Source organism: Phasianus colchicus, chromosome Z, assembly GCF_987193195.1.
Source record: "Phasianus colchicus chromosome Z, bPhaCol1.hap1.1, whole genome shotgun sequence".
Classification (NCBI taxonomy): Eukaryota; Metazoa; Chordata; class Aves; order Galliformes; family Phasianidae; genus Phasianus; species Phasianus colchicus.
The window spans coordinates 32,921,116-33,209,473 of NC_143476.1; the positions used below are offsets into that span (position 1 = coordinate 32,921,116).

Here is a 288,358-nt window from a genome sequence, read left to right on the forward strand (position 1 = left end):
TGTTCTCCCGTTCTTCCCCACTCGATCCCCCCAAGCGGCGGAGTCCTGGTGGGAACCGGACGAGCGAGCCGCTCATTCAGGGAGCCGGGAAGAAAGCGGAGGCTGCAGAAACCACCCCCTTCCCCCGCTCCTCCTCCTCCTCCCCTCCCGCCGCGGGCTCCGCGCCCCCTCCCCGGCCCCGCTCGCCCCCTCCCCGGGTTCGGCCAAGCTCCGGCGCGGAGCTCCCGGCGCCCCCGCGGAGCCTCGAGGCCCCGGGGCGGAGGCCGGCGGTGGAGGGGGGGGGGTTGCGGGGTTGCCTCCCCGCACCTTCCCGGCGGGGGGAGACGCGGGGCGAGGAGCTGTGCCCCCCGCACGGGGCTCGGCTGGGTGGGGCCGTGAGACAAAGGCGGAGGCCATGAAGGTGTGGCTGTGCCGCCTGGCTGAGGCGTCCGGAGGGCTTTTCTCCGAGGGAAGGGGCTGGAGGCGCTCGGGCCTCCTAGGACAGGCGAGGAGGTGGAAGGGAAGACCTGGGCTACCTCTGGGTGCTTTCCGCCTCGTTCTGTTCTCCTCCTTTTCCTCGAGTTCTCGCATTTCTGCCCCCGACCAAAAATTCACCCATACACAGGCGCTCCTTTTCTCCTCTCATGAGCTCTGTCAGGGGCCTGAAATGCTGTCTGATTTACTGTGAATGTCAGATATTTTTTCTCTGTAAATATTTTAGGCAAAGTAGAAACAGTAAACCTTTGCTCGGGCTGCCAAACGTCTCCCATGACAAATCATTGTTTTCAGATGTTCAGATTTGTGTGAGAAAACCCAACAAAGAGAAGATATTTAGGCGGTCTCATTCCTAGAGCATATATTGTTAGAGGAAGAAAAAGCCCTATTAGCTACATTATCATCCAGAGATGATGAAAAATATTATTTTCATTACACACTTTTTAAGCACAGGTTTTATGTTACTGACTCAACAATGATTATCATTTTAAATGTGAACCACAGACCCTAAATGGCTCTTTATGAGAAACCATTGTTTTGAAATATCTGAAATTAATTAGACTGTGGCTTTGGCCAATGTGCAAATATCAAACTGAGCATCTGTGAAGAAAAAGGCTTCCCATCACTTGAAAGAATATTATGAATCAGAAATACAGACTATCAAGGAAAATCTTCCTCATCTCACATAGGTTCTCTTGACCCATCTTCTTCACCTCGACAATCACACTGTCTTTTCTTGTGCTTTTTTAACCCCCCCCCCCGCCCATTTTTTTTTTTTTTCCTTCAAACTGCTGTGTCCAAAAAGCCTGACATAAAATTCAAAGAAATAATGTAAATTGAATGCCAGCACCAGCACCACTGTCACCTCAGGCAAATCAAAGATCCCTGTAAAGTTACTCCATTTGGCTGACTTGCTCTGGAAGAGCCACTTTCCATGCCCTTCTACCTACTAACAAGCCATACCGTGCCAGCTGCACTGACAGTGATAGCATGGGTCCGATGTTCCTCGTAATCATAAAGAGATGTATACTGCTTCCTGTTTCTGCTGTGATTCCATTATCTAAACCAGTGCATTTTCAGAAACAGTAAATTCTTTTGAGACAATAGAGTTTGATGAGTATTGATGCTGTATTTAAGAAAAGCCTTTGCCAGTTGTTCTCTTTTCTGATAGCCACACTAATTTTTAGAGAGAAAATAAAAACCTTCAAGTCAATTTTAGCAGCAAAAGTGAGCACAACCATATTCTGAAACACAGATGCTTATGTCAATGTTTCTTTTGTGGCAAAACCCTTCTCCACCTATTTATAGTCTGTATTCCTGTAGCTGAGGAGGGAGTACTAAGCTATGAAAAACTATGAATAGAGTGTTTCATTTGGTATCAGAACAAACCACAATTGATGGTTAGGTATTATTTCTGTGTTAAATGTAATGATTCAGACACCACATTATCTACAAAAAGATATCCAGCTTCCAGACCAGTGTTTGTCAGGAGGAGCTGCAGGGCACAAAGTCAGCAGCCTTTGACTGTGGCAAAGTCTCCCTGCCCTGCACCTACATTTTTCTCCTATATTCTGATGCTCTTTTCTGTCTTGCCATGATATTTCTGCCCCAGTGCTATGGGTGAGGGGCCACACTGGGATGTTTTCATTTGTGTAGGGCATCACTGTTTCCACAGCTTGTCTCCCTGAAATCCATGTTGAAAAGCTGGTGGTGTTTGGTTCTGTCCCCTATATGCAAACAAATTCAGGCTTTATCTTCCAGCTGTGCTCAAAGAGCAGTCTGTTTTATGCAGTCAAATCTGACTCTTGAAGGAACAGTTGCTTTCCAATTTTGGGGAGGAGCTGTTAGGGTGAGCAGGTCACAGACAAGGTCCTTATCCACAGTGATCCCTGTGAGGAGTGAATACAGTACAAGGAAAGTGCGGAGGGAAGAAACTAGGCAACATATCAGCGTGGGGCAGCCTGGGCCATAGTCAAGTGTTGTGCTAATCCCTGCTGTCTTGGGCTTCCTCTGATAAACTCCATCCTGGACAACCATTATTTTTATTTTGATAACTCAGTGGCTGCATCATGAGGTTGAGTGCAGAAGTAATCCCAAAGAATGAAATGTAGTTTTGTTCCCTTACTGTTACCAAATGAAGTGAGTCTTTCTTTTTTTTTTTTTTTTTTTTTTTAATATATTATATGAAGATACCACTACTGTGCAAAGAAAAGCTTTCTGGGTCTGGTTCTGCACTGATAGAGCTCCTGAAACGGATCAAGAGAGATTTTCTTAACTAATCTCTTTTTCCTGGGCCTTCTCATCCCTCACTAATGCAATAACAAACATTAGCAGTGAGATTAATTCTAAACCCACTAAAAAGACACCACTGACTCCACAAGTATCAGTCAGTAGTTTCTTCCCCTTTGCCACATTTGAAGAAAAGAGATAAAATGGAAAAGGAAGGTCTTAAAAACAGGAGAGTGCTAGGCAGCAGGCTTCTTTTCTTGTCCTCCATTGTGCATGAAAGTCTCTGCTTTTCCTCTTCTAGGACCAGTATTGAAAGACTGAAATAAAGAGACACAAATTTTGAAAGATTTTGGGAAGCAAGTAAAAAGAGGGAGATCCACATCTACAGAGAAAGTCAACCCATCTCAACAAGTTGAGTGCAAGTAGAAAGAGTGGAGTCAGACCTATTCTTGGTACTGCTGACTGGCTCTCAGATGTGGCCAGGATAATTCCTGTGACACACTAATTTCAAATAATTTACATTAAAAGGGCAACAGGGTCTGCAGATATCTCTTGCTATGTTATATCGTATGCAGTTGAGAGAATTCTTGGAGTAGTGGCAGCATTGTCCCCCATGGAAGACCTATTGCTTCCTTGATGTCAACCAGTCTTATACAGCGGTACAGGGATATGTATACCTACCTTTTCTGCTACAGAACATCTCTCTACAGGACTGAGTGTGAAGGCAGGGCTGCTCAGGGCTCCTGCAGCAGTTCTGGTGTTTTTCTGTTTTACATTCTGCTTGTTACTGATGCTGCTGTCCTCTAGGCCACCTCTCTGAGGAGAATGGGTCTGATGAGAACTGCTATGCTCTGCTGCATGTTTTTAAAAGAAATTAAAGGAACTGTAATGTTGGAGAAGCCCATTTTGCATTTAACAATAAGCAGGAATTGCTGTGGTAGCAGAGAAAGCTGTGGAGGCAGGAAGCAGCTTCATCATAAAGGCCTAATGCACAAATTGAAATAGTCAGAGGAAGGAAGTTGGTCATGATTTTTGAAGCAATCTCATTGCTTCAGAGGTTCAGTCTTTGGGGAAATTTGGAACTCCAGGCAAGTTGAGCAGGGAAGGATATCTCTTTGGGGCAACCTTAAACTCCAGGCACCAGGCGGTGCTGCTGAAAAGCCTGTGCAGACTGAAATCAGAGCACTCTGCCCACTACAGCCTCCCAAAGACACGTGCTTCTGTTATCTTCTAGCTGCTGAAGGAAGGATAAAATGAGGCTTTTCTGAGATCCAGGTATTAGTGAAATGTTTCCTCTTATCATCATGAGCGAAGTTTCCCAGGACTGGGGAAAGGGAGAACAACTATAGTGTTCATGATGTTGCCTCTAGGAGCTAAAAATGTGCCTTGTAGTGTAAAATCAGACAAAAGTAGCATAAACTTTCTGAGATTTTTCCATGCTAGTGCCAGTGAACCTACTGCTAGATCAGTGCAGAGTGCAGCCATCTCTAATTCAACCTGGACACCCTGGACACCTTCCACACATTCCCCCCCCAACCCCCCCAGCAGCTAACATCTCCATGCCCATAGCACTGAGATAACAGCTGGTGCTATCCATGCTGGTGGTGACATGCTGCAGGGCAGATAAGGAGCTCTCACACTGGGGCTGCCTCTCACATCAGTATAGCTTGCCTGAGACCTCCAAAATCTGCTGCCGTTATGGATACTTTGCAGTCACCATGGGCTCTTCCCGCTGATGCTGCCAGCAGTCATGACCTGCAAGCTGAGAAAGGAGAGGGCAGTGCAATGAACACAGACAAACTCACCTGGCTGGTAGTTTTATTTCAGTGAGGTGGTTTGGATCTGCTTGAATTAAGAGAGAATCCATTTCTTTTCCTTGTTTTTATGCCTAGCTGCATGCACAGAATATTTTGAAGAATGCCAGCCTGCAGCTGCTTGATCTTTTTTTTTTCTCTTTGCTTTTAATCCCCCCCCATACAGATGTATGAGATGCACAGGTGAAGCTGTGCCTGTGGTGGTCCTGGTGTGGTAGAAGAGGAATGGTAGGGTTGAGCAGTTTGCTTTTTCAGACTGCTTTCTGGCTAGCTCCCATTAACTGTTCCCCATCCCTAAACTGCATGGGGCCTATCAGGAAAGCGAAGTAATAGGGAGTGTGTAAGTTAGAGGAAATCCCAAAGCACAGAAGCAATAACTCATGGTGAAGTAAATGTTGGCTGGTCCTTAGGACAATGCTGCCGCATGGCAGCAATGACCAAGCTGTTTCAACAGACTCCTTTAGGGAAAAGCTACCCTCCCCACTGCAGGCTCAGGATGTTGCAAGAGGAGGCAGGGTGTCCCCAGAATGCTCTTGGAGAGTAGCTGAAGGAAGCCTGGGGGGGAGGCCTGCATTTCATTTCTGAGCATGAAAGCATAAAATGACCTGGATGCAGGAAGGCAGAAGCACTGTGAGAGACAAAGTGGCCTGGTTTCAGGAGAGGTCTGTCCTCGCACAGGCAAAGGGATGAGAAACAGCAAGGTGCCATGGAAAAGGAGGAAAACAGGAGGCAGCGTAGCTGAAGGAGAATGGGTGTCAAAACAAACTCCAGAGAATGACAAAAGTCAGGGGAAAAATAAGTGTTTGTTTTGCTCTCTGTTTGCTTTTTAATGAAAATAAGCAAGCCAGTGTTTGAGGGCTGTTAGCATTTTGTGCTGACCTGCAGCTGGTGCATTTTTCGCCCACTTCTGTCAGAATTTGACTTTGGTACTGAACGCTCATCAGACTTTGTCCCTTGCTTTACTTAGGCTCAGAATTGCTTATACAGCAAACACTCTCTGCTAGAGTCTTCATTAATCCACTCTTTGTTGAGGTTTCCGAGAGGAATTCCTATTTGGTAAACCAAACAGAATTAAAAGGAAGGCATCTGCACTCAGGACATCCATCTTGGGTTCTCTGGGCTGCATTGTCCCCATCCGTCAGGCTGTGCCTGCTCGGAGCCACCGCTCCCGCTGCCCCCTGTGCAGGATTCATTGCGGGTTTCGGTCCCGGCGGCCGCTAGGTGGCACTTCCCTTCTTGCAAATTACAGTAATTAACTCTCCCCTCGTGCTACTCATCGGTTCTGGCCGCGCTGTTTGGTTGCTGAGGGACGAAAGAAGAAAAGTAATTTTAAATTATTTTTTAAAGGCCAGATTAGTGAATATTCCCTCATTTTTGCTTTCTTATTTTAATTTTTTTTTTAAGTTTTTGTTTCTGTTTTTTTTTCTTTTTTTTTTCTTTTTTTTTTTCTTTTTTTCAGGCGAGCAGAGCTCACTGTAGTTTCTTTTCTGTTTTTGCTGAAACTCGTCCCAGCTGTACCCTGTGCATGTACCAGGGAGCCTTTTCTCCGGAGATAGTGCCTGTTATTGAAAACAGACAGCCTTCAGTCCAGCTCGGCTCTCATTCCTCTCTTGTTGCCTTGGTGCCGAACTCAAGAAGTACACCATGAAAGAAGGCAAGGCTGAAACCTGTGGGCCTCCCAGCTTCTCCTTTCACAGGGGGAGTTTAACAGGAGTGAAAAATTCAGAGTTTGGCTCAAGTAAATGTACATTTTCTTTAAAAAGAGCAAAGGAAAAAGAAGAAGCAGCAGCACAGCCAGATTTTGCTGAGGATTATTTGACATTTCACCTTGTGTTTTAAGTTACTATAAAGCCTAGTTTAGGTCAAACTGATTTTGGCAGAACACCAGGCATAACTAAGAGCTTCATATAGTTTCCATCTGAAAACATAAATCAAGCAGCAGGCTCGCGGGCAGCCCCGCCAAGCTGTGCTGAATCTTGCTGCCCCAGACAGTGAGGCTTTCAGCGAGTGCACTCTGATACCCGCCTTTGGCTAGGATACGTAGATATGTAGCTTGTTTGTTTTGCAAAGCATCTGGGCTCGAGGAGAAGAGGGAAGATAAGTGAAATGTTGCCTTTTCCACACTTGGAGGCTGCCTAGTCTTCCCGACCTCTGACGAACAGTGGGTTCTTTTACACGGCCCAGAAGTAGCTCAGGGGGCACAAGGGATGCTAGTGGGGACACTATGAGAAGGTCCATACATCTTTTAATCTGTGTTCAGGGGTATTTACACTGCACCATCTGTACTGCAGCCAGATATCCACCCATACTTGTACTGTCCCACCGCTTGTATCCCTCTTCATCTGGTCCTCTTCAGCTTCCCTTTGTGAAATGATTTAGTAACCATAAAGCCATGACGTGGTTTAATGGGCATTGTGGTGATGAGCTGACGATTGGACTAGGTGATCTAAGTGGTCTTTTCCATCCTTAGCTATCTATGATTCAAATAAAAACACAAATAAAGTTTTATTTTATTTTATTTTCAGAATGTTCTGCTTTGTTTTAATTATTCTGTGGTGCTTGAGTCTGTGTGGGCTCTAGCAAAACCTCTCTCAACATACAACCTCTGCTGATCACTCTCCACTTCTTACACTACTGTGGTAATTTCACTCTGATTCACAGAGGGCTGGACTGTTTCTGCCTTGAGCATTCGATATCTCTCAGGATTAATGCCCTTTAAAACTTCCTAACATACTCCAGCCCTTTCTGCTGCTTTCAGCATCATCCTGATGACTTTCAGCACACCACTCCATACTACAGATTCAGTGCCTTACAGACAAATACTAATTATGTCACTGTGGCCATGCACTGCAATCATTTCCTTATATGCAATCCAGATACACAAGATGGGAGAAAAAAAGAGAGAGAGAAAAAAAAGTGAGTAAGAGTATGATATGCAGGATGGATGTAAAGGTGAAGCTATTTTTCCCTATTTCTGCCACGGTGTGAGGCTGGTAAGGAGAAGCAACTGAGGAAAACTTTACAGGATCTTTCCTGCCTGTAAATCTAGTATACCTGGTGTCTTCTGCTTATATGTGTCTTTCACGAATGTGTGGCATATCTGCCTCCTTCCTGTGCCTCCCTGCTCTTGGGAAAGCACTCTCAATCTGCAGGCTGAGGAACTCCTCACTCACCAATTGTGTTTGGGTGCCCACATGGCAGCAGGGCTGGAGCCTTCCCATTGCCCCTTGACACAATATCACCCTTTGTGATAGTGTGCTGCCTCTGAACTCCAAACTCCTTCCATCAACACAAGGCAAAACAAAGCATGGGGGCTGATACCTGCGTTGCATGTATCTGCTTGACAAACCTTGTTGCTCTCAATTCAATTCAGTGTCTGTGAAACTAACGTAAAATGGGCTGAGCAGAGTGAACAGAAAGAGAATGTTTTTACTTTCATTGCTTTGTGTAAAATTTTTGCTGTTTTTTTTTTTGTTGGTTTGTTTTGTTTTGTTTTTTTCACTTTTGAGGCAGGAGTAGAGTGAATTCCATCTCAATTCTTATCGTAAGTCGTAAAGTTGAGCAAACCTTTAAATTGTGAAACTTTTTTTTTCATTCTTTTACAACCAATTGCAAAATGGTATAGAAAATTAAAAAGCTAGCTTAAAAATGGTCTTTAGAATACAAAGTAGAAATAGGCTTTTCACTGCCTTTGTGTTCACAGCCACCTCGGCACAGTTCTTGTGGTTGAAGTGTGTCAGCCATCCAGCTACAACAAGAACTGTGGCAGGAAAAGCTATGGTGACACTTGCTGATTCTTAAGACTGAAGATAATGTGTGTGAAATGAGCATACTGGAAACCAGCTCCATCAGTATAAATTGGACAAATCTCACGGCTGTGCTGATTGTGGACCACGACAGACCTCAAGCCAAGAAAGAGAAAAAACTTGAGAGAGGGGATGCTGGCAACTGAGAATGAACACATACATAAGCCAGCAAACCAACCCAGGCAGGATCAGGAGAAAAGGAGGGAAATATGATGTATCTCTGAAAGAGAAGAGAGCATGAAATCTCAAAGATAACATTGTAATGGTTAACCATTCATAAAGCAGTTATTGGAGCCTTGAAGGAACCTTTTTATAGAATCATAGAATCACCAGGGTTGGGAAAGATCTCTAAGATCACCTAGTCCAACTGTCCTCCTACCACCAATTTTGTTTTGTTGCCCACAAAAATATGTCCCTTAGTACAACTTCTAAACATTTCTTGAACACTTCCAATGAGAGTGACTCAACCACCTCCCTGGGCAGTCCATTCTAGTGCCTCATCACTCTTCTGGAGAAGAGAGCAATGAGGTCTCTTCTGAGCTTTCTCTTCTTCAGACTGAAAAATTCCAGTTCCTTCAGTTGCTCCTTGTAGGACTTGTGCTCAGGTCCCCTCACAGCTTCGTTGCCCTTCTCTGGACACGACCCAGGGCCTCGATATTTTTCTTGTAGTGAGGGGCTGAGGGGCTTTCAAGGACCCATTGAAATCCTAGGTCCAAACTTTTCTGATTTTCCATGGAATTAGAGGGATCCTTAACACTTTGTTTGTGATTTTCACTTGTGATATATATATGTGTAACCTCACAGCTGTAGTTTACCAATATGTTTTTACATTGTTATTATTTTTCATAACTACTATTTATTTTTAAATGTTATTATTAGACAAGCCCATATTTTTTACAGGATACACTATATCCTAATCCTAAATCCTTAGTTCCTAAATTCAGAAGGTTTCCATCAGTCTCACAGTGCTTTGTGCTCTGAGGTGCTCAGTAAAAATGTTGGTCAAAAGGAATGGATTAACTCTCTATAAAACAAATCCTGAAAGCACTGAGAAAGAGAAATGCTGTCTTTCTGAAAAACATGCTTTTCAGGGTGGGTCTAAGCACAGTAGAAGACAGCTCAAAGACATAGTTTCTCTATAATCCTCATAACTTCCTAGTGGTAGAGCTGGTTTTTGTAGTGGTAGAATGCACATACACACAGAGTTTTATGAATATGGAAAAATGTCTTTTGAACTAAGGAGAAGAAAACACTAACATGAGCATAGCTTCAGCTGTTTAAGAGCACAGCCAAGGCTGATGGAGGATTCGGGGAAATTTTCCATTTTAGGCTGTGATTCTCATTCTGGGGCACTGAGAGATGCGTCTGCCACTGGCAATATGCTTATCTCAGAGCTGCTCCAACAAAAGACACCTCCGACCTGGTATGCTACCACCAAAATGCACTGGCACCACAGCTCCCATATAGCATAAAGGAGCCTTAGTTCAGCCACATATCATGTGTCTTCATAAGGAATAGATATTAGAAGCCTTCTGCTCACATTTGTCCATATATTAACATTTCTACTGCCATGCAGCAAGTCACACAAGAATGTTTTTCATATTCCTAACTTGAAAAAGTGCCCCCACAGACAGCAATTCCATTGCTGGGTCCCAGATAGCAAATGAAAGCTCTCACTGATAGGGACCTACACAATGACCTTTTCAGCTTAAATGCTGTACAGCCAGTCCTTTCTTAGAGCAGCTGGTGCTCTGTTAGCAGCCAGACAAACTGAAAAGAGTGTATATTTTCATATTGCAGCCATTTCTAGTTTGGTGTGGGACATCATCCTACAACCTGACCGATCATCCCCAAAGCCTTTCTAATTACACATCCCTGAGCTGCACCCATACTGGTTTGAACAGATGACCCTTCCATGTACCAACTTCTAATAAATAAATGCTCAATCTCTTTGTATTCCACAAACGTACAGGAGTCAGTATGATATAGAATATACCTTGCCACCCTGACACAAAATGTAAAAGCTGCAGTGTCCATGCTTGCATTCCTGCAAGCTCCAGGGTTGAAGTTTCTTGTCTTCCTTGTGCCGTGTTTTTGTAATTAGCTCCACTCTGCTTGTGCTCAGAGGTCGTGTTCTTGATGCTCATATAGAATACCAATGTGATAAATAACACTGAGAGTTTGGTACATGGGGCTCGCAGAAATATTGCGGCTGTCCTTTTAACTTGTATCATTTTTCATGGATTTACCATGAAAATGTAAGGCAAATGCTTTTATTGTATAATGTGACAGCACTTTGAGTTGCTAAAAAGACATTTTAAAGTTCAAAATGTCAGAAGCATGGGGACTTTAGAAATGAGCATTTCAGTGTTGTCTTTTCAAACCTAGTTGCAGAGAAAATAAGTTCAGCAATCATAAATTTTCACTTCCTTTTATTGTCGTTAGAAATGCCTCTACCTACAACCCAGTCAACAGCAATTCAGCTGTGATTCATAGTTTTAAAGCCTGAATTGTGACAAAAGAAGTCATAAATTGCAGGAATTATTTTACTTTAAAGATGATAGAGTATCTACTCTGACCAGAAGCTTTTAATCTATTATATTTCTTAAATAAATATGCCTAAGCAACTAATCACTTGCTATTAGCAGTCTCCTATGATCACTTCAACTGGCATAACACTGTATCACTTAAATAAACTGGCAGAGTCCATAGGAGAGATTTATGGAACTTAATTTCTCAGCTCACACTTGTATTCACAGCAAATCCTAGAATGTAGCTGGTGGCTGATGTTTGTTGGAACTGTTTATTTCATATTTTGAAAGAAACTAAAATACTTGCCAGCTAGTTTTTCCTTATATATTTTGTATGATAAATTAAAAACTATAATAAGTAAAAAAAAAAAAAAAGAAAGAAAGAGAAAGGGATGACAACAATGCCTTAGGATGACACGATGGCATTGGAAAATGCTTCTTTTTTTAATCATGACACCATGTTATCTCTCCAGTGGGACAGCAGTGGTTAGGGCCAGCAAACGCTTTGTCGCTCTGCTTGGAGTTACAGAAATCCAACTGATGTACAGAAGGACTGTCCCAGGAAGGTCTAGGCAGCCCCAGCTGGCAGATCTCTACACGTTCTGATGGCTTGCCATCTGCATGGTGCCCAGGCATGTCATATCAGAGCTCGTGTAATGAACACAGGCCATCTGTCTGTTGTGCTGGTCAACACAAGTGATGTACAGGAATGTTTTTTAAAGTTGTTCCAGGTATGAAGACAACAAAAGAAAAGTTGAGCTGGCAGGGAAAGACGCAACTCTTAATGCAACCCTTTGCTGAAGGGTTCTCATCCTTCACTCTCCCCAAAAGCATATAGAAGTCCCCAAGGGCAGGAGAGACAGTAACTGGGGAACATAGGAAAAGGCCAAAGCATCCACCTTGCTTCATTCACAGAAGTCCTGGCAGCACTTCTTGCCTATAAACACCAGAGCTGCGGATGGAACAGATATTTTTTTAAATGCTAGTTGAAAACAAACTAAATAAAGGACAAACAACAAGGGAGATCTTTATTTTGGGCTGATCCAATGTTAATTGCTTTCAGCCCACTGAAAAATTTATTTGGGATTAAGCGCATCTTCTCAGCCTTAAGAAATAATTGTTCTTTGATTTAGAATTTTAATTTAAAGAGATCAAGAACAAAAATCCAATCTGAATGGAAATCTGCCAGATAATCTGAAACATTGTTTGGACTTCTATGTCTTTGCTGCTTCCAGCCTTTTTGTGGGGAGCTATTGGGGGAGCTTTAAAGGACAAACAACTTGGCAAAAATTAAATCTGATTTTGTTAAGTCTTATGACATCACTACATCTGTATTTTTCATAGAAAATTTTGTAGCCAGCTCTAACAAACAAAGCTAGTAGTCAAAAGAGGCATATGGCAACCACAGTAAACATAGCTCAGAAAAGTGATTATTTCCCATTATTAAACAGTACATCAGCTGGAAGTGAAAATATAAATAATTTCTATTTGTAGGACTTTAGTTTCTCCAAGCAGCATTTCTTTCTTCTTTAATCACTACTTCCAAGTTCTTTGCAGTGACAGAGATGCGATAAGGCACCACAAAGACACAAAGAGGCAGATGGAAAGCAAAGGCAGATGGAAAGCAAATGCAGCCTTTTCATGCCTTGAAGTAACAGGATGCAAATGCTAGGGTGCCAGTGGCTGGCCCAGGAGCAGCTTAGACACCTGAATCCTTGGAAAAATGGTCTTGCAACCCTGGTGTGGTTGCAGAGACCAGAAGAGAGGCTCCCCACATTCCCTAGGCTGAGAGAAGGATGGTAATGGAGCCCAACAGTGCCGGGGCCTGTGAGGGTCTGCATGGCATGGTGAAGCCCTGTCTACTGTTTGCTCCTCACACACTCTGGGAGCTTGCATACCTTTATAGATGGCTTAGGGATGGCTTCCATGGTGGTTACTCATCATTCATGTTTTTCAGAAGTGTCTTTAAAGAAACATGGCCTGGTGGCCTCTTCTACTACTTCAGGCTCTGTGATATGTATGTCATTTTGAGGTTTCTGCAGGCATTTTCTACTGGCCCATAGACTTCCATTAGCTTCCTTGGTGCTTGTAGGGAAACCAGTTATTTGTGAGCACTTGTGGTATTCCCCACTCTAGATTTTCTTTAGGATCTTTAGCTCTTCACCTTGAATGAGTCATTCTGACCTTGGTAAGAAAGGTAGTTGGCAGTGATTGAGTAATAGTCAAGCACAATGGCATCCATGCAAGAGTAAAATTTCTTGTAAGAATCAAAAGTGCTTTTGTATGCTAGTATAATAGAAGATGGATGGCCCAGCATAAAAGGTTTTTGGTCTTGTTTCTGCTGTTGTTTTAATAGGCCCAGACTTTCAGTCTGCATATAAGCACAGGTGATACCTGAAGAAATATTATGTAGAAGGCCAGTGTTTCTTACTAAGACTTATGCAAAAAGATGGCAAAAAGAATCTTAAGATAAGTGCCATTTCTTAACCTCTTATCCCAGCTAAGAAGATATAGTGCTGGGTTTAGATTTAGGTAGCTTCTGTGGAGGAGAGGGAGGATAATGGAGCATCAGAATTTATCTGCTGGCAAGTTACAGATCAGTTCCAAGTTATTCTATCTTATCAGTGACTTAACTTTGCATATGTTGACTGCAGCCATCACTAATTTATTTTGGACACTGCAAGTGAAGAAGAAGAAGAGAATTCACAAAGACAGCACACTTGTGCATACTTATCCCTGTCCATCCACTCTGAGCTATTTCCAGTGCTATGGCCCTTACCCACATTCATTTTCATTTTTAAAGACAGTTGAAGAGGAGCTCCCCACTCTGCATAGCTCTGGTCTTGATTCACTATGTCAGAGTGAGATATCCTCCTCGATCCTTGTGCTCAGGCATTAGTAAGCCAGGGCATCTTCTTTGGTCCCATTTGGGAGAGCAAAGATGTCTCCCTATTAATATTGAAATGCATGGTAATTTAACCAACAGGGGCATGCCTTCTCCCTGCTCACATATACTGTTCACATCACCCTTTAAAATTAATTGGCTAGGTTCTGTAGGAAGTAGTTTTCCAGAATCTAAATTCTCCCTTTTATTTAGTTTATGCTTGTTTTATGGAAAGCAACATGTTTTCAGGTCAGTGGTCAATGGAATTCTTTTTACAGCTGCCTCCTCCTGTTTATCTTTATCTGTCAGTAAAGTAAACTCTCTTCTAGTTGTTTAGAAATGAATGTATTCCGCACCACGGTATCTGGGCATGGCTCTGTTGAGGCAGAGCACGAGCCATCATTAACAATTACAGGCAGTGTCAGAAAGCTGTGCACTGCCCAACAAGAGGCACAAGCCTGCTATAAGATAGGTATGCACAACAGTTCCTGAATTTTGCTGGCTTTGCTTCTGAGTATGTAAAGCAACCTAGAGCCTCCACTTAAAGCCTCAGCCCAGGTCTGGAACGTCATTCACTGAAAAGCATCACTGAAATGCTGCATGCTTCAAAGTGATAGCCTTGTGTTCAGGAAGGAAAACAAACAGCTGACAACATGTCTGTACTCCACCCGGCTTGTACCTTTCCCTTTCCATGAGAAAGCATATCCAAGAAGCTGCATTTCTTCTTTTATTTGTCCACATACTCTCATTGTAGCTATGTTCTTTTCATAACAACCCTATGCTAACCATACATTATTAGCCTCTGGAGCCAGAAACTTCATTTTAACATTTTTCACATTTAACACTGTGCAAAGTGAGGGTATAACACTAATGTCTTTTTTTTCCCTTTTCTCTGTCTATTCTCTAAACATAACTAAAAGGGAGGTCAGCTTTAAGAAAGAAACAGAAAACAATCGAAGGTGGAGCATCCAAATCTGAATTATATTCTGATAGAAAAGAGCATGCAGGTGGTAAAACATCTGTTCTCTCTCTGGGCTTTAGGTATCCAGCATGGACTCATGCTTAGCAAGTCTTTCCTCTTCCATATGTGCTTCTTACAGAAAGTTTAACATTTACTTGTTGGAATCTCTGCAGCATTTTAAAATTCAAATTAGTCATAGAAAAATGATGCAGGTGTTAAATCACAATGTTATTTTCCATAGTTTCTGCAATGAAGATTCCCCTCTAAGTTACAATTGCGAGCACTTTGTCCTGTGCAAAGTTTGGGAACTCTCCTAATAGAGACACCAGTGCTGTAACATCCTTAAGAATAAAAAAAACATTTCCAGTCCTTGTTTCTGCACTTTAGGGCAAGAAAGTTTGCACCAAGAGATCTCAGAAAATCCTGCAATATCTTGAAAGTCACAAGATGAGGTCTGTCAGGATATAATTAACAGATGTAGACAGCCGCTATCTCAGCATGACTAAGCTAGTTTTATGCTGGATAAACCCAAATTGTATTTATTTTCATTTCACAACACATTCATAATTTTAATGAGCCAGTGTGAGATACAAACAGGAAAGCAAGGCACTGTGACCAATCCTCCCCCCTGAACTGCTGGGCTTGGTATGTTAATGGACAAAACCAACACAGAAATTTCAATGAAACACAAATTGTCCAAGAAGATTGAGCAACACAGCTGGCAGGGAGGCAGCCTCTATCATTACCCACTTCTGATTGGATCAAGCAGTTGCAGTAACTAGATCTTAAGAGTATGGTACTTCACTCCAAAGCACTCTGTGACAGATGCCAACTGCAGTAATTAGTCAGCAAAATGCATTTGTTGGGCTGAAATAGAAGAGGTGTCTTTTCATTGAGGGCAATGTTACAAATATGTAGTAAAATACATGGAGACCAAGACACACATATGGGAAATGGAAGAAAACGCATAGGTGGACAAAGGGCTCCAAAGCAAGCTTGACCTGAACCATCTGCACCCTTACTGTTTCTGCTCCTGAAGCTGAAAATGAATTTTCTCCCCTGCTGGCCACTGTTGGGGAGCTCAAAGGTTCTCCACAATTGTACTTGTCCACCAGCGCTGTAAATGCGAATGCAGTCCAAGTGTTCACTGCCCCAGATAAGACTTTTTCTTTGCAGCAGTCACAAACTTGTACATCTTATTTGAAAAATAATTGTGTGGTATCATCAGAACATCACATTGAAAAATCTTAATACAAAATCTCACAACACTGGCTGAAGTCCAGCACACTTTGTGGTACCCAATGCCATGGCCACACTAAAACCACTACTTCACCTCTGAAGACTGAAGAAATGGTGATTTAGTGCTGGACCACTCACCTCTGAGCTTGGATGGAAGGAGACAGTGATTGTATTTGTGCTGTGGAGTAGGGGGACCCACCTATCTTGTAGGAGAGGACAGTATGGAGCACTGAGGAGTTAATAATTGGCATTCCACAGAAATCCACTCAGTGCTTGCTAGCTAAAATTTCCTAGGTTATTTTTCACCATTTGCTCTTGCAACTGCTTTACATACAGGCATACAACAGCCTGCTAATAACCCAAGGGAACTGTCATGGCTGGCTTAAGCTACAGTTCTACTCTCTTCAGCGCCAGTCCCCAGCACTGCTGAGTGGCACAGTGACAGGTAGGAATGGGGCAATAAGGGTGGTGATGCCCCCAGCATTTGTCCAGGCTGCAGATGCTGCCATCTCAGGGGACTTCCAGAGCCAGAGTATAGTGACCCTTTTCCATACTTCCCTTCCCATTCCTCCAGGAGCTGTGTTAGCCTTCAACATCCACAGTATCTTTCGGCAGAGAGCTCCAAAGGTCTACATCGCGTTACGTGAAGAACCACTTCCTTTTATTTATTTTTGCTTGTTCTGTTTTTTGTTGGCTCTAGTTCAGCTACCTTTGATGCTCCATTACTCATTCCCACAGGTATTCCCTGCAGCTTCTTGCTACTTTCCAAACCCTTTTTGCTCATATTGCAGTTGTGCATCCTCATACATATCCTCTGCACATGGCAGAAGCCAGAGGATACTGGAAGTTGACCCAGGATTTCTACTCAGTATTTTGAAAGGCCACAAATTGATCATCAAAGATCTTACAGCATGGCTGCATGGGCTTTTGGGTTTATGTCAGTTCTAAATTCAATTGCTACACTCAGTTACACTCACAAGTATGAGAGTTTATATTCTGAAATTATACAAAGCCTCAATCCTGTTTTATGGTACAGCTGGACAGCTGAGAGCATCCCTCAACAGAGAGAGCAGGCAGAAAAGGATGACCTCTCAAGCTGCGCCCATCACTAAAATGTACCAAAGACAAATGCAGGACCAGGACCTCCAATGGTAACTCAACCTGCACCTAGACTCTTCCCTCTTGTGGGTCAAAAGTCAAGCTCATGCTTTCCAAAACTGGGGCTAGAAACAACTCCACTCCTTCAAAGCACAGCAGGGGACACATTACCCAGGTCATCTGTGCCCATCTGTGCACCATGTGCTCTGCTTCTATTCCATCTTCTCTGCTGAGCAGTGCCCTGCTGAAATGTGGCCATCTTTGTGGACCCTAAGGAGCACCCAGATCACATCCTTGCTATCCCAAAGTCTGTGTAACATTTGGTTTCAGTGAGGTGAGGACTTGATTCATGGACACTCTTAGCAAACTTGTCAAGTCATTACGTGCTACAGTTGAAAGCCATTCATTATAAAAGGGCCAAAATAAAAATCCAGCCAGACAAATGCAGAAAAAGCAGCACTGCCACTAGAATTTATGGAGATAATTTTGAGGTTCTCAGTAGGATTTTCTTTCATGACAATTTTCTATTCAAATTATAATCACAGGACTGGGTGTGGAGTAACTTCTCCTTGGCAAGAGGTGCCTGGACAGAGGGAGTTTGGGTATGCTGCAGGGACAGCGAGAGGGACTGAGGAATGGGCACCCCCTGCAGCAGTGCTCTCTGGGCGTTACACATTAGAAGCTGCCTCCACTTTAGCCTGATTTTCATATTTCTCTCAAAATCACTAATATGCTGAGGAGAGGAGGAAGGGACATGAGAAACTTATTGTGAAACCTGCATATATCTTCTGCGAAATCAGAGACCATGTATTTCATTTTTGGCTTGTGTATCATTTTGTGTTAGTGAAGTTTCGTTTCTCACTTTCTGGACTTAAGCCGGAGCAATGAAACCAGCCAGGGTCACCTCCCACAGAGAAGTGCCAATGGTTTTCATGCATAAAGCTTTGGTTTCAGCTGTTTAATTTGGAGATTTTAACTTCAGAGATGTCCTCTAAGGAGGATTCTGAAGGTTCCACAGTTTCCAGCCCCCTAAGAGGAACCTCACATATCACTTTTCCCTGAACATTCCTGACAGACTTTGTGTGCCCATGTGTCACAACAGCAATGCTGACAATGGACACTGTGACAGGGAGCGTTGCTGAGCTGGAGGACAGTACCAGGGTTCCATCACAATTCTAAGCCAACCATCACATTGAAAGTCAGACCCCTCCAGAGCCGCCTGCATCTTTCTTTGGACATCTTTCCCAGTCCATCTTCTGGGAACACCAATCCCCAACATATGCACTCATACTTCACATTCTAGGTAAAATTTAATGAAGTAAATACATCCATTAAAATAAAATATGTGAAAAGATGACCTAAGTGCAGGTGGGCCATCAACTGAAATCTTTGATAGCAGCAGGAGAGATCCCCAGATCAGTTCTAGCTGGAGAAAGCAGGCTACAAAAACAGAATTGTGAGCTTTTTCTTTCGCACGTGAAACTGAAAGAAAAATCACAATTAAAAAAAAAAAAAAAAAAAAAAAAGCAAAACAACAGCTTATTCTGTGCTTACTGCAGCTTATTACTGAGCAGTTGCAATAAATCACCATCCAGCTTGGCTGCTCAGCTCGGCTCTTCCCTAGCAGCACAAAGTCGGGGGGGAAGATGCAGCATTCCTTGGATTTGTCATGAGGAGGTTTGTCACATCTTCCCAAAGCTTGCGTAAGGAGACAGGCTGCAGAAGGCCAAGTGTTAGGCAGAAATTATTTCACTTCCTCCATGCTCTTGCAGCATGAAATATTTCTTGCCATAAATCAGCTCTGATTAGTTTATTGTGGATGTTTAGGTTAAACGTCTCAATTGCTCTTTTGTTCTTGGGAATCCAATCTTATTTTTATAGATATTTATTAGTACAGCTTCTAGACAGCTGATTTCATTTCCCATCCCATTCCCATATTTCTGGCTGCACTGTGGGAAGGACTGTGTCATAAAGCTGAAATTCCTGCAGACAGAAGCAGCGGGACACAGGCTGTCTCCATCGGCCATGCAGATGCAGGGCTGCGTGGTTAGCCAGGCTGTGAGGGCAGAACGTGAGGCCATGCAGAAAACAACCGTCCTCTCCTCCTCTCTCCCACAGCCTTTGGGGGAAATGTGGTTGGCCAGGCACGGCTGCTGGGCAACTTCTAAGTTGCCCCAGGAGAGGAAAGCATGCTGAAAAATCAGTGTGTAGAAAAGTTTCTCTAATCCCTATGTAGAAAAGGTGCAGAGCATGGTACAATTTAGTCTCTGCATTTCCCCAGTTTAAAATCACTATGCCATAACCTGGGAGGTGAGTTGGGATGGTCTGATCTAAGAAGAAGGCTGCTGCTCCAGGCCACTGAACCTCCTTTGCTTACACATGAACTGCTCGGTGAGCTGCAGGGACACAGCTCACTCACCCATGCTGCAGGACTGCTCATTACATAGCAACAGCTGTGGAGAGTAATTAAGGAGCAGAGAGGCCATTGCAGAAGTACAGACATGCCAGATGTTGCTTATTTCAGTTTTGAATCTTGCTTGCTCGATATCAGGGCCCTGCAACCCATGCTATGCACCTGAGTGCTCAGCTTCACAGCTCCTCTCCTGCAGATCGGTCGTGCTGCTATGCTCGCTATGTCCACACCTCATATAACACTCACACTTGGCTTCCACTGCAGCTGTTGAAAAGAGGGTGGAGTGAACTTGACTTCAACATGTCTGGTAAAAGTTCCCTGCAGACAACGTCTAACAAGGTTTTGATTTTCCAAAGTAAACTTACAGCAGCTTGCACAAATGGAGAGCCCCTTCTACTCCCGTAGCATCCCTTGACGGAGTAGCTTGCACTGCCCATGGGTCAGCCCAGGAAGGAGAAAGTGGTATTTATATCAGGGTGCAATCCCAGTTGCCAAAAGCCTTTCCAGCAGGTTACAGGAAAGGATAAAGATTAACTTCTTCCCTCTGCATGAAGGAAAAGTAATCACGTGCTCCGTGTGTGAAAATGGTACCAGAGAGTGTTACTAGCACTTCCTCTCCAAGAAGTCAGAAGTAAAAAAAGAAGTCACTTGGGTGATGTAGGAAACTCATAAAATGTGCAGCTCAGATTTCTCTCTGCATTACTCATCAAGAATCCCAAACCAAGTAATCTGTATCGTAGATGGCTTCATGCTTGACCATCTTATTTCATAATTTGATATTACTTTTTTTTGACTATTTAATATATATATTCCTTTGATTCTTCTTCATTTCATGGTGTAAAAGCTTCTCTAGCATCTCTGTAAATAAAAATTTAAAGGTGGACCCCTCTTCGAGCTAATTGTTCTTATTATTGACTCATAAGGAGCAAACAGCATAACCATAGGAGCAGAACATGTTTTTCCCTGAGTGCTGCATGGTTGGACTTGGTCCAGATATCAGTGCTAAGGAGAAACATCAGGGATGGCATTCAGACTGCTTGTAGACTAATGCTATGCCATGACTTCTCTTGCCTTGTCTGATAACTCTGGATGTCAAATTCCCTGAGTCACTTCTTTGCTCACAAGACCATGAAAGCCATACCAACGGTGACTACCTACTTCTCAGTGGTTATCCATCGAGCTTCAAGCAGACAGAAGCTTCAATGTTTGCCATCCATGTTGCTTCCGTACTCACGCAGAAAGCAAGGGTTAGTACCAGAAGTTAGCCATACTATGCTAAAATAGATACACTGAAGATTGCCATTCTTTTCTTGGTGTTGAAAGAATCTGGGTGACAATTTTTAGGCTGAACATCTCAAGCCACATGTTTTAATCCAGGCCAGAGTTTCCTCCTTAACTACATCCTTTTTACACAGCAGCTGGTCACCACAAAAACCATTAAGGTTGAAAAAGACCTTTAACATCACCTAGTCCAATTGACCACCTACTCTGCTAATTGCCCACTAAACTATGTCCCTCATTGCAACATCTAAACATTTCTTGAACACTTCCAGGGTTGGTGACTCCACCACCTCCCTGAGCCTGTTCTGGCATCTGTCCACTCTTTCAGAGAAGGAATTTTTCCTAACGTCCAACCTGAGTCTTCGGCACAACTTGAAGCCATTCCCTGTTGTCTTACCACTAGTTGTGCAGGAGAAGAAGTCTTTCCTGAGCCTCCTCTTCTCCAGACTGAGCAATCCCAGCTCCTTCAGCCACTCTCCATCAGACTTGTGCTCCAGACCCTTACCAGCTTCACTGTCCTTCTCTGGACACACTCCAGGATCTCCACATCTTTCTTGCAGTGAGGGAATGTGATGGCCAAGAAGCTCCAGCAGGCACTACTTTCTCTTTCTTCCCAAACTCTGTCCACAAGTCACCTCGCAGACCTCTGTTGCAAGTCTCCTTGTTTTCACCACAGATTTGGCACAAGAGGGATGAGGTGGCCATGCTTGAGAGACAGGCCTTCCAAATGAGATTTAATGTAATAGGACAGAGTGGTATCATTTAATTCACCCAGAGAAAAATTTGTACTCAAAGCTGTTGCAATAGCTACATGCTGAAGAGTGAATAACTACCTCTAAATTCACCCATCAGATATTCCTCTGTTATGTTTTCAAAAAAAGACAGCTCTGTGTATGATTCCAGAACCAAAAGATAATGATAGTAGTTTTCAGCATAAAAACTAGAAGGGCTCTTTTTTCTTATGAAGGCTATTCTAGCTAAAACTCACTCATTAAAGCCTCAGCAAAGGTATAAATCTAAGATCTAGAGGAAATTCTTTACAGCACTTAAGGTGCCCGTTAGTACTTTCATCAAAGACAGGGAGACATTGGAGTTAATCTTGTGACCGCAGAAAACTTTGAAATATCTCAGCAGAATGAATGGTTGCCATTCAGAACCACTATTAAAGCATTTTGGAAGGTGCAGACAAAATGTATTCTCTGTTTATTATCCAACAATTGATGAGGCATAGCCTGAGAAACTTGGTTTGGTCAACCCTAATCTGAGCACTGGACCAGGCAGTTTTCTCTTTCACTCTTTTCAGCTGCCCTGTGACTCCGTGGTATTGTAATTATGATGGTAAAATCTTCTTCAGACAAATATTTCTGCATGAGACAAATACAGCCATAAAACAAGTAAACAAACAAACAAACAAAAACAACAAAAAAGCAGAGCTATTTTTCCTTCTCAGGAAATACCCCGACAACAGTATGTTCAACCTTTTTCTCTAGGGCATTAATGAACAACTAATTCAGGAGGCTGTTATACCAGCTTGACAAGACCTGAGAATTCTGTCAAAAAAAGGCCATTTCTGGTGAGTCTTAACCCTTCTGGCCATTTGCATTAGCAGGTAATGCAAGGTCTGACAACACTGCAATCCTGTTTCCCAAAGAGAATGAATTAAATAGAGTCAACTGTCTCTGTTCATTTCTCATTTCTTTTTCCAGCCATATGTGGGACAAAAGTGCTTCCACTTTCACTTTTTTTGTCATCTCTCATGTGGTTACTCTTTCTTCCCTAGGCTTATCCAGAGCTTTTCCCAAGCATGCCTTTATTTTTTCATGACTTTGTACAAGCAAACAAATTGCCATGACACAACACCTACCAGGAACTACCAATCTTGCAATACTTTTTCATGCGACACTTAAAAGTGTTGGCTGCTATCACTTCAAAAACCAAGGAGGCATTTCTCATAAAGCTTCCCAGCAACGGATTTCACTGAAGTGCATTCTTTCTGTGTCGATGCCATTAAAGAAAATGTTGAATAAGATTGGGATCAAGACTCATATTTAGGTCCTCCACAAGTAATCTTCCCTCACCTTTTCAAAGGAAAAAGGTATTTTCCTTTGCAGTTGTATCAGTTTTAAAAATAGACTGACTTTCATTTTCCTTACACAAGCAGATTAATACCAATATAGTTTATGAATTAAATTGACTTTGGAATGTAATTATAATAGCTGGGAAATAATTTAATGATTGCAGAGAAGGACGAAAACTCATGTTGTCCAACATTATATGGAAAAGAAATGACACAGAGGATGGCAGATCACTAAAAGGAAATTTAGGAGAAAGATTTGATGAAAATTCAGACTTTGTGAAGGGAATTGGAATAAAATTAAGAGCAGAAAAATTGTTAGCAGAAAAGAGGAAATAATCTCTATGAGATGTTTCGTGCATTACTGGAGACAAGTGGAAAAAGAAGAGTGTTTCCAGAAAATGAGGAGACTGTACTTGCTGCTCCTCCTTGAGTATGATAACTATCTCCTGGCAGGTTTTTCATAGTTCTTCTCAGAAAATGTTCAAACACATTACCTTTGGTCTCTAGGCAGTCTGAATTTATTAACTTGTTTTCTTACCATTCTTACTTCACAGTTTCAACATTCTATTTTTTCCACAAAGAAAAATAAAACTGAGAAAAAAAAAAAACAAAAACTTAGCATCTGAATTCCCGCGAATGAAGTTTTTTTGTCCCCTTCAGGTACCTCAAATCTGTTCAACCATACTGCAAAAGATGTCAAAGTAGACTGTACTAAATATTCCAGGGAATTGCACTTATAAACACAATCATTTGTACACTATCCGTAAAATGCAAGGAAGAGCAGCATATCTAACATACATACACATGTATATGGGTGACTACTTTTGAGATGACAACTAAAAAAAATGATTTGAATTACCAAAAAATTATCTCAAAATCAAAATAATATTTTCATCCCAACAGTACTTCCTCAAGAAAGCAGGCAGTTTATTTATTTATTTATTTTGATTTGCTTTACAACACTTTTTTCCCTCTTTTTGAAAACAAAAATGTTGTAAATCATTTTGAACTAGATGATTTACTGGATAAATCCAGACCTCAAATAAGAAATTTTTATGTTTTTCACTGTTTAAGTATTTACACTGAAAGTATAAAAGTCTAGACGAGTCTAAATCTTTAAAGAAAGGTAGCACATTTTCCCTCCTGTAAAACAATTATATATTTTATCTTTCCCTTAAGTAAGATTTAAACTGCAGAAAACATTCACCTAGAAAATAATTTTCAGAGTAATTTCAAAGTGAAGTACTAATTAGGGACAGCCTTTGAAGTTTCATCTGGATTTCTTAACTGTAGTTAATTTCCTGTCTTGAAAAACCATTTATGGGCATGTTTCTCTATTTCGTCTTCCATCATCACTAAAATATTTTGTAAATAGGAGAAGAAATTAACTGACATCTTATGTCAGGCTGTTCCATGTGCATCCTTGGAAAACATGGTCATCCAAAAAGTGAGTTAGAAAACCATGCTCACAAAGTAATTTTCAATTCAGTAACTCTACAGAAAAAAATAGTGGAATGAGGCTTAATATCATAAATCATAGAACTATAGAATGGTTTGGGTTGGAAGGGAACTTTAAGATCCTGTAATTCCAACCCTCCTGAATCACAGAATCACAGAATTGCAAGGTTGGACCTGCAAGATCATCTTGTCCAACTGTCCTCCCATTACCATTGCTACCACAAGCCTCTAAACCATATCTCATAGCTCCTCATCCAGGCACCTTTTGAACACTGCCAGGGACAGTGACCACCACCTCCCAGGGCAGGCCATTCCAGTGCCTGACCACTCTCTGAGAGAAAGTTTTTCCTTATGTCTAATCTAAACCTCCTCTGGTACAATTTGTGGCCATTTCCTCAGGTCCTGTTTGTTGCCTGGGAGAAGACACCAAACCCCTCATCACCACAGCCTCCCTTCAGGAAATTGTAGTGAACAATAAGGTCTCCTCTGAGCCTTCTCTTCTCCAGACTAAACAATCCCAGTTCCTTCAGCTGCTCCTCGTAAGACTTGTGCTCCAGACCCCTCACCAGTTTTGTTGCCCTTCTCTGGACATGCTCCAGGGCCTCAATGTCTTTCCTGTAGTGAGGGGCCCAAAACTGAACACAGTACTTGAGGTGCGGCCTCACCAGTGCTGAGTACAGGGGGATGATTACTTCCCTGCTCCTGCTGGCCACACTATTTCTAATGCAGGCCAGGATGCCATTGGCCCTTGCAGCCACCTGTGCGCACTGTCAGCTGAGCATCAACAAACACCCCCAGGTCCCTTTCCTCTTCACAGTCATCCAGCCACTCATCCCCAAGCCTATAGCGTTGTGTGGAGTTATTGTGGCCAAAGTGCAGGACCCAACACTGGGCCTTATTGAACCTCATCCCATTCACCTCAGCCCAGCAATCCAGCTTATCTAGACCCCTCTGAAAGGTCTCCCTATCCTCAGGCAGATCAACACTACCTCCCAGTTTTGCGTCATCTGCAAACTTACTGAGGGTATACTCAATCCCTTCATCTATGTCATCAATAAAGGTATTAAACAAGATGGGCTTCAGTACTGACTTCTGGGGGACACCACTTGTAACAGGTTGCCAGCTGGACTTAACTCCATTAACCACTACCCGTTGGGCACGGAACTCTAGACTGCTGCTTATCCAAAGAAGAGTATACCTGTCTAGGTCATGGTCAGCCAGTTTCCCCAGAAGAATATTGTAAGAGACCATATCAAAAGCTTTGCTGAAGTCTAGGTAGACTACGTCAACAGCCTTGCTATAGGCAGGGACTCTTCCCACTAGACCTGTTTGCTCACAGCTCCATCCAATCTGGCTTTGAATGCCTCCAAGGAGGGGGCATCCACAACCTCACTGGGCAACCTCTTCCAGTATCTTGTCACCCTCACAATAAAGAATTTCTTCCTGATATCTTGTCTAAATTAGCTCTCTTCCAGTTTAAAACCATTTCACCTCATCCTGTTGCTACATGCCTATATAAAAACTCCCTCCCCAGCTTTCCTGTGAGCCCCATTTGGGTACTGGAAGGCCACTATATGTTCACCACAGAGCCTACTCTTCTCCAGGCTGAAAAGTCTCAACTCCCTCAGCCTGTCCCTGTGGGGGAGATGCTCCAGTCCTCTGAGCATGAAGATCCATGGCCATCCTCTGAACCCACTCCAACAGTTCAATGTCCTTCTTGTGTTGGGTGCCCCAGAATCAGATGCAGTATTCCAGGCAGGATTTCATAAGAGCTGAGTTGAGGGGCACAATCACCTCCCTTGACCTGGTGGTCACACTTCTCTTGATGCAAATCAGAATACCATTGGCCTTCTGGGCTAGAGGAGCACATTGCTGGCTCAGGTTGAGTCTTTAATCAATTGACACACACAAACTCTTCATCATAAACTTTTAGTGTTTTCATTAATGGTGTGCATATCAGCAATAGGGAGCTTACTACATGTCATCAGTTTACAGGCTGGTTCTGCCCGGTTCTGTGACTAACGGGGCAGAGGGATTTTGCAAATCTGTGCCTCTGGAGAAGGGAAACATGGGATGCAAAAATAATTAAAAACAGCAGCAACAATCTGAAGAGAAACAAACTAATTTACTAAATATGGTATCAGAATGCAAGATAACATATTATAATACAATATGATTAGAATTGAAGCTAATAAATCAAATATAATGAGAGAGTGTGTCTGAAAGATGGATAGGCCTCACCATAACACTGAGGTGAGATGCACGGTTCGGTTCAGTAGCAGGGAGGAGGGCCTGGCGAAGAAGAGAGGTCAGATGACCTACCAAGACCTTATATCTGTTCCACCTGAGCAGAAATGATAACAAAACAGCAAACAGTCTTCTGGGGAATGCAGTTCTTTTTCTCTTCTGGGACAGATACCTGGAACTGGAGCATTAACACTTTAACTTCCAGTGCACTACATGATGTTATGATTTGGAATACCGATAACCAAAAATACATTTGCTATGAGCAACCTGGTACCAAAGTACCAAAAAGTAACAAACTGAGAAAGAATAAGCATTCAAAATCATCTTGACAAACTAGAGAAATCAACTCCAAAAGTAAGGTGCAAGTCAGTAAGGTGAAATGCCAGTTACAAAACTCACTGGGGAATTGTCAACTACACAGAAAGCAAAACCGAGTGACCATCTCATATCTCTGTACATAAGACCCTAAAAATTATGGTGGTTCACAAGAGTATAAACTGGTGAATGTTTTGACATTGTGAAGAAGGTGAACATTATATTCAATTTAGAAAGAGTAGTACTGTTTATTGACTCACAAGGGAACCCTTCTGCTCTGTAAGCTTTGGAAATACCCCACAAGAGCTCCATGAGCATGGAGGAATTGCAGAGATTCCAGCTTTTCTCACAATTAATATGTGCACATTTTGGCATTATAGTAAGAAGATCTCTCCTAAAGACAAATGGAAAATGCTACAGTCAGTTGGCTGATGTAATAATTCCGCCAGATTTGCCACCAGTATCCTGGGATACAACAACTACTGAGTCCAGGTCTGGGGACACAGCACAAGAAAGACATGGAATTATTGGAGTGGCTCCAGAGGAGGGCCAAATCAGAGGGCTAGAGCACCTCTTCTATGAAGAAAAGTTTGGGGAAAATGGTATTGTTCAGCCTGGAGAAGGCTCTGGGGAGGCCTCACTGTGGCCTTCCAGTAATTAAAGGAAACCTAAGAGAGAGAGGTTTACTGACTTTTTACATGGGTAGGTAGTGACTGAACAAGGGGGAATGCCTTTAAACTAAAAGAGGGGAGATTTAGATCACCCATTGGGAGAAAATTTTTTACTCCAAGAGTGGTGAGGCACTGGCACAGCTGCCCTGAGAGTCATGGGTGCCCCATCCCAAGAGGCATCCAAGGTCAGACTGGATGGGGCCCTGGGCAGCCTGATCTAGTGGGTGACAACCTGCCCACAGCAGGAGATGGAAACAGGTGGACTTTGAGTTCCCTCCCAGCCAAAGACATTCTAAGATTCTGTGGAAATTCACTGGCAAAAATGCTACAGCTTCTTGCACAAATTCTTCAAAAAGGGGCATTTTTACTAACACAGTCTCACACAGACTGACATGTTGTAAATGGTTCTTGATGGAGAGAGGGTGTTCTTGTGTATACAAACTGACTTAGCTGATAGGAAACTGGCAACCCTAACTAGATGGCATGTCTGTTTTCAGTCCAATGTACGTCCACCATCATGATGTTTTCCACAGAATACCTGATTCATGGCTCAAAGAAAAGATAAAGTAATAAGTATTCTAACAGAATTATTGCATCTGCTGAGTGTAATATTTGCTATTTTTTAGTTAACATTTTACTATTAGAAAGCAACAGTTTCTTGAAAGCAGAACTTTGCAGGATGTTCAACTCTATTCACCTTCATTTCCTGCTGCGGACAAAATTAAACCAAGCTCTTCTATTTCAGGTTAAGTCATGGAAAATTTTCACCTTAAAATTGCAACTATATACAAGTTTTTGTTGAAAGCATTGTCAGATCAGCACTGGAAGATTTTAAATCAGGCAATACCTCTGAATGAGTGCATGAATAGGCCTTTTGTGGTCCTGTCATTTCTCAGGCACAAAGTCTATGTAGAAAGCAAAATATTTTGGCCATTCAGGTTTTCACTGTGTGATTTATAACATTCTCCCAAATACCTCTGTGAATTTAAAATGCTATGACCATGCTTTTCAGAAAAGAATACTTAATTTTAATATTCCCAAATCCTCATTTAGGTTTTTAAATGAGTCCTTGATTCTGCAAATACTGACATGGGTGCTTTTTAGTTAAGTATAGGATTGAATTTTGGCAGGATCAGGGCCTAAATAAACTGGTATTTTAAAAATATGAAGTGGTTTCCAGGGTTCATTGCAAGCCATAGAACACAGAAGTGGAACTATATTGCACAGTCCTGGTGATTTCATGGAATTATTCAAGTTTAAAATTCTTGTTTCTTAGACAGAAGAATAATAATTAATAAAAATTGATTTGAGCTTTTAAAATTGCAAAGCAGAAACCTGATGTACGTGCTTAGTTCTACTTGTTGTCAACCACTGAAAGTAAACACACATTGCTAAATTCTTAAATCTAAATGAATGCATCAACACTAGTCAGGAAGAGGTTATGCATTACAACATTTTGCTAAGTGGTGCCTTTCTCATAGATTATCTAAGCAAATAAAAACAAAACCAAGGGCATTCTAGAAAGCATTTTATTGTTTTAGAAAAATAATTAGGAAAAATAATGAAATATGAAAACATCAGTTTTAAAGGCTACGAGTTTCTACAGAAGCTTAAAATAGATTCAGACTTAAACTTTATTCGCAAATGCAAGAATGTACTTTGTAATGTATGATACTACAAAGAATCTTCAAATAAAAATAAAAATGTAGCTTCTTTGGATACTTCATTTTTGAAAGATATATATCTCATTTAAAGTCAAGAATGAATTAGCTAAACCATATCTAAACTGAGCTCCCCAGGAAAGTGGTAGTATGTAAGGTAAGTACAGTGATGTCCTTAAGTCTTCCTTTTGTCTGAACGATTCTCTGGGGACATCTGAAAAACAGTTGATCCTGGATACAGTCAGCAGCCAAAGACTGTTATGATGTAAAAATGTTGTGAGCGTGCTCTTTTCCCCACATAAGTGTGGTAAAAGATCTGCATAGAGGCTGAACTGATTTCAAGGCTGGCACAAACAAAGCCTAAGGAAACCAAGGGATCTGCAGCCGTGTAGTGAAGGATGGGGATAAGGGCAGTGCAAGAGGATTAGAGCAATATGTCATCACATACCGTAAAGATTTCAGCTGAGTGTATAACAAAGCTTTTTAGTTTTATAGCTCAACATGATGTGGAGCACCAGTCTCTCAGTTTCTCAGCCAACACGTAGCTAGATGTCATCAAAGAGGTCCTCTGGCTCACAAGTGTTTTCCAGTGTTTCAAGAGACATCACATCCGGGGAGTGCTCGCCTGCTGTCTTCTGTGAGGAGAGATCTGTTCTGGAAATATAAAGCAAAGAAACAGATCTGAAATAAATACAGATACAGATATAAACAAATCCAGTGTACACAGTGTCAAGGTCCCATTTAACACTGTGTTTTGAGATTTTAGTGTTATGTGTAAGAGACTTAAATATGTGCTGAAATGGCAATGGCAAAACAAACAGATGAAATTCAGTTTATAAATATCAAGCCTTTAGTTATTTTCTTAAAACTTTCAAGACCCTGAAAACGATCATTTCACCCACCAGATCAACACAGCAAGCTGGGGAGAACAGAACAAATGCAGAAAAAATCTTGAGGACCTGTTCCACTGTTTCTATACAAGATATTGCTCAGCTAACTGCTTTTTATTTTTTACCCTGGCACTAAGCCTGTGTCCATCAATTTGGCACAGAGGCATTAAGAAGATTCATACTGAGGTATCTCAAAGCTCTGTTGAGGGTGCAAGCCTAACACCAAACTGCAGAGGGGAAGTGAGAAACCATACTGACAAACACGGAAGATTACATTTGTGACAGCCTCCTATCCCTACATGAATTAATATGCGTAGACTGGATCCACAAAAAAACTTTGAATCCTGCACAGACAAACTTGTTTTGTAGCTTTAGGAGGAGAATTACTAATTACTGGATTTCTCACTGATGTGATATTCCAGGGTGGTATCATTAGCAGCTTTGAAAATGGGAGATAATCTCTTAAACCTTTTCACAGTAGACTGTAGGGAATTGGTATAGGAAGCAGGGCCCAGACTTGATGTGCTTGCACTTTAAGGTTTTATGCTGGTTGGAAATTCATGAGGATTGGTGGCTTTGTGCCCAGGTATATTCCACTGGTGTAATTCTGACAGAAGTTAAAAAATCTTATATTACCAAGGCTAACACATGATCCACCAGGATGGGAAGAACTAGACATGGAAACTGTTACACTGAAATGCTGCCATATGAGGGCTTAGTATAATGAGGCATTCAAAAGCTATCTTAATTTCTAGACTAATTCAAACCTTCAACTACTCCACAGCTGCCAATATAGTTAAGTAAAATCAGGACATTTGATTGCTGTTTTGTAATCTGGCTTTATAGAGATTCAGAACCAAGTTTTCCCAAATTTCCATTCTTACAGGAAAGATCCAGGGAACAGAAAATTTAAAAAATACTGCAGTCTTCCAAATGTATTAATTTTCCCAAGACCTCAGCCACTACCTGATTCATAGCTTCTTACCTTTCAAGTTTATCAATCCATTGGAAGTTCGTAGCTCTCACTACAATGTTTCCTACTGTGGACTTGGAGAATTATTTCCTTTTGGAGGTGAACCCTCTGTAGTCCTTGGGAATCAGTAAAAATCCATTAACACTGAGTCTGGGATGCCTTCCCTTCCTACAGTCTCTCCAGTTTTTAGAAGAGTTTCCTTACCACTCTGTCATTCTAGTTCTGCAAACTGTTATAAGTTCAACATACCATTTTTTTTTTTAGGTTATGATCATTACTTTCTCTAAAAATCTAACTTGGTTAGTCCATGAACTCTTCAAAACTCTTTTGTTCACATCTGAATACATGGTTTCAAAGTATGCAGTGACACCTGGAGAAAGAGGGCATGACATCAAAACCCTCTTGTACTAAATACAAGTAAATCCTGCCAGATTCAGGCAATTTAGCCAGCAACCTCTGGTCAGCAGGATCAGATCATTCTGTATTGTTCTCATTGCCAGTGAGCAATTCATTTCTATCCTATTTTTTTTTAAGTATAGGTAGTATAACTCAACATGATGTGATGTTTGATTTAGCTAATGAAAGTGTGCATTTCTTTTACCTTTCTGGGTTAGTTTAAAGTGATACGTCTTCAGTGAGAACAAAGGCAAACCACATAGAGTGCAGTAGCACTCCTATCAATTAATTCTGAGTGATCTCACCAGCAAACAAATTAGGCCATGAAAGATCTCTATACCACCACAAATTTCAGATACTGAAGGTCATGTTTAGAGTAGCTTAGGAATTTTTCACTGTCCATATGTCATATGGGCATTATGGTAAGAGTTCTGAAACCCCAGATTTGTTAACTTTCAGATTTTACCTACTGCAGAATTTTCTGATTGTGAAAAGTAAGCCTGACAGTGCATAAGAACAGCAATGTCAATAACAATTCCATCCTCATTGGGGAAATTAATTGTTTTCAACACTAGACTTGAAAGCCCATCTATAAGCCAAGTCGCTAGTGGGTTTTAACATTGCACAGCTAGAACTATTAAGCTTCTGTGTTCTTGTAACAACATGGTCCTCATTTGATCTCCAGAAGCTGTAATACCATGCTTATGAATAAACCCAACTGCACTTGCAAAGTGGAAGCATTAGACTCCTTGTATGAAGTTCATAAGCTACTTAATTTTGGCTTTAAGACTGGATGATTCATATTTGCATGGCAGTTATTCACAACATGCCAACAGCTTGCTTTGTGCTGCGAAATTATTTGCAGTCATCCTCGGTTCTCACTGGAGCTTTATTACCATACCCTGATGCATAACATAGTTAATTTCTTTAAATTGCAGTGAGTTGTATAGCCCTGTATTGCCAAAAAGCCTGTAAGTAAGGCATTCTTCTTGAAAGTTTATTCTTCTGTTGGATCACTTTTTGAAGTCTTGCCTTCTGGTAAACTTAAACTCCATTAACACATCTGGAGAACTGCTGACTCTAAGAGATCATTTCATATTTCCTGACATTTAGTTCAAGCCCTTCATAAACTGAGACAGTAGACCAGATCCACAGCTGGTGTGAATCACTGTAGCACTAATAATGTCAGTGGAGCTCTGCTGACTTACACCAGCTGAGATTCTGGCCCAAGATTTGGAAGAAAGTGGTTACATTACTTGATATTTCTTTCCACAGCTGAGTAAGAGCCATAAGAAACAGAAGACATGCAACACAGCACTTAACTAAGCAGTACAGTAACAGCATGATGGTTTTGCAAAGCTTGGGAGAAAAAGCAACACCTTTTTTTTGCAGTTGGACAGATGGACCAATCCCATTTGTTTCACATGATTAATTGTTCCTGAATTCACAAAGACCCCAGAGAAAATCAGCACATCAGTCCTGCCACAATACACAGCCAATTCCACTTGGTAATGTTTTTGCAGGAGTTTGAAGGAGAAATAATCTCTAATGTGACTGCTACAAATGACATGGTTAAAAAGAACTTCCTAGTGGTAAAAGGATCAAACAAGTTGTAGCTGCTCTGAAGCAAAACCAGGTCAGAGGCTGCAGCACAGCAAAATTGCTCATCTTGAGGTATTCTTGCTGGAAGGATGAAAGGTTCTTGCACAGTGATATGTTTGCCAATGTGCATACCTCACTTGCCATCAGTGCAGCACATTGTGGTTATGCTTCTACTGAGGATTTTGTTCTCAAGCAACACTCATGGGATTGGAAAAGAGCAACTCTTTGGTAAATTAACATAGCTACTATGAAAGTTTCCTAAAAAAAAATTAAGCAATCTAAGAGCCATACTTGTATCCTTAACCCACAACATTATCTTCTCCATATTTCTTGGTAATTCAAAGAACCATTTCCAATCAAAGGCTGGCATTTTACTAAAATGAGATTTCAGCTCTCCCAGCTTTCTTCTTGTTTTAAGGAAAAGGCTGAAAGACTTGGTGTGTATATGCCTCTCCTTTGTTAGGTTAAATGGTTCATTCCTGTCGTTAAAATGAAAAAAACAAAGGCTTCATGAGTAGATATTAACAATATTAACATGGGATATAATCTGATGTATACTTTCTTCAGTATCATAAAAATAGATGGCAGCAGCAGCACATAAGCAGAAAATCAGTAGTCGTTATAGTATGAACTGTGAAACAAAGGTAATGCACATTAAATGCTAGTGAGCAGCTGCACTGACTGACAGGACAAAAGCTGAAAACAACATTCTTGCTCTGGAGATGATTTGCCTAGTCCACCCTGAGAAAAGCTTGGAATTTTTGATTTATCAGCAGTCTGCTGTCTGAGTGAAGACAACTCCGTCTTCACAGAAAGTCTACAGAAGAAAGGTACTCATCAGCAGTCATTAATGAAGAAGGATTATAAAAGGAGCTTTGTGTATAGACCTGGGTGAAACCTCAAAGACCTTGTGGCAATACGTAAAACCTTGGTCTTGAAAAACTGTTTCCCTGGGGGTCATCACATGGGCTGCCTACACCTATTGCCAGAAAAGAGGAAAATTGAGACATGAAAAGTAAAAGAAATGGTGTGAAGTAGAGGTGGAGAAAATATTTTATAAAATATATTATATTATATAAAATATATTATAAATATCTTATATTTATGGATGCATCAAGAAAACTACATGCAAACATATCTTTTTAAAGATGAATTTGAAAAATATACTTTTTTCCGCTACTTTCAATCATCTGAAGAGATCAGCGGCCTCAGGCAGCATCATTCCCCAATGGGAAGCTGGCCTCAAAACAAATTAACGAGGACAGAGAAACATGCAAACATGCTTGAGAAAGAATACAGATAGAAAAAAATAAAGATTTCTCTCTTAAGGAATATAATCTCCATCCCTCTTAGAGAACCTTCGATGTGTGGCATTTTCACACATTCAGCATATTAAACAAGATGTCTAGACACAGTTGAAGTCAGCAGACAAATAATAATAATAGTAAGATTGTTCAATTATACTGTAATTGAAGAATATTTCCAATGCAGCTACTAGGAATTTAACTTTCAGCCAGGGAATCAATGTTCTTTAATAAGTTTCCTCTGGCTGCAAGCCAAGCTGCAGCTGCACCTGTGCTCATCATATACATGCCGAGTGAGGTACGTCTGTAATTCCTGCAGTGCACAACACTTAAGGCATAACAGTTGAAAAAAGGACAACAGCTAAACCGTACATTAAGCTCTTGTGAGTGCCCTTCTTTGTTCTCTAGAACTACAAACTAGCAAAAAGAGGACAATTTTGTTTTAAGTTACACAAGTTCTTTTCTTCAGGTGTCACTCTGGAATCTTTCAAAAGGAGAAAAGCCAAATGAAATCTCTAAACTATGGTAGAAACAGACACATTTATTGCAGCAAGAACAAACCTGCAAACAAACCTGCTATGCTAAGAAGATAACCATCTCTCTCTTTTTGACATATTGATGATCAGCATGGATGAGTTCTCAAAATCATTTTCATTTTCTGCTCTATCATCTATTTAGTCCTGAAAAAAATAATAATTCTAAAGATCCCCAGAAAACCCCGCGTAATGTCTAAAATGGCCGTGCAGACAACACATCATGTAAATGAACAACTCTGACAGTACTATTTTAGGAACTTCTGTTGGCATAGGTGCAGATCCTTCTTTGAAAAGAACATTCAAGTTTAGGAAGATAAATATGGCCTTGGATCTTTTTGTCTAATCAAACACACTTGCAGATGCTTACTAACAAAGATCTACTTAAAAATGCAATAATAGAAGTCACTTGAAAGGAAAAGCCTAAACTATATTTGTTTTAGACAAGTGGCACACATTTCTGTGGCTCATTTCCACTTAAACTCCCTCTTGCTTAAATAAACTAGACCGTATTCAGCTTGAGCAACATGCTAGCGCCACAGCCTTCACTGGCAAAAAGTACAAATCTCTTAATCATAACTACAATTCCATGCAGTAAAGGAAAACTTGGTTTGTTTAGGAATTTTGTCAAGGCCTTTCATAAATCCAGTACTTTGCAATTTTTTTCTGGCAAACATGAGAAGCCATTTCTCATAGTCATTAAGCACTATTTATCACAAAAAAATTTATATAACACCAGCAATGGCTAAACTGTATCATCACCCTTTTCCAGACTGTCAAATCTCCAAGACTGCCTTCTCTCCTTGCTCTTACCTATTGCCCTCGGGTAATCATGAACAGTAACAAAAGGCCAAAGGGGGCAAATAAGAATCCCCAAATGAGCTTCTCACAAAGAAACACATGTTCTCAATCTCCTCCACCTGCTGTCCCAAACCTGCCTCCATTTCTGGGACCCATCCTTCCAGTCAAAGCATGGGCTGGCTCTTTGCTCTGGTTGTAAATACCATGCTGATGATTTCCGCTGTCATGACAGCCTGCAAAACTGTGTTGAATCTAATCACAAAAATAAGGCATTTAACCAAAGGAAACTTGGAAACAATGAAACCTAAATTGCACTTGAAATCTTTCACGTCCACTCCGCTCCTTTCTAGTATTAGGTTTTAAGTAGCTGTTTAAATCCCACTGACTTCATCAGCTTCTAAACACTTGCTTAAAGTTAAGCATGTGCTTAGAAACTCTCCTGAACCATGGTCTCAGCTTACAATTCCCCAGGGCCTACTCTTTACACTGACCGCCACATAAGAAAACTTAAGAATATCATAAACCAGTAAAATTAAATAAGGTCATTCTTACAGAGAAATGGGTTAGTCCAGCATTCATACAATGAAAAGTCTTCTCTTCAAGTTAGACTTGCTTAGTCTGATATCTTTACAAAATAACTAGGTACAGCTAAAAAAGATCCAACTGTCTGAAGGGTGTAAGAGAATACACAGATGTCATCTTAAAAATTGTATTTTAAACATTCTCATGACTAAATTAAGTATCTTTTTTCTTCCTGCTGAACAATTTGTACACATATGCTTGGCCACTGGCAGAAAGGTATTATTGCCTAGATTTCCTATTATCTGCATATCTGCACAAGAGGTTTTGGATCATTTATTTCAAGCAGTTTACTGTAGAAAACCAGTTTGAACTAGATACAACCTATGACAAAATTAGCTCCTAGAAAGACAGAGCTGCAATGAGTTCTTACAAAATACATGAGCAATTAATTGAATGAACTAGGAGCAGGTTCCAATTTACAGTTATAGCAGAGCAGACAAAGTACAATCAGGCTTTCTCCCTCCTCCAAAGGTTTCTAATAGGTCTCTATTGAACATAAAAATATTTTCATAATGAGAATTGTCTTTTCCTTTCTCAGAACTCCCACTCAATCTGTCCTGTGTTCCTCCTGCTCTCTATCAGCCACAGACCTGGATTCATTCACAATTTTCTTAAAGAAGTTCAAACTTTTGATATTTAAGATCAAATCTCTGCCTATAGTGATGTCTTGTAAAATTTCCTGCTACACTGGACATCCATGAAAATGTCTATTTTTTTGGCAGAGTAAAGAAACCACTTCCAAAATATATCATCTATATAATCATTACTCTAAAAAGCAGGAATCATCTGCAGCCCATGATGTGGTTGCTGTAAGACAGAGACAACAAACATGCACTCTGGTCTCTTCAAAAGTTAATTTTTCTCCTCTGAAACCCCAAATAGTCTCCATCCATTCTAGCTCTTGGGGTCTGCCTTGGTGGTGATATCTGGACTAAGTACTTTACCAGGAACACTTAACAATGGAAAAAATAGCCGAGTCATTACTTGATGGATAAATGCTGTGAAAGAGTCTAGACTATAAGATTTTAAAGAAGGGTTGTACCACCTCCAAAAACAACAAAATCCCACCTAACCAAGAGGACTGGCCTGGCCCTGTGTGCTTCCTTCACAAAAATTCTTATGTTAACTGGGTTTTTCTTTGTAACAAGTCTCGTTATTTTTTTTTTTCTTTTTTTTTCTTTTCCTTTTTCCTTTTCTTTTCCTTCTTCTTCTTTTTCTTTTTCTTTTTCTTCTTCTTCTCCTTCTTCTTCTTTTTTTTTTTTTTTTTCCTGTAACTAGTCAAAGTCACAAAAGCATTTTTAGCCCTAAAATTTCAAAGATTTCCTTTTCTGGCAGAACAATTTTCATGTATACTGCAACTGAATTAAGAGACACTCTCATTTCACTCGTGCATACCTGTGCATCCCTTATTGTTGCAGTGATAGAGCTGGAGATCTAACTGCTTCTAATGCTAAAGCACATCCTAATTGGCCATGACTGTGCCGGGCTTGCTAAGATCTGTCTACAGAGGTCAAATGGAGGGGATGCAAAATGGTGACCACTCAAGATATGCCTCTGCTTTAAGAGGCCACCTATTGTAGTTATGAGAAAAGAACTGAGACAACCAGCAGAAGACATGGATTAATGATCATGGCAGGCTGAAAGACAGTAGCCAGCTCTACATTTTGAATGGAATTTTTCAGTTACTACTTTTCCATGAATATAGGCCCAGTTTGTTTCAGCTAGCCTATATTCCATCAATCCATCTGCCAGATTTTTCTTCTCCAACTCGAGGCTTTTAGAGATGCTCAATCAGCCTTGAATTAGGAGCAGGGTCTCAGAAGGATTGTAGGTCACCTGAGACTATCAGGCTCTTCAGTACTACCAACCAAATACACAGATGCATCCCTGAGAGTACGCAATGCTAGTGTCAAACTGCCAAGCCCCCAACACTGTGACCTGGGACATAACCTTACATTTCATACTCCAAGCCTGCCCAGCACCTGCCTAACTTGGCACTCGGACCTGCAATTTCTATTTCACACACATCACAGCAAAAAACATTCTGCCATTCTGGTCACCGTGGCCTGAACTGGACTAAAATAAATGCCTTCCTGGAATGAAGAAATAGGCCATGTCAGCCAATATGAAAAAGATAATGAAAAAGATAATTTGCCAGACTGTTAGAAGGTAGGAACAGCTGTCCTAGGTCAAACCAAATTAGCCCAGAATCTTGTCTCCAACAGTGGCCAAAAACAGACACTCTTTGAAGCATGCAAAGTGCTTTTTCAGTTGCCAACTGATTGTATCTCAGAGATTTCCTGAGTTATGGTGTGTTTCTATGGATTTGACAACATTCAGCATATCTCTGTCACAAACTGGCCCCAGAGCTCACAGGCACTTCAGATAGTCCCAAAACCTTCAAGGATTTTCACATGTAATACACAGGAATGGAAAAAACACGGCAGAAAACACAGAATGAGATAAACAGGGGAATGAAATGTGACAAAATAGATCTGAAACTAATATATTAGTCTAACTGTATAGGATTGATATTCTCCACAAAGTTGTTTCAGGTCAATAGCCTAAATCAGATATCTTGTGATACATTACCGTACACTTGAAATAGCTCCAGCAACGTTTTCTTGTACTGGTCTGGTTCAAACCAGCATTCAGACAACTTTATAAAGCTTTATAAGCTTTATAAAACTGTAGCCTGTAAAGAACACAGCTAATTGTGCTGATGCTGTGCTGCTGACAAATTTAGGTGGCTCGGCTTTTTGTCCTGTAAAGGACTTTTTATCTTACTAAGGAAAAAGGGAGCACTGTACGGGTGGGCAGCTGGGATTTTATTAGGAGAATGTGGATGCCAATCAAAGTAGATTAATCATGTTGTGTGTGTGAAACAGGTGCTGCTTGTGTAAATAAGCCAGCGTGCTACACAGATGAATCACTGAAAATGCAATTCTAGCTGTATCTTTAGTCATTGGTAATACACTTATTTGAAACCCATCTGGTATTATCCACACCACAGTATCAGGAAACAATAAATGAGTAATGCCCATTTTTCAGGTATGCTTTCTCACCTAACACCTCCATCCTTCTTTCCTGAGAAAAAATCAGAATCTATAGTAGGTTTATAGTCCAGCATCATATGGAAATTGCTGTCCTTGGCTAATTAAGATTTTGACAGTTTTTACATTTGGAAACTTATTTTTGCCTGAATCACATTGCCTTTACAAGAGAGAGAGAGAGAGTAAGGGTAAGAAAGAAAGAGTTCCCATCTAGAATACAGTGCATTACTTCCTCAGCCCTTGCATAAATTCTCGTGATCAGAATGAACACTACAGATAATACAAACGGATGCAAACAATTTAGAGGACCATATGGTTTAAAAAGCTGTGTTGTTTTTTTTTTTCCTAAATTTTTTTAAATAAATAAAAATGTCTTTTGAAGAGCTTCCCAATAAATTTAGCAGGCAGAAAGCATTAAAAAACAAAATAATTTTTCAGAACCCAGTCTGAAACTTAAATTTTCAGCTCAAGGATAGCTTAGCTCTTCTTTTAATAAAATCTGCTTCGCTCAGAGCAGAGTTGGGCTAACTAATTGGCATTTTTTAAAGGTTTGCACATTGAATTACCAATGCTCTGCTGCTCTGAGGACACATCACAGGGGTGACAATTTCCTCTCTGTTGTTGCTTCAGCAGCAGTGGAAGGTGTGCTGCTGCTCTCTCTGTGACACTGCTGGCGCAAGGCCTTCCTAACCACCAGCAATTCCTCACAAGAGTTTTATTATCAGCAATATGCAGCAGAGCAATTGACTGTATTGCATATACAGTCCTGCATGCTAACAATTATAGATCTAGTCATAAAAGATGTGGTCATGATATATTATCTAAAACCCACTGGAATCTATGGGAGTTTCCCCATTGACTTTATTTTTCTTTGGACAAGTTCTTTGTACACAACAAACCTGTATGAGCCTCCCAGAACAGCATGGGCTGGTGGATTTTTTTCATAATCTCTATCCACAATTTGCTTTTTTTTTTTCCCACCACTAACCTCTGGATTCATCAGTGAGGCAGCATTCCAAAGTATATAGCCTTCTTCTTTATCTTTCAAAACAAGTGACTCAAACCAGAAGGGAGCCCTAAGCACACCCTGCTCATAACACCCTGGTTATGTTTTGATGGTGTTATTTATACACTAACATTTGTATGTAACTGCTTCTGCTTTGTTCTGTCAGGTACAGCATCCATGCAAATGTCTCTCTGAATGTAAAGTATACAGGAGAATCAACAGAGGAATTAACAGATGCTGAAAAATAGATTTTATTCACATTCTTAAATTGTGAGAGCATATAAAAATTAATGAAATTATAAAATATTTGGCAATGATCTGTACAGAAGTCATGATGTAATGTAGATACTTAGCACAAAGTAAACTAGAAAGCTTGTTCATAAGTGAGGTTGTTTAATCACCAACATGAAGTTTAAAAATGATTTATCAACCAGCTTTCTACCATCTGCTATAGAGGAATCCATTCTACCTTTTCATATTCAGTACTGGTAAATGCAGTGAGCTATTCAGGCAGTGGTAATAAAAGCTCATTCTAAACTTGGTGAGAACTGATGAAAGTGATTATGGTGAAGGCCTGGTACTGTCAAACTGTCAAGTTTGGTACTTAATGTAATTCTTCAGAGTTTACGCCTTTCCTACTCATGAAGAAAAGGACTGCAAGCCAATTTCCATTGAGAATGCAATGAGACCAAGGAAACAGATCATTTAGTTGCAGAATGCTGAAAGAGTATACAATGAATCAATAAAATTTTATCTCATTTCACAGAATTTTTTCAAGAAGAGAACCACCTTGCACTTCTGGACATCACTAGTGAAAAAAATATGACAACAACCTTGAGGTCCTTGGCAGGGAGTGCTAGAAATTTCAGAGGTCTATGAAGAGCATTCATTTAAATTTTATCAACCGCTTCTGTTTTCCAAGGCTGGATAAATGTTCCTTTGTGGAAGATACAGTGAAATAATAATAATAAAAAAACAACAACAATGGGGAGTCATTAGGTTTAGTCTGATATTGCCCTTTCACCAAGGCAATATTCTGACTAGCCTGCAACACTAGCACTGATGCTAATACTCTATACACACACTTACAAATAGCACAAGCTTTGTGATTATGAAAAACATCAAAGGCAATCTATGTCCTATTCATATGAACAACTCAAGTATGATGCATGCAGTAACACTGACAGTACAACTCCTAATGTGTGATTCATCTAAACCCCAGAAGATTTAGATCCACAGAGCCAAGAGGCCCTTCATGAACAGCAAAGAGTGATTGGTCTGTACATCAGCTTCGCCTTGGCTTACCACCTAAAGTTCCTTGTGATGGTGAAAAACAGCTAATGATGACTGGATGCACAAGGAGGCTGGGTATTATTCATCTGTTTGCTTCAAATATTCCAGGAAATAACAGCGAACCTTATCTGCAGATGAACTTTTTGTGGAGCTTACAGTGAGTAGACAGCAATCATAATGATCCATGAAGTTGGTGCCACTGGAGGAAATATTCCACTGTTTTAATTCTATGCTGAGGGAATTAGATTTTCTTTTTTTTCAGGTGCCTGGCACATTAATTTTTATGAAAGTTTTAGTACAGCATGGGGCAACAAACGGGACTTAGCCAATACGAAGGGGGTCTGGTAGAGATACAAAACCTTGGCAGGCACAACTGTTTCACCCAGTTCCCACTCTGTGAGCATCAAGGTGCCATCTATGCCTTTATGTTGTTTCTGCTTTTTTTCTGGCAAAGAGGATGTGTGGCCAACCTATAGATAATGGTATATGGAGAAAATTTATATACCATTATCTATAGTTTGGCTACACCTCCTGAAATCTGTATAGAACTAGTATTAATAACTAGTATTGGGTAGTGAAGGTTGCTACATTTTTATTCTTTAAAACTTTCCTATAACAACAAGATAACAATAATAATGATAGCAACAACAACAACAAAAAAAAAAAGAAAGAAAAAAAAGAAAAGCAATGTTTTAAGTTTGCAGCCTAGGGGACTGTTTAGGGAATAAATTAAAACATGTATGTCCCTGGATATAAGGGGCAGAACACAGCAAATACAAAGCCACTGTTGGGCTCAATATCATTTGCTGCTCAAGGATGCTTAGAGCTACAGAAATGAATTCTGTTCCAGACTTAAAACATTTGTATTCTTTCCTGTACAAAGCTTTACTAATACCTAGGCACATTTAATTGATACCTACTTCATAGCAGGAAGTGAACAAACAGACGGAAGAAAGATTTGGTAGACAAGAACAAAGAATAAAATTCTTACTTGATAAATACAGCTGTTGAAAAAGCAAGGAAGAAAAAATATCCATGCTTCCAGACACAGTTTGTATTCTAAGATATTATTTTGCTTGTTGCAGACATATTGGAATGGTTCCTAGTATTATCAAAATGAAAAGGATCAGAAGGCTTGGACCTGGATTGGAGGCTTATCAAAACTACCCAGACTTAAGGCCACTAGACCCAGTAGAAAATAATGAAAGAATATACATCTAGTGAGATTTCTGTATTACTCCTTTCAGAAATATGAGAGGGGGAAACCCTTACAAGAGACTGGGATGAAAAAAGGCATAACATAAACACTAAGGACAATTCTTTTGAAGTTTGAATCAAACTTGGAGTGGGAGGAGAGGACAGAAAATAATTTCTACTTTTACACACTGAATCATTTATTTTCAGCAGTTCTGCGTGTTTATGAAGTGTCAGTAATCACAAATTAGACAACAAAAGTGTGATAAAACTAGCCATTCCTTAAAACCACTCACAGAATATGCTTACCTCGAAGGTGCTGTTTTAAAATTTTAATTGCTGGCTGAGCAGACAGAAACTCTAGTGAAAATGTCTTTGTTGAATAGTTCAGATCAATGCAAGGAAAAGAGTTAGAATTTAATCAATAATGGGGATAATGAAGTCAAAGACTATTTTCTTTAAAGAAAAAACCCTAAGTGATTCAAATTCCCTCAGAGATACTGCCCTGCCTCAATGGGGCTGACTGACCTCCACAAAGTGTGAAACTGATGAACCACTGTGCTGATAGAATCGTTAAGGAGAAAAAAAAAAAAAGAAAATGATTTTGTCCGGTATTCCCTCACTATGGAAATAGCCTTCAGGGTTCCCCACTCTGTCCACCCCACGATCTGAATCCCTACTTCAATTCTAATATGGACGAAGGGTGCAAGCTGAAGTGTTACAAACCCAGGTGAGGGAAAGAAATGCATCTGTCTCTCAAGGCTCACTTGAAGTAATGAGAGTTTGGACAAAAATCGCACTGGTGCCTGAAGGTGGCTGCTGGAGAGAGGAGAACAGACATCATTCTATGTAGTAAAAGCAAGTTGTTATTGGCACAAGTTTAGAATAGCCACATTGCATATGTGCGTCTAAGCTGCAGTGCCTTATGCAGCTTGTCCCAAACAAGTGCCAAAAACACCTATTTTCCCACCAGGCCTCTCCATGTGTTTCATTTATTACTTCCACCCTCATCTTCCAGCAGTCCAAATGGCAAAATCCAAGCACTGCCTCTGATGGCCTCTGACGGGAACAGTAGCTGGCTGGCATAAGCCCAGTGCGGGTCCGAATCAGAAGCTGGATCGAGGCCAGCTACAGAATACGCAGCTTTTGGTGACAGGAATAGGTTTTAAAGGTTATGTACACCACATTCTAGCAGAACATCCAACAGATGATGTATTGCTACCCTGTCCAAATGTGAACTCCCTTAATAAGGAAGCAAGTTCCAGAATCACTTGTTTGCTGAGGTAATGCATTAATACTAATTCTTTGAGGTATGGGAAAGAGAATCTTAAAAAACAAAACAAAAACAACACTACCAACAACACAAATCCCAAGCCAAAACCAAACCAAACAACCAGACAAATGTACAAAAAAACCCCATCCAACCCTGGAATGAACGCACCCGGCAATGATTATGACAACCTTAACCCGAACATTTGTTGAGATTTCTATTGAAAAGAAAAACTGGGAAAAATCATACAGACAAGTGTTGGTAAGACTGCTATTACAAAAAAAACAATCAAATAAATAAACAAAACCAAAAAACAATAATAAGCAATGCATACTGCAATAATGAATATTTTGCAAGGCCAAATGACGACTTGATAATTTAAGGGATAAATAAAACAACCTTAGACATGAGATTGGGAAAGACTCTTCCAACACATCTTGAAGCCAGCGTGGTAAGAAACTGCCCAGTTATCCACGCAGACTCTGGGCTCCAGCAGTCATCACATCCTGCAATATCCCACCTCTTACAAGAACTCCACAATTCACAGACCTCCTGAACTTGATCCCTTTGTGACAGCAGTTCTTTGCAGCACAAGAGGAGTACCTCTAATTCTGAGCTACCTGAAATTGGAGGCTACTGAGTAAATTTCACAAGGAAATATTCTTGCTGATGTTTCCTAGGAATAATCTATGTGTTTGAAGCCAGTTACATCTGTAAACAGTTGGGAGTTCTCTGGCTGTTTTTCAACCAAATCCAAGATACATATTAAATACAGAACCAAAGAAATTTTAAGGAAAGTTGAGAAACTAGGGTTTTGGGATTGTAAGTATTGTCCACATACATCATTTTTTCCTATTGGTGACACATGAAATGGCTAGCATGCTTTACAGTCCTTCCTGAAATTTGTTGTGCAATGTTCCTGTCATAAGTGGTACTCTGTTCTTCCTCACAGAGGACTGGTTTAGAGACTAAACCACATACATTGTCAGAAAAGTTGTCAAGCCTCCCCCAAATTTGAATACCTAATTTCTGAGAAGAGGTATTAAAACAGGCTTGCAAAATAAAATGGTATGTTACACTGTTCAGCATAAATCTTACATCCAGTATTGATGAATATCATAACATACTGCACCTCATCCTGATCTGCACGAAGCAGACAAAAAACCACATCTAATTGGATTATTTTATCGATTCTATGCATTTTGCTTGATGCAGCACTGAAGTTGTTACCATTACCCAGCATCAGCCTGTCAACCTTGTGTCATGCACGAGGTGAGGGTTACTCAGATGAGTAAGAATTTCATCTGGAAAAATGCAACAGCAACGAGCCATTTCTAGTAACATAGAATCATAGAATCACAAAATGGTTTGGGTTGGAAAAGATCTTTAAGATCATGTAAGATCATTCCAATCCCCCTGCTATAAACAGGAACACCTCTAGAGAGACTAGGTTGCTCAAAGCCCCATCCAGCCTTGAATGCTTTCAGGGAGAGGCATCCACAGCACTGCTGAGCAATCTGTTCCAGTGTCTCACCACCCTCATGGTAAAGAATTTCTTATCCAGCCCAAATCCACTTTGTTCCAGTTTAAAGCCATTTTCCATCATCCTGTTGCATGTTTACAGGTGTTTACAAAAAATGAAATACAGATAATACTCTCCTTTGTATCTGAGCTTTTAAAAACGTTCTGCCTGTTATACAAAGCCATTACTGTTTCCCTTTAACATCACTGTACAATGGGAGCTGTCTAATGTGTGAAAGCAAGAAACTCATTGATTTTATATGTTTGCTAGACAACAAATAGAATTAGTAAGTTAAATTTGTTTTTGAGTCATCTTGTCACAGAAGTGAACAGATGAGTCATTCTACTTGTTTCTGTGATGGGATAGTCTTTATTCTCAGTCTCTTTAGCTTCTCTCAAACATGCTGAAAGTGCATTTCAGTGTGGATAGAACACTAAAGAGAGCCTAGATGTAAACAATAATCTGATAACCAAGAATTATCTCCAATTTAGGAAATAGCCATTTCCAAAACAAGTTTTTTACTTTCAGCCAGTCATTTCAGTGCATTAGTCACTTGAACTTCTGCACTAATGAGAGTTTTCTAGGACAATGTAATAGAAATAAAAAATTCGACATACCTTTCCTTATATACTCATATATTAAAGTAGTATTTAAGAAATAGTAATTGGAACAAATACTCCAGTCTGGACAAACATAGCTTTAAAGTAAATCTCCAACAGGACTATAGTTATTTCAACAAAAAATATGTTGAAAATCTTTGCATATATTCATCCTACCAATTCATTCCCACATAATATTTTTCATCTCAAGTGGTTCATTTTAGAACAGAAAGAACTGTACTTTGGTTTCAATCAAGATGAACACTGACAACACATAGTGCACAGAAAATAATCCAAAATGAAAAAAAAAATGATTTTGGAAAATGACATTCACTTGCTCAGCCAATGATGAGTTGTTGTAGGCTGGGGTTTACTAGATTTGATTTGAACTACAAACTATTCCTTAACTTACAGCTCTATGGAATAATACTTCAATGTGTCTGTGGCAGATTTCCCATACTTCAAAAATGAAATTATTTTCTTGGCCTAGTAAATAGTGGCTTGTTTTAATGATGACATTGTAAGAAATTCAGGCTCTTAATTAAGCATAGTGTAGCTGAAATGTAGACAGGTCACCTTTTAAATTCAGTTGGATTAGCTGGCATTAATTTTCCACAAAAATATCACATTGGTTGCATTTCCTATGACTTGATTTTTTAGGGATGCATTTCACAGACTAATTAGGATCTCTGATTCAGGCAATAGCATAGTTTTCCCTATATACATTTTCCACATGGCACTTGCAAGATTAAGACATCTCAGGCAGCAAGATGTAGGAAATACCCTCAGAGACACAAGTTCAGTCATAATAGGTTCAAGAAAGAGGAGTTTTGCCTCCTTTCTATCTGTGCTCTCCACACACAGCTGAAATTCATAGCCATCAGACTGCACAAGCACTAATTTTTAGTACCTACCATGAAAAAATTGACCAAATTATTTTACAAGAATTCTGAGGAATGCACTAATTTCTTTCCCTATTTCTGGTTTTGGTCAAATACCTCTATTTGTTTCTCTCTGCTTTGATACTGTGCTCTATGCTACAGTCAGTTACTGCTGATGCACGAACAGCTGAGCCAGGATTACAAACTCTGACTTTGGACTGCCAAGACTGTAAATGCTCAGTATGAAGAAGCAGTTCAGTGATACGAAGTTCCTGTTGCCTAATCGGTCCTTTCACCCTTGCCAGGAGGCAGACATGCTTTTGCTGTGGTTTTGCAAAAAACATGAATTATACAGCAGTACAATGAACTATCAATTAGTGACCCAATTTGCAATGCTGGGAATCAAATCCCAAAGAATTTAAGTGATCAAAGAAGAACCGTAGGTTGCAAATTTTATTGCTATATTTTTACTGGAACACAGTTTACTCCTCTTAAAGTCATCCATATTAACACAATACTTGCATGGTCTGGAGCTGTTTAAACAAAACCTCCTTCTATAGCTCAAAGTTTCAAGGAAATTAGCCAAGTAATAAGACTAAACATTTTCTTAGGAGTATTAGGAAACACAGAAAAAGTTTTGAAAGTTTAACTTTTGACCCTGAAGACTTAAATTGGAATAATTTGAAAGTCAACCACACAGCATATCTTTTCCAGGTAGTGAAAGGGATTTTACAATTAGATGAATGAAAATTGCTATACAGTCTTAGAAATTATCAAACAAGTGTAAAGAATTCACAACTACATAAAATCATTTATTTTCTTGTTAACATTTTAAACTGGGGGAAAAAAGCACACTAGAAGATAAGGACTTAATTTAATGCAGAAAGCAAAATATGAAGGTAATAAATCAATTTAGGGGATGCATATAGTGTATGCATATGCAGCAGCGCAAACAACACTGTTTTCATTATTCTCATCCTCTCTACATCCTGTTGCTGGGAAATCTGAATGTGCATTGTTAAAATTACTGGAAGCAGACAAAACACAGACTTGCAGTCATGTTAGCATGAGCGAGATTTAAACAGACGAATATGCTGAACTTTTTGTTGCCACTATTCATGCCTTCATAGAAGGAACTTTAGGAAATAAAGAATCTGTGGTAGCTTTCCAGTGAAGCTGAGCATCCAGGAGAAATTTAGGCAATATCAGACTGTAATTGCAAAAGAACACTCCTTGTGAATTCCAATAAGGTTCTTCCTCTGGTTATCTCAACAAGCAATGTCCTTACCCTCTGACTGGGGGCAGAGTGTGAAAAAAGAATCATTCTGGAGGGGGCCAGAACATATGTCTGAGAGAACTTACTTCAAGCTGCCCCAGGGGCTTCATGTTCTTTTTCTATAATTCTGCATGCTGAACTCTTGCACTTGAGAAAGAAAGAAGGAACTTTGGATGGAGCCTCATTCTGCTAGCCTTAATCTGGCTACTATAATCCCACTGAAAGCGGTGCTTCTGAAACCAAGAATCTGAGAAGACAAAGCGATGAAACTCTCCTGAACATGCAGAAAACACACTTCTTTTCATTTGAGGTAAATAGGGAGTACAATGGATGTAACTAATGATTTCAGAATATAAAAGAAATTGGGGAAAAAAAAAAAAAAAGAAAAGAAATTCAGTGAACAGATGCATACATCAAGGTAGTTTTGTAGGATCTCATAGGAGCCCCAAGCATGAAGTTCTACTGTATGCCATGCATATAGACCTGATCAGTGGCTTAAAATAATTACACAGGAATCTGAACATAAGGACTAAGACACAGTTCCCATCTTCCGCCAGCTATCAGCGCAAGACAGACTCACACATACATACCTTTTCAGCCTGGAACCTCAGATGCTCTCAAATTGAACAGTATAAGCAGACTGTTCATAATATACTGTAAAAAAGCTGCGCTGATCTTACAAAAGATGCATGCATTATATGAAATGCTTTCCTAAAAAACATTTAAAACTGAAAAGATCCCATAGCTCCTCTGTGTGCCACTGCCAAGAGAGACAGGATGATTGTCTTCATTATAGTTCAAACAATTGCAGAGCCCACCTTCCTAGAATGGAATGAGAAACACCACAGAAAGTCATGTTCTTTCCTTCTGCACATCTCAAGTAGGTTTACAGAGAGGTTCTGCATACAGGATCATCCTCTATACACTATCTCACTATGTTTCCAGGCTCACTAAAAAATAGCAGTGCTTTAGTTCCCGAGAGTCTCAGTTTACTAGTGTTTTCAGTGCCTCAGAAAACTGTATCCTTTGCTTACAAGACAACAGTACTCTTTGCTTACAATAAATCTGATACATGACGATTACTTGAGAATTTCAGGCTCAGACAGTAGAAGAGGCACATATTCTCATGCACTGAATATATTGTAAAGTTCTTTTTACAGCATCCAAAGATTTTTAAAATCAAAATGAATCAAATGAACTCATATCAGCAAAAACTACTCCTTAACACAGATGTGGCCACCACATATCCAAATGAGCATCATCTGAACTGGTTGTCCTGCTAGCCTTAATGAAATCACAACTTATGATCTGTTCAGCCTAATAAATCCCAAAACAATGAAGTGTAATTGGAAGAATGACAGACAACTCAGGACAGTAATGGAGAGAACACACTTTTTATCCATATAAGCTATTTCTAAGAAAACAAGATGCACGATAAGGAAGGGGGCAGGATGCCCTAGCAATTTAAAAATAATTTTGCCAGAGACCTCAGTGTCTGCATCTATCACCTTACATAGTGCTAGTCCTTGCACTGGTTCTCTTGCATGCTCACACTAATTCATTTCTCTAACTACTTTTGTTTTCTGGAACACAGTACTAGAATAGTAGTATTTATTTACCCATAATTCCAAATAAACTCTGTGAAATTAGCACTTGAGACAAATGCATCTGTTTTCTGCTACAGAAGAACTCTTCCTCATTACTTGTGTTCTTGCAGCACAGCTCTAAACGAAATAAGAGATGCAGTTTCTTTTTTCTTTAGAAATATTATTTTGCAAGCTAATAGATATAACTGATGAATCTTAATATATTGTTCAAAAGCTTCTTTACGTTTCAACTCACCTTTCTTAATCCCTTTTCTCATATTCAATTCTCTGCTTCGTTTTGATACCCTTCAAATATTATCAAAAGTTTCTTTTGTTGTCCTCTAACCTGCCTGTATGTATTTAGCCTAAAATCGTTCTTTAGAAGTCTTGGCTCCAAATACCTTTCCCAAGTCCTTCTCTCCATCTCTCCAGCTGTCAATATCTTACTGCTAACAAGACCTCTGTATCCCAAGAGACAGCAGAGCTCTGCTCATTCAGAATAGAATCAAATTGATCTTTATTGCTGTCAAATCAGCATGCTAAATTCATGTGTAATTTGCTGTCAGCTGTTACATTTAAGTTTCGTTTGGCACGACTTCCTTCCAAGGTTTCTCTCATTCATAGGATCTATCTCTCAGATCATTTTTTCCCTTAATAGTCCTGCACTAATTAATGCATCTAAATTGATTTTAAAATGGAAAGTATTATATAAATATTAACTGTTCTTATCTATAATGAGGAACATGGTCCATTATAGAAACTTCGTATCAACACACTTTATACATATTTATTGGTTATGGACACAACGCTTTCCTAAAAAAAACATTACAAACAGAATTCATTAATGGGAAATACATGTAGGCTATGAATGCAAAAGAGCTGGGGCAAATGTATGTGCTATGTGCACACAAAATACAACTGAAACAACTCTATCTGTTGTTTATATATATATATATATTTCATATAAACAGAAATTTCATCTAGTTTGCAATTTTGCACATGTATTTTACACTGATTTTTACTGTATAAACACTGTCTTACTGAATTATTGACTGCCTAACAGTGTCAGTGCAGGGAATTGTTCAGCACTGAATGAAATGACATTTAGTATGTTTAGGCATCTTAGGTACTAATTATGTTAAAAAAAAAAAAAAAAGGCAAAGTCAAAACATTAAAAAAAATCTGTACTTGTGCTTCTTTGTATTTCACAGATTTGAATTGCGTGTGTACAGTTTCAGAAAGAAATACAAAATATACATCCTTAAACCACAGGCAATTAGGAAGACTGCAAGCTCTGTTATTGCAGATGATACGGTGTGGCACCTATTCTCAGCAAGGAGCCAGTGTCACACGGTGCCCTCGGGGACTCACAGTTCATGGCTTATGGGGACATCACAAAAACACATGTCTGAGGGGCCAATGAGCACAGGAGAGGCAAAGGAAGGAAACTGACCCAGATAATTTGTTAAAGCAGGCATTAAATAGATTAGCGAGGTTTGTTCTTACTAAATGCTGCATACTTGGTCCTGCTCCAGTAACTCAGTCAATTGAAGTATTCAGAGATGTGAAGGTTAAATTTGTGTTTACATATTCTTTTTGGTCAGGATCTGCACAGTCGGCATAGTTCAGGACTGCCCCACCATTTAGCAAGGCTTTTTCTTTTGACCCTATGAGCTTGTGACTCAGAAAGGATTGTGACAGATTTTCTGCAAATCTCACACTGACGAGAGGTGGATGTAATAGTTTCACTTTTGTATTTTTTTCCAACAAATCTACTTAATATGGAGCATTTTTTGAGGTGTTTTAACATATTTCACCTTTTTCTGGAATAATGTCCACCTCCAAAACTCAGACCAAAGAACAAAAGCAGCACTTAATCTTCTGAAAGACTGCAAGAAAACCATTCCATTCAGCAACCTAATGCCTTTGTATAATAGCTTATATTTGCTGAAGCACACCTTGTGATGACAACTTCCTGCGTGATACCTGCCTGGTCATGTGTAATGGCCACTATTCCTTTCCACAGGTGGTGGCTGATACACCTGTTTCATATTTGCTAAACCATAGTTTCAGATAAAACGCCAGCAGATTGCTTATTTTGGAGATTTTTTAGGCAGAATAGCACACAGCCAACGTACCCGTCATGCCACCACCAGATCAAAAAAGCTGTATTTGCCTCCTTTATAAAACACAGAAGGAGGCCCTAAACTCATATAAAATGTCTAGACTTTGGATAAACAGTCTCCAAAGCCAGAACTGCTGCTGGTTACTTAACTGCCATGAAGACAAAGCCGTACATCAGTTGTATCTCATTCAATATCAAGGATGAGAAGCAGATTTAAGATCATCTTTGTCCTCTACAGCCCCCAAGGTGCAGTGACGAGAAGGCCTCCCTGCGACAGGAGTAGGCCTGAGCAGTCAAACTCCATGATGTTCAAGCAGCTGAAGAAGCAGGCGATCCTCAGCCCTGTCTGCTCATTGACTGAAGCACCTCTCATCTCCCGAGGCTCAGCAGGAGTACAAGAAGACATTCACGTGCTGTATCTCTACTCAAATATCTTTTGCTATTTATAATGTTGAGCGCTAGCCTCCTCTGTAACACAACAAAACAGCTCACTAAGTTTGCAAAGGACTCCCCTTCTTGCTAGATATACTCATAAAATTTATGTAGAATTATTATGAATTCAGGATAATCTGCACAACACAAGGGAAATCTAAGGTGAATCAACAAAACATAAAGACAAAGGATGTACTTTACTAGACACAGTTTCTTTCAGTAGTATGGAGTACTTTGTTCTACATCAATCTTGTTAACTTAATTGTGCAAGTTCAACCTGCTTTAATATATACAGACCTACACAACACTTTAAGTTGAATATTTCTCTTCATGCATTATGGTGTGTTAAAATTGCTTCATATTTTGCTTCCTGGCAGGAAGTATTTAAACTATGACAAGGCAGCTTTGGAAAAAATTCCTGTATTCTCATGGTTACATAAACAAAAAACACATCAATTTTTTATCTGTACTATTATTCATACTTAGAATTATATTCTCAGAAGATAACTACGTAGAATTATTCACAGAAGATAACTAATAAGATGATAAGGATTATCACAAATAGCTTGCATGAGATTTTTATAAAACATTTAGTTGAGATGATTACAGCATCCACAGTAAAACTGTTGAAAAATTCAGATAGTTTAGGAATGTTACATAAAACAAACATAAATATCAGTAATACAAAAGCAGGAAATACAATCTACATGAGAAGTTAATGTTTGCTTTTGCCTTCAAATATCAAGAATGCAAAAATTAAAAACCCTACATGCACTTCCAATTAGATATAAAATACCATCTATTTTCAACAGTTCAGCTTGCTGCTCAAGAGCATTACTGCAATTCCAACAGCTGACTGCTTCCAAAAAGACCACTGATGATGGTATCTCAGGAAAGAAGACAAGAACAGAGCTCAGCACAGAAGAGACAGGACATCTCCAGACTACAACCTTGCTTCTGTACCTAGAAAGGGTGTGTTTTTCTGAATTTCAAGCTCTTGTGAGAAAAGGAGGCACAAATCTGGTAATCTTGAGAATTAATCCGAGAACTACTGTCCTGCTTCTGACTTTATTGCAAATGCTCCTTCCTTAGCCTCCTTAGCAGAGACTGCAGGAGCTGTAACAAGTTGGCTGTCTGCATCAGTGTGTTCCCTTCCTGTGTAATCTACTCCATGTTTTTTGTACTGCAAAGTACAAAAACCAACCCAATAGTGAGAAAAGCACCTGTTGCCGTCTCCACAAGCAGCAGTTTTAAAAGATCCAGAAATGGAGACAGATTGGAAAGAATTTTGAAAGTTTTTATCCAGGAAGGCCTGTACTTTAGCAGAGAACCAGCTGGGCCCCGTGCTTCAAAATGGTTTTGCACTTCTTAGTCAAAGAGTCTGATGACAATGGGAAATATTCAGAAGACTTAAGATAAGAAAGTCAGATCCATTTACATCAGTGACCTTGCGGCACCTTGAATCTGGATTTAGATATGAAAGGTGAATAAGTCCATTATTTTCTTCTGCTCATACTTCAAGCTACAGAAGCATAAACAGATAAATGAGATAATAAAATTAGTTTTCTTTTATTGCACAGTAAGCTCTTATGAGTAACCAATCTCTCCCACCACACTCTTTTTCAAGAATAATTAGTTCATAGTCAAAAGGCCTATATGCCTACTTTCACCTCAAAATAAATTTTCTACAGCAAAGTTATAAATTTTTGAAAAGTGGGTTCTGTGTGCTGACTTACACTTCACTATTACAAGGGCAGTAAGTGTCACTGGAACAAACGATGTAAAGTCTAGTTTAATCATCAGACCTACGGAAATACTTTGGAAATCGCCAAAGGTCACTAACATTTTATAGGAAAGAAAAAAAAGAAAAAAAAAACCAAACTCCCCTCCCTAACATTTCATTCTTTTCCCCCTACAAAGCAAAGAAAATGCAGACCTAGATTCTTTGTAATTAATAGGATTGTGGTTTTAACGCTAAAGAAAAGACAAGAAATGAAAAGTTAACAAATCGTTAGACATCGTACATTGCACTGGAAGGGAACTGTAGCAATCTGCAAAATAGCTCAGGATACATGAGCATGAGGTCAACTGTTTTCTGTAGATAACTGTAGGTATAAGCATCTTTACCTCATGGATAAGGCATGCAACATAACACAGGAATATTCTGGCATTTTCAGAACAACTATATTTGCTTTCTATGTTATTCAGACAAATACAGAAAATAAGGTCACTAATCAAAATTAAGATGTAAATATTACAGTTTTTTCTTTCTTCTCCATTCCACCTATTTTTTCTGCATGCCATCACAGTTTCCATAGCTACACTGTTTACAACACAATGGCCTTGTCCCTCTCTTTGCTAAGACCTCTTGATATTAAAACGCACTTTAACACCTACTTAGCTTTGAAACTAGGGGTTTCCTAAGAAAGCCGTGGTACTCAGAGGAGATGACTAGATGCTTCACTCAATGGAGGAACAAGAAGAGAATATACCATATGACCTGAAGAAAAAGCAGAAATGCAACTGTCTGTTCACTCTGACAAAATCCTCCTTTTCCAAATGCCCCTCTGTTAAAGTGCTCAACTTCCAACAGGTTTCACATGGTGATTCCAGCTCCCCTTGAGCCAGTATCTGTTCAAGGTTGCATCTGGTAGCTTCCATGTGCTAACAATGTTGTGGACTGGGCAACACTGTACTCTACACATTGCTGCCATCAACATTTTGGCTGAGTAACTTATAGTAAGTGCAACCTTTGCATTTACCCAAAGGCACCCTCTGAAGTTCTTAGAGACAGCACCAAAATCTGGATGTGAAAGCCTCTCACAGCTCCATGGCATGGCCCAAACCACACAGCTCTCCTCCATAATGGATACTTGACCAGTGCTGCAGAGCAATGTACACTACATTAGAAATCTACCAGATGGAGGAGCTGTGCATCCTCATCTTCCCATGTGCTCCATGAGTGGACATGTTCATAACTGCCAATGTAATGTGTCAGACATCATATTGTAATCTTGCATGTAATGTATACAAAGAGGGACAATACCTGACAACTTGCTCTCAAAGCCAACACAGCTGCAGGCAACAGAATACACTATGAGCCAAGGGCAGCAAAGAAGAAGTCTTGGTGTCATCATGTGGAGTTGAGATGCCTTGGAAATGTGACACCATTCTTGATTCCCTCCAAGTCACTGTGAATATGCCACACACACAGCAGCCAACAATTCACTGGGTTTATCCTACACTGAACATTATTATGTGTGCTCTTGAGTGTCCTCAATCTCAGTTTATAAATTTAATCTCAAGCAACTTCAACTGTCATGTAACACACATTATGGTTGTACAGTGTCACACCTTTCCTCCATCAAGCACTTCATACGGACCATCTTGCCTATATTTCTTCCTGGCTACAAAGGTCTTCTCCCCTTGAAAATGTGGCCCTCTTCACTAACTGATTTTCTCAAGCCACATACAGAGCTCTGGCATAAGGGAAGTGATTTAAACCCAATGTAGAAAAAATAATAATGTAACAGCACCAAGTCCAAATGTCAGAGAATACTAGACAGGCAATACTTACCATGTGAGTAAAATAATTCAGGGAGATTTGCCAAATGGAAGTTTTAGTTTTTAATTTTCTCTTGAAAAAGAGAAAAAAACATTATCTGGAAAGACGGGGGAAGTGTACACTAGCTGTGACTTACTGCTTCCTTTGCTCCTTTAGTTTTTCCAGTCCTGCTAAGCACCCTTTGCTCCACACATCAGGAAACAATGACTTTACTGTCCCCAGCAGCTTCCTCCTCTACAGTTGTCATGGCTGCTTCCTGTGGCTTGTCCTCTCATTCACAGAACTACAGAGAATCACCTGGCCAAGCTGCAGATGCTGCTGGAATCATCAGTGCCACCAGCTCCTCCTAGGAAAAGCAAGCAGGCTGCAGGTTCCAACAGCCATGCACTCAGCAGCTGCCTGTTTTACCTGTGCCTGAAGCTAGCTGATATTTAAGCTCTTCCTCTTCTTGAAATGAACATTTTAATCCAAGAAATATGAATATTATCTGTTAGACAGTTTCTGCAGCTTTTTGCTTCGTCATAACGACTCTGGCTCTGATTCAACAATGCACTTAAGCAGATGCTTAATTTTAAGTAGGTGAATAGGCCTGTTGAAAATATGCTACATTTAAGTATAAAATTGATAATGTACTTTGGTGTTTTGGATTAGGCATTAATTGCAGGAAAAGTTTAAAGCCATATTGTATAACACTTAAACACTGACCCACAGGCAAGTTTATGCTTCCCCTTAAAACAAAAAGTTACTAGTGTTCCCTCCAAGAAGCAAAACATAGTTTTGAAGACCTTCAGAATGAAACTAATATTATCTAGAAATGTGATAGATGGACTAGGAAAAAAAACAAAAAACAAAAAACAGGATAAATGATTTTTCAGCTAATCTTTCTTGTCACAGACAAAAGTCTTTTTTTCATCAATCTCTGTAAATTTTATTGTTTTGAAATATCATCAGAGTTAGGGTCTTTTTTTTTTTTTTTTTTTTTTTTTTTGCTGACTTGCTCTGCATTCAAGTCCGAAATGCAGTAGTTCACATCATTCACAATTCCAGACCACACTTACGTCAGCACCTCTTACACAGTTAACTGGGAAAATATAATGCTCTGTATCCCTATCTTCCTTATCCTTTTAATACAGAACAGTATGAGAGCTTTATTCTGAAATATCCCAAACAAACTCTTTAAATAAACAAGAACACTGAGCATGTATTCTTTTTCTCCTTCCTTACTAAAGATGTTTCTTCTGTATACACTTAGCAAAAAAAAGGAGATTTGTCCCAGTCTGAGAAGTATCATCCTGTTTAATTTTAATGTTTAGGATGGTGAACTTCATTAATCATGGTGAAATGATAGTCAAAAGTCTTACAGAATTCTTAAGCCAAATCTAGAAATTGGAACCATTTCAGCACATCAGTGATTTCTCAAGTAATGAGATGTGCAGAATTAAGATGCTTTTATGAGAAAAACTTTCTAGATATGATTATAACCTAACATGTGGATTGGGGATAAAGATAGATTCAAATTATAGAAGACAAAGGATGAACTTTGGTACCAAATGAACAAACGAATCAGTCATGAAGCACAAAGCATGTGACTGAAATCCAAGAACCAGAAGGACTGTGAAGTTCCTAAATTAAGGAAAATGCTGAGTCTGAAGCCCCAGCCTTCTCCCTTCAAGTCTTCTTCAGTCACTTCTTTCTTAGTGTAGATTACAATTGTACCTCTCATTTCTGATGAGGTCCTGAGCAAGGCGTGGGATGACGCATCAGCTGTACCAGTTACAGGAAAATATTTATGGAGTAGTTGATAGGAAAAGCACACAGCAAGAGGAAAGGATTAAAGAAGACCAGATGACATCTCTCTCTGCAGTTGTCAGTAGGAGGCTACACAGTGAAAAAGAACTCCAAGAAGTTTTAGCAGCACTTTATTCTCAAGAGGCACAGACATAATGATACCTATTCAGTAGTCTGACTCTCAGAAAAACAGAGAATTATACTTCACTCTTTCTCTGTTCACATACATTGTCAAACAGCAAACAAGACAGAGTTTTTGTAACAAAAAAGAATTGTATATTTTTTCTACCCTCAACATATTAGAAATGCCAAACTTTTATTCATAGCATCTATGTGGTAAGGCCTCTCAAAAGATAAAGAAAAATATTTTACTGACCTGAATCAATACTGGACTTTCTCATCAAACACTGCAGTACTTTATTCCTACAGAGTTGTCTGAGATCTTGTTTGAAACCACTGCTATCAACATAAATCAGTTTTTGTTTTTTTTTTTTTAATTTAAAAACAAAAATTTTCCTTGCAGTTTTAGTGGTAACAGTGTCCACATATTGATCTCTTAAAGTATTTCCAGTGCAGTCATGTATTTCTCCTCTGCTTCTACCTTTGCAAATAAAATCTCTGCAAGCTATAAGAAAACACTGCTGCTGGTGGGCAGTCCATAAGATGCTTCCAAACCAAGCAGGGCAGTACAAACACTTCTCTGGGCAACATCTGGTAATCAGTGCTAAGGTACACTTAAAACACATGTTAAATAAAAAATACTGATGTTAAGACTGCAAAATAACTCCATTATTTTAAAATTCGAAAATTTTCCTTTAAAAATCAATGAAGATAAAAACAACCAGATTACTGGGAATAAAGATATTACAATATCTTTAGATATTTAGGTATCATTAGAACAAAAAAATCCCTATAGAAAATTTCAAAATATTTTTACTTAAGATTTCTTTCTTTTTTGAACTGAACATGCTTTATATTAGATGTGACTGAATCAGTATGTTCTTTAGATTATGTCAAAATGACACAATGACACTGCAGAGAAGAAGGCACCCCGTTATTCTCAGTCCTAATGAGCAACAGAAAGTAGCATAGGTTTCGATATGTGTACATGGTTGGTTGACTTAGGTTTGAACCATGATCATATAAAAGAGTATCTCTGGCATGGCATAAGGTGCCACAGCACAACCCAGTCATTATAGAGTAAGATCACTGTGATTGGATCTTTTTGCTTGACAGAATATAAAATCAGAAAGTGGGACAAAGGGAAGCACAACAAAGCAGTGTGGCACCATTACTCACAGTTTCATATTTCATTAATGTAAGGCTTGCAAGCCTGAGTAATTTTCATGCATATAGGAATGACTAACATCCTAATATTCTTCTGAATTAAGTCATTATTGATTTATCTTGTATTTGTGTTCCTACTCCATTCTCTTCAAAAAAATGTACAGAAGGGAAGAGGGGAAAACTAACTTCAATAATACTTGGATGACAGGGTGCAGAACATTGTTTTCTCTGATTTAGGTTGGTCAAAGTAACAGTATCAGGGAATATAATTCTCCTAAGAGAGACTAACTCTGCTGTGTGACTTAACTGTCATTACTTAGTAGGCATTTAAAATTTTTCCTCATCACTCTATGTCCAATGGTATTGACGTGGGAGAGTAATCTTTGGCAATGGATGAGAATTTTGAAAATGATACTTTAATGATTGCATCTGATAAACAAATACTTTTCATCTTTGCAAAAAATAAAAATAAAAAAAATAAATCATACATTGTATTAATGATATGATATGCAAATACAGTTTTTTTTTCATTTTTAGACCTGATAGTGATTTCAAAATTTCAAAGCAATATGGCTTTTGGGTGATGAAGCAACTTGTATCTCTGTCTTCAACAGCTTTTTTTCTGGATGAGCTTCATAATGCAATAAATAAATCAATCAGTCAATCAATCAGCGATTCAGAACGGTCTAATTCACTTTTTCCTTTGGCAATATCTGAAACAAGTCAAAGTGCTACATATTTGATAGATAAATGCCTTAAATTCACAGCTTTTTTATGAAGCTACTATTTAGTGGTATACAGTAATGAGTTGAGTTTATCATACTACAGTGCTAATAAATTGCACTGAATACACAAAGATTGCTGAGAACTTACTCCTCGTAAGGCGGATTGATCTTTTGTTTTACCTGATTTGCCATAGACTTAAAAATTGTGTGAGCTCCATTCTGTGTCCTATCAAAATCTCTTTACAGTATTGCCATTTTTTTCTGATCAATTTACAAATTAAAAGTGGATTACATCAAATCTGATTTAAAAATTATTTTCTACTTGGTAACAATATTGTGCTGCTGTTCTCATCTTGATGTCCACAGATATAAAGTTAGAATTATAGAATTGTTTGAACTAGAAGGGACCTTTTAAAGGTCATCTAGTCCAACTCCCCTGCAATGAACACGGACACCCACAGCTTGATCATGTTGGTCAGAACCCCATCTAGCCTGACCTTGAATGTCTACAGAGACAGAACAACAATCACCTCTCTTGGCAACCTGTGCCTGTGCCTCATCAGGCATCTCCCCTCTTTTACTCTGAAACCATTTCCTCTTGTCCTATCACACTAGACCTCGCTAAGGAGTCTGCTCCCTCCTTTCTTACAGCTACCTTTTAGATACTGAAAGGTTACTCTCAAGTCTCCCTGGAGCCTTCTCTTCTCCAGGGTGAACAGCCCCAGCTCTCTCAGTCTGTCCTGGTAGGAGAGGTTCCATCCCACAAGTCATTTCTGTGGCCCTCCTCTGGATGTGCTCCAACAGGTCCATGTCTCTCCCGTACTGAGAACTCCCCATCTGGACACAGTACTCCAGGTGAGGCCTTGTCAGCACAGAACAGAGAAGCAGAATCACCTCTGTCTACCTGGCCATGCTACTTTTGATGCAGCGCAGCATACAGTTGGCTTTCCAGGCTGCAATAGTACACTGCTCAAGCTACAAAGGGCAATAAAGCTTTTGAAGTGTCTGAAGCACTTTTTATGAGAAACGTCTGAGGAAACTGTGATTGTTTGGTTTGAAGAAGGGGAGGTTCAGGAAATACCTTATTTCTCACTACAATTCACTGAAAGGAGGTTGTAGTAAGGTGGGGATCAGCCTCTTCTCTTAGGCAACAATGGTAGGAGGAAAGGTAATGGCCTCAAGCTGCACCAGGGGAGGTTCAGTTTGGAAATTAGGAAAATTTATTCTCCACAAGAGTGGTAAAGCATTGGAAGGGTCTGTCCAGAGAAGTGTCAGTCTCTCTGGAGGTGTTCAAAAAATGTGTAGATGTGGCACTGAGAGATGTGGTTTACTGGACACTGCGGGGATGGGTTGGTGATTGGACTGGATGATCTTAGAGGTCCTTTCCAACCTTTATGATTCTAAGATTCTATGAGTATGTGGTGGTTAAAAAAGTTCACCCTCTCTATATTATGATGTCTTGACAATATGACAAATTTATTACAGTGGTACCTTAATGCACAAAAAAATAGACCAAAAAAAAAAAAAAAAAAAAAAAGAAAAGAAAAAAAAAAAAGAAAAAAAAAAGTGTGACTTTCTTACTAGCATAAAGGAAATACAAATTTTCCTATTTTTTAATGCAGTGAGTAGAAAAAACAGTAGGAATATATTTCTAAATTTGTTCTAAAATATTGTAAAAGTAATAATAAGGTAACAGATCTTTTTTTCCCTAACAGTGTGAATAATTATGAAATTTACATGGAGTTAATGCGATGTCTTTTTGTATTGTGACCTGGCAGTATGGGTCTTAAAATACAGTGTAATTCCAAAAGGCACTGTTCTGTCTGTGACATAAAACAATAAAACAGCAAACTCTCTTATTAATGTTTATTGCCCAATGGTTTACAGGCTAGTTTGACCCAGTTTTGTGACCAATGTGTTGGGGAGACTCATAGACCCACACCCCGGGAAAGGTGAAAGGGGAAAAGGTAAAAGGGAGGGAGATGGGCCTGAAAACAAAACAGGCAACGAGCTAAGGGAGAATGATAGCAGAATGTGGGATAACACAACATAATACAATATAACTGGAATTTAAGATATTAAATTAAATAAAATGATAGATTGAGTATCCAAAACTGAAGGCCTTACTCTAATGCTGAAGGCAAGATGGCTAGGAACAAACACAACGGAGGTGAGCAGAAAAAGAAGGGACAGAAGAACTGTATCCTCACTCTCATCTGTCTCTCCTGTGTGGTAGTCTGTATCTCTTTGTATGCATCTTAATCCAAGACCAATGTTTTGCAAATGTTCATTTGCAGGTGTAATTACTACTACACCAAGGAGTCCAATTGAAGTCTGAGAAAACAATAGAAGAAAGCATCCCAGGAGACCAGTTCAGTCTGAAGAATGTTGACAGGGTGTTTAGAGAGTACTGCACAGTGAATACTAGAACAGTATGATATTTACATAAATTTTGTAGTCTTTTCTAGCAGAAGAGACTCTTCAAACAGTTTAAAAGTAGTAAAATGAAAGTTAGTTCAGGGTATGTCATCCTGCTTCAGAAATCTCAGCTCTAAATTTTTAAGAGCAAAATATAAATTACTTGTTGTTTTTTTTTTTTTTCCACTTAGGAACACACTCATATATATAGATTTGTAACAAAGAAAACATCATTAGACTTTTCTTTCAAATAAATGCTAGGCCCTTTCACCTTTGAAGCCTCTGTTATTACTAATACAAAATAAAGGTGGATATTTGCACAGAATTACACTATAAAGACTCCGTGAGCAAACAGTTTTGATCTATCCTGCAGAATACACTTCAGATGGCTAGGTGAGAGAACATGTTTATTGTCAAATGCCTAGCCTCTCCATGAACCCACTTTAAAAACAACAACAACAAAAATAACAACAGAAATCCTCTCAGCACTCATCAACACACTCAGTTGAGGCAAGTGGGCTTTCAGAAGATCTCTGTCATGGTTCTCTGTCATGTGAGCTGCTTCTTTTGACATTAAAGTGGGAGACAAACTTCATGAAATGCACATTTGGTTGCATATGCTGAAATTTTAACATAGCTAGCCATGATTCTTTGCTGCAGAGATTTATATCAGCAGCATGTTTTCTATTGCATTTGGCATTCCGTGATACTTGAGAAACTAACGGCAGAATGGAAATACATTTTAAATGAAGATGAGACTAAAACAAAGAACCACCTCACAGGCTGGCTAGAAGTGACATGATGGTGGAGGAATACCACCAAATTGGTAGTCGACACAGCAGTGGTATGGTGGGTGCAAATAGGCAGCCAAGAGCTTCCCGTACAAACACTGTCTTTCTTCTACTTCATAAAACAACATTGTGCCTCCTGGAGTGAAAGAACAGCCTACACAAGGTCCAAACACGTGTTACACCCACACGAAATGAGTGAGTGGAGTGAAGTACTCACATTGTAAAAAATACATTTAACCAAGTGACCAAGGATAAGTAGGTGAACAAAGTTTCTCTTTACTTAGTATCTTGTAGGAAAAACAAGCAAATAAATCACAAAAGGAAAAATGAAGTTGTAGAATTGAGATAGGGAACAATTGCTTGCTTCAAAATAATGAGAAAAGAACCTTCCACTAGGGAGGGTGGTTTTTGTGGTTTTGTTTCTTGATTTTTTCCTTTGCATTTTTTTTTTTTTCTTGTTGTTGCTTGTTTGTTTCCCCTGGAAATAGACTGCAGCTGATACCCCTTCTACCATTTGCATTAGTTATTTTAAGAGCTAAAGATGGTTCTGCTGCAAAACAAAAAGAAAATCATGAGTGTCCTACACATTGCATCAGAAAAGACAGCTTGAAAATGTAATCTTTGTATTCTACAAATATTACTCAAATCAAGCAATTCATGTTTTTTCAGCCTTCTAAACAGGTTTCCAACACCTCCAAATTTTATGAGCTGTCACTCATTTCAGTCCCAAAGGTACCACAATAAATACAAAGTTAATGATCCTGGAAAGTATGACTGAAAATTCCTACTGTACAAAAAGGTAAATTTAAAACACATCAATAATAGAAAATAAAGAAAACAAGAATGAACAAACAGAAAAATCCTAGCAATTTCTATGAAATAATATTTTTATGCCTCTGGATGCCAGCATATAGTGAAAAATCACAATTTGGTCTTTGCAGGATGAAAATGACTCTCAAAGACAGTAAGTGACATCGACTTAAGCCAATAAAGATAATAGAATACCTGGGTTGTTTTATTCCCCCTTTAATCCTTTACAATATATTATCTTTCCATTTCACAGTATTCAAATTCTTATGACAAACCAGAAAAAATTCTGTTAGCAATCAAGTGTTGCATAGTGGCCTATACAGGACTTCTAAAAACCCGTCCTAACGCAGACTTAGAATTTAAGCACTTTACATTAAAGATTGGGATAATCCACACAATCTTGAAATTCAATGTACTTGATGGAGAGAAAGCCTGCACTAAGAAGTCAAGTAAAATCACAGACATTGACTCTTTCTTAGGTGTTTTTTTTTCCCAATTTTTTTTTCAAGGGGCTCACAAAGTGGAGAAAATAAATATTAATAATGCTTTCTAGGGCAATGATCAAAGGAATATAACACTTCAGCAGAAAAAGAGAGTGAACAAATAGCTACATCTACTGTGTTAATGTGCCTGCCTGCCTGCATAAAACTGACTTTTTATATAATACTATGAAGAACTTACGTCTCCATTTGCTTATTTGCTATCATGAGAAGCAGTGGAACTGTTAGAAATAAGTTAAAATCTGCTGGAAAATGTGTTATCAATTTTCCTTGGCTCTTTGTTCTTGCTGGTTTTTGAAGAACATTTGGGAGATTTCAGGTCAAAGGATTCAGCTGATATGAATTAACACACTTCTCAGCTTCACTGTAAGCCACTGATTTACAGAAGCTAAAATATCAGATCAAACCAGAAAGCATAAATAAAACAAGGAGATTTACCCTATATTTATCAAAATGTTCTATGTTACCAAGATGACAACTTTAAAAATCAAATCAACTACTCAGTCTGACCCAAATGTTCTAACAGTTGTATTTCTATTTATCAGGTACTCAAGACTACATTTAATTTGATGAATAAATACAAAAAGATAGCATGAATAGTCAATGTCATACTACTGCTCTTTGCTTGATAGGATAAAACTAAGGTATTTTAAATAAATTTAAACTTGTTAAAAATCAATTTATTGTTACAAAATTGAGAAGTAATATACTTTTGCATAAGTTTCAACTAATAAAACCTATTAAGCAAAATGAGAAGAAGGTTGCCATCACTGATGACAAAACTAGTTACACAGCAGCCGATGTGATCGCTAATGCTGATGCACATAATATTAAACCTGACAAGTGGAAGTGCTAGAACTACAAAGAGATCCTGCTTAGCATAAAAAGAATAAAATGTTTCATATGAAAACTTCTTAGTAATAGAAAGTACTGGCACAGGAGCTTTTTTTCACCAAAAAAACCAACATTCAGATTTGTGATAGCAACCTCAAATTCTTCCCAGCTGAATGGGAGTAAAAGACGCTTTGTGGTCATCTTCTACAGATCTGACAGCCCTAGCTCCAGACAAATGTGGTGGGTATGGACAACATGGTCACCACTGCAACTGATGCTTCACACGTTCCTTGATAGGTTCAGCAGAGGACAATGTAGAACTGAATGAGTAGGACAACATATAGACAAGACAGCCTTGTGTCTACTTGTGTCTACTTTTGCTCAACAGAAACTATGATCTCAACTTCAGACCTACCAGTTTGGATTTCCTTGAGTGCTTGTTCATTTTCTGTGAGGAAAACTGCCTTTAAATGGTAGGATGAGTTACACCTGCCTTTCAATAAAACCAGAAAGTGCCTATCTGATCAGACTTACTGTCACTATACATATTGGTTAGCTGTTTGTACAGTAGCTAAAAGAAAAGGGAAACAGTTGATAGTATCATATCCTTGCTTATGCTAGTGCATAGAAAGTGTCCTTAATTTCTAAAAAATTAAGTAAGCAACAAAATGAATGAGCAAAAAGCCTACCGTCCAATAACTCCACCATATTACTAGTGTAATTGCTTTTTTTATATTCTTAGGTTGGTTTCACTAAGTCCTATTGATTTTCAGAAGTGTTAATTTTATTCTTTATTGTTTGGCTCTTCTTACATCACTCTTTCTCTCCGGCCTAAAATAGATTTCTTTAAAGCTTGGAAATAATGTGAAATATGGCATAAAATAACAATGGTCATAAAAAAGGGTGGCTCAAATTTTGTGTGTTGCTTTTGCAACCTCCCTGTGGACTTTCAGACAACATGAACCGAATGGGTACAGGCTTCACCCACAATGATGGCACTTGCTGTGACTTCTCAGTCTTCTTATCTTGATTCAAAAAGAAAGCAAAAATATCTAGGGTCTTTTTATTCTTTTAATGTTTTTTTAAGTGTTGAATATGGAGCACCGCTCCAAGGACTGACCAGCTAATATTTAAAATAAAAGTGCTTACAATCTATGGAGAAATTCTGTGGAGATCATACTAATATTGCCACAGAAGAAGAACAATACCTGTGAGTGAGCACATGGCTTGTCACTGCATGTCTGCAACTATACGTTGCTTCTCAAATTCTAAATTTGTCTAAATGCATCACTAAATTCTCAGACAGATGAACACAAAAATGGTCCTTATCTTGAAAGCACTAAACCTGTAACAGAACAATATCAAAACCGCACAAAGTTTTTCTAAAATCAGAAAACGTATTTAAATAGAACCTCCAAGACCATCGATTCCTTATCAAAACATTCCAGTTTCCTTGCCAATGTTTTGAGTTTTGAAAATCTGCAGTTGATTAATTCTAAAGCAGTAATCTCTGCAAGCTGAAACTGCAGTGTGAAAAACAAGCAGATGTGAGGGAAATGGATGGACAGGGTGCAGTATTTCAACTGCTCATACTCTAAAAATCAGGTTAATATTTGTGCCAACAGTGGAAAATAAAGCATGCCAGCTTTCAGCTCCATCAGAAGCTTAAGGACTGTGATGTGATCCGTGTTATCCAATCTGGCCTTCTTTTCCATGCAACTTCCTTCCAGACCACCTATTTCATAAATATTGACTTTAAACAAAAACACCACCACCAAACCAACAATTTTCTTCCCCAAAATTGAAATCTAAGCATTGTTTGGTATAATACACAGGGATAGTGAAACAAATGCTATTTATAACATCCAGTAGTAACCCAATATCATCAGGTATTCAAATGCATGCCTTCAGCTGCAGTATTTCCCTAAAGCATTCAATCCTTTTAAGGACTCAGGTTTTTTTTTCTGCAGCAGAAGTTAAAAAAGCCTTCCTTCTACCTGATTAAGAGAGCTATTTAACTCCCTAAGGGTATTAAATGTTACGTGTCAGGAATAAAGACAAGAATTGAGCCTTGTTTCACAAAAGAAATATTAAAAACACTAGACAAAATCAGTGTCACTGCAATACGTTGATGAAATACAGTGTTTGGGAAAGAGCTTTGGTTAAAAGCTGCTGGCTAGGACCTAATCCAGGAAACAGCAAAACTAACACACACACACAAAAAAGAAAAAAAAAAAAAAGCAGAAGAAAAAATCAGCAAGCTGCTTGGGAAAGCTTTTAGAACTTGATAAAGGCTATCAGCAAAGGTTTGTGCTCTCATAGTGAGAGAAGCAGGCAGACTGGAAGTCTCTGTGTCTAACTTCTCCACAAAGATTCAGTGTTAAGTGACAACACAAAGTGAGGGTGATAGCAGGAGGGACCTTCTGTACAGACTGAGGGAAGAAACAAATCTGCTTACAAATATTAGTTTAATGAGACAAGTAATTTTATGCCTGATAAATAATTAAGAAAAATAAAAGAAACAAAAGATGAATTCTGTCTCTCATGTGCTGTAGGTCTGGGGTTGCTGAGGGGGTGCAGGATGAATCAGACCATGACTCAAAGAGCACAGCATGGCAGGGACGAAGAGCCACCTTCTGTATTGCTCTCAAAGTGGGTGATCTGGGCTCAGCAGTGCTGTACTATTAGTCATTTGACTGTATTAAATTTGTGAGACTTCAGAGACTATCCACCACAAACAAGAAAGGCCATAGAAGTAGAGAAAGGATAAAAGAGCAAAGAGGGAGCAACCATGTGGATGCTCTCTTATAACACAGACCTTTTCAAATTCTGGGTGGTTGCAGACTCAAAAAAATGTGGATAGGAATCACCTCGAAACCAACTCACAGCCTTTAAACCGTACAGGGATTAAAATTCAGTCTGGGTTAGGGTACAATATAGTTCTATGTGAGTTTTATACCTCGCATGTGTTATATGTGAATTACATAACCTCACACTCAATGAGCAGTCTACAGTTCTCTTAATGAGCATGGATCTTTATACTGGTTTCAGTGGAACACGTCAGGTGTTGGGTGTAATTCTTATAATTCCAGCATCGGCCTTCATTAACTTCAAAAACAAAATTTCTTCTGTGACTTAATGTTTCCAAGTAAGGTAAGAGTTGCTGAAGGGTGAGGAAACTATATCCCTCCTGCTCAAATGAAGGAAGTTCACAGGCTTTAAAAGTATGGTCAGAAACTCAGACATTCACAAGAACAAGACTAGAGAAATGGAACACTATTACCAAATGCCCTGTTCCAGCCTGAGGGCTTGTCTGCTGTGAACAATTCCTGAATTTTGGCAGGAATATATGCTAGCTTAATTTGCTTCTGCAAAACATTGTTTACTTGCAGTTCTTTCTTACTAATCCACAAGCTGTTTTGAGCTACTGCTCCCACCATTATTAAAACATATACACAAACCTGAAAAGCATGTAGCTCATGGCTGCTTCACGGTTTTCTTCCTGAGGGCACATACAAACCAAAGGATTCACAGATTTTAATACATTCAATACGATTGAGAGCTATCTGCCTTAAAAATGACCAGGATAACAATGAAATTAATTAGAAGCTTTGAATTTTACACCACTGCTACTTGAGGCAAATAACCCTCATGTTAGGATTAAATCAATCTAAGTTGCATGGAATTAAATCTTTGCTAGTGACAAAGACTTCAGCACGCCAGTGTCAGAACTGTCAGAAACTATGGAAAAATCTCTTATTAAAAAATTTTAAAAAAACAAAGTCTGGAATTGATATTTAAATGTGGCAGTAAGATAGGACTGTAAACAAATACACAGAGGGCTACAGAACAAATTTAATTATTCATCATTGCAAAAGATGGGTTTTGTTGGTTTTAAGAATAATAAATCATTCATCAGTAAAGGAAAAGAAAAAAAAAATAAACCTTCCAGAACATTTTCTGCTTAGAGAAACTCAATTAGATGTAACTTCCTTTTCTTTCTCCTTTGCTTGTCTATTAATTAATTGGTAAGATACACAGGAATATTCTAATATTTTCTAGCTAGCTAAAAAATACTGCATAATAGAACAAAATGAAATAACTTAATTTTCCATCCAGGATGTGGAAGATGTTTTAGCCCCACTGTAAGTTACAGAGGAAAGTAAAAGGGACTGTGAGACAAGCGTCCTTACTCCTTTTTAAAAAGGTAGCCTTTGTCTCCCTAAGATACAAAACCTCAAAAAATTAATCACCTGGAAAAAAAAAGACATTTCTGCTGCCCACAGTATGAGATGAAACTCTACTGAGGGTGCTTAACTAGCAGGAGGAAAGGAAGGGCAATGCAAGAACCGGACAAAAAGGAAATAGTGTGTTATCAAAGGGCTATTAATTGCTCCCAAAGTAAGCGCAAGTGATGATGTTCTTCCTTTATTTACTTGGACATTCAGCTGTTGAATCAAAGAAATGTTGTCTTGGTTGTGCTGAAAGAAAACTGTACCTTTTGTTTCAGTTATTGCCCACTAGACCTTAAGGGCTTTCATTTGATTGCTTTTATAGCTCACTACTGCACTTTAGAGAAAAAGAAGAACAGCAGACGGCTCCCAGCATCAGCTTATATGGTCGGTAAACAGGAAAAGAATTACAGAGTAGCAGTTCAGTGATGTTTTGTGGCTTTCATTACTCAGTTGGTCGTTCCTCCAAAGCTGACATTTGAAGTTTTAGTGACTTTACTACATTTGGAAATCTGACTTTCTAATTATAATTAGTTTTAATATTCAAGCCAATGGATCAAAAAACTTAAAAACAAATCCCTTTCTCTTTCCACAGGGAAGATTTAGATCAGTGACACAGAGTTGTTTTGGCTACCTGCATCTTTGGCAAGTATTACAGTGCCTGCAGATAGCTTCTGACAGAGGAAACAAACAGAAAATGGTTTCTTACTGCTCCACAAACCTCAGTGTATCAGATTCTGTACTTCAACTCTAAGAGCAGAAAGAAGAAAATATGGAAATGCCCCTCTTCCTTTTGTCTCTCACTCTCTCCATTCCTCTTATAACATCCACTCACCAAAGAGTACCAAAAGGCCTGAAAGTGTTAAAGCACTGCAGGTATTATAGAACTAATATATATTTTTTTTTAGATACTGACTGAGCAAGGTAAACTTCTCCTGGGAATTTAAGAACCAAAGCACACAAAAATATCCCAGTAAATTTCTATCTGCATCCATAGGAACACAGACACCATTAGATCAGCCAATCTTCATGATTAAGCTCATGTTTCACCAGGCCTGGCCACAGGTTCGATATCTTGGTGAAGCAAATGCACAAAAAGGCAGTTTAAGAAAAATCTTGCATCAGAACAGCAGAACAGCATCAGCTACAGGTCAAAGCCCTACGTTTTTGCTCCCTGCCCCTCTTCCCCCTTTGCCCCATCTAAAGGAATGAGCAGTGAGATGAAAGAGGAGTAATCAAGTGCACTAAAAGTGCTTAACTAGCAGAGATCGGGAAGGAACATTTGCTGAATCTATAGCAGGAAGCAACAACACAAGGTCATTGTGTCGCAAACCTGCCCAGACAAAAGCAGGTCTGTCAGTCTGTTTACTTTCCCAGTTTGTCTTGCTTTGTGCCTTTGATAAACTGTCAGAACTAGGTCCTCCAAGGACTGTATTCCCAAAAAACATTCTCTGCCGGCCTCACATATGGTACAGCTTCTTGCACTTCAGAAGCCACTTATGAGAGTTCTCACAAGAACACTTCATGTTTTCCACAATAATTTTTCATACTTTTTGCATTATTTCCCCAGCTGTGCTGTGCATGGACTGAGCAGCACTACAAATCTTTCCCTATAACATTGCTTACTCATAGCTAGTGCTGTAGTGTTGTGTGCCAAGTCTCAGGCATATAAAAGAAACAAAGATTAGCTAGCAGAATGAAAATATAATATCAGTGTATGCAAAAACATTATCCAGGCACTGAAAATAGTAATTCAGATCAGTTCATTTGGCTGTAAAGAAGCTGAATGCTCAGCTTTCTCAGCTCCAGAGACATTTTTCAAAAGCTGATCGAGCAGAACTACCTCTGAGAAACTCAAGCTCATAAAACATCTATTTGATAACAACTTTTAAAGATCTTGAAAGAGCCAAGGCTCTTCTATTTCTGAAATATCCTGGAAGAGCAATTGCAGATCAGTTTCTCATATGGAGCTTCTTGGGCAATGTGCCTGCCTCCTTGAGGCCAAGCTTTGTATCCCTCGGAGCCGGAGAAAGCTGAAGTACAAAAAGTGACAGTTGTGGAGTAGGAATGTCATTCAGAGACTTGTGCAATATCACTGCTCTTTAAATTCACTTATTAAATTAATAGCTTGTTTAGCAATAATTTATCTACATAATCAGCTTATAGCAAGGCCCACAATACAAGAACTGTTAATACCAGGATGACTAAGCTGTCCAGTTGCAAAAGCCAAGGAAAGAAACAGGATAAAATGCATGCTTGAAATGTTCCACAACGAGAGTACAGAGTGGCCTTTTTCTGAAGAGTGGTGCGTGCTCAGCAGCTGTCACCGACCTCATTACACTCTGCTGAAATTAAACTTCCTTTTCTGGCAGCAAAAAAGAAGAGGATTTTAAACTTGCAAATCATGGTTGCTTAGACATCTTCCTTCCACTGGTAGTCACAAGGACTCAGATGCTGAAACAGTACTTGGTGCTCTGCAAAACATTATGCCTAGGAAACCAGCTTTCTGGTAAGCAGTTTTCTCTTCCAGTAATTTCACCTGCCCATTTTCACTCACCACCCCCTCCACATTTCAACAAGTACAGTTCAAAATGAGAGATCACCTCTGGCAAACCTGAAACAGATTAGTGATAAATTGCTTCTCCGCCTGCTAAGCTGTTTTTCAGCACACTATTCTGGTCAATCCTACTAGGTGATCCTTCTGGCTGTGAAAGCACAGATATTTGAATGAATGAGGATGAAAGCTTTTTTCCCACAGATAACCGTGGTACATTTTTGATTCATTAAAGCACCTCATCTAACTTATAAAACAAAAAATATTGCTTACAGTGCTCTCTAAATGACAACTGTAGTTGATCATCAGCAAATACAAATTCAAACATAATCTATATTTGAGAACTTATCCATGGCTGCATGTAAGTATTGCTTGCCTGTCATCAGAATTTTTGAGCATTTTTTGTTGTATCAGTAAGCTTTCATTAACCTAAAGTAGCAGTGTAAACATTTGCGTCATGTACAGTTGAAACTGAGGGCTTCAGTGGGACAACATGCACCAACCTGAATTATCATGTTCCCATACCCTGCTCTTGATGTCACTGAAACTGTCCCAAGTTAGGCACCAAAAGTGTAGCCTACATTTTAATACGTGGCTTGTAAAATACTTCCTTTATAAAGGAGCTGCCATCCCAGTCAGCAGTGGCTTCTTGAGAACATGGGAGTTCTCAAAAGTTCTGTCTCTGGAAACCCTCTGGAGGACAACTATACACCTTACCTAGCATTCTGATTTCACACTGTCACTAGATTCTTGCAGTCTTTCAGGGAGAAATAAGATGCAATGGCTTTCTATTTTCTTTTGATGACATCATCTTGAATAGAGGTCATGGGTTGATTTTATGCTTTTGTAGATTGAGTCTTTGTAACTTTGTCATCTGACAAAAGTTTTAGTGGGAATATGGAGAAAGAGAACAGCAATTACATTTTCCTTTATTACTCTTTCACTTTGGAGAACGAATTCCTTCCCATTTCCTAGTCAAAAAACTTCATGCCATATTAAAGAAAGACAGATGAAAATTTGCCTAAATCTGAAAAAGAAGAATCCAGCTGTTCAGCAAAGTCCTGCAGATTATCTAAAATGGTAAGGCTTACAGCTGAGACAGCAAGATCATTGATCATCTATTTAAACAATTTCTGAAGAACACAAAATAGGAAATTGAAACTTCAATGCACACAGATAAAAAACTGGTTGTTTATTCCAGCTCCATGTGATTATGGCATTGTCCAAACAAGAACCACATCCTGAAATAATACAAGAATTCAAGCCACCAGAATTAATATTTTTCTGCTTGTCTTCATTCTGAATAAAAACCTCAGTGTCACTACAAAAACAAGAAACCAGAGGACTGATGAAAAGCATTCCATAGAGTACGCTCAGTATGTAATGACAGAGGTGCATGCAAATGTACCATTCAAAGGCTAAAAGCAGGCCAACTTCCCAGTGATTTTCTTAACTGATGAGACTAGGAGAACAGGCTGAATCCATAATAGGAATGATATTTATTTCAGATTTGGTAAGTGTCTCATCCATTTAATTATGCTGTACTGATCACGTGTTTGCTACAGAATTTATTTTTCCCTAATCTCAGTGAACTCCTTTCTAAAAGCTCACTCTCTTATGTTTACCAGTGTTAACTAGATATGTTTTGCAAACTTGGAATGGAAAAATGCTAAAAGAGAAAATGGATGCATATGAAAATCTTCAGGCACTGTATAGTTAGGTCTGCAGTGGTCCCCTATCTTCTGTACAATAGTTTTGCAGCCTAACAAAAAAGTCACAATAACCTGAATAATTGCATACTGTACTAGAACACAAAATTACAATAAAATTAATCTTATTTACCTTTGGTACATTCAAAGAGAAAATATTATTCATTCTCAATATTTTCCAAATGTGAAAAAATAATTGTAAATTGCAAACGGTAAACATTCTGTGTTGAATAACTCTAGGGACCACTTGTCATGCATGCAAAATTTATTACTTTGTTCTCTTTTTCAGAGGCAGGTGAGCAAAATACAAGAAATACTATAGCAATCATCAGACTGGGTTTGGGGGATTATCTTAAAGACAACTGTTTGGATAGAAAAAGGAATATAAATAAAAAGCACACATTAGATTTCATTGATTTAGCCCACTTTGAGTATGTAACTCATCAAGGTGTTTAACACATTTAGATGTGTTGTTTGAACAGCAATCCATGTCGGTCAGTGCTTTGAATTTTAAATTCTTGCATTAGCTTCAGGGAATAGCAGTGGGTGTACTCAGTTGTATGAGGAAGAAAAGATAAGGAACATCAATTTAAAAAAAAGCAAGAAAAAATGTCTTTTTCAAAGTGTTAATTATTAGGTTTGAACCAAAAAGGAAATGAATAACCTAATGGTTAAATGAGTAACAGTGGTGGAGCTCACAGTATAGATATAAATTTAACTCAGAATTCAATACAGTTTTAACTGATACACTTTCTAACAGACAACTGCTTTTTCAGTTTACAAAGTATTTTTCCTGGATTTTTGAATGCATCGAAAAAAACCCTTAACTTAAATCTATCTATAATATCAAAAATCATACTAATTTGAGTAATGACAGCCAAACATTGACAATAAGTGATAGATCACGCCTGAAATGGCCTTAATATACTCACTTTGCTCTGAATTAGGTTCCAGTCTACAATAATCACAGGAGGCTACTCCAACAGGTGTACCCACTGATGTAACATATTGAGATAATTGCATGGCTGAGTGGATCAGATGAATGAGCTTAGCAGGCACTGACTTGTGAGGCAATTAGTGCAGTATTGTGTAGTCTTGTGGAAAACAAGGAGTTTTCCTGTTCTATGCGTTCATTAAAAGTCCAGGAGATTTTCTGCCTATAAAGTATCATCTACCCAGAGATTAAGAAGAGGTGCCTGTCTGGTCTATAGGATCTGTACAGTGGTAGGTAAAGGAAAGTTCTATACCATTAGGACTGGTTTTGGGATAATGGATGAGAAGTATGAAAGAAAATAAATATATCTTGCTTTGAAGTCTAGGCATAAAAGCAAAGAAATGCAATGAAAATTGTGCACTCTAATCTGACTGATAATTGCACACAGACAATCAAATATCACATTCTAGATCTGTCATTCACAGAAAATGATACTCTAATTGGATGAATTGAGAACTCGACTGGTCTAAGTAAAATACACTGATGCCAGATTATTTCCTTAAAGCACATGCAAGATGAGGGGCACTGGATCTTTGTATCTGCACCAAACAGAAGTAGTTCTCCCTTCTTTCCAAAGTTCTCTTAAGCAACAGATACAAGCCACTGGGGTTGGAAAGAGGGCAGGGGATGGGAAAAAGTTAGGACCCAAGGAAGGGACAAATACATTGAGTTAGTCCAACCAAGGAACCACATTAGGAAAAATGCTACCAAAAAGAAGGCTAGCAGTCTGCAAACTCCTCAATGAGAGGCACTGAGGTATGTACTTGCCACCCAGATAATCTCTCCAGTGAGGTTTGCTGTCTCCTGACGATACGTGATTGAGACATCAAGAAGAGACTACTGGGTCTGACAGTCAGAAGACTACTATCTATCTTCTAATCATTCAAGTTGGATTACAGGAGGCTTTAGAAAGGAAACTAAAAATGTTAAAAGAGTAAACTTTACATCTCTTGGAAGGATGCTGAAAAGATCAGGAATACAAGTAGTGTTCTTTGGAAGCTGGCAACAGGGAAGAAAAAGGAGAGAACGAATCAGGTGAATGATTGGCTTTGTGGATGGTGCCATGCACAGGGCTTTGAGTTCTATAATCTTGGACAGGCCTTTGAGATATCAGGCATTTTGACATCATATGGGATGCAACTGACCAGGAGGGGCAAGAATGTTTTGGACAGCAAACTGACTGCACTGATTAGCAGAGCTTTAAATGAGATTTGATAAAGGAAGAGGATGGACTTCTAGGCAACAGAGAAAAGCCAGGGAATGCCATCACACTAGAAATCAGCAGGAAAAAACTCAGATTTGCCCCCAGGGAACTCGAAATGTCTCCTCAAGGAAGGTAATATTGCTGATAGCCACTTTCCATCACATTTGAAAAGTCATGGCTGTCAGGCAGAGACCACAGTGACTGGAAAAAGGGAAACATCACTCCCATTTTTAAGAAAGGGAGAAAGGAAGACCCAAGGAACTACAGGCTGGTGAGCCTCTATATCTAGTAAGATCTTCCAGGAAGCTATGTCAAAACATGTGAGATGAGGAGGTGATCTGAGATAGCCTGTGCGGTTCAACCAAGGGTGGATTGAGCCTGACCAATGTGATGACCTTTTACAATGTAGTGACATCATTGTGGACAAAGGAAGGGCAACAAATGGCAACAGATGTTACCTACCTGGCCTTCTTTAAGGCCTTAGGCACGGTCCAACACCACATCCTTATTCTAAAGAGGAGAAAGAGATTTTCAGATATTTATAAGCATTCAGATATTTATAAGGACAAGATCCCCTCTCAGTCTTCTCTTCTCCAGGCTGAACAGTCCCAGAACTTTTGGCCTTTCTTCATACAGAAGATTTTCTGGATCCCTCATCATCTTCATGACCCTTTGCCAGACTGCCTCTAGAAATTCTTTCTCTCTCTTGAATTGAGGAGCCCAGAACTGGACACAGTACTCCTGATGTGTTCTCACCCAGGGCGGAGTAGAGAGGGAGAAAAACCTCCCTGCTGGCCACACTCTTTTTAAAGCATCCCAAGTCTCTAAACAAAGACTTTCTTTTTTGTCTCCCAATTATATCTGCATTGCTTATGCCTAATTATGTTTCCTTAATAAGTGCTTTCCAATAAAATTGAAGCCTGCTGCTTAAGCTGTTGTCACACATCTGTGTCATACTTGTGATGCCAGTTCAGTTATAATTAATCACCAGAGAGCTTTATGATCTGTCAGTCAACACTTATCTAGGAGGTTTTCCTATTTATCCAATTGAATAGGTATGCATTGTTAAACACTGCATGTATTATTTTCTTATTTGTATATTTGTCTGGTATTGAAGCACTGTACAACTTCAATTAGTATGTATATACTAAAAGCAAAAGAAAAGTACTTCTGAAATGAGGTAGTATTATAATAAAAAAAGGGTCTTCCAGCTGGTCTTATCGATGTATTTTCATGTAAGCTTCATATATAAATGAAGTATTGAACAGTAATTACAAATCTTAATGTGGATTGTGCCTCGAGTTCCTTTTTGAGTTAGTATAAATTTAATTATAATTTACCTGCAAGCTTGGCAGGAAAACTCACTTTGATGAAAGATGAAGAAGAGCAAGGAGATAAAAGTCGCGCCATATTGAAAAGAATGCAGTATAAACAATGACAGTGTAACAGTTTGAGCATAAATCTTCCTCTTTCTGAGGAAAAGAAAAAAGAAAGACAAAAACCCAGGGACACGTCTGGCTTAAACATTCACAGTAAAGTTTGAATTTGCTGATTATATCCCAGCAATATCTTGTCTTGCACAGATTTCTGTCTAACTAAAAATTAATTTTAGATACTCTACAATAGGCTTCTAAAATTAAAAATAATAATAACTAACAAGAACCTTAGAGAAGACTTACAAATTCTTATCTGCCAACAGATCCATGAGAATGCAGGTGTAGAAAGTGGTATGTCAATAACATCTGTAAGAGCTTATAAAAGATGAAGGACGTTGATTATGTCCTGTCACTCTGATGATTTTATTTAATTTATTTTACATCACAGAGTTCAAGTATGTAGAGTTTCCAAGAATACAGATGTCGTCATCATAGTTTACTAATCCTCTTGAATACATGTGCATTTCAGAAGTTTTCAGTTAAAAGGTGACTTCACACTACCAACATGATTCAATATATTTGGTTATATATAAGTTAATATTGGAAATTTTTAAAATCTCTGAATGATATTTCTCCACCAAGAAGAAATGAAATCATTCACTTAACAATTGAAATGGAAATTTGGTATAAATATTTTTGAGTAGTGTCCAACTTCACAAGCATCTGAAATCATTAAGCGTGTACAATGTGGTCTTGCACAGAACTCTCATATCTAGAGTTAGCAGCTTTCTATACTGAAAAAAGATATGTCTTTAGGTTGGTATGTCATGAAGCTTAAAAGGGTTTTGGTACATTCTTCCCAAGAACTCACTGTGGCTCAACTTCATTCTTAAGGGAGATTTATCATTGATTTCTTCTAGGCTAGCTTCCAAAGTGTTTGAAAAGTATTTTCAGTGTTCTCATTTTGAAGTCTCTTTTTGTCATGTTAGCTGTAAAAACTGCAACAAGTCAAATGCTAGCACAGGAAGATTCACATGCTGATACAACAAATATCACTGTATTCATTGCAAACTGTCTATAAATTAGCATGTTTTCCAGAGAGATCTCAGCAACAGAAGGCTTAGAATTATTGAGGAAACAAAATTAGGTTTTTTGTTTGTTTGTTTTTTGTTTTTATCTTGGCAAAGGGAGAATGACGGGCACAGGACTCATTGCAGAACTGAGAGTGGTGTTCAAGAAACCATGAAAAAGAGAAATGCCTGGCTAACACCATCTTAGACGAAACATTGACTTTTTTGTAAATCTAGTCTAAGAAAGGTTACAACAGCATCAGAAAAATCTCAGCTTTGCAGATCATTTCATTAGAGACATTGTGAATTTAGGATTGTGGTCTCTGGCAACATCCCACATCAAGTCATCAAGTCACACTGAATAAATAGTCTAACAAGCAATCCCACTTCTTCCTTGAGGCTGATGTCTGACTTGGTATTACAGCACAAATAGTGTAGATGCATATCAAGCATGCACATAACACACCTCTGAAGTGCTATGCTGACTAGAAGAGAGCATGCATACAAATAGAAGACTGAGAGGTCTGACACACAGAAGAATGAATAAAGTGTTACAAGGCTCAGTTAGGCGATGCTGAACTTTACTCCACATCATTATAATCCCTCCAGCTCTTAACAATTTTTCTCAGTACCTGGATATCTCCTTCAGTTTTCCAAGACATCAGCTAGCATTCAACTAAAGGTAGTGAGTCTAAGAACTGGGCAACATAATGTTGTGTGACCATAGGTGTGTCATCAGAGCCATGGGTGAAATGTGTGTTTCACTAGTCATTCAGTGACTGTTCATCAAGGGACAAACAGGACACTATTCCTCTCTGGCTTGTTGGCCCAATCAACCAGCACCGTTCCCAGCTTTGGGAAGTACAATGCGTATAAGTTTATAAATAAGTATTATTTAGATATTTGCTAAAATTACTTATAAATATCTAAATATTACTCAGATATTTATAAATATCAAAAGGGAGATGGGAGATGGATGAGGCTAGGCTGCTCTCAGTGGTGTGCAGCAAAAGGACAAGGAGTAATGGCCTAAAACTTGAACATAGGTATATCTGTACTAACATGTGGAAGAACTTCTTCATGCTAAGGGTGATGGAGCACTGGAACAGGTTGCCCAGACAGGTTGTGGAGGTATTCAAGTCCGGGCTGAATGCCTACCTGTGTGACCTATTGTAGGGTGCCAGCTTTAGCAGGGGAGTTGGACTCAACGATCTCCTGAGGTCTCCTTCAGCCCCTGCAATTCTGTGATCCTGTATAATGATAGTAAGTAGTGCAAAATGGATACGTACTGTAGCAGGGATGTTTTGCTTCTTTCTGCTCCTCCCTTGCTTCTCTGCCACAGCATTAGCACTGGTTATAGAGATACTGGTTTAAAAGTTATCCTTATACTATGCTCTGACTTGCATCAATAAAAGCTTGGTGTTTTTGGTAGTTTTTCTAACTTTGAACGTGGGGCTCATAATGTACTTTGAACTTTTTAAGGTGTCAGGAGGGAACTCGTGATGATATTTTATTTACATTTGGAGATCTTCAGGCATTACTGTAGCTAAACAGATATATAAATAATGGGGACTCTTTGTATAATAACAGAACCTTTTTTAATCTGAAGTTTGAGTACATCTTGCTAATGACACAGAATGTGAGCAGAAAAATAATTCTACATACTCACAACTGCCAGGAAATTAAATAAGTATATTCCTAGCAGAAAAAAAATATTTAATGGTGTACTTTATCCTAAAGACTTCAGAAGTTTATTTACATAAATACATATTTTTTAGCATTATTATAATTGAAGTAGAATTTGTCCAGGTAGTCTAATAGTTATCCAAGCAGAAAGCCCAGAGAGACCAAAGAGATTTAATATGAGCCAGCAGTGTGCCCTTGCGGCTCGGAAGGCAAATGGTATCCTGGGCTCCATCAGAAGAGGGGTGGCCAGCAGGGATAGGGAGGGGATTGTTCCCCTCTACTCTGCTCTCGTGAGGCCCCACCTGGAGTACTGCATCCAAGTGTGGAGCCCCCAGTACAAGAAAGACAGAGAGCTGTTGGAGAGGGTCCAGAGGAGGGCCACAAAGATGATCAGGGGACTGGAGCACCTCCCCTATGAGGACAGGCTGAGGGAGCTGGGCTTGTTCAGCCTGGAGAAAAGAAGGCTGCGGGGTGACCTCATTGCAGCTTTCAGTACCTAAAGGGAGCTTACAAACAGGAGGGGAATCAACTCTTCGAAAGGGTGGATAACTGCAGGACAAGGGGAAATGGTTTTAAGTTGAGGGAAGGGAGATTTAGGTTGGATGTCAGGGGGAAATTCTTTACAGAGAGAGTGGTGAAGTGCTGGAACAGGCTGCCCAGAGAGGTTGTGGATGCCCCATCCCTGGAGGTGTTCAAGGCCAGACTGGATGGCGCTCTGGGCAGCCTGGTCTAGCATTAAATGAGGAGGTTGGTGGCCCTACATGTGGCAGGGGGGTTGGAGATTCATGATCCTCGAGGTCCCTTCCAACCCTGGCCACTCTGTGATTCTGTGAAAAGCACAGTCTGGCTGTTTCACAACACCACAAGAAAATAAGTGACATGATTTATCATCACTTTATCTCACTTTTATACTTCTGGAACTGCAAGGCTCAGGGAGATGCACTGGAATATTGAAGTGATAAATCAAGTACCATATTCCACTCAGAATGAAAAATAATCACTATGAAAATATTCTGAAGTGTTCCATAGGAATCTGAGGAGCAGACAGGGGAACAATTTGAGTGGGGACATTCTAATGTAAATCAAGTGTTGATAACTGTTTTCTTCCTGTAGTCAAATAATAATCCAGAAGCAAAATGATTACAAACTTTAACAAAAAAGTTACCGGCTTTTTCAACAACTTTCTCACAAATTATTTTCCCAGGTTATGCATCTTTACTCTGCCTTATCTAGAAAAATTCAAAACAATAGGTACCATTTTAAAATGTAAAAGAAAGAACTGTCACCTTGAAGTAAAATTCTTTTTCATACCTACAAAAGTGGTATAAAAAATATTTAGTTCTTTAGTCTTGAACAATTATCAGCTTTTAAAGAAGAAACATATTAGAACTCTCATCTATTTCTATAATGGAATTATCCTCAATAAACAATAGCATTTACATGCACATTTGCACCTTTTCCTGTTTTAATTGTTATTATTGTAATCACACTAAACATACAGAATGAAATATTTGTATCAATGGCTAGACTACTGTTGGATTTTAATTCATCCTAGTATTTGATGTCATTTGAATCATTAAGATCCTTTCAAAAAGACTTATTTTAGCAAACTTCTGCTATTTAATATGCTTTATAATGTTAGCTATTTTGGGGCATCTTTTATGAACACTGAACATTTTCCCTCCGTTTGATTCCAAATCAGTATTCACACTTATAATAGTTGCTAATTAATAATAGCTAGTCAATAATTGCTCATTAATAGTTGCTAGTTAATAATATGAAGAAAGTATAAGCATGTAATTAATTTCATATTTTTATTTTCAAAACATTGTACAAGCTGGAATGATGTAATAGCTACATGAAAATTATGAATGGTTTGACAGCTGAATAAAGTAAGGGATTTATTTAAGTGCTATTTGTTAATCAAGAAAGTCTTCTAGCAGTATTCTTTGTAAACAAGGATATTATTATTAATCCAATACTGTACATCTTGCAGCTTTTAAAAAGGTCTTGTTTTTGCTTACCTTCAAGATAATTGAAACAGTGGAAAATGTTTTTAATACAGCTATGAGGTTAATTTGACCAATATTTTCTATTTTTCTGTACGTTTTTAGACTTGATGCACAAGAATGCACTATACACCTTCTCATAGATGACAGAACTTATCAAAAAGATACCAGTTAATATCGTGCTGAATTCTGATGCAAGTTGACAGAAACAGATGAGCTCTCTCAATGGACCATGAAAGTGCATTTGCTCATACCATACATATTAGTCACAGTGTATAAATTTACAAGTATTTATCCATAAAGACCAGATTTGCAAATGTTCTAAACATTATTGAAAATCCACTGCCATGGGTTTTAGATGTTAATGTACTACTTCGAAGAAATACATATACACGTGTAATAAAAAAGTAAATGCACAGTGTCCCCCACCCCACCATGCTCCCTCTCATCTAACTGCTCATTCCCAGTGTCATTGCTCAACCTTTTCTATACTACTCTCCAGACTTTTCATTGCTCCTTCTCCAAGCCATTTTGAAAGACCAACCTCTTCTGTGAGGCAGAGGATACAGGATTAAAACAAAACTCATCATAAGTCCTTTTATTCAGTCCTTTTCCCTCTGGTTTTTCAATATTTTTACACTATGTTTCAAGCATTCTGGAAAATAAAATCAATTGATGTCTATATCTTATTCAATTTCAATAGCATATTAGGCAAATATGAAACAGTAACTCTAATGAACCTCACATAAAAGGAGGTGGGCAGAAAGCCATAGTTACTGAGTTTACTTGATATTATACATTATATATTGAAGATCCAGCAGATTGCTTAAGTCTCTACAGTATTTCTTACTGGCTGGATTTAGGTCTTCCTCATTAAGAGTAACCAGTGAAATTAAATAGGTAAAAACAAGTAGGCCATCTAGACACGGCCTTCATAGTTTGAGGGGCGAAGTCACAATTCGACAGGTAAACTGCATGGATTTAGTTCTGCTGTTTTTATACACAGGAGCAAACACTTATTTTAACAAAAGAAACAGAAAACCGTTGCCACTCTAACTGGTAGCCTTGTAGTTTTGCATTACTGAGATGGGACTCTTTGAAGGATGGAAGCAAAGAAGAAAATATAATAGTTTATGAAGAAGCTACAAACAGAGAAAGGACAATCAAAAAGATGAACAGCTTCGTGCTCTGAATCCCACTTCTGAAAAGTCAGCACAAACTGAGCAGAAGCTGAGCAATTGCCTAAATGGAACAGGAGAATTTGCAAGTATTTAAGAAATCATTTCTCAAATCCTACTTTTTAAAGTACTTTTCTGTATAAGATTTTCTCCAGAATGTTTTCTGGGATCCGTAATGAGTTAGAACAATGTTTATCTTCACAGACAGTTGTGAAATATGAAATACTCTAATTTAATCCAATGTAGAAGCCAAAGTTCGTGATCAATCTAATGAACAAGAAAAAAAATCTTGAAACAGTTTTATCTCATTAACATGGCCAACCTTTCATCTCATATTCTTATGCACTATTTTTAATATCAGGACTGAGCACACAAGCATGATTGCATAGGCTTTCCATCAGTCTAGCCCTAATCTCCACCCAGTGCATACAACCAAAATCTTAGGCAGCTACATTACCTGTTTCTTCCATTAAAGATAATGTGAAAATAATCATTCCTGATGAGCTGTTTTAGGAAATGTGTACTTAATTAACACCTTCATCAAAAGTCCTTTACAGAAATGTTCATAAAAATGGCACATTTGCTGCTATATACCAATAATGAGGAGTTATGGGGGGCTTTTAAATACTTCCTTCTTTGTTATTTTTAATGCAAAGTCCTTCTTTTCTTTCTTCCAACTCTTCCACTGAAAAGTCTAAAAATATTATAGCTTGCTCTTCATTAAAAGACAGAGAATATTTCAATATTGCTAATTAGTTCAGCTAAAAAATTTTTCCTGTTTCTTACCTTAACTTACCCCTGAGAAGCAATTCTTTTGCTTCTCACATTAAAATACACAGACAGGATTTATTTAATAACATAAAAAAAGGAGATATTTAAAAGAAATAATCTATGGTGCTAGGATATAAAAAACAAACAGCATACCTAAAAGAGGTTTCAAATATAAAATTTAATGCAAATTTACAACATCATGTTGCAAAAACAATAATAGAAAGCCAAGAGAACAAACAGTGAAGGTTTACCAGGTTTACCAGAAAGTAGAAGAGCATACCATTTCCATTCTTTAAGTCATTCTCTTATAATCTCACAGCTACATAACAGTTTCATTAAAATACATTGTAGATTAATCGTTTGAGACATATATGCCACCAGATTTGGCACAGCAATAAAATCCTGCTCTAAAGAACGTGCCCTGAGAAAACACAGGGTATGATCCTGTCAGCTGCACAGAGTAATAACTTATCCATCAACAGTCAATTATTAGACTATTACTGGAGAGAAAATTTGGTGAGATGTGCTACAAACTACAGAGATGAGTGGCTTTGCTCAGGAGAAATTGCAACCTCAAAGGTCAGCAGATAATGCTCGTTTTTCTCTGCCTCAGGCTTTCAGCCTTCATATTTTCCTATCTTTCCCCTGGGAACAGGGTGAAACGACGACATGGATATCAATTCCTTGCACTTTTGATGGAAATAAATCACCCCTTCCCACATGGATTGTGGAAGAGTTTCTAATTATCTACCATTCGATTAAAACAAAGACAGAAATAAAGGGGAGGGAAAACAAAAACAGAATAGAGTGTCACCTAAGAGAAAGCAAAGGTAACAGTTCTGTGGTGCATTTATTTCTGCCTTGTTCATTCCAGATGGGCATAGAATTACTTTAGATGTTTTGCTAATGCTTTTTTTTTTCTTTTTTCTTTTTTCACAGACATTGCTATGTGTTTTAATCAATGATTCCATTCTTTTGCCTCTGACTACACCCCATTTTTGTACTGCCACAAGTCATACAACACAGGTAATGAACACAGCCCTTCTTTTCACTCAAATGTTATGCAAGATTAAATATTTACAGAAAACTGTTCAGAAGATTAGTATCACTTATCAGAGCTCCCATGGGGCCACACAAAGTTACAGCACAATCTTTAAGATTCATGTGGGGTATTCAAAACAGTCTATCTGGTAGGACTGGTGATCTACTGCTCCTTCCAGTGGCAAGGCAAAAAAGGAAGGAAAGAAAACACCCAAAGCTTAGTGAAATCCAGTCCGTTGTGAGGAAAGGCTGAGAGATCTGAGACAGTTCAGCCTTGAGAAAGAAGGCTGAGAGGGATCAATGTGTATAAATATCTGAAGAGTGAGTGTCAAGGGGATGGGGGCCAGGTTCTTTTAGAGTTGATGAGCAACAGAACAAGGGGCAGCAGGGGCAAACTGGAACAAGGAAAGTCCTGTCTGAACCTGCAGAAAAACTGCACTGCGAGGGTGGCAGGGCACAGATTGCCCAGAGTGCTTGTGTAGTCTCCTTCTCTGGAGATGTTCAAGACCTGTCCAGTCACTTTCCTGTGTCACTTACTGTAGCCAACTTGCTTGAGCAAGATAGTCAGACTAGATCCTCCAGAGGTCCTTTCTAATCCCCACAATTCTGTGATTCTCCACAGAAATTATTCCTGTTCTTCTTAAGTAAGGAAATACTAAACATGAGTGAAACCCATAAAGAACTTAATTCAGCTACTTGAAATATTTCTTATTTAATTGACACATTTGATTCTCAAATAAACTTGACTGTTGACTTCTGAAATATTTCTTAACCTCTTTATATTGCAACCTAAATGATTTAATTATCAAAACCTTTCTAAACACCACATTTCATAAATTTATGTTGATAGCAAAGAGCTCATCAGTCCAGTCCAGAGGCACTACAGTAATGCATCTGTGCTTACACTGGTGATGATAGTCCTTTTTCTCACCATGCAAAGCTCTGCCAGTTCTTTCCAAATATATCAAATAAATACACTTACTGTATAAAAAAGTGGCAGGTCAACATGTACTATCAGAAAGATCTTTTCTTTACCGTTGGCAACTGTGGTGTTAACTTTATACTCCCCTTGGACCATGGGAGGTTATGGTATCGCTTTCAGTGGGAACTAAATTTCATTTGGTTAAATCTTTACTGGAAAAAATTACTTCACATGTGAGACAGTAATACTGATGTCTATGTGTAACCCTCTGGGAAAGCCAAATTCCACGACAAATCTATGTTTTTGCTACCTGAATCATAGGTGGTGGCAAACCACATTTTAAATAAACTGTATGTTAGAACTTAAAAATGTGACCCTTAAACAATAACTCACACAAACGCAGAGAGGATTTCATGGGGATTCCTGGCAAACCACAGGCTCTGAGTGCTTTTAGAGGGGAAGGAGGTTATCAAAAGAAAGACAAATCTAGCTTCTTTCAGTGGTATAATATAAAGCTGAAAGTTTTGTTGTTGGTGATTTTTTTTTTTTTTCAAATAAATTATAGTATGGAGACTACAAAAATCTTTCAAAAATGCAGAAAGAGACAAGAGTATGAAAAGGAAAAAAAAAAACAACTTGTTTATCATTAACAGGTAAAAACTATGCAGCTGATCCTACACACAATTACATGCGTGACTAACTTTAATAGACCCTCAAGTCAAGCACAAGCCCTGAACGTGAAGACCGTAACAATCTTATTTAAAAACTCAAAGTAAGAATGTCATTCTCACTTCAGCCTCCCCCAGTGTAGCAGCTGATGGCAATTCAGGTGGCACAAAATATCCTCGGCAGCTCAAGGCACTTTCAAGCACCCCACCAGCATTCTGTCCTGCATCTGAAGTTATCTTTACTTTCTTGACTCACTTTGTAGTGAAGGTACATAATTCCTTCTGTTATCCACTTGCAAAATCTGATTATGATGTTTTCTTTCACAAAGATCTTTCTGAGAACTTCTAAATATATGATGATCACCTCAAGCTCTCTGAATAAGAAGTATTTGTATGTAAAAGAAGAAAGACTTAATGTACTGGTGGCAACAGCCTTCTCAAATTCAGTGGGTTAATGGCTACAACAAAATATTTCAGAAAAATCAAACAAACTGAAGGTAAGGGAATGCATCTCTTTTCTTTGATGTAAATGTAGGCCTGACTGCAATAGTCATTCAGTGTTGTCAATCAAAGCGAGAACGGCATGAGCAGCAATCAAATTTAAATACATTTGGAAGAACACAGAATAAAAAAATAAGAAATTTTCTGTCTTATCCAGTAAAAGTTTCCCTCTAGAACAAACCTATGTATGAATGAGGACTATATACTTAGATCCTTCGGTAGAAAACATAACAGATGAAAAATTGAAAAGTTTTTCTTATTTCTGCTTTATTTTTGTTTTAGACTACAGACTCCGGCACTGACTCTGAGTGCCTGAGTTCCACTGCACTCTATTAGCTCAGATAAGACAAATTTTTAAAAGCATTCTCTATCTAATGACTAAGCTTAGTTTATAACATTTCATAACTTTTTTTTTTTTTTGGTCATCATCTTCAGTAAGTATTATGTTTAAACAAATAGGCTCTAACATTTCTAGCAAAATTATTTTAGGAATAATCAGCTATAGGAAGGATTCAAGCTGTATACTTAAGCCTTTATATTACATGGATATTCTGCATAGCTAGTTGTGTTATTCATATGCAGTCCCCTGAGAGATTTGGGTATTGCATCAATAAGCGTAACTTCTAAATGTGAATTGGGATTGCTTTTATTAATTTTTCTCCTCCAAGTATAAAATGCAAATTATGAAAAGTAGAATTTGCATCTTAACTTGCCTTACATATTATCTCTGCTTAGCACCTTAGGAAATTGCCAGATATTAAGTTACAGTCAAAGCTTCACAAATGCCATCACAATTAACTGGAATAAGCATAATTTTATTTTACTTCCTGACTCAATCATGCTATGAACTGTAAGAATCATCCTTTGTCGCATTTTAAAACGCATAAATTGTGAGCTATAGTTTGACTCCTATCAACTATAAGTAATGTCTGTTTGCCTAAAGATGCAATTGCTTTCATGATATCTCAGATTGGAAATCAACCCACTATAAAGACAGATAAGTCTGCATCTCAGCAGTTCAGTGGCTGACTATTTATGCTGCATTTATACTTCATCCTGAAGACATAATTATCTCAGCAAATAATTTAACATTAATTTAGCAAATCTTGTGGCACAAATCCTAGCTCAGTTCTCTGATGATCTTGTGGCTACACTACTTTCACTAAGCTTCTTATTATCCAAGTTTCCTTAAAAATTTTATTTAAGCCTTGAATAAACTGTCAAAGCAATAATAGATGTGCATATAGACAAATACAATTCAACTCCTTTTTCTGCCACTGTACCCACACACAAAGTGTGAGAGAGACAGTGCTCCTTTTGCCCTAATTCCTACGTTAAACAATTTTTATTTGCATTCTTTTCAGAGTTCTTGGTCATATCTAAGTATATGTTTTCATTCCATAAGACTAAATAATTGCCACGTACCTAGCCTCAGAATCCATATATCTAAAATATTTGTGGAAACAGAATCCTGTCATTTGTCATGACTTTGTGTTTACTTAAGATGCTTTTAATTTTAAGCATAAATGGTACTTTCTTTGCAGACTTAACAATCCTAGAAGGAATAAATAAAATCTAAGTTATAATTCCTGTTATGCGATTCCATGATGACTGTTTTGGAAAACACTACAATTAAAAAAAGAAAGAAAAAAAAAAAAAGATTTTTTTTTCAAGAAGTATGTAGTAAACCCTCATATTTGATTTGGAACGACAAAAAGAATATAAGACAATCTAATTCTGCAAAGAGGTATTTTTTTTTCTCATTTACGGTTTTGTATCAACTGAGTTATGATCTAATAATATAAAGGCAACATTATGCACTTAACGTTTGCTTTGTAACTGCTCTTTCATTGCCTAGCAAATATGAAGCAAGCACCAGTGATGTCAGAAAAAACTTGCACAGAAATCACAACTAAATAAGCTTTAGTTTGTTAAAGCTAGAACTGTGGGATATGATTTTATCAGATAGCACCTTAACGTATTTACATCGCAGGTAAAGAATCAAGTCCTCCTGCAGGTCTGTGCAGGAGAGTTCAGAAACATGGACTCAGTCATGCATTTGTGAAGGTGATTACAATCTGTCATTTGATCCTTCCGCCTTGCATGTCATGCTTCCAAGATTTGTGCATCTTTCATGTTTGTGATGGAACATTTCCAAAGGTGAAGGAGTTAACTTTTCCTCTTCAAAACAGACTGGAGTGGTCTGCTTAGATTCATAATTTTTCACTAAGTGACACAATACTAGAAAACATTTGGGGCAAGACCTCAATGTACCACAGCTTGAGATAAAACCTTTCATGTCACGAAAGATCTGGCCATCTGTGAGTAAAAATTACAGAAGAAGCTTCATAAAAGTAGACATCTGTACTTACAAACTGGATTACAACAGTTCCCTACTACTGACAGGCTGAAGAGAAGTAAGAGTTATTAGCCAAGGAAATTGGTTGAACACTTGATTAGCAGCCAGCAAAAGACATAAGATAAAGTTCAAAAACCAAAAACTGAACATAGACATTGAGAAAAATAATCAGCTTACTTTTGTAATTTTCCTGGTAAACAAAGGAAATCTAGTAATTTCTCATTAAATAAAAGTCAAGCACTATCTCTGTATTTTTAATTAAATGAAAGACTCAAAAATATATTTTAGTATTGAGTGATACTATGTTTGATTTCCCAGTCTCTGAGGGATCAGAAAGAAGCATATGGATTTTTATCATTGGAAAAACCTTTGTAAAAGGTATGTCACAAGCCAAAACTGAAACCTGGAGCGCAAAGCAGTTGTTTACAATACAGTTCACATATAATAAATGCAAAAGAAAAGCAGAAACAGAGACCTGGTAGAACGAATCTTTTTTTTAACTAAGCTCTACAAGATGACTAATCATGTGGTAGCCAGCTCTTCAGATTCAGCTTTGACTTGATTTCCTTGATTTTGCAAGCATATTAGAAATGCTCTACACTGTATGAAAAATCTAATGCTGCTCTAAAATTTGCCTAACTTAAAGGAATTAAAACAAAAACATTGATATCATGTCAGTCCTTCCCCGGGGCACAGGACTCAGAGGATTACTCAGCCCAAGGCATTTTTGTTCTCCTTTGTGATCATTTGCCTCTGTATGTTTTCCTTCCACAATCAATACTAAAAAGAGTGAAATTGTATTTCAGGCAAAGACAGCCAGACTCTCAAAATCAAACTGTCTGACTGCATACAATTGGCAAAGAGTGTAGCTCCTTGTAACATACAAGATTCTAACAGCACAGAAGTCTAGAATTTGATATTTTTCTAGACTGTTCTAAAAACTAATATTCTTTTACTAATAAAACAGAACCTTAACTTTAAATATCCATTGCCAGCATCAAGTTACAATCTTTTAAGTAAAAATAAGATCATTCTCTTGCTGATTTAAACAGAAATCTTTGCTAATCATGGGAAATGCAGTCTATCTGTGTCTATGTCTGTTTAAAGAGTTCATTACACACTGCATATTACAGATAAAAGGGTGAAATAATAATTTTCAAGACTAACTTACCATAGATTTTAAAAATTATCCATTTTTGAAGAAAATACTATCAATCAAAGAGTGGCTCTGAGGTAATTCTATGTATAAACCGCATTCATGTCATGTAAAAATATCTCCACGTGTTAAGAGTGACATAGAAACAAAAATATTTTTACCAAGTGTTATAATAAAATCTGAATTGTGTTGAAGATTGATTTTTTTTTTTTAATCCCAAGTGATCTTATTTTTGAAAGAAGTCTATCTGGGTCTATTAAAGATAGTACTGTGAATTTATTTCCACAGAAATTATAAAGACAATATTACAGGATCACTGAGGTTGGATGACACCTCTGGAGATTCTCTAGCCCAATCTCATTTCTCAGAGCAAACTCAACAAGAACAGGTTGCCCAGAATGATGCCTGGTTAGATATGGATTCCTTCCACAGACAGAGACTCCACAACCACTCCAAGCTACCTATTCCTCTGTTTGACCATCTTCAATGTGAAGAAAGACAATCCTAATTCCCACAACACAACTTAGTTCAAGATTCCTAGCTTAGTTTGACAATCTAAGTGAATTTTTCTGTGACTCCAGGGTTACTGGTAATCCACAAAATACCATTTTTTGTAGGCCTCAATCTGTTTGCTTAAAATTATCTAAGTCATTTAAATGTATCTTATAATCATCACTTCAGAGATGTTCCATATGGAATAATTCCTTGGGCCTGACTACATTTAATCATTCACATCTATTCAAAGCTGCCCTGAATTTGTGTAAATAACTACAGAAGAATGCCACAAAACATTAATTAGGTACCCTGAATATTACGAAACTGCACAAGAAAACACAAAAAGAACAAACATTTATAGAAATAGTAACACCTCAGTACATTTTGAAAATGACTTACTTTTCCTTTGCTAGCATTTCTGTCTCATAAGTTGCTATCTTAGCTTCTGTCCCAGCAGGATTTATTGTTCTTTGTCTCCTCTTTCGTCTTGGAGCAGTACTGATGACATCAGGACTACCCAGTAGGGAATCTCTTCGTTCTGGTGCTGCCAAAAGGAAAAAGAACAAAGTTGACCAAAGTCCTGAAGATAAAATACTAAAGGAGAATTCTTAAACTATTTTTTAAAATTATTAAAATCATATATTTCTAAAATGGACTCCAATTTGATAGCAATTGCTGTCAAAACAAAGTGATTATATAAATGGAAATTCATTAAGACCAAATTCAAATTAGAAAGATGAGCTTCCTTTGATACCTTTGTGTAATCACTGCAGAGTAAGATTAGCAAGTTTGGACTACAAACATACTGCTAGTCTCCTGATGCCTCCGTTTAGATTCCCAGGTGTCCCACAAAGATACTGTATAGATCTCAGTTTCACCAACTTGAAGTTAGTCTTTGTAATCTACAAATTAATTGAGGAAGACATGCATACAGAATGGGAAGAAAGAAGATTGGATGTTTCGCGTACTGTATGGTTTTGTTCAGAATCACAAAACTGGACAATGCACAATCAGAATGGAAGAACATCATAGAATTTTTGATAACCATTAGATTAAGTCCTTGACCTTTGTAGTCAAGTACTGTGTTTTGCTATATAGTGGTCATTCAGCTACCACAGACCACCAACCTATAAATCTTTAGGGGTTCTGCTTTTCCACCCTGTAGTCAGAGTGGACAGCCTGGTGTATGTACACAGAGGCAAAAAATCACCCAGGTGGAGCAAACCAGTACATAAAAGTACTGGTACATAACTTTTATTCTAGTCATCAACACTTGCTAAAGTGCTTTTATTTGGTATGCTTGCTTTAAAAATAAAATCTTTAATTATTTTGAAATTTAAAGATAATGACATCCAGAGAAGCACACATTTCAACTGAAATATATCAAACAATAATGTAGTGACTGAGGCCAATGCTATTATGGTAACTTTCATGATTATTACTTTCTGTGTGTTTTAGGAAGGTTTAATCTTTACATGAGTGAAAGCCACCATAATTTGAGATTCTGTATTGAAGTCTTCTACTGAAAGTAAACAGTGGTTTCTAATTTTCATTCCTTTCAAATTTGTTATTCAGCACTACTGAAACTGAAAGAGGCAGAAAATATTCAATAAATATTTTTTGTATTTCTCAAAAAATGGTGTTTCTATGAATTTTGCTAAATGAAACATGCTTAGGCATCGGAAACTCCTTGCTTTTGCCAGCAGGAACTATATGCTATACAGACTTACAGATCGTTGTAGAGTGACAATAAGCATAAGGTGACATATTTCCAAAGTACAAGATAAGTAATGAGTTTCAAAGTTCAGTACAGACAAGGTATGCTGTCTACAATAAATGTTGAAAAAGGTTAAGCTACAACCTAATCCTTTCCACTAATCTTTTACTAGCTATGCATACTTTTCCAGTGCTGTTAAAAACATGTTCATGGCTGTTAGTTACTATTTAGTTATTAGTTACTTACAGCATGCTCAGTATAGTGTACCAAATACGTATACTATCTCATATATTGCAGTTTCAGTTCCTAAAGTCAGTCTCTTCTTAATTAAATACATAAAATAGTTTACAGGGAAAAATCGTGCATACATCAACAAATTCAAATAATTTAGTTATCACAGCTTATATCTTTCCTTGTTGCTGTTTTCCTCTCAGACTCTGTTTTGTTAAAAAGTAGATAAAAAAAATTAACTGTACATGCAAAACTAACACAGTACTGATGTTAAATAATGCCTTTGTACTTCTAATTATGTAATAGATAATGGTGCTCTGTAGACAGGCACTCATGCTCAGGATTGCCTAATATTTGCATTCTTCAACTCTCTCACTGATTTTCATGTAAAGAAAATGAAAGAAAAATGTCAGTCTTTGCTGTAAAATGCATTTATTTCCCAAATTCATGTTGGGAATGCAATCTCATGAAGAGTAGAAGATTGGCTCATGCATAAGCATTCACCACCACAGGCTTCTTTGTTTTTTTTTGCTGTATTTTGTTTTTTAAGCCAAGCTACCTCTATGGTCAGAACCGCTAATAGAAAGATGACATACACTTGAAGCTTAAAGTATCACACATTATCATAAGACTTTAAAAACATACCCACTAGTGCTGCCCAGAAGTGAATGCCATTAAGGGCTTCATTTATAGTACTTGACTAAAGGCCAAAGAAAGCTTCAGAAAAATCTTATTTATTACTTGACACAAAAGCATTTGGAATAATGAGATACATCTTGAATATAAACCTAGTTTTTCGTTCTGAAATCTTTTTTCTTTCTGTCTAAACTTCAACACTATTTTAAAGAATTAAAGATCCTTTACTTCTTACTACTAGTTTTCTTACTTTGAAATTATACAGTTGAATATGAATTATTATTATACACCTGAGAAAACCTGTATCAATTTCTATACAGGAACAAGTGCTGTATGATGAAAGTCAGTTAATAAATCCCATAAAACAACAAATGTTGACCAAGAAAAGGAAATGTTCCAAATATAGCATAAATCTTGAAGGTGAATAGTCAAAAGCAGACAGACTGACATGATAGTAATAAGGGGAAAGACCTTAAGCATTAAAAGAATATTTGTGCAAAGGTTTAAGATTTCAAATAAAAAAGTTTTCTATATTCTTCACTGTCATTTTGAAGAGTGCCATTTGACAGACTGAGGGAGCTTAAAAAAAAAAAAAAAGAAAAGGATACTGAAAACAGAAAATACATCTCCCATGATGCAGAAAAAACACCAGTACTCGCTCCTAGAGAGTCAAGAGGCTTGGTTTGCAGAACTGTGCACCCATACAGAACAGTTCTGGCCAGCCCACACTCCATGCTGTAAACCTGGCTCCACCTGCAGAACTGCTTGCCTCAGCCAGCACAGAGCAAAATCTTTGCAGCACTGAACCTGCTAGCAACTAGATGGTGCAGACAACCCAGTTAGCTGCCAGCACAGAGGCCATGTCTGAAAATGTACAGAGAGGAACAACTTTCTACTTTTTCCCACTAATTAAAATAATTAGAAGTAAGCTTCATGTGCTATTTTCACATTTTTGGGAAACTGTCAGAAAAGAATAAGCATCTCATATCTGAACTAGATCTCTATAGATACTATGTAATTAATACTATATACTATATAATAGATTACTATAAATACTACAAATAGTTTTGGACTGCTGTCGTCTCTGGTTCAATAAGGGAGACTAAGCTTGCATTTTTTTCCTGTAAAAGGGATGTTTAAAATGGCTGAGTGAAGCTCAGTCTAGGTCTGTAATATCATAACAAAAACCTCACAGAAAAACAAAAATGGTAACTTTATCTAGATACATACTTTGAAGGAAAAGTAAATGAGTTGCTAAAGCACTAGTTGATGAGACACCATGACTCTTGAAAACCAAAGGCATTTAGAGATGAAAATGTGTAGCTTAGTTAAAGATAGATAGTCCAGTTGTATTTTAAGATATTTATTATCTCTCAGGCTCTTGCATTTCTTTATATTGCTATGCAAAAGTGATCTGTCAAAACAAAACCAAAAAAACTTCCAATCTATTACATTTACCTATTAACTCAGAAAAAAAGCACCAACTCACCTTCATTCTTTGTACATCATCACCTGTAATGAAAATTCTACAGCTCAGATATGTCTAATTGCTCACAACAGTACTGAACTCACATAAGAAAGTAGAATCCAGCCCTTCTTTGATTACAAGTTCTACTCTCATTAAAGGACTAAAAACAATACTGAAAGCTTGGTTACATGGGAAAAGGTGAGCAGAATTTCAGCAGAAACATTTTACATTTGAGCAATCTATTTGCCTATAAGGATTTAGCTTCATGTATGCAAAAATATATTCTGAACTCCTGCAAGAAAGTAAGAAGTTGTCATTTATAAGAGTTCAGACATAAGAAACACAGTCATGGACATAACTTTCATGGATATAACTTTCATGGACATAATCTCCTATCACTTTACTCTATTAGATTATACTCAAGATGTAAGAATGGATCTCCAAACTTTAAGACTTCATTTAATTCATTCATGTCACCCAAAACATCTGTTTGCACTGCTATGCATGCTTAGCTAAACTGCTCCTCGTAGTTTCAGATTAAAATCATTCTAATTGTATCTTGAAAATCATCTATTGCTGACTTTTAATGCAACACAGATGAAAGCAGAATCTGTTTCTTTCTATTTACTGTTGAAGATCTTTCTATTTACTGTTGAAGATGACAACAGTGTTCTCATTTAGTTTTTCTTATTGTCTTCTTGCTTCAAAAATACTGGTTTTGATGATCTTAAATACTACTGTTTTTTTTTTTTCACTTGGTAAAATTGTTTTTTGTTTTAATGTATGTACCCCTCAGCCTGCTGAATTACATTAGAATGAATGGGAAATATCTTTTGCAAACAGAGCCTTACAGTCATAAAACCTCACCTGGGAATTAGTTCCCAGGCTTATAGAACTGCACTGATTTTAAGTTAACCAGTCACTCCAGAAATAGGGAACACTGAATAATAAAATATATTTAAACAGCCTACTGCCATCAGCTTTATGTTATTGAATTATCAGGACATATGACCATAATTCCAAAACCAATTAACAGTGTCAAATGAGTTCAAGGAAAATATACATTTCTGGCATGGCCCACTAAATAAAACTTATTTAGTACATTAACTTGCTTTGCTAACAATAACTGATTTGAAGTTAGAAAAAAGCTTTTCTATCTGGATTGGGATGGACAGGAAGAATTAGCAAAGGATATGGACACTTCATCTTCAAGAAAAGAATGATCTTTTATTTAAATCATACAGATGTTATACACAGCATTACAAAAGTCTGCCAGTTTTAAATTCTCTTATGAATGAAAATTTATCCAGTTCATTTTCCTTCAGAGTAAAAAGGCTCATTCCTTCAGGGTACTAAGGACTTACAAGTAGTTATTAAAATTTCTTCACATTACCAGACATTAATGCTGCCATTGGTCTCTAAGTTCTTCTCAGAGTCCCCCTGTTAATGGAACAGAATTTCCTTCTTGAATTCCACCTAAATGCAGGTAGCATCTGGTGATCAACCAGACTTTCAAACCCTGCTGTCTCTCTTCAACACAGCAGATGAAATTACTCAAAATCAGTCCCTTGATTGAAGATCCTGATATTTTCTTTATGACATTTATTTTAGAAAGCTACCTACAGCAATTAATGCTTCTTCTCCTGCCCTAGCGCAGTGTTGGCAGCAGATAAACTGGCCTGAAAGCAGAAGAATTCTCACAAAACAGCCATTGAAAGCATGCTAGGTCTGTGTGTGACAGCTGCTACCCAAACCACCAAATAAAATTTAAAAAAAAAGCAGAAAGGGAGCAAAACTCATCACTTTAATCCTTGACTATAGTGTAATTATGTGGTTTCTCAATCTCACCCTAATTCCCAAAGGATCACCATAGCTGATAATAATTAGCATCTCTTTGACATTCTCAGCAGAGAGTCTCCTAAATGAATGGGTATTGAAATGAATGTGTCTGACTGATGTAGGCAATTCCTATAAAGTAGGATTAAGTCATTTCTGACAGGCAATTTAGGAAATACTACTTCTACCTATGCTAAAATTATCCTTTATGACACACGCATTTTGGACATAATTTTCACAAGGAATAGATCATATAGGTCACACAAAGATCCAAAATTACAGACTGATATTTATGGTTTGTACATATGCTTCACTGAAAGTAACAGGAACATGTCACTATTTCAATTTTATGAAAGTAGAAAGAATCATTCTCCAGCATTTTTTTGCTCTACTTTATATTTCATTCTTTGTATAAATTTGGCTATAATGCACCGTAATCCTCTGGGGCCTAAAGGCTGTTAAGCCTGCAGTTCTATAAATTCTCTGTCAGTCAGTTATTAACATTTATTTTTACAAAGAATATCTCCATGGGAAGTGTTTATGAAGACACATTTTAAAACAACTTCAGCAAAAAGTTTAGATCCAGCTATACAAAATTTATAAATTGTATCCAGCTCAGTACGGAAGTTTACATTTCACCCTGCTAGACTGTATTACCAGTGACAACACATACCAAGTCCTCTGCAAAGCATGTACTCTTGCTCATGTCACCCTCTCTTAAAATCTTTTTTTCTTTTACAGTTTAAATGTTTTTTTAATTAAAAAATATTATTTCAAACCTGTAGGGAAACTTCTCATGTTTTAATAAAAATCTGGTTGACATATGGTTTACTTCTCAATGCTTATTTGTCTAAGACTTCTCAACCATTACTAGCTCACATTGTCTTGAAACTAGATGACAAAAAAATCATGCTAAATTCTACAAGCAAATAAAAATTTTGGCTGGGGTGAAAGAGTCTTTTTCATATATCAGAATATGAGAGGGCAAAAAAGGAATGAGCTTTCATAAATACTGAAGAATCTGAAATAGCTCATTAATTTTAATAATCAAAATCACAATCGCTAATAGAAAGTTTTCTTTTAAGAACATTTTGATATGGGATATTTTAATGGATCATATGTACTTTAATAGAAGAAAGATTCATTTTCAATTATCCTGAAAAATATATGTTGCTACAAATACTGTAGTATATCATAATTCTAAGAAAGTCACTCGTTTTATACACCGTCAGAGGTTATGATCTATCAGTGATGTAGAGTTCTTGAAAGTCCCTATACACAGCCTATGAAAATGTCTACAGCTCCTACATAGCAGTACTTCACTTAAAATGTAACAATGAAAGATTTATAATATCCTTAAAAATCCTCTGAAATGAGTCACAGGTAGATGCTTAATTAAGAAATTGTGAAAGCTAAGAGACTGCTTTTGCATTATCTGAAGCCTACAAACGATTAAGTTGCTTTCCCTGCTTTATTTTTTCTGGGTGCTTGAGAGAATCAATGGCACTGCTGATGACTCAGATGCTGTTGTGGTTTCTGACTGGCCACAGGCAGTTCGGTAAAGAGTAAGGCTGCTCAGCAACAGCATGCTCCAGACTTTCAGTATTCCTCTGGAACTCCAGATTTATTATGTGCAGTTTTAGAAATGTTTTTCCATCTCTTGCCCTCAAATCATTTTGAAATCTGTACTGATGCTGCCTGGTGAAGCTCATTTCTATTCCATGCTTGGATGTACAGTCATCTAGCATGCCAGCGCATCCCAGCTCAGGCAAGAGCATTAAAAAAGTCTTCATGTGTAAAGGCTTTGATGAGCTCACTGTCCCTGGTGTGACTATTCACTGCAGTCATTCTCTGGAGTCCCTGGATGTCCTATTTGGATCATCTGTACCACCCAGGGTGGAGGTAGGAAGCTTCTGAATAGCATTCCCAGGAGATATTAAAAAACAACAGGTCAACTAAATGAAACAACAAATCAGATAGATGGAAGAATTAAAAACAAGAAGCTAAGAAAAGCTTTGGAAAAAATGTCTGAGCTGTGATCTTTCAGTTCAATGTGATGTAATTGAAGGCCAGTGTAATTTCTCACTATGCACGTAAAACATACACATCTTGACTGAAATTCCACCCAACACTGGCGTCACTGTTGCTCTACTAAATGTTTCTGTTGTCTACAGTTAATGCTGCCAAGTTCACTCAGATGAGCCTAGCCCTGGCACTGACAGCGTTGAGCTTCCAAACATCACCTCTGAGGTTATCCTGTAAGTCAGACAGTACGTCTTACTGTGCCAAACCCCTAGCTAAATGCAACTACACATTTGAAAGCTGGTCCAACAGAAGAGTTTGAATTACAGGTCGTTATATTGCTTGTTTACCAACTTTAGATCAGTAACAGACTTCTTTGTTAAGAGATCACCCTACTAACCTTTATGCATAATGGTAATCTGTAATGCTATTTAGGATATGTGTGTAAAATACAGCTGGTTTAGAAGATCATCATCTTTACACACTGTTCTTTATTCACAGAGGAATCACAATGCTAGAGATATCTATCTACTGGGTACTGAAGGCAGTCTTTGAAAAACAAAATGCAAACTAAGGTCATAACCTCCATAATGACCTGAAGTTGCACCACAGTGCTTTGAAATAGTTGGAGCTTAGAATTCCATGCCATGGAAATGCCTTCTTTTGCCATTAAACAATTTTTGAGGAAATCAGTACAACTCAAGGGAAGCTACAAGCTGTAATTATATATATATATATATATATATATATATATATTCAGTTCAGAAGCTATTTTGCCACTTGTGGTACACGTAGCACGACATAGCAACATAAATAATGTGTGGTTCTACCTGTTCCATTTGAGAGACAAGATGGATTTCAAGCTTCAAAGTCATTTACTCTAAGAGTTTATACCAAAAGTGACACAAGCACTATGTCTCTTCATAAAGATATGCTTTTAATCTTGGGACCCCAACTAGTAGCGATAGTAGAAGTGTTCCCACATGCAAACATACATAATTAATGATTGGATAAAGCATAATCATTCAAAATTTTATCTTCAGAGGAGTATTGAAAAGTATTGAAAGTAGCCAAAGATGCTTATATACTTAATATGTATCGAATATATAAAAATTACTAACGTGCATTTTACATCTAATTCCCCACTTTTACCACTTTTACTTCTATCTATGCTCACGGCAACTAAAAGTCACAATTGCAATCAGCTGTTTTGGAATTAATATAAGTTTATCTAATTTGATCAAGCCCTGGGAAGCATTTGTTACTGATTACATGCTGATGCTCAAGTCATCTTTGGTTACCTTCAGACAATCTCAAATCCCCAACATCTACAGTATTCTGGTGTCCCATACTGCAAAGAGGTTTCTAAGAATCATAATTATTCACTGTACAGAGATTGCATTGCAAACAGGAGGACAAGGAATCTCTTCTCAATCTTACCAATACCTTGATGAAAATTGATGATTCAGTCCCTTGCATGTAAACTACAAGAATGTTTACTTGATTTTGTAAAATACCTTGCCACTGAGAAATAAGGAACATAAAAGGCTGATCCAAAGGATGGAGACACCTCTATAAACACCGAAGCAGATAAGAGGTTGTATTATTGTAGCCACTTCCTGGTAATTCCAGTAAAGCACAAAGATGTGCTCTCCTTGATTTAGGTTGTGTGGTATGGAGGCATCTGACTGACATAGCATGCCAACATAGACAGCATAGTCAGCAGAAGGTGAGAGCTGTGTGTGGGGAGATGAGAAAGGGCAGGAAGGCTGGAAGCTGAGTCCTCTGTGGAAGAATCGGTGAGTTCTGGAGCAGGAAGGCATAACAATCTGGCCAGTTTGGTGAAAAGTCACTCAGTCATGAATAGACTTCGGATCTAATGGCCCAGTGAGCCGCTCCAATGGCCATCAAGATTCTTCAGCATGAAAAAATGTTGTGATAATCTACCTATCAATAACAACAGAAAGGAGCTGAAAGAATTAAGTCTAACTAACATAAATCAAACAGTACTGTTGACAGGATTAAAGGTCATGCCAGTACTACAAACAGTGAAATTAAGAAGAAGAAAAAAACCAATCTCATGAAGATGAAACTGCCTGAAGTACTCAGTGTCTTGAATAATGAACTGAAATGCTGGGAAGTTAGATATAAATCCACAAGACATTATCATAAAAACCTGTGCTTTGCTTTAGCACACTCTTCAGTGATGACTACTGAAAATTTTCAGTGAAGCCTCTAAGATTTGGTACTGCTTTCTTTTCTATCTTTTCACCTTTCCTTTTTTTCACTTCAGTAAATTTTGAGAGACAGAATGAGTGTACTGAGGTGAATGATAAAAGGTCCCAAGCCCAGAAAGTGACTACACAAGGCTCCTGGCAGAATTACAGCAAGACTCCAAAACCCTTTCTCCTGAAAGATTATTTCACGAGAAGTTGGTGATTTTTCTAAAAATCTTGCTGCAGAAGTGATTTCTAGAATATTTATATCATGCAATTTTGTATAAACATACCTTTTGTCTAAATTTAATAAACTTATTTCTATTGTATATATATTTTCTTGTTGTACAATCAGTAGATACACTTCCAAGTTCTCACAAATTTTTTAATGTTTGCTATGAAACAAGAAACCTGACCTGAGATGCCAAATGTCATTCACCAAGAAAAAAGTTCTATTTACAATACTGTCTTCCTAGAACCATTTATTTCTATTGAAATAAACATACAACCCCCACTAAATCAAAGAAATACCAAGAATATTACCTAGAAATTGCTGTTAGTTAGCTGCTTTTTTCATACACTGTTCCTAAAAGGCTTTTCATGCTGTGAATTTAAAGACGGCATTTAAGATGTCATTATGGCATATCTTTATATACAGCTGCCATTAAGGTTTTATAATGGATTCAGAAATGATGAACATAGAAGGCGCACGTGTCTCAGTCAGACATGACATTAACATTTTTATGGCAGATGCACTGGTACAATTTCAATCAACATCACAAGATAATTTTGCCATGGAAAATGCTACCGATAATTTTGGCTACTCTAAGAGGTTCTGAGAATATATTTAAACAAATCTAAAGATCTCAATCAGTACCTTGAGAGCAGCAATACATTAATATTTATTGTAAAACTGAGCAGTGCTTTTGGAACCTGACAAAGATGTTTTAAAACATTAATGTATAGCTAACAAACATTAATCAATTAACATGTTTTAATCAGAATAAAATAGGCTGGTTTAACTCACCACAACTTCTATTTATATTTAGAAGCTTTTAAACACTTAAAACACAGTCTTTAAGACACACACATGGCACAAATTTAAATTTTATTCATCATTTATTTCACTATGAATGGATTATAATACTTACTGTTGGACTCAGGACATTCTGACCCAGGCTGTTTTTCTTTATTTATTCTCTGGACATTGGCAAAGCTTTACTGATTTGGCTGGACTGCACATGAATGCAAAGGTTACCATTAACAGATCCACAGCTGGGATGTAGTCAAAAAGGAGCGCATCTTCACACTTCATGAACTTGTTGACCAAATACATTCTTGTTGACAAGTGGAAAGATATTCAGGGAAATGTTAAAGGGCAATGATAGTGGAAGACTATGGCAAATAGCTTTTCCCCACGTTGGTCAGACAATTCAGATACATGGTCAGGATGCAAGGCAAAGTAATTGTGTGGTATTATCTTAAATCACTACAGACTCACTATAGAAAACTGGCTGTTATCTACTAACTCTGAGATGGTCTTTCCATATGGCAAAAACTCCACACTAAAGCAGAAGAAATAGGATCCTGCCCTGAGCTCTGTTAGTTACATGTATCCTTCCCTGGTAGTCAGCAGGGCCAAGAGAGACCATGCAAATTCTTTATTAAGATGGCAATGACAGATTGTTGATTACCTTGTACAGTAAACCTAGTTGATAATACAAAACTGTGTTCAAGTCTAGGAAACAAGTAGTTTTCTCCTAATGAAGAATCCTTCTGCTAAATCTATCTGATACTCGCACCAGCCTTTTGCAGCATGCAGCAACAAGAGAAATTATTCAATGGCAGCTTGTATTGGCAAAGCTCAAGTCAATTCCTTACTATTCCCACAGTAAGCAGTGATTCTAAAAAAAATGGATATATAGGGAAAACATATTATTGCTTAGTGTTTCAGGAAAACTCAAAAAACCTACAGAGAAAAAGAAAAGATTCTTCTATATTAAATACATTTTGAAATGTCATTATACTAAGAAATTCTTGCGCTTCTTTGCCACCAAAAATTGATTTAAATTTTTAAATCCTGTTTAGATCTGAACACTTCCAGACACTGCTCCTAGCAGCCACTCTAATAATAAGGAGGTTTCATTATGAAAAGTAATACAGTCACTGTAACTAAAGAGAGCTTGGAGAAAACACGATTTACATAAATGATCCTTTTCCCACTGAAATACTGAGGTTATCAGAAGAGCAATACAGACAATCAGTGAAGGATGGGAACCAAATAAATCTCCACTATATAAAGAAAAAAATGGGATGCATGTAGATCTTTCAGACTAAATGCAAAAAAACCCAACCAAACAAAAAAAAAAACAGATATTATTTCCTTTAAGAGGAAAATTACCTTTGATCAGCCAAGAAACAAAAGAGGTGAGGAAAAGGCAGTATGGCAGCTCTACCTTATGAGATAGCTGAAAAGGCATCCAAAAATCAATTCAGAAATAGCAATGCAGATAACCATAGGTTCTAAAATCTCCTTCTGAAGACACAGGAATAAATAACACACATACTGCATCAGATTAAGAAAAAAAATAATCAAAATGTTAGAAACAGTGGACAATTTACACTGACAAACTGATCTAGGCTAAAGAATTTTTTTTTCCTTTGACACCCTGCTACACGGAGAACAAAGAGACAAATCACCATGTTATAAGTCAGATACTAACCTACAGCAATTAAATACAAGAGTTGCTGTTTTCAAATAAGGAATGCTGGTGGGTAATTTCTAGCAAAATTTACTTACAGTATTAGAAATCATGCATGACTTTATAATGACATTTTCTGAAGTAAAAAGAAAAAAAGAAAAACATGTTTTGGGCTACAAAGATTTATAAAATTAGGTTCACAAACAGTTGTATCAGGATGAGGTCACTAGTTTAAGTGGCTGATATGTAGGATGACAGGAAGCCATAAAAAGATTCTTTAAGCAGAAAATTACTATACTAGTATCTTGTCAAAGGGGAAAAAAAAAAAAAAAAAAAAGGGAAACTTAAAACAGAGAAGAATCTTGGAAATCATTTTTTTTCTCACATTACAGACTGTAGCTTGCGATTATTCCAGCCATCATGAGTACTACATTATCTAATAGTATGATTATTGGAAATGATAGCATTGATATTATTTAATGTTAGATTTCTTGCCTTTAACTAATGTTATTTTCAACCATCTTAATACTTGTCTAAGTGTTGTTTAAGAACCTAGATTTTCTTTAAATGCAATAGATTAATCATTATTTGATTGGTATAGTTCACTTGAAAAAAGAAATCACTGATTCCAAATCAGACATTTAGAAGTGTTTTCTTTCCCTGTGTGCTCACATTTAACCAATGAAGTCTTTACAGTACTGCCTTCAGTCCAACACTCACTGATTCTGGCTGTTATTCTGGCAGCAATCTTCCCAGATAACCAGCTTTGATTAGATTCATGGAGCAGAATACTATGCATAAGAGCAAATAATCAGAATACAGTTCAAAAGCGCAGGAAGATTCATCTAATCCCTGCCCATGCATACCCTGTTGTGAACAAGACTCTCTTTGTTGATCAAGAAAAAACACATTAGAACATCCAGGACTGAGTATAAAACACTAATGTGAATAACAGCTGTTAAGATGACTAACACTTTTATTACATATTCAGAATTGAACACTCTGGACAGAAACTAAGCCAGAATAAACCAGAATAGCCCCTCTGGAAGTTAATGGATCTATAATGAATCACATCAATTGAGAATTCAGTATATTATTCCGAGATGGTTTGCTGGGGAAATACACAAAACAAACAAATAAAACAAGGCTAATTGTCTGTGCCATGCACGAGCATAGGATTTTAAATTTTATATCCTGAAAAGACAGATGAATAATGATTATCTGACAAATAACTGGAATACCTCTTGACCTTTTTTTTTCTTTCTTTCTTTCTTTTTTTTTTTTCTTGCTAGTTAAAAGCTATATACAGTATTCATTTAAAAATAAAAAGGTATGTTAAAAGGTTTACAGTAGATTCCTCTTTTCCCCCGAAAAGATCCAAATTAATAAGGAAAAAATCATCACCCTGCCTATACCATCAGACACCGAGTTTTAACTTATTAGTGCAACACATCTACCCCAGATCCGAAGTTCACTTTCTCATAGTAAGGCTTCCTCAAATTTGAACAAGTCAAAATGAGCTGTATGGCCATATCCACCCACAGAGGACATTCCCAGTGGCTGCTGAGGTCTCAGCTTATGCAGCGAGACACTCTTCTGCATAGTCGTGTCTCAAGGCAGCCATTTCATGAAAAGGGTATTATTACGTATCTTGTTGATCTACTCCCAGTAGCCTTCACTACCAAAAAGTGGCATTTTCTCTAGAACTATTTTTTTTTTACAAATAATAAAAACTGCTGATTCCATTATCCACGGATAACTACAAAAAATATAGCTGTTCTGTCTTTACTAGAAACTGTGCTCAGGCTCTTCCTTACCACAGATCACCACGTGAGCTCAGCAGTTCAAAATGCTGCTTTTTCACAGTCAGGAATTTTAAAGTTTCTTGAGTTTGAGTGCAACAAGGACATGATTTCCTCTGAAGCAGTGCCACGGATTTAAGCGGTTGTATGCTGCCATTTCTGAATGCAGGGGCAACAGAACAAAGCCTGACAGCAACACACCCCACCACCAGCATGAAGGGCCTGTGTTTTGTTTTGCCTTCTGATTTCCTATCCCGGACAGTGGTACAGCTATATGACACAGGTCAGGTTTAAAACACTCTCACAGAGAAACAGTGTCAAGAATGACTGAAACTGGCTGAAAATGACTGGCAACTGTCAGCAAACGAGATTGCACTTCTCTTCAGTTCTACAGAATTATGGCACGTCACATTAAAGAAATAGGATGTAGCAGGAAACAGCTTACACTCAAGGGGGTGCCACTTTTTACTATCTGACACTATGCTTTGTAAAAAAAACCAAAAAAAAACCAAAAAAAAAAAAAAAACCAAAAAAAACCCCCCACCTGTATGGAAACAAAATATCACCTGTTCTGCCTCAGAGCTTTGCTACATAAAGACAGCAGCAACCAGTGAAGCAGTCAGACTGACCTCCACCAGGCTGAGAAAAGCTGCAGAACAGCCTGCACCATGAGCTTCTGGTCTTGCCTCTAGCGAGGTAGAGATGAAGATCATGGGTTCTCCCATCATATCCCAGTGTGGTGCTGCTTGCTCCATGCCAGCTCCTTTGCTTTCAGCTGAGCGCAGCCTTGATGGCAGACAAGTTCCTGTCCAAGGGAATTGACAGGCTTGTTTTTTAAGGCAAGTTCTGTGTTGCTCATGCAGAGAAAATCCCCCTCGGTAGGCCAAAGATAGGGCCCTACTATGGCTTTAGCTTTAGAAAACTATTTAAATAATATACTTCGACCATAAAATATAAACATCTCCTGAAAGTGCCTGCTTATCTGGATGCTCAGTGTAGCTCTTTAATATCTGTCACTTCAAAGTACACAGGAACACTCACAGAGTAGGCCTTTCTTTGTACATGAAAGTACCTTTAATTTCCCTAAACATCAGTCAAGGCTCAAAAGCAAGGCACACACTGAGGGATGACACACTACCTACTGCGGGGTTACTGCATCTCTTCCGTCATTACTTATGTTGACTTAGGGTATAAGCAGGGAAACAGTAAACCAGCTCCTCTTCTTAGCTCTCCACAGCTTTATCGCTACCTCCCTGAAGACTGAGCATAAGGTAGACAAAGCCCTCCATCCCTCAAGAGGCAATAGGAAGATGCTTCTTCTCAAAGTAAGGTGCAATTTTCAATGCTTACTTTCCTAGATTTTTAAAATATAATTATGCCACAAAGCTAGTCAGGAAGTACTCAGATATTTAAATGTCTTTGATGTTAATGTGCCTAGAAAGAGGTTCCTTTCAAAAGGCATTTCCTAAACCAAATGCTATAGCTGAGTACAGAATAAAACATCACTGAGCAACCCAGCAGCCTAAAATCTAATATAATTCATTCACAGAAGCACTAATGAGAGGCCATTTACAATTTTGACCTTGTGGATGCTTTTTGAAAGCAACTGACATCAAGTCTCACTATTTAATTTTAGGGAAATTGAAAGAACTGATAGCTCTAAAAAATTCCCTGTTGAGAATCTTGTCATTCCTGCCACATTTCGCAGATAACAGACACTGTGACAGGATTCACAACTGTGACTTCACCCTTGGTCCGATTCATTCATGCCATGAGACAGCAATAGCTTGGGTCAGGTTCTCAGTGTATTGCTTACCTATGCATTTCGTTCTCAAAAACATTAGTTTTGATGCAGGCAAGTGGGAAATGGAAGGTCATACTTCCATCATTTATAACTCACCTCCATCTCAGTCCATAGAGAACACGCAGATTTATTCATGTCACGATTACCAGAAGTTTTTATAAACACCTTTAACATCTCCTTAGAAGCTGAAAGCGTGAAGTATTTCTTGAAAATATAAACTAGAAATTCCAGGAGGAAAACAGCTCTCTATTCTCCACTTTGATGAAAAGATAAATTATTCTCATACAAAGAGCTTCATCTGCAAAAGCTAAGTGCAAAATAGGAGCTTATCTCTCCTGGGCAACTGAAGGTGATGTGTACTTAATTTTCTTCTACATCCTGGGGGCAACTTGACCTTGTTTAGTGATTTGTTAATATTTTCACTGCTGACAAACACTTGGCAGAACAAGTCTCTGAAGTACTAGTTTAATAATATTTTTAAGCGGGGGGGAGAGGGAGGGAGGAGGGCAGGCATTAACAAAAGTACAAGGAAAATAAGGCACTTCATGGGAGAACAAATGACAGAAGCACACTGTAGCAGTTGAAAATGCACTCAATCTAGAAGCCCATCTACACTTGACATCTAACTCTTGGATCTGTTGGAGTGCCACCAGAGGAGGACCACAAAAACATTACGAGGGATGGAATATCTCTCCTGCAAGGACAGGTTGAGAGCGAAGGCTTTCAGCCTGGAGAAGAGAAGGCTCTGGGGAGACCTGAGAACAGCCTTTCAGTGAAGGGTGGCTATAAGAAAGAAGGGGACAGACTCATTAGCAGGGCCTGTTGTGAAAGGACAAGGGGAAATGGTTTCAAACTCAAGGAGGGGAGGTTTAGATTGAATAGAAAAAAAGGCATTTCAACTCCTATGGCGGCACACTACTGCATACAAACTGCACTGAACAAAATGATCATTTCAGTAATATTTCTGAAAACCCGCCACTTGTTTTTTCCACACAACCCTAACACTCTGAAGACAAGAGTCTTCGCCAGTGAAAATCAGTGATAAATCACCATTCATTTACCTCAGTGCATGAGTGATAACCATTCAGCCAGGGTCCTCGGCTTAAACTGGGTGCTGTATCCACACGATAACTCACCTATTAGCAGTATAGATTTATTTTAAACAACAGGGCTGAAGTATACCAGTTAGAATTTTCTTTTTAAAATCAAGGTAGCTGACAACATTTGAGTTGGTCATTTTTGCTGAACAAAACTGGATTCAATTCAGAAACAACTTACTAGCAGCTTCAGTTGGAGGATAAATATCATGTTTTTAACCTCCTGTATAAAGAATCACTTCTCACCAAACTACTGCACAAACACATACTCCTGTTTTGTAGGGATGTTTATTAAGCATACCTTGCTACACAACTGGAAACAATTGAGCACTAGGTACTGTGACTCAGATTTGCTGTTAAATAAAGAAATCAGGGAACTGTGTTTTCAGGCAGCCTACAATCTGCCTCAGTTAAAGCAAACTGAGTAAGTGATAGACTTTAGCCAAGGATCAAGATGAGTAGAATGCTTTAAATGCTAATTTGAAGGAAGGAGCAGTGTTTGAATAAGCTGTGGATGAGGATTCATCTTTGAATAGAGATGAAAGCTGATGCCAAGCAACTAATATACATGATGATATAAGGCAGGTGATTTTGTCGAATGAAAGCTCTTTTTGCCAAGCTTTGCTTAGCACTGTGGCTACAGGCAAAGTGACCTGTTGTGCTGTGCTGCACTTCTATTCCAACAAAAGCAGTCAGTTAATAACCATAGACATTGCAGACCTACAGATAGTTCTATTCTAGCCATCTTAACGTTTATTTTTAAAATAAATGGGCAAACATATCCTGTATCCAGCACCAAGTATCCTATTGGTAACACCTCTTTTGTTCTTTTATATGTCAACATTTCTTTTTTTCCAAAAATACCTAGAAAAAAAAATCTGCAAAGCTTTCACATCTAAAAATCCAAAATCATGGAAGACCAAGACAAATACTCTACTCAAAATAGTATATCCAATGACTCATAAAAGATAACTGATTTTGAGAAACAGCAATTCAGTAAGCTATTCAGAAAGGTTCTCCCTTTTAAGCTCTCCTTCTTAGTGCACATACTCCTGCAATTAGATTACCTAGCATAAAATTTATTCTAATATACTTTAATATTTGAAATCATATTGGCTATCTGCCTCATTTACAATTCCTTTGGCATACATTGATTTAGGATGCAAGAAGCCAGCAACTCACTTCTCAGAAAGCTGTCCCAAATCTGCTTTTTGCTATGACACATACCCCTTCCATGTCTCCTCAGCTGTGGGAAGACTATGTGACTTTATAATCTGCATTGTTTCCTCACATCTTAAAGAAAGAATAAAATAGCAAAAAACCTTTCATTTCTATCAAAATTTATGAAGACTTATTTAAATGAAACGACTGCAAAAAATGTATGTGTTTTGATGCTTTAAGCAGGAGTGATGAGCTACTAGAGAGCCATTTAGTTAACAATACTGTTTCTAAGAAAGACCAGGTATTCTGTGTAACTAAAGAAGTTAATATTTGCTGAGATGTAATGAAGTAAACTGCCTTCAAGGACAGAAAATGCTTCACTTTGAATGCAAATTTTTTGGTAATTTTCTTTTAAATTACTCTAAAATCTTCATCAAACAAGGTGCATTCACATAACATGAAAATGCTTAATGCCATTTTAATTTTGTTTCATGAATTGAGAGTGCTAGAATTCCCATACCACTCTTATGCAAGGACTATAGGAGGTTACAAATTAGATTAACAACTCTGCTTTACATGGTGCATCTGAAGCTCATACTCCAAAGCCTTCCAAATCGCCTGCCACACGTTTCCCAGGAAGGGTCTTAAGGAAATTGTTGGCAATCAGATGTTCATGACCTGGAACCTAAGTAATGTGTATCCTTGTGAGAATTTGACTCGTGAGCATAGATTAAAAGAATCGTTTTTTTCTGACTGAGACAGTAGCTCAGAGCCCAAACAAGACATGCTTTTCCTGTACTGACTTGGAGATAGCTGTAACTTACAGAATCAGCGCATGGAAGTCTAGAGACTGGACAGGCAGAGACAATAGTTTAGTGAAACAAACAAATATGGCAGATCAAAAGTCTCCACTACTGGAACAGAGTTGTGCATAGAAGCACACTCCCACAGCTCCAGACTACTTTCCTTCTTGAAATAAGTAGATTCCTTACAGATATCTGGTTAAAAGAGGATAAGAAATAGCCAGCAGCTTAAAATGTTGATTATACTCTCCATACACACCATAATGCTAGTTCTAATTAATATTCCTTAAAAGAAAAGAAAAAAAAACACATTTAAAAATAGGTACCTGTTTTAATTTATATTTAGCTATCCAAATGTGTGCATACATTCATAGAAGAATGGCTACAGAAGTATTGAGCAGCTCACTAACCAGCCCCACATTCTTCAGATGAAGAGAATAGTAGTGTGCTTCCTTTTCACACTCGGTAATGAATGTAAGTTATAAATGAATTGTTTAAAACAAGGTCTTAAGATAGATTATCTTTAAGATAATTTTATAAAGTACAAAGGGAGAAAAGGTTAGCATCTCGTCTCTGGAGATAGCTGATTGGGAAAAATTTAAATGAGTGAAGAATACAAAGGAAGGCCCAGTAACTTCAGTATGATAATTAGTCTTAGGTGGTCATGATCATATCCACTAACTGCTGTCTCACACTAGTTAAGATTTGTCACTGGTTAAGAGATGCAAATTGGGGATGAAAAGTTCAGAAAATCATTTCTCTACTATTGTGTTTATTCAAATCTATCCTTTATTAAGAAAAGTTAGGTCTTCAGTTTCTAAGACAGAAGAGTTATATCAAGAGTGAACAAACTTAATCATCATTTTAAATGAATATGTAGGCATCAGGGATTTAATCTATTTAGAGTAAAAATAATCATGTGTTAAAATACATACCTCAAAATATTAGAGGGCTTTTTTTACACCTTTCTTCTTATATGTGGAGCTCTGACTCCTGTGAATTTACTGTTAGCTATTCACAGAAGGTGTGAGGATCTGTCATGTTATCCATGTCTTATGACAATTAAATAAATAAAACATATAAATATGTGAGTAAAGGGAGGGATTTGTAAACATGAGAAAGTACATTCTCTCTCTGTTCCCCGTCGAATTAGTACAAAAAGAGAAGACAGAGTTTATCAGTTTATCATATTCTCAATTAAGCATCATTCCCATTAATTTATACAGTAAGTCATGGAACCAATAATATGCTGCTGGCAGCTTTAGATCTGAAAACACCTCTTTCCTCCATCAGGTCACACTTGAATAAAACTGTCTTTCAGAGTGTGTAACATAACATTTGATCTTCTCTAAGACAAGATTTCTAAATAATATCTTCTTTATGAGTTAATTTTGCCTGTTGGCAAAAAGGATCATAAATCAACAAGCCTGGGTTAAACTTTGAAAACAAGCAGAATATACAAATACTAATAACCATAAAAATGATGAAGTAATAAGTTTTTTCCTTTCCCACTAAGATTTTACAAATGTACCATATTTTACATGAAACTTGTATGACAATGTATTTAGGGTTATGCAGACTGAAGAAAGCTGTCCTGAAAGAGAGCCTTTCATCATTACAATGAAAAGTAGTTTCTCAGCTTTGCAGTACAGTGTTCGACAAAACTCCTGTCCAAGAAATCTAACACTGTGTGAAACTTTTTCTGTGAATTTGCAAATAGAGTTTTTATCAACTAAAGCACCTCGTCCTAAAACAATTTTCTGTCCCTATGTCATTTCACTCTCAACAGTTTTTACACTTAAATATGTGCTACTTTTTAAATAAAACATAAAGGGTAAAAAGGAAGTGATTTGTGACTGAATCTGTCATATGAGATGTATATAAACAGTAACAATGCCCAGTAAAACAATAAAGATAAAGGAGAAAACAAGGAGGGAAAAAAGAAAAAATAAAACTCCCACACAGCAATCTACGGTATTACATTTGCAAGTTTAGCCTACAGAGCAAAAGGATTTTCTCCTTCTTAATTGAAGGACAAAAAAGAAAAAAAAGTCATTTTCTATTCTTATTTTACATAATAGGAAGGTTTTTATGTTTCTGTAGGTCTGAATTAAGTTTCTAGTCAAGTACTTATGGGATATCAGGATACAAAAAATTGGCTACACGAAGCATACCCAATTGGAAAAGCCAACTCTTCAGTCTAGCAAATACGTACCAGAACCAGAGCATAAAGTCAGGTTGAGAAAGTCAACTTAAATCAAGTGAAATGAAGTAAAGATGCATACTTTAACCTGTACCAGGAATAAATCAAGGAAATTGCCATATGTTATCGCACAATGTTCAGTATCCCAGCTATTAATCAGGATACACTGCTTGAAGTGTCAAATAAGACATTGTAATACAGATAGGAAGTAACTAAGAGAATGTTAGACAGGTAGCCTGAATAAATGCCTTTCCGGCATTTTGCTAGGGAACAGCAATATTTGAACTTCAGAACTGGAAGCTTGTTATTGTACATAAAATTAATATAAGAAAAAGCAGTGGAAAATTTTGGTTGCTTTTATTACCACCAGTCATGACAAAACACACATGAAGCACAATGTATATAATGTATACATATTAAAATGAGAAGAGATGTTTTAAATTGTGCACATAGCCAGAAGGTTCAAGTTATGCCAAAAAACTTAGCTCGAATGTGCTCCTTGCTGAACACAGAATTCTCAGGTCTGCAAGAGTCAGCAGCATCCGGGCTTTGTTGGCTGCCACTGATAGGCAGTCTATTCAATAGATGAAGATAAGAGCTATTATCCAAACGTTCAGGGTTATAGAAACTCACTATCAGTACTCCTGCAGGAGTTATTTTTCTCAAGAACCAATACTTCCCTTTGATGAAAGGACATTTCTCCACGAGTTGATACTGCTAAAACCAAGACAAATTCTTCTAAAGTATGTCCATGTTTCCAAGTGAGAAAAGAACAAAAATGTATTGTGTTATTATCATGTTAATTGTTTTATTTGATTTCTACATAATATGAAAAAATATTTAAAGATTTTGATGCCTTGCCTTCCTCTCTGAATTACCTACATTTTAAAAGCATTCAGCAACAAAAGCAAGTACCTGCCTTTGTAAACATGCCCAAGAAAACTACCATAAATAAATAATGTGAACTGAAAATAAAATGAAAAATATTAAATTAGACACTATAAGAATGTACGCTAAAGACAGACCATAACACAATAGAAAACATCAGAAATAAAATAAAAAGTCTCTATCTCTATTTTACCTTTCCAGAATAACACTCAAGAGGGAAAATGAACCTCTGCCTGTACCTCCATGTAAACCAATTTATGACCTGCAACTCTAAGAATTTTTTAAACCAAGTCCATGGCATGAGTGCACAATGAATCAGGCGCAGCATATATAAAAATAAAACAATGTTGTTAGTGTATGTTGCATTCTATTGTTTCTATCTTTTGTAGTACATGTACTGAAGTATATTTTGGTAAAAGAATAATAATTATCACTAGTTTTTAAATACAACAGATCCCCAGAAGACCATTATACTGGATACTAAACAAATGCAGAAAGAGTCAGTGCTCTAAGAGCACAAGAACAAACAACATTGTTAGAATGGGGAATAACACAAGAAGGTTGCTGATGACTAGCAAAAGTTTCCTATTTACTTGACAACAGTTGCTTTTTAACTATTTACTGAAGGAGGATAAAACAATGAAGGGGTATTAGTAGCAGTATCCCAGCACCACTAATGCTCTGGTTTCACAACTGATGAACTACATACACATCCAGTGTGTGTTGAAATAAGTCCTCTGTAGTTCACGAAGGATAGAAGACAAAGAAAGGGTCATATTGAAATAATACTGCCTGGCAGATGGTCAAGTGACAGGATTTTGCAAAGGAAACCGGTATCAGAATGTGCATGTCCAGTGAAAAAGTACATCCAGTCACAGCATTTCTGTTCAGCTCTTCTCTAATTGCAGCCTGTTTGGTACACGTCAGATCAGTGTGAAATATGAGCAAGAACAGAAGGAGGCTCGACCTTGCCTTTACCTGTCCCATAGGAACACATCAGTACTCACACAGATACAGCAAGCATTTATATCACTGCCTCAGTTTTTTTTTTTTATTTTTTCTAACGCAGTTTAGTAGTTTAGGCTCTCAAGTCACAGCTAAATAAAAACAAAGTTTCAAGATAACCAGAAGGAACACTAGAACTCTAGCAAGCTGGATACAAACATAAAGCTGGCTTACTTCCTTAAGTGGAAAACCTATTTATTCATGGAAGAACATAAAACTAATAAAAATACAGCTTCATTAATTGAGATTAATGATTGGAACTTCAAGTTATTTGTTAATGTGTGCAGGGATATATAAAACGCAAAGTAAAAGCATACAGTAATTCCACCCAGCTCCAAATTTATAATATTGTACTATCTAAACTGCCTTTATTATTATGTGGGGAGACAAAATACAGCAGTATGCATAGAAAGTGCACTATACTTGGACTCCAAATCTGTAATGATTCTAAAATTCACCTTACAATTAAACTTGAATCTGACACTTAAAGTGGCAATGATTTGAACAGAACCTTGATTACACATTAAAAATTCACAGCCCACCAAAGAAACGGAGTTCCTTTATGCTTAACATTAAGTAGTATGTTGACAATGCACAAGTTAAAAAAAAAAAAAAGTTTTTATTCTTGATACTAGATAATGCCATTGCTTCTAACCTACAGTGTGGTGACTCTACTTGTTTGATCAGTCATGAAAAAGTAATTCACAGTAGTATTCTCAAGGCATAAATCCATTAATATTATATCATTGTGATTCTATACCCTCCCCTGAATAAATATTGATTCATTCAAAGGCAACCACATTCATCTATGTTACTTCATGTACTGACACATGTATACTAAGAAGCATAGCTGTATACAGTTTTGATAATTTTCAGAGTGATATTTTAAAGTAAAACCTTAATAATGGATATATTAAGGTATATAAGATATATACCTTATAAAGGATATATCTCTCAGCATAATATTTGTAACAGATTTTTTAAAGAGACATAGAATATTGCCATTTTTACTTTGACAGTATTTTGACCAGGATATCTGGTATAACATGGATGAGAAGCCGCTGGACAAGCATAGACATCTTGCATGCATAAAAACATCAGGTTATGGAAAAAAAGTGGATCTGGAGCAGTGCTTTAAGGGAAAGGGAAATGAGATTATTCTTTCAGACTAGCCATTTCCAATTATAGCTTGAAAAAAAAAAAAATTAAAATAATAATTTAAGCCCGGAGTCAATTAAAATGGCCAAGTTCTAAAACTCCTTAAAATAGGCTTTAAAGGGGAAGCTTTGACAGATGGAACTTCAACCACACAGCACAGTTGGGTGCTGCTATAATAGGCATTTTTAAAAATAACTTTGATCAAAGCTTATTAACCAGCAGCATCAAGCTATTGGTGGTTTGGACTACACAAGAGAACTAATTAAACTTAAATGGCCATAGCCTCCTGAAGGCAAAACATTTAATCCTTAAGCAAGACCGTAAATGAAGGAGAACATGTGCATATTAAAAAGTGAAAAATGGAAAGGTACTTACTCTTATTTATTTTAGGCAGAGAGCTTATTAGAACTAATTTGGTCCCCATAAGGAAACATTCAGAAATGTCTGAGTATTGCAAGTTCTAGAATTCACATGATATAGAACATTTCCACGTAGATGGCAGCAGGCACAGAACATAAAAATTTTATTCAAACCAGCAAGGACCATGAGGTTCTTCTGAATCCTAAGGAGCAATAACTTCCACCAATTTCAATATGAAATATGACTAAGGATTTCATGGGGAAGAGAAAATTAAAAAGAGAGAAAGCAAGCTGACTGTAGATTGGTGCCGAGTAGCCTCATTTAGACAGCCACAGATAATAGCATGATAACTGAAGATAAGAGCAATCAACTACAAAATAGTTTTTTTATTGCTTATCTTCTACCTGATACATTATCATTCACATCTATGTAGAGTACAGTATATAACATCTATCCCCACAATTTCATCACATTCCTAGATAAAGGAATAATCATCCTTTCTCAGGTGATCTTCCAAACCCTGTGAAAAGGAAAGCTTTTAGCCCTAGTCTACATTTCAGTTTCCTTGGAAGTAAGGAGAGACAGTACTTAATACTTGTTTCTGTTTTAAAATCTTCCTGCCATACGGAGCACTGAAGTATTTTTCACAGTTAACAAAAGGAGACTTCATTTGTCTAACATAGACATGATTGCTAGTCATCACATCAAATGTTGTTTTCTCAGTCTGATAGTCTTACTGTCTTTTTAAGCCTTCTAGGAGAAAATACTCAGAGCTAGACCAAATAAGAATAAAAATTATCATTGAAAGAGAAATAGATATGATGAACTGAGACCACAGCTGGTCTGTGCTCTGGGCTGTCCTTAATTACAGTAAGTGTTTCTGCGTCACACAGCAACAGAAACTTCCTGCCTCAGTGTGTGGCTTCATGCTAACTGAGTCACCACATCAGTCTTGTGGGCTAACAGAAATAGAGAGGTCAAAAAGACTGACAATTTTCAGCTTATTTATTTATTTATTTATTTTATTTTATTTTATTTTTAGTTTTAAACAGATACTTAACAAAGGAATATGAAAAGAACTGAAGGTCTTTCCAAGTCTTACCCCAATCAATATCTTTCTGTAATCTTTTCAAGCTTGCTCCAGATGCTTCTCATCTCTGTGTATATAATTCTTTCTACTGTCATAGGACCCAAACAAGAATGATGACCCTAAAACACCAGACACTTATCAAGCTAAACAAAATATCAGACCTTTGATTAAGGAGCTGAAGTACAAGCCTGGAAGCAACACGTGAGGGAGGAGCAAAACAAGTGAGATGGTGCTAAAGAGCACATCGCTAGTACCAAATGAGAGGAACCTATGAAGTTACTGGAACTGAACTATCAATAGTTAAAGCAACAACCATGTCACAGTTTTCCATGGCCCAGTTCTTATCTTACCAAACTTTAAAAAACAAAATGAAAACAACCTCTACCCAGCCCCAGGAAACATCCAAACGTCCCTATTTCTGAAGAACTCCCCAACAGCAGGAGGATTTCCTTCCTGTCCTTCTTCTAGAAGAGAAACTCTCTACAACAGAAGTTCATAGCCATTTACAAGGCCCTGGCACACCATTTCTAGCTGCTTCATAATTTATAGATAAGAATGATAATTTTCCATTTGTATTTTCAGATAGACATATTACCTTGTTTGAGAATCTATATACCATCTACTAAGTTAATTTCCACATTCCAGTTTCTTGAACAAAATATGGGGCAGAATGGCATCTTACATAAGTAAAAATCCATTATTTTCTCTTTTTATCTTCTTCACCCTGTTGGTAATCTCATTACAGAACAAGTATCTAGCTTGCATTCACCAGTTTCTGCACCTGCACAAAGATTGGAACTAACCATTTTTATTCTTTTTCTTGATATTTTTCTTCATTAAGACCTGCTCTGACATTTGCCTCAGACCAACATCTGAGTCATACACCCATAATTGAATATATCATTTAATTTACTTTTTCTTTTGTTCAGTATTGGCGGCTTCTTTTCCAAATCACCGGGCATCTCTTAAGTCCTCCAAACATTCCAGTAAAAATGTACTAGAAGCTAAGAAATAGCCTTTAGCCTTATACCCTGAGCTAGTTAAGTCCTGTGGAAACTCTCAAAAGAATCAGTTTTTTTTTTAACTTCCCTTGTGTTTTCTCTAAGTAGGAAGTATTGCTCTTGGTGTTATCTGAGCTTACCAAAAATTACTTGAAATAAATGTTTTCTGAACTAGAGATCACATGTCAATACAAAATCATTTATTTCCATAGCTGCAGATTCTTTGTTTATTTTCTGCATTTGTCTGAAGCTCTGCCTGCTTTATATTAGATTAGAAAGTCCTCAACAAACAAACACGATTTACAAATTCTAATACCACTTCTGTCAGGGCCTTGGCCATTTCCGCTTCTCAACTGCACACTAAACAGTTGTTTATTGTTCTTAATTACCTTCATCTATAGTAGAAATAGAAAGCACCAGAAGGAGAACCTATTAGATCTGAGAAGAGGTTTATCATATCTATATGGCAAGTGCTACTGAAGTTTTAGAACACTGATAGCATTCATCTTGCAGATTCTTACTACTTTGCCAAAAATTTCTTCTGATTCACGTATAAATATCTTATACTGTAGAGTGGGCTATTGTTGTGTCCCACGTACTTTACCAGTACGAGAAAATTCAGTCAAACTGAATTTTATGAGCACCTTAACAAGGACAAAGATTCATAGGTGAGTTAAAATTAATTCTGCTATAAATACATTTTCTTCCATTTTATGATGCAAAATGTGTGCACAGCTTTTATTTATTTATTTATTTATTTAATTGCAGTTAAACCTCTTCTCTTTCCCCTTTTTACACATTGCAGAAACTGTCAGGAACTTCATTTTACATTTTAGCAGTTACCGGACATGCATCAAGATTCCTAGAATTTAAAATTAAACTGTTGATAGTTCAGGTACTATTAGACTGCAATTAGTTCTGCAAAGTATGTAATTTGTCATTTTGGAAGAAAAGACAGCACTTTCACTCATGCAATATTCATTTAAACTTCCTCTCTTTAATTTGAATATGCCAGTATTATACTCTTCTCAAAGAGAGATATTTTTAAGGCTTACAGGTTGGCTTGTCATTGAGTAGCTTGTCAGGTAGTATTTTGTCTTCATTAAGGTTTATTTTTATGAAATGATTGTCCTCCCCATTATATTCCCCAAAGACAGTACAGTACATTCTGCCTTACCTGATGGTAATGAGGACTGTATTAAATTTTCACTTTCCTCCTCAGTGCTGCCATCATAGTCATCTTCTTTCTCTGTTGCCATCTGTGTTGTAGCTATACTATCCCTAGGAAGAGAGGAAACAGAAAAAAAGCTCATATTTCACTCTACTATCTCTGAGAAAAATTATGATCTTTTCTGCACTGTCTTAGAGACAATGCAAGCTGATACAACTCAACATGGAGTCCCAAGAGTTATGCTTAATACGCCTAGAATGATCAGGTTGAAGGACAGATTAGAAAGGCAGATAGAAAACAAAGCTACATAAAAATGGTAAACAAACAGAAGCATGTTGTAGCATAAGAAACATTCTTAGTCTACTTTTAAAATTAAAAGCACATAAAAACGTGGAGATTTAGATGATTTTGTTTCCCAAAGAAAAAAAAGAATCAAATAATTGGAGAAGAAAGCATACAAAAATATTACCTACAGAAATGGCACTATGTTTGGAAAAATCAACTGCACCTTAATAGAATATTGTAGAGGAGAGATTCAATTAATATTTATTTATTTGCTACAGAGTCCAAAACAATATATTGCTAGTTGCAATGTCTCCAAAGAATCCTCTGCTCTCATGAGTAACATTACTGTTTTGGATAACCAAGAACTTTTCCAGAAAGAACTATCACTCAATGCTATGGCTAAAGTAACAGAACCAAAACATGTGTCAGATGTGACACCAAGTGTCTCAGGGAAATCAGGAGATACCTTGTACATTGGGTATCCACTGCCGATTCTTTAGCTTCATTCAACAATTTCTGCAAGTTTCTTATCTTTGTCTTCTTTTCATTCAGCACCAAAACAAACCGATTATAAAGATCTGCCTCTAGTTCTTCTTTAGCTTCTACACATTTTTCCAGCCTACAAGATAAAATTAACTGTTGCTTACTTTACACATCACATTGTTTCTTTTTAAAAATTTGTGGTTTTTGGAAGAAAATTCAGTTTTGAGAACAGCCTTCCTAATACAAAAATTCCCATAATATACATTGCATAACTAATTCAGCATCTTTCAATTGAAACAGGCCAGAAGCAGCTTCTTTCACAGAAACGTGCAATGAACTTCACTACCAGAAGAACAGCATTTTCAAGGGGAAAATTTTCTCTTTATATATATATGTATATATATATTTAATAGATTTTTACACATCTCTCAGGCAACCCAAAGTTAAGTAGGCACAACTACCCTTTCATTTCAGTGCTGAATTCACTAGAGTGGGCATAGCTTAGCAGGATACACATAATGAGATTACAAATAGATACGATTAAGCTTGACAGGCACCAAATCTGTCCTACGTATTCTGACTTGAAATACACTTGAAAAGGGGAAAAACAAAAATTTCGCCCAAAACAAAAAAATAAGAAACAGATAGAACTCAGAGTCAGGCCAAGGTGCCCAACATACACTCCAGGCCACTCATGAAGATACACTCATACAGATGTGGCTGATAAAGATGCCGATTCAGTTGTTTTTCATCAGCAACTGAGTGTGCCTTGCTCTGCTGAACAGCAGCGTGTAGTAACTCAGCAGGGCACTGGAGCAACACCTAATAGCAACAGTAATCCTTTTTTTTTCATTCAAAGGCAAAAAACCTAAAAACTCTAGTGAGGTAGACTTCATTTCCAAGAGATATGAAGCTGAAATCTTGTGGGCACTGGAAGCCATCATATTTCTGAACCAATCAGAATTACTTGTTAAAATTAATTTTTTTTAATGAAATTATATGAAAATGGTTTTAAAGATGTCAATAATTTTCAGAGCAAAAAAAATGTTTGTGCTTTTAAAAGTTTAATGTGCATCTGTAGATAGCTGAATTTCAACAGAATGAAGCACAATCGTTTTTTAAAATTAAGAATGTGTATGTATACTGAGATATAGGAAAGGCAAAACTGGAATATAAATAAACAAAAGAATACTGAAGAAAGCGACTTGCAAGTAATGTGCTCATTTAGTTATTCTAGTATTTTATAACTTCTTAGTCCTTGGGTTGAACCCAAATATTTCAATAGCAGATGGTAACAAGTAAACATCTTGATTATCATACTGATTAAGATAACTACTTGTATTACTTCAAATAGTAATAACTTATAAACAGCATCCTTTTCACCAGCCTATGCAAATATGGTGAAAAACGTTTAGAAGACTTTTTTTGGAATTAAGCACATATACATAACATTTTAAAAATATTAATTTATAAGATAAAAAAATTTCAACATACTTGCTATATAAATTCTGATTATTTCATTTGTAGATCAAAACCATACATGATGTAAGAAGAAAAACAACAGAAAATAATCCCACGAAGTATTAAGCCTACAGTGCAATGCTTTAGGGACATACTTGATAAATAATTCATCTAATTTAAATGCAAATAACAGAACATCATTACCATATAGATCGGTTCAATAATTCCTAAATGAAAGATCATACGTACTAATCAAGTATCAGGAGGCTTTCCACCTATTAAAGGAAAGTTAACTGTTTAGTGGTGAACAAACAGACAAAATATCAAAGCACAAAGGACCATAAAACTTAACACAGGGCCTAGGCATGCCTTGACTAACAGAAGGCGAAAGGTAAGGACAGGGATTGCCTCACACTCATCAAGCAGTTTTCAGACATTATAAAGAAAAAGAGATTTAAAAAAATGCAACAATTGGGCAAACTATCATTTACATGCTTGAAATTAATTATTTCCATATACATAAAAATGGAAAATATATTTTTGTTCAACATGGTGAGCCCAGATGTATCAAGTCCTTTAGAAAACTCCCATCTCCCCGACACAAATATTTTAAGTAACGGAAGTGTTTACTGCTGTTCCTTTACTTTCCCTGTTAACTGAGCAACAGCAGAACAGCTGAGATTGTTTTGAACTGCTACATTAAGACATTTCCATTGCTTGGCCAAAACGGTGCCAAGTAAGATAACTTCAATGAAGTCCTTTGAATTCTGCAAAGATATTTTCTGATGGAAATCCATGTAACAATCTCAATGGTGTACAGTTGATACTGCCTGGACATTAAGAAGCATAGAACCTATCGCCAGAGTAGCCGGCTTCTTGATGCTCTGGAGCAAAATAAGAGCATCCTTATTTTGCTATATACCTCTATATACCTTAGAAGGATAACTCCCTTCTAAAAGGAACTGAGGGCCCGATATGTCGGCCTGACCCCACGGAGAGAAGTGTGCTGCCTTCCTAGGGCATGGGTCAGGGATATCTCTAGAAAGCTTCCTGGGCTTATTCACCCATCTGACTACTATCCCTTACTGGTAGTTCAGGTCAGCAGTGATGATGCTGCTGAGAGAAGCCTGAGGGCTATCAAAAACAAGTTCAAGGGACTGGGGAGGGTACTTGATGGAGTGGGCATGCAGGTGGTTTTCTCTTCAATCCTTTCAGTGGTGGTGAAGGACACTGAGAGGATCAAAAAAAACCCTCCTCGTAAATAATTAGAGTTTAGGTTTAAAGGTTGGTGTAGGCACAAGAATTTGGGGTTTTTTGATCATGGGGCAATTTACACAGTTCCTGGCATGACGGCTGCTGATGGAACTCACCTGTCTGCAAGGGGTAAAAAGATCCTCACCCAGGAACTGGCAGGCCTCACTGAAAGGTCTTTAAAACTAGGTAGGAAGGGGAATGGGACAAAATGAGGGCTGCTGGGGTTGAGCGGGTAGTTTGAGGCTCAAAACAGAGCTTGATGGGTGATGAGGGTGGAGTTTGAAGGGATGGAGAGTGGCAGGGGGATGCTGCTTCCCTAAAGTGTCTGTACACTAATGTGCGCAGTATGGGAAATAAACAGGAAGAATTGGAGATCTGCGTTTGGTCGCATGGCTACGATCTCACTGCAATCATGGAGATGCGGTGGGACAGCTCACATGACTGGAATGTTGTCATGGAGGGCTATGTGCTTTTTAGGAAAGATCGGCCCGTGATGCGGGGTGGTGGAGTTGCTCTTCATGTAAGGGAGCAGCTAGAATGTATTGAACTCCACCTGGGGGACAGTGGTGTAGCAGTGCAGAGCTTATGGGTGAGAATCAAGGGGAAGGCTGGTATGGCTGTGGGGGTGTACTACAGGCCCCCTGATCAGGAGGAGCAGGTTGATGAGGCCTTCCATAAGCAACTGGAAGTAGCGTCACGATCCCAGGCGCTGGTACTTATGGGAGACTTCAATTATCCAGATATTTGCTGACAAGCAACATGGCCAGGCACGCACGGTCCAGACGGTTCCTGCAATGTGTTGAAAACAACTTTCTGATGCAGGTGGTGGAGCAACCGACGAGGAGAGGGGTGTTGCTCGACCTTATTCTCACTAATAAGGAAGGGCTTGTCAAGGAAGTAAAGGACGGGGGCAGCTTGGGTTGTAGTGACCACGAGATGGTGGAGTTCAAGATCTTGAGTGAAAGAAGCAAAGCAAAAAGTAGGATTGCTACCCTGGACTTCAGGAGAGCCAACTTTGATCTCTTCCAGGACCTACCTGGAGCTATCCCGTGGGCCAGGGTGTTAGAAGGTAAGGGGGCCTGTGAGAGCTGGTTGGCATTTAAACAGCTCTTCTTCCAAGCTCAGAATCAGTGAGTCCCTGTGAGCAAGAGATCAGGAAAGGGTGGCAGGAGTCCTGTGTGGATAAGCAAGGAGCTCGTGCACAAACTCAAAGGGAAAAAGAAGGTCCATGAAATGTGGAAAAAGGATCTGACCACTTGGGAAGAATATAGAAATGTTGTCAGGGTCTGCAGGGATGCCACACAGAAGGCTAAAGCCCGCCTGGAATTGAATCTGGCAAAGGTGATAAAGGATAATAAAAAAGGCTTTTTAAAGTATGTTAACAGTAAAAGGAGGACTAGGGAGAATGTGGCTCCCCTACTAATTGAGGGGGATGTTCTGGTAATGGGGGATGCTGAGAAGGTGGAGATACTGAATGCCTTCTTTGCTTCTGTCTTCACTGAAAAAGCTCTCCCTTGGGAATCCGAGACCCTGGAGGTTAGTGAAAGGATCTGGGGAATGGAAGACTTCTCTTTAGTCAGGGAAGAGACGGTCTGAGAGCGCCTAGGCAACACCAATGCTCATAAATTCATGGGACCTGATGGGATGCATCCATGGGTGCTAAGAGAGCTGGCGGAGGTGATTGCTGAACCGCTCTCTGTCATCTTTGAGAGGTCTTGGAGAATGGGGGAGGTGCCTGAAGAATGGAGGTTAGCCAATGTCACTCCGGTCTTCAAAAAGGGCAAGAAAGAAGATCCAGGTAATTACAAGCCAGTCAGCCTCACCTCTGTCCCTGAAAAGGTGATGGAACAGCTTGTGCTGAATGCCATCTCCAGACAACTGGAAGAAAAGGAGGTTATCAGGAGTAGTCAGCACGGGTTCACCAGGGGGAGGTTGTGCTTGACCAACCTGGTGGCCTTCTATGATGTTGTCACTGGCTGGGCGGATGGGGGAAGAGCAATAGGTGTAGTCTACCTTGATTTCAGCAAGGCGTTTGATACTGTCTCTCACGACATCCTTATAACAAAGCTGAGGAACTGTAGGATAGATGAGTGAACAGTGAGGTGGGTTGAGAACTGGCTGACTGGCAGAGCACAGAGGGTCGTCATTGCAGAGTCCAGTTTGGAGACCTGTAACTAGTGATGTTCCTCAGGGGTTGGTGCTGGGTCTGGTCTTGTCCAACATCTTCATCAATGACCTTGATGAGGGGATAATAGCCTTAGCAAGCTTGCTGATGATACGAAGTTGGGAGAATTGGCTGACACGCCTGAAGGCTGTGCTGCCATTCAGCGAGACCTGGACAGGATGGAAAGCTGGGCAGTAAGGAACCAGATGAGGTTTAACAAAATCAAGTGTAGAGTCTTGCATCTGGGGAGGAATAATCGCATGCACCGGTACAGGTTGGGGGATGACCTGCTGGAGAGGAGCTCTGTGGAGAGGGACCTGGGTGTCCTGGTGGACGACAGGTTGGCCATGAGCCAGCAGTGTGCCCTTGTGGCCAAAAAGGCCAGTGGCATTCTGGGGTGCATTAAAAAGAGCGTGGCCAGCAAGTCGAGGGAGGTGATCCTCCCCCTCTACTCTGCCCTGGTAAGGCCTCATCTGGAGTACTGTGTCCAGTTCTGGGCTCCCCAGTACAAAAAAGACAGGGACCTCTTGGAAAGAGTCCATCAGAGGGCCACAAAGGTGGTGAAGGGCCTGGAGCATCTCCCCTGTGAAGAAAGGCTAAGTGAACTGGGTCTGTTTAGCCTTGAGAAAAGAAGACTGAGAGGGGATCTGATCCAGGTCTATAAATATCTAAGGTGTGGGGGGCAGACTGGTGAGGTCAGACTGTTTTTAGCAGTGTGTGGGGACAGGACAAGGGGAAACGGCTGAAAACTGGAGCATAGGAAGTTCCGCACAAATGTGCGCAAGAACTTCTTTATGGTGAGGGTGACGGAGCACTGGAACAGGCTGCCAGGGAGGTTTTGTAGTAGCCTTCTCTGGAGATATTCAAGACCCGCCTGGATGCCTACTTGTGAGACCTGGTGTAGGGAGCCTGCTTTGGCAGGGGGGTCGATGATCTCTGGAGGTCCCTTCCAGCCCCTACGATTCTGTGAAAATGCACACTCCCTGTATGCATGTAAGAAAATATTAAGTGTTCTTGGTGAAAAGACATAGTAGGTAAAATCAACTTGTAGAATGCCATTACTTAATTATACATAAATATTTTCATTCATGTCAACATATTTTTTCTTTTTTTTTTTTTTAAATTGTTTAAAGGAATTCATGCGTATACATATTCCTCGCATACAGACATTTAACTGGCATAGCATTCAACAAAAGGGCAAGTGTAATATAGTTTCACAGCAATGCTACAGTTGCAAGTGATTTGGCTTTAAGTAATAATATTGTGGGGCACACAATACCTAAAAATGTAGCAATTTTCTGCTGCTTGAGATCTGGGATGCACTGATTGCAATACAAATGCGTGCATTTGAGGAGGTGGCTCTGGCTGCAGCTTGGTACAGCCTTTAGGATTCACTCAGGCATGCATTACCTGAATTATGTATCACTAAGCAAAGCTGACTGGGTTTCATTGCAATACCTCATCAGTTACAAATACAACCTTTCATTGCAATCTGTCACATGCTTGTGCCTGAGCGTGATTTGTCTCACCAAAATACAATCCCCATAGATGAAACAAAGGAACTACTGATCTCAAAGACAACTTTCAAGTATAATGAAAGTAAACAGCAGTTAATGGCTAGAATGGGGTGAGTCTTATTTGCACGTGCTTTATGTTTTCTGCTTTTAAGATCTGTCTTTTATACCAGTGCAATGCTTTTAGTGAGCCAGTCATACAAAGTTAATATCCATCTAAAAACTTGCACATGCTACACAAAACAGCTAGTATTAAAAATGATTATAAGTAATTCAGAAAATAATGTACCTGTTCAGTTCTTCTGTGCTGCCTAAATGTAGAGATCATATATGCTTAACAAAAATTAGCATGAACTATGTAACTTGTTGACATTTATGCATTTTCCACACTCAAATATTAGAAATATGCTACCTATCTATCCTTGTCCTTCATGCTCTAAAATAATTACTGCTCTTATGGCACCTTCTTACTACACTTCAGATTCACACCTCCCTTCCCCCAGCATTGGTGTTGGTATGGAATTTCAATGAGCTCTTGCTGAAGAGTCAATTTCAAGTGCCAAGCTACCTAACCTGCATTTTTATAAGTTCTTTGTGGTTTAAACATACTGTTGCTATAGCTGACCACAACATCAATTTGTACAATTTTGATTTTGGTTTGTCTACCCTAATTTTAGATGCTTGGTAAAAAATAAATATCACACACAAATATTTAACTTATGCTTTATTCACCAACAAATTATTTTGTTAAAGATTATTACTGTTTTACATTTATTACCTTAATTATCTACATGAAATAAAAGCTACAGCTATCCTGCTTTGATACTTTAATTCATCCATCTCTGAGGTGTTCATACACACATACCCACAAACAAACATTGTTCTGCAACATAGTCAGAATAATCCTTTTGAAAATTTCTATAGCTTTTCTATTTACAGCTTTCCAGTATTTATTTTGTGTTTATGGATCAAATGCAGCACAGTTCAGCTATCCAGTAACTCTAATACTGATGCTATCTACATACAGTCATTTCCTAAAAACAGGGAAAGCTTCTGCCAGATAGAATACTACTTTCCGATCACCAAGATAAGAAAGACAATGAAAAGTAAAGATGGTATATCTTCTGCCAGGAATGCTCAACACATCAGACACCATACAGCTCTGAGTAAGTCATTAAGCAATTTGAAGATGTAGAGGATTTCTTTTCAAAAGGATTTTTAGTGTTACCCTGACTTTTTCCTTTATATGGACCTAAATCCCAAGGGAAGTGGCAGAAGCCATTTCTGGAGATGTCAGCAAACTGCTGACAACAGCAAGCCGTACACAGATGAGTGGATTATCTCATATACATGGGTCACTCTGAAAATAATGCTTCCTGTTTATTTTCATGGAAATAACAAAATATACAAAGAGCACATAACATTTTATAGAGCAAATTCTCAGCTACAAAACACTATTTGTCAGCATAGTCACCATCATTAGCTGTGCATTTTGACTAGCAATGCACAATAGCCTGCATGTTATGACTGTGACAGTTGGCACCAGTGAAGGTGACCCACTTTTGTAACCACTGATGAAATGCACCACCCATCACCTCACTGTGCTCACATCCACTCTCTGGTCTTCATCAACATTCAGCAAGCATCAGTGAATGTTGATGGGTGCCATTCTTTTCCACATGGAAGAATTCAGTGACACACCTTTGCTTCAACCACACTTCCATGTCAGACACCATCTTGTCAGACTCCCCCTCTGCTGCCACCTGTCCCATGGAAGCAAAATATAGTTAAATATTGGTGGGAAGGTTCAGTCTCTACTGCCATAGGCCAGTAGAGCCACGACTCTACTGTCATAGGCCAACCTCATAAAGGAGGCATTATTTTCGGAGCAGCTTGTACATTCAGGCAATTGCCAACAGCAGACCAGGGTTGGCATTTAGTCTACAGACTGCTCATGAGGCAGATTTAACTTCCTGAATGAAACTTGTTACTCATTTTATTGAGGCTATGGAAAGAGCTTTCAGGAGAACCAGGAAACTAAAGGATAAGGATTTTTCGAAGCTGCTGAGCTGAGCTCATTAAACTTTTATGGCTGTCAGAAAATTAGAGTGGGAAAATGGAAAAGAGGTGACTGAATTATTCCATCTAGTTCTCCATGCTTATTATTCTACCTAAATTGAACAAAAAAAGAACTTGCAAGTCTGCACTCTGTTTCGATTCTAATAATGTCCTGAAATGAGTGACTTTAAGCAAGGAGAAGTGTTGAATTTGAGCTGTTTTGCCTTAGTTTCAAGGAAGAGAGGGAAAGCTATTCTCCTACCATATGCCTCATACTTTTTTTTTTTTTTAATTCTCAACCACAAACGCAATGTAGAATGTGAAACTTGAAATACTCTCTAGTGAACAACCACAGGAAAAGCTTTTGTGCAGCTCCACTAAATTTTCAGCAACTTGGGCACAGCAACTGAGGCCAAAATAGCAATGAGGCAGCATGGTAAACTGGACTGAGGCAAGAAAAAGAGAAGAGAAAAATCTAATGTTTGGACAAAAATTATTTTTATACTCTATTAAGAGGCATGATCAAAGTTTGATGATGGCACAACTTTCAGTATTTATTTTGAAAATCATATTTTTCCTACCAAGTTATAAACACACTAGAGAAAAACCAACAGTTTTTCAAAGCCTTGAATACATTGCTTTACAGAGCAAAGGTTGTCAGGCAACTGTGAATCTTTCTTTGGGGTTACTCTGTAAAAGTGGTACACTACCACGGAAATTTATATAAGCACTAATGCCTATTACACATTAGTGTGTAACACAGTGCTGCATAATGGTTATACAATACGTCATTGTTTGATACACTGTTAGGCAGCAAAACACTATTTAGGAAGGCCATATGCTTGTCAGGGAGATTGTCAGGAAAAAACTGTTACTCACTTTAATGAGAGAGAAACAAAACTAACTCTTTCCAAAAGCTAGCTCTCCTTTTCAAGATAAATTAACACCAATTAGCTACATGCTTTCATCAATCTTCCTAAACATGGTTCTTCAGATAAAGCTACACAAAGCCAAGATAAATCTCTGACTTTTACATGCTAACCACCTTATACTAGCTAAAGTAGGCATAGATGACTTCACTGCAGTATGCAGTACTAGGCAATTCAGATCATAAATGAAATGGTAATTAATGAAATATGCCACATGGTCCTTTTTCCTATAACAGCATCCTCATTTTCTATTCTGGTTGCTTCTACAGACCAGATTAAAGCAATGGCAACTTACTTACCAGTCAAAACTGTCAATGATTTGAAGTGCTAGCCATAAACATTACAGAAGGGGAAGAAAAACATCGCCTTGCTGAAAAGAGTGGAAAGATTCTGCAGAAAAGGGGAATTTGTTTTTCACAACATAAACCTAAAACCAGGTTTAAGGCAAGGTCTGGGATATCAGTCTTATCCTTGACACAGGAAGACCACATACGCTGCATTTAGGTGCAGAACTCTCCTCAATTGAAAAAATATCATGTGCATTTTTCATTATATGACTCAAAATGTATCATCAACAAAGCCCACATTGATCATAGAATGGCCTAGGTTGGAGTGGACCTCGAAGATCATTTAGTTCCAATTTTACTGCCATGAGCAGGTTGCCCCCCACCAAATGAGGCTGCCTAGGTCTCCACGCAACCGGACCCTGAACGCCTCCAGGGGTGAGTCATCCTCAGCTTCTCTAGGCAGGCCATGCTAGGGTCTCATCACCCTCTGAGTACTACAGATGTGTGTGATTTTCTCAAGAATGACTTGTGAATACCCTTTCGAGCTTACCTTTTCTCAACATCACTCAAATCACAGAAAAGCCTCTCATTTTCTTTTTGCAGGTGCTCATTTTTCACCTGGAGTCCTCCTAAGCAGTCCAGACAATAGCCAATCAGCTCTTTAACCACATCAGCTGGATGTGAAACTTTTTGTAGCTTCAGAGATCCAAGTCTAAACTAGGACAAAAGAAGAGACTGAGTTAATTCTTTTGTGAAGATCACAAAGCATCCTCCAAAAAATTCAGAAGTTTTGTAATCATAGATATAAGAAATATTTCAGAGTCCTCATGTTCAAAAGGATATAATACATTTGTAACGAGAAGCAGCAAGTGGAAGAATATACTTGCCATTATTTAAGCAGCTAACAATGTCTTACTGGACAACTGCCATTCAATATGCACAGGAAGTAAACACTGACATACCTTATAAAGGCAGGAAAAGCCTTTATTCAGGAAGTGTAACATGACATAGAAACAATCTGCTCCAAGACAGAACTCAGGTAGTCAGTAATATAAAGGTATAATCACAAGTTTTACAAAAGAGGCATGAGAGTGACAGGAGCTGAAAAGCCTTACTGTGATGCTAGCATCGTTCTTGCTATTTGACCAATGAAATATGTGATTTGCTGCCTGTTTTGGCAGCATTTAAAACAATTAAACTAATTAAATTTAAATTAAAACAACCACAAAAATTAAAGACAAAACAAAAGAAACAAAATACTTTTGATTTAAAGCACTCTACAAATGCTCACCTATGATCCTTGCCTATACCTGATACACAGAAACTAGCCCCAAAGTTTTCCTATTTTGGGCTCAGTTGTAAAGCTCTTAATAATAAGATGTGACCTTCAATTAAATTGGTAGTCTCAATAATTCACTGAGACAAAAAGATGGGATCTCTAACAGTTGCATTTCTTCTGCAATGAGGATGATATATAGGATGCACAAGAGGTCTGAATAGTTTCTGCCTGGTCTGGCAGGCAGAAGGTTATTGTTTCTATTGTTTCTAAAGGAGGAATATCTCAGCCATATGCACAAAGCTCTATGAATCAAGCTATAAATACACACAGCTGGATGAAGATATAAATATGTACAACACGACTGGGGCAACCGCAGAAGTATACAGAGGCTCTGTGAATGTAGTCACACACATCATCTAAGAGAAGCAAATCAGGAATGAAGGACCTGACTGCTTGTCTTCTATGGGTAGATGAAGGGGATTCTGAAGTGCCTTCAGCTGCGTTTCTTTTGCTGCTCAAGTATGCAGAAGCTATAGGAGGCACCACCATCTTTGCCTGACATGAGAACAAGATAGCACAGAGAGCAAAGCTATAGAAAAACAGATTGGGCTGGACAGCATAAATCAGACTTTGGCCAGCAAAAACTACAGCAGAAACAGATCTTTTGGAAATGGAGGCATCAAAATGACTAGACTTTGATTGGAAATGCCTGCAGAAATGCTGAGTACATGGAAGAAGGGGTCCTTCTGTATGTTTTGGAATCTTTAAAAAGATTCATAGATCCTGTGGCCACTCCCTTACAAATAGAACTATTGCACCTCCTTTCAATTTTAACTTGTCATTAACTTTTAAAAAATGTAAGTGGTAAATGCTAAGGAAGATTTCAGTCTGTGTTGCGGCACCTCACCTATTAAAAACAGAATTTCATTTTCATACATTTTCTTCATTTTACTCAGAAAGGTATAGCAAACATCTAAGAAAAAGTCCATGAAAAAAGAAGAGTAGAATTTGTTAACACTTATTTTTTTTTAAATAAGCTTTTCTTAATGCTGATTTTAAAAATGAAGTTAAGTACTACTATATATAATGGTCTGCTGAAAAAGAACATGTAGGAATTGCTCACCAAGACTTTTAGGGAATGTTTGAAGTAAATATCAGTTTTTCAGCTTGGATAAAATACTTAATCTATGAAAGTCTCTGCAACAAATCATGATGCTTCTTCAACGAGTCTAATTAATCAGAAAAGATTTTGTTTCAATTTCTCCTCTGATTTTTCCTTTGAATTCACATGTACAGGGTCTGACTTACTATTTCCCTTTAGCTTATGTACATCTGATGGCTACAGATAAGAAGATTCATTTAATTTATTTTTGGAAATTAGATTACATTATCAGTAACCCACAAAGTGACCTGTATTCCCTGGATATCACACTTGCTGTCTGACAGCATTAACGAAGATGGATATTTGCATAAAGGAAACTGCTTTTCATCACTTGCAAGCCACCATCACACTATACGGATAAAGAATTCATGCCACACTTTAGTAGCAGCCACAGAGACAGAGAAGCATAGCAGCACAGATAAATAGAAACGTGATCTTCTACTTACACTGTGGAGGAAGCAGCAAGAAGAGTATTCAGTTTTGTCTCATACTTTAATATAATCAGTTGAGATAGGATAAACCTAAGTATGTTTAATCAGGACAAATACACATTGTCTGACTTGCTGTTTACTCAGCATAGGACAATAAAATATGAATATTCCTAAAAGAGGTTAGTGGAAATGAATTTCAGCTGAAAGCTGGGTTCTGTTCACAATCAAAATCACAGCAAATACATAGCAGACATTTCACAAGTACACAATTATAAGCAAACAGCAGTTCAGCTTCTTAAATGCATTACATAAGCTGATACTGCTTATGTCATATGGGACTTTCTAACTGCAAATATAAAACTATTTCCTCAGCTTCAAAGACCACAAAAGAACTTTCGAAAATCTGTAAGGAAAAACAGCATTCTTTCTACAAGAAAAGCTGAATCACAGAATACTGTGAGTTGGGAGGGGACCATAACAGTCATTGAATCCAACTCCTGGCTCCACACAGACATCCAAACCCAAACCTTGTGTCTGAGAGCGGTGTCCAAATGCTCTCTGGGCTATGGCAGCTAGGGGCCGTGCCCACTGCCCTGGGGAGCTGTTCCATGCCCACCACCCTCTGGTGCAGACCCTTTCCCTCACCCCCAGCTGCCCTCCCCTGACGCAGCTCCACGCCGTTCCCTCGGGCCTGTCGCTGTCACAGAGCAGAGCTCAGCGCTGCCCTCCATTCCCTGTGAGGAGCTGCAGCCGCCATCGGGCCTCCCCTCAGCTTTCGTGCTCTAGGCTGGGCAAACCAGGGGCCGCAGACACTCCTCACACTTCCAGCCAGCCAGGCCCTTCACTGTTTTTTATAGAATTTTAGAGTCTAGAGATACCAAAGCCAGCCTTTGGTCTAGCTACCATTTTGATGAATGCTGAAAAGGAGGAGGAGGAAGGTCAGGCTGCAGAGAGCAGAGCAGTGGTGCTGTTGCTAACCCCTGAACCAGAAAGTGGGACATGAAGAATAAATGAGACATCATCTTGAGTGTTCATTTTAGAGACTGATTGTCTTCTCAGAATAGTGCAATCGAAGGCAATACCTTACGCCTCCATATGACACCATACTATATCACATTTTCTGCACACCAGTGCAGAAAAACTCTGGATATTTAATATAGCCCTTATTAAGCCAAAGGTAATGTGATATTGGAGATGTGGTTTTACTTTGCCACCTTCATACAGAATCTTACACAACCTGTACAGACAAGCTTTCCCCACTAGTTTCTTCAGCATGAAATTATTTGTTACAGCCAGCTACTATACTGCCAATTTAACAAACTGAAATGTTAGCACTAACAATAGAAACATTGTTATCTGAGCAAATTACAACTGATTGGCACTTAATGTGGTACAGAGCCTAGTGCTGAGAGGCTGATAAACCGTAAAAGGCAGCCAGATCAGCTTTGCTTCCAAAGCATGAAGGTAAAACATTAGCCCTTTTTAAAACAATACAAAGAAAACCAGGTCTCAGGGCAGTTCTGCTCTAAGGTCCTGCTGCAATTCCAAACTGGAAAGCAAAGTGGTAAAGAAGCAAATGCACAAAATAAAAAAATTTTAGAGCTGAGCATTTTGAATTTGGGACAGACATCTACACTGCAGCACTAAGACAGAATTCTTTTAAATTTGAATGTTTGGAGAAAAAAGTCACAGAAAAATAAAAAAAATTTAAAAAAAAAGAGGAAAGTTTGTTTTTCCTACATATTTTTCTTTTTTCATAAGCACTTAAGACAAGAAATCATTCATTTGTCCAAAAATACACTTGTGAAATTGGATAGAATCTTAGAATGATTCAAAAGTGGTTTAAGATTAGGATACCATAAAAAACAGTTAACTGTTTAGCATCTGTGGAGTCAGGAGTTGCACTTCATGATCCTTATGGATCCTATCCAACTCAGTTTATTTTATGATTCTCAAGTCTCTTGCAGAATAGGGAAAGATCTTCCTTACTGTGTTGAGTGAAATGTCAACATTAACACTTCATTAAACTAATTTCACATACAACATATCTGATTTGGATTACATTCTCAAGGCGAATCTCATTTTGTAAATTCCTGGACAGCCAGCACTTATCCATTAAACTTTAGAAATAAGGACAACAATTAGATATTTATAACAAAACCATCATTTTCCCATCACCTTTCACTCTGTCCAAACACTGTTTGTCTTTTACAGAGGAATAAAGAAGTGTTTTCAACTACAAGGCAAAAACCAGTCTGGCAGTAAACTGAAAAGCTTCTCAATTTTTTCTTTCTATATTTTTAAAGCACTGGTATTCAAATGAAGTGGCTTTGCTCAGAAATATAATGACATTAAAACATCTTCCAAGAATCTTTTCCACAGAAAAGTTTGAAACTACATGAAAATTACTTGACTACATAGAGACATTAGACCTAGATTTCATTTTTCATTAAAAATACATATATGCTAAATGATCTCTGCATCACCACATACCACCTGAACTGAGAGTATCTAAGGCAGTTAAGTATTAGAGGTCATGCACAGAAAGAAAACATCTATGCAGAAGTGTCTGAGAGCTCTTTTCCAAAGTACAATTTAAAGCTAGATATTAACATGGAAATAATTTTCAATAGCAATAATTTTTCATTATGACATACTGGACTATGAGAAAAAAAAAAAAATAGATGGAAATTGTTACTGAATCTGCATTGCTTGCCATGCTGTATCAGCAAATATACTTTCTAACAATATTTTTAATCCAAAATATATTTTGGAAATTCCATACTTTTAGAAGCCACAAAAAACCCAACATTTTTACCTAGATTTTGTTCCTTCTTATTCTGGCAGGCTGTAGGAGGCAATATGGGCTGCCTCTCCTATTCATTTTATATTCTTAATTCCTAACCCCAAAATTTTTGCTTTTTTTCTTTGCTTTGAAAATGATACTACAAAAAAATATGTACAAATAAAATATTCATAGGTAGGTCTGATTTTTAAATCAAAATATTTCCATTGTGAGAACTAATTAACGGAGTTTTAACTGTGTGACTAAGCATACAGCCTGTCACAAAATCACAATCTCATTCACCTTCCCCTTTCCCTACACCCTTGGGGTAGGACTCAGAGAACTCTGCGCTCTCCTTCAAACTGTGCTAACATTCATCTGGTTTACTCAGCTAATAACTTTTACATCCTTGCAGACAGGTGCTGCCTCCTGCAAGGTAGTGTCTAAGCACACGTCCTTTCACCAGGGAAATATTAATGAAGAACGTGTGTGAAAAAAATATGTCTGCATCAGCCCACCAGCATGGAGCAGCTGTGTAGTCTCTCCCTGCCTTTATCGTAAGCTGCAGTCTATCATAGCAGATGTGACCCCTGAGCTGAAGCAGGAAAGCCCTACGGACCCATGGAACAACAGATCCTTTTGTCATTGCCCTATCCTGAGTGTCTCTCGACACCTTTCCCAGGCTAGGATGGAGCACTGCTAGGAAGTATATTTCTAGATAGTGCTTCTTCTTGCTGCAGGTTAGTCTTTCCATGCTGTTAGTGCCATTTTAGCTGGGTCTTTGGGAATTAAGTGAGACGGGAGAACAATCAGAGTGTTTTTATTAATATATCCTCCACAGTCTGAAACCGTATGTTTTCAGTGTTCAAAAAGCCTCCTAGATTAATCCCAATAACCAAACCAAACCAAAGTATTTACTTATTAATTTTCCAGCTCCTGCACAAATTTATACCTGGAAAATTTTGCTTGGATAAGTTGCTAAAAGCTATCAGTTAAATCATCCTTAAGTGATCAGCTGATCATCTTGCCTATGGATGACACTGAAAGGAAATTCCTTACCACAAATATAGAGATTAGTCATAACATACAAGACAACATTCACTGTTATGTTAATTAAAATTAACACAGCCCTTGCACCCTTAAATTATGTTATCCAGTGTAAGAGACTGATTTTCTCTTCTTGGTTAGAGCTGGAAAACTGGAACTCCTGAAGACAGATGACTTCTGAAGACAGATAGACTGATTTCTAGAGTTATCCTAATGTTAATACCAGCCAAACATCAACAACCTCATCTACTCCACATAGACACAAACTCCAAATTAAGATAAAATCAAAATTTTGATTAAAATAAAAAAAAAAAATGAAAATTCATAGGTATTTAAAAAAAGGAAAATGTTAATGAAAATTCATGTACAGGGTTAAAGAATATGACCTACAAATGAATTAATGCTGACACTTAGTTGCTTATACAAAGGAATTATTGTTACAGGCTTGTATCTGGAAAGCATTATACCATTTTTATTTCTTAAGTCAATCAGTGAGTGGTCTTGATTTTTTAAAGTTTTGCCACTATTATCTCCAGGGAAATCATCCAACAGTAACCATGACATCCCTGGGTGTGGTAAAAAAAAAAAAAAAAAAAATACTGGACTTGCATAATACAGTGATGGTAATATGTGAAAGCAGAAGTTGCTTTTGTAACAGCAAACTCTAGGAAGCTAGAAAAATTACAGAGTATCATGGAAGCCAAGAAACCTTGCCAGTTACATCAGTCAGTATAAAAATATGAACACCAGTTAAAAAATCAAGGTTAAGACAAAAATTCTGCCTTTCTACACTCTGCCTTTCCCTCCCGAATGTTATTTATGAGAAAAGCATTACTTCACCATCCCCCCCTCCCCCCCAAAAAAATCTATTTTCCTTCATGATGAAGGCATTACATTTATTCTGAAGCAGAGCAGCTGACATAAGTGATTGCTATTTTTCTCAGGTTTTTACTACACTCTGCAGAAATCTTCCACATAAACTGCCATTGTATTTGCTGCACATCAACTAATGAAATTCCATCTGGATCTACTACTCTTTATGGCAGGGATTCCCAAATATTTTGGAATGCTTTGCTATTTTTCACACCCTCAAACCTACATATTCATGGCACCATGGATCCCCTGCGACTACAGAGCAAGGAGTCTATATCTGTACAATAAACCAAGCAGAAATTGGGAACATTGCCAAGTACTAGAATATACAATCATTCTATACACTGACAGCTCTAGATGGGCCCCAGCTAGTCCTTGGCCCATGTCAACTACCACTTTACAAAAGAGCATGCAGGCACATCTGAGGGCTAGGACACAGCAGGGACTGTTCCCAAGAAGTACTTTGCATGCAACCATCCCGTCCTGGAACCTGAAAAAGACTAAGAGTATGGACCCATACCATTTCCCACCATTTGGCCTCTGTAGTTGGGAACATTCTCAGAAAATTTTAATTTACTTGTCTAGATGCAACCACAGTAGTCCTTGGAATAGTGCTCTGTCAGAAGTTATCATATTTTACCAGATTACGAAGGACCGGGGCACGGTGCAGGAATAGCTTTCAAGATTCCCTCTTGAGACTTGGATTGTGGGGAAAGAAGTAAAGCTGAAAAAGGCTTTATCACCTAAAAGTTTTTTCCATTCACCCCATTCCAATCTGTACACTCCAATCACTAAGATTGTATAACCCCTCTGGACAACCAGTCCCAATACTTGACTAGTCTAATAAAGAAAAACTTTTACATTGTATCATACAATGTCTGGGGTTGAAAGGGACTTAAAATCTATCCAATTCCAACCCCCACAGGCAGGGCTGCCACCCATTAGATAAGGCTGCTCAGGGCCACAACCTGGTACAACCTGGCTTTGAATATCACCAAGGAGATTTCTAAGCTGGAAACTCTGGCTGCTGTTATGTCTGCTGTCCCTCTCCCTCCTGACACACTTAGTCCCGTCCTCTCAATAACTTCAATATCTGAGGGAATGCTATTAGCTCGCTTCCCAGAATGACTGAGGACTGACTTTCATTTCTCTTTTCCCCCCATCACATTGACCCTGCAAGAATTATTAGGATATGTGGATTATCAGGACTCCAGAATACAAGGTTTTTCTGATAGTTCTAGAGTAAAAAACATTGCATAAAAATACTGAATACATCAGATATTTTTAAATTTAAATACTCATACTTTTTTCTTTCTTTTTTTTTTTTATTTTTTATGTGAGCTGTATTGATAGATAAAAGTAGTGGTGTTAGTGCCTGTGAGACATGTATCAAGCAACAGGTGGAACAGCATTAAATCTATATCTCTTCCTTCAAACTGTTTGAAAATTTCCTTTATTTCATGTTTATACTCCTTAGAAACATCCTGTTTCATGTATCTATACAATCAGCTTCTTCTGTGAAGCTTAATCCTGCCAGTGCTGACATGGTCTTTAGCTACTGAATTTGACAGCTGTGACATGGTCTGGTCAGGATCTAGCCAGGCTATGATTCACTAGCATTAAGTGCTCTGTAATCATTTTTCCAAACTTTTTCTAAAAACTGTCGCTCATGAGGAAACTTTTTTTTCCCATTAATAGTGACATAAACTGAAATGCTACATACTATAATTCAATCTGAAAATACTTCAATTAATATTGCATTCAGCAAATTGATACATTTTAAGAAAGGAATTAATTGAGTAAAGTTACAGGACATTTACACCAAATCAGTATTCATCTCCCAAGGTGCTAAGCTACAGAAAGCCAGTATTGTTTTTTTTCATTACCTCTACATCACTAAATTATTTAAAACTAAAAATTCTCTGAATACTACAGTGTGCCACAGCAACAGCACTCAGTACCTGCAATATTAAGCATTTCTTTGAATTCCTTATGAATGGTAACCAGACACAAAGTTCTACTTCCCAGCCAAAGTAAATAACTAAATAAATAAACAAATAAAAGCCCTGAGATGAAAAGCCTAGAGGCAGAGCTCCCGAAAGAGCAGGTGCATTACTTATTTATTATAATAATAAATAAGGAATGGACAACTAAACATTATATTTCCACAGATAATGATAAGACTCATGATTACATAAAGAAACAATTCAATTACTCGAATTTGTGATGATTTACAGCTTCATCACAGAAGAACTTGTGGCTTTGTATTTTATTCATTCATCCAAGTGCTTTACCTTCTTTTATAATTCCCTTTTATCACCTCCTTTTCTACTTCAGGCACCACCATTCAACTCTTCGTTACCATACTGCCTCTGAAGTTTACAAAGACTGAAGCAGGTCATCCTTAAAAGATCTTTTTTTCATCTTCTTCCTCATTAATTCAATGTATCTAGGAATAATCAAATACTTTACTATCTCTCTGAGTAATAAGCAGGTCTGTGAGCAATGGAACCATTGAAGCCTGGTTTCCTATGGATATGACAATTCTGTTGGATCTCCTAATGTCTAAGAAGGTGAGAAATCCAGTCAAAGCTTTTCCCTTATTTGGGAGCATTCCTATTTTCTCTTTCCCATGAGGATTTTCTAGTGTCTAATAATACAGTTGATCTCATTCCACAGTTTTTTTTGTTTTTTTTTCCATAGCAGACATGAATAGGGTCTCTCTTCTCCATCCAGCCACCTAGTTCCATGAAACTACTAGGAACCTGATATCTGAGACCTTTACTCCTGTCAAATCTATTTGAAATTGGCCAGTAGTTTCAAAAGTTAGGGGGGAGGGCGAGAAAGGAGGTAAGAGACTGGCAGTCAGCAGAGGCACACAGCATGATCGCATAAACTTTGTTTCTTAGGAAGAGTAAAACTCTTGCACATTTTATTATTTTAAAAACTGCCCCAAATGTGTTACAGAATGAGCTTTATTTGAAAATCAAAACCTATTTTCTTCCTTGTTTAACATGTAACTTACATAGGGCTCAAATACGCAAATGGTTCACAACTCCATCAATTTAGCTTTCAGAGGGAAACCCTAATAAGATAACCTAAGTCAGAGTGTATTAGCTGTGGGCTAAGGACAAAACATGAACCACTGTCACAGGTCAAATGACACACAAGCGTATCACACAGCAATACATTTGTGTTTGAGGCTTGAGTGCCCAAAGTATGAAAAGATTCTTGCTAAGGATTTTTCATTTAATACATTGGCAGTGGGTTTTTTTTTATGTCAAATATTCTGCATTTAAGTTCAGGTATTCAACAAAAAATTATTCTAGAACCAAGCTTATTTAAAAACCTTTCAAGTAAGAGCGTGAAACTTCTCCTGCACTATGTATTCTCTACATTCTCCATAAAAATATATAGCGACTGAAAATTAACGTAACCTTTTTTATAACCTCCAGAAAGGTCACTACAGATGCTACAAAATATGGATCCAGATGAATGCACTATTAGCACAGATCTCCAAAATAAAAGCAAGGCCTGCAGGAGTGCTTGTTATACTACTATCAGCAAAAGTTCCAAGGTAACAAAATATGAATGATTAATATTTTCAAGAGTAAAAAGAATAAAAAAACCACCACCACATTATGTGTTAGATGTTAGATGTATTTTGGAACTACTTCTCAATTGATCATATTCTTATATATGAAACGCAGACTGCAGTTTTCTTTAAAAACTTTAATGAAATGTAACTGAAATGTCTAGAGTAATAAGTGTCAGATTTGAAGACAATATGTCATGGGAGCTACTTCCCCTCAAACATTTACTTCTGGGGGTGGGAAGCAATGGAAACTATAAAATACTTCTTGAATACACCCTTGGAACTAGCATGTCAAGATCTGCAGTAATATAAGTCTGACTTTCCTTGAATATGTTGTACTCTGAGAGTTAACAGTTCAGTATTTCTTTGCTTGGAAAGTAAATGTATAACCATGTGAATAAGCGAATAAGCATGAGATAATGCCTAGACCAAGACAAAATACAAAAGTTTTCCCAGCTAAGTACTACAAACAATTTTCCAGTGTGAGTAATAACACAGGATTCATTGAGAACACCCATAGACTGTTTTCTGGGTGTTATTTTTCTCTTTTGTTTACAACCCTCTTTTAGAACACTGACAGCCACTTGCTAAAGCCTTTAAGATCCAGACATCTAACTACTCAATAAAAACTTCATCCAATTGAGTTATTTTATTCCTCTCAAGAAAACAACAGATTGAAGATTTTTCTCATTAGTACTAAGGTCACCTACCTGAGCAGTGTGGTGCACATCTGTGTGTGCTCTGCTCTACACACAACATGGAACACCTCAGTATGTAATGAATATGACAAATTGCCAGTAAATTCAAAACTCCATATAGTGTTAACTGCACAGAAGAATTTAAACAGTTCTATAACACAAGATGTGAACAGCATACTTCTTTCCACTTGAAAGCTGAAAACAAACAAAAACAAACTTTAATTACCTGTAAAAAGAACTATCAACAAAATGAGGAATGCTGTGCACGTGAAATAGACTGTCCTGAGTTGTATGTGTCTACTTATCACGACCCTGTTCTTACTGTTCAATTTGACCATTAGCAAGAGACTTCCTCCCCTCTTCAGGATTTAAATTGCTCCATAAACATGCACTGTGCAAGACCCTAGAGACAGGAGCAAACTCTTGTAGATCTCCTTGATGAACAAATCTTTTGTCTTCAAGAAAAGATTTACATAATTGCAATCGCCTTCAAGACATCCTTCTACTATTAAATAAATAAATAAATAAATAAATAAAGATAATAAATAAATAAATAAATAAATAAATAAATAAGTATTCTCCGGTGTCTCCTTGTAAGACACTCTCAGAGATGTATAAATCTGAGCACCAAAACTGTCTGCAAACTTTAGACATAAAATGCACTAATAGCGTGTAAATTTTTACAGTTAATGGAGATCCTAACCATTACTGTATTGTAAACAAATAAATAAGTGTATAAACTAGCTTGCTTTTTTTATACAAAAATACTTTAACAAAATTTAAATTGTAGCACAAGAAAGATCATTCAGGCATTAAATTTAGAGCAACCTACGTATTTTGTCATGCAAAAATAACGAAAATGATATTTTTCTTCTACAGGTAAAGGTTATTGCAGAGCCATTCTTCGTTAATGGGAAACCTATTCAGTTTTAACATTTCAGTACAATTTCTAAGAAAAAACCTTAAAGGCAGGAGAAAACTAATGAATCACAGCAGGCCATTGGACATTAAAATCACTCTGAAATGTTGAGGTTACAGTTCTGGAAGCTAAGCTTTAGTTTCATGGTAAGATATTACTTCTACAGTGCATGTTTCTTTGAAATGTGAAATCAGCATGCACCAGATAAGCAGCTAAACATGCAATAATTAGCCTGCTTTCACTGAAATTTAGGTGAGGAAAAAAACTCAATTAATTCTAAGAATTTTCAACTGAAGGATGTCATATTAAAAACATTTTAGTATCCAACTACGAAGATTTTCATGTTAAGAAGTTTCTTTCAATGCCTTATGTTGCTTATTTTGCCTTTACACATACAGTTTGGAAAAAAAGTTTATCTTCATTTTCTGATTTAATTTTGTTTAGCTTGAAGCCAGTTTTCCATTGTCAAAGGGATAATGCTTGCTGGGAATGCCCTGAACTAAATAGGATCTGAAACACTCGTGTAGATTCTTCTTTTTACTAGGATAAAGCACATATCTACAAGGTCTGAACCCTCTTTGGATCAGTTAGTTATCTTCAAGCTGCCAGATATAACATCACTGTGGCTCTCAGCAGTCTGGATCAGTAAAAGATCTGAGCAAACTTATTCATCCCAAATAAAATCTAAACATGTTTCTAATTGGGGAAAACAGCAAAGATCTACCACTGTTGCTGAAACTATCAACTGGATTGCTAAACTTGCTTCCCATTAGAAGAACACAAGGCTGCTCTTAAGCATATACATCTAAGGCCCATGAAACTGTTACTTGAAAAAAAAATCCAGCCTTACCTACACAGAACACACAGATATATGTGAACAAACTTTTGAAGAGAAATCATATCACACTCTTGGACAGTTAGTTTAAACATATAAGGGGCAATTATTTATTCTGAGCTGTAAGCCTAAGGAAGCAGTGCTTTCAAACTCTTCATAGATTAAATGAAATGACTAGTAGCCTGAAATAGACCAGATCATGAAGTAAGTAGTGTAAAGTGACTACATCAGCCCGCACAAACACATGAAAAAAATAGATCAACCAAAACAGCAACACAGCAGACCGGAATGGGTCTACATTGCCAAATGCAAAAGTGCAAAAACTCATTAAATGAAAAAAAAATGGAAGGGGGTAGAGTGGGATTGTAAACATGCTCCTGATTTGTAAAGCAAGGAAAATTATTTCAGATTTTGCAGGACTAGCACCCTGTAGTCAGTAGCGAACATCACTCAGACCAGCTTCAGAGCTTGTGAGATTTTTTTGGCTGACCAAGACTCAAACAATCACTAAAATAAATAAAACTTAAGTAAGGATGTTCAGGTTTTCTAAACAAACATTCTTCCTTTACTTAAAGCCAGCTGAAAGTGATGGTGACAATTACAGCCAAGGCTAAGTGTGATAAGAATATCAATGAACAACAACAAAAAAGGTAAATGCTACGCACGTATCTGCTAGAACATTGACTTGGGTCTTTTCTTTATATATATATGTTTTTTTACTTTAAGTGTAATCACTTGAATGTTAGAAATCAAAGTGATAATAACTGACAGTGGAGATAAAATTGATAATCATGAAGAGCTTTCTAGAGATGAAATGCATCTATGAAGTAATCATCCATAATAAATGAAGTAATCTTCATTAATACAGTTTTAAAGACAAAATCAAAATATTTAGTCTTCACAATTCACAAGTATAACAGAGAGAATAAGAGACAAACAAATGCTTTCAAGAAAGGAATCACAGTAGCAAATGAATAAGATCAGTTTCTGTTAAGATCACAGATTGCTATGGCTACCACAGAATCACATAATTCTAGGGGCTAGAAGAGACCTCTAGAGATCATTTAGTCCAACCTCTCTGCCAAAGCAGTCTCCCTGCAACAGGCTGCGCAGGTAGACGTACAGATAGGTCTTGAATATCTCCAGAGAGGGAGACTTCACAACCTCCATGGGCAGCCTGTTTCAGTGCTCCATCACTCTCACTGTGAAGAAGCTCCTTCAAATACTGCTGCAGAACTTCGTATGTTTCAGTTTACGGCCATTTCCCCTTGTCCTGTCCCCACTGACCACTGAAAAGAGGTTACCCATATCCCTTTGTCTTCCACACTTAAGATATTTATAAACATTAATAAGATCCCCTCTCAGCCTTCTATTCTCAAGGCTGAAAGAATTGCTTCAAATAAGGAAACAAAGCCACTGTATTCATCTAAGTAAAGTGGCTGAGGGAACAGGAGTTGTCTCTTCTGGAAAAAGTTGAAACTTCATCACTCTCTACAACTACCTGAAAGGAGGTTCCAGTGAGGAGGGTGTCAGGCTCTTTTCTCAGAAGACAAGTGATAGAATGTGAGGTAATAGTCTCATATGGCACTAGAGCAGATTTAGATTGCATATGCAGAATTTCTTCATGGAAAAGGTGGTCAGGCATTGCAATGGGCTCTCAGTGAGGTGGTGGAGTCATCATCCCAGGAGGTATTTGAGACTTAGGGATATGGACACCACTCAGCGGTGGAATTGGCAACGTTAGGATGGCTGGACTTACTGGGTCCTTTCCAACCTAAATGATTCTATTCCATGATTCACAGACTAACACTTTAGGTAGTATTCTCTGAACGTGATAGAACTGCACTTAAAGTTGTGCAACTGTGAAACTGTTTTTAGGAACATTATTCTCTTTTCTCTGCATTCTGAAGCAGTACTCATCAAAAGAGAACAAAACATTTTTGTCAAGCACCTCCCAGGAGAAAAGATAGCTCTTTGCAGAAGAACTGGAGGATAATTCGCGTCAATATGAGAAGAAATCGTAGCTACTATGCAAACAAATACTGTATTTCAAAACTCACTGGGAGGGTCCTGTTGTGCAAGAGATCAGAATGATTACTGCTTGCCTACTAAAGCTTGTGAATTGCAAATAAGGACCAATTTATTTATAATTTTTTTTTTTTAATCAACTAGTAATATGAGTTTGGATTCAGATAGGCTATTAATAAAACTTCCAGAAACAAGGAAAGAAATGTTGTTTTAAAGGATTTAGGATAAAATTAGATAAACAAATTTACTCCTTCCAGAAGAATAACCTCCAAAGTAACTCCACTTAACAATAAAGCTATGATAGCTATTTGTAGCTATCATAACCTCACACAGGTGCAGGTGTTTATAGACATAATTAGTGCTGCTAAACTAACCACTTTTCACTAATGATCTCATTTTGTGATGTTTGCAGGTAAGTTGCGAGACAGTATTTCTCAGAAGGAATAAGCCTTTGATTTTTTTTGGAAGTTAAGACTTCCAACAAGAAGCTCCTTGCCTCCTGTATTTCTTCACACTGGAGAAGAGACAGTCTTCTCTGCAGTTCACAGCAGTTTTCAGTACTTCAAGCACAAACAAGTTGATGCAGAAACACAACACTTCCCTTGACTGAAAGCAGCTCTCCTGTCACTAATGAAAGAGAGCAGCTGTTGTGCCAAACTGTCCTGGTTTGATGATTTCTACGTATAGATAAAGATGAAGGACAACTTTTTTTGGCAAGCCTAAACTGTGGCTTCTCAGTTGGATTCTTTGTCTCGCAGTTAATAACATAAAGTACTTCAGGAGGTTTAAAGGAGAGAAGAATTTGGTTTGACATATCCTAAAGTCCTTAAGTACTGTAGCCCTATTTCAACTGAAGAAGAAAAACAAAAATTACACATTTTTGTGAACCACCACTTTGACTCAAACATTAAAACTCACACTGCTGTCAGAAATCTGCTAAAGAAATACATTACGAACAGATGTGGTGAATGCAGACAATGACAGTGTAAGACTCCTGAAACATTATTTGATATCACTGAAAGTTCTGTGTACGCCCTCACTTTCCTGTCTGAGAATATACAGAGATTGTCATTTTACTTTAGATCAGTAAACACGATTATGGTTTGTATCATGTACTATGTTATACCAAGAACTAGAGAAAGAGCAGTCATTGATTCCATTGGGAAAGACTCCAAAGAAAAGATGTTTTGCATCATATCTAAATGTAGTAACGTGGAAGTATTTTGGAGTTTGATTTTAATTTCTGTATAATTAATTTCTGAATATAATACAGAAAGCTTAATAAGCCTATTTTGACATTACTTCATTTTTCATCTACCTTAAGGAAGATATGAGACTTGAATGAAATTCAAGCTTTCCTGTAATTAAATGTTTAAGTTTGAATTCTATTTGAACAAAATTAAATTAATCACATTGAATTACAAATACTTTTATCCAGAAACACATCTCCTTAGCAAAAAATAGTACAATGCAACTTCCACAGTCAAATACTGAAAAGTGATGGCGCACAAAGCTAGGGGTAAACTTCATCTTCTATATATTGTCATGCACTGTAACCTGTATTTTTTTGTACAGCTTAATTCACAGTTGTTCTGAAGTTGTTCCTTCTCCTCCCAGAAGCTTCCTTTACCTTACTGTGACTAACATAGTTTATTGATCTTATCATAAGACATTTAAATTATATTAAAATCGGGAACCATATAAATAAACAACACACAACTTTCTGGAAGCCTTGATCCAGAACTAGAATGTTCTGCCTTGAGATAGATTTATGACTGCTAATGTTTCCGCCAGTTGTGTTACTGCTTTTAAGGCAGAGTCAAAGAAACAGCAGCCATTTAAAAATTCATGACAAAAGCTAAATCATTGTTTCCATAGATAAAGTGGAAAAATTTTGATTATTGCAGAATATTAGATTGAAGGCATCTGCAGAGTTTAGTATATCTGAATTCTAATGTCTGTTCACATCTTATCACCCATAATATTTCTGGAGTACACAGGAATTCTCAAAATAGTTTCTATTCAAACACTAAACTTACTAATGCTTTTTAACCTTATTTGGCTTGTAAAAACCTAAGAGGATTATAAATTTGTAGCACTAATATTAAAGTCATGGCATCACCATGATTACAGCAAAGGCTACACACAGCTTCTATGATGTTTACATTTTTCAACAAGTTTCTTATTTATCTTGTAGAATACTCAACCATAGGCGGAAAACAACAACAAAATCAACAATAATCCATTCACACCAGAAAAACACCAATCAACAGAACCAAACCAAACCTATATCACCAAAACATTAACACAAGTTTAATATTAATCGTATTTCAAAGCATAAAGGTTAGAATTCTGTTTTCCACAACATCAACCAGTTCACAGTTGTAATAGCTGTCCTATTTCAGAACAAACCCATGTTTACAATGACTTATAACAGTATGCCAGTCATGGAAGAGTTTTTGATGTCAAGGACTCCATTATATGTTTGGGTGCAAGTTCAACAACAGCTGCTCCAGATTTAATGAAGGCAGTACTCAAGGGACAGACATTTCCTGGATTTATTTATAGGGGCTTACAGAAAATGTTCAGTATGTACCAAAATATACATTGTTCAAAGACTTTCATGCTTGAGAGTGAAACTCTCAATGTTTGATTCATAATGGCTATTTCGCAAGCGCTTACAGGAAGTAAAACTGTTTGTTTTAATTGCATGCAGCAAAATGTTGGAAAAGAAAGATTTATATTCTCCAATGACAGTGAATGTTTGGGGCTAATTTTTCATGGTAACCATGGACAGAACATAAAGGAATATTATTTCAAGCACTACTCAAATTCTTAGACAACTTCAAGTCTAGCATCAGCAAATACGCATACTACTCTGTGCAGAGTTTTTTTGGTGTATTACTATAGTATCGTTTAAATATAGGATATAATACCCATATAATTTTGTTATTTTACCTTTATTATAATTCTCCATTGATAAGAAATATGAACAGGCAGTCAAGATGTTTGTTTCTTCATTGGGCTCAAAGTAAACCAATAAAATCCAAAGTGATTCTAGATCAGGGTATGTTTAGTACGTCTATATGCACCCTATGATAATTGTTGAATTTATTGAATTGAAATTATTGAAAATAATGCATGCACTCATTTCTTTTAATGTAGCACCAACTACAGTTATGAAATCATTTTCTATTTCTGCCTTTCCTTTGTCGAATACCCGTGCAATATCATGCACATACAAATTACTTATGAAGATATATGTTTTGGTTTTGATGCTTGAGTTGAACAATTATAGCAGCAGTTATAGAATACTTAAGATATCTCACGGTGTCAATACAGATTTTTGCTACAGCTTATGCTGGTTCTTTCAAAACAAAAATCAGAAAATTAATGTGTCATCATTTTCCTGTTGCATATGATGCAACTAAAGACTAAGATCTGCATTTTTGTAAAAGTTCACAGAAATTAGTTACACAAAGAAATTATTGAAAAAGATGAACACTAGAAATTTGAGGACAGCACATCCTAGGCAAACAGAAGTCAAAAAACAAGATTTTATATAAAATAAAACATTCCAATTTTTGTTTTCTTTTAAGATTCAAATATCTTTCAATATCTGTATCAGTCAATGCTTCAAAAAGCAGTATCATCTTCCCCACCCAGAGGGCGTGATTCATATCTAGTCTAGGGGAATTTTAGATTCTCATTATTTTGAAATATCTTCTTGGAATTTATGATCATAAGGGTATCTGATCACATATTGCTGGTCATTATTGTGTTTTGTAACATGCTGTTTCAGCTACTAAGGTGTTAACTGGAAAGATGATTGAGCAGAAATAAATGTCAAAGTATTGCAAATGCAATTTGTCTGGCTGTTGAAATAGTTCAGCTTCAGCATAACAGGTCCTATTCCAGAATCTTTCCTTCCATATTCTAAGATGCCAACTTCTGTCTTAACAAAAATAAAACATAAAATACTCTTCTCACAAGCTTTCATCACAGCAAAGGACAAATCTCAACACAATTCCAACGAAGATAACTGTCCTGCCTCAGTTAAAACTCCAAGAAAACTATAATCTTGCAGCTGTGTCACAGACCTCACAAAGCAGTAGGAAACAGAGCTATCTGTCCACAAGCATGGCCCTTATTTGCAGAAAAGAATGCTTTCAGTATGAACTACGAGAGATACAGAAATGGAAAGTTCGCCTTCCATTTCTTTTCTAGTCCATTCCTTCTACTAGTAAACTAATTTTCTCCCATCCTACACAACTTGATTGAAGCACTGTTTCTTGTCATAAACTATTTAACCCCCACTATTTAATTTTATTTTTAATTTACTTTCTAGAACAGTATTTTTAAATTGCAGATTTGGGTTTTCACATGGTTTATATGTGTTATTTCATGTCAACCTGAAACTGAACAGAATTTCTGCAGTTTGCAATTGAATTAAGAAACCAGTTATTTACACCACTTATATTTCCAGAGTTCTAGAAATCATGACTACCTTAAATTAACCTGAACAAAGTGATGATTCAAGATTTAGATGTATTCAGATGTTCCTCCTAAACCTCAAATTTCTATCAGAGATTCTCAGATAACATCGAGAAAGTAAATTAAGCATATTTCTCATGCACAGAATCTGTTTCCTCTTGTCTTCAGCAGTGTTGGCAAGCTCTTTTCCAGATTTTCCTCAAATTCTTTTCAATACGGATTCAAATTTGTCTTCCACTGTCCATCCCACTTTCAACTTTCTTTGCCTTTTATCATTTAAACATTTCAAACTACAGCAACTCAGTAAGAGAAGTGAAGGAAGTATTCAGTAATGCCAAAGGAGTGCAAAAATTGTATTTACTTTTTCACATTACATTTCAGCATTCATAATCTATTTAAAAGTGCTAGGTCAGATTTTTTATGACCCCAAACTATAATATTTTAAAATTAGAAAGTTTTCTAAATTATTTTTTCTTAAAATTGTTGAGCTTCTAAAATTCACATTTTTAAAGCTTTTCTGTATCTTTCAGGATGGAGACTCTCAAAAATAAAGTGAAAATTAAAATTCTTACTTTGGCAGGTAACTTCAAGAGCTAAGCTCTGAACAAGCAAACAAAGCAATCAGCAATAGCACACGTTTCTCCCTCAGATTCTGTGTATTACTATTTAGATTAGATATTTTTCAAGCCAAGAGCTCTTTTTCTTTAAGACACAAGCTCAAAAAAACCCCCCAAAATATCTAGATACCACAGTAGCACACACAAGCTCTGCAGAAAAAAATTGAAGTGTAGTTTAAAGAAAAACAAAAAACCTTGTATTCTTGAATTAAGATACAGAAACTACACTGCAAAATCAAGTAAGCTAAGACTGACGATTATTTCTCGCAGGTTTGATTCTTCTCTCACCAATATACAATTCTGTAAGAATTACATTTAGAACTGGAATAGTCATGTCGGCAGGAACCTATAGAGATAATCTAGTCCAACTGCCTGACAACTTCAACTAAAAATTAACACACATTATTAAGGGCACTGTCCAAATGCTCCCTGAGCTGACACCATCTACCTCTAGGAAGCCTATCCCAGTCTGACCACCATCGTGTTAGAGAAGCTTTTCCTCATGTCCAATCCAACCCTTGTTCTGTGACATTCACACACATCCAGCATCAGTTCCCAGGAAGAAGAGATCAACAGTTCTGCAACAATTTACCATGCTTATAACCCTATGTAATTACAATCCAGTTATGAACAATAGAACACTAGCCTTATGTCTTTTAATTGAGTTTATATTTCCATTTTCTGGGAAGCGTCACAAAAAAAGAAGACGACAAAGCCTTTAAACAAAGTTGTAAACAATATCAATTAAAAAAAAAAAAAATTATTTCTCTGTAATGTTACTGATCAGCAGTTTGTATTATTATTTAATTTCAATCAGGCTGGAAAAAAAAAAAAGTGAGTTGTTCTCTTTGGTGTCCATTAACTAATTTATATCCTTTTATGGAGTTGGCTCACATTGCTGTCTGTTACACCACCCAGCACAGTGACTCAGGGCATTAGGTAGTACTAGTGAATCACTGAATTTCTAGTGCAACTTTTATGAAGCTCTGAGGACATTTTCCTCAGGTTTTTCTGCCACTCCCAGTAGGTCATTCCTCCCTGATGAGGCAGAAACACTCTTCTCAGAAACCATCTCTATTGGTGGCAGTAACATGGTCTTTTTTAGATCCAGATTCCTAATTAATCAGCATGCAATCGTAATTCTGCTCTGCAATGTACACCCTGCCATTTGCTTATCGCTACTGAGATTGTTCTCACTGTAAGGTCAAGTCATAAAACAATTGCTGACCTCACGTTCTGTTTATATTTTTAAAAAATCCACAAATGTATCAGATTTCCTTTAAAATGCAACTGTCCTCCTGTCCAAGGGTATATGTCAAAGAATGAATGAGAACGGCCCATATGCTAATAAGACCATTTTCCACAAAGACGTTATCTGATCACTGCACTCAAGGGCCACTAATTTATCAAAGCTTTCTCCCTACCCCATCACATGTCTAAAGGTGACAGAAAACTTCTCCAAGACTGGCTGAATGGTAACTCATATTGTTTTCAGTCACACAACTCATGCGGCACAAAGAACCACAAGATTGCTCAAAGAAATCCTGCCGCACAGATATAAAGGACAGTGCAGCTTTGCAGAAGTGCTTTGCACAGCCCAGTTCACATCCATTGAGCTGAGCGAACATCAGAGCAGTAGTAAAAGTGTGGACAAACTTATATTTGGTATTAATTAGAAATCCTTATCAATGACACTCTTAATAGCCATAAATAGGCATAAATTAAGTAAGCTCAAAGGAGATACATTTTCTGTGACAAGCTATAGACAACAATCACTGTGCTGTTTCTCTTTGCACAGATCTTGCCTTTAATATGGTGGGTGTTTATAAATACATATAAAAAACACAAATATGTATGTATACAAGAGTTGTTTTAAAAACAATGCCTCCTATCTCATTATGTTGACCTACAACATCAGAGGTGGATGTTGGTTGGTAGTATGGGAACAGAGGCTCAACCTTCCCACCAATATTTCATTACATTTTGTTGCTGTGTGACTGATGGCAGGAGAGGGGCAGTCTGACAGACTGGTGTCTGACATGGAAGCAAAGATGTATCACTGAATTTCTCCATGTATTAAAAATAGCACTCATTGACATTCATTGATGCTTGCTGAATGTTGAAGGAGATAAATCAAAGGATGTGAGCATACTGAGGGGTGGATGGTACGTTTCAGCAGGGATGATAACACATCACCTACTCTGGAGCAGATTGTTAGAACTGTTTTCCAAAAAAGACTATCAACAGATCAAAAGATTATGTACCTTCTACTGTCACCTAACTCGAGAGGCAGAAAATAGCCTAGGGATGGGAATCAAGGTAATTATTATTAAGTGTTGAGATACTCCTAAATTTACGGTAAGTTTACAGGGAAGGGCTCAAGAAGCAAGGCATCCTTTATCTGTAGCTACCATTTTAGTGAAAAATGCTGGCATCTGACCACCTAAAACAGATGACTTTCATAAGTGGTGCTGTATTTTTTCTAAATAATATAGCTGCTATACATGATGATACGAACAGCATAGAAAGTTGTCCTCTTTATTAATGAGAATAGGAGGAACTTCATATACTCAGGTTAACTGTTGTCTGAATATACTTACTAAAATCTTCCATGAAAAGATAGATGAATGCAGTATGAATGTCTAAGGATGTGCTAAGAAAGTTACAGATACTAAGGAAATATTTCTCCAAGAGATTAATAGAGCTTTTCCAAAGAAAGAAATCTATATCAGAATGTTACAACTTCTTTAATATACCAATGGAAGTTTTAGAAGACATTTCAAAAACAAATTAAATGATGCAGAATAAAAGTATGGAAAGAGCAGCCACTCGCTGTGTGATGACCTGTAACTACAGCTAAACAGAAGTTCGTCATAATTTAGAAACTTGGTGAGGAGAGCAGTGCTGCAAGCTTTTCCAATGCTATTGTCCAGCATGTGAGTAACTCACAGGAACCACCCTGTCTTGGACCAGAAGCGCATCTCCCTCCTGTCAGCTCAGGCTTCCTGACAGTTGTAATAAGCATTTTTAAAGTACACATGCATAGCTAAAAATTCTGGCTTAGCTGTGTGGTTTGTTTGTAAACCTGAGGTGTAAATGATTAAAAAAAAAAAAAAAAAAAAAAAAGCACACCAAAAAACACACTGAAATAACCTTTTTGTTAGCTTCCTGGAAGCAGAATAATCATACTTTTTTTTTTTTCTTAAGCAGTACAATCATCTCAAATCTTCACATAATTCTTCTCATGTGTATTGAAATATAAGTTCATATGAATGAAAGATAAAAGAGGAACAACAGATCTTAAAAATTTAGCGCTGCAACAAAACAGTGATGGGACTCTGCAGAAGACAATCTTTTAAAATGAAATAACTGCTCACACACTGAGTTTAAGAGAGATTATATTTTTTCCACTTGTTTACTGTCTGGTTTCCACAGCAATACACAGTCTGTTTGCTTTAAACATTACGTGGACAGTAGATTTGCTAAAGGCACTTTTTTCTCAGCTTTATACTGTACACTCACTGATGATTTCGGGCCAAAGAGGACGCAAGACCATGAATGCACAAAACCCCACAGAATCCAAAATGAACTTCAGCCAATCTCAGATTTAGAGCACCAAAATGTCAAACTACAGCTGCTCTGCCTCAATTAAGAGATATTCTGCCCAGTTTAACCCAATCCCATTCTTCCATAGGGGAGCATTAATGATCAAAACAGTTTATCTGAGTAGTGTATATACCTCAATGAGAAATATCCTGCTTCATATCCCCCTTTTCGCAGTTTGCATCTCTGTCTTAGACAGAAATATACATGACAATTCACTTCAGTAAAAAGCCTTCTATACAATTTTTAAAGACTTGAAAATATATATATTTAACAAGTAACTCTGACAATGTATAAGTCCTTAAAAAAACCACTGTAATTTCTTAAATAGATTTAGCTTTTTTTTTTTTCTTCTTTTCTGTTTTAAGGAAAATAAAAAATATTCCATACATTTAAAAGATAATTTCAAAACAGAATGGATGGAAACCCCACTCATTCTTTTTCTGCTTTTCAGGTTAGTGCAGCATGCAATTTCCCATATAAACTACTTTACAGCCAAGCAAAGTGCAATCATCAGTAGCTGCTGCAGTTTTTCACAAATCTTAGATACATCTGCTGGAATAAGTGCTAGAGAACTTAATGGTTGTTCTTCTTAAACCCCTGTCTTACAGTATTTACAGCAGGATATATATATATTTTAATATTTGCTTTCCCAAATGTAACAGCACTACTTCTCCTTTAATTTAAGAATGAGCAGTCTCTGTTCACCATACTCAATCTAACTCAAAGGTTTCATAACCACATTCCTACTGCCAAAACATTTCCTCATGAGCAGGCTCTGATTACTTAATTAAACCATTTTATTTCTTTTCCTTAAAAAAAAAAAAAAAAAAAAAAATTAATCTCAGAATTTTCACAAAGTCTCTTAAATTGTTTAGGAGATTAAATTATAAATATGTTTTTCAAACATATTTCTTCCAGTTCTAGCGTACAGCAGAAGGTATCTGCATATTCATTTAGAATTCAGATCAGTAATTTCAAAAAATTCACTGCCATTCTCGTAAAGCAACAATTAGCTCAGATTTTGTTATGGACAATAACATATACCATAAAGTTTGCATCTGTGTATGTTTCAGATGGCAATGTCTGCTAGCAGCCCTAGAAATGAAACAAAAAAATGAAGAAAATTTGACAGTGCAGTAACATGAAATTTTGTGCATACCTGCATACCTGAAATGCAACGCTACATGGTTCCCAACTATGCCGAGTTTACACAGCAAAAGATTATTTTTCCCTGCGCATATAGTCATCTGTATTCTCAACCATCATAGCTACAATTACACTATTTTAAATGCACATATTTATTAATAGATCTACTACCAGCAAAAGTTTACTGGGAGAACTTTTTGCTTTTCCAGTTGTCAAAAAGCACCCACAAAATATAAGTACTGCAACAAAGTATTTGAATTCCAGTTCCAATGTCCAAGTTTTATCCATAGCTCAAATCGCTATAATATGAACCCAAACACAGGAAAACTGTTTGACAAGAAGTGCAACTCCATCCTTCATTTAATCCTCTTCAGCAAGGCCCCTCTTAAAAACCTTTAGAACATCCTTCTAAATTGTGCATGTTTTTCAGCTGAATTCTAAAACTGCTCAACTGAGTTTGATTTTTTGATGTTGTTTTTTTCTTTTTTTTTTTCTTAATGAGGTGATAACATTCAACTTGCTTTCACGACAATACTAAAAAAAAAAATTTGCCTACTTGCCTCATGATAACCTACTGCCATTTCCACCATTCAAGGAATGCAGTTATACTTACTTGTTTTTCAAGTCAGTCTCAGTGATACTGCATTTCTTCACTATGTAGACGATAAACATTACAACAGATTATGAAGAGTCAGATCACTTGCAAGCGCATTTTAAAATGTTTGATTTCTGATAGAGTTTTAAGTTCTTAATTTTATTTTGCCTTATCTGATTTACGTAGAGGCTGCAGTTTCTTGGTGCTCAAAAATTAAATAAAAATAAAAATAAAAATAAAAATAAAAATAAAAATAAAAATAAAAATAAAAATAAAAATAAAAATAAAAATAAAAATAAAAATAAAAATAAAAATAAAAATAAAAATAAAAAGGAAGGGGAAAAAAGAGTAAGAAGTCTACTATCATTTTAGAGAGTGTAGCCTGTGGGAAAAAAAAAAAATATTTTACTCGAGTTTTCACAGATCTTCAGCTTAAGCTGCTGTAAATGTCTTAAAATTAAAACACAATAAAAACTGAGACTGAAATGTAGAACTTGCAGGCCAGTTAAATACTTAAATTTCAAAGCATGGTAGAAAAAAAGATAAAGATTTATACAAGTTCTGACTAAATATTGTGAGAATTCAACAACTTTTTATTCTCTGAACACATGTTAAAATACCATAGTAATATATCACAAATAGCAAACAGTAGCTATGTCTTCAAATGATTTCAAGAGGAAACAAGATTTCAAGGAAGGAACAAAAGACAGGTAACCAATCAAATGCTAGGCTGTGAATGGTCAAGAACTAGTTTTGAGCAGAAGTATTTTTCAGAAGTGTCTCCTTATGAAGGGTCTATGCTAGCACTACACAGAGAATGATCTACATGTTTCCTTTCAGTTCACTTCAGGTAAAGTATATAAATTCTACTTCTAGCCTTGTTTTTCCTATGACTTACTGCAGCTGATAGCAAAGGCCTTAATGACTTTTTGTCATGCATTCAGTACCATTAGATTTACGTTGAAAAATCTTGAGGGGACATAACAGGACGTATTATACTAGTATAAGTCTTCAGAGCAGGAGATAATAAAATGTCTCAATTACTACTCTTCTACTGTTGAATTTTTATCACAGAATCACACTAGCAGCTCATCTTAAGCTGTCTGCTCCCTGAGGTCTCCAAACCCATTTCAGGGTTGTTAGTCGCACCATAACCTCATCTTCCTTGTTGCTGCATCCCTTATTTAGCTTGGTAATATATTGTGTGTATTGTGTGCAAATGGACCAAACTTTACCAAACAAAGTGAATGATTGTTTGTAGCCCCAGTTAACTACCCCTTTGTCAGTTTTTGTACCACATATATAATTTGGAAGAATAACTTTGGAACAGTGTCAAGCATTCCCCATGATTTTCCTGAGTTTCCTTATTCAGTGTCTGTTTACCAATGATTAACAACTGCTTAGCAAAAGAACTTGTCTGCTGAAGAAAGCCACAGCCTTTCTCAGTGCTTGTACAAGGGGACTTTATATTTTCAGTAGGCTCTTTAGAAATAAAATACATAAAGTACAATTATTATCTTAGAGTCACTGCACAGTACAAAAGCAAGAATCACAGCTACTACTTATTTACTGAGCCTTAAATCCTATGATATTTCTTAGGAAATATTTAAAAGTAATTTTCCTGTGAAATATGGAAAAATGATGTTACCTCAAAAATAATCTACAATAATATCCCTCGCACACAGAACTCCTTAACTCACTTCTTCACTTTTAGGTGAGTCTCTGCGATTTTATTTTCCAAGAAAACTAATCACTACAGCTATTTCAAACTTGGTCCTTTTCTAGGGCACTCCAAGATGTCTGTTGCTGTTAAAGAAATAAAATGGGATAAACGCTCACCACCAACCACATTTTCATTCTGTAATCCCTTAGTATTTTAGCAGACTTGTCTTTCGTTTGAGACTGACTACAGCTTGGACAGCTTCAGACTTCAAAAAGGACAAGTACATATCCACTATACACTGACAGAACAGTATCAAGTTTTCAAGTCTTCCCTAACATCCTAAGTATTTAACGTTAATAATTTACTTGAAGAAGCCAGAAATCAGTTCAAACAATTCTTACTCTCTTGAACGCTTTTAAGCTATCATTCTCCCCATGTATCTTGTGTCCATCTATGTAATATCTTCCTTAGTAACTAATGGATTGTCTTTGTGACATACAAATATTTTTGCTTTTCAGATTCAGAAGAGAAACACTAATGGAACATTTTGGCCTTTTCTGAAGTAATGGAAACAATTTTTTCATATTTTGGTACTAGAAATACATTAAGTGTAGCAAGGCTACATTTAGAAGAAAAAAAAAAAAAAAGCTTTGCTGATCTAATTTCTACCAGTTGCATATTTTTCCCTTTTATTACTCTTCTTCTGATTTACTTTTATAGCTTCAACTTTTTTCACCTATTCTTTCATATTTTCAAGCTCCCAAGTAAGGAAGAAAAGTGTTACTTCTGTTTTCTCAACTGAAAAAGCAGACTTTTAACCATATAAATGGTCTAGAACACGGTCATATAGATAGATGTATTTAATTCAGAAAACTGTATTGTTATTACTACCTCTTCTGAAAGCAACATGAGGAATACAGTGAATGAAATGAAACAACCTCTGTATCTACATTAAAAAAGTCCACTGTTATCTGCACATACCAAATGTATAGCTAAAGAAAAATGTTCAAAGCTCCTTTTTTGGTTGTCAAAAATACCTCTGGTCCTGTTGTGTAGCATCATGAATTCAATCTCCTAACTGCTGAAACATTTTAGTAGCTCAGTTCATAGCTGCCATGTGAAGGAACACACAAATTTCTTAACTTCTAGAGTAATAGGAGGACAAATATGAAGATACCTCTAAACTCAAAAAAAACTCCCAGACAGCAGACAAGCATACTGCCAAAAGGCCACAGATGTATCCCACATGTGCAGCTGAAATGGTGGTACTGAAAAACATGGAAATTCTTTGTTTATAATACACTTGCGTGATTTAAAGATGTAATATGTATCAGCTCAGTATTTCAGTTTTATATTTTAAAGCTATAATAATTTTAAAGCTATATTAACAAATAGACATCTTTTTAAGAAAAGATTTAAAAAGTAAAAAAAAAAAACTGGAAAGTAAAACTTCTGAAGAGGAGATGACAATTATTTTTCTCCACTTATGTTTGTTTGGAGCTGTGTAACAAGCTATATGTGAATGAAGTACTTTTGCACCTTTATCACCAAAACTATCTACAGACAGTGCCAAGAAATAATACTGTCAAATTGAACATCACTAGTCTGGGGGAGTGGAGTGGAAAAGGAGATGGAAATCTGCCTGGGCTGAGTCACTGTGAAGACACAGCAAAGAATTATTGCTGTACAAACCCCAAGTTATTGAGATACATATTGGCTGACCTAACGGCTAGTTTTTAAAGTGTAGAACAAATATGAGAACCAAGCTCTCCCTTTATACTCCGCACTTCCCTTTCCAAAAAAAGGACAACTAAACTTCTGAATTGCGTTAGTTTTCAACTGATGAAGACTTCAGACATTGGAAGTGATGAGAATTTTGAAGTTTAATCTGAAAAGTTGTGCTTCAGAGGAGTTTGTTTCAGTAGGATCCAATTAATCACCCAAGCAATGGGTATTATTTCTGAAACCTAAACTCAGTGTATTTGACAAGCAACTACGTTAAAAGTTCCAAGGACAACTTCTTGACTGCTCTACTGCTGACTCAGCTCACCATGCTTTCTCATTTATGTGAGCTTTCTTATGTAAAGTTTGAAATAAGCTTGTAAGTAGCAAAACACACAGATTTATTAAAGAATATGTTCACAAAGCCTGCATAAAGACTAAAAGACAAATGCAGCTACTTTGGTTTTAAAAATCGCTATGTAGGGAATTAGGAGATACGGACTTCAGCAAAAAATTCACCATTCTTCTAGTGTTATTCACAGCAGAACTTTCAGCAAAAAGATTGCATTCACAGATGAAAATATCCAAGCCAATATGGCTACACAGTAATAGCACTACTTTTACACTAACTGACGTACTAAGTATTCATTCCTTTGCCAGTAAATGGTGCCATCTGTAGCAACGGTAACACTGCATGAAATAAACTAAGTGAATACCACCAGGTGACTTCAAGTGCTCTGAAATAATGAGTTCAACTGTTTATCTACCAAACGTTCTAAAATTACTTTCCATGCCCATGGAAAAAAAACTGATGGAAACTCAAGATGTTGCCTATCTTCTATAGGTGTCAAGTTGATAAGGAATGGAAAATTTAGGACCTGTAAAACAGCTGTGCATCCACTCTGACCAAAAGATAATCCTTGAAAACAAACACTAAGGAAACTAGATCCTATCTCTTAAGCAACTATCCTTAGGCTATGGCTATGAATACTTTTCTTCACTGAAGAGAGCAGCTGGAATCTGTAACAGAGCGATCTCCTAGCCTAAATGCTTGAACTGAGTGGAAACCAAGAGCTCATTTATTACAGACAGCACTTGGGAAAATCTTAATTGTTTTTAAGAAAGCAGTATGGACTTGCCAAAATCTTAGTTACAACTGCAGATTTAACCAGTGTAATCATATAGCAAAATTTCTGGCTTTTTAAGATGAGGCTTATAAAGAGGAGGGGAAGAGAAGAATGGCCACTATATGAACATTCCAATTAAATGGAGAGGACTACTTGGAAGGAATTCTCTCTTTTTGTTTTGAGGAAAAGTCACATGGAGGAGTCTCTTAAGCTACAACCTCTACCAGAAGTATTTGATCAGTCAAGAACATAGCTGGTGTCTCTATTAAGGAAACAATTTTGTTTAGGCACTGGTTTTGTCTGCTATGCAAAACAGATACTAAAATTTTAATGTTCACAGATGAAGTATTCCTCTAAGGCAGGGGTATTCTTATATCAAGAAGAAAAGAGAGTAATTTGGAACATACAGTGTACCTTGGAATACTATCACAGAATGGTTTAGGCTAGAAAGATATTCTGGAGATCATCTTGATTAACTTCACCAGCTCAAGCAGCATGACCTTCAGCCAGTTGTCCACAATCATGTTCAGATGGCTTTGGAATGTATCTAAGGAGAGTAACTCCATAATCTCTCAAAGCAACCCTATTATTATCAAGTGCTTAATCTTTCTTCATTTATACACTCTTCCACCAGTATTTGAAGCTGCTCAGTTACACAGTGGGGTTATAAATTAAATAAAAGATTTTATGATCCAAGGTAACTCTATAAAACATACATTCCCTTAGCTACATCTGCTTTAGGGATATTTTCACAAGGTTTTGTTTATGTTTAAGTCAAAGAAAAGGTGAAGTAATGTAATTTGCTTCAGAAATCTAATCAAAGCAAGGTTATAACACTGCTTGTTAAATCTAGCAGTCACTCAGGAGGTAGATGAAATCATTAATATTTAAAAAATCAGTGCATACTGCTATCATCCTTGAATATGTCTAGGGAGAGCTCAATAAAGCCTGGTGTATCTCGGCTTTCCACCACATACAAATGGCTCCCTAAAGGAAAGATAAAGAAGACAACTTTCTCTTACTACACGCTTTGTCTTCAAAGGTACTGAAAACAATAACACCAGAATAATGAAATGGTAACATTTTTATGCCTTAATGCCTTAGTTATGGAGAAACCCACATGAATATTTATTTAACATCTATTAATAAATTCTTTACCATATGAAAATACATTTCATTCTGAAGTCATGGTACAGATTAAAGTTGTAGCTCTACAGAAAAGCCCTGCATATTATGAAACTAGTGTTATTGTCCAAAAATACAGGGACCAGAAATCTAGTTGTTGTCTGGTTTTTTTTTTTCTTTCTTTCTTTTTTTAAATATCAAAATTAGTTGAACCAAATTATTTTTCAGGCTGAAACGCATGAACTAATGCATGAACTACATACTTCCAAATTTCTGGTAATTTCTTCCCTATTGTTAGGTTAGCAACCTACATTTTAGGAATGACTACTCTAATCAAAACAGCAGTTACTCTTCAAGTCTTACATATTAACATATGGGCTAAGCTCCTTCTTGTCATAGCTTCAAAAAGACTCCAGTGGAAGAAAAAGAACATGACCCAGGAGAAATCCAGTGCATCTCAAAAAAAATATTGAGGATTTAACTATGGATTCAAGCCTTAGCTTATTCTGAAGAAACGCATTTATCTTTGGAGCACAGGACTGACAAGTATTACCAGGAAAATTCTGATAGATGATGAAACTTGCCCTTGCCTTCCTGCACAAGGTACCACTACGGGAACAGGGAAATTCAATTTCTTAAAAGAAAAACAAACAAACAAACAAATAAAACAGCATAGAGGCCATGACTAAGACTGGTTATGCACACTGCCAAATTGTCACTGAACCTTGCATGCATGCATGCATGGTTATCAACTTGAGACACTTACATGCCATGAAATGCAAGCCTTTGTGTGTGTGTGTGTGTGTGTGTGTTAATGTAACAGTAAGAGTTAAATAACTAAATAATAGAACCATAGAATGGCCTGGGTTGAAAAGGACCACAATGATCATCTAGTTTCAGCCCCCCTGCTATGTGCAGGGTTACCAACCACCAGACCAGGCTGCCCAGAGCCACATCCAGCCTGGCCTTGAATGCCTCCAGGGATGGGGCATCCACAGCCTCCTTGGGCAACCTGTTCCAGTGCGTCACCACCCTCTGAGTGAAAAACTTTCTCCTAATATCTAACCTAAATCTCCCTTGTCTCAGTTTAAAACCATTCCCCCTTGTCCTATCACTATCAACCCTAATATACATTTTTCATATATATACAATATATATACACATCATAAAAAATACCTAAAGATCTCTTACCAACAAGTAACTGATAACCATTTCATTGCATTTGCTTTTTCACCAAATTCTGAGCTGAATCAAAAACTAGTAAGTCAGGTATTTAATTGTAAACAAAAGAATGTCAACTTAAGTATCTTCTGTAAACATCTGAATTAGCAGTGCTATCAAGCAAGAATCTCCATGCACTTAAATATGATGGAATCATGAAATCTTAAGTTCCCTATCAGTTAATCTCCATTCATGCAATGAATGAAACTGAAAAGTTCATGAATGTGTCCAGAAGCTTCCTAAGCAGACAGACAGGCCTGTCACAGACATTTTCATGCTTCACTTTCAAACCAGAAATGTAAAGGGTTCTGAGGGAGCAGTAAAAGAAGCTGAATATTCATTTGGTATGATCCATGCTGAATTGGATAGATTGCTATAGGATTTTAAGCCTTAAAAATAAATCAGAAGAAAAAAACACACAAAATTTCTTAAAAAAAAAAAAAAAAAAAAAGTTTCCAATGAGATAAAAAGAGCTAGGCTATTCTGCCAACCAAATCTGGCAATACTGGAATTAGCTGGTGTAGTTTTATAAAGCACTACCAGAAAAACTGGAAAACAAAGCAAAACTGGAAAACAAAGCAAAAGAAACAAACCTTTCCATCTACCCACCAACTACAGAAATTTCAAAGATTAAAAAAAAAAAGAGAGAGAGAGAGAAAAAAAATGATCATCTTGTTAACGTAAGTGGTATTATTAAACCAGAATGCATTTACGTGGAATAAAAAATCACTAAAATCTAATGGAGACAGTAAGCACTGTAACTGTGGAAGACATACATGCATTTATATCATTCAACAAAGATCAGTTTTACAAGTGTGACTGAACACATCTTCCTACTTCCTGAAATTTACCTGAGAATATGTGGACAATACTACCAGGCACTCTTCATTTTCTGCCTCTTACCAAGAAACAAACTCCAATGTATTTGTGTTCTCTACATGTCCTTTTAGTATCAACTACATAATGTTAGCAAAGGATTAACAGAAGAAATGGCCAAAAAAACGTGTGTATATGAAGAAAGTAGTACAACAAATGTGAAATGATTTTGTGGATATCTTTCTTTAGACAGACGAGGAAAAAAATGTATTGCCTAACAAATAAAAGATACCAGGAAATTCCTATAGGCTTGCAGTTCTCAGCTATTATTCTTCATCTGTTTCTATTACCCTGAAGCTCTTCAAGGATTTGGATACAAACTAATATATGAAAAAGTAAAAGAAAACAGGGATAAAGGCACTAGTTCCAGAGACACGGGACCCTGAATGAAACATGATATGGTTATGCCATCCGAAAATGCATGTGTAATTCTAATTTTGGCATCCTACTGATTATGTATACTGCTCTTTCTAGTCCTTCCTTGATTAAAGACCTTTGTTCAGAAAGGGAAGCACATGCATTTCCAGATGGCATAAATATACTGCAATGACTGAACATTTCATGAACACAAGCAGAACTGACAGCACACCAAAAAGAAAACACTGCATTCATATAAGTAGTCTAACAAACTTGAAATAAACCATGCAGCTCAATTAGGATGGGCTAAACCTGAAGATATACCAACTTCTAACTTAACAATGGTTAGTAAAAAAGATAGAAAATAAACTGCAGTAGTAGACAGATTTTAAGATATCAGCTTGATCAACAAAGGTCAAACAAAAACAAGGTGCTTTTTTCCTTATTTCTGATTAAATGTTATAAACCGTTAGTTCACACAAGGTTAGCTTTCAAATATTTGCTTTCTGTTCAGCTGGATGTCTTACTTTCCCTGTGTACTTCAATCTTATTATTTACACTCAAATTCAGCTCCTCCCTCTAAGTTGATGACCCTCAGTCCTATTTATATTTCAAGACCTTTTACCTCCCTCAGTCCATTGCCTTAAAGCCCAGTTGTCTGCTCAGCTTGGCTAAATCCTACACTTACTTACTCTTCCCCTTTCAGATGTTGCTTTTTATTGTTTAGGGTTACAGGTATCCGAATCATATCTGCAACTAAGGTCAGTAAAGCATGCAACGGTTCCAGCCCAAATCTTTCCCTTGACCTTCAGTCTAATATCACTGTTAATGGCAGGAACATCTTGCTAATTATTTTCCTCCTCCAAAAAAGACGACTTATTCCCTCCTAAAAAATTTAGAGCAAGCATAAATTTTTGTCATTTTTCCTCTTGTGTCTGAGTTTTCAGTGGAGGTAGACTCCACTTTTCCATGTGCCACAGTCGCTATAGGGATCCAGTGCTGTGACCAAAGAATGTAACGGTGGGAAAACAATAAGAGTGTTTACCCCAATTTTTCACAAATCAAACATATTTTGTTACAGCTAATGGCTTCAGTCTTACCTTGTGGAAAATATGATGCAATCTATCTTCTGACATTCTAGTCACTAACAGAAAGGATTTCAATCATTTCAAGAACTCCTGAGGACTACAGTCAAGAAGGAAAAGTAAATAAGCAATGTAAATCAAATGTACTTGCAATACACACAGTGAAGAATTGACTAGGATTTCACTTGCAACAGCATGTATAAGGGCCCTGTTAACACTGTAGAGCCCAAAGATTCTCATTCTTAAAATCATTATTATCCATTTCTAATGCCCCTGCATCAGTTTTGACTTGAAAAACAGCATTATTTAGCTGCTCTAGTAGAGAGCTAACAAACAAACTCTATGTCACCTGTCTATGTCACCTCTGCATACAGTCTGTAAGAACTGTTTTTTAATCACAAATTTAAAAGGAGTTTAGCTTGAATAATTTGCACTCTTTAGTGCCCTCAATCATTAAATTGCTAGAGCATTGTATGGTTAAATATACCTTTTTCTATTTTAAGGTATTTGAGATGAACATGAAGGACATTGATTTTCTAACTGCAAATTATAAAGTGGGAGAGTTTAGGAGAAGCTCTTTAAATGCACGAAAACTGCTGAAGCTATTACAAAAAACACTGAATGTTTGCATAGAAAAAGCAGAGAGACAAACTTCATTTTTGATCAAATAGTTTTGGAAATGACTGTGGGACAAGTTTAGTTTGAACATTTTATTAATTCTCTCTCAAGACAAAGGACAGATATATAAGCTTAACTTTTCAGAGAAAGGATTTTCTTTCTGCAACTATGTTGTTTTTATCTCCAGACTATGTCACTGAGAAAAGAATTTTAAAATGCAACTATGTTAGGCAGGTAATATGCATAAGATACCTTGATCAACTGACTAGAATAATACTTCTACTACCCTTCGTCTAAATTACTTACTAAAATACATTTTTTACAAATACCTTGAAAAATGATTTCTTTCACAACCTCCAAGGACTCCTGGAAGCAGAATATCTTAATTAGAAACTTTACAAGTGTTTCAAACTAACACACAAATTTACCACCAGGTTGATTATTCCTTGGATCTCTTAAATGAGAGAATTCATTTTGGACTATTTACAGCAAATGAAAACATATTTTTGCCTCCCGTAACAAAGAACAAAACCTTCAGAATAAATTCTTAGAAGTATAATTGGTTTGCTGTATATTTACTGCTGTAAAATGTGTATTTTGTGCAGTGCACTAAAATTAGAATAAATACTTCATCTTTTAATGAGTTTTAAACAAAAAATAGATATGTGATGAGCACAGTTCTGAAGTGCACAAATTTTCCCACACAATCAGTAAGTTTGCTTAAGTAGTGAATTTTCTTACTGACTTGCAATGAGAGCCATTTCTGGCAATACAGCAGTGGCTGTCCAGACATCTCTACACTCAAGGCCAAGTAGGGAAGAGAGTGACCAGAGAGAAAAGCTATTTATTTCTTCACAGTTGTCAGCTTGTAGACAACTGTCATTATTAATACCTGGTATTATCAACTCTATTCCTATATTGTTTGGGTGGATAGGGTTGTTTGAAGAATAACAGATTAGCAAGAAGATTGACTTTGCAGAAATCCTCATCGTGTAAAAGACAACATCAATCAGTATGTCATGTCAGTGGGCTCAGTGATTTACATAGACTCTACTGCCATAAATTGTGTATGACAGTTTTTCAATTTTGATTCTTATTATACATGTGCGTATATTTGAAATATCCCTTTAAAAATCTTTCAGTTTACTATTCACTGTTAAGTGCACTCTTGGTAACAATACCGATTCTGAGTTATGTAACAAACAACATTTAGTTACTGCTGAGAATGACTTAAAACTGTGTTATTTGATGCATGTCAGCATAAAATATAAATAACACGGACAAAAAGAAAAAAATCAAGATAGCGAATGGCTGATTTACATCACAAGTTTCTCAAAGTAGATAGTAAGATTATACTGGCAGTTCCTTTGTTAGATCAGGAAACACAAAATGATAGTAACTTCTATTTTTTTCAATTTGTAGCCAAGAAATCCTTTTTAAAAAAATGTATCAGCTGCCTTTCTAGACTACTTTAAAGAACATACAGTCTCATCACACAACAGATCATTCAATAGGATTTCTGCTTAACTTCAACAATATTTTAAATTGTAGATAGTAAAATAGTGCTTATAAAGGCCAAGATAAGCTCACAACTTTTCTCTAGCTGTCTTTCAGATTTCCAAGTCTACTTTTTTGTTGTTGTTGTTGTTGTTGTTGTTGTTATTCATTTTTTCCTGAGAGGGATTTTGTTCAGGGAAGAGGAAACTAGAGGTTTATACTACAGTGAAAGAACACAGTCAGCACTGTTCCAACTAAATAGTAAAAATCAATGTATATACTGCTTCTTGGATGGACTAGCTGCATACAGAGTAACAATTTTTGTTTTGGTTTTAATTAGAAATGGACAGGTTCTAAAGAAAGCTGCAAAGTAATATGAGTTTGAAGTCATTAAAATATATTTTCTATTGTCCGCGAGCTGTACAGCAACAAAGTGCAAAAAGAACTTGCATGGAGCTTTACGAGAAGCTGTAAATTTCAGGATATTATTTAGACTTCTGCATTAAATCAACCTACTTAAGTTAAAACTTTATCCCAATCTAAACTGCAAATGTTACACATCACCCAAAAATAAAGACCATGCTTCATTCACTATTGCTTAGTAATTAAATAAAATAGACTTAGAATAATCAAACAATAATTCACAATTTACATATATAAATACACTATATATACATACAGACAAACCCCTCTTGTGCCAGATCATACAAGATATCTTGTATCTGATTATAAAAACCATTGATAAAAAGCTTATATCAAATATATAAAACATAGGTATGCAAAGCTAAAATGACATACTTCTATTTACAGCTCTGATTACAATGTCATGGATGTTATTTGAAGTAAATTCCATAACAGCAATTCCTAGGTTGGAAATACAGGTTATTATCGGAGAGCAAAGGACGGATGTTTGTAACTTTTCTTTTCCTACTGATATCTTACTACATTTTTTTTCCCAGATTTTTTGTTTTCCTCCACACGTTTAAGTCTTGCTAAAAGATTTAGAACACTAAGATGTTGCAATAATTCACAATGAATGAGCAGTAACAATCAACTGACTGTTTCCAAACTGCTTTCCAGTAGCAAGGACCTGCCACAAGTTAGCATGTGTTCCAACTGCTGTCTCAAAATAAATTCATTCTTACAATTCAGAGAATTTAGAAGCATCTGAAATTCACTTAATAAATGCAACTATATATGTTAAAGAAGATATCAAACCAGCACATTACTATATCAAACCAGAACATCACAGAGAATGCGTGGAAAGCTCAGTAATACATCCAAACATACATGAATTTTCATGAGTGGACTATAAGACTTGACAACAATACAAAAAAATCACCACTAACAACAACAAATACCATTTTGTATCACAACTCTGCTTCAAAACTCAACCTGACTACAGCATCTAAAAACACCATCCTAACTTTGGCAAGAGGAGCTATTTCTCTAACAAAATTAGAGAATTATTTATTCCTGTCCCTTCACCCCCACTCATGAAGAAGACATAATCCACAATAAAGTCTCTCATAAGTCTTCTCTTCTTCAAGCTGAACAAACCATCCACTCATCATAGCTCTTTATCCCTAGACAGTTACCATCCTTGTAGCCCTCCTTGGGATGTTCTCTAATGTTTTATGTCCTGCAAAACTGCACACAGTACTCAAGGTGAGGCTGCACCACTGCAATGTAGAAGATAACAATCATTTCCTTTGACTAGCTGGCAGTACCATGCTTGCTGCACTCCAAGACATGGTTGGCCTCACAGGCTGCCTGGGCACTCTGCTCAGTAGTGTTCAACTTGCTGCCAAGCAAGACTCTCAGATCTCCTTCAGCAGGGCTGCTCTCCAGCAGAATTGCAGTGCTGGGAAGTGGGAGGAAATTATCAGCTTGGTTTTAGTTCTGTACAGTGAGATGCTAATGGATTTTTAGCCTATCACCTTAACCACTTGACCACAGCTACACCAGTGTAAACTACAAATATCAATCATGCACAGGGAAGATGCATATGCCTTGTATGATCAAAACAAAAAGCATGGATCAAAAGCAGTAAAGAAAAGAAATGCTTCACATTGCTAATGATATAATACCTGCAGAATAACAAGGATTTGTGTTCTGAAAACATAAAAAAGGAAACTAGAATCAGTTATGTTTTATATTAAACAAAGCAATTCAAAATAAATCTTAGATGAAATATTAAATGCTATTTGCAGGAAGAGAGATATAAAAACCAACAAAACACAATGAGACAAATACACTTTTATGCAACAGTTTCTGACACAATGATACCAACCCAGAATTCAAAGACTTAGAAATGTATTCTTGAAATTGCAAAAACATGTCTGGGAAACATGTTTCTGTAACAGAACTACATTCAAAATTTGACAAACTATCTATCTTCCAAAGCACTGCTGAGTTATCTTATAGAACACTTCTAAATGAAAATTTGATTCACCAAAAATTTAACATATATATTAAATTTGGCTTCAAATTTCAAATCTCAAATTTAAAAAACATAGAATTTATCCTCACTGACAGAAAATAAAAAATAAAAAAAATTAATTTATCTCACATGTTGTCCAGTAGTAGTTAGCGTTCTCTAGAATTCTAAGTTCAGTTTACAGCATTTAGAGTAAGGTAGCAAAATTAATGCTATTCTATGAGGAAGCAGCTGATCTTGATTTGCTCATTGGACAATGAAATGAGGAACTTGTTTTCAGTGTTCAGAGCAATTTTTCTTCTTCTTTTTTTTTTTTTTTTTGTCAGAATTACTAATATATGAAGTCCCCATGACACAAATGAACAAGTAAAGATGCATAAGTCTGGCTTTGTGACAGTACAGATAAGAAAACAACAGAAAGTAGAAAACCTTCCTCACTGCCAATACTACAGCCAGTTTATTTCTGCATCAGATTATGAAATTACAATTCTGATTTTCTCTCTTTCTTGATTTAATATGTTTCTTTAAATATTGTACATCTAAAAGATAACATTATTAAGCTGTACTAGATGGTTTTCCCATACCTTTGCAGGAAGAAAAGTGAATGCTTTATCTGGACCTGCAAAAGCATTTCTGAAGGGAAACGTAGGTATGATTCTTGCTGTTCTTCTGACTGTTGCTTGTCCTTTGGAAGTACTGGACTAAAGTCTTGTAGTGAAGTTCTAAAACCTGACACAGAGTAATGACTTTTCCAGAGCATCTACTGTCCCTTGTATCATCTTCTTTGGGAAACTACAATTTGTCAGTAAGCAATGATTTAAGGAATTCCCTCCTAAACTGAAAGCATTTTTTCTCAGCTGTGTAACTAACCCCTGATGCCTACACAGAGATTTAATACACAGCAGGTATTCCAAAATGGGAAATGTTTGGGAATTGAAAGGGGATGGGAGACACTGTAGTAATATCAGGCAGAAGAAAGGAAAATTGACCTTTTTTTTTTTTTTAATAAAATAAATTAACATCTATTATTTTGCTATTTTCAGAACACTTAACTATTTTTTGCATATGTACACCCTCATGGCACTTCTGAAGAAAAAAAATGCCATTCACAGTGTCATTTACAATAGGCCTTGATAAAGTGAATCAAGACTTTTGTTCAGTAGGATACTACTAGCGAATTCCAGACATGATGACAAGTAGATAGAAACACTATAAATATTCATTCATTGTTGCCTTTGATTCATCTTTTTTCAATGATCTCTCATTTTTAAAGATGTATGTTACCAATATTTTAAATATTTTTTCTCCTCCAGACTTCCCAAAACCAAAAAAAAATGTTAAAATTGTAGTTAACCAAGGAATACTATAGCCTAGTTCTCTAGAACTTCTGCCAAATATAGTATGTGTATTAGTGGGGATGGAGAAAATCCTGGGTTTTTTGTTTTTTTTTTCTTTGTATTCTTTTTTAGTCTAAAGGTTATGGAAAGTGATCTAATTTAAATTAGATTTAAAATGTATCTTACAATATCTGAAGAGTTCTTAAAGTTACACATCAGGTGAGATGAGGATAATCATGTAGCACTCAAGCCCGAGATTATGTAATAGCTACACCCCTGTTTTGTTTTGTACAGCATATAAACATACTATTCCTAAACTCAGCTTCTGCAAAACTAATTCAAGTGTATGCTCTTAAATCCTCAAGTACATAGATGTAAGTGATAGAGAAGAACCACTGCCCTTACACTGAGCTACTTTTTAATCATTTTGCCTCTCCCAATGGCTTTCCTTTCTCCATTTTAATAGAGCAGTTAGGCGACTTGCTTGAGAAACAAATCTGAACTCTCAGTGACCTTTGTTATCCAAACAACATATCCTTGGTGGTTTGGAGCAAAGTGACTATTTAAACCTCGAATCAGGACGGTTTGGACAGCATGAGGAGCTCTGCCATTCTACTTTCCTCATACAGTATACATTAAATTTTGGTTACTCTGCACTTCTCTGAGTATTTTTAAATTGTAGCAGACTCGTAATGAACTCATGGAACTGACCATAGAAAAGTTGCCATAGGAAACTGAAGAGACTAATAACTGCATCTTTTCCATCAGCTCATTACGAACAGTATTGTATCTAAAGTGGAGCCAACATCCTCCCTGTTTACAAGTTTACTTAAAAGGCAAGAAAAAAACAACAGAGCCTGTTGCATTACTGTAAGAAAGAAGACTGCTAGTACTCAAATAATTGTTTATCAAAGGCCATTTAATCAATTTAAATGCCAGTACAAAAGAATCTTGCCGGATTTCCATTATTTATTATATGTGGAGTGACTCGCTAAAGCACTTGGAAAGATTTACTTCCAAGTGGTCACCTACTTAGATCAAGCTCTAAATCACTGACTCTGTGATGGTGTTTGTTTAGGTGGCAGCAGTTTAGCTGGCTGAGCCTCAATGGCCCCTTACTGAGATCTCTGTGTGTGTGGCCCATTTCGCGCTGCAGCTGGCTCGACACACAAGCCCCACTGTATACCAAATCCATTGTTATTTTAATATGACTCTTAACAGTCTGCTTTGCCCTCACCACCCTAAAAACAGTTCCTAAGGACAGTGTTGAATGCCCTCCGGCAAAGCCACCTGTCATAAGGAAGATAAATCACAGAACAGAACAAATTAGAAGTTTTAAATTTGCAACATTTTAGACTCAGTTACACTAGGCTGAGATGCAGCTAGAAGTAGTATTCCTACAACTCCTGTTCTTTTACCACTTTTTCAAAAAAGCTAAGCATGAACATGCTAAAATCCTTATGGATTTTCTTTATGTTAAATTGTGATTCTTACTCTGACGCTTTTAATATAACACTAATAAATATACTATATAGATCTTTCCTCTCAATCAGATAGAAATTCTTTATGACGTCTGGAAGTTTTCCATCCATTCAAAACAAAAAAATCATGACCTAAGTAGATCCACTTATGATGCAAATCTTCACAATGCTTAATATATAAAAATGCAAAATATATAACACCTTTATGAGGATTTGATAACGTAGTTTTGGTTTCACTCAACCAGAAAGATAGTGGAGTGATTGAAATTATCTAGTTTTGATGATGAAAATCAGTTCACAGGAGGACCCTACCTGTTCATCAACAAAACAACAGGTGAGTTGGATCATAAGCAGCAGAATGACACTGCAGATGCTGTCTATGAGTCCTCGATACTTATGCTGACTGGAAGAGTAAAAAAAATGGTCACAAGAATTTTACATCTGGACACAGCTTGCCTTCTTATTCCCCCTAAACTGCTGCATGTCTCCATGGTTTGCAAAACAGGGGTTTGCATAATAACGGTAATTCCATCCTTATGGATCCAGCATTACAGAGGGAGAAGTAATCTGTAGTCAACTCTGAACTTATTTACTTCCATAAACAAATAAAGAATAATTATTCTTCTATATCAGCTGGGAAAGAAAAGCCAAAACAATCCTTATGGGCTTGTTTGTAAGTTTTCCTCAGTGAAACATTTAAACTGCCAACCTTTATTGTTATAGTGGAGAATCAGTCATACCAGTGTCAAACTTTCCATCCAGACAACAGAAGGCACATTAAGCTTTGAACAAACTGTGGCACTTGAAGGAGGATGATATACCTGTCTTCATGAGGCAACTTGCAGAAACTATGTTCTCTGTCCTCTTGGTCTTCAACCTTCAAGCACATGTACATGTTATGGCATGGACATGATGTAAATATTACTTCTACAGTAAAGAAGTTCATCACATCACAGGCTGGCAGAGTTCATATGTATTATAGCCTGGTCAAGCAAGCAGAGACTCATAGGTTTTAGGGGTGGAAAATACCTATTAGGTCATCTAATACATGATACTGCCAATACAGCATAATTTCTTACAGTGCATTTTCCATTTCTTTGACCAATCCAGCTTTACATGCCTGACGCAGTGGGGCTGCTACCACTTCCTCTGGCCAATGCTTCAACAGTTAAACAAATTTCAACATTAGAAAGTATTTCCTAATAGTATGCCTACATTTTTCCTTCACTTAACGTCACTTCATTATTCTTCTTTGCACTCCTGTAGACCACCCAATGTAGCTTTGGCACTTTTATTTGAGTTTGGTAGATACTTCCCAAACTGCTACCAAAAGTGTTAGAAGTAATTTCAGAATGACAGTTTACTGCACTTATGGGAAGTAAATTTCAGTAGCTAGCACATTTTATCATCAAGTGAGTATTACCAGTCACTAGGCGAAGGTCATCAACAGATAGCATTATCAGAAGATTGGAAAACAGATCTGCAAACACAAGTAAGAACAAATAAGACAACAACAGAAGAACAGGGTAGTGCAGATTTAAACACTCCTGTGTGTGTTTATATATATATGTATACACACACACACCATATATTTAAATGTAACTACCAAAGTGAAGAAGGAGATCATCAGGATAAAAATCAAGGAATATTGTTGGCATAACTAACTTTATATCAACCAACCATTAAATTTCTGTTCCACACCACTTTTGAAAAGCTTTTTTAGCCTTTATGCTTTAAACACTAAGTTCCAATTGAACTAATAAACCACAGAAGATTTACCACCTGCCAGATGAAAACTTTTGTTTTTATGACAGATTTTGAGTGTTTGTAGTACTATACACAGGAAGCTAACTGTATATGAAATATATTCCACATACGCAGATACCCACAAAGAGAAAACAGGGAACAATAAATATACAAAGATGGTATACAAAGCTATAGCAATATGCCTTTACCACATGGTTATTGTATGTAAAAAGACAGTTCTATTTTATTGCTATTTGCTGCTTTCTCAGACACTTTTTGCCAACTGAAGTAACAAAAAATAGCAAACACCATGTTATTTTTAGCTACTGTGAACAATAAATGCATTAAAATATTTATTTCAGATTATTCCTTTATCTAAATATGTGTTTTCTTAACAAGGAAACAGAAAAAGATGTGACTTGTCTTACAAACTGCAAAGGTTTACGCCATACAACGTGCTTTCATATACTTCCTAAACTGTTGCGTGTCTCCTTGGCCTTCACCATAAATTATTTAAGCTGCTTTTAACATGCCCATTGCAATTGGGTTATACATGTTACAGATTCAGCCAGCTATTATTTGTATACTGAGGGATATATACAAGGGATGCTCTGAAAGTAATGCCTCCTGTTTTATTACATTGGCTCACTACATCAGAGGCAGATGTTGGTACGAAAGTAGAGGCTGAACCTTCCCAACTCTATCCTGTTACAAGTTGTTGCCATATGACAGATGGCAGCAGAGGGGCAATATGACAGAATGCTGTCTGACAAAGAAGTGCAGATGACATAAAAGTGTGTCACTGAATTTCTCTATGCAAAAAAAAAAAAAACAAAAACAAAAAAAAAACACCCATACCTGTTGACATTCATCAACACTTGCTGAACATTTATGGAGACCAAAGAATGGATGTGAGTACAGTGGCACAGTGAGGCAGTGGGTGGCGTGTTTCAGCAGTGGTGACCAGTAGGTCACTTCCACTGGTGCAGATTTTTTATGAGAGTGGCATACGGTCTCTTGTTCATTGCCAGCAAAAATGCATAGCTAATGCTGGTGACTATGTCAAAAAATAATGTTTTGTTCTAGCTCAGAATTTCCTCTAACAAATAGTTTTATCGTGCTCTTTCTATCTGTTGTAGTTACCACGGATGTACCATTTCAATGTAAGGCACCAGGCCATAACTCAACTGAACCTATGATATATTTAGAATGGAAAAAGTAAATGATTTTTTTTTTCCCCAAAGGAAATTCATACTTAATTTTTGATAGGAATTAGAGGTTTATCAACACTGGATGGAGTACTGTGACAAAGCACTGCATTGGAAATTACTGGTGAAGGTAGGCATAAGTTACTGTACATAACCAATATCATGCTGTTGGTAAGTTTCATGAAAAATAACTAAGATAAATTTTGTGTATACAAGTATTCAGGTGCATCTAACAAAAGGCATGTGGATTTTCCCAGTGTACAAAAACAAGCATCTGTATATTCAGTAGGTAAAAATAATTAGCAATATTAATTGCACAAGCTGATACCCTTTTTCTAGTTCACAAATTATATCACTACTTTTCAGTTTTGTTTTTTTTTTAATTATTTTTTTAATAAAAAGTGCTAAGTATATTCATTAAGACTAAAAGAAAAAAAAAAGTTCAGTATTCCAAGATCCAATCAACTATGTTTTTATGCATACTTTCCCAGAATTTCTCCCTTTGTGATATATCTATTACTATACTGACTTAAGAATACTGATCTTCTAATTATTTCTGATAATTCAATAGACCTTTCTCACAATGGAGGTTGATAATATGAGGTAAGAGAGAAGTAGAGAACTTAAAGTATGATGTGCAGTGCTGTCAAAATTGGAAATAATTGCTTCCTTTTCCCTCATGATTAAGTTTTTATGTAAGAATACAAAGACTAACAAATCTTTCTGCTTGACTGAAAAAGTACTGCATTTCTTTTGCTAGTTGTGCATTTCAATCAACAGCTACACCATCCCCCACTAAAGAAGAAAACTGCTCTTCTGAACGCTAGGAAGATTTTAGTTTGTACGTATAAACCCATTTGCTGGAATAGGAAAAAGAATATACTCATACTGACTAAACAAGTTATAGATATACATTTGTTTAGAAAAATAACTGCTGGTAAGAAACAAACATGACTAAAATTCTGTGTTTAAGTTGCAGGAAGTCTCTCCAGGTTTTCTTAGTAGCAAAAAAACATTTAAGTGAATTTCAGCCCTCAGGACGTACAGAGCTCAAGAAGATTATTTCCTTATGTGATGCCAAAAGATATACACCATGAATACTTTCCCAGAGACTTCAGAAATTGTTTGAAACATATTCTATTGTATACATGAAAATTATTTATATTTCTGACAGAGACTCTGGCAATTTAATTGGTAGCATTAGTATAATACATAGGAAAAAAAGGTGTGTCGTCACCCAAGAAACACAAACTACTGTTTTGATGCCCAAGCTCAAAAGCACATACCGCAATCAGAACACTTTATTTTCAATTACTTTGGCCAGATTATTTTCCCAAACTGACATAAAGATGTTTTCATGTGAATTAAGTTTCTCATAAGCCTTAATTGATGGAAACATATTAGGTGGCCCATATATATGAAGATATTTTCCCTTAATAAAATATAGTATGTATTTCATCTGTCTGGTATTTAGAATATATTACGTGTGACACAGACAAGAAAAACAAGATTGCTAAAATTACTGGTCTTACTTTCTAAGTAAAATTTTGGTCCTAGCCTTGTAATACTGCTGCAATACAGTATGTAGTATACATACTTAAGCCTAGAGCTTTTGTGAACAGCAATAAGATTGGTGTGTGTACAAGAAGTGTTAAGAAAGTGATACAGAGCCCATAAGGTCTTGTGTAAATACACAGAAGAAGTGATAATACAGCTTGAAAGACTTGTATCACCTAATTTTTGGGCACCTTAATCAAAAGCTCGAAATTTCCTAAACTGTGTGAGGAAAAAGTCTAGGCTATAATGAAGCACTTTTAAGAGGCCTAACTTCATGCCACTGAATCTCTCCTTCTCCACTTACTAAAGTATAGTTAAGAATCTGAGCTTGGCTTCTGAAGCACTTAAGTGAGTTGCTGCAAGTTAGCGAATGGCCTTCACTTTACAGGAAACTTACCCTCATCTCACCTAAAAGACACAACATACATGAAATATACATGTATTCCCATTTCAGGTTTGTAACTCAACTCCATGATACATTCTTAATTTCCTTCCAATTTAGAGAAAAGAATACTTTGATCTACAACAGAAGTATTCCAGATAAGGTAGCTCTGTTAGGGCTGGTTTCTTTGTTTTATTCCAGATAAGGTAGCTCCTGTAGGGTTGGTTTCTTTGTTTTATGTTAATTTCTTAAAAGTTGATACATGACAAAATTAGTCGAAGGAAGAGCAAGGTATGCCTCAATACTCTGAAGCAGAAATCTTTTCTATTAAAAACCAAACAAAAAACAGATGGGAAAATCCTTAGATAATTTCCTTCTGGGAATTACTCCATTATGGATTTTTTTTTTCTGCAGGAATGAAATACCTGCCCAAAGATACTGCTGCTCTTCTTTATCTGCAATCTTGTTTCTGCTCTTTGCCCATAATTTTCTTCCCCATAATTACACCAATAAACTGACAGAAGAACTGTGCCCTGAATGTGATTAGGCCCACAGTCCAGTCCGAAGAGCTATTTGTCCTAACAGTCAAATGATTTCACTGATGTGGTTGAGAAGTCAGTAATCTCAACAATTATCACAGCACTGATGACACAGTTACAACACTTAGCAACTGGACTGCTTTTAATTTCAGAGAAAGAAGGGTAGGAGCAAGCAGGATTTCCTTAGATTAGCTTCCCAAGAAAAGTTTCAACACCAAATCATAATCTGAAACAGCCAATGGAATCTGCAGTTACAGACAATACTACTTTGTTTCTTGCTTTAAGAATCCTTTCCTTTGCAGCCAAAAAGCGAAGTCACAATTTAATGTGGTTCTAAAAGGGAAACCTTTTATTGTTAGTTTTCAAAATATTTAAAGTAATAGAAAAAATGTATTTTAAAAATACATTTTCTCATTTGAAAGTAAACTTGGATGGTTTTTTTTTTTTTTTCCTTTTTTTTTTTTTTAGACAAGTATAAAGGAAAAGGGAAAAAAGAAACAAGAAGTAGAAAAGCACTAGAGGCCTGAATTTGAAGAGGGAGGGAAGCTAGGAGTTAAAAACAAAATTGCAATGTATGGAACACACACAATAAATTTAAATTAGAGAAGTAATACTCTTATTTTTTACATTTAGGATAGACGTATCAAAGAAATAGTTCTATTTGATAGGTTTTGACAGGAAACTACAAGTTCTTTTCTAATTTAAACCAAAGTTGAGGTCAACATGTTTATTCAATCTGAAATAAGTATAATAATTGTATTTGATTTTAAATAAATTAAAATACAGAAACATACCAACAAGATTCTTCTCATAATTAAGAGTCAAATTTAAACATTTAATCATACTTACAGAGCCATCTTTCAGATTTCTTTCATAGGAGAAATGACACTGTGCATTTTCTTCATCCACTGAAACGGTGAAGTTGTATTTGCCAGCTGATTCTTCTCCAAATATCAGCGCTTTCTTCAATTCTTCAACATATTTTTCTCTGTTCATTTCCATGTCAGCAGCCTCCCTAGAAATTTCAGCTTCAGACACTATCACCAAGAAAAAAAAAAGAGAAAGTAATATTCATATGTGAACAAATACGTATATTTATATATCCCTAAAGACAAACACTCATATGTTCTATTATTTTTCTTTGAATGTGTTAACCCCAGGCAGTAGACAGACAACTGTCACCTTGCGTATTTTTACTTTACTTCTTCCAAACTCATTACTTGTAATCTTACAAAAAAGTAAACTGTCAGTTTACAAATGAATATGCATGAGAATCCATGTTGTACTGTTTAAATACATGACCCACTAAATGGGAGATGTTTCCCCACTTTGTATTAGATCAAATGTACTACGAAAATTTTATTCCCCTCCTTTGAAGATAAAGAACAGTTGCATTCAGAGCAAAACAAGCCAACGTGCAATCCTTAAGAACAATGATGGGCCTTTCCCATCTGCTAACATATTTATTTCTTCTTATATCTTCTTTCAGTTAACCCTCAAACTGAAAAGCAACTCACCAAGTCTTTCCTTCCCTAACCAGGAAAAAAAAAGAATGTCATTATTTTACCATCTGAGACCTCAGTGTTTTTCCTTCCTTTATAATTCATTCTTAAAACTGCTTCCATAATACTTCTAGAGATCATATGTTAATTAGAAAAATGAATTCAATGAATTCTTCTTTAGCAGATGTAAGCAAAGACTCTAAGTTATGGCAGTATTTCTATAATGTAGTGCGTGCTTAAATGGATAGTCCATTATTTTCAATTCTTTACTTGATTCATGCAGTGTTCCCTACACTTCTGACCAATCTTCTGAGGAAGACTGCTCTAGAATGTCATTTATCTTAGTTGATTCTTAGACTTCTCTAGCATTTGTCCAGTATTTAAGAGAAAAAAATATGAAAAAGGAGATTAGTTTGTGACAGCCTGAAAAAAAAAAACAAAACAAAACAAAACAAAGCAAAAACACATCCTTAACAAAACTACAAGTGACTTTAAAAAAATGGCCTGTAGCAATATTTCTTCTTTGTACAAATGCATCTGAATATAATTTCATTTTAAGACATAAACCTGCACATATATTGAAGTTCTACTGATGGAAATAGACCAGCATTTCAAGCCAAAATGAGCTTGTTTAAATTGCCTCATTTTTCTTCTATTTTCATCTAGGCACAGTAGTTAATCTCATACTGCAAAGAAGGCAGCACTTATCAAATCTATCCATCATCTAAACATACAGCAGGGGGGTAAATGTATAACTATTAGCTGGTAAGCCACATCCTCACATAGTTCAGTATTTCTGAGAGATTGTCTAGTCCAATCCCCCTGCTCAAAGAATGGTCAGTTCCAGAGGTTGCTCAGGACTATGTCCAACTGCATTCTAAGTATCTCCAAGGACTAACTCTCTGTGCAAGCTGTTCTGGTGTTTGGTCATTCCTACTGTTAAAATAATAATAATTCATTGTATTTTAAACTGTGCACATTATTTCATGTTCTGTCAGTGGATACTACTAAGAGCTTTACTCTGTCTTCTTTACTATTTCCCATCAGTGCTAACACACATTAATACAATCTCCCTAAGCCTTTTTTTCCTCCAGGCTCCACAGTCCCAGCTCTTCCACTTTCTCCTTGAAAGGTGGAAGATCCAGTCCTTCAATCATCTTCAGCAACTACTACTTGACTCCAGTATATTCATGAAGTTCATATCTGCTGCTGGGAAGCCCAGAACTATACACAGTACCACATCTGCCCAGTGAAGGATGATCTACTCCTTGCTCCTCTTAAAGCAGCCCAGGAGACTTCTGATATTATTTGCCACAAGGCTGGACCATATTCAACACTTTGACAAAGTACCTACAACCAGCCAGACAACACAGTGCAGGCATCAGTGCAGACTAAGGGCTTATTCCTCCTCCAGAGGTGTATTCGCATTTCCACTTCACATTTCCTTTTGCTGAATTTCTTGAAGTTTTTGTCAGCCCAATTCCCCAGCCCATCCAAGCCACTATGAATGGAAACACGAATATTCTGGTACCTCAAACTCTCCTGCTATTTTTACATCATCTGAAAATTTGCTAAGGATGCAGCATATCATCATCCAAGTGATTAATAAAGTAGTTAACAGTATGGGATTTTTTATCAACTCCTGAGATACAAAGCCTCTAGTTAGACTCCATGCCACTGATCACAACCCTTCAAAAACTGTTTGAACTGGATGAACTCAATCCATTTCTACATTCACCTGTTCACTTACTCAGTTTGCAATTCACCACGGGGATGTTATAGGATACAGCACTAAATGCCTTGCCAGCTAAACTCAATGTGAACAACATTCCCATCCTTCTATTCATTCAATAAGCTAACTATTACACCAGAGAAAGCTGTCAAGTGGATAAGGCATGATTTTCCATCTGTAAGTCCATGCCTACACTACTTATCTTCTCATCCTTAATATTATTGGAAATGGATTCTTGGATTATTGTTCTAACACCCTCTGGCTAGTTAGCTTCTAGTTGTCCAGATCCAGCTTATCAGAATTCCAGAAGGCAGAAGAGATGTTTCTTTTAGACCTAACAAGTCTTCCTTCATCTACAGCATCCTGTGAAGATATCAAGACTGGCCTCATAATGACTTGGGCCAGATCCCTCAGTACATACTGTCTCTGCCCATCAGGCCCCAAAGATTTGTACAAGTCCAATTTCTTAAGATATTCTTCAATCCAATCCTCCTATAATGGTGAGTATTCATCATTTTTTTCCATACTTTTTGTCACCAGTTTCCCTGTCCCATTCCAAAGCAGCCTTTTCTCTCTTTTTTTTTTTTTTTTTTGTGCTGCAGATAAATCAGAAGAAGCCTTAGTCGCCTTTCACATCTCTTGTCACACGCTACTCCAGGTGGGTTCTGACTGCTAACCCTATCCCTGTATGCTAAGACACTGTCTTTATAGCTGTCTCTAGTCATCTGCTCCTACAGCCACATCCTGTGAATTTGCTTTTTATGTCGGGTTTAGGAAGGTGTTCCTTTCTCATGCATTCAGGGCTCCTGACACCTTTGCTTCATTTCATTTTCCATTGAAATAAATCATTGTTGAGCTTGGAAGAGGTGATCCTCAAAAATATCAAAAATCTCTCTCTTCTCCAAATCTGTAGTAAGTGGAATTCCTTTTAAGAGATATTGGAACAGGTCACAGTTTGCTTTTCTGTAATCTAGGGTCATGAACCCTTTTTTTTACTCTGTTCTCAGAATCCTGAGCTTCAAAGCTCAATAACCACTGCAAGCAAAAGCCATTCTCAACTTTTACATATCCAGCCAGTTCTTTCTTTAGCTCCATGTAAACATCATAAAATATGGAAATTGAGCAGTTTCCTTATCTTAGATTTAACTTTTTTTTTTTTTTTTTTTTTTTGTGTGTGTGTGTGAAGGGTTTTATTGTTGTTGTTGTTTTTTAAATTGCTATTTCAGGGGTGAAAGAAGGAATGGGAGGGTTGTATTGTGGGTTTTTCTTTGTTTTCTTTTCCTTTTAACAAAATATCACATTATGATACAGGATTAATAGTTACAAAGGTTACTATTCACAAATACATTGATTACTTGTGCACACACAAAAAACCTAATTATTGTATGACTCTAAAATCTGATAAGGCAGGTCAGTAATTAAGGCACCTGTTTGTTACCTTGTAAGACAAATGACAATAGCCAGGTGAAAAAGGAGATGCAGATGGCAAAAGACAGCATGCTAATGTTACAACCACAAGCAAATAAATTGTTGACACAAGGACAAAGTATTCCCACCTGTGGAAAATCTGAGCCTGGAGATGTACTCAGTCAAAATGATACATTAGTGTCAGAATCAAATTAGCTATCCACTAGCTAGCACCAGGCATTTTTTCCTTAGGCAAATTCAAATCTGTAGAAGCTAGAAAGCAAAAAGGATGCATAGGAACTGAGCTGCCTCAGAGCTTTTAAGTTTTTAAGAAAAATAAATAATTGATTGGGACTCAACAAATATAATCAAGTCAGTCTCTGTCACACTCAGATATGAAAAGCCACATGTGTCAGTCTGAATTTTGTCACAAACTTCCCTGGATACTTTAACTGGTTGAGTATTCTCACCCCATTTGGAAAGAGAAAATTGTAAAGCTGTCACATTCAAATTAGCTTAACATAAAGACCTAAATGTAGCGATTTTTTATACAGGAGTGCTGCAGAATAGGCATGAGAAGACTAGAAATAAATCACTCCTCATTATCAGCATTTCTAGATGGGAGAAGATGCTTCTATCCCTACGTTTCAAGTTGTACTATTTATATTAGAGCTAATGGGGTAAAAACAATTTTTCAAAATGAGGAGGGTGGGGAAAAATTGGCCAGGAGACAGACGGTTATAACATGCAAAACCCTACAGATTTGTAAACTCAAAATCTGTCCTTCCTGAAATAAAGATTGTATTTTGCTCTCTGTTACAGCAAATGTAATAGAAAATTATATATAACAGTTAATACTGGTGAACTTTACGGCACTGGAAGTACTGAGACACATAATAAGGTACAGATTGAAATCATATTATCAATGTTTTAAGAACATGGTTTTACTTAGTTTATCATCACACTTTCCAAATTTGTTTCCACAATAAAATAATAAAAATTCAAGCAGAATGAAGAGGGCTGTAAGCTCACGTTCTTCTAACCTAGGGCTTAAATACTGTTATGCAAGGTAACAAGAAAGAAAGGCAGGAGGAAGAGGGAAAGACAGAAGGAAATAAACAGATTTTTTTTCCCACCACTGTAAGGACATCTCATCTTTATTTCTAATATGTCCAGCCCCTTCCTAATGCATCAGAAAAACTAAGATAGAAGGCCACATATACTGCCAGCTGTTATTTGTCCTACAAATTGGACTTTGTGTGAAAAGTCACAGTACATAAACGTTTAGCTGCAATGCTGCATAACAACCAGATACATCTGCAGGTGGCATACAGGTGACATGAACAAGTGAGAAAATAGCATGCAGCACCACAAATATGGAAAGACCTACAAACAAGCCAGCATGAAGTCAAGGTTAGTTGAGTATTAATCCTCACACATTAAGACTGACAGGCATGATCTTCAGAACAAGACTTTGTGCCATCATACACAGCACTGCAGCGAGAGCTGTAAACTCACACTAGCCACTATACACGCTACCAATTCTGCCCTACCTGATTCTTAGCCAAGTCAGTCATGCTCAAACTAAGCCACAACTCGCAAGTCTCTATAGATGAAGTAGTAAAAGCATTTTCTAAGATTAAATAAAATATTTTAAGCATAAACCAGATGTCATTAGGAAGAGTTCAGATTTTAATAAATGTCTGCTGCATTTTCTGTTTAAATCTAAAAGCAGCACTTTTAATGTTAATGTAGAAAACAACAGAGTAAAATTACTGATAGGTACAAATAAACGAGCCTACAAGCCAGTGAAGAATGGGGCCTACAACACTGATCAAGCAAGCTCAAAAAAACCCAGACATACTAACACACTGTAAAGAGCACTAGGATTTTTTTTCCTATTGCTGTGCTCTTGCAGTGTATTCCCTTATCTTTTAAAACTGTCAGATTAAAAAAAAAAACACAACAATTTTTAGAGAAACGTCAGATTTATGAATGCTTCTCACTGCAGTTCTTTAACTTAATGCCAAGTGAACATAACACAATCTATACTAGTGTACTTCTCCTCCCCTGAAGATTTTACAGTGTTTTGTTTTCTAAATAAGACATCATCATTCTGAATATACTGAAACCATAAAAGACAAATCCATCAGCAACTCTCATTCATTTCCTGGTAGGTCTTGCCAAGCAAAATAATCCACAACATGAAAAACCCAAAAGGGATTTCCCACAGCAAGAATTTTCTGACCACTGCTTTCTGTTCTCCCACATTTTGAATCTGGTACCTAGGCAGTTTCAAGAATGACGTAATAACTAAGAAAAGGTGATCCAAAGCAACAGCGAGTGCATGAAGACAGACAGATGAAGCAGGAAAGCCTTGTGCACAAGAATTTCAATTCTCAATTAAAATTACTAAAAGGACTATGAATCTCACATGAATTCCTAAGAAATTGATCTGATTCTGAGAAAAGGAAGAAAGGCATTCTCCTTTGAATGAGTACCCAATGCTCATCTAAACTGTTCCTTTTACCCCCATCATCTAACAGTATAAAATCATCTTGCTTTCACTGGTCTTCTCTTTTGGGAAGTTACTATCCAGCAGTTCTGCCAGATGCAGGAAGTTACTGAAACAAGAACTGTGTATACATACTTTTTTCTATACTCTCCCTGCTAAAGTTACTCTAGGCTTTACTAAGAAAGTATAGGCTTAAGAAGCAACTTTTGTGTGTGTGTGTGAATCTTAAGCTGCTTATTTTAATGTTAACTACTTTCCTTACTGTAACAGCATAAAAAAAGCTTTTAAACAAAAGTACTGGAATCCTCATTTATCAATGTTAACACCTTTGCTATTATTGTGAAAATAAAGAATTTGAATATTTGACTGTAAAATTAAAAAAAAAAACTTTTATACTAAACTACAGGAGCCAATATTTGAATATATGCATTTAGCCTATGTAGGGACTCTTAATCAATAGAATATTTAAAATGTTATAAGAATTGTGAAGAGGAAGATTTAGTGCATACATACATATATTTTAAATTAGACTCACTTCCTAGGTTTGAAAAGAAAAAAAAGATAAAAGTTACATTTAAGAGAAAGCTAAGGAATGACAAAGCTTCTTGTAATACACAAGGTAATAGATTAAACACTAAAAAACAACAGGCCTATTTGAAAGTTTGGGTTATGAAAGTACCAAGGACAAACAAGGTCCGGAACACAGAGGAAAAGAAGAAACAACTCAGATAAATGCTTTCATAATTTAGAAAAAAAGAGTCAGAAAAATGTTTTTGCCTGTGTTTTGCTGTGTAAAACACATCATTCTTTCCTTCCTCTGAAACACTTGGACCAAGTATCCAACACATGTCTAAAGAAACACACAAATCCTTTCTTCTTTCGCTAGACATGAACGAAGGAAACATACACATACTAAGAAATCCACCCTTTTGTTCACATTTCTCGGTGGGAAAAAATGCCACAGGCAGTGTTTTTTTGTTTTTGTTTTTTTTCTTTTTAATTTACCACCGGGAATAAAATTCTGGTATTTTAACATTCTCAAAAATGCAGTTGAGTACCAAGCACAGTAACCTCTAACTGTTAATATCTTAACAAACCTATCAAGAAAATATTTGTAAATAAATGCTTCATGAACTACAGTTTGCAAATGTTAACTGTATTACACGTTTATTCAAGAATCTGAAGACATACACATGATGACGCAATATCACTGCAAGGAATTGTATTAGTAAGCATGAACAAAACATAGCATACCTATATGCTAATAGATTAGTATCAGTTTTGACATATACATTTTCCAGATATCACATATATCTGAGCATGTCCCAGAAGACCATAAATCTAATCTTCTTCCTCAGTGAGATGATAATTATAAAATCTTTTTGATGCAAGTTGTGGATCACAGACTAGAAGGTATTTAACAATAGTAAAAAAGAACAGTATAATTTTAAACAGTTTTCTTTTCATTATTACCTGTCCCAGTCCATGCATATTCACCATCGGTAAGTATTATACCAAAGCCACTGCTTATATCTTTTTCCCATGATACTTGTAGAAAATACTCTGCTTCTGGATCAGAAACTGGATGAATTCTGATCAAAGTTTTCTCCATTTTCCAGTCACCTGTTACGGACACAACAGAAACTTATTACAATCAATGGCATATTTTCTGAGATACTTAGCAATATTATGTAGATTGGGTGGGGAGGGGGGAAAGGTACATTTAGTACACTTAGCTTTCCTCCACAAATACAGTTTTTCAGAGAACTACTGATGTTTTCAAACAGAAAACTGGATTAAAACAATTAAGGTTTAAGTAAAAGTGTCAACAATCAAATATATTTGAATAGTCCCTAAATAAGAAATTAAGTGTCAGGAAGCTGGGCAAAATTACTATACTAACTTTGCATTCCTCTGCTTCCTGAGGCTTAGTTTCTTATTTAGGGACTATTTGATCATTTCCCCCTCTATTTTAACTTCATTGTTCACTATCATCCAACATACAACACATGGAATATGATTGAAAATAATTAATACTCAGTTGGAATACTGTTGCTTGAGACAACGCTACGAAGCTCCACTGCAACACATTTACAGCACTGATTGCCACTGAGAATCAAAGAAATTAATTTTAAAAATGAATACTAAAGAGAACTAAACTTACGATGTTACAGTGTTTCCGCCCTCTCTCTCCCCTCCCCCCACAACACCAGAGCAACTTATCAATCTGCAGCTGACAAAAGATCTTATGAATATTATGCCATATATTTTTATAAGTAGCCTAGCCTGACAGTAATGACTGTCACTGTATTCAAAACCTTTATAACAACTTTTTATAATCTGCCCCACGGAATAATGAAGAAGCAGTCAATTCTGAAGTTAATGTTGGTATACAGTATTTTCATTGATAAAACCTCATACTGTCTAGTACTTGAACATTTGAACAGTTTGTTTTGTGGTGCTCCATGGTTTGGGACCTTTTTGATTTTAAGGAAGAAAGTAGCGAATGAGAAAAGGGACTATATGCACTGAATAGAACAAACTTGGGTGGGTGGCAACTACAAACAATTCTATCTAGGTTTCCATCCATAATGTAGCACTAGGTAACCAGGAAGAAACCAACCTGGGAGAGTAAGTTGATGCTCGGCTGAACATGAGCCAGTAGTGTGCCCAGGTGGGCAAGAAGGCCAATGGTATCCTGGCTTGCATCAGGAATGGTGTTGCCAGCAGGAGCAAGGTGGCCATCGTCCCTCTGTACTCTGCTTTGGCGAGGCCACACCTCAAGTACTGTGTTCAGTTTTGGGCCCCTCACTACATGAAAGACATTGAAGCCCTAGAGTACGACCAGGGAAGGTCAACAAAACTGGTGAGGGGCCTGGAGCACAGACCTTGTGGGGAGTGGTTGAGGGAGATGGGATTGTTCAGACTGGAGAAGAGGAGGCACGGGGGAGGCCTTATTATTCTCAACAAGTATCTGAAGGGAGGCTGTGGAGAGAAGGGGTTAGTCTCTACTCCCACGTAATGAGCAAAATGACTAGAGGGAATGGCCTCAAGTTGCACCAAAGACGACACATTGGACATTAGGAAAAACTTCTTTGAAAGTAGTCAGACACTGCAATGGCCGCTCAGGGAAGCGATGGAGTCACCATCCCTGGAGGTGCTCGAGAAATACAGGTCTTGTACTGAAGAACATGGTTTAGTGGGAAATATTGGTGATAGGTGGACACTTGGACTGGATGATCTTTGGAAATCTTTTCCAACCTCGGCAATTCTGTGATTCCATGATCAGCACCAGTTCAGGTTCCAAAGGAACCTTGTTCCTCAAGAAGGAGCAGTAGTGAGCTCTTTGCTTACGTATATTGAGAGATAGATCTAGATATCACTGGCTTCCCAAGAAGTGAATTCAGGAGAAGTTTTAACTGCAGTTGCCCACACTGTCTGATCTTTACACAACTATGCTTAAAAAATGCCTTTCCCTTGAATTCCAGGCACTGTCTGGACAAAAGCAGCAAAATACATGAATATAAGACTTGTGTTTCAAGCACAAGGCTGTATTAACAGCTAAACAAGAACCGCATTGTCAATAACATAAATTAACTACTTCGGATGGCCAATTAAACCACAATACTGATCAACTTAGACTAACAAATTGCATTTCTAAACAATAAAAGGAACATCACATAAAGAGTCTGCTGTGAGTGCCAGACTGAACTATGGCTGGAACAAGTCACTAGGTACTTCTAGCATTCCTGATTATACATAACATTTTCCATCACAAACTAGCAAAGAGCTAACTTTATTTCAGCTTAAAACTTAAGGTTAATGCTGCTTAGAATGTTTTTGGAAAGAGCTTATGATTCAAAACCCATGGTAGGAGGAGGAGATAAATCATCAACATATAACAAGGCATAAACTCTATTTAACAACAGTATAAGAGACAGCTATTATTTATATCCATAGACTACCACTGTTTATACTATAACAGATGCCATACTCCGAGTTTCTATTCACTGAAGGAGTACCGGAGACTAAAGTGTAATGTAAAAATCATATTGAAAAATTAGCTTAAGTCCTCCACAAGAATATTTTATTTCTATCACCAATTAATGGTGGTCATTTCTACAACTCTAAAGTATGCCTATGCAACAGTAAACAGTAACAGCAAATGAAATATTTAGAGGAATAAGGCCTTGTAAATTACTATATATGGAACTGAAGTCCTTTTAAAGATTTGTAGAGCACCAATGGCCTGACCAATGGGTCAATAAAAGTACATGGCACGAAGCACAAATAATGTGTATAGTATGTTTAAGAATATAGATATACATTTTCCTTTGCCTGCTGGACTACCTTCCTCTTTTAGCTTGTTCTGGAACATTACAGAGTCTTTTACAAAATATTTTGATAAGTCATTCTCCAAAAGACTAGTAAAAAGGCTTTAATTGTTCCTTTTTAATTAAAGGCTGTAAAACAGTTGCATGCAACCCAAAGAGACAGCTCAGGACTCAATAATGCAAATATATATAGTTTAACAGGGAATTTTTCTTTGTTGCATTTGATTCTCATCACAAAGCAGAGCTGCATTCACTGAAAACAACCTCCACAAGAGGCTTTCTTTTTAACGTAGGCTGTTTATAACAGAAAGTAAAGAGCTGGTCTTCTATTTGTGTGATGATAAAGAGGATGAAGCATCAGTCCTCACTGATAAAAAGCAATGCAAAGAACTGCACACTAAAAATAATTTATTTATTATTTTGCAAGATACACTAACAAGGTCCCCAAAGCCTGAGATGAAAATTGCATGAACTCATAATACTGTACATTCTGTACATTCATCTTTACATGCTAGTATTAAGTGTAAGCAATGCGCAACAGCAGAAAATAAAGATTTTTGTATCATTCTTAAGAGGTCTGTTTCCAGAGTAAGTGATGAGCACATCAGCAGAAATGAGAAAGCTTTCATATGATTTGTCTACCTGTGGTAAAACAGTACTTAAATAAAAAATGAAGAGATCTGGCAGGAAGAATGTTCAGTATTTCATAACAAAATGAAAGATAGGGTTGACAAGCTTTTCCACATTTTGCTGTGCATCTTGGAAAAACTTCACAAGTCAGCTTGGGGGATGGGACCCAATGATCTCTTAAGGTCCTTCTGTGTGCAAGATAATCTGTAAGATAAAACAAAAACAGTACCCCTTTCATCCCAGCTTTTATCTCCCCCATTGTGCCCACCGACTTTCTGAGATGAGTACTATCTATGTTACAGAATTATAAAATTGAGTTGCAAAGGACCTTTATAGGCCATCTAGTTCATCTCATCTGAAATGAACAGGGATACCTACTACTACATTAGGTGCTAAGAGACGTGTCCAATCTGGCTTTTCATGTCTCCATGGCAGAGGCATCCCCACCTCTCTCAGCATCCTCTGCCAGTACCTCCCTACTCTTATCATTAAAGAGAACTTTTTTCTTATATCCAATTTAAATGCTTAGAAGCTGTCCTGCAAAGTAGAGTCTTGCATGTGATCTCTAGTGTGTCCTTAGTTTTGCTTATCATCTCTAGCCACTTGACTGTCAAAAGCAAAAGCTGAAGAATCTCTTGGTTGTATATATCTTGGCTACTACATAATCCTCTCCAAAAGAAGCAAGCTTTTCCAATCCTTCCAATTATATATTGGAAGGATATAGAAACATCATTGCAAACAAAAATACCTTACCTCACTTTAACAAAAATCTTCCCGAAATATCCCAACACAACTCCTCCACAATTTTTTGTACAGTTGAGTAAACTGATAAACAACAAACAGCAATAAATAAATAAATAAATAGTAGCACAGGTTTATCTAGTGCTCTAGCAACAAAGAATTCCCACTCGTAGGGGGAAAAAAGAAAAAAGAAAAACAGGAAATCAAAGCTTTTTCTTATTCATTCACTGTAAGGTAAGAGCATGTATCTCTTCCATTCTAAAGGCAAAACTCAATAACAAGCTTGCAGCACTGTATTACTGAAATAAATATTTCAGCAGGAAGAAGTGAGAAATCCTACTTGAATCTCTGAAGTTAGCTACATGTTTACAGGATTCACAAGTCACTTTGTTCAGCACTTTGAAATATGGAGTGATACATCTCTTTTAAAGAATGTTAGTAAATTAAAACACCCCTTTCATAACTAACACATTTCAATTCACCTGTTTTTCCCCCTCTATTCTCTCACCACCCGTCAGCCTTCAGTAATGTCAAGAATAGGTGACTCTTCAGAGATCAAGCACTTCTTTGTTAAGAGGAATCATGCAGTGGATGGAGCTTCTGCCTCAAGGCATCCTTAGGTGGAAGAACACTGTGTGCTGTCTAAGTCTGAGGAATACATGAAGAGCAGACTTGCTGAAGCAGATTATCCTGCTGCCTATCCACAAATTAATACACACACAGAGACACAAACACAGACACACACACAAAAAAACCTACAAAGAAAAACCTACCTTGTAAATATTTGAGGTTGGCTGCCAATGAGTGCTATTTCTCAAGGAATGAAGAAGCTTTGTAAATCTACACTTGTTCTACCATTTCCACAGATGTCACATGCATACAAACAACCATAGGATCAAAGATGAAACAGATGAAGTTTTCCATTATTACTGACATTATCATCACCAAACCCTAAATTATTTCTACAGCCTACATTTAAAACTATAATATTTTCAAGCTGTTATCTAGATATGCTTCAGAAGACCAGTTATTCATTATGATAATTCATATTTATAACCACCACACATGCAAATTCTGGGCAACATCCCACATGTGTTTGTCTCAGAATTTACCTTTATACATTCAAAAGCAATCCCATTAGAAATATTACTAGAGATTTTTTTTTAAAGGAATGCTGAAGTATTCCTTTGTTTTAACTACTGTCTCAACAGATGTGTTAGTGCTACACCAACAGGTGAAGAATAAGCACACAACAAAACAAATCACAGCTCTTTTAAGTTCACTGGGTCAAGCACCTGGTCATAATACAGTGGATGAGTTGACAAAGGAGTCTGAGAAATACATGCCAGTGTGGGACTTGAGTTTCCAGAAAACTAGTCACACAGGCTTGGATATGATGCTACTGTTTTTCATATTTTACAAACACCTCTAATGAGTGTACATGAAAGACAGTCAGAAATATAAGGAAGAATGAGGGAGCAATGAAACTCTAAGAACTAGTTCTACTTCGGTATTTCTTGAAGAAAAGTTAGCAACACAGGCAGGAATCATATTAGTGATCAAAACAGTTGAAGTGGTCACCTGAATTTTCATACTATTCCTGTTTAGCAGAAAGCCAGTTGCTACTGGGCTTTCTAAAAAAAATCATTGAAAAAAACAGACTATTATTATAGCTATCCATCAATTTAAATTACTGAACTCAGACCCTCATTGTACAAGTCTAAAAAGCATCTAGCAGTCAATTAGAATGGAGAAGTAAGTACCTTGGAGGGCCTTTGAAGGTTTAGTAACTTAGGTGCCTTCCATTTACTGTCTTCATAAAATGAGAGCAATCAATACCTCTTTCCTCCCTTGACTGCTTATAAAGAAAAGCTGCAGAGAAACTGATTGATTAGGACTATAAGAAAGCCAGTATTTTTCTCCTTAAGGGCACAGCAGGTCATACACTACATATCAACACCTCACCAAGTCAGAGCCAAGCATCTGAGACAAACTTGCAGGTGGGAACAGTGGAGCTGCACCCTAAATTTGTAAATCAGAGGTTTTATTGAGGCTGTTGAACAGTTGAGGATTGAGCTGTTTATCTTTAGGACTTTGTCCCTTTAGTTTTTGGCTTCTAATGATCTATATTAGGCAATGTTTCTTTCTAAGGAGAAATCAGCTGTTGGCTGGTTTGCAATTGACTGGAGCCTACTCCCTGAACAAACAGTGTACACAGTTGCTTCTGAATAAACAAGACACTTTTAAAATTGGTTTACAAAGAATTTTATATGTTGTTTTGGATAGCACTGGGCATAGACTAAAAGCCAAATCTTTTAGACAGCTCCAACACAGCATCATTGATGATGTTTTGAACTTCAGCACTATTTTTTGTCCATGAAGACTAATGGCTTTTCTCCAAATTGCTTTAGCTGCAGGTGTTTCAAACTTTAGCAGTTATGCATGGAAGTCTACTTACAGATCAGAAAGAGCTTCTATAGCTTGCCAATGGAGCAATTAGCTTAAGTGCTTTCTTGTTGAGAATAATAGGATACTATCTACAGTGACTTCAGAATGGAAAACTAGTATAAACACCAAGCTGTCAGTAAAGTCTGTAATTCTGCCATTGGCTGGACCACAAAAAATCTGAATTGAAAATAAAATTAGAAGAACATGCATAGTTAACCTAGTAACAGAACAGGTACTATTCACGTGACAACAGGTGTATTTATAAATGGATTGAGATTTAAGATAGTCAAAAATATCTCAATGTATTTTAAAGATTAAAACCAGCTATTAACACATTGCCAAGCAGACGACAATTAGAGAGTGCTTATATTTATGAATATTTCTGAGATTCATTGCATACAAGTTTGTTTTCTCTCATGTTAATTTAAAATTCCATCAACTCCAATCTTCAAGAGAAAAAGCATTAAATTATCTGACATGAACTTCAAAGATGACTCCATTAATATTAGGTGGACAGTAGATCAGATAAGGACTTACTCTTTTTTCTTTCCAGAAAATGTCTGGCTAAAAAAGTATGAAGATAAGAACACAGCATCCTTCCTTCCTATTACCTCCCGCAATGAGCCTCCCATTCTCTGGGCTGCAATATTTGTTTGACGATAAAGAAATGTTTAATAATAAATCTTCAGCTGAATATCAAACATACATTTGAAGACCAAAGAAAATAAAAAATTTTGAAGAGCTCTAATTCTAATGAACCAAGAGCTAACAGGTTCTTATATGTAACCTAAAATGTATCTAGCTGTTCCCTTGATTGAGAAGTTGTTCCCTTGTTACACAAGGTTCACAATTCTGTTTTCTCTCTTGAAGACAAAAAATAAAAAAATGGCACTGGATATAAAGAAGCAACTGAATGACTTTATAATCAGTCGTTGGTCCTCAAGGACTTAGCTGCAGAAGTAAGGCTCACGTGGTTAGCATTTGCACTCCTTCTTTCCCACTGTTCTGTGCCTGCCACAAAAGTATTGGAAACATGCACATATTTTTTGTGTAATTGTTTAAAAAAAAAAAAAAAGCAGTTCTTTCAGTTCTTTAGTTTGTCAGACTCCGTGGGCCAATAGGATACACAGGATTTGCCACAGAAGATCTGGAATTTATGATAAGGAACAACACTTGTCAGACTTATTTACTACAGTCACCAGCTGAAAAATGAAGAGAAACAGAAGGAAGCAGATAGTCAACAACCTTTATAGTAGGAATCTTACTAACAAGCTTTGATCTCAACTGTAGCCTGGAGACAAAGCCCACCCTGGTGTCTTTCATCTCCTTGAAGTCTGGAGCATAACACACCACCAGCTCCAGGCTTCCAGACTTGCCAATCTTACTTGTAAGCACCTATATTAGGAGACAGTTTACACCAAAAGGTTAAAAAACGGGAGGAAAAAAAAAAAAAAAAAAAAAAGTCCTTAATATTTTAAAATAAATATTCAAGAGGGAAATTATACCAGTATGTACTAGCAAAAAAAAAGAATAACTTAATAGATTCTGAAAAAGGACAAACCTTTCCTACTCACATCTCTCCGGGAGCTCTTCCCAGCCTTAACAGTTCGATTTGTTCACCATCAAATTTCAACCTTCCCAAATCCATGTGTGAAAAAAAATCTGAGATTTCTATAGATACAGCAGCGTACACTGACTGGATGTTACCAAGACATAAGAAAATAAAATGGTATCTCACAATTGAAATCTTTTTTCACTGAGTACTAAGTACTTTGTTAAAAAATCACTGAACAGCACATACAGAACTGAGCAAGGATCAAAGAATAAGACCAGATGGGACAGAGAGCCAGCAGGCATGCCTGAGAGATTCAGACCAGGTTCTCTACTTCTGTTGCCTTTGGGAGATGAAACTTAAACAAATATTTCATGACTTCTATACGGCAGCATGTCTGCCTGGCTTTCAAAAGTCCTACTATAGCCAGGGGTGGCATGAAGCCAAACCTATTTTGCCATCCCTATTTTGTAGTAACTTAGTATTATCCATTCAAGAAAAGTGAAGCTGAAGGAAAAAGAAAGGGGGAGAAAAAAAAAAAAAAAAAAAAAAAGCTTGTTTTAATTGCTGTTTGCCTATCCAAAAGTACTCAGATACATGTGTCTTTTTGATGTATGTTTGGATAACATGGTAGACTGGTTGAGATATCATCTGTTTTCCAAAACACTGCCTTCTCTGGGATCAAGAATTATCAAGATATTCAACACAGAAAACAAATATCTCCTACAGACTTCCTTTGTTTTCTGTTCTTTAGTCTCTTTCTGTACTTTTATTATAATCTCACTCAGTCTGACATATTTCTGTAAATGCTTGGCTTAGTACCACTGAGCAATGGACTTCACTGGATGGTTTTACTTATTACTTTAAGTAAAACAAATTCAGTGCTATTGAATCTATATCTGATCTACTGGCAAGAGTAACAAATCTGCATATAGGATAAATGGAAAAAAAAAAGTAGCAACAGCTAGGAAAGGACACCTACACTTTTGTATTTGAGAGAGACTTCTGAAGAGTTTTTAAAAATTAAGCCAGTAACCTGGAAACACAAGTTGCACCAGATGTAACCACTTGAGTGGGGTTTAAAAAGCAGGTATAAATAAGAAGGCTACTCTCCTCCCACTTCTACACTCAAGACTTTTCAAAGAGATGGATTATTTTAATTTCACGTTCCTGTCAAATTAGTACTAAAAAATAGTCCTGGACTCTAAATTGCTTTAGCTTGCTAAACACTTTCCTAAGGCATTCTCTTTGAAGAAAATTCCTCCTTTACTCTGTATTCACCTAACAGAAGTTTTATTATGTTTTTCTTCCCATTTTCTATTTTTCAGCTAGAATAAGAAACATTGATCTCCATGAAAACAGAAAGCTCACACTACTTCAATTTATTAATTTAAACATTATAACTCATTGTGCTTTGTATGGCTCCCACATAAAAATAATTCAGAAGACATTTTCAGTGAACTTTCAGTGCACTTAAAACTTCAATTTTGCAGCTCCTTATTCAGATAAAGTAATCATGCCTTGAAAACAAATGTCTTTTGAGTCAGATTAGGTTGAGCAATCAGAGGTAAAGCTGAAGCAAAGAGGCATCAACCCATAGTGAACATCGATTTCAACATTTTCCACAGATGGGCACAAGTTCAGCTTTGGTTCTATAATCTGCCTTGAATGCCAAGACATGAGATTCAACACAGTAATGTGACATCGTGCCCTACAATACAGAGCTTTCAAAAGAGGTTAAAAAAATTTAAAAAAAATATCTCAGCTCTACTAGCAAGTGTTCTGTCCACAATATAAGAGCTTCAAAACAGTAATACTTCTGTTAGGTCTTCTGAATAACAATATAAAGTTTTTTTTATTAGTGTCATGGTTTTATGATTTTTGTTATCGGTATTCCAAATCATAACATCAAGTAGTGCTCTGGGAGTTAAAGAGTTAATGCCCCAGTTCCATGCATCATTACTATTTCTGGGTACCTGATTCTCAGAAGAGAAGAACTACATCTCCCAGAAGACTTTCACTGTTCCTTTTCTGTTTTCTATTTGGAGAGAGAAAGATAAAACTGCTGGCAGGTCACAAGTCAGTCCCCCTTCTTTTACTGCTCATCTCTGCGGTCTGTGCTCCCTAGCTGTCTCACCTTCAACACTAGAGTAAGGCCTTTGGTTTTGGACTCTTTCTCTCTCTCATATTATTTGTTTTATTAACTTCAGTGCAATATAATAAAATGTAATTGGAATCATCTTGCATTCCACTATCATATTTAGCAAATTAGTTTTCTCCCTTAGCACATTGCCACTGTATTGTTTTTAGGCTCATCTCCCCACCTTGTACCTTTTCCTTCTTCTTCCTCCTCTCCCAGGGAATGGGACGGTGGGACCCGCCACCCCAATAGTCACAGAACCAGGCCAAACCAGCCCATAAAACATTGACATCAACATAGATATCAACTCATTGATTATCTTAGTAGTTTTCTTAATGCTTTTGCATGGCAAGCTTTTTTTTTTTTTTTTTTTTTTTTTTTTCTTACCATGGGTCAGGCAAAATAAAAAAGAAAAAGCAATCAAAAAATGAAACCTTACCTAAGGCATTCAGTGTCAGGTAGGGAATCAACCTGAGGAAGCATGCTTTTCAATGTTAGTTTCCCTCACAGATACTAAGGAATGCTAGCTTGAGCTATAGTAAAATTTGCAGTCTAATATGAGGACACAGCAGGGGCATACCACTAGAAAAATGCTACTGAGACTTGAACTTAGAGGGCAGTTAGGTACTCAATAAGAAAACATAGCACAGAAGAATTTTGATATTTCACCAGTTAAACACAGTTTTGAAATCTTAAGAATGTACATTACTACACAAAAAATATAAGGAGCATGAGCAGGTAATTGCATTCCAGCAATTGCATTCCCACATTATATCATTTTTATGGAATTATGATAAAAATTATCAGAGAAGAAAACAAACAAAAAAAAAGCAGATAATTTTAAAAATAACTTAAAAAATACACTTCTCTGCATGCTGGGTCACATTTCACCTTCATGGTGTTGGGCTTTCCGTTTCTCAGCCACAAAAGTTAGCAAAACCACTAGGACACATCATCACCCTAACTCACAGGTGTCCAAACATTTGGCTTGCGTGGGCCACACTAAGTGAAGAGGATTTGTCTTGGGCTGCGCATACAGAAGTTACTTTGAAAGTAATGCCCCCTTTTTTGTTTAATGGGATATTGGTGGGAAGGTTCAACCTCTACTGTTATACCACCAACATCTGCCTCTAATGTCTTAGACCAACATCATAGAATAAGAGACATCATTTTCTGAGCAGCCCACGTAAAATATGCAATATCATTAACATAAAATAATCCTGATTTTTAATGTTTTTATTAAAACATTAAAAAAAAAAAAAAAAAGAACAACAACAAAACGATAAGACTAGTTGGAAATTTGACCTTGTCTTCGTGAGAAAAATGCATCATCCTTGTTCAATGGCAGTGGTTGCAATCCTTAGTGAGATCTCAAGGTCTTCATCAGATTTTTTAATGACATTTTACTATTCATGTGCTTCATCCTTGAGAACAGTTGTTCACAACCGTGCATACTGCCAAAAAGCTATAACATGATAAAGTGTGGTTGTGAGGGAAGAATATTTCTCTCTGATAAGAGAGGGCTTATAGAAGTGCAGAAAAGAGACACGATCTGATTTTTGAGTTAAATATCTGATTGCTACTCTACATATTCTCCTTGAAAACTTGCAGGTCAGACAAGTAGTAACTAAAAATGATGTCATAAATATTAATTAATTTTTTTTTGAGACCCATGTTCTGGTTTCAGTCAACACAACATCAATAGCACACCAATGTTTGGTTGTTGTGAGCTCTGGGGACGATGCAGGGAAGAGCCGCTGCCTTTATAGCACAGAGTCATGACCAGCAACCTGGCCAAGGGTTGGAGTGGCTGCCCTAAATGAAACAGTGAACAAATACATTGAGTCTAAGCTAACTTACATACACAAGCATAGAAAAACTCGACCCTCTGTGCAGCAGAGCTAAATCTTGACAGTTGCAACAGCTTCAGAACAGCTTTAGATATAGTATCCACACTATTTTTTCTCTACTTTAAAAGTTGCTTATTTTGCATTGTCAACTATGAAAATCATAATATGAATAAATACAAATTTAGAGCACACCCTAAAAGGTTCCTTCAAGAAGAGAAATAAGTATTTATTTATAGCATAGTCAAGGTTAATAAAACAAACTTCCTGAGACGGGACAAGATCCAAGAAATAATGTAAATTGCAACGCGCCATTTTCACCTATGTACTTCCCTGATCAGGACAGGAAAACAAACAAACAACAAACTGTCTAATATTGCCTGCAAGAAGCTAAGGCAGGTAAGCAATGCGATATCTGCTACACACAAACGCTAGTCCCTTGTCTCTTATATTCAAAAATAATTATCCTCCATGATCTTGAAGCCTACCTTTCACAGAAATTAACGTCTGTTCAGTTTATGTAATCACAGAATCACAGAATTGCCAGGGTTGGAAGGGACCTCAAGGATCATGAATCTCCAACCCCCCTGCCACACGCAGGGCCACCAACCACTCCACCTAATGCTAGACCAGACTGCCCAGGGCCCCATCCAATCTGGCCTTGAACACCTCCAGGGACGGGGCCTACAGCCACTGTCTGCTGTACTCTTAACATCAGGTTTCACAGGTGGCGAAATTTTATATAAGCCCACACAATACAGTTTGCTGCCTCCAACCACTATCTAAGCTTCTGTCGCTAGCTCAGTCAAGACAAACCTCTCCTGAAGTTTTTGTGAAGTTTCTACCATAAGCCTGACACAGCTGACTGCATTTGGAAAGCCCCATGGTCCCTATTTCCTTTCCGGCTACTGTGCTGAGATGGGTAGCATCTAAGATCCTTTTGTAGACCTGTAAACAAACAATTCCTTTCATAATCATTTGACTCATCTTTAAAAACAAATGCAGCCTGTGATAGGATGTACAGCCTCACTCTTCTTCTAATTGCATTAATTTTTCCACCCCAAAATAGCAAGTAATATGTCTGATGTCTAGATCAAGAACACAAAAGTTTTCAGTCTTTACACTCTTAAAATCACATAGGATCAGTATCCTTTTTCACTTATTCTACAGTCTCTGCTCTGTCTGCTCTGTTAGAACACAACCCTTCCTACAAGGCCAGCCTCAAAACTCACCCAGACGTCTGCAGCTAAGGTGTAGAACTGTTTCTGTTACTCCAGTGACTTTCCAAACTCTGTAAGTTTGGTGGTACTTAATGAAATAATCTTTCATGTGATTACTAGTATGTCTCAGAAGAATAACACCAGAGGCTCCTAGGCACACACATAATAAAAATATTTTTTCAACTTGGAAAATTTCCTGTAAGATTTGCCAGTTACATTTATCAGCTTTGTCTGGGCTAGATTAGCAAACAACAGTAATTTGTTTAGTGGTTCTCTTTTTAATTTTACCTTAGCTTGTGCCAACATGATATCATATATCCTTCAGTAACTCTTACATACTTTTTGTTGCAAAAAGGCTCACTTTCTGGACCATTTGGCGAAGAAATAGTACTCTACAGTAACTTTCTAGATGTCAAAAAACTTCATTTTTCAGTGAAACTAGTCCAGTTCAAAATTAAAATGTGCATATACATTATTTTACACTTTCCCTGTAATAAGGGCAAGCACTACAAATTGTTCTGCCAAACAAAACAGTGAAGAAATCGCAGCTGTATCCTATTAACCTTAATGACAAATTAACGTTTGATATATTGAAAACTTCACCCTAAATTCCTCACAATTCCTCCTACTTCTCAAGAGCACATGGCACTTTATTTGAAACTCCTGTGCTACAATCTAACATTTAAACTCATAGGAAACAAGCCACAAGGATCAAAATTTCTCATCTGTTAGTGGCACCAAAAAATATCTGCCTAACTACTCAATTTTCATAGACGGTATCAACCTTTCTATCTCAGACACTTGTAGTTGGCTTTCCATGAAAGTATCTTGATGAAGAGAAAAAAATACAAGGAAAACTGGAATATTTCCATTCAAAATTATATTTATTTCAATCAGTACCCTCTATGTACCATAGCATTATCCCAAAGAACACTGTTATGCTTGACGTGCTATCTTTCAAATAACAGCAAGGTCCCACAGGATGATAATGAATATCAAATAGCATTTTTCTCCAAAAGAGCAAAATATTCTGCTGAAAGCATTCTACAACAGCACATAATCAGTGAAAATTCTATTCCAAATAGAAGTGATGGGACCTTCATTCAAAAATAAAATAGCTCAGGTAAACAAAAAGTGTTTTATTTAAAAGACCTGCAATGGAGCAGTAAGCAAGCTTATTATAAGCTATCACAGTAGATAACATTATATTAAAAAACAAACAAACGAAAAAAAACAACATAAAAAAAGAACTACCATAAAGAGCACACCCACAAACAGAATTACAGAGCTAGAGAAAGTTAGGTGACCACATGGAAGCAGGCCTGACTATACCATAAGTAAAAACTAAGCACTGCAGTTTCCTCTATAGAGGCATATGCAATGTTTCCATTTCAGTAACTAATTCACACTGAGGAACCAGAAGTGCAACAAAACAGGAAAACCAAACCTGTTTTCTTTTTCCAGCACAGAGACACAAAAGTTCAAAAGTATTACTGTTCCTAAAATTTAGAATCTTGGTAGTCAGTAGAGGCTTAACTGCTCATTGCTTACCTGTAACCACTTTAACTGAATTCTAACTAAAGTAAATGTGAAAAATCAAACACACTAATATCAGGTTACACTAGATAGTCAGGCCGCTTTTAGAACGTTCTGCATATTAACAAGTTTGCCTAGAGCGGTGGTGAAAAACATCCCTGGAGATGCTCAAGACAAGGCTGAGCCATCTCTGAGCACCCTGATCTAGCTGTAAAGTCACTGCTCAGTGCAGAGCATTTGGACTAGATAACCTTTAAAAGTCCCTTCCAACTCCAAAGACTTTATACTTCTGCAACTCAAAATTGCAGTTATCTAAGCTGCTACTGCAAGTCAACTTGTTCTTCCACTGCCTATGTTTCTTTCAGTTGGTTTCAAGAATTTTAATGGAATAAAACCATGATTCCATTACAAAAGCATACTCTGTACAAATGACCCCGTTATCTTGCAGCATCCCACAGCAACTACATAAAATCATAGGTGTTGGGTGGGACCTTTGGAGATCATCCAGTCCAACCCTCCTGCTAAAGCTGCTTCCCTAGAATAGCCACAAGATCATTCATAAACATTCAGAAATCGGTTGTGACAGCAACACGTCACTGCACACACAGAACAGCCACAGCAAGGTTCTTCCACACAACTTGTCACAACACATGTAGCCTTGGCTTTACTGAAGTCCCTGACAGGCCCAAATGTAAACCTCCAAAGAAAATTAAAATAAAAATGAAGGAACAAAGCAACCATAACCAACCAACGAGGAGCAGGGGAAAAAAAATCCCAGGCTTGGTTTAAACTGAAAATGCTGCATGATTTTCACAGTGAGCCAAAACAAGGTCTGCTGCTTCTGAATGGTGTGATTGGCAGGGTCTAAGCTTTCAAAGTCAGCTTTACCAAATATGTAAAATCACTACATATTTTTAACAGCTTCCCTTACAGACAATAAAGTGACAACAGCAACATGAACTACTAGGATCTTTTAATCAATTGGGCTCTTCAGTTATGGGAAACACGGTCATGACAAGGGCCTTTATCCAAGCACTGTCAGCATGGCTCTGTGACCCCAGCACCACACAGGTGGTCTTCACCGAGACAGAAAAAAGGAAAAGAGCCAATGCAGAGAGGCACTGCCCACCTCGTGCTGCTCAAAGTACCTGAGGCACAACCGCATTCCCCTGACGCTCAAAGCAGGGGTACGCCAGTTCGACAAGTACTAGAAGCAGCAACGGCCGCCCCCGCCCCACAGTGCCACTTCCGAAACGACGAACCCGGACTCAGGACCGGACCACGACGCCGGCCGGCCGGCAGTGAGGGCGGAGCGCCCGCACTCACCTCCTTCCGTCCCGCCGCGCCTCCGCCGTGCGCCGCTTCCGCCCGCACGACACGGCCGCCGCGCCGTCGAGCGGCAGCCAATCAGCGAAGCGCGTTGCCCCCTCGTCCCGCCCTCTCTGGGCATTCTCCACCAATGAGAGCGATCCGCCCCTCCTCGGCCCGTCCCTGAAGGGCGCCGGCGCTTCCCCCCGCACCCGCCGGAAGTGTGATGTGGCCGTGAGTGCGTCGCCATGGTAAGCGCGGGGCGGCGGGCGGGAGGTGCCGGGCCCGTGGTGTCTGTCCGGCCCTGAGCCCTTTCTGTCCGTTCCGAGTCCCTTTCTGAGGGGCTGACGTTCTCGCTTCTCTCCAAGGGGCCCGAGCCCGTGAGTTCAGCCGCTTGAAGGGGTAGAGAGGCCTCTCTTAGTGCTCCTTGGACAGCAGGCCCGTAGCAATGCCTGGGCAGCACGGGGCTGTGCGCGGGGCACGCTTTTGCCTTCTCACCCTGCCCTGTTAGGGGCACGCTGTTGGTGCAGCTGAGGCACGTTTTGTAGTTGGAGCAGCAGGCCGGCTTCTGACGCGGGCTCCTGTTGTTTTTCAGGAGTAGCGTTGGATGCCCAGTAACATTGGGTGCCTGTGTCCACTTGCTTAGCGAGGAACTGGGTGACACACACAGACTTGACCTAGAAGCCTGTTAGTGCTGTGGTTCAAATTTTCTGTGGTGTCTCTGTTGTCTGTTATTCTTTTTTTTTTTTTTCTTCCTTATACGTTCTGAAAATATAAGCAAAGGATTTGTGTTTGAATTAGGCTTTAAATCTTTATCAACTATGATATCAAACGTTAAATGAGTGGCACGAGTACAAGATTTGAATGTTAAAAAGAAGAACAAAGAAATAGCTTAGGAAAGAAAGTCTTATTTATGAAAGGTTTGTTCACAATTTTTATTTCAAACCAAAATTCATTTTAAGATTGACATTTTCAGAATATTTTGGATTGCTTACTCATCAACAGTGGTGTATATACTGTGCAGTTTTAACTGAATCTTTCAGTAATCCCCACATATTTATTAAAAGATTAGTATCTCTTGAACTTTATGGCATGGTTCAAGAAAAATTCCTAGATTCTAGATCTTATCACCAAAAAGAAAGTGCAGGAAGTGGTTTGCCTCATCATTCCTTAGCAGATTTTTCAGACGAACCTGGGCTAAACATGTTCCAGGAAAGGTTGTGGAGCTGATAATCTTGGGTGAGATCACATGGCATGTACAGGGGGCATCAGGCCCTGTCAGCATGGGTTCATAAAAGGCAGATCCTACTTGACCAACTTCATCTCTTATTATTATCCTCCTGATGGATGTGGAAAAGGCTGTTGACGTGGTCTACCTAGACTTCAGCAAAGCCTTTGACACTATCTCCCACAGTATTTTCTTGGAGAAGCTGACATCCCATGCCTTGGACAGTTACACTCTTCGCTGGGTAAAGAACTGGCTGGATGGCAGGAACCAGAGAGAGCTGGTGAATGGAGTTAAATCCAGCTGGCAACTTGTCACAAATGGTGTTCCCCAGGGATCAATACTGGATCCTCTGCTATTTGGTATCTTTATTGATCTGGATGAGGGGATTGACTGCACCTTAGTAAGTTTACAGATGAGACCAAGCTGGGAAGAAGTGTTGATCTGCATGGGGTAGAAAGGATCTACAGAGGGATCTGACAGGTTGGATTGCTGTGGCGAGGCCGATAGGATGTAGTTCAGTAAGCCAAGTGCTGGGTTCTGTACTTTGGTCACAGCAACCCCAGGCAACACTACAGGTTTGAGGCAGAGTGGCTGTAAGAAACAGACCTGAGGATGTTGCTTGTCACCTGGCTGAAAGTGAGCCAGCAGTGTGCCCAGGAGGCCAAGAAGGTCAATGGTATCCTGGCTTGTAGCCAGCAGGATCAGGAAAGTGAGGCTGCACCTTTGGGCTCCTCACTACTACAAGAAAGACATGGAGTTACCAAAGCACATCCAGAGAAGGGCTTCAAAGCTGGTGAGGGGTCTGGAGCACAAGTCTCATGAGGAGCAACTGATTGAATTGGGAATACTTAGTCTGGAGAAGAGATGGGGCTCAGGGGAGACTTTTTCGCTCTTTACAGCTGTTTGAAAGGAGGTTGTGTTGAGCTGGAGGTCGGCCTCTTCTCCCATGTAACTAGCAATAGGACTAGAGGGAACAGCCTCAAGTTGTCTGAGGGAAAAAATTCTTCTCCAAGAGACACTGGAATAGGCTGCCCAGGGAAGTGGTTGAGTCACCATCCCTGGTAGTATTGTACTGAGATGTTGTACTAAGGGACGTGGTTTAGTGGGAAATATTAGTGATAGATGGACAGTTGGACTGGATGATTTTGAGGTCTTTTCTAATTTTGGTGATTCTGTGATTCTAAATCATATTTCCAAGCAGTGGCCAAAAAGCTCTCATGATAAGAGGCAAGAAAATGTGGCAGGTGAGAATGAAGAGACAAGTGAAGTCATCACCTTTAATCAGTGCCTTTAAAAGGTAGATGTTACAGAAGTACAACAGAAGATGTTACATCACCACCTTGCTGTTATCATAGCACTTCAAAAGAGACTGCAGAAAAAAAGCAGGAGAACACGGATGATCAGTGAGGTACTTCATGTTGGTCAGTTTAGCATTTATATGTAATATTAGTTCTTCCATCTAGCACAAAGGTGATGGCATGCATATGGATTCTTGTGAGCTTTCTTTTTCACTGTCTGTATTACTTTCGAGAGATTGGGCTGCATTTTTAAAGTAAGTTAAAGTAAGCTGGGGTTTCTTAATGAAGTTGTTTTCATGAATTTATGGAGGTGAAAATAAATTTCCTCAATCTTTGGAATTCTAAATTTCCTCAGTGAAACGATAATCCCTGGGGTGTATCTAGGAATTTGGATTGTCAGCGATGCTGCTTCTGGTGCCATTGCTCTGCTGCGAACATTTACCTTGTGGAATTAACAGTCATGAACTGTTGTTTATTACGTTTTATTTTGCATGCATAATTGACTGTGGGAAACAACTTTGTCTAAGTATCATCAAAGGGAAGAGAGTATAGTCCAGTTTGTTCTCTTTCTCAAAAAGGAAAAAAAAAAAAAAAGAGCTGCACCTGTGACAAACTGGTAGTTTTGTAAATAGAATAATTTTTAAAAGAGATGAAGTCTACTGGAAATTATGCTTTAAGTTCCATCCCACTGTCCTCCAGGCCTTCTAATCAGATAATTAGTTTGTAAGTCCAGATGTATGCTTTGTGAGAGGCCAGCTACTGCCAAACAGTATGAATGGAAGCTGACTTGTACCTCTCTTTTCCTTTATCTGAAAGCACAAATTTTTGTGTTTGTCTCTGTTTCCTGCCTGTGAGTAGTACAGTTTTAGCTTCAACTAACTTTGATAAGGGAATAGATGCTGCCTAATGAATTAAAACAATAATTGAGGGGAAGGAATATAAAGACACAGCTTCTCAGTTTACATAGAAGCAGAAAGTCTACTTTTCACATGCTTTCGCTAATCATTATGTCAGTTTGGTCCTGTTGACTTTTGAAAAGCTGTATTTCAGAAAACTCAGCAGAAGTTCTGCTGTTGAAACTGGAAAATGTACCACACATGGTGGGTGGGAAGAGGGTAGAAGCTTGAAGTAACTGTATTAAAGATGATGAGCCTTTCACTTTCTGAATGGAGGTCTTCAGTTTCTTTTGTAGTAAAAATATGCAACTGCAGCCAAACAACATGAATATGCATGAAAACTTCATAGTAGTTATGTGTTTGTAATTGCAGTTCAGCGGTGAAGAAGGAATGCGCTGTTGTAAACTTTGTGAAGATGGCTTCTTCCCCTTCCTATTCTGGTTATGACTGACCTCAATTTCCACATTGTTGCAGAAAATTTAATTTGGAACTTTCCATTAGGACAAACCTTTCTGTCACAACTTCTGTTGCTGTCTTAGAATGGCTTTTATAGAAGGAAGGAAAATTGCTCATAAAAGCTATTCTAAAAACAATGCATAGTAAATATTGACCCAAGACAAGTTTTCTAATACAAACAGTTCTGTATTAGAAAAAAAATGCTTTCAGAAGTCTTTTGTGTCTGGCACATCAGAAGCTAAAGGGAGGAACTAACCCTGATTCAAACTTTCTAACAGCTTTTTTTTGTAATGGGGTAAAAAAAGACAAGATTTAAGAAGTTGTCTTAGGCATATACGTGTCTTTGTATTATGAGTTTATTTGGAGCAATGATATGCAGCTTTTTGCGTGTCTTTTTCATAATACCATCAAGCATGAAATGTCTTAAATAAGAAGTGAATGTATTTTCTGGGGGTTTCAGCTATAGTAACAAAGTTTTCATGTGATAAAACCTTTGCTGCCCAGCTAATGTGTTTTTTGTTGTTAGTCTGAGGTTTCTACTCTTTGGCAGAAGCTGTAGTGCAGAAAGATGCTAGGACATTATTTGTGCCCATGCCACAACTGACTTCCATCCCTGCACTCAGCATGTGTTGACCCCATGCCAGCTCTTACATGCTCCTAAGTATAGGAGTAAATGCAGCTAGCTGCGGGAAAAAGTAAGAATAATCTGCACTCTGTACATTTTCTTCTGTCCGAGAAGTGAAAAGGAGAGAGAGGAAAGGGGAAATATTAGTGTAGCTAAGCAGGGACAAAGAAGTAAGTTCTTTGCTACTCCACTGTTGTTGTCTAGTATGTCAGATACCTTCAGTAAGTGTACGTGCTGCTGTGGGGTCAGAAATCTCTAATTAATGACCACTTAAGTGGCCCATATAGATGCTTCTGTGTCAGTATATCAGATATGAAAATGTTGTTTTTCTTCTATGATTGCAGAACAGTGGAAATCATTTATTCTGCCATTATAAGATGTATGTTTAATACCTCTCTTAATCTGGTTTTGAAACTGTAGGATGTATTGGATCTACTTTAACAAATTTTTCCACAGACCTCAACAGTGAAGAAATGACAACAATTGAAAGAAACCATTTCCTTGCAGAGTGCCAAACACTTCTTACTCAATGTTTTTGGCAGTGTGTCTATCTTTAAACAAATTGATGCGGTGAAAACATGAAAAGTGTTGAGAAGGTTACTTTTTTTTTTGTGCAGGTTACTTGAAATTAGTAATGGGTTGATTATCCAAATCCTGATTTAAAAAAAAAAAAAAGTCACAAAATAGAAAATGTGGCAGTGTAAATTTTTTTTAAAATTAACTTCAGCATTTAGCACTGTGAACATCCACTGCAGTAGCTGTAGTGCTAATGCACAGAGCTTGGGGATCAATCCCGGAGAAGATTTTCAATTTCAACTTTGTAACCTAGGTTTTGAGGTGAAACTACGTGGCACTTGTCTTAAAGATGTTAAAAATCCAAACCATGCTCCTGAACTGTGCCAAACAACAATGTAGTAGGTGCAGTAGGTCTGCCCAGCACTGACGGACATAGAGACTTAGCATAATTTTTGCGTTTCTTGACCATGTATGTTTGTTCCTGAAAGAAACGTAATTATTTTTCATGTTATAGAGAGAAAATTCTACTGTTAAGGAACAATAAATCTAATGCTATACATAACAGTTCAAAAACATATATATGACATTTTCAGTAAATTGTAGGATACACTTTTATTTAGCCTTTGGAGCAACAAGTAGCTACTATCCCATATTTGAATGCTGCAACTTAGGCTTTTTGTAAGCATGCTCAGCAGTATAATTCAGCTCTGAATTGCTCAGAGTTTCTATGGAACTGAGATGCATTCAGACAAATAAGAGGCATATGTTTTTCTTCCTGTTCTGCAGTGGAGCATATATGTGGTTAGTGTTTGATTCTTGCTTGTAAGTTTGATGTGGTAGCAGAACTTTAGTAATCAGACACTTGTAGAAAAAAAAATTAGCTAATCCTTGATGTTAAAATACTGTACACAACAAAGCAAAAAAGATTGTCGTGTCTTCTGTTTTGAAAGCTTTGAGTTTCTTTTGTCCATCTTCATATTCCTGTTGCAGCTTGTATTGCAAATCAACTTTTCCCCTGACGTCATTTGAATGCTGGTTTTATTAGGATAGGAATATCATCCGTGATAAAATTACTCTTACCTCTTCCATGCATACACTCTTCTTATTCTTTCTTAAGATTCTTTTGTGAATATGAGGCAAACTAAGCAATACGGTGTTCCATTTCAGGAAGGAGAGTTGTCTAGCTTGGCAAACTGTGCAGCTTTCTTATCAAAAAGACAAAGACAGTACGATTGTAATTAACCATGCAGCTTCACTGAGCAGCAAAAGTAGCCAGAACTGATTGTGGGAGAGTGTCTTTTTCTTTTGTGCGGATAATTTTTTTTCTCCTTCTGTTTAAGTACTTTCTAGAAATCTCTTAGGTACAGATTTTTAGGGCATGAGTGGCGGAAGAGATAAAAGACAATATTTATTTTCACTAAAAGAGCTTTTCTTATTATTACCTACTCTAGTTATAGTTCCAGAAATTTCCATTATTTCCCTGTTACTCTGAAGAACTTACTTAATTTCAGCATCCGTGAATTGGGATGATAGAAATCATTCCTTATCAGATGAGGGGAAAGGATGGAAAAAATGGTAAATTCCAAGCTACAATCTTCTGAGAAAAGTCAGAAGAAACGGCATCTCGAGCTTTTACTGACACATCAAACATAAAAGCTATGTTTGTTGAATAAATGTATAGACGATGCATCATCTGTGTATTACAAAAACCCAAGTAAGAGAAGCTTAGTATTGTAACTTTCAGTTTGCTTTTTAGGATTTTGGAGAAAATGCTGCATTTGCTAGCTGTTTTGCACCAAAAACTCAATGTTGAGACTGTTGACTGGATATCAGGGCAAATAGAGAACTCAAGTGAGCCTGCATTTTCAATATTGTCAACTCAAGGAGTTATATAAACATGAATTTTAATTGTACTAAAGAAAAATAGGTGCATTAAAGTCGAGAGCTTTTGTGGAAGAGGGTACTTGCATCCTTCTCTTAATTGTGCAGAATAATTCATTATTTTTTAAGCAGTTGTCTTCTTCATTTGGCTGAAAATCATAACTACTGGTACCTGTGTGCTGTACTTGCCATTTTGACTGCATATTTCTTCAATAGATGTGTAGAAAAAAGATAATTTATTATTTTAATTGAGTCATAGCATATTTTTGGATGTTTGTAAGGCTACATATTTTAGATGGAACTTCAAATATTTTAAGCAGAAATGTGAATTAACATCAAGTATTTTTTGGATACATGCTAGATGAATGTGAAGTAAACTTAAACACCCTTATTCGTGTTTGAGCAACCAATAACTGCTAACAAAACAGTATCTAGATTCTTATTAAGTTCAACTGCATTTTGTCTAAATACCTCTTCCTTAGTTGTTCAGTGTAGTTTTGCCAGTAATAGCATCAAATTTAACAGATTTGCAAGTTTTGTATTTTTCTTACAATTCTAATTAAGCATTTGCAGAAGAGACATACTATTTTCTACTTATTTGTATAAGATTATGTTTAGCAGGAGTAGTAAAACAAATTGTTTCAAAATTGGTTGGAAAACAGTTATGTGTATGTTTTAATTTTTAGCAATTGCTTTTGCCTTGCATGTTTTATTTCCTATTATTTTTTCCAGTTTCATACTCCAAAAAATTGAACTTAAGCTGGGAAAATGAGAATGGCACTACTTAATGGAAACCTTACATAGTAAGCATTTTCAACTCTTTAAGGGCCTCTTCATTTAAATTTTATTTAGATTGATGTCAGTTTTCTGTTGAATGGCAGTTGGTACCTCTGAGTTAATACTGTTTTAATGTAGGATTTCAATCTTATAAGCCTTGGTTAAGCACACTTTAACTACAGTATGAGCTCTTGCTCACATTTTAATATGAGAGACAGCTAAATGATCAGATACTAACATCTGTTTCTCTGTTTCTGGAGACTATAATCATCCATCAGGGTTTTATTATTGTAGATGGGAAGGACAACAAAAGAAAACTTCAGGAGTATTCATACGTTATTTCTCCATATTATATGAAAGTATTTTCACTAAGATATGGAAGTAATATTGAGGTGTTTAAATTTGAGTTTTGGAAAGGATTTGAAAGAATCTTTGGGCATGTAGCTTGTAGCATTAAAATCCATGATCTTAAAGTTCTGAAGACTTGCAGTCAAACTTGCTCTTGCAAGTCCTGCTGAATACAGTACGTTCTTAGTGCTTCCATTTGTACTATCTGGAGAGAGCACACAGGAGAGGGAATTTAAAAAATAATTAAAAAAAAAAAGTAGTACTTAAGCAACAAAGAATGTAGGAGCTACTAAGGTGCTTCTAGCATGTCAAAAATAGTCTAAGTGGAGGTATAGAAAGCCCAAGCATATATAGCTAAAGCCACAACTGACGTAACTAAAACTAGCATAAAATACTATTGGTGATTCTTTTCTGCATTTGCAGTCTGAGCTTTGAGAAGATATTTTTTCACCAACATGTGGACAGAATCTAAAAGACAGCATCAACTTTTCTGTGTTGAGGAATTTATCTATAACAATGAGTATCACAGAATCACAGAATCGCCAGAATTGGAAGGAACCTCAAGGACCGTGAATCTCCCACCCCTCTGCCACATGCAGGGTCACCAACCTCTGCATTTAATACTAGACCAGGCTGCCCAGGGCCCCATACAGCCTTTAACACCCCTAGAGACAGGGCATCCACAACCTCTCTGGGCAGCCTGTTCCAGTACCTCACCACTCTCTCTGTAAAGAATTTCCCCCTGATGTCCAACCTAAATCTTCCCTCCCTCAACTTAAAACCATTTCCCTTCGTCCCGCAGTTATCTACCCTTTCAAAGAGTTGATTCCCCTCCCCTCTGTAAGCTCTATCTTATTTTTGAAATGCTGCAATGAGGTCACCCCGCAGCCTTCTTTTCTCCAGACTGAACAAGCCCACCTCCCTGTCTTCATAAGGGAGGTGCTCCAGTCCCCTGCTCATTTTTGTGGCCCTCCACTTGACCCTCTCCAACAGCTCCCTGTCTTTTTTTGTACTGGGGGCTCCAGACCTGGACGCAGTACTCCAGATGGGGCCTCACAAGAGCAGAGTAGAGGGGAACAATCACCTCCCTGTCCCTGCTGGCCACCCCTCTTCTGATGGAGCCCAGGATACCATTTGCCTTCCAAGCTGCAAGGGCACACTGCTGGCTCATGTTAAGTTTTTCATCCATCAGGAACTCCCAGGTCCTTTTCTGCAGGGCTGCTGTCAAGGACAAGTAGGATCTATATGAGGCCAACCAGCACTGTTTAAAAAATGCTAACCTAGATTAGGTGAGTTGAAATTCACTTGGTTATACTACAGCATTTTGCAAATTAACTTGATACGTTAACACTTTCTTTTAAAAGTATTTCAAGTAATGTACAGTTCTTACGGGTTTTAATTACTGGTTCAAGCAGTTGGATGCAGATTGCCCTTTTCTGTAAATTCAGTTGAATTGTAAGAATTACTTTGAATGTAAAGTGCAAAGCTACCCAATTCAGAAGGAAATTATCATTTTCAGTTTAAAAATGCATAGAAATTTTGAAATATGCCTCTTTCCTTTTAAGTGACCAGTAAATATTTGTGTAATTCAGAGCGCATTTCCGTTGGAAGGCACACATAGTTATAATGATGTCCTGTGCTGCATATCTGAGGAAGCACATGAGCAGTCCAACAAAGAACAATTATGTTCTGCCGCTATTGATTGATTAATAACACATTTCATGAGTATACATTTACATTCCCTGCTTGGTATGAAGCAAGTGGGACAATGTGCCCTTCTGCCATGTTGTGCATCTGAGTGCCCAAATAGCACCATGCTGCTGGGAGCAGCTGCAGTGGGAAGCCTGCAGGAATTCATGGGAACCAGGCACTGGGAGCACTGCACCATGCAATGCAGAGAGCAGCTGTCTGTCCCAGAGGACCGGTCGAATTCATCATTGACGGGGAATATCACACGGCTGGGAGGCAGCCGCTCCTGGATCAGCCCCACAGGAGCCAGGAAAATGCCTAATGTGGGCAATTGAGGACTTCCTAGTGTCTGAATGTGACAAGTGCTTGTGACTAGTCAAAAGGCGAGGATATGCTGACAGTAGTGAGCAGCATTTTCTTCATTGTACATCATCTGTCCATTGCTTTTAAGTGCCGTGGATAAGTGGTTCAGCTAACTAAGCTAAAATACTAAACCACACATGATGATTTAACTAATGCCTTGGCTAGGGAGAAAAGCAGGTAGATGCACTTTGAGGACCACAAGGCTGTCTGTAGATACTGGCTCACTGCTTGGCTTGTGCAGTATCCCTTCTGTGCTCTCTCTTGTTTCAGAAACCTTCCTGCTTGTCAGTTGCTGCGTATGGTTGTCATGTATTGTTTGCCTTCTTCCACTGTCTACTGTACCTCTCTGTATCCGAGTAATCATCACTTCATCACTTTACTTTTTTTTTTTTGGTCCCCGGGCAGTTATAATAGAACATGAGAACTAAGGGTACTGGCTTGAGAGTTTATTCCTGTACAAAGGCAGCTGATGCAAGATATATCCTGCTTAAGACATAAATAAATGGGAGAGTTGCACACCCTATTATGAACCAGCTAACCTTGCCCCTGGGTACATGCCATAACAGGATGCTGAAATTGGTCCTCCAGGCTGCTGAGATGGAGTTGTTCAGCTGCTCCTTGACCTCTGTGTGCAGCTTTCCAATCAAGAGTTGCCTGCTGCATGCTGTTAACTGAAACATTCTCTTTGCTTTGTGCATCTAGCCCTGTCTAGTGCATGTATTCAGACTGGCAGCTCTGTGTTCTCATGTGATTCACAGACTTCTCCATAGCTAAAGATACATATGATTAATTTATGTATGCAATTAATCATATTTCAAATCTCAGTATCAAAGAGCAGTAGATGTTCTCTCTAACGTGTTTAGTACAGGAGTACAGTGGTGAGCTAAAATACTGTGATTTTAATTTTGCTTGATTATGTAGAGAAATGTGATTCTCAGAGCTTCAAAACATTAGAAAGTTGTGATGTAATAAGAAAGTGCACATCAGTCAACAGAGCTATGCTTCAGGCTGTGGAAATGGAACCTTTCTTCTCTTAACAAATCCCACCCAGTTTTCTGCCTGAACAAGGAGATTGCAATGTAATATCCCTTCATAAGTGCTAAGTATTTACACTTAATTAAATACTACTACTCAGCATCCTGGGTTAAGCATTAGGGAAAAAAAAAAAAGAAAAGGTATTTGACACAAATTTGTCCATAACACAAAATTCCAGAATGAAGAATGTATTCCATTTGCTTTTCCATTTATTTATTTATTTATTTGCAGTTCTGAATAAATAGAACCTGAAAATGACAGTAGAGCAAAGCAAAAATAAGACACTTTGCAATATACAGTTGTTTATTGTTCTACCTGGTACTATTAAGTTGACAGAAATGCTTTTTGAGGTATGTTATCTTTGAAATAATTTTTGTTTGTTTAGTGCAGGTTCCTACATCTGGATTATTTTAATATTGTAAGGAGAATCTAAGTCTCAGATTTGGGACTAGTTATTAGAAGCTATAAATTACAAGGACTAGTTGCCAAATATTTCTTCCAGCATTTCCAGGGAACATACTGCAAAATAATAATAATGTTGCTAGTGTATTCTTTATTGGAATGCTGATGTATTGCTTGCTGGAAATGAACATCAGCAAGCTTTCTTTCATATTTTGTACTTGATTTGAAGATGCAGAAGTCCTTATGTGAGCACCTATTTTCCCTCTGTATGTGTCACTCAATTATAGTTGCTAATGATGTGATGATTAAAAAAAACATTTTGACCTTGCAGGGCTCAAGGATTTTTTGATTAAAAAAAAAAAAGTACTGATGAGGTTAATTTACGCTATTTTACTGATATTTAAACTTTAGTAAATGACCAGATATTGTAGTAGTTTCTCAAGAACTGCTTTTTACTACCAATAGGCAGATTGATTTCACTATCAGACAACAGATCCTTAGCCCTTTAAGTCAGTTCCTTTGTTTATCCAGCATTTTCCTTATGATTGGAACATCTATAAATGTGATTATTGCAAAGGTATTTTTTAAATTTAAAACGAAAAAATGATTTCAAAGTAAAATTAATCAGTTGCCTTTTTGTAGTTTGGATGGGTCTGGTTATGTATACTTCTACAAATACATTGAATTTTGGATGCCATTTTCATGTAGAAGTATGGGAACAGTTGCCGTTCGTATTTATTATTTTACTCTGTCTTGTCTGCTACTAGTTTAGTTAATGACACTTCACCTCCACCTTCACCACCACCATCACAGTACTCAGTTGATGCAAACTACAGTTACACTTATTCTTAGCCAAGTGGGAATGTCTGTCTTCTGTAAATCTTAGCCTGCTGCTAATAGGTTTCAAGAAATTGGTTTGGAACCAGTGCCTGGGAGCAGATCTGTAAGATTACCCTTTTGCCTGCTCTTTACCTTTTTTGAGAGAATCTGGGAAGGGAAAACTCCACTCCTTCACCACTGTGCACAGAATGATAGCTGTTAGAAGTGTTTTTTTTTGTTCACTGACAACGTAGATTTTGATTTTCTTTTTTTCAATGAGTGTTGTATGGGGGATCGTTTATTTTCTCCAGTTTACAAATTGAGAGAAGTTTTATGCTATGAAGGTGTAATTTTTCTTTTCTAATTTTCTTCCTTAGTCTGCCATCTTCAACTTTCAGAGTCTTCTGACTGTAATCTTGCTGCTCATATGTACTTGTGCCTATATCAGATCCTTGGCTCCCAGCTTACTGGACAAGAATAAAACTGGGTATGTAGTCTTAAAAATTCACAAATTGTTCGGTTTTCACTACAGTGCTTTGTTCTTAGTAACTTGTAATGGTGGTTGATAGTACAAATACTATTTTGCAAATTGTTTTTCTTCTTTAAAGATAAAAAACTTTAGGTTATTTTCAATAAAGATCTTCCTTGTATAAGTTCTTAATGTAGAATGTTGAAATTAGTTGAAATTTTGCATTATGAATTTATTGATCTAGAAAGCCAGCTAATATTGCTTTTTTAGTTATTTTTTTAGACTTGCAACATTTTCTTCAGATGACACAGAAACATGAGACAAAGAAAACATTTTCTTACTTTCAGTTGTTGTTGTAGGGATTTATTTATTTTTGATTCTTATGGGTAGAGAATTAAATCTTAACAGCAGAAGTTGGCTTGCTATTTTTTTTTCTCCCTTGTGTCCCTCACTTTTATTCTTGAAGCACATTTTCCTGGATGACCACCCTTTTTGTGTGTTGTGTTCCCAGTTCTCCTAGAATGTACTTGGTGTGCTGCTGTGAAATAGTTCTGTGCCCTGCTCGGTAGCATGATTTTTGTGTTTGGTAGGAAATGAGGAGAGACAAATCTGTGCCTCCCTTATGCTTTTAAAGCACATTCATGTTTTGGCTTAGCAGTTTGCTTTGTACTACAAAGGATATCATGGAGTGTTGGATGCAATGAGCAGTATGCGGAGCTGTGATATAAATGCTGTGTTTTTGGAGTAATGATTGGGCAATTTTGAGCTAGAATTTTGACTGACGCTGCTGTAATACTTCAGTCATGCTGTCACTGAGGATTATTACAAAGGAGATAATACTTGTAAAAATGAGAGGTAGTTCTAGCTAGGTAGGGAAAAAATACAAGATTTTGGTCTTTGGATGTTTGACTTTCACTTCTTCCATTAGGCTGTTTGCTATTAAAAAGTTTTGGGCTTTTTTCTGTATCTTTAGACACTTCTGCATTTAGTTTTCAGAAAAAGTATCAAGTTTGTAATAGAACCATACTATCAATAAATATCTTCCTTTTTGTCTTTTGAAAACCTTCGTTGTGATTAACTTCTGGAATTGCCATTTGAGCACACAAGTTTTCATTTAGTAATGTAAACTACCTAGAGTACAATAGCTTTTTTTTTTTTTTGGTTGGGCATTCTGGCATGAGAATGTTTGTGTCTTTTCTAATGAGATCACAAGGTTACCACTGACATGAGAAATCTCTTTCAATAATAGTAAAGATGGAAATAAAGGATGACTACGTAAAGGACTGTTCTTTTGTTGTTGTAAGTTGTTTTTTTTTGTTTCGTTGGGTTTTTTTTGAATGTCTACTCTTGGAACATAACACAGTAGTCAATGAGATACACATAGTAAGAAGTAAGAATATTTATTTTACTGATTAAGATTTTAGTGCTCTTCTTGGCATGGATTATTTCCTTTAATCTGGAGATACTCTGTTTATTCTTGAGGTATATCTGTCTCAAGTACAGTAGAAACCTCTTCATAAAGTGTTTTCAAAAGGTGCTGACTGTGAAGGAGTTAAGTGTTTGATTTGTAGGCTTGTATTTATATAGATGTTGGACATACAACTTTATTATATATATATATATATATATATATATATACACACATGTATACATATGTAGACTGTTTTGTACAGAAGAATAAAATGTTGGCCTGGAAGCAATGAAATTCATGTCTTGAATGGTAGATGTTTACATGGAGCTCATGTGCTGTTAAACTCTGTCCCTCTTCACTAAAATATTCCATGCTCAAATGGAAATGTCTAGACATACTGGATAAAATAAATTCTACTAATACTTCACTTTACCACAGAGATGGTACCTCGGTATTCCTGTTCCAAATTAGTAGCGTAAAAAAGTAGCAATAAAATATTAATGCAACAGAGAGGAAAAATGTTAGTAGTTATCAGCTATATTTCTAACTGAGTGATAAACTTACTGAAGATGGAAATTTGTTGTGATAATAATTAAAGATAGTAAGTAAAGAAGCATGTTTCTGTTGGTTGAGAGACTACACTACAGTGATGTCGCCCTTTCTCATAACATTGTATTTCATTTGAATGATTTCTGCCAAAATGTGTATTTTTCTACCAAGTCAAACAGTTTTAAACCTTCATATTCCCTGAAGTATCATGAGTGTTTCCATGTGCTTTGTCAGGAGCAATAACTTTTAAGATTGGGAAAGCAAGTGGAGATTTACTGTTTCATACTAAGTGGAAAAGAATGTGTACCACAACATAATTTTCTCTATTAACCAGAAAGATGTGTTAGCTTGTGTGCAATGGAGTTTGCCTTTGACTTGCTATAAGCATTGCAGTGAGTATATCTCATATTCCTTCCTGCAGTTGCAGGGTGATTGTCCTGGCAAACACATGGCAGGAGCATTTTACAGATTTCTCAGTTTAGCAGCCAAACACTGAAGCCCCCTAAATCTTTCCTGTCTAGCTTGCTTCCATTTCTTTGAATTTTTTAGTGATTTTTTTTTCTTTAGATAGCCAACACCACCTACAGTGAAATCAAGCACTTGCAGCAACTCATGCATATATTTGATGTGTTGCTTCTAGAAAATTACAGGCTTGCAAACCAGATTGACACCTGCATTAAAACAACGATGAGGATGAACATAAAGGCAAGAATTAGGAGCAATGCAATTACTTTGAATAATTGCTTAAGGAGGAATTTTTTTGGAGCAGGTTCATTCAGGGAATCATAATTTCTGTAATAATCAAATGGGCTGTGACTTGAGGTGCTTGTTGTGGACCTGAGGTGGGCAGTAAGGTATGAATATAGGAGAGCACTGGCTTTTCTGCCACAGTGAGCTCTTCAGTATATCCAGAGATTATCTCTTTCCTTCGAGAGTGGTGAGATGCTGGAACAGGCTGCCCAGAGAGATTGTGGATGCCCTAGAGGTGTTCAACGCCAGATTGGATGGGGCCCTGAGCAGCCTGGTCTAGTATTAAATGGGGAGGCTGGTGGCCCTGCATGTGGAGGGGGTTGGAGATTCATGATCCTTGAGATCCCTTCCAATCCTGGCCATTCTGTGATCATGATTGTAGGTATTTTGAAGCTTCACATCTCAATTTGCTTCTGCTCAGCAGTAGAGTAGGTGGACAAACTAATCTATTGAGCTGTTCTGACAGGAGCACAAGCATCTCAAAAAGATGCTGTTCTTACATGTTAAAAGGCTTGTCAGACCTCATGTCAGTAGTAAATTTAAATTCATGGAGTGTTAACTGCATTAAGGGCATCTGATGAAACCTTTATTCTGCTTTCTACCACCCACACTAGAAGGAAAAATTCTTATCTCCACCAACAAGGGATTTTTGTAAAGCTAGGAACAATGCACAATACTTTATGTAAAAGTTTGAACTTGGTTTCTCATGGTCAAAAAGCCCTGAGAAGGTAAAGAAAATCTGCTGAGACTGTTACAAACTACAGATTTGTAGATTGCCTGAGAGAGAGAACAGTCTTTTTCCCAGGTAAAATTCTGTAAGTGTGCATAAGAAGAAAACAGTAATGTTTTGTTCATCAAGTTCCTGGGCATGCTTGTGTGATGGGAACTTGCGGTACTAGGTTGTGGAAGATTTTGCAGTGGTTTCACTGCATGCAGACTGTAAGTCTGTTTACAGATAATAACAGTTTTAATAGTTTTAAGTGCCATTCACATGGGACTCTGTGACTATATATTTTGCTCTGTAAGATTCACACATGAATGCCTTTTTACTTCTAAAACTGTATAGGTATCGTCAGGTTATTTTTCTGAATGACCTCTTAACCTAAAAAGGTGTGATGATCTACATGCAGAAATTATCACTTCTGTTTGTGGAATTAAACAAAAGCTTTGGCTATAGATAATTACTTACACAGCTTGAAAAAGAAAAGATGTAAAAAAAAAAAAAAAAAAAACATTTTTTTAAAAAAAGCAAATGTATTTAATGTTGTTAGAAACTGGTCAACAAGAGTTGAAATGGTCAAAAAGCATTTCACTTTCCCTTCAAAATTATAAATCATTTCCAGCCTCTTGCAACTCTTGCTTCTGACCACCAAACAGAAAGGAAAGGCTGCTGAATGGATAGAGAGATGCCCGAGTGACTAAAGATGATAAAAGAGCTCTAGATAGAAATATGAAGTAACAGCAATTCTCTTAAAAAAAAAAAAAAAAAAAAAAAAAAATGCTGACTGTGCAGTTTGTGTGAACAAGTGGTCCAAACCTACCTGTCTACATTTATACATGGAAAAAATACACAATTACCAAAGCCTGGGAACAGCAGATAACCTGACCAGGGTGGGGACAGGTTCAAAGCATTGTGGGGAAGAACCTGGAGATATGCCATCACAGCAGGTAGTAGCTGAAGACACACAAATAATCCAGACCAAAGTTTTTGTTAATAAACATGTCATGGGAAGGAAGAGAAAAACCTCAGGGGTTTTTTAGTTCATAAATGTGTGTAGTCAATGTAGTCAAATCCAGATGTTTTTACTGTATTGCAGCCAGTTATACTGTGAAGCAAACCTAAAACCTAAAGTTTTCAACAAAGTTCTGACTGATATTTAAATTACTGAGAGTTAACTGCCCTTCTAATTCAAGATGCTTTAGTATTTCTATTTCTCTTCCACAAATTTTAAAGCATACCCAACTGTTTTCTTGTTTCTCTTGAGCAGTCAGTATGAAGTCACTTAAATTATGTAGAGAAATTACAAAGATGTGGCCTACTTGGACTTTGGTTTTTATTTAGTCTGTATAGTTGAAACCTGTTTTCCTTCTTTTATTAATTTCACTTGTGATCATTAATACTCTCAGTGGGAAAGATTAGAGAGACTTTACCTCAGTAAACCTGTGTAAAACACTAAAAACAAACCTGAATAGTTGTTTTGTTGTCTATTTCAATGCAATATTCTGTAATACCAGATTATATCTACAAGTATGCTCTAATGGAAAGCACACTTTCATGTACTATTGCTAAGAGAAATGTAAGAGAGATGGTACAGCATTACATTTAAAATGCTGTGATGCATAATCTCTTATACCTGCAGAAAAAAATAAATTAAAAAAAAATCCACATACGTTGACACGGAGGCCTTTTGGCATTTTATACTTTGTGTTTCTAGTTCTGTTTTGGATTTTTTCCAGTGAGGTTTTTTTAACAAGATTTTCTGACAGGGCTGCTTTAGTGTAGAATGTGGTATTATGTAAATTAAATTTGAAGTATGGACTGTAGACACACCTTTTCTTGCATGTAAAAGCCTTGCTAACCTTAGAACATTGCTGTTTGTTTAGTTCATAGTTTGGACCTCATGCAGGTATCTGTTGTTTCCTGAAGTTGAGAATTAAGCTAAAAATCTGTTTATTTGAACTGCTGTAGTGTGGAAAGACAAAGATCAATTAACTGAGATTTTTCTTAAATGACTTTATGAACTCTAGAGCCTAATGAATTTCTTTTATCTTTGCAGACTATTGGGAATATTCTGGAAATGCGCCAGGATTGGTAACTTCTTTCTTTGCAATATCTTTTATAAAATGCTTTTCCTATTGTGTGTGTTATTTGTTAGCATAGTATTTCCAGGTAGCAATGGAAAACCACACTTAACTCGTTATCTTTAAAAACATAAGCTTTACCTCCATTAAATACTGTGGAGATTGGCTATGGAAGCTATGACTATCTTAGTACAGTGGAACCCTGAATTTTTCTAATGATAATTCACGTTTAAGTTGTTAAGTTTCAGAAACCTTTTGCACATTTTACTGCATGAAATCACTCAAAATAAACTTGTTATAACTTAAAGAGAAATCACTGATTCCTCAAAAACTAGTGCCTATTTGAAAACCTAATGCAATGCTGACAAAAACTAGATATTTACCTTACAATAATCAATAACAATATGGAATTCATTATGTGTTAAGATTCTGCTTAATCACAGATCTTTTTTTCTCTTTTTGTTATTTTCTCTGTACTTCCGAATTACTCGAAGCTGTTGGTGTCTAGTGGAACTTAAGGGAAGGCTGATCAGCTGTATCTGATTTTAGGCATTCTCCCAGCATTTCTGGCAATATAGTTTTTTTTTGTCGTAATTCTGAATTTATTTTTGAATTGAAAAGGGAATGTGCAACAGAATTCCAGATTAAGTCTTGAATATATGTCAATGCTCCAAAAAATAAAAATCCATCATTAAAAACTGTTCTGCAAATTGCATTGTTAATGCAGAGCAAAAGCATTGGGCATGTAATTCTAGGTGTTGCTGCATGTCATTGAACCTAGGGGAAAATGTATGGTTCCCTTTTCTTCATTCTTAGCCTTTTAAAGGGACATGACATGCATTTTTCAGCATGTCAAAATGCACTGATGCAAAAAACATTCTTTTGTGAAGACCTGCCATTAGAATGATTGCAGGTATTGTCTTGTTTAGTTAATAGCCATAGCTGAACCAATTTTAATATTGTAGTTGAAAGATACTGGCAATTTGGCAGCTGTTAGAAATGTGTTCTGAGCTGCACTAGCAAAAATAAATGTAAATTTCAGCTGCATTAGGGTTTGTTCAAGGTTGAAGAGCACACTTCACTTTACCATCTTCTTTGTATTTTATTAAGCACAAGCATATTTTTCTTCTGTTAGCTGTGCACAGCAAATAATTTAAAAAGCCTTTTAAAAGAGTATGCAAGAGCTTGAGTATGCAAGTCAACTTGATAGTTGAAGTTAAGAGCCTCTGTTGATCTGGTATAATCTTCCTCTCTCATAACGTAGCAACTTTATTAAGTTCTACATTTTCTGCCTGCAAGACAGTGCATGCATTCTTGTGCCCAGTACTGAGCTGTGTTCTTTTCTCTCCTTCATGTAAAACCAGTTTCTTTTCAGTCTACATCTGGAATATTCTAGTCTGACTTTCTTTCAAACTGGGAAGTGAGGTAGCATCTTAACATTCCTCCTCTGTGTTTCCTTACATAACACTGTCATGCCCTCGGTAATTGGAAATGGCTTTTGAAGGGGATTGCCACCATTTTATTTGGGTTAGTTGCTAAAAGAGAAATGGAGAAAAGCATAGGCTTTTAAAAATGAAAATACCCACTGGCTCCTTTTACATATGACTTGCCCAGAATGTTTAAACAGGCTTTGCAGAAATGTGCATAGGATTTTAATAATCAGCAAGTGGTTACATATTTACAAAGTTGTGCAAAATTATGTTTAATCCTGCCACATAGTGTTTTCTTTTTCAAGAAATTTAGGAGCAGGAAAGTATAACCCTTATGAAAATAGTAATATTAATACTGTAATATCTAAACTGTAAGAGCTGGACTTCCTCAACTTTATTTTAAACAGATGTGAAACAGCAGACATTAATTCATTCATTTATTTGAAACTTAATTAAATATATGCCAGATCATTACAACATCTTGTAATGAGAGGTGTCACTACAAGTATCTTATTTTTATTTCTTATGGAAATACTGCTGTCTTTAAGGGTCCTGCTAGTGAAGTAGTCTCTTTTCCTGGAGATTATACCTTAATGCTGGACTTGTTCTTTTCCATTATTATTTCTCTGAAAACAGTATCTTAGAAAATATTGTTTATAATAAGATAACAGACCCCATGCAGTATGAAGAAATAGAACTTTGTTTAAGCAAACAGCTACAACTCCATCTTTATGTTTCTGAATGTATTGAATTTGGAATTTTCTCATGTTAGAGCCATGGCATTCTTAACACTTCTTACAGCTTTATAGGCTGGAAGAGGCATCCAATGTTAGAGGCCCTCTGTGTTCTCCAGAGGAAAGTCGGTGAATTTCTACAGAATGTGCTTAAGCAGAAAGGCAAAAACGATTTCTTCTCTGTATGAAGGAAGCATCCATATAAATCATTAGCAGTCTAGTGAATATCTTCCCATGACAGTGTTACAGTTCCCTAAGATTTTTTTTTTTATACAACTTGTTTGGTGAGCAAGGGAGATTTTAACATTTCGTTCTGAGTAAAAATAGGTGAAAATAGATCTTGATTGTCTTTGCTATTGAACATAAATCTTGTAAAGGAGTACAATTGTGTCCATTGTCTGCCATGGAAAACTACAATAGTAATTTGAAAGTGTCAGAAATAGAGGTCTCAGTGCAACTTGTTGGTCACTTTTCTTTCTATGAAAGAGGGTTTATAGGAACATAGAGATCCTTGCACTGAACTTTGCTTGAGGAAGACAACTCCAATTCTCTCTATATACAGCAGCATGTACTGTCCTGCATCTTAGCTTTCCCACTCCCGTTCATATTCTTCTCCGGTACACAGCTGTGGCTGTAACAGTGTTTCTCCAGCCAAAAGTATTGAATGTTACTTTGCACATGCAATGTGATAATTGTCATGTTAGGCTAGGAGCAGCCCAGATCTATGTAGTTATGCCTGAGTTGTATTTTTTTTAATCCCTCTGCCCCCAGGTGAACGAAAGAGCCCCTACGTAGCTGTGTGCTGTGTGGTGATGGCCTTCAGCATTCTGTTTGTACAGTAGCAACTGGAGGTTGTCCCTTAGACCCTGCTACCAAACAGCAAAGCATGGAAGAAATTACAGCAGGAAAAAATTGAGAAGCATCATCAGCTCTCCTCCCACACGCTGGATAGCCAGTCTCTTGGTGATCATAATGTAACTAACTCCAGAATGATATGTAGATAATAATGTCACATCAGTACTGAAACTGCTGATGTAACTGTTAAAAAGATGTCTGTTGTTTTTGAGTTCCACAAGAATATTTTTTGTACCGTGCAATTGAAAAGGTTTTTAATGTTTTTGTTTGATAGACCTGTTCAATTAAATTTAGCAATTATACATCTGGCAATAGAATCACTCTTGTAAGAATGAAGAACATTATAGAATATGTTTACTGAGTATTTTTAGTTCTTAATGTCTGAACAATTCCTGTGATATTCTGAAATGTGTTTAAAATGGATCTCTTAAATGTCTAAGTCACATTCAGCTTTCATTTTCTAATCTTGTAGTTTCTTAATCTATCAATATTTCTGTTGTTAAGATAAAATATAAATAAGGATGGGGATCATAATTGTAGTGAAGTCTGACCATCTGCTGAGGGTACACAAATGTAGGATTTGAAAACCAGGATTATTTTGTGTGTGTGTGTGTCTGTGTGTGTCTGTGTCTTTACAGATCAAGCTCACAGATGAATCATTCCCTAATATTTTTTCTTTTCAAAAAGATTCTAGTGGCTCTACTACTGTTCCTAAGGGATTAAATACAAGGCTGTTAAATCAGCTGAGGGAGTAGTTAGCTTCTCAGTAGTCCAGAGATAGCAAAGTTCTATGTCCCAATGTTCTAAAGGTTAAAAAAGAAAAAAATTACACTCACTATTGGTAAAAATGAAATAAACCTCATTATTATTTGCTATTAGTTTTTATTCTAGTTTTTCAAACTTCTAGAAATTTAGTAACTTATTTCAGTAGTGCCTAAGAAGTGTATTTATACCAGCCGGCTATATGACTTCATATTGACTGCATTTAAGAGAGTTATTTGTCAGCAGTATTTTGGGTTGTTCTGAAAAGGTATGTGATCAGAATGAGCTTAGCTGGCAATAAAATGATCTGAATGGTATGTACCTGTTGTCATTCTTATTTAAACTCTTTTTTTGTTGATCTAAATCACCCTGTACTTAGAAAAGAAGTGGTTGTTAGTGATAAGCTTTGTATTATCCCATGTATATCTGCATGTCTAAATCATCTTCACTTATATTTAGTTGTTCCAAAGCTGTTTTCTAATCAGCAGACAGGAAAAATAGCTTTTTCCAATTTAGGTGCAATAAAAAGCATTGGCTGTAAAACCTGCAGGCTCAGTGGAGTACAGAGCTGTATGATGTTAATAACCATGGTGTGCACATGTACTAGCCTTGAAACAGGCAGGAAGTCTGAGGAACAGCCAAGTCCATTTCTTTAAATATGGATACTGCTCCAGATGTAGCATCAGAGCATCTAGGGAATTCATTTCTGTGTACTGAAGGTGCCATTCTTAGACTGGGGGTGAGGGAAGCTCATAAGGAAACTTGAGTTGACTCATGTTATGTACGTGTTCAAAATATGTGTAGGATCACTTAGAAACTTTTATAATTAGTGAGTGTATTCTAGTTTTTGAGATTTATTGGACTTTATGATAAATAGTGGTGTTTGTAGATTACACATCTTCCATGCATCTATCTAAAACTATCCTAGTTGTCACATTAATTCTTAATAATATCTTTGTTTACCTGTGATTAGAAATACCACTGAAACAACCCTGGTAATTTTTTTAAGCCTTGAGAATCCAAAAAGCATTGACAGAGCACTGTATTGCTAAAGATATTCTTGTTCATAGCATTTTTTTGTTGAAAAAGTTCAAATAGACAAGCCTCTTCATGTTTGTCACCTTTAGTTCAGTCCTGTAAATAAACAACTTACAGCAGTTTTTCATTTTGTCTTAAGTTTAGATAGCTAATGGGTAAATCTTTGAATATTTTTTTCACTATTCCTTTTATGACATTTACAGGATATTCTTGGCTTACTAACTACATACTTGCTCAGCAATACTACTTTAGCAATAAAGAAAAGGAGAGATTTCTCAGCAGCTGCTAGCAATGCCTGAGTTCAAAAGTAGTTTGTATGCAAACTTTAGGAAAGATTGTAAGCAGAGATAAGTGCTGTCTATGATGGGGCTATTCAAAGTATGCCTCCAGTAAAAGCATTTGAAAACAGGATCTTTAAACTCTGACAAATGTCAGTTGTTTTGAAATGACTGCTTTAGGCAGGTGTTCACCTCAGGAAGACTTCTTTGTACTTCAAAGTTTTGGATTTGGAGAGATTGATGCCTCATCTGTCTTACTGTTTAAGATATGAAGAAAATACTGTTTTTCCCATGTTAAAATCTTAAAGTATTTCATGTTCTCTGCTCTTTTTCTCATGCAAATTGCTGACACTCAAGGAAGGTTTAACTGTTATGAGAAGGAAGAAGAAAGCATAACATTGTGAGCACACTTGATAAAATTTTACAAGTTACCCTTAAACACTGAGTCTGGACTATGTCATTTTCAAAGAACAGTAAGTAAGTTCCAATGGAGCTCTGTCACTAGAGGTGTCAAGGAAAATAGTTTTCCTGAACTTTGCTCTGATTCCTAAACCAAGTGGAGAAGGAAGTACTTATTACCATATTAACGCAGGTGCTAAAGCTTTAATGGCAAATAGGCACGCTGTAGCATACCATAGGTTGAAACTGCTGACAGTGGCTATCAAGTTAATTGAGAAGAAAGTAGCAGAAATTCCTGGCTGACATACAGGAGTTTACAACCCCATCAGGTCTGGGGAGATCTTATCCTCTTTAGAGTTGCTGAAACTTAGAGAGGAAATAGTTATTTAAATATGATTTAAGCTTGTAGTTGTGCTTACTACTGTAGAATAGTACTCATTGTTTTACCTACACATGGATCAGCTAGTGAGCTTCTCTCTCTCTCCTTCTTACATGCATCTGTGAAAGGTGAGGTTAGTGTAAGCTGTTTTACATGCAGTTTAGGAGAATGTCCCATCTGTTTTCCTGGAATAATTAGCAAAAACAGAAGATAAACAGTTTCCAAGTTGGAGTATTCTTCTTGAGAATTGGGTAATGAAGGTGTAGATGGGGAAAAAGAGGTGAGAATGGCTGCAGCAGCAGGTGTATGCACATTCTGGAGAAGTAGGTAGGTCCCAAACTGAGTAAGATTACTAGAGATAGATTGCTTTCAGAAACCACTAAGTTGTGCATTCATCTGGATAATAAGGGTAAGTTGCTGCGGTTATGTATTTTTCTTCCAGTGGCTGAAGTTCTTAAACTAGGATTGTGCTGCCCCTGAATTTAACCCTACCAAGCAGAGTACAGGAATGTAAAAGGGCACTTCCCATAGGAGAACAAGCATTTGGTGGTCAACATGATGCAACTTGAATAATACACCTGTTCTTCCTTCAAAGCATGGGTTCTATGCCTTGTCTTTGTCATATGACAGAGGCTCTTAGAACACACCATTTTGTGTTTGTGATTGAAACTCATATTGACATACCTAAGCCATCCTGTGTTTATACAGAATTGCAGGCAAGAATAGGAATCCATCTTCAAACTCATCTGTTCTCAGGCACCTCTGAACTGAGCTGCCTACTGCCACGGCTGTACTGCTCTTGCTTCACTTAAGGTATACAAAGCTAAAATTTACTAGAACAGCACAGATTTGCAATCTCTGAACAAATTGTGGCAATGTATTTGCTGCACGCATCCAAATTTACTGTTTAATTATGCAAGTAGTAATTTATACAGTAATATCTGAAACGTGATGTAGTGTTCTTTGAATGGATAGATAATTTTATATCCTTGCATGAACTTGCTTTGGATTAATGGCATTCTAACTTCCATCCACGTCTTTGCTCTAAGTGACCTCAAATTCAAAGCAGGGGTTTAGAAAGTATAAATCGAACAGTAGTAATTGCTGTGATGGGAAATGAGTAAAGCAGGAGTAAGAGATGGGATCCCTGTAAGGATCTGATGTTCTGGAAAGACTAATAAGCAAATGGACAGGTTATGTAGTGGAGGAGGAAAGAAAAAGTGAAGTCCAAGGAATGATGCAAGCATTTCGTTCTGTAAATGCCCTTTCTATCTTGTTAACCACAGCCAGTGAGCCTTAGAAAAATAATGTCACCCGAAGGTGAAGTGGCTGTGCTGTAGAGGAAACAATTACTCTGTTAGTGCTCCGAAGCTTTTATTCATTCAGTGTGTTCACCTACAGAAACAATTCAAGTTGCCTATAAAGACAATGTATCATTCACAGATAAAACAGCCTGTGGTCTTCTCTGTCGCATTGGTGGCCAACCTGCGTTCCCTGCTCTGCCTTGAATGAAGAGGAATTGTCTTGGTAATACTTCCTGTTTATTTCCATGAAAACTACAACAGATAAAATGAACTCAATAATGCTAGAACAATTTCTCAGCTCCAAAATACTATTTTTCAACTTAGTCATCACCATTAGCTGTGCATTTTTGTCTGTGATTAACAGAAACATGTAGGCCGTGCTCATAAAAATTTGCAGTAGAAGAGGTGATCACTTGTCACCATTGTTGAAACACACCAACCACTGCCTTGCTGTACTTCCATCCATTGTTTTTTCATCATCAGTGTTCAGCAAGTGTTGACAAAAGTCACTGGGTGCCATTTTGTCCATGTGGATGAATTCAGTGACACACCTTTGTTTCATCCACACTTCCTTGTCAGATGCCATTCTGTCAGACTGCCCCTCTGCTGTCATCTGTCACACAGTAACAACATGTAATGGAATACTGGTGGGAAGGTTCAGCCTCTACTGCCATACCAACATCTACTTCTGCTGTCATCACAGAATAGAAGGCATTATTTTTGAAGTAATATAATTAATAAATAAAAATAAATAAATAAATAATAAAGTGTATTTTATTTATATATATATATATGAGAACAACAAAACCAAAAAACTAGTGAGGTGGTTGACCTTGGATTTGTGAAACAAACATATCATATTCTGTGATTCTCGAAAAGAGTTGGGTACAAATGTACATACTGCCAAAAGTGGTAACATGAATAAGACATGATTGTGAAGTGAGGAGAACTGCTCTCTGATAACAAATGCCATAGAGAAGCTCAGTAAAGAAACGTGATCAGATTTTTGAATTGAATATCTGATTCTAATCTATATGTTCCATTTAAAAATTTGCAGGTCATGTACTTGTATTAACAGCAAATGGAGTCACAAACATAAGTTGATGATTTTTCCGGCACTCTTTAAACCTATTTTAAATTTGCCACAGTAGAAAGCATCGCTATATTCTTTGCTGTTCACAGGACTATGCTCAGCCAATGTATCAAAATGCACATGGTTCTGTGCCAGCACTGAGTTAGCACTGCGCTGCACCCTGTGCCCTGGTTCCAGTCCGTACAGTGCCAATATATCCTCTTAGCAGTTTAAAAAACTAATCTTTGAAAGAAAAAAAAAACAAAAACAGAACAGCAGAAACCAGGGAAGTGTGATTTTAAACCTGCTTTTCATGCTCCAACTTGCACAGAATGACAGAGTGGCCAAGGTTGAAAGGAACCTCAAGGATCATGAATCTCCAACCCCCTGCCTCATGCAGTGCTACCATCCTACCCGTTTAATACTAGACCAGGCTGCCCAGGGCCCCATCCAACCTGGCCTTGAACACCTCTAGGGACAGGGCATCCAAAACCTCTCTGGGCAGCCTGTTCCAGTACCTCACCACTCTGTAAAGAACTTCCTCCTGACATCCAACCTAAGTCTTCCCTCCCTCAACTTAAAACCATTTCCCCTCGTCCTGCTATTATCTACACTTTCAAAGGGTTGACTCCCCTCCTGTTTGTAGGCTTACTTTAGGTACTGAAAGGCTGCAGTGAGGTCTTCCTGCTGCCTTCTTTTCTCCAGGCTGAACAAGCCCATCTTTGTGGCTCTCTTCTGGACTCTCTCCAACAGCTCCCTGTCTTTCTTGATCTGGGGGCTACAGACCAAGACACAGTTTCCAGATGGGGCCTCACAAGAGCAGGGTAGAGGAGGACAATCACCTCCCTGTTCCTGCTGGCCACCCCTCTTCTGATGGAGCCCAGGATACCATTTGCATTCTGAACTGCAAGGGCACACTGCTTAACTCACGTTAAGCTTTTCATCCATCAAGACCACCAGATCCTTCTCTGCAGGGTTGAACTTTGTATTATGTCATCATAACATTCCTATCTAAATGTTTTTGGGCCTGTTCTTTTTTTTTTTTCTTCTGTATTTTGTACATAAGTATTAGCCATTCCAGTCAGAGTCAATGAGTGTTTTCAACACACAATATAATGTCTGTAGATGTTCCGTGTCCATCTGATGGCACTTGTCTAGCTGAAAAGTAGTATTCCTTCATCTTCTATAATGGAGTGTAATCAACATGATGGATATTGAAGATACATTTCAGTACTGTAAAAAGGATTTGAAAATGTGCCCTAATTGTTGGTTGCTTGACTACTGCTCTTATATTTTATAAATAACACTTTTTTTCCACTTTACTCCCAAGTTTATCTGCAAAGCAAAATGTGTGGAGAAGTATCATTCTGCAGGACCCCAGCAAGCAGTGGGGGGGTTGGAAAAAGAAAGAAAAAAAAAAACACAAAAAAACCCTCAGGCAGGGAAAACTTTTTCAGGTCTAAAATGACAAATCTCACGCAAAGAGATAATCTGTCCTCCTCTTTCAGTTCACCGCTACTACTTCCAGCCCAAAGAGCTTGTGTACCCAAGGGCATATACGTTTCTTTCCAGTGTATCTGACAAAACATGACAGCAGAAAACTTCCGTATAAATTTCATAACCTGTTCTTTGGCTCATTGATCACAGCTAGTTCTTAGTAAGCTCCTGCTTGGAGTGTGCCATTCTGTTTGAATATTTGACAGTCTGTAGCTGTGCTCCCCTAATGAAACTTAGATCACATTGAATCTTCACTCAGGCTCCAAATAAAACAGTGCTGACACTACAACCATTGCTTCCCACTTAATAAAAATCACGTTAGGAAGATTTGCAGGTGTTTCTTTAACCTAAATTAGAAGCACCTTCAGAAACGGTACACTTCTAACTTGCATAATTCCCACACCTACATCTCCTCAATGCTCTGACTATAAATATTTCCATTGACATAGCTATTTCTGCTATATTGTTTGTTAGTACAAAAGTTATAATTTATTAATGGGTTCTTCTATCCAAGGTAAAACTCTGTGAGAGTCTCATCACATCATTTCCATTACTTGTAAAGGGATCCACCATGAAAAAAGAGTTTTTTCTCTCCAAATCAGCTTTGTGGGAAACAGCCAGTATGTATCTCCAGTACAGCTGTGTGTCCTGTGACAGTCATTTCATTAAATTGCCCTAATTGTGTAGACTGGTCCATTTGCAGGATCTATCCTTGTGTTGGCCTAATTCAAACCCCATTGTATGTCTCAATCTCTTTCCACAAAAAAAGGTGCTTGTATAAATCAAGCACCTTTTACCAGACTCCTTGACATTTTCTGCATGCTCCATATTTACATCATACATAAATTGCTCAGGATAGCCTGTCATCTGCTAGATGATGCCATCCCAAATGAGAGCATTTACATTTGATAATTTCAATGTCTGTGATTAGAATGTACTGTATTTTTCCCTATAGAAAGAAACAGAAATTCAAAAAGGGCAAAATTGTATATGATTTCATTTATTGCACAAAAAACACCCTTGTTTTAAAACACAAAAAAACTTGTTTTAAAGCAAAATAAGTCAGGTCAAAATATGAAAGTGCCCCTTTTAGTTCTAAATCTTCACAGCTGGTCCTTCCTGCATGCAAAAACTTAAATAACCTTTCAGGGCTGTCATAGGCTTAAAGAAAAGTCCAAAGGAATGATAGATGTTTTTGGACATAAATGTCACACCCAGTGGAATTCAGAGGAAATAAATAGTAATTTAACAGCATTGGCAAGTTGCTTTTTTGACTATGTAGCACCACCAGCATATTTTACATGTGTATCATGGTCATGAATAAGCTAAACCAGACACACACATTTACAAACTAGTTTTAATTTTTTATTAAGCTAAATGTTTTTTTTTCCTTCCCCCACCCTTTTTAAATAATAAAGGAGGCCAAGGGACACACTGATCTTTGTCTCTTTGGAACAAATGTAAACTCCAAATTCTCATGATTGATTCTCACAGACTGGTAAAACTTTAGAAGTGAAAAAAAAAATCCATCCCTACTAATAAATTATATTTGATTTTTGAATTGTTTGTTATTTACTACAGACATAAAATCCTAATAGTAAAGATGGCATTTTAATTTATCACCATTACAAGCATTGTGCCCGGCGTTAGGGGCTTCAGCTGATTTCCCCATTTAAAGAAAGTTTGTGAGCATGCAGTACATCACTTCCTTGCATAGAACGTGAATCTGCCTGCCAAGGATCAAGTTCTAGCAACAGTTTTGCTGTTTAATTCAGAGGCTGGGGGCATGGAAAATGTTTTGGTCTCTGGGTGCATGATGACTTGTGGAAATAAGAGGAATGGACCTACCTGGACTTTTGCAAAGCACAATTCTCCGCAGCATTCTTGCTCTAAAATGGAGAGATGTGCATCTGACAGGTGGAACACTCAATGGATAAGGAATTGGCTGCATGGTCTCACTCAAACAACTTGGGTAAAAAGGCTCAGTGTCCAAGAGCAGACCAGTGATGAGTGTTTCACTGGTCTGAGGTCAGTATTGGAATTGATGTTATATCTGTGTCAGTGATATGGACAGTAAGACCCTCAGCAAATTTGAGAACGATATCAAGCTGCGTGGGGGAGTCAACACTCTGGAAGGAAAGGAGGCCATGCAGGGAGGCCTGGACAGGCTTGAGAGGTGGCATTCTGCACACCTCACAAAGTTCAACAAGGCCAAATACAAGGTTCCGCACCTGGGTCAGGGCATTCCCAAACATGAATATAGGCTGGGTGATGAGTGGCTTAGGAGCAGGCTTACAGAGGTACAGGTGAGTATGAGCCAGCACTGTGTGCTTGGAGCCCAGAAGGCTAACAATATCCTGAGCTGCGTCAACAATGAGGTGGCCAGCGAGGAGAGGAAGGTGGGTCTCTCCCTCTACTCTGCCCCTGGGAGGACCCATCTGAAATACTGCATTCAAGTCTGGGGCCAAGAAAGGTCTTGTGCTGGGGCACAAGAAAGAGTTGTTGGAGTGGATCCAGAGGAGGGCCACAAAGATGATCAGGGGGCACCTCTGGTATGAAGAAAGGCAGGGGAAATTAAGCTTGTTCAGACTGGAGAAGGCTCCAAGCAGACATCTTTGAAGCCTTCCAGTACCTAAAGAGGGTCAACAAGAGAGATGAAAGAGACCCTTCATCAGGGAGCGTACTGATAGGACAAGAAGTAGCATATTTAAACTAAAGGAAGTTAGATTTACATTAGACATCACGAAGAAATTCTTTATTCAAAGAACGGTAAGGCCATGGCACAGGCTGCTCAGAGACACTGCAGATGCTCCTTCCCTAGAGGCATGCAAGGCCAGGTTGGATGGGGTCTTGGGCAGCTTGGACAGAAAGAAAGAAAAAAACAAAACAAAACTGATAAGTAAAGCTGAAAAAAGAAGAATGTATGACAGTATTGCAAGTAAATTGCATGCCCTGGGGAAATCTAATCAGAGAAAGATGATTAATCCAAATGTGAGCTGATCAGCCTAGCTCTGCCAAGAAAGAGTACCTATTCTCTAAGATTAAAAAGACAAAGTCCAGTAAAAAAGAGAAGAAGACCAAACTGATTAAAGTTCCTTGTTTCTTCCCACCTCCCCTGTATTTTTCATCCTCAATTTTATCTGCTTGATTTTAAGACCACTATGCTACTTCAGGTTTTTCCTAATGCAACACAGTGCAACAACAGAGAGCAAAGCATTTATTGCTTTTCCATACTTTTCCTTTTTTTGTGGTGGTGAGGTGATGACCTTGCCAGCTTGCAGTCTTGATCAAATGATTCAATATGTGGTCACAAGAATCATAATAGTATAGACTATTCCCTGAACTCATTTGGACTACTCACCTCACATTTGGAAAATATGTTTTAGGGGAAAAACAGGTCAGAAACCACAAAAGTGCTCCCTGTGATAACTTTATTATATTTACTTATTATGCCTTGGTGGAGGACTCTGAACTGTGCATATACAAACAGACCTCATTGCTTCTTGTCACAGTAAAGTACAATATAGTACACAGACAAGTGCTCTAGTGCCGTGACCTGAGGGCAGGAATGGAAGCTTGGTCCTCTTCATTACCAAATAATTCACTATTCTTGGGGAGTCATTTATCAACTCCTCGCTGAACCAGTAGATTGTATCCTAACAAGCCCAACACCACCACCTGTCCTTTGTCATCTCAGATTCCAGATGGAGAAGTGGGGAAACAAAGAGCCTTTTAAAGATAATTTTTTTGTACCACCTTAAGCAATATGTAACTGTAGACAGCAAATGTCTACAGCAGTCCATGTCCTACAAACATTGACCTAAATATTTGTTTGGTAGGCTCCAGACCTCCCTAATGTTAGCATTTTCCCCTGCAACTCTTCCCCAGGCAGATATCTGTGCTCAATTAGAAACTGACAAACTTATTTCAAAACCATCCCATTTATTCAAGATGAACAGTGTGAAACACACGTATCATTCACACAACACAGAGAAGGGACAGGGATGGAAAAAAAATTAAATCACCAGCAAAAATCAACATAAAGAACAGATCTAAGAGCAAGAAGGAAAAAACAAACAGCATGAACTAGATCACCGTTATATGATACTTCAGTCATCCAACACATTTCATCATCTGCCTGCGAACTACCCAGCTTCATGGTGAGCACCATAAGGTTTCTTGTCTCTGATAGAGCAGCCACCAGAGAGGATATGAGCTGCTTTGCACAGAGCCAAGTGAGGAACCTGTCTTCTCTTGTCTAGGTAAACAGAAATGGATAACTCTAGATTACTCAGATTTTGTATGAGTAATTTCCACCAGTTTTGACTACCCAGTTTCTGTGACCTTGGAGAGAATATTTGAGAATACTTTCACCATTTTGCAAGGTAGGCACAACCGCTGACAACAGCTTTACCTGAAGTCAACTCTTTTTTTTTTTTTTAAATCTGTGCTTAAAAGTAGCTTTAGTGAACATGTGAGGAAAAAAGAGATTGAACAGTCTAACGTCACCCAGCACAGAAAGGAAATTTGATTTTGCATCTTTATTACAGCCACCTTCTCTTAACCCATAACCCATTAATTATATGTCTTCCAGTTTACTTATCAAATGCAGCCCTGTTCCTATTTAAACCAAATTCAATCCTAGAACAGTTTCACCATCAATGCTGAAGGTGTTCAGGACCTCTTAGAAAATACCTGTGTCAATACCACGTGTCTGAGCCAAGTAGCAGTGCAGTGCTTGTCTGCCAGCACTGGAGAAGCCACCCAAGGCCCGGGATTTGGCCAAGGTTAAGTGGGCTTTAATCAGATAGTATTGAACTGGCAAAGACATACAAAAGCAAGCTCCAGAGCTTAGCAGCAGCAGTATTTGGACTTTCTTTTTATCCCTCTAAATCCAGCTCTGGAAACTGCATTACAGCATTTGATCCTCAGGAGTAACTGAATGGTTTCTATTGACATTTGTTCTAATATCATATTTAAACAGTCAGGTTTAAAAACAACAACAACAAAAAAAACAAACAAACAAACAAAAAACTTTCAGTTCCAAGAATTCTGAAAATAGAAAAATCGAATCTTAAAATACTCCTTGTTTTAGATACCATTCTGCTGACTAAGCTGACTCTGGTAATGAGTGGCATCCCCCAGGGATCTGTCTTGGGACCGGTCCTCTTTAACATCTCTATCAATGACATCGATGACAGAATTGAGTGCACCTTCAGCAAGTTTGCTGACGACACCAAGCTGAGTGGTGCAGTTGACACGGTTGAAGGAAGGGATGCCATTCAGAGGGACCTCAAGAGGCTAGAAAGGTGGGCCCAGGTGAACCTGATGAGGTTCAACAGAACAAAGTGCAGTTTTGCACTTGGGCTGGAGGAATCCCAGGCATCCATACAGACTGGAAGGAGTGGTCCTTGCGAGCAGCCCGGTGGAGAAGGGCCTCAGGGTCTTGATAGATGAAAAACTGAACATGAGCCAGCAGTGTGCCCTTGCGGCTCGGAAGGCAAATGGTATCCTGGGCTCCATCAGAAGAGGGGTGGCCAGCAGGGACAGGGAGGTGATTGTTCCCCTCTACTCTGCTCTTGTGAGGCCCCATCTGGAGTACTGCGTCCAAGTGTAGAGCCCCCAGTACAAAAAAGACAGGGAGCTGTTGGAGAGGGTCCAGAAGAGGGCCACAAAGATGATCAGGGGACTGGAGCACCTCCCCTCTGAGGACAGGCTGAGGGAGCTGGGTTTGTTCAGTCTGGAGAAAAGAAGGCTGCGGGGTGACCTCATTGCAGCATTTCAGTAATAAGATAGAGCCTACAGAGGGGAGGGGAATCAACTCTTTGAAAGGGTAGATAACTGCAGGATGAGGGGAAATGGTTTTAAGTTGAGGGAGGGAAGATTTAGGTTGGATGTCAGGGGGAAATTCTTTACAGAGAGAGTGGTGAGGTACTGGAACAGGCTGCCCAGAGAGGTTGTGGATGCCCCGTTGTCAAGGGTTATCCTTAGATATAAGTCCGTGACAGGGGGGCACAGGCCCAGGGAAGGAGAAAAGGAGACAAAAAGGCACGAACGGTTTGCCGCGACCGGGCCGGCCCCGGGCCATGTGCGCTCCGGGAGAGGCGGAAGGGCAGAGAGCTAGCCGGTATTTTAACGGAAAGAAAACACAACGGCGACGATCTGAGGAGGAAGGGTAATTTACTGAATCTAACTGAACCAAACAAAACGAGAGAGACAGGAGTATCACAAGAAATGAGAGTCAAACCTCGGTACTACGAGGGAAAGCACGTGCTTTCTCTGCGGCGAGCTGAGACGGCGGAGCTGAGACGGGGAGAGGCGGCCGCTCCGGGTCCGCAGCTCCGCCCCGCTGCCTCTGCCCGCCAGCTCTTCCGGGGATGCCGCCCCCTCCCGTCCCATCGGGATGCTCAAATTGTCCACAACAGTAAACGGAACCAGAACATTGATTCGTTAACTCCCCCTGGTCCACATGATGTTCTGATGTGGAATACTGACAACAAAAAAATCACGAAACCACAACACCCGCCCCTGGAAGTGTTCAAGGCCAGATTGGATGGGGCCCCGGGCAGCCTGGTCTAGCATTAAATGAGGAGGTTGGTGGCCCTGCATGTGGCAGGGGGTTGGAGATTCATGATCCTTGAGGTCGCTTCCAACCCTGGCCATTCTGTGATTCTGTGACTAGAAACTGAAACAGAGACAATTAAGAACCTTGCCAAAGTAAACTGATGGAATTTTCAACTGATACCTATACTTCTAACTGATTCCACCTCCATGATAGGAATGTTGAGGCATTTTCACAAGTAGCTTCTAAGTCTTTCAAAATAACCACCAGAAACCAGAACCAGAACGTGTGAAGTCATGCATTATCTTAAGTCAGTTTGGGAGGTTGTCTGTGGTCACATCCTGAGTTCTTTTCTAGTGCTCTTTTCATGCTGGCTTAAACAGAAGATCCTGTTGACTCTTCTGTCACAAGTGTACTATCAGTTTCTCTGCATTTGATCCTTCCTGGGCTGCGGTTATGTGGGATGTGGATCCCACCAACATGGAGAAGCCGGGCATTGGCAAGGCAAGCTGGAACTACTACCTACCCTACTACCTACCCTACCGCCTGGACCAGCTTTGGTCTTCATTTGAGCACCTGGATCCACTGGGATCCGTGAAAGTGCTCTACGAGAAGAGCACAGAGCTGGGCCTTCTCCTCGCGTTGATTTACCTGTGGAGAACAGTGAGGAGGGGCTGCAGAGAGGTGAGTAATGGAGGTAGGCAAGCCAGACAGTGCCTGAGTTTCTCAGGAAGAGGCACAGCCCAGATGCAGAGATCTCAGGCCCCCAAGGCCCCTGCCCTTTTCATCACGCCCCCTGCTCTGTCATTTCCAGGATAAGAGCCAGATACTCTCAGCTGCCCCAGAGACACACTGCCAGAACCGCTCCTGCAAATACTGCAAGCTGCTCTGCCAACTGAAGGCAAACCCTGCCTTGATGGAGGTATACCTGAAACACATGAGACACCGCTACCTGCAGGAGGATCTTCCCAGGAGCCGAGAGACGGCAAAATCCTGAGAAGATGGGGAAGAAAGCAGAGACTTTTCTCTGCATACCAGCACATCCCGAGTAGCTCCAGAGCAGCTGTAAACTGAAGGGGATCCGGCCAGAGACACCATCACTGCTCACAGGGAGTGCACTGCTACAGCACAGGAAAGGAGCAGGAAGCTTCCCTAACTCCACAAAAAACAAGGCCGGAAGGAAACGGAATCATGGAATCACAGAAATACCAAAGTTGGAAAAGACCTACAAGATCATTCAGTCCCACCATCCAACTATCACCAATAGTTCTCACTAAACCATATTGCTCAACACAACATCCAACAATACTGCTCAATGTTATTGTTTACTTCCAGAATAAATATGTTTGCTTTTATTAGAACAAAAGCATGCATTGGCTTTCTCTCGTTCTCTTGTAGCATGAGAGAGGGTGATTCTAAAGTAATGACTTCTTTCCACCTCATTTTCTGGTAAGGAGTTCTTTTCTGAACACTGTGGTGCCTGAAACAGTGAACTGTAGCCCAAAGGAAAGACATTCTCAGTAGTACTCCTACTCCAAAACTACGTGACTATCAAGCATATTTTCACCACAAAGAAACCTGAACACTGAAGAGTGCCGCTGACTGCTGGTAATACCACTCAACTCTACTGCCCATGGACATAGAACTGAGGGCAAGCAGAGGTCACCAACATCCCTGCGCTGACATAGACACTCCTTACTAAGCCTTTTGGATCACAGCCTCCTGGGCTCCAGTGGACAGGCAGATCACAGAATCACAGGATGGTGTGGTTTAGAAAGAACCTTCATGACCACCTAGTTCTAACCCTTCTACTATAGGCATGGACACTTCCGTCTAGACCAGGTTGCTCAGAGCCCCATCCAGCCTGGCCTAGAATGCCTCCAGAGAAGAGGCATCCACAACCTCTCCAGGCAACCTGTTCCAGTGTCTCACCACCCTACAGCAAAGAATTTCTTATCATGGAATCATCATAGAATCCTCGGAGTTGGAAGGGACTTTTAAAGGTCACCTATTTCAAGTTTCCTCGGAACGAACAGGGATATGCACAGCATCACCAGGCTGCCCAGAGTCTGATCCAGCCAGGTGCAGGACCTTGCACAGGGCCTTGCTGAACTTCATGAAGTTGGCACAGGCTCATTTCTCAGGCCTGTCCAGGCCCCCCTGAGTGGCATCCCTTCCCTCTGGCGTGTCAACTGCACCACTCAGCTTGGTGTCTGCAAACTTGCTGAGGGTGTGCTCAATCCCGCTGTCCATGTCGCCTACAAAGATGTTAAAGGGTACCAGTCCCAGCACCGATCCCTGAGGAACACCACTTGTCACTAGTCTCCACTTGGGCACTGAGCCATTGACCGCAACTCTCTGACTGTGACCATCCAGCCCGTTCCTTATCCAGCAAGTGGTCCATCCATCAAATCCAATCTGGTGACCAGGATGTTGTGTGGGACAGTGTCAAACATTTTGAACAAATCCTGGTGGTTGACATCAGTTGCTCTTTGGTTGCTGAGCCGCTCTCCATCAGATTTGAAAACTCGTGGCTGATGGGTGAAGTGCCCGGTGACTGGAAAAAGGGAACCATTGCTCCCATTTTTCAGAAAGGAAGAAAGGATGACCCGGGGAACAACAGGCTGGCAAGCTTCACCTACCTGTGTGCCTGGGAAGATCATGGAGCAGATCCTCCAAGAAGCTATATTAAGGCACATACGAGATAAAAAGGTGATCAGAGACAGGCAGCATGGCTTCACCAAGGGCAGATCGTGCCTGACCAATCTGGTGGCCTTCTGTGATGGAGTGATGGCATTGGTTGTCATGGAAAGGGCAATGGATGTCATTTACCTGGACTTCTGCAAAGCTTTTGACGTGGTCCCTCACCACATCCTTTCTCTCTAAATTGAAGAGGCATGGATGTGAAGGATGGACAGTTTGGTGGATTAAGAATTGGTTGGCTGGTGCAGCCAAAGGGTTGTGATCAATGGTTCTGTGTCAGGGTGGAGGCTGGTCACAAGTAGCATCCCTCAGGTATCAGTGCTTTTCAACATGTTTATTAGTGACACAGACGATGGCATTGAGTGCACCCTCAGCAAGTTTGCAGATAACACCATGCTCAGTGATTTAGTCAATACAATGGAGGAAAGGGAAGCCATCCAGAGGGACGCGGACAGTCTGGAGAAGTGGGCCCATATGAAAGGTGTTGCACTTGGGCCAGGGCAATCCCAGGTGTTTATAAAGACTGTGTGAAGAAGGACTTGGAGGTCCTGGTAGACAGGAAGCTGGACATGAGCCGGCAGTGTGCTCTTGTATCCCCGAAGGCCAACTCTATCCTGGGCTGCGCTGAAAGAGGAGTGGCCTGCAGGGAGAGGGAGGTGATTATCCCCATCTACTTGGCTTTTGTGAGGCCCATCTGGAGTAGTGCTTCCAGGCCTGGGGCTCCAGCACAAGAAAGACTCAGAGCTCTTAGAATGAGTCCAGAGGAGGGCCACTAAGATGATCAGAGGGCTCGAGCACCTCTTCTATGAAGAAAGGTTGAGGGAACTGGTCTTATTTAGCTTAGAGAAGAGAAGGCTCCAGTGGGGAAACCTCATTGTGGCCTTCTAGTACTTGAAGTGAGCATATAAACAGGAGGGGCAATGGCTGTTTCCAGGGGTGGATAGTGACAGGACAAGGGGAAATGGCTTTAAACTGAGACAGAGGAGGTGTAGGTTAGATATTAGGAGGAAGTTTTTCACTCAAAGAGTGGCAAAGCACTGAAACAGGTTGCCCAAGGAAGTTGTGGGTGCCCCATCCCTGGAGGCATTCAAGGCCAGGGATGTGGCTTTGGGCAGCCTGCTCTGGTGGTTGGTGACCCTGCATATAGAAGGGGGCTTGAAACTGGTCATTCTGATCCTTTTCAACCCAGGCCATTCTATGATTCCATGATTCTCTTCTGCTATGCTACTATTTCAAGGCTTGGCCATTTTCATGTTCCAAGCCGTAATTCTGTATTGAGCACCTACCTGGAACAAACGCACTTGCACTGTCTAAATCAGTTTTACTTCCAAATATAATCTATTCCAACAGTCTGTTTTTTGTTTTTTTCTTTTTTTTTTTTCTCTTGAAATAAAAATGTAAGTTATCATGTCTGCAACTAAAAATAAGACCGTCATTCACTTTTTTTTCTCTGAAAATGTGAAGTAGAGACCAAAAATTGTTGGTCTCTATTTCAAAATAAAATACATGAGAATATATTTTTGGATGAAGTAGAAAATTTTCCCATTCAAGACATAAAGAATGGTGCTTCTCATCCAACATTCATATCCACAAAATTTGCAGTTCACAAATGTGTCAGATGTTACCAGATGATAGAGAATTACAATAAAAAATATGTCCAACTGGACATAGTCCTGCTTTCAAAAGTGCTAATTAATCTTAGCTGTCCTTGTGATTTACAACAATACTAATGGAAACAGTTCAGCAATATGCTCTGGTAGTCTGACAGTATGTATGTGGACAAAGCAGAGGGAGGCACATTCTATGCAGGGCAAAAAAGTGTGCTTCTACTAAAGGTGTGAGGAAGCATGTACATTCAAAATACAAACAAGTAGCCTTAAAAACACTCTGCTCCCTCATTTCCCTCTGTATTTGCATGGCAAGAGTTTCTGGATATACGCTATTAAGTAGATAAATTAGATTCAGTTGTACTAAGAATTAATATGACAATTGTTAATTCTTAAAATATATTGTCATATCTAGGGTCCCTTCTTCAGCTGATACAAAATCAGTCCAATATCATTCATGTCAAAGGCACAAATACAGCTTCCTGGATATATTCATGATCATCTCAACTATTTTGTGATTGCTGTGCTCTATTCTGTGATATTAATGCTCTATTGCAGTTATATTTGGAAGCCTCTCCTTTCTTCTAGATTCATTTTTATATGTAACATTTCTTTTTCCTCAGATGTTAGATTATCACCAGTATATTCCTACAGAGTAAGTCAAACAACTCTATTTCTGCTAACTATGATAGATGTTCTATCTTGCCTGAAATTGGCATGCTTGCTAGGTTACTTGCCCAGCATTTTTCTCCCTTTCTAAGGGAAAACTGGCAGCAGTGGAGGCCTACAAGATAGATATTCTATACTGTTGCTTTGCTAACAGTAACACTGAAGAAATAGCTTTGTTTTCTGAGGACTTAGTTTTCTTTGACCATTGTTTCTTGCTCTTTTTTTTCTACTCGGTGGGCTCCTTTCCATAAACAGTCTGCGAGAGAGAGTCAAGGAAAACTGTGTGGCCTCAAGGGAAATCAAATAGTGTAATTACAAATGACACAAACACTAAATGAAAGTCTTTCCTTCCTCAGGCCCTTTACATTTTGAAAGGCTCGGGTGACTGAAATGTTAGGATTAATTAAATACAACACCAGTGAATTCTGCAGAAGTGAAATAGAGCTCTCTTTTTTTCTTAACTATTAGAAAACCAAAGGGACTAGAAATGGAAGAATGATTCTCTTTCCTGTTACAACTGGTTGAAAAAGGGTACATTTTTCTAGACAAGCATGAAAATGGAGATGAAAGGAAGCATTTCCACCACTATTTGATTGTGATTAAGTAGAAGTTAGGGGATAAACCAAACCAGAAGAAGTTGCTGCAGATTTATATAAATATCATGGCTAATTGTCTAATTGTCAGAATTTAATCAGGTAAAAGAATAATGCATGGCTGTTTTCTCTAGTCAGGTTCTGTTGTAGCTAGCAGATGAGAGAAGATCACACCATAATGCTTATCTGGCCAAAACAAGCTCTTTCACTTTGAGTGAACCAATGGAACTGTAAAATCAAGGAATCCTTAGAGTTGGAAGGGACCTTAAAGGTCATCTAGTCCAATTCCTCTGCGATGAACAGCGACATGCACAGCTAGATCAGGTTGACCGGAGCCTGATCCAGCCTCACCTTGAAAGTATCCTGGGATGGAACATCAATCAAGTCTCTGGGCAACCCGTTTGAGTGCCATATGAACCGTGATCCACCATTGCACAGATGAAATACTCATTGATATATAGTAGCAGTGAGCAAGTAAAGCAGAAGAACTTGAGAGGAAAGACCACTGTTCCAGCCAAAAATCTAATTTCTGCTGCTCTCTGCTTTTAAACATCATCTTGAGAAAATGCATGAGTCTCTTTGATTCACCAGCCGCAGGCTCTTCGCAAATAACAAGTTGGTTACCACACTGTGCGGGACTGGGACAAAAAGGCAGATCTGCTCTTCATTCAGAAGTCATCTGGCCTTTGTTTACAAATGTCCTTTTGTTACTAGAAGCTTTCATCACTTGCACTGGAATAATGAAGGACATGCAAGCTACAGTGTACCCTTACCAATGTATTCTCATGAAGAGCTCAAATATCAAGCCCCCAGCTGTCTTTCAGAGAAATGCATAGAGAGAGGGATATGAATTATCATTTTAGAGATGTTGTAGAGATGCCTAAGTTTTAACATTTTTAAATTAAAACATCTGTTAACAGTGTGGCAAAAGAATCAGATCTGCAGGCTGGTTTGTAATTACATGTGACCATGATAAGTCTATTTGAACAATGCACAGTCTGATGGTTAGGTTTTAATTTCATTAGGAACAGATGGTAGCTGTGCCAAATCACTGTTGCAAAATAAAGTGAAAAAACTATGTCAAGGAATCTCTTATGTTGTATCACATTTACTTATAATGCAAGTGTGTCGGGAGATCTGGGTATTAAAACAAATGATTTCAGGAATGAGAGCAAATACAGATTTCCAGAGTGCACAGGCCTTACACCATTATGGCTTTGTTGCTCAAAAACCTGTGGAAACCACTCTTTGGATTAAACGTTGTGGAATCAGAACCAGATAACGCAGAATTCTTCTTCAAACTGCTGCAACCCTAGTGGAAGAAGGATCCTGCCTTTCACAAGAGTTCCTCAGCAGTTTGAAACTGCAGTGGCAGTTAAATCCTCTGTAATTGATATATTTAAGAACTTCTTTTTTTCTCCCACCAGAAATGCCAGTGCATCCAATGAGCTTGAATATTATTTCTTATCCAGATTAGTACATGATTCTCTAGGATACCAGAGAAATAGGCCAACTCTGCGTGTCATTGAGAAAGATAGTAAGTCTTCAAAGTCTGTCGTTAGCATTTGGCCTTAAAAACAGCAGAGCAGCTAATAAATGTTTAATTCTTGCTACAAGGGAAAGATAACTAACCTTCATGCTTCAAGTTTCTCTTCAGGATCCAAGGAGCATGCTCCAAAAAGAGAACCCAGAATTTTCGTTCCCCTCTTTCTCAGTAATTACTGTGCGGCAGGAAAATACTCCCCCAAATGTACTAATAGTGCATCTTTCCCATGCTGCAGACTGTTCATAAAAAATTTCCAGCTCTAGATGCTACAGAGAAACATAATGGTTTTTAGCTTAAGTTGCATCAGTGATTTGTTTAACACTATAAATGCAGGGTTTGGTTCCAATTATTATAGCAAGTGTGTGAAGAGAGCTATTAGTGTGTGCAATCATACTTTCAAAAAGCCCAACCAGTGGCCTCATTCTGGTTCAAATGACAAAAAAATATAGTAGATATAACTGTGGCTGCTTAGCTTTGGCTCCGGACTTTTGGACAACACCAGGCTTTCAGAGCACACACAGTCACTAGTAACGCCTTGTGGAACTGATAAATGTTCACTTTTTTCCTGGTGAGTACGGATCAGCTGCAAAACACTTATTATGGCTGTACAGATCCAGCACCATAGTTTTACAAGAGCTATTGACTGCATGTGTTGCTTTGTAAGCGTTAGACTTTCCAATTTTTTACTCCTTATGAAGAAAATTTGGGGCTCATTTTAAAACCTGGGCTTCCTCATTATTTCTCATCCATTCAGCTTTATTTTTCTTCTTCCCAAAAAATGTATTTAAAATTACTACCACTTTTGAAAATTCATTTGATCCAAGATTTTTAAAAATCCTAATTGCTTAAGACAATACAGACAGTGTGATATAAAGTGTAGTAGTCTTTCAGAAGGCCTTCAGCAGCAGAATCATAACAAAGGAGTTAAAAATAAGGGGACCAACTAATCATGATCCAGAGACAACTACTGCATCTTTATGAACCTGGGTATCCAATTTACACTAGGCTGGTGGGTAACAGTAGGACTGGTGACAGACCAGGGTCTTCTAAGCGTAACAGCTAGAAGATATTTTCAAAGTCACCATGTCTTGGGCAAGACATGCATGTTTAGGCAACTGAAACCACAGAAGGTGTCTGCTGTCAGGGCAGGTTCTGATGAAACACCAGTTATGATCAGAGCTGACAGGGCTCATGGAAAAGGTTACATTTCTGAAGTGGATTTTGTTTCAAAGTAAAACAACACAGCAGACTGAAGAGGAAAAAAAAAATCTATTTAATAACAGAACAGTCTGAAACATTTAAAGACAAAGAGAAACAGAGAGACAAAGAAGGCCAAGGATCTGGAAGTCAAGGATGGAGAATAAGCAAGCATGGAGAAGTTTCACAAAGTCAACATTACAAGCAGAAAAAGTGAATTTTAGTGGAAGAGTCACTTACATCTCTGTAAGTAAACAGTCAGAAAAAATAAACCCTATGCAATTAAACCTCAGTTTCACTTTGATTGATCAGGACAAAGTGCCTTGACGACAAGCATGTAATGAAAAATGAGTTCCAACTCATAAGCAGAAGGACAGCATAGCACCAGGTGCTGAATATAGGTAAGCGATGGAGTCTAAAAGGAAAACATAAGGAGCTCCAAGAAGCCTGTTACATATTTGAAACTCATTTTTCATAAATGTAATGCCTGAAGTCTGGAGACTGCAGGAAAATTGAGGTCAGGATTTTCACCTCAGCTGAAATCTACAGACCTACTTTTCAGAAGGAAAACAACAGGAATGAAAATGGTAGCTGAAATGCCAGGTTTTCATGAACAGCAAATCCATATTTGAGCACACACAAAGCTGCACTGATTTATACTGCTGACTCTTACTCATAAATACTGCTGACATGAAAGACTCTTCATGTAGAATGCCTAACAACTCCCCCTTTCTCTCTGCAACACAAAACTGGCAGGAAATTCCAGCTACCCAAGAAGTTGAAGTCCTGAAATGAAAGCTACCATTCAGAAGAAGTTGTATGAGGAAACCAAGGTGAATTTTAGAAATTAAGCAATATCTGAACCCTAAAACCTTTCTGATATATCTTCAAGAGATTTTGGCCTAGGTGGATGGAAATGCACAACTGAGTTTGTGATATATTACATTAATTCTAAACATATTTTAAAAAATGGTGTGAAGTCATGGTTTGATTCTTATTTCATACTGGATTCTGTAGTACCGTAACTCTATTTTTTATTCAGGGTGACACAGTAGGATCAGGTTTAAACTGTATTTGAAGAAAATTCCAGTATATTTCACACTTTTTCTTTCTTTAAAGCCCGACTTGTGCAAGATAAGGTGAATATTGCAGTGACTTATGAACAGCCACACAGCAAAGACTGGAAAGAAAGGCTGTGTAGCCTGGGTTAACCTGCAGGTAATTCTGAACCTTACAATTCCATTTTTTTTCAGACTATTCAACTACCAGTACTTCACAGGCTGTGTTTTATAGTAGTAGGCTATGTATATCAACACTTTTCCTACATATTTCCTTTCATATTCCAAGTGATACTCAGGGAAAAAAAATGATTCTGGAGAATAAATTCTTCAAGATGAGTCCATAGGAGATATTTTCAAGGCCCATCTAAGTTAAAGTAGAAAGCTGTGTGCTGCCACAATTGTGAATTAGGATCTGAGATAGCAGTAACCTAAAATTTTCAGTTTTTATTTTGGATACGATCTTTTCCAAAAGAATTTATGTTCATAACACTGATAATTCCACATGATGAAACTATCGGCCTCATAATAATGGCACCAAAAATGCATTCATGATTTGGCTGAGCCTTTATTCTTGTGCTCCCCTTCACTTTTGTTCTTAATCATCATGTTAATTGCATACACCCACTCTTGTTTATTCATGATTTTTATTTTTTCAATCCCTTCAGGGTGGTTCATATATTCATTTTTTCCCATGTACCTTCCTAGATAACAACCTATCTCTGGTGTCACTGTCTTTCCATATTATTAGAATACTCCCCACACTGCTTCAAAAACAAGGGTTAAAAATATATGGAGTAATGGATCAGTTGTAAACAAAGACAGAAATTCTTGGCTTTCTCATCAACAACACAGCTTTCTCAGTCACATCTTGAGCAGTTAGTATAAGGTTATTATAAGGTATCATTGGAAAAAAACTAGCACTGAACTCCTCATCAGTTTTTTTTCCAAACAGCAGATAACATTATTTGATATCTTGTCAGAGAAGGCAGTCTCAGCAATGTACAATATTGTGCCCAAATTGTCAAATGATGGCACAGTACTCTTGTGAGAGAAGGCTGAGGAAAAATCATTAGGAGTCAAATTATGTGCATTCACACAATCATACCCAAAATGGTTGGGGTTTGTAGGGATCTCTGGATTTCTTCTGGTCTAAACCCCTGCTCAAGTGAAGTTCACCTACAGCACATGTAGGATGTTGTGTTATAGTATCAAAAGTAACTTCCACAGCTCTTCTCTCATCTACCCAGCCAGATAAGATATCACAGGAAGCTATCAGATTTGTTAAACATGATTTCTACTTAGTGAATCCATTACTCCTGGTCATCTTCTTTTTCTCCACATGTTTAGAGATGACATCCACAGAGAGTTGTTCTATTCCATCAGCTTTCCAGGGATGGAAGTGAGGCTCACTGACATTGTTTCCTGGGTCCTTTCTCATCCATGAAGATCTCCTTGCACTCTTTACTTTTATGTAAAACTGTCAAGGTAAAAAATTGTTCTCAGAGGACAATTTACTCCATTAATTTGGGCATCTATGAACTTATGCCAGTACAGTTAATTGCATGTATTTTTTTCACTGCAAAAAATGAATCAAATTTAGATTTCTTAAAACGACTAAATCAAAGTCTGTCATCATTCACCCTACTGGTATTAAAAAATTCAAATAGAGTTCTATACATAAGTCAAATGTGGCATAAACATCATAATAGAAAGCCAAGATGGAAGGTGAAACTGCTTTTCCAGCTTTCAGGAAAAGAGTACCGAAGAAGAGTTAGCTGAATTTTATCTGGACTTTTGAGAACTCTTTCACAGGATCTGTCATAAGAGGCTAATAAAAAGAACTGTGTAGACACAAGGCATAGCAGAGACACATCCCAGAACCTGCCTGCAAAGTGGAGAAACAAGAGTGTCTGCACCAGTGATAAGAACAATTTATGGGAAATTTGCTAGAAGAGTCAGGTGGAAGATAAAGAGATTCACCTTAGTTATGTCTGGTGAACAAGTCCTTCTGAACAAGAAAGCGGGCAGAGGAGGGAGGATGCTGGCGTGGCTCGGTAAGGACCTGCTGAGGGAGCTGAGGGCGAAGAAAGGTGTGTACAAACTCTGGAAACAAGGGCGTGCCACCTGGGAAGAATACAGGGATGTTGTCCGGACTTGCAGATGTGGGATCAGGAAAGCCAAGGCGCAGGGGGAACTGAACTTGGCGAGGGATGTGAAAAACAACAGGAAGACTTTCTAGAGGTACATTGGCCAGAAGAGACAGGCCAAAGCGAGTGTACCTCCTTTGGTAAATGTAAAAGGAGAACTGGCTTCAACAGATGGAGAGAAGGCTGAGGTAATGAATGAGTTTTTGGCCTCGGTCTTCACTGGCAGCCAGGATTCCAGTACTTCTCCCGTCCCTGAGCCCTGCATCCCTACACCTCTGGGTGGGGACCAGGGTGGTAAATCCCCCCTCGCTGTGGGGACAGAGCAGGTCCGAGACCGCCTCATGAGACTGAATGTGTACAAGTCTATGGGGCCGGATGGCGTGCATCCCAGGGTTCTGAAGGAGCTGGCTGAGGTAGTTGCCAAGCTGCTCTCCATCATATTTGAGAAGTCGTGGCTGTCAGGTGTGGTCCCGGATGACTGGAGGAAGGGCCACGTCACTCCCATTTACAAGAAAGGGAGCAAGGAGGACCCCGGGAACTACAGGCCAGTGAGTCTCACCTCTGTGCCTGGGAAGATCATGGAACGGATCATCCTGGATGACATGCTTGATCACATGAGGAAAGGGCGTGTGATCCGTGACAGCCAGCACGGCTTCATCAGAGGAAGGTCATGCTTGACCAATCCGGTGGCCTTCTATGATGGAGTGACGGCATCGGTGGACAAGGGAAAGGCGACTGATGTCATTTACCTGGACTTGAGCAAGGCCTTTGACATGGTCCCCCACCACATCCTTCTCTCCAAACTGGAGGGATGTGGATTTGATGGGTGGACCACTCGATGGATAAGAAATTGGTTGAAAGGCCGCAGACAGAGGCTGGTCATCAATGGCTCTATGTCCAGGTGGAGGCTGGTAACGAGCGGCGTCCCCCAGGGGTCTGTCTTGGGACCGGTGCTCTTTAACATCTCTATCAATGACATCGATGACGGAATTGAGTGCACCCTCAGCAAGTTTGCTGACGACACCAAGCTGAGTGGTGTAGTCGACACAGTTGAAGGAAGGGATGCCATTCAGAGGGACCTCGAGAGGCTAGAAAGGTGGGCCTGGGTGAACCTGATGAGGTTCAACACGGCAAAGTGCAGAGTTTTGCACTTGGGCCGGAGGAATCCCAGGCATCCCTACAGACTGGAAGGAGAGGTCCTTGAGAGCAGCCCGGTGGAGAAGGACCTGGGGGTCTTGATAGATGAAAAACTTAATATGAGCCAGCAGTGTGCCCTTGCGGCTCGGAAGGCAAATGGTATCCTGGGCTCCATCAGAAGAGGGGTGGCCAGCAGGGACAGGGAGGTGATTGTTCCCCCCTACTCTGCTCTTGTCAGGCCCCATCTGGAGTACTGCGTCCAAGTGTAGAGCCCCCAGTACAAAAAAGACAGGGAGCTGTTGGAGAGGGTCCAGAGGAGGGCCACAAAGATGATCAGGGGACTGGAGCACCTCCCCTCTGAGGACAGGCTGAGGGAGCTGGGTTTGTTCAGTCTGGAGAAAAGAAGGCTGCGGGGTGACCTCATTGCAGCCTTTCAGTACCTAAAGGGAGCCTACAAAGAGGAGGGGAATCAACTCTTTGAAAAGGTTGATAACAGCAGGATGAGGGGAAATGGTTTTAAGTTGAGGGAAAGGAGATTTAGGTTGGATGTCAGGGGGAAATTCTTTACAGAGAGAGTGGTGAGGTACTGGAACAGGCTGCCCAGAGAGGTTGTGGATGCCCCGTCCCTGGAGGTGTTAAAGGCCAGATTGGATGGGGCCCTGGGCAGTCTGGTCTAGCATTAGGTGGGATGGTTGGTGGCCCTGCATGTGGCAGGGGGGTTGGAGATTCATGATCTTTGAGGTCCCTTCCAACCCTGGCAATTCTGTGATTCTGCGATTCTGTGATGCCTGAAAATGATTTCAGAATGACCTCATTCATGTGCAATAAAATGCATGCTTGGAGGTATTATCTGAACTACCCATAAACCTCACCAATAAGTTTCAAGACAGAGGTCAGAGGTCAATTCTTTCCAGATCTTCCTTGCTGCACAGTGGAAACACCAAAACACTAGTCCTTCTTTTATTCCTGAGCTCTTAAAAGGTACCAAATCCTAAATGTTAGTGAACATGAGCACTTACATCAGATACAGAAGGTTATGTTGTGACAGTAATCTTCATGGTATATTTGGGCTATCCCAAACAGTTCTAACTTGATTCTCATCCAGCGTTGTAAAGTATTTACATGTTCCTTTTGTCAGTCTAGATAAGTTGCTTAGTTGGGCCAGATATTTTTCCTGTTCTTGCAATCTCTCTTCTTAGTGAGCGTTTTAATGTTCAGCAGGAGAAATCCAGCTGGTTGAACAAAGACTTTACGTAAATTAAATGAGAAACTTGCACTATGCCAGTTCTTCATCTAAACAATGTATGGATTTAAGTCTGGATAATAAAAGAGTCTATCAGTTCAAGATTTCATTTTTAGACACTTCTGACAAAAGACACCACAAAATATTAACAGATCTACATCTATTTCATCTTAAAAACTCCTAAGGGAGCATAAATCTAAAAGTAGGCCTGAATCGTTTAGGAATATGTTGATCTTTTATATGTTTGTAAAGAAACAGGGTTAAAAACCAGCGTCTTTTCACCATGCTGAGCTGTACTTCATGCCACATTTCAGAAGTCAAACAGTCTTGTGCCTAGGAAGTTTCCTTGATTAAAATAAGTCCTACAAGTCATCTTTGGTAATCAAACGTTTTGTTGATATAGAAGAACCAGAACAAATATGATCTTTTTACCCATTTGAACCAGATAAAGTTTTACCTATATAAGTTCTGCCACTTGCACCAAAAAACATGCATAAAGTATTTAATCTGGGAAGTTCTTATTATTTCATACCACATATAAAAACCAAAGCAGTAATTTGTAAAAACTTGTCTCTGAAAAGAAATTTTATTTCATATTTTCTTCTTGTTTTAGATAAAATGTAACCAAAGCTTGTTGACCTTTTTTTGTTTGTTTGTTTGTTTTGTGGTTTTTTTTTTTTTTTTTTTTTTGGTCATTCTTTTCTTTGTCTTTTCTTCTTTTCTTTTTTCTTCTTTTACATAACAATACTGGGCAATAAATATTGAGATAAGACTAAGTTTAAACTACTTCATTGTCTTGATTGTGTATCTGAAATACTGGTTTGGCCAGGAAAATCTTTTAAAATTAGAATTTAGAAAGTTAAAAATACACTCAGAAAAAAGGTCAGAAACTTAAATCCCACAGAAATTTCAAGGAAGGTAATCCCCATCATGTGTATATTGGCTGTAAAAATCCCTACCTTCCAATACTAAAATGAAATACACTATTTCTTGTTACCATAATACAGTAGAAACTGAAATATATTAGTTATCAGGAAAGGTCTTGCTGATTTCCAAGAAATCAAATTCATGCTGTCTCAGCAGGCATTCTGCTTTCCAATACCACAATCAAAAAACCCGATTCTGCTCTGTGACATCTGCAGTGAAAGGAACCCTTCTTTGTAGATCGGTGGGATTTGTCAGAATAAATAAATTAGGCTTCTCCTTTCTCATCCAAAGTTCATGTTAACCAGTTTCCCCAAGTCTGAGCAGAAACTCTTCTGCATATTTAAGCATTAATAGTCTCTCTTTATCTGGTAGGAAATATATATCATCACTTGAGAAATAAAGAATAAAATCCTGGACTGAAAGGAAGATAGGCATTTGGAAATAATAGAGTTTTCACCTAAAATGTGTCATATCTATAAATCTTTCAGTTTTCCAATTTTATTATCTGGAATTTTCTATGACATTTCTTCCTTTCAGCTGCCCAAATATCTTTCAAATAGCTCACTGTCTTCAGTAGTAGATGAGTAGTAAATACCTTCTGTGAGTTATTAATAAACAGTGAGATAACACAAAAGGTATTTTGTTCTGATTCACTGAGCATGCAGATGCTTTTTGGCATAAATATTTTGAGTGAGAAATTGAATCTTTTTTTTACATGAATTCTCTTTTTTGGGGGGGCTAGGTAATACAAGAACAATTAATACAGCTGCATGGTTGGAATAAAGTCAGTTAAAATGAGGAAAACTATGTTTCCATTACTGGGCTAGCTCTTCTACTCTAAGGAATACAATTTTCATGTTTATTTATGTAGATAGGCCAAACTTGGCTATGTAACAATCCGTTAATTGCCACCGATGTGGCATTATCACTGTTGATGGTTAGCCACACACTGATATCTTTTACGGATTTCTAGACAAGTGTGATAGAGTTAGCCAACTTATTTCAACAGAGAATATCATCCTTAATTTCTTGCAGATCTAAATGGCCAATAAAATGGGAAACAATTCTTTCTGGATCTTCACATCTCTTTTGGACTCATCAGTACCAACATACTTTCAATTCTGGGAACAACCAACACATCTGAATGGCAAGAGTCTACAAGAGTCTATCTTGGCAATATGTCTCTGTTTCCCAATATCATACGTCCCTTAGCACCATGGGAAGAGAGGTTAGTGGGAAAGGCTTATTATGCAAGAGAGGCTGTCAAGGGTAAAGCAGAAAGAACAGAGGAAAATCTGAGGCAGATCAGCTAATCAGAAGGCAAAGACAGAATATCTCCTAGGAAAACTGCTAGATCCTTTTTTATAAGAAAAACAGTCTGGTTGAGATTCTGAAGTGAATCTTTATCACTGTCAGATGAGATATTGGCAGGAGTAAGCTCCGAGAACCTAAGGGTCACCAATTGTGATCAGTTAAGGTGATACTTTTACATTTAATATACTTACAGACCAGGAATGGCAACATCTGCAAAAAACTTCCATAAAACTACTTCCCACTCACTTAGTGATGTGTCACTGTGTACTGTGTCAAAGTTTATTTCTTAAGGGAAAACACATTAGTGTACCAGGGATTTGCTATTTATCTGCTTCTTAAAATTGTAACAGCAAAGATTGATCAGTATTCATTTCTTACAGGGAATGTTGACCAGCAACATTCATACTCATTAGAGCATTTGTTCTCACTAGAGACTGTCTTACTAAGCAGAATACAGAAAATCAGTATGTGTCATCTTTCCCATTCTCAGCTGTCAGTGTGCAAAGAGACACTGCTCTTGGAGGAGGGTCAACTGTAAATGTTAACTGCTAAGTGACATTCATAGCCATGTAATTTCTACAAGACATAGGAAATAATTATTTATTTTTACTCCAGTTTTATGGAAAAAAGAAATTCATTCTTTCCTCAACTTACCCAGAGTAAGATAGAGTCATCATGAAAAGGCAGACATCTGTGAAGATTCAAAAAAAAAAAAAAAGGGGGGGGGGAGGGTTCGGATTTCTTTTCTTTTTTTTTTTGAGAAATTAAAACAAGGAGTTTTTGCTGGCAATAGTGTGATGCGCAATAATGTGGTCACTATAAAGCCATATCTGGTCCTAGTTCCCAACTAACACTGATGTTTTCAAGGCATGTTCCCTTGCAAGTCCACTTTGCCAGAGAATAATAATGCAGGGATTTCAGCTTCCACGTTTCAGCACCTCATCATAGTTGTTACAGAATGTTGAGAGGGATTTGAGAGCTGTAATGCTGCCAAAGGCAGCTACAGTGGCCAAGGGGGGATTTGCAGGAGGGTTAAAGCCAGGGCTGCAAACTCAGCCCTCAGCAGGCCTGGGGCAGCTGTTGAAGCCACTGTGCCTGACCCAGGGTCAGGGGGTCTCTTTCCCAGAGCATCCCATAAAGGCTCAGCAGGATCTGGCAGCTCTCCAGGCAGTGGTCTACAACATCTAGCTGCTCTCACAAGGATCAAGTTGTGGCCTTCAGCCAAGCCCCACCAGGCTAAAGGTGCTGGCTCCCACTCCAGCCATAGCTCTTTCTCCTCTCCTGCAAGCCCTTGCAGAGATCGCTGAATCACAGAATGTTTTGGGTTGGAGGGAACGTTGAAGAACATTCTGTTCCAATCCTTCTGCAATGGATATGGACACCTTCCACTGGACTAGATTCTCCAGAGCCCTTGCTCCTTCATGGGCATAGAGTCATTGGCAGCAACTTTCTGAACATGGTGGAGGTGGACAAATAAATTTCAGTGCATTTAAGATGAGTGATGGTGACCTCATCTTCAATGGATGAGAGCGGCCTATGTCCCCCATCTGAGTGTTCACCACTTGCATACAGAGCTGTTTGGTGTGAACCCAGAAGCATGTAGGTGATGGGGCAGCTACAGAGGTAACCTGGCAGCAATGGGTAAAGCTGTGACAGAAAATGCCTGCTAGACACGGACAGAACAAAATGGCTTCCCAGTTGAAAACTCAGCCTGGGTCTAGGCCATCAGTCTGAGAACACAGACAGGAAGCCAGGACCCCTGAGGTGTTGTGAACACCTCACAACAGGGCAGCCTGAAGATGCCTCTAATAAGAATGGAATAGGACACTGATGAATGACTTCTCAACTGAGAAAATGGGAGTCGGCTTGAGAAATAAAGTTCCTGCTCATAAAGAATAATGGAAAACAAGAAACATCCTCTGTGGGCTGTCTTGAGACAAGGATGGGAGTTACCAGTGCCGACTCAGTGGTGGTTTTCTGCGCCCTCTGATGTCTCAGTGATCTCCTAAGGGCTGGATTTTCTAACGCTAATGGAGGACTAAAACCAAACAAGCAAGACAAGGTCCTAAGTCTGTGAGACAGGCTTAGTCTGGAATGCTGAGTGACAAATTGCTTGGATCGTGCCTTGAAGTTGTTGGCAGCTGCACTCTCACCTGCAGTTACCCATCCCTGCCTGGCTCAAACAGCAGGCCCTGCAGCATACACCTGCAGAAGCAGAGGTGAGCAGCGTGAGGACACCCAGTCCACTCGTGAGTGTCCATGGCCTCTCTCCCTTTTGCATCTTGTGACACCTACAGTCCACTGCAGCACCAGTGCAGGGGGCAGCTTCCCAACCTTGGCTCTCCTAGCCCATCACACAGCCCAGGACCATGGGCATGGTATCAGACTGAAACTGCCCAGTCTCTGGGCACAGCTGGGAGGATGCTGCCTACAAGGCCCCATTACCACCAGTTTTGCTACAGCTGTGTGCTATGAAGGATCCTTAAAGCCCACCTGTTCCAACCCCCTGCCATGGACAGGGTTGCCAGATCCCCCACCTGATGAGGCTACCCAGGGTCCTACTCAAACTGGCCTTGAGTGCTTCCAAGGAAAGGGCACCCCCAGCTTCTCTGCATACCTGTGCCAGGACCTCACTGCCCTCTGAGTGAAGATTGTTTTCCTTATATCTAATCTAAGTCTAAGAATGGATTCTGTTACTTTAAAACTATTCTCCTTTGTTGTATTACTATTAGGTGTGTATCATTTCAGCATGCCAGCTGCATCTTCACCCATTCTGTGGTCATGAAGGTGTCACCTCATCTCTTGTAGAAATGAACAAGGGTGCAGGGAGCTTTCCTACTGAATATACAGCCTCTTCAGCATGTTGCTCATGTCAAGTCCCTCAAGGTATACAGATAAGCAGAAGTCTTCTGCTGCTTTTATATCACATGTATCTGTAGAGCACATCATGAAAAGGACTGACCTTCCTGTGAATATTTTCAGCTCATTCTCTCCAGGGATTATGAAGCGTGTGCTATTAAATGAATTACAGCTTCCCTACAACTGTAAAAACATGCTCTTCAGCCTGTATAACATATTCATCTTCCCACACTCCTTAATCAAAAAAAATAATTTTCAGAAATATTCCAGATAAAATCTTCATTTCAGTAAAGCAAGGGATAATAAATGATTCATTTCTGCCCAGGAAGGAGCCCAGCCATTGATGTGTTACTTGGGCTATGAAGTCACCAGAAAAAAATACAAAGCAGTACCAAAATACATATGGCTCCTTTCTTAGTGACAGAAAGCATTTTTCACTATATCCCAAAGCCTGAATTACAGGATTGTAAATTCAACGCAGGAAGTTACACAAGTGAAAAAAGACACTTGGTGTTGGTACACACCATGAAGTTGTTCATCCTTTTGGTCAAGTATGCACAAGAAAATCTGTCCATTTGAAAGATCCCAGTTGTCATATGATGCCTCAAATGTGAAACTCACCAGAGGTTCCACAGGCCTTTATGCCACCAGGTAGGCACAGGCTCATTGTGCCTTCTATTCAAAACAGAATAAGCTATGCTTACTTGCTAAGTAGAAGTTATAATTGAACCATTGGATATGCATACAGTCACAATCTTTTTCTGTAGCAAGGCTCCTGCTATGTAAGATATAGCAAGACATGTTATTGCTACTCAAAAGCCTGTAGGTAGAGAAGCAACTGAGTGCTGCCATAGAGCATGCTAGGCTCCTGCCAAAGGACTTTTAGGTGCTAGAAAGAGATTAAGTGAGTGCTTAATTGTCTCACTCCCTCTTTTTTTTTTTTTTTTCCTTTTTTTTATTGTATTGCAGTAAAAAGTCTTAATGTCCCAGCTGAGTCATGCTGCATTATACTAAGCCCAGTAAAAGCAGTAGGACTCATTCCACTGTAAAGCTTACAAAAAACATTTGGAATGACCAGAAAAGTATCACTTTAAAGAATTATTAATAAAAGCTAAATAACATAAAGGTTTGTAAGCCCCTTATGGCTGGCTCTAGATTTATCTTCTAAGTGCTACTGCTGTTCCACCATTTCTACTTTAATCAGAACTTCAAAGCAGAGGGGTGCTTATTTCCCTCCTCAACAAATGGCAGTGCCTACAGAGCTCTCCTTGGTGTCACATACAGCCTGCTCTCATACACGGTAGCAGATCTCTGCTTCCCCATTGGAACAGTGCTCCATCTGGTCACATAAACCCTTATTGAGGGGCTGGTTGAACACATAGTGAGGCCCATCACAGCTCTACACATTGTTCTGTGGATGCAAGACTTCTGCTTGGCTGTCAGTGCTGTGCTACTCTGCTGGGCCAGCCTGGCTTCCTACTGCTCCAGTTGCACATTGCTCCTCCAAGCAAGCACAGCAAGGAGAAAAGTTTCTTATCCTATGACAGCAGCAAATGATTAGGAACAAAAGTAAAAAATTCTTCACATCTTTATCCCCATCACAGTGATATTTGAGCGGTCCTGATTTAGATCATGAGAAATTTGACATCAGGTCCAGATCACGCTCATACAGATGCAGTAACAGGATAATGATTGTGTAAAAAGAGATATGCAAATCCCTTGCGTAAGCAGAAATTCACAGCAAATACTCCAACAGATGAGATTTTAAACAATTTTTTAAAATAAAATATCAGCAGTGGTGCTGATAGCTGATAGGTGGATTAGTGGATAGATTGTTTTTCCCTTCAGGAATATTTTTTGGTGAAGAAAGAACGATAAAGGCCATCAAACCAAAACAATGTCATCATCAGAAGAAATAAAGAGAATCCCAGTGGGTCTACACAAGGTTGATGTGTATTAGTCCATGAGCCCCAGCCTCCAGGTCTGGTCTGGCCTGGGCTAAGCTGATGCTGACACCTGGGCCACATCCATACACAAGGACCTGTGCCACTCCATGTGACCAGCTGAGCACACAGTCCATGGTTGACAACAGACTTGTTGAGCAGGATGGCTTTTGCTTTCTTGTCTTCTGCTCCCCACCTCTCCTTCTTCCCCATTTCCCTCATGAACTGTGTTGAACCGCTCTGATCTCATGCTGGAGGTCAAACCAACGTGCACGGCCCACAGGTATCCTCACAGACATGGGATCAGACTTATTTCACACAGTGCAGACATCCGACAACTCAGAACATCACTGTGGAAAGGTGAAATTTCCCCAGCGCTCCCACCTCCAGTTCTGACACCTACAGTCACTCTCATGTTTTATTTTTTCCTAATCAACATGACGCAGTGAAGAACTCTGCTTGTCCCTGCAGGCCGGTAGGGCAGACCCTGTCAGCAGGGTGCCAGAGAGGCTGGCAGGCACCAGGAGCTAATCCTCGTGCAAGCTGGTGATAGGGCTGCTATTATTATCCCCACTTTGCTGTGGGGTGGGGTGAGTGGAAACTACTAGAGAATGAGCACCTTTTTCTCCTGCCTGAAGGCTCTTAAGAAGGAGAGGACAATCCTTCTTCTCTGCAGTGAAAAAAAACTCTTTCAGCCTGATAGCTAGTGCTTACACACTACAGAACTGCAACGATTTTGATGCAAGTGTAAAATCTGTTGGAGAAGACCAAGGAGAGCATTCTCCAGGGAACTGGGTACAGAAGCAGACCACTTCACATCAGGGATAAGGCACTGGGTCTCAGCAGACTCGTTTATTTTGCCTCAGCTCATGATGATGATAACATTCACTGTCAGCAGAAAGCAGTGTTGGTATAGAGGCCTCCTCTGGACAAATGTGCATGGCACAAAGCAGAGCTGTGCAGCCAAGATGTGCCTTGAAACATTCACCCAATTCACAGGCTGTGCAGCACTGACATATCTGTCTCCCAGCTCAAATCACTCCAGCTAAAATTGCATCAAATGAAAGCTCCAATCACAGTTCAGAAGTGGCCAGAGCTGAGCAGAAATGTGAGAAAATTGTGAGAAAGACATGAATGGTCAATACTCAATTATTTATGGAAGTAATCATTCAGTCTCCTTTTACCTGCATTTTTGCACCTGTGAAACGGTCATTTCTCATGAATCATGGTATTTGCATGTGCTTGTAGCTATTCAGAGTCTTGCTTTCCTGCAGCAGGATATTCAAGACAGAAATTTTGTTTTGCTTCAAAATGAAAATAAAATATCAACCCCCCTTTTTTGCTGTTAATGCAAAATAAAGACGGTGTTTTATAGCCCTAAAAATGAGTAATTTAAGCTTTCAAACTAATTGCAAGTGTAACATTAAGGTAACTTAGTATAACTACATTTGAAAAAATAAGAAAACATTTTATCTGTCACGAAAGACTTTGGTAAGAACATTTCCTTTCTCTACCTGTATGGTTTGATGCAGTCCAAATGTTTACTGTATGATCAGTGTGTACCTCCTGTCTCTGACCAAAGAACCAATCCAGACATCCTTGTGTTCCTTTCTTTTTACAGCTCAAGAGGATTTAAACCTGTTTTATCCTGGTCTGTCTACTCACAGTATCATTAGAGGTGGGCAAATCACAAACAGGCTGGCTTAGAAATGAGAGGCTGCCTTAAATCAGTACTGAAAGTTTTGTTGCCTGGGCAAACTCATCCAAAACATTAATCTATTCATAGGTTTATAGTCTTCACCGTCATGTCTTATCTCATATTTTTGAAAATAATTAATTAATTAATTAATTAAATCAGAAAGACTTTCGTATGTGTTTTTTGTGCTTAGCCTTAATTTCATTGTGAATCAGAAAGTTAGAAGTGTCTGGGAGTGAAAAGAAACAATAAACTAAAATCTGAATCAAATATTTGCCACTTCAGGAAATCTTATATTTTGGCTTGAGATTTGGGATGCATCACAATCCATCTCATGTACATAACTGTAACATTCCTTTGTGTTATGCCTGCAGCAACTTCATTTACGTTGGGAACTGGCTGCCTCCAGAAAGATCTCTCCATTTTGTTTTCAATATAACACCAACTGTCAGAGCTGTCACATGCAACCTGTGTTCTCTCAATGCTCTCTCATGGGATCTAAGTTGTCATTTCTTGTTCTGCTAATAGAAAGTACAGGTCACTCAGAAGCCTGTAGCTGCTTTTCATGTAGTGACATGCGTAGCACAGATAAGAAAAGTGCAGCAGACATTCCTCTGTTATACCTGGACATTTCTTGAAGGGTACACCTGGGAAAATACACAAAGAAGGAGGTCAGTCCTTTTTCAGGATGCCAGCTAAGGGCTAAATATATCATCCAGTCCCACAGCAATCCACAGAAGAATAAGATACTCTGTGTAGAGTATATATTTTGTGGTAAGAGTATGCCTGCAAGCAGCTAACAGCATTCATCAGATATGCTGCAAATTCCCACCTCAAGTCTCTCCAGGTTGCTAGTATGTTCTCATCTCTTTTAAATACAAATGATTCCTTGAATGTATAGAAATATCTGCATTATACTGAATCAATTTCATGACTGTACAAACTGTATCGATTTGCACATGGACAATGTTTATGTCAAAATACTCACTCTCACTCTGTACATTGAAAATAGTGGAATGATAATAAAAATATGTTTTCATACTATAAGGCATTTAATTAAAAATAAAATTTTCAAATTCTATGAGCAATTCCCATAGCTAATCACTGTTAGCCCTTCATACAGATGGTAGCTTAATCAAAACCAAGGAAATACATAAATGCATAAGATAGCTTCAATATTAAAATAGATGTTGGTTAGGCCAGTTATGCAGAACAAAGGTTGTATTTGATATCCACTTAGCAAACCCAGGAGGATGTATAATGATAAAACTACCAAACCATTAGTAATAATCTTATTGTCATCGGTAATGCTGTCAGTTAGCACATTAAGAACATGCAGAAATCCGTGCAAAAGCAGACAACCTCCAAGGTGCCTTTTTATAATTAAGAAATCATTAATGTAGGAAAGAAGGAAGAACAAAACAATGAGTAAATTATTTGGTTGGCATTTCATATAGCCCGTAGAATGCCAGTGTGATTGCATTGTCATATATATAAGGAAGATAAGAAGATAAGAAAATAAGAAAGTAAGACAGAGATGGATGTAAAAAAATTTATGCCAGGTGTCACTCAACACTCTTTATAGTCGTCCATGAAGGATAAATGTATGCTTCTCTGACTATACTGTAGATCAGAAAGACCAACAGCTTCCCTTCTCCAGTTTCTGTCTTTAAGATATTGCAAAGAAATGAAGAATGATTTGTACTGTCTGGGGACTATGAGAAACAACTAAGTTGAAGCAGGAATATACTCTTTTAGCAGTCAGCATAACACTAGTGGCCATTTAAAAGAACCTGGAAAATGAGTATGAAAGGGGAAAAAAAAAAAAAAAAAAAAAGCTCATTTAATTTGTGCAAATAAATAAGACAGATGAAAAGGGAAAATTAAGAGTTTTATCCTCTAGAGTACTCAAATGTTGTCTGATAATGAAAAATGAAAGTGTACAGAGTCCTTTTCCTCATTTCTCTATTGTTAAGGCTGGTACAGGCAGTACAGAATCAATCTGATACTTAAGGAGTTATTTCCAGACTCTATCCTATGTCCTGCTAGAAGCCCCTACTTATTACTCTGCTGGTTGTAATCATCCCCAAGGAAGTATCTCCTCTTATCCCATACACATGTTCAAAGTGTGTGAGTGTGAGGAAGGGGGAAGCAAGAACCAGCATGATGCAGCTGGTTTTACTAATTTAAGGGGAAACCCCAACCAGCTGTTACCATCAACTTTTCATTGACAATGAAAAAACAGATCAGGGGCCAGGATGTATTAAAGTGTTAACTGCTGGCTGTTATCTATGCTTTGTAATAATGAGTGCTATAGAAGCTTGTGTGCTTTTCTCTATCACATGGCTGCTCTCCCATGCCAACATGTATATAGCAGATTTTTGTTTTTTTAATCTCAAGCATGTCATTACTTACTTGCTGTCTTGAAAGTCAGCTGTTGGGGTGGGAAACTTAGACAACCAGATGTTTTACTTTTCATGCTGAGGAAGTGAAATTAGAGATTGTCTTCCTAAGCTTTTTATGGACGAAAGTTCAGAAATACAAGGAAAGCTATACTTTTAACCCTACAGAGTTTAAACACTGGAGCTAGTAGTTCATAGTAACTAGGAAAAAAAAAAACAACAAAGAAGGAGTAAATTATATGGATGGAGGAAGGGGAGTGTTGGAGGAAGGAAATGCAGTAAAGATCACCCTTCATTCTCAGTTAAGAAATGTCTTGAAAACGTATTATGTGCTTCACATAGGCTATCCTAGGTACACCTCTACTACTTGTATATCACTGATCTACAAGTCCAACAATACATAAATTTAGAAAAACATTTCACCATCTGACCTTCAAAAGCTGATACTACAGGGAGCCACTGCTAAAGTGGATGCATGCCTTTTTTTGCAAAGCAGTCACATGTTGTGACTAGTATTTTAAAAAGATACAAGTACAAAAGTCCTCATAATTTTCTTGAAGACTTTCTTTTTTTAAGGCATATCTTACAGTTTTCAAAAGCAGTAGTGCGGTATCAAGGCAGAGGTAAAGCAGGAGTAGGAGGTTTTAGGCACGCAGCCTAGAGCAGGAAGGTTTCATGCCTTGCCAGCTCTTGGCAATAAGTGCTGTATGAAGTAACATTCATAACATGGCCATATTTAATTTCTCAGTGTTATCACAAATGGAGAATTAAACTTTTTTCTCACAATAGAATATATTTTCTGGCTTGCACCCATACCCTTTTAATTTAATTTGAACTAGAAACAAATCTGTTTCTCATTTAACCACAGCTTCTTTCTCATGTATATCTTACATTTTTTGTGTAGTATTGTGAATGAGTTAATATTTATCATTGAATACTATTTTCAACCATGACTTCAAATTCAAATGCTGTTCAACTCTAGGACTGTTCAGATTTAAACTTTAGCCCAGATCTACAGTGTTTCAGTTGAATTCTGTCTTTGAAATAACCCAAATTAAACCCCTAGAGCTAAAGACCCCTGGCCTCTTGCAGGATTGAATATGGAGCCATATCAAATTCACAGCTTGAGCTCATTTCTGGTGAGATCCAGGCACAATCAAAGGAAGCCCCATGCATGTTTTCTGTCTCACTTTTGCTAATGTCTTTCATGTTAATTCCCCCACAACCTTTTCTGACTCTGCCAAGCACTGATTGCCAACTGTGCCAGTCTACCATGCCATTTGTTGGGAGAACAAACAGGGCTAAAAATAAGGGTGGCCAAATGCACTTTTAGTTGTTAACCACTCCAAGAACAGATGAACTTGGGTCACAGGAGATAATTGATATGCAATGCTTCAGCACATTCTGGGTTCAAACACTGTCCAATTCAGTGAAAGTAGACTTTTTCTCGTGAGAAGCAAACTGCAAGCAGTTTGAAAGCTCTGTTGGCAGGTAATTCCATTCAGATATGCATATTTGGGTCTTTCTCAGCCTCCCAGTTCAACTCCCCCCAGAGATGCTCCAAAAAGAAAATTCAAAAGTGACCACACATTCGAACATCAGCGTCAGCAGCCTCATTGTTTCCTGATGAAAGATGGGAACGGTGGCAGCCAGAAGAATCCAAAGAGCACTTGTTTACTGCATCATTTGTCATGTGCTCCTGATGCTGAATGAGAAAGCAGTCCCTAGGAAGTTAAAATGTCCCAAACTCCCACTAGCAGTGAAGACGCAGTGTTGAGTGTGCACGCAACCATGCTGGAGTTACTGTTAAATCTTCTGAAGCAACCTGAGGAACCACATGGGAGAACTTCCAGACTACTTAAGGGGTAGTTTTCTTGCACAGCAGGGCATCATATTTAACTGAACTGAAACCAGAACAGGGCAAACAGAGGACAGATTTACTAAGCTCCCAGTTCACCCAATTACAGAAATCTTTAATTTTTATTCTCCAAAAGAGAGAAACAATAAGTGTTAAAATACAGTCATTAGGAAGATAACAATCTATGATTCCTTGGATTTGTTTTACTTTTAAAGCTCTAAAAACCTCATTTGAAAAAAAAAAAAAGTAATCCCTTCAAGTATGTTCCTACTGGAAAAGAAAAAAAAAAAAAAAAAAAAAAAGGAGAAAGAAAGAATTATGAGGTTGATTTTTTTCCCCCCGCTGATGTAATTATGAAAAATCAGCCCAAGGAAAAATTTTCAAAGGGAATGACAGCAAGAAATACTCCATGGAACACAGGAAAAACACAATAAGTTTTAATGCCAAATGATGGCATTATTTGTTTTCATCATTAGAAAAAGTATGTTTCCCCTTGCATTGTAGACATTTTTTTAAATTATCTAAGTATATACGTCCACTGAATAAATGGTCTAAACTGACTTCTGACCATCTGCTGCTTGTCATACTGACCTCAGATTTTCCTTATCACTACCTGCATTGAGTTGTAGATTTTTTCTCTTTGAATATGCTAAAATGATTGTAATTGGATGTTTTTATTCAAAAACAAATGAATAAAAGACAGCAAACATTTGTTTTCCTATTCACATATGATTTTTGTGTGTGTGATTATGGGAAAAGTATTATTTTTCCTTTTCTTATTCAGTGCAAGAAGCACAAAATGGAATCTCCTTTCTCCATGAGTAGAAAGAAAGGAAAAAAAGCTGGATACTTCTACCTACAATTTTTTAGCTAATGAAAATATGAATTGTATTTATTTTTCAGACAGCTCTCCTCTGCCACTTGTCTCAATCTCAACATACAATGCCCTGTTTTTTTGCAGAAATTTTCCAGCTTCTCTGCCTGCCTGTCTGCTTTGCATTGCCTTAAGTACCTACTGTTGAACAAGGAAGAGCCTCTGCAGCCCAAAACCAGCATGAGCGAGAATGTGGCTGGAACTGCCTGCCTGCTCTGCTAATTGACCAGTGGCTAAAAGCATCAATTCTTCAGCTAAGTACACATGGTATAAGCTAAAATCCTACAAATTAATGACAAGGACCAACATAGACTGAGCAGAATCTTAAGCTTGTATCAACACATTTAGGTTAACATTTTCAGTTTAAAAGACTTTAAAGGCAGGTATGAACATCTGATGCACAAGAATTTCTCAGAAAGAAGTGGCTGATGTGGGATGAGTCACATATCTAAGTTGTAAGATGTAGAGGGCAGCTAGAGAATTCATTTGATATCAACTTTAAACTTTCTAGAAAAGCTAAAAAACAAAGGGACTTTTTTTTTCTCTCATATTATTTATGGTATTCACTGCCATAGGACATCATAGAGATCAAGAATATGAGTGGTTTTTTGAGGAGACTAGACAGAGTGATGTAGATAAGACCATTTGTCTCTGTTCAGAATAGATGCTGCGCTGTAAATCCACACCTGCCCTGCAGCAGCCTTTTGTCAGCAGAGGGCCCTTAGGTGCAGATAGGAATGCTGACCTCCAGGCAAGCTCCTGCCAAGCAAGTGACCTGGGCAGGAACCCAATACTGTCAAGACACAAGACATCAGTACATGACACCACAGCACTCCATCACTTTTAGTGACACTGCCCTTTCTGCATTATCTGAAACAGTGGCAAAGTAAATAAGATTCCATGTTCCTAATCCCTCTCTGGGAGAAACTATTAGGAGGCTTTTTTCACTGGAAGCAGAGAGCAAAATGCCATGTAAATTATCATCATTGCAATAGGGGCATGGTTTACTGATGCGACTCAGAAGGTCAGATTGATGGTTGGACTTTATAATCTTGACGATCTTTTCCAACCTAGGTAATTCTATGGATCAGTGTGCTCCAACAAGACCACTCAGTGTTTAGTGCTGAGCCCTTCTCCAGTTTTCTTAGTTACTTTGTTGGTCCCTGTTGGTATGGATGCATACATATACAGCGTCTACCTCTAACCCAGCTGGAACAGGAAGCAGCCCAACTACTTGGAGTCAATTCCCAAATGAACTAATTTGAAAAGAGGTCCTGATGTGTCACTGGACAAGGTGGCTGCTGGTAAGGCACCTCTTCTCTTTTCACTACCTTGCGCACGGTAAGCAAGTCTCTGAGAGGACTTCCCAGTTATGCCACCTCTATCGTCCCTCCATAAACTCAATTGGTCTCCCATTCAGCATCAGCCACTGATCCACGGACCACAGGGTTAAGCAGATTTCCCAGATTTCCCAGGTCCCAGAAACTTCCAGCAATCTCCTCATTTTTTACCACAGTCTCCTTCTGTATATCTATCCACATGCCCAGCCATACCTCCACACACCCAACAACAGGACAACAACGGGCATCTGCTGTCACACTGGTGAGGACCAGCTAACTTTGAATAACCAATTTAAATTATTAGCAACCCTCCTGCTGATGACAGCAAGATAGCTGAGACTTGCCAGAGGATGTTCTAGCAGTGGAGCAGCTTATTTTGCAGCTCTGAACTAATCTGAACAGCAATAATATTTTGTACCATTTTTCTTTCTGCATGCAGAGTGAAAAAGCAGCATTACACTGTGTTACTTCCATACATAAGACAAATTGTAAAGACATTTATGGAGCTGTACCCTCCAAGCTACAGGGCTCCTGCATGCTCTGTCTGCATTAAATCCCAATTGAGGCATTTCTGAATGGCTTTTAGTACCATTTCCTAAACTAACTGCACTTTCATGCACAATTGTGAGAAAGAGACAACACCCTTTTTCCTTTCCTTTCCTTTCCTTTCCTTTCCTTTCCTTTCCTTTCCTTTCCTTTCCTTTCCTTTCCTTTCCTTTCCTTTCCTTTCCTTTCCTTTCCTTTCCTTTCCTTTCCTTTCCTTTCCTTTCCTTTCCTTTCCTTTCCTTTCCTTTCCTTTCCTTTCCTTTCCTTTCCTTTCCTTTCCTTTCCTTAATATATGAATAAGTATTCTGTCCTTTTCACAGGTTTTTAAATGTTTTCCAGGAACTATACTGTTGAGTCCATTAACACTGTGGCCTTAACCAGTTGGAATGCTGACTCACATGTACTCCTGTGATATATTCCTCTTGGCAAACTAAAAACAAGTTTTAACCAGAGGGGCAGGAATCTTGCAAGTCTGACTGACCAATATAATGCAGCATGGTCATATGAGACATTGGGTAATTCTATTGATATTTGTGGAATAGGATGTTGCTTCACTCTTGCTTCACTCACATTGTCTTTCATCCCTTTGCAAATAGTCATCCTGAAGACTCATGCAAAGAAAACATTTTGACACCAGGCACTTAGAAGAGTATGTTACCTTTAGGACCATGACAAAAATAATTCTATTATTAAATTCATTATTTACACTATTTAATGCAGAATAGGCATAATCTTCTATTATTGAAACAACCTTAGACATTATAAAATCTGTGAATAAATTTCTAATTTACTATGTTTCCTATTTGTTGAAATAAGGTATAATCATGACTAAAAGGAAGCTAGAGGATACCTACACAAAATGAGTTATTCCTCTTAAATATGTCTATAAAACAGCAGATACAAACAAGGGTTGGTGAAGGAACCATTATAGGTCCCTTCCAACGTGGGACATTCTGTGAACTGGTATAATGAGAAGTAGGATGGGAATCAATAATTAGTGTGTAGGAGTATCTGGAAGTTAAAATCCTTCATAGTCAATAGGACTCCTGAAAAAGTATTTATCTAACAGAAGGGCAAACTAAAGGAAAAGGAAAAAAAAAAAAAAAAACAAATCCTGAAAGAGAAAATGGCACAGATAGGATCAAAATGTAAGAGCAGCCTTATTGAGACTGGCCAAGGACTGAAGGAACCCCCAAGACAAAACATGACAGTGGCTGGGACCAGATGATTTCAGGGCTCCAGAGCAAGGGAGCACTGCCCATTCCTTCCCCCCAGCTCCCACCTGCTGGCACTCTTGAGCTCACAGAGCCTGAAGAAATGACAGGACCATCCCATGCAATAGTAGTCACCCACAGACATATCCTTTGCAAATTTGTCTAATCCTTTTAAAACTAAAATTTTACTTTCAGCCTCTGTTGTGTTCTTTGACAATGGTTCCACAATTGGTTTAGGCATGGCTCACTTCCACTGGTTTAAGAAAGACTCTGTATACATATAAAGAGAAAGAATTGAATATGGATTTGAAAGCTCTTTAATTCTCCACACTCTGGTTATATGAATAAACACAGAACTGCTGGTTGTAAAACCTGCTGTTCAGAGATTATGAAACGGCACAGATTAAATTCCACAAGCATCTGTAAAAATATTCAACAGAATAAATCAGATCCAGTAAATTAATAAATCTAGATTGTTGATCCCATTTCTGTACCTAAAACATGGCACCATGAGTGACACAGCTCCTTCCCTTTTGGCCCATCATTCAGCTTTCCTATCCTAAGTCAGACCATCAAGAACCAACAAGAAACTTTAGAGGAAATTGTTTAGTCAGCTTTCTGCTTTTGTGCATTTTGATCAGAGGGTTGACAAACACAACAGATTTTCACCTATTCCGTGGCCAAGCACCTACATGCCTGCACAAGCATTTATGGCCAGGCCTACAGAAGAGGTTGCTATTTGGTACCAAGATTGTTGCAGAAGGGTTCCAAAATGAGCCTGTTAAATCTGACGGAAGCCATGTATAGTGCATGAATACATCTCTCCTAGAAGAAAACTGGAATTCAAGCTTTCTCCCTCCCAGATAAAACACTGAAATATTTATGATAATAAAACACTGGAAGCCTCCTGGGAAATAAGCTATCATAGCCTTTTGACTTGAGGGGTATTGTCAAATTCCTGTATGCCAAACTAACAGAAATAAAACCACAAAGTTATTTGGTACCAATCATCTGTGATTTAGCAAGCATTTTCATGCTAGAAAACAACAACAACAACAACAACAATCTAGAGACCATAAAGATTAACAACACCATTTGGCATCTAGTTCCTCATTACTTCCAGCAACTGAACTTTTCTCTAGCAGGCGCATGAGACAAAGGAGACATCTTCAAATTAAATATATGGAATAGGACCCAAGCTGTAATATTCAGTAACGACCAAAACGAACTCTATCACAGATAATTACCACCCAGGCCTATATCCAAACTGTTCACAGCATCAGAACAGGAAAACATAAAAGTTTACTGTGACTTACATGAAAAGAAGTGAAAATAACTCATCACTGCAAGCAATTAAAGAAAAAATAAAGTAAATAGTTCTAGGATTATAGTTTTGCCAGCAGGCTTTGCCACTTGTTCCACCACAGCTCAAAGCAATTTCCAAGTTATGAAATGCATTGTTAGCTTTAGGTTACAAATATTCTTCTGTATGGAAAATTATGAATACATGTAAAGTTTTTTTCTTTAGGCAATACAAATTATTCTGAATAAAGTAACACATACCACTAGTTTCTTTCATATCCATACTTTTTTGAAAAGTATTTTGTATGTGTCCTTTTATTTACAATATCTTTCTACAGAAAATAGGCTAGGCTTTTTTTTTTTTTTAAATGCTATTCAGGTAATGCATATTAGAAACAATACTGAATGCCATAGCCACCCCGAATGGAGTTTCCTATAATGTTTTATCAGAATTTACTATTGCAGAACTCTGATGATGCAAATTTGGCTTAGAGATCCCATAGCACTTTGTATGTACCTTGTACTAATGTGAAAAGGTACAAAAAAAGCAATAAAAAAGGAGTGTTAAAACTGACATCCTTGCTTCAGATAATCAAACCTGCAAGATTTCTAAACAGGCCATTTGTGTGATGCAAAGCTTCATCCAGCTACATCAATTTGTTTTATCGCAGAGAAAGAAAAGGCAGTTGTGCACATTTTATTTGTTCATTTTTTACAGAAAATGTTTACGAGTTGTGCATCAGATTCCTACCACTTCATGATTTAAATGATGAAGTAATTAACTTGTCTAACAAAAACAAAAAAACAAAAACCAAAAAAATTAGAAAGGAATTCAAAAGAAACTAGCCAGAGGCAATTATTGTATTAGCAGTAATATCCTCCTTTGAAAATTCAAAATCTGCTTTTAAATGTCCTGTGGGCTATGGGTTTGCTTCTGATGTCAACGGAAGGAAAGCAAGTTTCCTTCTCACTCTTTGAAGAAACACAGTTCATCACTGTCTTATCTGACAGGCAGTCATTATGCTTTTTACTGAAATCAATTCTTAGCTTCATGGGAGGTGTTCAGCATAGCTCTTGCTATGAAATAAAGGCACCTTCCCTAGAAAAGTAATGCTGAAAGACAAGTGGAATTTACTATTCCCTAAAGACATCTAATTCTGAAAATTACTTGGTAGAGCCAAACTTACGCTTGCGTAATTGAAGCCAAGTCCATTTGCACAACAAATGCTTACAGTTTCCCACTCAGGTTTTAACATCTAACTTTTGCCACCCACCAAGCTTATTTTAAATAGTACATTTTCTGTAACTTTATTTACTCTAATGAAGGCTCTGCAGCATAGGAGCATGATTTTCATGTAGAGTAAGAAAGAAAATAGGACAATTGTTCAATCACTCAACAAAACACTTCTCAGATTAATTCATAATATGTTTTTTTTTATTTTTTTTTTCTCCCTAAATTCAAAAAAGTAGTCTTAGTAGGCTATTCAAATACAAATTTTCACAACTGCACATGTACAAGCATAAAATAGCATATTGCCATGGAGATGAATCTAGTCCTGCCAATTCACCTACTCCTCCCCCTGTATATTTCTTAAGCTGATGACAGAGCTGCAGCAGTATCTCTGGGAAACTGACAGCGCTCGTCTTGCCAAAGCCATCCATATTTATCTGGCTTGATATATTACTGGAACCTAGATCCTCCATGCACTGTTCAGCAGTCTAGTCTACAGTACAAGCACAACTGCCATTCCTTCTCTACCCAAATATCAGGGGGAAGAAAGTTAGAAGGGGGAGAGAAAAAAAGATGTCTATCCCTGAAGATGAACAATAGTCCTAAAAAGATGAGTAAATCTTATCACTCATGGAGAAAATGGTTTCATTCGATTGTGTAAAGTCATTAAAATTTGCTTGCAGTCTCCCACTGCAATGGCTTTTTTTATGCTGCCTTCCTAGCCCTCTTGTTCCTTCAGAGCTGTCACCCGTGTTGGGTCTTCAAAGCATGGACAAGAGTTTGACACTGTCAGATGGCCAGGTTTCTAATCTATATGAAAGAGGTTAAATCTAAGTGTTCCTAATGGCAAGAATTAATGTGATAAGCTTTTGGTCCTAAATATAAAAAATAACCAATCACAAATGTCTGAGCCAGGGCATATAATAACTGTTCTATATAATATATACATTCCATATAGTATATGCTACCTGATAGATTATTAACTAGACATAACATTCTAAGGCCATATGAAGATATTGTGAAATAGCCTTAAGGTAGGTCATAGGCCAAGCAAGCATGCTTAATTTCAGAGAGAACTGCTAAAGGAATGTGCGCTTATTTAATTTTTTGGATCAGCCTTAATTTTCCTTAGTTCAATGGTAATACCCCTGTTTGGTCACTCCCTGTTTTCAGGGGTCTCTCAGAGCACAACTCTGATTTTCTCACCAAGTTTGGTCTTTGAATTTGAATGATTCCTGAGAGTCACTAACAATAAATCTGAGAGTCTACTACAATAAATCTTAGGAAAAGAAAACAAAGATGCATTGTTTAAACATGCACTGTCACTGTAGAAGTAAATAAGAGCGATTAATGTTTTGCTTTATAAACCATCTGGTTTCTGTATGCTGAAAAACCTGGATTACATCTATAGTTCAGATGAAATGTAATAATAGAAACTAGTTATAAAGGAAGTTGTTTATACAATCTCCTTTTCACCATTATTTCTTTCTTCTCTTCTCTGCTATTATTTATTTTAAATTTTAGTTTAAGTGAATTAGATTTCATCCATAACCAGTATGTGACTGTGCATTGCTGGCCTGCCAGCTTCTACTGAGACCTCACTGAAATCAGCTGCTTCTCATCCTTCTGCTCGCTGCATTAGAGACTTTCCAAAGTTTTCCTTCCTCAAGGAATTAGAAGGTCTCCCTAGTACTATTACACATTTTTTTCTGAGAATTATTTCATACCCAGACCGTAAGCAAAATCTTATCACCTGCATGTTGCACGAACACAAGCAAACCTGCAGTAAAACTCTGTAAGAGTGCAAGGTCACGTGCTCAAGAATTAGAAAAGTTAGGATTTAAAGCAGAGTAAAGATAGTGTCATAATTAACAACAGCAGGCCTCCTTAACTTCCAGTCTTCAAGACACACTTCTTGTACAGTTCCGATCTTGGAAAAAAAGCAAGCTTAAAGTATGACATCATATCTCCATGTGGCATGAGTCACCACATCAAGATGCTTTGAACCACTTAACACCCAACTCACCACTTAAGGTAAGACCAGAACTGACAGAAGCAGGCAAGCCACTGCTCTGCTGTCAACAATTGAACAGAAACAGGAGGTTTCGCAAACATTTACCAATGGGAGATTAGAGATTCATCCAGAGAAATATTTCGTGCAGCACAGAACTTTCTACCCAATCTCCATCTCCTTAGCCACTTAACTCATTCTCTCCCTTTCTACTCTTACAGTCAGGACAGTATATTTCATTATTTCCAGCATCTCTGTCCAGTTTTGAGATTCTTCTTTCAAATGAAGTTGTTCCTTTTATCCATTTTCTTGGCAACTCTCATTGGCCAGGTGTTAATGCATTCTGCTACTTGTTTTTCTCTTCCTGACCTGCACTTATCACTAGTGGACTGCATTTACTGTATTTTTCTAAATCTTTGTGCTCAGTGGTTTGACTTTTTTATTTGGCTAAACCTTACTCTTCCCTCAGACATCTATCAACTATTTCTCTTCTTCCATATCACATTGGGTCCTAGTCTACTTGTTTTCCAGTTCAAGACTCTTTCTCTGCATATCACCCTTCTCACTTGTTCACTTTCAACTTCTGTACCCCTTTCACCAATTTCCCCTCTGACAATTTGCACTTCTCTTTCTGGACTTCTCCTCCTCTCTGGACTCCTTCTCAGCACTGTTTCACTTCAATATCTACATCAGGATATCTCTGCCATACTGTTGAAGTGCATCAAGGAAGCACAGGAGATAGTCTCCTCTATACTATCCAGTGTTCGACCACATCTAACTATGCAGCAAATTACAAATGAAATTAACTTTTTTATTATTAAATCCTGCCAAATTCTGGTCTTTGATATGTTCAGCATGGACAAAATCTTCACAACTACCAGAAATGCAGAAATCATTTCTTTAAATTGCTTCTAATTAACAATGATTTTCAAAAGCTTGTGCATCATAAAAGGAGTTTTGCTGCTAGCAGTCAGGTTTCTGGAGTTTCTCAGAGAAAAGTTGCCAGAGTTCTTCTAACAAGAACAAAATTATACGTTTTTGTTCATTCTTGTTTTCTGGGGAAAAAAAACCTCACAGGTATTTTTCCGCATAATTACAGGTACCCTGCAGGCACACATCTCACCTGGAAAGCTGAAGTTCAAGTGATTAATGTTTAGCAGAGTTTAAATGAGAAGGGAACAGAAAACAGTGAAAATACAGACATTCTTCATAGATGATGCTGCTAGTCTGACCTTCAACATTAACTGTGTATTTTGCTTTTTACTTTTAGAACAGGTTTCTGTATGTTGGAGATAAAATACAGCTCTCAGAATCACCGAGGTGAAAACATACCATCTGAACCAATTGTTGAAGCCATGCAGAGGTGCCATATGCTCTCTCTTGAATGTTCTGTATTTCAGTTTTCCAGAAAATATTTTGCTCATCTGGAAATAGTCTTCTTCTTGGATAATACATAAGTTTAGTGTTTTCTGTGTCTTTTATGCTACATCTTCTTTTTTTTTACTGAATGGAAGTGGTCAGTGAATTCCCAAGCCAAGCAGTGCTTTATTTAGTTTAATGGAGGCTCTGGTGTTTTCTTTCAAGTATATAATGTAAGGAATGGCATCATTTTTTAAAAACAGTACAAGGGGAAAAAATAGCCCAACTGCCCCAGACTCATTCCTTCTTATCTCTGACAACATGTGCAAGCGGACGCAACACAGTAGCAGGGAAATGGAATGGGATTATTGTATTAAGACTCTATTTATACCATGGAGAGCAGAAAAAGCTTTCATAATAGCTGCTAATGGAAGAGATGTTATCATGTGTCCTTTGTATTACCAAGGTCTGTAGGCTCAACTCAAAATCCCTGCCATCAGGTCTGCCTGTTGGCAAGTTTAATACATCACAGATAATTGCTGTGAAAAAGGCTTGTCAAGAAAAAGGCCTTTCCTGCTGCATTCCTATAACCTACAATAAATACACCCTGTGTGAAAATCCACCCAAAATAAAGACTTGTAGCTAACAGAGCCAATGAAAAAAATATATAATCTATTTTCATCTTTCAGATTTCGGTAATCTGGTAGCATCTGACCCCGTATCTTTAAAGGGATTTGATCCAAAGAAGTACTCAATGCTTTGATCTCAATAAAGACTGCTTTTCCATTAACTCCAAACTTATGCACCTGTTCAAGCTCTATGTAAAAACATAGCTCTCAGTTTAAGGCAAAAATCAAAGTCCAAATGACAGTTTTCCCCTATGATTGTAAGTAATATCCCATGAACAATGTTACAGCCTGGTTTTTGGCAAACATCAACCATATCTCACATACAAGTTCAGGGTGCCTTTATAATGCAGAAAAAAAAAGGAAACTAAAACCACAGAATCAGACAACATGAAAACTTCACTCAACAAATAAGAAATTAGCCATTGCTTTTGAAATAATGTCTTGCAGATCAATGGAACTGTATTAGTGTCTGAAGTATTCCACAGATTTCAATCAGTTTCCTGGACTCACAAAAAAGAATTATTTCAGATTTACCACTTTAGATGATTCCATCTACTTCTACCATCTACTACTAAAAAATCTAAAATTTTTTGCAAAAATTTTAAAAGATGGAACAAGCAAAACATGGCACCACTATAGTTTGTTGTTGTTTTTGTTTTGTTTTTTTTTTTTTTTAAATCTGAGACTTTAAAAAAAAAAACTAAACAGATTTTAAAAAAAATGTCTGGGTACAGTTTAAATTCCTAGAAGATGGGATTCTTGGGGTCAAGACAGTTGAAGAAAGGTCTTACAACATGTTTCCCTCTTTATGATGAATACTGGATGAGGAAAATCAGAGTGATGTGAAAGTGTCGTGGATCATCTATGTAGTATAAAATGATACATCAGACCAAAAAATATGCATTTGGTGTTCTTTTCTGATCCTTACACATATCAGAAGGCAAAGAAGGGTGAATTGTGTTATTTCTTGTGCATTATCAAAAGATTTCTTTACCTGATGCTTTTCCAGATTTTGATTCACTACTAGTTCACATACCAGTGCACTGTAATTAAAAAGTCTTTTAAATTTCTGTTTAACTTCTGTTGATTTCCTTACAGAACTTCCTCTGTTTAATTAAATTGATCAACACAACTTGCAACTTGCAATCAGACTGAGCTTCCGAGTGGCTCAAATACGACTTTTGCCTTTTTTTTTTTTTTTTTTTTTTTTTGCATCTATTAACTTGCATATTCATCAATACAGTTTGTAAACAAAAATTTATTATCATACTTACATCTTTGGAACACATACTGCCCCTTGAAACAAGATCTTCTTGTGTAAAAATCTTTTAGGAGGAATTCTGGCAATTTTTTTTTTTAGGTCAAATTATTATCCTGATTCAATGTGAAATATTCTCCCAGAATACATACTAGCTTCCTTGTTGTACTCAGCTATTCACTTCAAATGAAGGGTTTCTGGGATGGAGTGAACAACAGGGTACCAACACATTCACAATGAAGTTCTAAAAGTCTAATTGTAAATATTATCTTATGTAATTTTAAGTGACTCAGAATAGAATAAATTCCACTGCTCAGTATGTAATCTATGACTCCCATTGAAATAACGAACACATGTTCGTTACCTCAAGAGAGCATCAACAAAAAACAGTAATGAAAGAATTTGTTCCTAGGACTTAAAATACTTGGTGAACTTCATCCTTCACCAGAGAAGAAGACACAAAATCTGAAGGATTTGAAGGAGCCTAAGACTTACCCAAAAGATTAGAACACTCATAAAACATATGCAATTTCATTTATTGTAAAAAATAAACCAGAAACTACCAAATGAGTCTATCTGAGGGGAATTAGCCAATAAATGGCCAGTAAATAAGACTACAACAACTTTTGGACTGATGGCATTGCCCTTCATTCCCCAGCTTCTTAAATGGACCACTATTCATAAGATTGAACCTTATAACCTAAGGTTGAAAGGAGGTGGGAATATAGATCAGAAGTAAATCATGCTTTTAGGAATGTGCCAATTGTTGGACTGCAAAGCTACATGCCCAGAGAGTATCAGATGAAACACCAGTCTTGTGTTTTCTACTGCAAAGTAGTAACATACAGCATAGCTAAGAGATGTGCAGAAGAAGGAATCTCTCTGAGCAAACAACTGAACTGATAGATCCACTTCCTGGAAAAATTTTTAGAGATAAATATCCCAACGTAAAATTGTGATCTCTTTTAGAATAAATTAGTAAATGAATAAGCCAATATCTCAGAATCCCAAAACACATCACAAAACACAGAAAAACTCCTACAGGCAAACAAATTTCAGGAAACAATGCCAGAATCCTACAACAGATATACTGATATGTCATAATTGATAGTAAGAACTTCTCTTGAGAAAAGTCACAATGATTGTGAACCTAAATTTATTCAGAACAAAATCAAATATGTCTCCTCCTTCCCAGCCTGTTATATTTGTTTCCTTAAATCATTCACACAAGTGGAAATATCTGAAGTATAAAATAAAGAGAAGAGATAGACAATCACACTAGTTTTGAGATGAATAGTCTCACGAATGTTCTCATCTCATGTCTTCAGACCTGAGCAGGCAAGAAATCAGTAGGTGGTCTGAGATGGTAACAACACTACAAACAGGTACAAAATGAGCTTTTGGGCCTCATTTTTTTCTGATGAAATATGAACTAGATCACTACTGTGACATACCTTGTTACTAGAACACCATTAATGTATTAGGACTTTCCAGCATACAGGTGAATCCTAACTCTCTCTGAAAGACCTGTAGACTTAATTCACATCTCAAAGAGTAGCCTGGAAAAGTATAGTTACTAGTGCTCAGAAGAGCAGATTGCTGGACAAGCCCAGGAATGGAGGTATACCCTTCACCTTACAAACTTGTAAACATATGAAGAAGTAGTGATAATCTTTAATTAATTTACAGTTAGCAGGACTTTGAAAGATAATGGCCATAAACAATGTACTTTCCACACAGTCTTTTAATGCTGGAAATTTGCTGTTACATGATAAGATAATCCTTATCAATCCCACTTGCTTTTGGCTACATCTTTGGAAAAAAAAAACATCTACTTCCAGGAAAGATTAAATAATAGACCTTAATAGACCCTGTCAATACTGCCCCAGTGTTGCATCAGTAGATTCTGGGGTGGAATATTTTGTGCTTCCAATAAAATAAAAACGGATCAAGATATTCCTTCTCTATATTTCTATCTTTAAAAGAAAACAAACATATGAATCATATCTTAAAACAGCTGTGCCTAAGTATATTGTTATTACACTAGCATTTTAAAGGAAAAGTAAGGGAGTACAGAAACTGAGGAATGCCTTTAACTAGATATGTTCCACTGGCTTCTAGGGTAACCTACAACTGCAAAGTACTGAAGCAAGGATCTACCATAGAAAAACAAACCACAAACAATGAATACAGGAGAGTCAATTTGGAAATATGTATAAAAGCAAAAAATATTTCTTTAATAAGTAACCTGTGTAGAGTTTGTCGGATGATCTCTCATTGTAAAGCATCTCGTGGTTAGTATATTTAAAATTTAAACTGCATTTCATCTTTATGTCATGAGCTTGTGCCTCTATCTGTTGTTCATAACAAATTCAATGATGGGTCAAAAAGTTACGCCCTTCAACCCAGTTCTCAGTTACACCCCTGCAATAGCACTGACCTCATATTCTTGGCATGGAAGGGGTGTAACTGAGAAGACAGTATGACCCATTTTATGCTCTACCCAGTGATGGAATAGAGCTACTGCACTGAAAAGGTCAGAATGCAGTTAAGGATTATGGAAATTAAAAAAGCAAAGGTGCATAAGCAACAAGGCATCTTTTTAATTAAATAAGTAAATAAATAAAAATAGCTCAGTGTGAATAAACATCTACCTTTATTTTGTGAAGACTAAGGTAAAACTTCTGAACTACTTAAGATTTATGCTCCTGTCTCTCTTGCACAGGATTCCTATTCATAAGTGAGGATGAAAACTGAGAAAATTTTCACCCGAGGTTCTGAAGAAGTTAAAACAAGAAGAAGAACTTTAAAAAATAATTAGGCATTTATTGATGATCTTCTACTAACATTTTTTGTGGGCTAATGCTTTACTTACAAGCTATGACTTTAATCAAACAAATATATTTCAGACAAAACTGAAAGATGAGCTACATGCTGAAGTCAATATTAAAACACAAAATTTACATCTACATTAATTTTCTAAGGATAACCTTTATACATTTTTGTGACAATGATTTTAATTTATCGTGACAATGCAAATTTCTGTTAAAGACATTTGTGGCATTACAGTTGGTGAAAATACAGGGCAGTACTTTAAATAAAAAAATAAAACAAGAAAGTTTCAAACCATTGAATAAGTCTGGCTACTGAGGGAGGTGGTGCAGCAATATTGTAACTAATACAACCATCCATGTTCCATTTGCCTATGAAAAAAATAGAAAGTAACTTAAACAAGCAAGAAAAACAAAACAAACAAAAACACATAAAGCAGAAACTAAAAAAAATGGAGAAGGTCAGTTTGAGGTCAATTTGCTTTGTAGCATAATCTTTGCATTCGAAGGGAAGAACTCCATGTGTTACCAGTAATAATACAAAGGTCACTTTTGTAGAACAGCATTTAGTAGGACACTTGAAGCACAATGCAAGGCACTCAGAGCACAATGTTACATTCCTCAAACTAGCCTGATGTACCTTGGCAAACGGATGGAATAAAAGCATTAGTTTGGAAACACTTTTTCACAAATAGAGTTCAACAGTGGTATTCTTCTATTCACAATGAGATCCTGACAGAATGGCTCAGGTGTCTAGAGCTTGGAGGTCTACATACCAGCTTTCCTTTAGTGACTGAAGAATAGTTCTCCAACTTTGGAGTCGAAAGCACTAATTAGGCTACAGCAAGTGGAATCCTTCCCATTAAACAATACATTGATGTAGGGGGGGAAAAAAAAAAAAAAAAAAAAAAAAAAAAAAAAAAAAAAAAAAGTGAAATTAAAATCATTCAGTTCAAAGGGATCTACAAACTTCATCTAGTCCAACTGCCTGGCCACTTCAGGGCTAACCAAAAGTGAAAGTATGTTATTAGGGCAATATCCAAATGCCTCTTGATACTGACAGGCATCAGGCCTCAGCTGCCTCATTAAGAAGCCTATGCCAGTGTCTAACCACCCTCACAGTACAAAAATGTTTCCCAGTGTACAATCCATTCTCCCCTGGTGAAGATCCACGCCAATCCCATCCTTTCACTGATGCCCAAGAGCAGAGCCTGGCACCTCTCACTGCTTCCCACCTCAGGGAGCTGCAGAGAGATGTAAAGTTGCCCCTCCACCTTCTCTTTTCTTTATCAGTGACATCGATGATGGAATCATCTGCACCCTCAGCAAGTTTGCTGATGAAACCAAGCTGAGTGGAGTGGTTGACATAGTGGAAAGAAGGGATGCCAGTCAGAGGGACCTCAAGAAAGGTAGGCCTGGGTGAATCTAATGAGATTCAACACAGCAAAGTACAAGGTTTTGCTCTTGGGCCAGAGGAATCCCAGGCAGCTGGGATTGCAATCCTTGAGAGCAGCTTTGCAGAGAAGGACCTGGGGGTCCTGATGGATGAAGAATTTAACATGAGCCAGCAGTGTGCTCTTGCAGCTCGGAAAGCAAATGGTATCCTGGGCTCCATCAGAAGAGGGGTGGCCAGCAGGGACAGGGAGGTGATTTTCCTGATCTACTCTGCTCTTGTGAAGCCCCATCTGGAGTACTGTGTCCAAGTACAAGAAAGACAGGGAGCTGTTGGAGAGGGTCCAGAGGAGAGCCACAAAGATGATCAGGGGACTGGAGCATCTCCTTTACGAAGACAGGCTGAGGGAGCTGGGCTTGTTCAGCCTGGAGAAAAGAAGGCTGCGGGGTGACCTCATTGCAGCCTTTCAGTACAAAAGAGAGACTATAAACAGGAAGAGAATCAACTCTTTGAAAGGGTAGATAACAGCAGGACAAGTAGAAATGGTTTTAAGTAGAGAGAGGGAAGATTAGGTTCGATGTCAGGGTTGTCAGTTCTTTACAGAGAGAGTGGTGAGGTGCTGGATCAGGCTGCCCAGAGAGGTTGTGGATGCCCCATTTCCTAGAGGTGTTCAAGCCCAGGCTGGCTGGAAGGTTAGTGGCCCTGCCTGTGGCAGGGAGATTGGAGATTCATGATCCTTGAGGTCCCTTCCAACCCAGGCCATTTTGTGATTGTGTGTGTGATTCTTTTCCAGATAAGTCAACATGTTTCCTCAGCCTCTCCTCACAGGATATGTCTTACAGCTCTTTTGCCAGTTCTGGTGCCTCCTCTGAGCACTTTCAAAGACATTAGTATCCTTTCTAGATTGTGAAGCTTAGACACATCAAAGACTCTTCTTCCAGGACCAGACAAGCTGACAACAAGCATGTACCTGCATTTTTTCTTTTCTTGCATCGCTACTTGAACTATACTCAAGTACTGAGTTGAAGAGGAATGATGAAACTGAATGTGGACAGTACATATTTGTTCAAAGTCACATTTGTGAACATCTAACAATATGAACTTTGCAGTTATCAAGTCAGGAATGTTTAGATGCACATAGCTAAGAACAAAAATTATACCACCTGGCTTCTGATGTCTGCTTCCAACTATTCACTGCTTTAGAGCCCAGTCTGCAAACCTACTGACAGTTCTACTGAGGATAGCGAATGGTTTGTCCAATTGTGATGATTTCCAGAAAACCTCAAGAGTGAAATATTAAGTGATAAAAGACAAAAGAACATCAATACAGATAAATGTTCTGCACCTGAGGAAATGATCCTTAATTTCACCTGTACAGTGATAAGCTGGATTGATTACTATTGTTCCTGAACAAGACCTTTGGGTTAGAAAGCTCTGAAAACATCAGTTAAACACCCAGTGATGATCAAATAACAAAAAGAGTGATCAAAATTAGAGGGAGGGATTGCTGGACAAAAAATAAACCTTACTCTGACAGTGTACACATCCACGGCAATTCCAAGCCTAAAACTCCAAGTACTTCTGATCCTCTGTCTTGGATATTAATAGAATAAAGAGAATTACAGAGAAGAACAATAAGGTCTGTCAAATATTTAAGTAATTGACATGAGAAATAAATAAACTTTACCTCTCCTGATGTTGGAAGAAGACGACTTAAGGCAATAAGTTCGACAGGTTAAGTCAACTAATTTCCATGATTTCATGCCTAATGTGAAGTAGTTGCTGACATTTTGAGTACTAGCATGAGAGGAAACAAAATGAATCAGAAAATCAAACAAAGTCTTTACTCACAATGCAGGTAAGCTATGGACTCCTTACTACAAGATTAAAGGCTTATACAGATTAAAAAGAAATGAAATAATGAAATGAAATATATTCTTATAAGAGGATAAATATTAACAGTGGTACAAAATATTATTATACCTGCTTTAGGAAGCAGGTATAGGTTTAGGAAGTCTGTGAACTTCAGATGGTTAGAAGAGTATTCTGGACTAACAACTGTACTATAAGTTTTCTAAGAGCCTGTGATGGTGAGACTGCCAAATGCCAATGGCTACTGCCAAATATACAGTAGAACACGTTAACTTTATCCCCTTTCTTGAAATGTTTGTGGAAGCCAAAGGATTTGTCTCCATTCTTGCTTATTATAAAACAAACAAACTTCTCAGATCTTCCTCAATGTGAAATTTATCCCATGTTGATTAATTCCATTCTTTACTTATCAGATAGAGACATCAGGCTTACTGGTGTTTTTACAAGTACTGTTACATTAGATACCTTTCACTTCTCTGAATAGCTATCTAACTCCACTGCCAGAGTAAATTTCTGAAAAAATTTCATTCTTGAGCTACTGAAAAAGAACAAAAACTTGATTAAACACCATTTTATCTACTCATGCTACATCTTTTCTACAAGCACTGCATATTTGAGATATGTCGTTTAATTAATCCTCTCTAAAGAAGGGTTCTGGTGTAATCTCTTTTGCATCTGAGCATATAATTTCAGAAAGATATTATCCCTGACAGGAAAGCATTTCTTATGGAAAAATGCATGAATTTTTCACTGTAAACTTACTACTACTTACATGAGAGGATGCCTAATTTTTGTTCCAGGAATACATTCTACAAGAGATGATGGCACAGATCTGAACTGCTAACAGAGATCAGCATACTTCCACAGCTGTGAATAAGAAAAGCCCAAGAAGTATAATATACACTCTTTTCTTCAAATCACTGATATAAGGTTTCAAAAAAACATTCTTGCCCACTCACGTCCTTTGCTTTTTATTTTGCTTTCAGAAAGATAGGATTGCATTTCACTGTTCACCATGAATTTCGTTAGAGAAAAAAAGCACAAAATTTATAGGGAAAGAAAGGGTCTTTTCTTTTTTCATAATTAGTAAGGTACATTTGAAAGAACACACTTTAATCTTGTGCAAAGAATATCCTTGTTTTCACAGGTTCCAGTCAAGAAATCTATACCTATTATCTTAGCCTTCCATCAGAAATTAACCTGAAAGCAGTAGGCAAAATGAAACACTTTGGTGCTACCTACTATCACCAGAATGCATCAAGGTATATGCAGCCATGGAAGAGGACTGTGCTTGTCTCCACAGTCCATGCTTTGCCATGAAGGGGTGTAGACAGTAATGAAAACCTGTTTGTCTGTTAACCTTAGATAGCTGGTGAAGAAAGAGACAAAGAGGAAAATGGGAAAAGCAGGTTTTCTCTAGCATCTCTTTTCTGAGAAGCAGAAACAAAGCCTAACTCATCACTGCACTGATTAATTATTCTGATGCAGAGTGAAAATCAATAGCATATTGATATTCTAACTCTAAACCCAAGCTACAATGAGCACTACAAGGCCAAGTTAGTATACACAACTGCAATCTACAGGGAATTGTAGGAAGCAAACAAAAGATTCACCGTCCTCAAGGAGGCAAGATGTAAGAAGTAACGTGGGGGGAAGGTTAAGCGGGGAACAGCTGAGTTGCACCGAGCCCAATTCTCTCTCCCATCCCTACCACTAATTAACTCATTGCCAGGAGCTCTCAGAAAAGACACCTTGTGATATTCCCAGCAAGCTGAGTTTCTCACAAGCTTAAAAAGCCTCAGTAGATAATCTTTCCAGTCCCTTTCTGGCTTTATAATCTCCAAAGAATAACTGCAGACTATAAACTGAATATTAGAACACCGAGTTCAATCAGAAATCCACTTCTGATTTCAGTAACTGTCCCATGACTGCAGGCTATTATTACCATCTTCTGAAGAATTAGCTTAAAATGTTTTCAGTTATTTTATTCAGGCTCTGTTGCAGACAGACAATTATTGACTTTACTGTCAGTTACAAAAGTGAACACTTTACCACTACCTACAAAAGTATTCACAGACCCTCAAGCAGAAACCAGATGACTATTGTGAGTGCTTCTGTACACATTATCATTCATATTACTTTAAATACATATCTTTACATCCAGTTTTAGTTACCAGACACTTTTTTTGCTGTCTTGAACATTAGCAGTAACCTATGAAGTATAAGTGAAAAGAATAAGACATGTAGTAATGTCTGTACACATACATATCGTTTTGTCTTAGTTTTCACCGTTCATTCATTATTCCTTCCATCACAGTGACTTCTTAGCTAACTTCTTGTACCTGACACAGAGGTTTTGTCATATGGCCCACAGGAGACAGTGGGTCATAGCCAAGATTTTAAGGAGAGAAATTCAAAACTTCTGGGATTACTTCTGGCGATAAAAGACAACTAGGGAGAATAAGACCCAACTACCAAACAAACAAACAAACAAAATCAACTTCAGCAAAAAACCTGAAGTATTAAAATAATAATAAGTGAAACTATAGTTCATCTGTTTTAATTTTTTCGCATCAAATACTTTTCTGATTTGGTATTACAGTAAATCCAAGTTACACAAGAGAAAAGATTCATACCCACTGATAGGCAGGCTTGGGGGCAATATTCCTGAACAAAGAATTTCTTCCTAGCTTACTTCTACTGCTTCATGTTTTGTAAACACTGCAATCCACTGCCAACCTGTAGGCCCAAAAGGCATAAAATGTGTGTGTATACCATGACACCTCAGAGCAAATTCATACTCCATCTCTTTTTCACTTTGCCTTTAACTCAGTAAGCATCATCTCTAGCAGATCTCTGAAAATGAGGTTGATTAATTAAAAATCATGCCCAGTAATCATAACAATCTTTTAGGGATTGCAGTGCTCTCAAGCCATGCTTCATCTAATAAATTTGGTAGATGCCAGAATAAAACTACACTTCAGCATGTTTTACCACATTATTACTATGGAACATAGAATTTCAATCTAGTGTTCTTGCAATCATGACAGATTTACTATAGTTTTCACATAATAAACTAGATTTGTATGATAACATCTGTATAGCTGCTAGAGTTATACTGCATTAGCTGTACTTTAGCCATAGCTTTATGATTTAAAAAATATGGGTTTGGGCCAGTGTTTTATTGGGTTGCCATGCTCAAACGTGCTCTCCATGGCAAAGCAGTCATTTTCTTTCTCTTTCAGCTCCTGGAACTGTAACACGAACAGGAAATACTACGTTCATTTACTGCCATAGAGGGCAAGGTGCCAGAAATTTGTCTGTTCTCTCTCTCTAGAGTACAGTAAACCAAAAGGTGAATCTGCTTATCTTACATATGTTACAGACAGCCACAGTTGCCGGCAAAATCCAGTGATGTTTAATGGGTGAGCTGTGCTTCCAAGAATCAGACAAAAGCTGAGATTCTGGAACTGGCCAGTTTTGAGGTCTCTCACAGTGTTGCATCATTTTTAAGAAACCCTGCAGCAGAGCAGGGATTAGAGATTGTGCATGAGAGATCCTATCTGCCAAAACAATGAAAATATACAGACACAGAGAAAACATTTTAACCTATTAAAACCAGATGGTCCTATTCACCTTTTCTGCCTATTTATTGTTTCACCTGCACCTCAATGTGAAGAAGATAATTCTCCTCCCTCACTCTCATTTATATGGATATCTGTTTTCTAGCTTGAAGAGACTATTACGGCTTACTCCTTCATGCTCCATATTAAGTCATGGATTTACATGACTATCTGACTGGTAGTCTTGTCATGCATGATTTCACTACTGAATTTACTGACAAGAATGAAGTGAGCTACCACTTGATGAGCAAGAGAAAAGTGGAAATGAACACGTATGACTTAAAGTAGTCTTTATTATTTGTATCCCAAGGCATGAATGGTACAGCATGCTGAGGGTGGTAATTTTTTTCTGGGCCAACCAAAATCCCACTTGGGATTCCTTTATCATTAGGCTACTTATAGTCATTAAAAGAAGTTGAAATCTTTTTGTCCCTTCAGCAAGAGAGAGCCTGATGGTCTAAGATATCATGAGCTATCAAGAAATATATGTGCCCTCAGAAGCAAGGAATCTGTTTCCATTTTGGTGGTCCTGCTCTTAACACTAGGCTATCCTTGAATGTGATGGAGAACTGTCCATCCCATTGACTCTCCAGCTATCCTATGGGTTTAACTAGTGGTCAAACCCTTATGTCAAAGGCCTCAAAAGTCTCTGCAATCATGGCAGGCTTTGTCCTTGCTCAAGACCCAAGAAAGTTAGCAGCCAGGAGGTTTCTCTTCCCATAACCTCACTAATACTCTTTGAAAATCTTTCCTCTGACATGTTTGTCCTTGCAGCTGCAGTGGGAGGTGTCTTTCACTTGAGTATGGGGACCTATGGAATACATATGTTTAGCCAATCTTTCTGAATCTGCTACTACCACAACACCGAATATAAATATAACTGAAGTAAGTAAGGGGAACAGGTGGACTGTGCTAGTTTGCAGTGACAAAGCTGCTGAGTAGAAACATAGTGTTGACATCCAGTTAAAGAAGACATCTCAATGGTGTCATGATTGCTAAGAGATACATGCCTCTTGTTACTTACTGGAGATGTAGATGGTGCTTGATCCTCTTCAGCTCCAAACAAAGCCACTTGCACAGTTTAGTGGGATTTATGACCAGAGGAAAATTTTACTCTAGACTTTACATACATAAGTAGCAAATACACTGAGTCATGCAAAATGACTCAACAGGCAGGAAAGCTGTTTCTGTGGGTAACCCAAACCAACCCTGGAAATTTTAGGAAATGGTGGTAGCAGCTAAGATATCGATGCTTTGAGAATGTGCTGTATTTGGTAATATATCCCTCTTCTGCAATATAAATGCATGATAATGAAAGCAAATGCAAGTAACTTCTGAGTATTCGCCTGCAAATCAGAAATCCTGACTTGAAGTACAACCTTACCAGGTGATAAAATCAGATGCAATTTCTTTGTTTTTCAATTGGTAGTTTTATATAATAAGTGTACTCAGCTCATATCATGGTTTTCAAGGTATTTGTCCCATTTTCTGACTATCTACTCAAGAATTTATTCACTCTTTCTCAATTCCAATAGAAATTCGAGGGAAAAAGTGAACAATATATAAGGAAGATAAGACAAATTGTCTAACTTGGAATACCTTTGGGGAAATAATATTTTGCTGAATCTAGACCATAATATTTTACTTGCCGTGTTTCTAACTAACATCAGTGGTGTTGGGTAACATGAAGGAAATGTGTATGATTGATAGATTCTGACTGAGTGGGGATCTGATTAATGTTCATAAATATCTAAGGGGAAGTGAGAGGCTAATAGTTGATACCAGATTCTTCTCAGTGGTGTGTAGTGATAGAACAAGGAGCAATGGCTTAGAACTTGAGCAAAGGAAGTTCCACACAAACATGTAGAAGAACTTCTTTATGTAAGATTAACAGAGCACTGGAACAGGTTGTCCAGAGAGATTGTAGAGTCTCCTTCCCTGAAGATATTCAAGACCCACCTGGACACCTAACTGTGTGACCTATTGTAGAGAACCTGCTTTAACAGAGAGTTGGACTCGATGATCTCAAGATCCCTTCCAACCCCTGCATTTCTGTGATTCTGTAGTTGTTTTGCTCAACTGGGGGCTGTAGTAATGATGATCTGAAACTGGATTCCACTTGCACTGACCTACCTCCTCACCTTCCCCTACTTCTGATGCACAGCGTTGATACACAACAATTTGCACTTCAGCAAACAGAAATTTTATCATTTGTGTTGTGTGATGTGTTAGTCCTGATGAAAGAAAATCACCCTTGAGAGCAGAATCAAGCTAGTACTTTTCATTCATCACAGACACCTCTTCATGGACAAAACCGAACATAAAATTGTATCTAAAGAAAAAAAAAAGAAGAAAAAAGGAAAAAAAAAAAAAAAAAAAAAAAGGTAAGGAATCTATTTCAGAGTTTGAGAACAGAACTC

General features: G+C 37.8%; 2 protein-coding genes and 1 long non-coding RNA gene across 7 annotated transcripts; 2 read left to right on the forward strand and 1 right to left on the reverse strand.

Moving 5' to 3' along the window:
• Positions 1-29,021: 29,021 nt before the first annotated feature.
• XRCC4 (X-ray repair cross complementing 4) lies at positions 29,022-203,131 on the reverse strand. 4 transcript variants are annotated; one of them, XM_090130891.1, is made up of 8 exons: positions 202,948-203,131; positions 186,647-186,796; positions 178,867-179,054; positions 130,477-130,643; positions 120,243-120,395; positions 119,498-119,601; positions 91,520-91,664; positions 29,022-29,813 (listed from the first exon to the last, which is right to left on the reverse strand). In XM_090130891.1, exons 1-8 carry the CDS (start codon positions 203,069-203,071, stop codon positions 29,705-29,707), a joined length of 1,140 nt encoding a protein of 379 aa, XP_089987017.1. In that variant the 5' UTR covers positions 203,072-203,131; the 3' UTR covers positions 29,022-29,704. The 4 variants fall into 4 exon arrangements, with proteins under 4 accessions (XP_089987017.1, XP_089987020.1, XP_089987019.1 ...); XM_090130894.1 differs by lacking the exon at positions 202,948-203,131 and adding an exon at positions 202,770-202,937; XM_090130893.1 differs by lacking the exon at positions 202,948-203,131 and adding an exon at positions 202,751-202,937.
• A 927-nt stretch (positions 203,132-204,058) lies between these two features.
• TMEM167A (transmembrane protein 167A) lies at positions 204,059-225,341 on the forward strand. Of its 2 annotated transcripts, none has more exons than XM_090130895.1 (4): positions 204,059-205,565; positions 215,640-215,749; positions 221,219-221,253; positions 224,179-225,341. In XM_090130895.1, exons 1-4 carry the CDS (start codon positions 205,482-205,484, stop codon positions 224,247-224,249), a joined length of 300 nt encoding a protein of 99 aa, XP_089987021.1. In that variant the 5' UTR covers positions 204,059-205,481; the 3' UTR covers positions 224,250-225,341. The 2 variants fall into 2 exon arrangements, with proteins under 2 accessions (XP_089987021.1, XP_089987022.1); XM_090130896.1 differs by lacking the exon at positions 204,059-205,565 and adding an exon at positions 212,465-213,362.
• Positions 225,342-266,434: 41,093 nt separating this feature from the next.
• Positions 266,435-281,319, forward strand: LOC149912814 (uncharacterized). Its single transcript, XR_016461497.1, has 3 exons — positions 266,435-266,633; positions 280,344-280,459; positions 281,237-281,319. It is a non-coding gene; the product is annotated as an uncharacterized LOC149912814 (long non-coding RNA).
• Positions 281,320-288,358: the final 7,039 nt, after the last annotated feature.

Bases quoted from the DNA above. Each gene is read 5' to 3' on its own strand.
- XRCC4 (XM_090130891.1), bottom strand. From the start codon at position 203,071: ATGCCCAGAGAGGGCGGGACGAGGGGGCAACGCGCTTCGCTGATTGGC. The intron at 130,644-178,866 runs GTAAGTATGATT...CTTTTGTCCTAG, and splicing joins GAAATCTGAAAGATGGCTCT to TTTAGACTTGGATCTCTGAA. The intron at 29,814-91,519 runs GTAAGTCATTTT...TTATATTTCCAG, and splicing joins GAAATGCTAGCAAAGGAAAA to AACAGATCTCTCCTCACAGA.
- TMEM167A (XM_090130896.1), top strand. From the start codon at position 213,159: ATGCCTTGGCTAGGGAGAAAAGCAGGTAGATGCACTTTGAGGACCACA. The intron at 213,363-215,639 runs GTAATCATCACT...TTTCTTCCTTAG, and splicing joins CTGTACCTCTCTGTATCCGA to TCTGCCATCTTCAACTTTCA. The intron at 221,254-224,178 runs GTAACTTCTTTC...CTCTGCCCCCAG, and splicing joins CTGGAAATGCGCCAGGATTG to GTGAACGAAAGAGCCCCTAC.